The 288,358-nt window shown below is 37.3% G+C and overlaps 3 protein-coding genes and 2 long non-coding RNA genes across 25 annotated transcripts; 3 read left to right on the top strand and 2 right to left on the bottom strand.

Annotated features, from left to right (window-relative positions):
* Positions 1 to 9,547: 9,547 nt before the first annotated feature.
* Positions 9,548 to 66,045, bottom strand: ETNK1 (ethanolamine kinase 1). The gene is made up of 8 exons (XM_020908722.2): positions 65,642 to 66,045; positions 52,929 to 53,188; positions 38,949 to 39,089; positions 32,962 to 33,104; positions 24,200 to 24,283; positions 22,235 to 22,395; positions 15,574 to 15,647; positions 9,548 to 15,264 (listed from the first exon to the last, which is right to left on the bottom strand). The coding sequence occupies exons 1-8, from the start codon at positions 65,795 to 65,797 to the stop codon at positions 15,192 to 15,194; spliced, it is 1,092 nt and encodes a 363-aa protein (XP_020764381.1). The 5' UTR covers positions 65,798 to 66,045; the 3' UTR covers positions 9,548 to 15,191.
* FTCDNL1 (formiminotransferase cyclodeaminase N-terminal like) lies at positions 40,051 to 41,070 on the top strand. Its single transcript, XM_070453770.1, has one exon. It carries the CDS (start codon positions 40,061 to 40,063, stop codon positions 41,045 to 41,047), a length of 987 nt encoding a protein of 328 aa, XP_070309871.1. The 5' UTR covers positions 40,051 to 40,060; the 3' UTR covers positions 41,048 to 41,070.
* Positions 66,046 to 128,332: 62,287 nt separating the features above from the next.
* LOC110147293 (uncharacterized) lies at positions 128,333 to 140,911 on the bottom strand. The gene is made up of 2 exons (XR_002316820.2): positions 140,549 to 140,911; positions 128,333 to 128,821 (listed from the first exon to the last, which is right to left on the bottom strand). It is a non-coding gene; the product is annotated as an uncharacterized lncRNA (long non-coding RNA).
* A 470-nt stretch (positions 140,912 to 141,381) lies between these two features.
* Positions 141,382 to 228,340, top strand: C2CD5 (C2 calcium dependent domain containing 5). 20 transcript variants are annotated; one of them, XM_070453751.1, is made up of 28 exons: positions 141,382 to 141,471; positions 152,635 to 152,721; positions 154,459 to 154,630; positions 156,179 to 156,274; positions 158,730 to 158,885; positions 160,372 to 160,570; positions 165,582 to 165,733; positions 170,791 to 170,876; positions 171,455 to 171,487; positions 176,538 to 176,646; positions 179,331 to 179,396; positions 188,451 to 188,565; positions 191,679 to 191,774; positions 197,412 to 197,603; positions 201,049 to 201,235; positions 204,272 to 204,436; positions 206,278 to 206,418; positions 208,329 to 208,392; positions 208,895 to 208,956; positions 209,176 to 209,274; positions 209,913 to 210,002; positions 210,481 to 210,568; positions 211,342 to 211,428; positions 220,274 to 220,324; positions 221,239 to 221,310; positions 222,636 to 222,826; positions 225,924 to 226,070; positions 227,027 to 228,340. In XM_070453751.1, exons 1-28 carry the CDS (start codon positions 141,382 to 141,384, stop codon positions 227,156 to 227,158), a joined length of 3,225 nt encoding a protein of 1,074 aa, XP_070309852.1. In that variant the 3' UTR covers positions 227,159 to 228,340. The 20 variants fall into 20 exon arrangements, with proteins under 20 accessions (XP_070309852.1, XP_070309850.1, XP_070309851.1 ...); XM_070453749.1 differs by having other exon boundaries at positions 221,209 to 221,310; XM_070453750.1 differs by lacking the exon at positions 165,582 to 165,733 and adding an exon at positions 164,439 to 164,563 and having other exon boundaries at positions 221,209 to 221,310.
* A 6,174-nt stretch (positions 228,341 to 234,514) lies between these two features.
* On the top strand, positions 234,515 to 270,466 carry LOC139030684 (uncharacterized). Of its 2 annotated transcripts, none has more exons than XR_011483091.1 (3): positions 234,515 to 234,599; positions 256,802 to 256,923; positions 270,106 to 270,466. It is a non-coding gene; the product is annotated as an uncharacterized lncRNA (long non-coding RNA). The 2 variants fall into 2 exon arrangements; XR_011483092.1 differs by having other exon boundaries at positions 234,532 to 234,599; positions 256,794 to 256,923.
* The last annotated feature ends 17,892 nt before the right edge of the window (positions 270,467 to 288,358 follow it).

Here is a 288,358-nt window from a genome sequence, read left to right as displayed (position 1 = left end):
ACCAGGGCCAATCCCTTGTATGTTCAGGACTCTGAGCAAATGTTTTTTGAGGACCCCTATCTATATAAATTGTTGTTGTTGTTTAGTCACTAAGTCATATCTGACTCTTTTGCAACCCCATGGACAGTAGCCGGCCAGGCTTCTCTGTCCATGGGATTTCCCAGGCAATAATACTGGAATGGGTTGCCATTTCCTACTCCAGGGGACCTTCCCAACTCAGGGGTCAAATCCACATCTCCTGCATCTCCTGCACTGGCAGATTCTTTACCACTGAGCCACTGGGGAAGCTTGGTTCAAAGGGTATTACAAAATCCATGGGTCCATGTGAAGTACAGTGATATTAATGAAAATTTAGAATAATGGGTAGAGAAGAGGTAATTACATATTATTTTTCTGTCCAGTCAGCACATATAATGATTCCTTGTGGTGTCCATAAACATCCTCCTTGCCTTTAGGTCCAGGAACCACCTGTTAATGTTCTTCATTGTCAAATGCACCACTACTGGCCAATTTCATATCTTACACGATAAGAAAAATGTAGCTCTTCAGAGTGCTTGGGAACCAAAAAGATCCTCTTGCCCCAGCCTGCAGTTCCTTTAGACCATTTTTTAATGATGTTACGTTAAATACTATTTATGGTACGTACCTACTGATGATGATCTTGCATCATTCTCTGTAGTTTCCATAAACAGTGACTTCCAGTGACGTTCTCAAAGTTGTTCCTGTGCCTTTTTAAAAAATTATTTATTTATTTATTTATTTATTTATTTATCTGGCTGTGCTGGGTCTTGGCTGTGGCATGTTAAGTCACAGTTGCAGCATGTGTGATCTAGTTCCCCAACCAGGGATTGAACTCCAGACCCCTGCAATGGGAGCATGGAATCTTAGCCACTGGACCACCAGGGAAGTCCCTCCTGTGCTTTTTGATGATAACTACAAATGCAAGTCTTGCTCACTGTATATAGGAAAATATCATTTGTTAAAGTTAAATTTATCATTTGGAGTTTTATAGCCAAAATGTAAAATAACATACCTTCAACCATGTCTCCTCTTGAACTCTTTAGGCTGGATTCCAAGAATATGGTTTCTTTTAATGTTGACCACACTGCTGCCTTTCACACCCTACCACCAGCTGGAAGAATAGATGAGAGACCCATGGGTGGAGAAGGAAATGCCAACTCACTCCAGTATTCTTGCCTGGCAAATCCCATGGACAGAGGAGCCTGGCAGGCTACAGCCCGTGGGGTCACAAAGAGTCAGACAGGACTTATCAACTAAACAACAAAAATGGGTAGAGTAAGGAAAATTGCCTTTTTTTTCTTATCTGCACAAGAGATGTCTGTCCATCTGACATGACTTAATGTGATTCATGTCAATCAGAGGCAAAAGGGGACTTCAATTAGAAGTACTTATTTGCATTACAGAGCAATGGTCTTAAAAGCCGTCAAAGAAAAGAGGTTCAGTGCAGTCAGGAGAACTAAGAGAACTGCCTGAGCCTAAGAAATGGAGTAACCACTCTGGGTACCAGTGGAAGAAGGGTATGCAGAGTAAAGGATGTTTAAAAACATGCTTACTGCCCTGGGGTACTGTAGACCAGAGCCAGTACCATGGTCCAAAGCATATAGCAAATCAATGCATAATTCCACTTGCTCAATCCCAGGAGTCAGTAGTAGACCACTGGTAACCCAGAACCCTAAATTCATTCTGGTCATAGTCAAGTAAGAGTCATTTCAAAACCAGAATGTCAGATCTATTTAGGCAGTGGTCTTAAATGATCCATTGGTGTGCTGCAGCTGACTGATACCAGAGAGTCAACTGTTAGCCTCTCTTCCCAGCTCTACACTTAGTGACATCATGTTAGTAACCTAAAATTGATCGTGGAGAACATATTTATACCATGGAGTCAGCAAACACTTCAGGGCTTTCTTGTGAGTTAGCTAGTTGTTAAACTGCTCTTAAAGGCCAAGCTACATTGGAGACTATGAAACTGTAGGAGCATTAACTAGCAAAATTGTATCCCCCAACAGGGCCAGCCCCAGAGGCAGGAATGGATGAGACATATGATTGGATATATTGAAGCCTAAGGATTGGCTGGATGATGGTGGGAGAAAAACAGAGGTGGCCAGTAGGTGAGGATGCTGGTTGGAAGGCCTGAGGTGACATGCCAGAGTCTAAGCTAGATAACAGTAACAGGCCAGAAGAAGGACATTTGGACACAAAAGGAAGAAGTCCAAGTTCTGGAGGTTTTAATGAAAGAAGAGAAAAAGTAAGGTGGAAAAAAAGGAAATGAAAAAAGCTAGATAAATAAGAAAGCACATTTTCAAATGACAAATTAGGCACAGCCCAAGACCATCCAGATAGGGTGCTGATATGAAATGGGAATGTTAAAATTTGAAAAGGGTAAAGAACTTTCAGCCTGGGCTGCTGGGGTGATATTCTCAGGTACAGCTAAGCTGTCTCTGGTGATGACAGAGTGGAGATGAGAGAAAAGACTGCCTGCAATCCTGACGCCCCTTCATGAACATGCGGGTGTGGCCAGAAGAATAGAAAATGACAGTAAGAAGGAGAGGGTGAGCATGGCATAGTTAATCAACTTCACATAAGGCGAATGTTTGCTGGAAAGAAACAGTAGTGGGAGGCTCGGGGCCCTAGCCACATGGACTCACGAAAGAATGAGCAACCTTTGCTCTGGCTACTCTAACTTTGCTCTGGGGACTCTAACTGGTATCCTCAGATACCTTGTGCCACAGTGAAAATTTTTATATACTTTTTCCAAACCCCACCCCAACATACCCACACCCATTAAGTTAATACCTACTTGCCTTACCTGCTTACCACATTAAAGCCTTAAGATATTCTAAATTCCTGCCATCTGTACTAATCAGCTCAGGCTACCATGACAAAATACTGAACTTGGATATATTCAAGTGGCTTAAACAATGTTTATTTTCTCACGACTCTAGAACATGATCAAGGTGCCAGTTGCTTAGGTTTCTAATAAGAGGTCTCTCCCTGGATAGTAAATGCTGTGTGCTCACAAACCCTTTTCTCAACAAATGAAGAAAGTAAGCAAGTTCTCTAGTGTCTCTTATATGGAAGCTAATCCTCTCAGATCAGGGCCCCAGCCCTGTGAATTCATTTAAACTTAACTACTTCTTTTGCAGCTCTATTTCCATGAGGGGGGTTAGGATTCAAACATGTGAATTTGGGGAAAGGCATCCAGTCCGTAAAACCATTCAAACACTAGGCAAAAATGGCTTATTAGGCAAGAACCTATATAATATTTCAGAAAGAAAAGACTCGAAGAAGAGACACGCAAAGCCTGAGACCTTCAAAGACAAGGTTCCTCCTTGCAGTAGCCAGTGTTTAGCTAAGATGAAGCTACAGGGAGAATGAGCCCCTGTACCAGCTGCTTTTCAAGCAGGGAGCACAGCACAGGAAGAGCAGGGATGTGCCAGGGTGCAGAAGAATACCGGAGAGTCTCAATTCTTCTATGTAAGCTTTTCAAACTGTCAATCCTAAAGCAAATCAACCCTGAATATTCACTGGAAGGACTGATGCTGAGGCTGAAGCTCCAATACTTCTGCCACCTGATGCGAAGAGCTGACTTATTAGAAAAGGCCCTATTGCTGGGAAAGATTGAGGGCAGGAGAAGTGGGTGACAGCGGATGAGAAGGTTGGATGGCATCATCAACTCAGTGGACATGAGTTTTTGAGAAAACTCCAGGAGCTAGTGAAGGACAGGGAAATCTGGAATGCTGCAGTCCAGGGGGTCACAAAGAGTTGGACATGACTGAGCAACTGAACAACAAAATCCTTACAAAAGTATTTTGGTTATTGTAAAATAGTATTTTAGAACTAAAAGTGACTTTATAGGTAATCTTATTTAATCTGAGAAAAATGAAAAAATGGAGACCATTAAAACTCCTAGTCATTACTGGGAATTTCTGCCATCCGAACAGGATCTTTCCACCATGAAATACTTGCTCTCTGGTTTCTGGTTGTCTCCAAAAAAAAAGATATTCTGAGTTGACAAGGAAAAAAGAACAATAACTAAACTCCACTCAACCTATCCAAAGACTGGCACTATTAGCAAAAACCATTAAGCAACATCCACTTAGCAACACCCACTAAGTTTTTTAATGGCAAAAGATAAATGAGCTGGTCAACACAATCTCAGGTAACATGAAGACAAAGACAAAAAAAAAAAAACTCAGCTCCTCTAATCAAGAAAGAAACTCACTGGCTAATGTAGCCAAGTAGTTGTTTTCTTTCTTGTTGATTTTTTCTTTTGAGACTATTTCAAAGCTGGAACTCAGAAATCTTTTTTAGCAGGATTTCTTTAAGTTGTTAGGGATGTCACAAGACAGCCTTTTACAAGGCACCTACACAGCCTTCTGCTTCTATGTGAGGAAAAAAAAAACTGCAAGAAGCACAATAAAATTTTAAGTTCTTTTCTTTTTTTTTTCCAGTTTATTGTGATCCACACAGACTTTATTTTTTTTATTCTTTTTTTCTTTTATTTTTATTAGTTGGAGGCTAATTACTTCACAACATTTCAGTGGGTTTTGTCATACATTGACATGAATCAGCCATGGAGTTACATGTATTCCCCATCCCGATCCCCCCCTCCCACCTCCCTCTCCACCCGATTCCTCTGGGTCTTCCCAGTGCACCAGGCCCCAGCACTTGTCTCATGCATCCCACCTGGGCTGGTGATCTGTTTCACTATAGATAATATACATGCTGTTCTTTTGAAACATCCCACCCTCGCCTTCTCCCACAGAGTCCAAAAGTCTGTTAAGTTCTTTTCAAAGTGTTACAAAGAGGGAAGAAGACAACAGTTTGAGTTAGATTTTTGAAATGTTGTGAGAAGATTAAAAAGGCAATTCTTATTAACTAGATACTAAATATATATAGTTTATATAAAAGACTAAGTAATTTTCAGTTATTATAAAGATTCACAATATAAAGAGCTGAGAAAGACCAATGAGAAAAAATGTAGTAGAAATTAGAATGTATGATTCATGATTGTGTGTTAAAGCAATACAGTAAAGGTACCTGATACATCAGTGTAGTTTTAGGTTCATTCCTCTTTTGTGATATTCTGGTTGGTTGTGCTAAGAAGGCAGAGGGGACAATCCAATGCAACTGCCAAATCTTTAGAAAAAAGTAGATGGTTCCCCACATAACACATTATGAATGATAGATGCTTTAAAAAAAACAAGGCTCTGGTGTAAGTCGATGTTTTACTGACACTTGTGTGATTTTATGAGAAAAATAATACAGATTCTGACTGAAACTCATTTAGAGTGGGAAAAATCTTTCACTGCTTGTTTTAATGTTATTGGACATACACTTTTAAAAATACACACTGGGTGAGGGGGCTTGAAAAGCTGGTGGGATGCTAGATTCTAAGAACACTGAATTCTAGTCATCTGTAGGAAAATCACAATCATTAACAAAATATTTCTCCAAATTGGGGCTCTACTAAATAAAAAATTAAAACCAAGCCCTGCAGAAGTATATATTAAAAAAAAAAATGGATTTCTAACTTCCAAAGGAGTAAAGCACAGCTTCCCTAATGAAATTGCTTTTCCGGCATCACATCAACTGAGGAAAAGCTATTCTGGAGAGCCATTTCCAAGGCTAACCTCTCTCCAAAATCAAATACTGCCTTTTTATTGCACTTAGTATTTTTTGTTTAGAAATATTTTCTAATTATTCAATACTTTGATTCATTCATTCAACAAATATAAATTGAAAGGTCCATATAGTCAAAGCTATGGTTTTTCCAGTAGCCACGTACAGACGTGAAAGTCAGGCCATAAAGGCTGAGTGCAAAGAATTGATGCTTTTGAACTGTGGTGCTGTGAAAGATTCCTGGAGTCCCTTGGACAGCAAGGAGATCAAACCAGTCAATCCTAAAGGAAATCTACCCTGAATATTCACTGGAAGGACTGATGCTGTAGCTAAAGCTTCAATAATTTGGCCACCTGACACAAAGAGCCAACTCACTTGAAAAGACTCTGATGCTGGGAAAGACTGAGGGCAGAAAAAGGGAGCGACAGGATGAGATGGTTAGATGGCATCATTGACTCAATGGACATGAGTTTGAGCAAATTCTGCGAGACAGTGAAGGACAGGGAAGTTGGGTGTGCTGCAGTCTATGTGGTCGCAAGTTGGATACAACTTAGTGACTGAACAACAAGAATAAATCCCATTAAGTACCTAGCACAATGTAAGGTTATACCATAAAGATAAATAAGGCTCATGTTGTGAAGGCTCATTAAATATACTCAGGAAGGCAAACATGTAACCAGACAATTATGGATACATTCGCGGATAAGAGGTATTCCTGGGCACTGCAGGGAGGTGGGTAAAGAGCTAGAAGGGATGATTGCACAGGCGTGGGGATAGCTTTCTGGAAGCGATACTTCCAAAGTAGTCTGCACAGAGATTTTAAAAGCTTTAACAAAGCGGAGCATTAACCTGGTAAGTGGACAAGAAGCACAGGGAGAAAAGCTGGGGGTTTTTAATAAGACTGATATGTCCCAGAACTATGAGCAGGTGGGTGCTGCTCTACAAGCAGAAGGCAAGAGGTGAGACGAATCTGAAGCTGAAGAGCTGAGACCAAACCAAGGAAGTCTTCAGCACTGTTTGGAGAACCATTTTAAACAGTGAAATTGTCAAAGAAATGCACAAAAATGTGAAAAATGTGGCACTAAATACATGACGAAAAGAACATTAACAGTATGAAAGCTGAAACAAAAGGCAGAATATCAGCTTATCCTACCTCAGCTGGGAATTCATGTGTCAGGGAAACTCAAAAACTTTTCATTACTCTGCACATGTCCACAGAAGACAACAAAAGCAGCCCAAGAATTGACGTTGGGCATATAGACAAATTTTAACAAGTAGGCAAATTTGCCAATATGGAATTCAGGAAAAATGAGGATAAACTGTATGCACGCACACACACACACACACATACATATAAATATATATAACTCTGTATAACACCACACACTGACAATAGAGAATATATTAATACCTTCCTCAAGAATGTTTCCCCCACTGGTGGCTCAGACAATAAAGAATCTACCTGCAATGCAGGAGACTTGGGTTCAACCCCTGGATCGGGAAGATTCCCTAGAGAAGGGAATGGCAACCCTCTCCAGTATTCTATTGAACAACTTCAAACAGTCTAATCACGTGTAATCAGGGGCCCATAAAGAGAAGATAGAACAGGTCTGAACTAAATACTCAGAGAAATAACGGCTGAAACTTCCCCAAATTTGGTAAAAGACATAAATTTACAGATTCAAAATGGTCAAAACCCAAGTAGGATGATAAATAAGGAAATCACATCAAAATGCATTACAACCAAATTGCTGAAAACCAATTAAAAAGAGGTCTTGAAAGCAGACAAAAAACAAAAAAGAAACATACTACAGAGGAACATTCATTTCAATGATCACTAACTCATTGGAGGTAAAATAGGTGTTCTTAGGAAATACAAGTACTGAAACATTGAGAGGTAAAGATTTAAAGGACTTCTCAGGTGGCACCAGTAGTAAATAACCTGCCTGCCAATTAAGGAGACATGAGACATGGGTTCAACCCCTGGGTTGGGAAGATACTCTGGAGAAAGGCAAGGCAATTCACTCCAGTATTCTGGCCTGGAGAATCCCATGGAGAATGGAGCCTGGCAGGCTACAGTCCATGCAGTCGCAAAGAGCCAGACTCGAATGAGCAACTGAACACACACACACACGCAAAGATTTATGTGTGCAAATTGCTCAACTAATTCACAAAAAGAAATACCACAGAAAAGGGTACAGCAAAGGAAGTAAAATATTAATAGGGGAACTCTGGAAAGGACATATGAGAGTGCACCAAACAATCCTTGTGACTTTTCTGAAGAAAGTTAAGTGTTGCTCAGCCGTGTCCGACTCTTTGTGATGCCACGGACTGTTACCTGCCAGGCTCCTCTGTTCATGGAAATCTCCAGGGAAGAATACTGGAGTGGGGTGCCATTCCCGTTTCCAGGGAATCTTCCCAACCCAGATGCTGAACCCAGGTCTCCTCACTGTAGGCAGTTTCTTTACCATCTGAGCCACTGTGGAAAGCACTGGGACTTTGCTAGTATTTCCTAATTCTCTCCACCGATGGAATTTAGAAGCAGTAATGCCCCCAAATGGTTAAGGCTTTAATTTCTAAACATTCTCTAAAAACTAAAACAACGTTAAGGCTCCTTAAGTATCTGAAGGGAGGGTTGGTGCAGGGAAAGTACAAATCTAGCCCGGAACACCTTACATCGACAGAAAAGGAAGTGCTCTACAAATGATGTGGACAATGTTGAAAGAATACAGCAGCCAGTATAATGTGAAGGAGCTCTCAATCACCAAGCTGAAACTAACTCAGCACTAGAACAATTGAAAAAAAATTACAGCTCACAGAACATCCTTACATCCTTACTGGTTAGATAAATAAAAGTAAATAAACAAAGGTACAGCTGTTCCACAAGAGTAAAATTCTAAGTTATGAATGTAGAAGGGAAGAGGGAAACAGAAAAGCAACATCATGCAAACATCACAATACTGTCTCAGGGCAAAAACTGCCAATGGATGCTAAAATTAACAGCAAAAAAAAAAGAAAAAAATCCTGCACAGCTTCAAAAACCTGGGAGACATTTTAACCAAGTAACTAAGATTAAAACCACTAGTAACATACATATTATTATACCATATATATATATAACATATTATACCTCACATAACTTCCCAGGAGGCTCAGTGGTAAAGAATCTGTCTGCCAAATCAAGAGACCCAGGTTCAAGCCCAGGATTGGGAAGATCCCCTGGAGAAGGAAATGGCAACCCTCTCCAGTATTCTTGCCTGGGAAATCCCATGGACAGAGGAGCCTGGCAGGCTGCAGTCCATGGGGTGTCAAAAGAGTCAGATATGACTTAGCGAATAAACAACAACAATCTCATCAGACAGACAGAAAAGGATACATTTCTATGGTATTCTTGACAAAAATATACATCTATATTTTCAGAGTAATGAAATAAGAAAAACAAATATGAAACATTTGTTTGGAGAGGCAAGGAAGAACTCTATGAAGTTGAATCAGATATTGGAGGGATCACTATGGACTCAATCCTAAAGGAAATTAACCCTGAATATTCATTGGAAGGACTGATGCTGAAGCTGAAGCTCCAATACTTTGGCTACCTGATGTGAAGAGCTGACTCACTGGAAAAGACCCTGATGCTGGGGAAGACTGAGGGCAGGAGAAGGGGGCAACAGAGGATGAGATGGTTGGATGGCATCACCGATCCAATGGACCTGAGTCTGAGCAAACTCCTTCAGGAAACAGTGAAGGACAGCAGGGACTGGAGTGCTGCAGTCCATGGGGTATAACGAAGAGTTAGACACAACTAAGCAACTCAACAACTTCAAATATACAAACAGTTATACATGGACACTGAAAAGCTTTTCCTACAAAAGGAAAACTACAAAAATAAGCTAAAGCCACAAGATTTATGGATACAAGCAGTTAGAACTCAACTTTATTGTTACAACCAATTTTTATTTACAGAATATAAATCTCTTCAAAAAGATACATTCCTTCATTTAATCAATGGTAAAAGGCCTTATTAAACAGAAATAAAGCCTAAACATCACTTATATTTAAACAGAAATACAGATTCATTAAAAGTTTGTGAACATATAGCAAAAATGCATTTTTATTTAAGCAGTTACATGAATGAGGCTGTTTTTAATTTTATTCACTGACAACCCCATTTTAACCACAGAACAAATTTTACTTAAATTAACAGCAGTAAAAATGTAAAAATTAAATTTGAAACATGAAAGTAAGCAACAAAAACAGGAAGTATCTTCATTACCAAACAGATTACAAGTTCTCAGACACTCAGATACTTTCTGAGGCATTTCAAATACACCTACCTCAAACGCTGCATTCATTTGAGAGGTATCAATACATTTTCAGTGCTGAGACTATCGTAGCACTTATAGTATTTACAGAGCAGCATTATACTACTATGTTTCACATTTGATAAACACAAATTTAACCTTTATGCCACAATTTCCCAATTCAACATACAGCTAATGCAATGACAGTTATGAATTTTGGTTTTTTCTTCTGAAACTGATAAGGTCTTTATCATTTAAGAACATGGAATAATGCCAGGTCTTCTTTCTTAAAATAATAGCATATTTTAAAATTCAAATAGTTCAAATCCTGGAAACTTCACCCAGCTATACAAAGGCTCCTAAAGAGAACAGAGTTTAAAACGCTCCTCTTTACAAATTCCCCCAATTTACAATTACTTTAGTGCACGGAAGCAACAGGAAACTTCCTCAGATACTGAACAATACAAATGTCCGTGGGTCACCACATGAATCAGGTAGCAGCACACCACAGCCATGCAAGTGCTCTTACTTCCGCCACTGCTTTCTTTTGGGGGGTGGTCTTTTCCAGTTCATAAGATCTAGTATTCATGGATATCATCTGATCATGGTCTCTCCCTTTAAGTCCCTTCCTTAAGAGTTTTGAAAGTTAACTAATGGAACAATTCAAATCAGCCAGCTTTTTCTTACTCTTCACTAACTAGTTCAAATATAACACATAATGTTTTCAGTTTTTATAAACACCTTGTGTTTTGTCACAATGATTAATGGTATTAATACCATTAATGGACAAGATGTAAACAAAAATATGTCTACATTTAGGGATTAAGAGTATTTTACAGAGCAATTTTTTTCATAACTAGAAAAATCATAGGATGAATAATGAACACAGATTTTAACTGGCTGTTTGGTAACATCAGTAGCATCGTAAGTGCATTAAGTATAGGAAAGAAGAGAAAGCAGATTTCAAGATAGAACCCTACTAAAAACTTGACTTCTGAATGCCTCCAATTCAAAAAGGTATTTTTCTACAAGCACTACCATTATTTTTTCTATTCCAATAGTTGAAATCTGTCCATTTCAAATTATAATCCAGAAAGGAAAATTTTAGTGTAAAGCCTGTTCAGAAAAATCCAATTCATCATCTAATATACTTATTAATTTCCATTTTTCAAGTACTCAAGTAATGTAAACTTGAGCATTTTGTTTTAGAGCAATACATTTACACATTAAACTTCAAAGACGGGGGAAAATTCATTTAAAATAATCGCTACACTTTTCTGTCTGAAGACACCAAACCCAAGACAAAACACTGTAATCACACAAGTGGTATATAACAAAAAAAATGTGGTTCCCTATAACTAATGTCTTTTGTTAAAAAAAAGAAACAAAAACAAATTGCCTTAATATGTAACTAAGTTTCCAGTCAAACACATTCTAAAATCTAACGAGCTATATTAGAAAATTCGGAACAAATCAATTTTGAAATAAAGATTAAAGTTGCTTTTGGACATCCTTATAATTCACTTTCCTTGATATATAATACTTACTAGCGTTTGCCTTTTGTGTTGATGCAAATTGCTGTCAGTAACACAACTTTCCTCCTAGCATAAAGCATTGTTAACTCTATTAATTGAACGACTAATATTAAAAGCTTGTCTATATCACTTTGGAATGCAGTATAAAATGCTTATTAAAAGCAATGTAAAGCAGAAAATCAAAACGATAGTTTTCTCATTTACATTATGAAGGATTTTGAAAATGGTACAGAAAATCTAAGAAAGAAATACTTATATAACTTTAAAAGTGGAGGTTTTTAACTTTTAATTCAGAGTGTTTAGGGGGAATTTTTCCTTTAAATCTGGAAGCTTTCATAATACGTTTATGAAGTTAAACTAAATATTCTTAGCTCCACAAAAATGGAATTAGCAGTCATTAAAAGAACAGTTCTATCTTCTTCTGTATTTTACAATCCCCTAATGAACAATTTCATACTTAGAGAAGCCAACTGAGATATGCTTAAGTTGAACTAGAAGCTATTATTTATCATCTCCCTTGTACATATGCGACTTAAGAGTCATACTGAGATATATAAAAAATTGAAAGTGTTTTTTTGGTAGAAAAAAGTTAACAGCCTTGAAAATAGAAAAGGGTAATACTTCAGTTTGGAATCATAAAACTGGATTTTTAATTTGCTTTAGTTTAGAATCATGACTCAAAGAATGGAATTCTTACAGGGTATTAATTTAATGCTTGCAAGAATCTAACCTCCCAAAAACTAATGGCCAAATAAAGAATGGAAAAAAAGTCATATTAGGCACTGAGAGGCTAAACAAGTAAGTACTGACCTTAACAAAAATGGATAACCCTATTTCCAGTTCCTCTTGTTATCCCACTGTACCGCCCCATCTGTTGGTTATTTCCAGTCTAAAACCAAAGAGCTGGATCATTCCCTTACAGAAAAATGTCTACAGAAGGGAAGAGAATACAAAAACAATACACAATCTCATATGCAAGATACAATTCACACTAATTTACAAACTTTTATTTACACTGTTTTATATACATTCCAGGCAGACCTAGTTGATGAGTTTTGTGCTCATATTGATCTCAAATGATCACGTGAACAGTATGATTTACTACCACATCTCTTTAATTCCCAGAAAGTGGTGGTAGCATGGGGTCTGGAGGGAAAAAAGTCAAGTATTACTGGTCAGGTAAGATCACACAAGTAGGTAAGGAACAAAGGGGAAAAGAATTATGGAATCCTGCTTGTTTAAGCATCCAGGCCACTATGGTCTACTGACTAACAATAAGTGTACATGAATGCCACTTCTCTAACAACCATTTTCATATTTACAAAATGAGCTTACTATCAGTTATTAGGTAAGGCATTCAAGTTCCTTAACATAAAAAGGCAAAAGACATCTCAGCAAGCCACAGGACAAATTTTAGAGGGATGTTTTCCCTTGAGAATCCCTTAAATGATCAATTCAAACGGAAGCAATTTTGAACTCTATTTTAGGCTGAAATATGATCCCCAAAACCTGAAAAGGAAATGAGATCATGATACCCCAAAGAGTGGGAGAAATATCTTAAGTATCTTATTTTGTTCTCAAGATCCACTGCCTAGGGCTAAAGTGAGAGTCTTTATTCCCCTTTACATTCACTTCCTGAATCTCTCTGAACCACTTACAACGGTATCACAGCGAGCAGCTATGCACAGTCTACCAGCAATGGCTCAGTGAATCTCTATTCAAAATAGTCTGAAGAATATGGAGGAAGATAGAAAAATGATCTCCTCTCCTCCCACCGTTCTCCAAGATATATACTGTTGCACTTTTAAGAAGTCAGAAAGCAAAAAAACAAAAACAAAAAACTCGAGTCCTGCATATTCTTCATCGTTCTAAGAAAATGTTCCAGCCACAGATGAAAATTCCACCAAAAACAATTTATCAAGTTCACTCATAACATTCAATAAAAAGCTATTAACTGTTTAATTGGTTCCTTTCCTCTAGTTAATTAGGTAAAATTCTACTGATCCAACAGTAATATGGTTTATAAAAACAGAAACGAACATCTGCAACATTGGGGAGGTAGGAAACAAATCGTGGCTAACACTGTTACAGATTCAAACAGATTTTAAGATTCTATTCATGTAACTAGAATTTACCATTTTAAATGCCTGTGTTTCTATTTAACTTTATTAGCTTTAAACATTTTGAGCTAATCCAAGTATTTTAAAGCACTTATCTGAGAGTATAAGTCATTTGGAATAATACATCAGACTCCCCAGAAGATTTCACAGAGGATAAATTTGCAGTTGCATATTCTGAATATGCAGATCTATTAAGCCAACCTTGTACATGGGCACTTATGTGACCAACGTGTGCAAAGCTTCTCAGACTAATTTTCTAAGCAAAGTTAACCATGACTGCTCAACTCCACACAGCAGTCTCCAAAACTTGAAGTTTGCTTATCTATCCCAAAGACACAAGTTCCTTCCAAATAACAACTGTCATCCTCTCACAAACAGACAAAAACAAACAAAATCAAAAGAAATCCAAACAAACAGAAGCCCTCCTACCATGAGTATTTTTGCTTAATTCACACTGTTATATCAGATTTTAAGTATACAGGATTGATGTTCTAAATGTTCCTTATTTAATTCTTTTAACCACCTCAACTTATTTCTCTGAAACTACATGTTATCAAGTAATCATTTACTATCATTCTAAAGACACAGAAGCCAAACTAAAACATAAAGCCACAGTGTAAGGAATGAATCTGGAGAAGTAAAAAAGAATTAATCTAAATGACATTTTCTTGTTACCAAATATTATAAGCATTCTACCTTTGTTTCAAAAATTAGTAACTGCTGTACTAGCTACTATTTAATAACAAACAAAATACAGAATATCTCAATAAGTGAAACAAAATTTTTGGTTAGAAACAAATTGATACAGTAAAACTTTAAAAACAAACTTTACCTTAAATGACCATACATAGTACATAAAAACATTATTTAATGCAGATTTTGGTAACAAAACCACCATATATCTATATTCCAGGATTATACGGTAAATGTTAATATTTATTCTGCCAGACTACATAAGAAGAGGGAAGTTTAAATTCTAAGATGATCCCCCCTCCAAAATGCTTTCCAACACTTCAGCAAGATGTACTAGGAGCAGACAGTGGATGTGCCTCGCTCTCCTGAACCTGCTCTTCTAAGAACACTCTAACTTGTCTAAACCAGCGTCTGGCACTTCCAGAGTAAATGATTCAGTTTACTTACAGTGCGTCAGAAGGGTTACACCAAACACCCAAAATCTTTACTGAAATTAATTGTATTAAAGTAAAACCTAACAAAAAAATTTTTTCTCTGGAAATTTTTCATTGTTTACACTCAACAAACAGTTGAAACAGATGAAAGCAGTCACAAAATTCATGTTAAATTTATAATAAATAATTCACATATAACATAGATTAAATTATAAAAGGATTAAACTGACATCTTTTGTATCTTTTTGCCGATTTAACAAACTTCTAACCCACCACATACTGAAAGCAGTAGGTATATTTCTTGACATCATTCAGACTATTTAAAAAATAAATTGGTTGTGAAGAGGCATAATTTGTAAAGCAAGAAAACCAAATTAAAAGAATTTTAACAAATATTGACTTTTTGGAATTTTTTAAAGATCCACAAGCATTGTTCAGCTACTTAAGAATAATTAAACGTCTTCTTTACTCGGGCACTTTTAACGCAGTAACCTCAGGCTTCATTTTAAAGTACTGGTTAAAACGAACAATTGCATACCTATCGAGAAAAGAGAGTAACAACAGAATTAGAGCTAAAAACCTTAATCCTTCTTTTATTTTCACTCATCCTAAGTTGTTTTAAAATTTAAAAGGACATATTTTTAGCTTATTGCACCACCTACTGGACACTTTTCTAATACTGAGAACATTTAACAGATTATACCAATTTCCTTGCAAACCAACTATTAAATGCATGCAACTTTGTAACATCTGACTAAAAATAATAGCTGTATGTCCCTTATGGATTCTAAAATGAATCCAAAAAGAGTAGAGACAAATGTAATGCATACAATAAAATTAAACTTACCCAAGGAAATCAAAATCAATAGTGGAGTATTTGGCTTGAATCAAAGCCCACAATCCCCAAAAGAAATGAGAAGCCTAAAAGAAGGAAAGAAAAATTAAGAGTTATGATGATGGATTTCTTTTAAAAACAAATATCAAATTGTAAGTTTTTCCTCTTTCATCAACTCCATGCATAATATTTTCTTGATGCCTTTTTAACACAAAGTAGCTACAACACAGGTAATACAGAAGTGCACAATTATCTGCTCCTGCTGCTGCTAAGTCGCTTCAGTCATGTCTGACTCTGTGCGACCCTATAGACGGAAGCCCACCAGGGTCCCCCATCCCTGGGATTCTCCAGGCAAGAATACTGGAGTGGGTTGCCATTTCTTTCTCCAAGACATGAAAGTGAAAAGTGAAAGTGAAGTTGCTCAGTCATGACCGACTCTTAGTGACCCAATGGACTGCAGCCCACCAGGCTCCTCCACCCATGGGATTTTCCAGGCAAGAGTACTGGAGTGGGGTGCCACTGCCTTCTCCAGTATAATTAGGAGCTGCACAATAATTTTGTATCTGTGCTTTACTAAAATCTATTTTCATTTATAGACATGATAATTTAAGATTCTGATAAAACTAAGACTTCACTTCCCAAGAAATATTCTACTGTAACCAGAAATACTATAACTAGAAAAAATTACTAGGTGTATGGCTGTAAGCAACTTAATTAACCCCTCTGCATCTTTGTTTCCTCGTCAGTAAAATGCAGGTGTGATCATTTATAATAAGAAATAAACATCTGATCTACATTCACTGTTTCTGGTTCAGGGCTCCTTGGACTTTCCTAAGCATAAAGCAACTGGGAGCATTTTTTATGTAATATCTGGTCTTTTGTCATTGGTTCCTAAATTAGTTCCAGAGCCATAAAAGTGAAAAGAATGTCTGGTTATTCTTAACAAGTCCCTTTTACTGAGGTATCTTTTGGAAAGATGCTACCCTTGAGGGCTGGTTGCTAGGGGGAACCAACCAGGAGATTAGATGGTTGGAACTTTCAACCCCATCACCTCCACACTCCAGGGGAAGGAAGAGGAGCTTGAAGACTGAGATAAATCAATGGCCAATGATTTAATCAATCTTGCCTCTGTAATGAAGCATCCATTAAAACCTAAAAGGAAGGGGTCTGGTGAGTTTCCAGATTTCACAAACCACAACCTATGCACACGCTGAGGAGGGGAGGGTTGTGTTCTACCCTAAACTCCACGGAACAGAAGTTCCTGAAGCCAGGACACTTCCAGACCTCACTCTACCATACTTCTTCATCGAGCTTTCTTCTGTATCCTTGTAATATCCTTAATGATAAACTGGTGTACATATGCAAACATTTCTCTAAGGTCCATGAGCCACTCTGGCAAATTAATAGGCCCCAAGGAGGGAATTGTGGAAACCTCCCATTTATAGTCAGTTGGTAAGAAGCACCAATAACACCCTAGACTTGCAAGTAGCATCTAAAGGGGTGAGGGCACAGTCTTGTGGGACTGAACCCTGAACTTACAGAATGTGACACTATCTCCAGGTGGACAACATCAGTCTTGAGTAGAATATGTAAGACACCCCATCACTGCCTGCTGAGAACTAAAGAACTGCTTAGTGTGTGTGTGTGTGCGTGTGTGTGTGTGTGTGTGTTGGGGGTGGGGGAAGGGGAGAACCACATCAGAGCAGCTAACAATAGTATTTACACCTGGCATACAACAAACATCCAATAAAAAGTTAATTATTATAATTACACAAAACCAGAATGACAAAAATGAGGAAGCCTTTAAAAAATGGTCTTCTTTCTATCTAAGGATGTATGTCAGGTATTGAAAGGTGAATTATGCCATGCCCTCCTTCTTTAGTCAGCGGTTCTCAAAGTGGTCCATGAATCCATGGAAGATTCTGAGGCCCAAAACTATTTTCATAATAATACTAATAGGTTACTTGTCTTAAGGACTCTGTTTACATTTGCAGTAATGGAAAAGCAATAATGGGTGAAGCTCCTGGTCCCTTAACATAAGCCAAGGCAGCGGTACACCGAACCATGCTAGTGTAATAGTCTTATTCTTCACCACCACACACTCATAGTACAAACAGAGTCTCACTAAAGAATGTGCTTTATGAAGCCATTAGAACTATTCATCTTATTACATCTCCACCCTTGAATACAGGATATTTTGTGAGATGATATAGGACGTACACATAAAGCACGGCTGATGCCTACCCAAAGTATGAAGACTGTCTCAAGGTAACACACATATGATTGAGTTGTGACCTAAACTTGCACAATTTTAATGGAATATCATTTTTACTTGAAAGAACAACTGACATAAGAACTAGTTATTAGACTTGGGTATTTGGCAGACATTTCTCAAATATAAAAAAAGAGAACTTGTCATTTCAATGAAAATAACTGACAGTATTTGTTGCCAATGATAGACTTAAGACTATTCAACCTAAATTAGAACACCGGAAAATCTGTGTTCAACTCTGTGAGATTATCAGCTTCTCAATAAAGTGCTTAATATTTCTCTGATATTGGTCGTGATATAAATAAGTGCGATTTTTCAATATATAATGAGATGTATCAACTTTGAGAAGATTATACAACTTAATAAATCCATATTTTCCAAATAACTAATGAATGACATTAAAATTACAAAATCACATACTGGTATAAGAGTCATTCAAAGTGTAAGACAAACTAACGGAGTTTAATGTAATAGAGAACAAAAGTTAACTGATGTGCTCAGACTAACATATTACTACTACTATTAAACATTACTACTAACCTTTAAGAAACTATTACTTATTGAATTTTGGTGAAGCATCAAAAAAAGAATATCCACAATTCTCTGAAAAGGCAAAATACTTCTCCTTCCCAACAACATGTGTGTGTGAAAGAGGACTATCTTCACACACTTCAGAGAAAACAACACATTATACGAGATGAAATGCAGAAGCAAATACGACAGTCTAGCTTTTGTTAAGTTAGACATCAGAGAAATTTGCAAAAGTATAAAATTATGTCATTTTTCTCACTGAAGTATTTTTTGCTTTGGAAAATAGTTATTTTTAATTTTTAAAATGCTGTTTATGTTAATCTGAGCTTTTTAAAAATATATATATTTAGTAAATATTTTAAATTCGTTTTAATTTCCAAGATGGTAAATATTGATAACTAAACCATATAAACAAGGTCTCACAGAGGTCTTCAAAAATTTTTTTAAAGTATAAAAGAAGGTAATGAGACCAAAAAGTTTGAGAACACTAATAACATAAAAAATCATCTGCGAATAGTATCATCTCTTTCTAATAGACTGGTTCTGTAGTAGGAAAACTAAAATCAGGAAAATTCTACACCTAAAAATAACATCAAAACAGCTCTCCCCAATGTTTCAAGCACTGTTATCAACTGTATTTCTCAATTTTTATTCATACAGTAATGTAAAATAACTAAATGATTCTATACTAGAGAAGCATTATACATAGAACCTCACTTATTTTGGTAGGTTAACACCTTTTATAGGCTGAAAAATGAAAAAATTATATCTGTATTAGACTCCTATATGAATAAAAAGGAAAGTGAGGAAACAGTCCATTTATTATTTGCATTCTCAAAAACAGAAAAGTGAGAATACTGAAGTACAACTAATATAATAATCTGTGATTCTATGATTTACTATTTCTCTCAGATTTGGAAGTTACAGATATGTAAGTCTATCAAAGGGCATTTTAATTCCTAGCCTACCCACATCTGTTGCCAAAAAAATTAGAAGCTTTATATAGTGAACAAATAACTTAAATTCTCAAACTCTTTTCTGAAAACCTCATATAACTTTAATATATTATATATAAATAATATAGTTATATGTTTATAAATATATAATTATACAATATAACTTTACTTAGAATCTGAAGTCTGCCAACAATGTGTCTAAAAACTTGTCAGAGCTTAAAAAACCCATGCATTATCTATTTTGTTTTATAATGCAAATAGCTACTTTTGTTTGTCATCATTTCATCATTAATTAATTATAGTAAACAATCAATAACAAGTGAAGTCTTTTAATATTTAAAAGTCTGACCATGCCCTGAGGAATAAACATTGACCAACCATTTATTTTGGGGCTTCCCTGGTGGCTTAGCTGGTAAAGGATCCGCCTGCATTGTGGGAGACTTGGGTTTGATCCCTGGGTTGGGAAGATCCCCTGGAGAAGGGAAAGGCTACCCACTCCAATATTCTGGCCTGGAGAATTCCGCGGACTGTATAGTCCATGGGGTTGCGAAGAATCAGACATGACTGAGTGACTTTCACATAACCATTTATTTATTTAAAACATCTACACCTCAATCTTATCACTCAAACCTCTTTTCCTCCCTTATCAAAAGTCTTATAATGTACGTCAGTGCTGTCTTCTTCACAACAAGTGATCACAGGAGGAGGAGGAAAGATATTTTTAAGACACATCCATAAGGAATAAGAGGAATTTGCCAGAAAATACAGGGAAAAGGGCATCCTAGGTAGAAAGAAATAATCTATACAAAAGCATACAGGCTTAAAACACCTTGGAGTGTTTAGAAAACATGATGACTCTGCTAGAGGAGGAAGTGGGATATGAGAGATACAGTGGGAAATAAGAAAATCTGTAAATGCTATCGTTTGTATGTCACTCTGTAAGTCATGGGGAGACATAAAGTAGAAAAGTGACACAATCAGATTCATAAATTAGATTCTAGTTATTAGAAAGATCACTTTTAAAATGTACAGTATGAATTACAGACAGAAAAAAACCTCAAGGTGAAGAGACAAGTAAAGACCAACATAGGTGAGAAATTAGTTCCTTAATCATCGGTCATGCAATTAAGGAGAAAAAGGTTGGAATTGACAGAATTTCAGGGACCAAAAAAAAAGAAAGAACTTGAAAATAGAAAAAGTGTGAGAAGAAGAACACTTGAAAGATAATTCCTTCTTTCCTGGTTTCAGAATACAGCAACAGAATGCACATCATTTTAATTAAGTTAAAACAGTACAGTAAAAAATAAATAATGGGAAACAGGACAGGATGCCAAAAATAAAATTCAAGTTTGGACACATTGCGGTCAAAGACTAATGGGACCCTGGAAAGATAACAGTCCAGATCTGGAGCCTGACAGTGGGAGGAAACTCAACTTGTAATCATTAAGAGAAAGGGCAGGAAAAGCCAGGGAACTAGATCACTCAATAAAATTATGTAAAGTAGGGAATTTCCTGGTAGTTCAGTGACTAGGACTAGGCACTCTCACTGCTAAGGGCCCAGGTTCAATCCCTGGTCAGGGAACTAAGATCCCACAAGCTGTGTGGCACTGCCAAAAAAAAAAAGAAAGAAAATGGGGCAGAGCCCCAAATCTGAACACTAGGAAACACTTAGAATGCAAGAGAATTAGAGGAAGATTAAGAAGAAAGGAGAGCCAGAGAAGCAGACAAGCAGGAAGGAGAGCACAAAAGAGAAAAAAAAAAAGGAAAAATGGTACCACGAAAATTAACAAATAAAAAACTGGAACCAATGGGAAAATATACTGTCAAATGCTATGGACAGATAAAGTAAGATAAGGACTTAAGAGTTTTAACTGGATGAGCAATTATGCCATTATTGTTAAGAAAACCCTATATTCTCTACTTTAAGATCATGCTTAAAAAAGAATAAATAGAAACAGCAGGCATCCTAGAACCAAATGAAGAATATGTCATTAATGTCCTAAAGTCATCAGAATGGTAGGTAAAGAAGCCACATTTCAGCACATAAGATATATTCTGAACGGCTCTGGAGAAATGCTGCTTTTAATATTATGGAAACAGTACACCCAGGAGCCACCACTAGGGTCTATTTGTAAAGACTACATAGCAAGTAATTCCTGTGTCAATTGTAGAGAATTGTATTAAAACTAAAAAGACACAGTAGCTAAAAGAACTGCAACCCAATATTCAAATTGTCTCAATACCTTAGCTGAAAGCTCACTCTAATGACATCATGTCATTCTCAAAAGATAATTTAAATGAATTAAATTTTGAAAAAGCAGATGCACTTAGAGTAAAGAGAGGTGGGTCTTGAAAATAACAGAGCATTAAAATACCAAAGATGTGGGAAATATCTTCTTATCAAAAGAAGGTCATGAAGACAAAATACTGTGCAGTTATGAACACAATTCTACTGGTTCTTCCAATCTACTTTTAATCATGTTAACATGGTAAATTCATGCGATGATTACATGTATTCTGGAAATAACCTCACTTCTCATAAATCTATCCTTGATTATCTTTTTTTATAACATAAAGAAAGAGAATTCGTTATTTTTAAAAAGCGCTTCACACTTTAATCCTAACTCTAACTCAAATCCATTTATTGAACAAATAATTTTATTGAGCACTTAACCTGTAGTTTGGCATTGCTGTTCTAGGGGTTGGGGATACAGTAGTGAATGAAATAAAATCTTTGTCCTCAAAAGCATTACAGTGGGGGAATTTTAAACACTCTTGTTTTGTCATTATTTTAAACAACTAACAAGTTCACAAAACTCAAAATGGGAACTGCTTAAAAAATGATGGAAAACTTTTTTTACACTATTAACATTGTATCAAGAACCTTTCATTAATTACTTAAATTTAAACTTACCAAAGCAAACTGATTGACTTGAATGAAGAGTATTTCTACTTCCTTTTCAGTAACTTCAGTCCCAAAACCTTTATATTCTTTGTAGGCTTCAAGGTAAGAACGCAGCCACTGGCCCTGAAGTTCTCTATCTGGATAAAGACTATAGTCTACATCACTCACACCTAAAATAGAAAAATACACTGAGATTTTTTTAAAACACATGACGTATCTTCTGTCTATTTTAATAATACGCACCATCTACCAATTTTTTCAGAAAAAAATTAGTAAATGTCTCCATTTTTTGCTAAAACACTAAATATTATTAAGTAAATAGCATTTATTAAAATAAGAAACCAATCATAACATATTCCTAATTAAATTCTAATACACAATATAGTTGATCACCATAATCAATTTTCACTGCCGCAATTTTTCCTCAAAATGTGAAACCTGAACCACCTACCACCAGGTGTCACAAATCATTTACCTCAGCACCTCAGGAGATTCTTGATTCTTATGCACACTAGCATGTAGAGCATTTTCTAGAACTGTGGCTCTGAAGCTTCTTTAACCATTACTCCCAAAGTAACAAATACATTTTTCTAAGTAGATAGACCTTTATATTTTTTGTTTTTTGGCCACGCAGCATATGGTCTCTCAGCTCCCCAACCAGGCATTGAACCTGCACCCCCTACATTGGAAGCACCGAGTCCTAACTACTGGACCACTAGTGAAAACTATAAATACATTTTTATATTGAAGCCTTACACACGCACCTGATACTAAATTTCATGAAATAATATTTACCCTAACTACACCTTCCAATTGTGATATATTCTATTTCTTTTACATTCTTTGCTTTAATTAATTCCCCTACACATCTGATCTCATGATGTGCAGTTTGAAAAATACTAATCGAGTTCCTAGTATTTTGCCTGGCATTCAAGTTGATCCTACGTTGATCCAAACTTACTTCTCTGATCTTATGACACTCTATTCTCCTTCATGGATTTTATATCCTACAGGAACAGGTATATTCACCTTGAAGGTTTCTTCCTTCTTCCTGCATTGCCCTCCTTTCTACTTGCATACCCAAATTCTACCTTTTCAATTTTTTTCTACACAAAATCATATTAAGATCACTGAAGCTTCCTCTTTTGTATCCTCACCAGTGAAGCATATTCATGGTGATAACTCTTTTTATGCACAACTACTCTCCCTTCCTATAGATAAATAAATAAATTCTTGAGCTTTTCAGTTAGATGACATTCGAAAAGCCCAGGTATCCAATGGGAAGTCAAAGTCACTCAGCTGTGTCCACCAGTTTAGGACCCCATGGACTGTAGCCTGCCAGGCTCCTCTGGTCATGTAATTCTCCACTAGGGCTTCCCTGGTGGTTCAGCTGGTAAAGAATCCACCTGCAATGTGGGAGACCTGGGTTTAATCCCTGGGTTGGGAAGATCCCCTGGAGGAGGGAAGAGCTATCCACTCCAGTATTCTGGCCTGGAGAATTCCATGGACTGTAGAGTTCACAGAGTTGCAAAGAGTTGGACACGACTGAGTGACTTTCACTCACACACAATGGAAACAGCAAAGGCCTTTAAATGATAAAAAAAAAAAAAAGTTGGTTTCAAATCTTACTTCTCTGCATTTTACCGTGACCTTGGTGAATTACTTTACTCATTTATAAACTGAGAATATGGATTGTATGTAGAAAAAATTAGATGAGATTTATGAAGCAACTATGTCAATTCTTAACAAAAGCCACAATCATTATTTTTCTCTTATTTTCCTTAAGAAATTAAGGAAGACGCCAACATCTCTTTCCTCTCATAATAAAGAAAAATCAAAATGGTCATGAAAATAAAAATTGTTGCTTCTACCCCAAAGCTGATCTTCTGTAAAGAAAAAAAAAATTCTAAAAGCATCCTTTCAAAGTTATATATGCTACCCCACTAGAGGGACATGTTCTCTGCTGGATTTTACCTGCAAATTCATTGAAATGATTTCCAATATCATATGCCAGGTAGTTGTATCCAGAATATTCATAATCAATGAACTGTACATCACCTATGTGAGACACAAAAACAAAGACATAAGAAATCACATATAGGATAAGAAAATCCCTATGCTATTTATAATTAAATAGCTTCCAATATTTTGTCTCATTGTACGTGCTTGGTTACATGCACTTCTGAGACAATACAGGGTAAGGCTGTGAATTTTATGGCAATGAGCTTTACAAAATTCAAATTACGTACATAGGTCAACAGCTTCTTTGCGGACATCAATGTCCACTATACTAAATAAAAGTCAAAAAATACAGTCATTCTCCACATTCAAACAAAAGCAAATATGTGTTTAACCACATGGGGGCATCAGTTACTTAAAAATTCAAGTTTAGTTAGAAATGAAAACTACCTTTGAAAACAAAAATTTATGCAATTTTCTCAAAAAATTAATATATATTCCAACAGTGAGTTTACAGATGGAAAAAATACATAGACTTTCAAGGTTTGAATTCTGAGTCCTGCACTTAATCTATAACACTTGCTGATTAACAGAACCTCCCTAAGTTAAGACAGTTGCTATCAAACTCTTAAATATTCTTGAAATGCTACATAATTAAGGTTTCCAATAGCTTACTTGAACAGCATTAAGGTGGTCATTTTTATCATTTAAAAGGAACAAAGGTAAGCTGTTTTTTCTTTTTGAGAAATTTTTACATAAACTAAAAAGATTCCTATACTAAATTAATGCTTTATATAGATATATATGCAAATTTTATTATGATTCTTCATACTATCCTGTTCCATTAGCCCAAGGGACAAACTCCTGCTTAGGAAACTTCATCTTTGAATACTGAGTATTAGTTAGAAGATTTGGCCCAACACAGATATAGGTCCTATTTTTTAAAAGACAGATAAAGAAAAGAGAGGGAGGGAAGGAGGGAAGGAGGGAGGAAGGGAGAGAGAAACATTAAGGAAAAAAAATCAAAATGGGTCACTGTCTACACCAGGGGATCACAAACTCAAAAGGCTCAACAGTTAAAATGGATACATGAACACGGATGGCTGTAGAATAGTTTCTAAGCTGCTGATATTGAGAAAATACAGAGCATATGTCTAGTTACACTATCTTTTAAAACATCAAGCTCAGGTAATAAACTTCTTGTTTAAACACACTGGCTTTTCCCAGATGAAAGAGCCTTTTAACTATCATGTGTTGCTATAAATTTATATGTTTAATCTTGGACTGTACATTGATCATATTATATGACCAAAAAAATATAATAGCAAGTGGAGAATTTGACATAAAAGCAAAAAAAAAAAAAATTAATATAATTGCATTTAATATAAAATCTAAAAATTTCGTAACAGTCAAGTCTAGAGTAAAATAAGTGAGATCATCAAAGTATAAAAGTCCAGTTACCAAAATCTGTATGCATATTGACAAAATAAGGTTTCTAAGAGCTGGTGACTACATAAACCATTGCAACTCAACCAATTTATATTCCTGAAGAAACAAAAACTATCCCGCTGAAAGTCTTAATAAAGTTAACCAAATCACTTCACTAACCTGCAGAATGGGAGGACAGAACAAGCTTTAATCAAATCACTTCACCAGTAAGTTGCAAAATGAAAAGTCAGAATATATTTAAAAATTTTCTTCTAGGTACCCTTGGGAATGACAGGGTAAAGACCACCATTATGACAAAATACTTTGCTGCCATGATAAAAATTTCATTTTCAAGAATTATTTAATGGCCAGGAGAATTACAAATGTTATATGACAAAAGATACAAAATAGTAAACACAGTGATCCAAATTATTAAAAATATGCCTGAAAAGAGAAGGAAAAAAAAAGAAACATAATACATAGGGGGAAAAAGATGGTGGAAATAAACCAAAACAAAATATTTTTTTTGGTTTCATTTCAGATGGTAGACAAGTGACCTTTTATCCTTTATTCTTTATGATAAACATTAAGAAGGAAAAAAATGATAGTTTAAAAAGATTAGGATGAAAGAGACTAAACATAATGATTTGGGAAATACCTATCTACCCACCTAGACTTCAAAATATGAGGATTCCAGAGGATTTACCAAGTTGTCTTACTGAGTCAACGGAACAATTTTAATAAACAATTTTTCAAATTACAGCTGTTGATTGTTTTAGCTCTTTAAATACAAATTCTTGTAGAGCTCATACAAACTGTTACATGCCAATAAAAATACACAGCCCAGTCCTGAAGCTTACTTTAGCCACATAAACAAAAGCTTCAATTTCAATTTTCAAAATCATATTTAGAATTTGGCAAATATAAATAAAACAGCAGGTAAAACATGCCTGCTTATAGAGTATATACAATTTAAATAAAGCATAGATCATTTTAACAAAAGTTAAAATCTGTTTCAGTATGAAAATTTTAGCAATGACTTTTTGTAGTAGCATTAATTCATTAAAACTAGCCTTTATTTTTAAATGCTATGTTGAGTTTATAAATAATGAAATTTTAAAAATAAGAAAATGAAGCTAACAAGATACAGATGAGGCTGTTACCAGGCTCCGTGCATGTGAACAAGTGATGCGATAAACCTCCAGTCAGTGCGTTTAAGAAGCACGGGTGCGCCGCCACATGGCAGCAACAATGGCATACCTAATCTGTAGCAGATGAAGAAAATTTGGCAAACTCACATTTTACAAGACACAAAGCTTAAAAGGAAAAAAAAATTTTTTTTTAATCTGCATTAACTATTCTTTTCAAACTACTGCAAACAAAGTGGAACTCAACCTTAAATTTAATCTTCTGCAACAAAGTAGAATTAAAGAAGCCTGCTTTCCTTATTTTGGGTGCCAGAAAAATCAAATTACTGGAAAATGCTTTCCTACAAGAAAAAAAAAAATACCCTGAACTTTTTTCCTCTATAAATTTAACTTCTGAATTCTAAAATTTCTCTAAAAATAAATTATTTAGAGAAACATCCACATCACTATTAATAACTAATAGCTCATATGGCATGACTATCTTGTTTTTTCAAAAGCTACTTTTTCTTTTATTACTATGTTTCTGTATCTTCACAGTAATTGAAGTCCACTCTTACTAAGTTAAATAAATCGTTCAAATCTCAGTACAGTTTAGACAATATTTAAAGTACTTTAAAACCAAAAAAAGTTAATTAACGAAGGCTATATAATTCACATGATGCATTCATTTGGACTCCTTTACTTGTTGTTAAGGAAAAAAAGGATTAAAAGCAAAATAATCAATATGAGAACCTGAAAATGTTTCCAATTCACCCTACTTGCTCTACAGTGTTATGTAAGGCAGGAAGAGAAGAGAGAAAAAGTAACCACAATTACACTCAAGTTGGCAAAATGTTTTCTCTCTTAGGCAGAAAAAGGAAGTACTCTATTCTGGGAAAGTTTCCTTTCATTTCTTTCTCTGGAGTCCAGTAACTTTACCCTGGACATGTATATCTTCACCATAGCACTCATCGTTCTGAATATAAACATCCGTTTTCTTATCTGACTCCTCCATCGTTTCCTGGAGGGGCAGTAGGAGGGGCAGCAGGTCCCTTCCACCTTTCTTCATGCAATCCACAGAGCAAACCTTAGCACACAGGAAGTAGTCAAATGCTAGTGAAATATTAATAAATGGAGATTTTTCAGAGAATGCTCAGACACAGTGATAACACATGTTTAAATGGGAACGGGGGAGATAAGTATGAAACACTAAGGAACAAAGTATGGCATTTCTGACATTCTTATTCAAGTATATGGTTGAACATACAGTGGAAGTGAATGTATGAGTAAAGAAAAAATTCTAAACTAGTAACCATTTTAGGTAGCTCTTCCTTAATAGTTCAAGTTTTTACAGTCCATTTAAGTTTTTTATTATGTGATTTAGGGATATTTTATTTTATGCTAAATAGTGATTTAGACTACAAGGTAAAACAAGGTTAAGGCTATACTTCATAATATTCTACCCTGGAAAATATATGCTAACAAATTTTAATTTAAAAATAAAACTAACCAAAAAACCTCTTGTTAAAAATCAATAAAATAACCACAACCATGCTTTTTCATGAAATAATAATTAAGTAAGTTTTAGAGTCAATCAAATGACTACAAATGGTGACTCACCCATTTTCTAATTATATTGTTTAAAACTCTGAAAACAAACCTAGCTTACTCTGTAATTGCCCAAAAAAAGCTTTTTGTTTCCTTAAATAGTTATACATTAGCTTCTTGTATTTGCTGACAGAAAAGAATAATCAATGACAGCCATTTAAAGTTACCTATTAGGTCTTAAGCTTTTTATGAAGGTTTTATGAATGGGGGGCTTCCCTGGTGGCTCAGCTAGTAAAGAATCCACCTGCAATGCAGGAGACCTGGGTTTGATCCCTGCCTGGGTTGGGAAGATCCCCTGGATAAAGGAAAGGCTACCCACTCCAGTATTCTTGCCTGAATTCCATGGACTCTATAGTCCATGAGGTCGCAAAGAGTCAGACACAACTGAGCAAATTTCACTTTATGAATTGGGGAAAAGAAGAAACAAAACAGCCACCAGTAAACATTCTGACAGAGGATCAAGACATGAGATGACAAACTCAAAAGCTTTAGTGATTACTTCTGTCAGCAGTTAAAGGATTAGTTGAAATTAAAATACGAGATTTGAAGTCAGTTAATAAGCAATATTGAAATTTGTTCCACTTAGTATAAATTCTTTTTAATTGCTGATTAATTTAAAAGAAGACTGATAAGTCTTATCATACAGTTCTGGAACAAGAGTCACTGCTTTTGGTTTTATCATTATATAACAAATTCTATCATCATGTCATTAAGTATACTTTTCTTACCTTTTTAAGATGTCATTTCACTGAAGCCAAGGAATGGGAGGCTGTCTTACCAACCACCTAATTCCTGGCACTGACTAACATTTCAAAAATCTTGACAGCTACCATCAACTTCAGAAAAGAAGCTTACTCTTCTCCCATATTTCTGAGTCCTGTCAACTGACATGATGAAAACAAGTAGAAGCAGGATTTCTTCTGTGATGCCTACCAGTTCCTGTAACATTCGCAGGTGAAAATGCCTACAAACTGCAGAGTGCTCATAGTCTGTCTGTGTTTGTGTGCGTATGAATAAGTACAACACACATACATACATATATATATATATATATATACATTTTTAAATTTAATCACTCGAATTATAGTTAAGATACAATCTGTAAATTGCATTTAAAGACAACCTGAATTGTCATCTCATACTACTAAGCCATAAATCCTTCTGGCTTACAGTTATCATTTTTAATTTTTCAGAATCAGATACACTTTGTATAATACATTTCCTATGAACATAATACAGGGGTTGGCAAACAATGTGTTCTCAAGCCAAATTCAACCCAGTGCCTAACAATATATGGCTGTGTTTGTGCAACAAAACAGAGCTTAATAGTGGAAACAGAGACTATAATATGGGATGAAAAGTCTGAAGTATGTACTACATAGCTCCTTACAGAAAGCTCCTTACAGCTTGCCAACTCTTATCACAGTATAATAGTTGCAACTGAGAGCTGTTAAGTACCTAGTCTGGTGCAATATGTGTTATATGCCTCACCTAAAATCTTGTCAGGAACCATCTGGAGTAGCTATTATCTCTAGTCTCAAACAGAGCAAACAAAATTTCTAGACTATCAACAGTATAAGCAGCACTTCCTAAAGTCTTAAGCCCATCCATAAAAATTTTTGTTCAGTCCTGGATGGAGCCCAGATACCTACATTTTCCCCAAGTATCCTAGGTGATTCTGGTGCAGACAGTAAAGGATTAAATATAAACACTTAATGAAGACATAAAAATGACTAATACCACCTACTTCCATATGTGATTGAGCAGGGATCTGCACACAAGAGTGCTTGGTTCCAAAATCTATATTTCTTTTGACTTCTCTTTAAAACCTAAGTTATTATAGCTGAAAAGTACATGCAGAGACCAAGATGATCCAATATACATTCATGAAGTTTAAAATTTGTACTTTCAAGAAATTAAGGGTTTCCTAACATACACTATGTCTTATTACTTTATATATATCAATAGGTGGGTACAAAATGGTGAAGCCCTGAGCTCAAATCACATGAATGACTTAAGTGATAACAAATCAAACACATCTGTGAACGTAATATGTAGCTTAATCATTTATTCTATGTAGAAACCATTTTAATTCTGAAAGACTTAAAACTTGGGATTTCAGATGCTACAAGGCAATAAGTTAAAGAACTCTGCAGTCTATGTTTCTAATTTCAATGAGCCTCCTGACAGTACAATTAAAAGTACTACTGGTATGCTACAGCTCAGATACATATATTCTTTGCTCATTAAATTCACTAAATTTATATAATTTACCTTTTTTAAAAGCATGAGGCAAGTTACTTCTCCTTATAACTAAAGATAACACGTCATAAGCACATTACTTCAAAACCATTAGCTCGTAATTGGAAACAAGTAAGATAATAGCAGAATAAGATAATAAAAAATAAAAACAAGCTTCTGCCACATTCCCATGAGTTTCAGATTTTACCTGAACAACATTCCAACCATGTTTTCTTAATGCTTATGTATCAACTAATCACATAGAAATTGATTTTTTTAATGGATGCCGCAAAGTCCAAAGTAGCCTTCCTAATGAACAGTATAAAACCATTGATAAGAAGAAAAAAAAAAACATTGTAAGAAAATATAACAGAATATTTTCATGACTAACACACAAACATAACCACAAAGACAAGAAAAAACAAATGGTATGTAATAGACTCCTCTGACGAATGGCACTAAAAACTATATACTTGTTAAACTGTGAGTTTTATTCTTCAATGTAGGGAAGAAAAATTAGACACAAAAGTATGATTTAGGTAACTCCTGGTAAAACAAAAAATGACAAGAAGTTTGAACTTTTAAAGCCTGGATGAAGCATAAATATTTTATTTGAAAATAGGAGAACTTTTCATATCACTAATCAGCAGTTTAGATAGCCAACGAGTTAAATAAAAAAGCAAAAATTCATGTTTTATACCTAAGACATAGTAATCTGATTTTTTTGGTCCCTTTTATTTTAGATATAAATTAAGTTTGTTGGGTGAAATGAATATGCAAAAGAAACGTATAAAATAAAAATGTGAAAAGTTAAAATTATATTCCAAAGGAAATAACACATTCTCTTAATTAACTTGCAGTTAAAAATAAAGCTGAGTGTCCACTTCAAATGTAAGATGAAGGCCCTTACTTGAAATTCCATTATATAATATAATGTGTTATTAGATCTTGCACTGAACTTAAAAGATAATACATCACTTTAATGAATAACTAATATTCTTGTTTCACAAATGGCATTGAGATTTGGTTACTATTACACAATGTAGTACAAATATACTGTAACAATTATAGGTAATAAGTAGATAACAATAAATTAAAGGACACTGTCAAGTACTTAACATTTTAGGGTACACTGGAAGTTTCTAAAAAAATTATTCCACAGACTTCAGGACATTCAAAATAGAGATGTTAGCTCAAAATTTTTTTTTAAATACTCTCTAATCCAGATTAAAATATCAAATATAAAAGGGACTTAAACATGTTTTTGAACACATGTGCTTCAGTCTACCAGACTTGACAGTGTTCTTTGTTTTTCTTCGAGTTGAAGTCAGTTATAAATATTACAAGCTTTTGGATCAGAACAGTCTCAACTTACAATTTGATAAGAATGGTCATAAATAGTAATTGGACATAATATGGCCACTTAATCAGAATTCTTTGGCTTCAGTATCTTCAAAAAGCACACTTGTAATTCAAAATAATCTTCCAACTGTAATATTTATCTTCAAAACTGGTTTCCTACAAAATGCAATAGCTTCAAAGTTTCAAACAAACTTTTTGAATTAACACTAATCTTTCTACAAAAATTGTGTCTTTTAAATTTCAGTGTAGTATATTGAAGGGCATCTACCATTTTAGCAACCAAACCTCAAACCACTTTATCCAATATTATACAATCATGTGTTTCTTAAATATGAAAACATAAGAGAATTTGAATACAGCAAGATAAAAACAATCCCCAAAACCATGTCACCAAAAAGTATCACTGTCCTCCTCAAAAAATGTTAAGACAATTTACTAAAGTGTCTTGATTATTACTTCAGTAGATAAAATTTCAACAACTACAAACAAAATTTCCTCCATCTGTGGCTTATTTCCTTAGTATCAAAATATCTAACAAGTCAGTAAAATAAACAGGTAATAGGAAACCTGGACACATTTGTTTTTAATACTGCTGTCCCCGCCCCCAACACCCAGAACATTTCTATATTTATAAAACAGTGCCATGTCAGTTGGTTTTTCAAAAACCCTCATTACAAGCAGGTGCATTTTTCAAACCATGAATTACCAAATATTTACAATTAAATTTATAAACAGTCATGTCATCATTTTTCACTTAAAACTCTAACAGAAACCAAAAACTATTTCTAATGAACCAATTCTAAGAAATATATTTTATACAACTATGCAGACAATATATTTTGCTAATATAGCAGTTACCATGACTTTGTAACCAAAATAAAACACTTCAGTCTTCATACATGTTTTTAACCCTTACATTTGAATTAAATTTATTGATTGATACAAAGATCAAAAGACTGTTATAAACACAAAGAAAAAAAACTTTACTTACTGCTAAAGTCAGATACCTACCTTGTTTCTCATTGTAGATTATATTCTTACACAACAGGTCATTATGGCAAAGCACAACAGGTGAGCCCAGGTTGGAAAGAATCTTCTTCATCCAAGTCATTTCTTCCTGAAGAATCTGAGAGCTTGGGATATCACTTAAGAACCTTTCAGTTAAAAAAAAAAAAAAAGAGTTACATCTTGTTTATATTAACAACAACATGTTTTTTTAAGTTTCCCTAAGGAATAAAACCTTTCTTTTTCGTTATGGTCATATACAACTTAAATTTTTTCCTTCCAGTTTTAAGATATAATTGACACATACAAGGTGTACAAAATAAAATTTGACTTACACACATAATGAAATGATTACAATAAGATTAGTTTAAAGTATCTATTATCTCATACAGACACAAAATAAAAAGAAATATTTTTCTCTTGTAATGAGAACTCATGTTCTTAACAACTTTCAATATTTAACAATGTAACAATATAACAAAAGTTGTTATAACAATATAACAACTTTCATATATAACATAGCAATGTTACTTTACCATGTTGTATATTACATCCCTAGTGCTTATTTATTTTATATCTGGAAGTTTGAAGCTTTTGCCTACTTTCATCCAATTCCCCCTTCCCCACACCCCACCTTTGGTAACCACAGATCTGATCTCTTTTTCTCTGAGTTAGTTTGTTTTTGAAATATAAATGACCTACAATACTGTTACTTCCTATTGTATGACACAGTAATTTGGTATTTCGATAGATACCAAAAAATCTATTTTTAATAAGTTCTTTCCATTTAAATGCAGACTTCTGAATTAAAACAGACCAATTATTCTAAGATTAGAATAAAGAAAATCCATTATAAACAACTTTAGTATGAATAAAAAGAAACTGAACAAGACACCTAAAATGCAGGGCAAAAAAGTAAGAAGTGTATCAGTACAAAACAGGGTGAGGGAAGAATATACATGCCTAACAGCTAACATTTACTAACACTATTCTTCTTAATGTTTTATATTTATCTCCATTTTACAGATGGAGAAACCAAGACATACAGTTTAATAAAAAGAAGTTTAAGTATTTAAAGTCACAAAGATAGCCTATTAAAGAACTAAAACATCTATCTCAAGCCTGGAAGGGTGAATGTAGTATAAGTTAGTTAAAGTCACATTTGAAAGTCAACAGATATTATTTGGGCTTCCAGGTGGCTCAGCAGTAAAGAATCCACCTTCAGTGCAAGAGCTGCAGGAGACGTGGGAAGATCTCCTGGAGGAAGAAATGGCAACCCACTCCAGTATTCTTGCCTGGAGAATCCCATGAACAGAGGAGCCTGGCGGGCTACAGTCTAAAGGGTCACAAAGAAAGACACGATTGAAGCAACTTTGCATGCACGCATGCAGATATTATCTATTGCTGACAAATCAATTCATTATTATATGATAATCATCAATCATATAAACATTATGATACTATCATATGATAACCAAATCATAGAATATTCATCTCTGCAGAGAATTGCCTCAGTAGTTAGACTGGGAAGGGTGAGAGTTAGTTTGGCAAGAAGGAGTGGTGATCATGGCTATTTATCCTGTACTCTTTTCTGTACTATTTATTGTGCCATATTTGTAATAAAAAGACAACGGAACAAAATTAGTGTGCTGCTACTATTTTTGCAAAATAGTAGCTTACAAAACTGCTGTTTCTCCTTCTCTTCTTCCCTGAAACTTCAAGACAAGTTCTCTTCAATCTTTCTCTATACAGTCTCTCAGATTACCCCTTTCATTTTACAATAAAATAAACAGTCTGTATCAGAGTTTACTTTAATGAATCTGCCTATTCACTGTTCTCCCAACTGCTGCATTCTCTTCTACATATAGCTTCCAATAGAGATCCGTATATGCGCTTTTTAAAATGGTGTAATTATTCAAGATTTTAAAAGAACAGAGTTGAATGGAAATAACAGGACTCAAAGGATTATTAACATAATCACAATCATGCACAGACAAAAAGGAATGAAAGGAAATATGAAAAATACTTTTAATATTAATTATTTTTAATATTTCAGTTGTGTATTTTCTATTGGGGCAAGGATCTTTCGCTATCTACCATAGGGCATCTCCAGATTTATCACTAACCTCAAGAATTTAAAGTAACCTCTGAATAATAATTTTTAAAATAGCAGCTAACATTTATTTAGCACTTACACGCATAAGCACTGTTCTAAGATATGTGTATATATTGACTCAATCCTCACAAAACCCCTAAAACATAAACATCCTACCCTTGTTATTTCCACTTTACAGAAAAGGAAACAGGTAATTTATCCAAGGTTACACAGCAGAACCGAGACTTGATCGCTGGCAGTCTGGCTCCGGAGTCTTGTACTCTTAATCCATACAACATCATACTGCCTCTCAACACTGCACCACTGCCATCGTCACTACCTTAAAGTGATTTTTTTCCTGAAATCTTTCAATAAAATCATTATTTCACAGGTGGATTTTTTGTTTGTTTGTTTTTATGTGATCACTTTCTGAATATCCAGCACCATGGACACACTTTCAGATGTCTGTCTGTCCCAGTGTACAGGGTATAATATCCCTGTCCATTCAGAGTTTGACAAACTGTGTGCAAACTAAGCACACACAGTGAGTCAAACTAATCCTTCAAAATAATCAACTTTAATACAATAGCTATTTTTTGCTAATGAATTATAAAAAATGAAACAAGAAAAAAAAAATCCACAGGTCCTGCTTACCTCTGTTGTTCTTAAAGACTTCCTGAATACAAAAGTGGAAGTCTTTGTGTACATTTTAGATATAAAGACAAAGTAATATTTGCAATTTCTGTACTAGTATTAATAACACTATGTAAAAACATGCTCGGTGTAGTTTCGGAGGCATGTGTCACAGAGTATTTCAGAGGGTCCCAGCAGGACTGTGGCTCTCTTTTTTAGGAGCAGTCAAGTTGGTATGTAGGAAGACTGAGCTCACCTGCTCCAGCGGGCACATCAAAGTTACAACTACCAACAGAGGTACTAATGATGAGAAAGACCAGAAGACAAGCACAAAAGATTTTTTACAGGTAGAATGGAGAAGCCACAGTAAGACAAGTAGAAGGGGCAGAGACGCAGTATAGTGAAGACCCACACCCCTTGGGTGGGCGACCCACAAATGGGAGGATAATTACAATTGCAGAGGTTTTCCACATGGAGAGAAGACAAGCCCCATGTCTGGCTCCCTAAACCAGGAATCCTACACTGGGAAGCCTGGCTCCTAGAACATTTGGCTTTTTAAGGGCACACTTTCAGGAGAATCAGAGGGCTGTGGGAAACAGAGACTCCACTTTTTTTTTTTTTTTTTATCCATCATTTATTGATAGAGGCTTAGGTTGTTTCCATGTCTCAACTATTACAATGATGCTATGAACATCAAAGTGCAGGTATCTTTTCAAATTAGTGTTTTTATATCCTTCAGATATATTCCTAGAAATGGAATTGCTGGATCATGTGGTACTTGTGTTTTTAATTTTTTGTGGGTCCTCTATACTGTTTTCCATAGAGGCAAACCCAGTTTACAATCCCAGTGGGGCACTGTTCTCCACGCCCTGACCAACAGTTGTTTGCTATCACTTGTCTTTCTGATGATGGCCATTCAAACAGGCATGAGTTACCACCCACAGTTAAAAAATCAGTCTCTTAAAATGTGGATGTAAAATTTGTGTGCAAATCTGGAAGAAACAAAGTCGATCACCCACATTTGATTATCAGTTTAACAAGACTGAGATCATGTCATCAACACTAACCATACATCTAACCCTGATTCTTCCTGATGGGTAACTCTCTCTCTTCCTACAAAGAGATAAAGAAAATTATGATGTCCTTCATACTCCAAGATATATCCTCATTTGGTTTAACCTTCACTGCTGATCAGGAACCTGCAATTTATTTCAGTAGCCCCAAATCAGAGTTTTTTGCTTGTCTTCTAAACATTGAGTTAGAAAGCAGTAGTTGCTTGACCAGGCTATACTTCATAACACCTGGGAATGTAGTTTTCCTGGCCTCATCCTAGAAGTTCTTGTTGGACCTGCCTGCTGGCTCACCCCTGTAGCCAGGAGCCCAACCATACCTGCTCACAGCTCAGTGACAATATCTTTGTCACCAACCAAGGACTGGCATTCAAGAGGCCTTGCTGATAGCTCTCAACCCTCCTACTTTTCTGGCTCCATCCAGTTTACTGTAGGCATCCCTTTGTCGCTGCCAGGAACCTCAGGGGCTGTCACCTCTCTCATACGGCCACTTGGCCAGTTTGCTGCTGCTGCTGCTAAGTCACTTCAGTCGTGTCTGACTCTCTGCCATCCCACAGTTGGCAGCCCATGAGGCTCCCCCGTCCCTGGGATTCTCCAGGCAAGAACACTGGAGTGGGTTGCCATTTCCTTCTCCAATGCATGAAAGTGAAAAGTGGAAGTGAAGACACTCAGTCGTGTCCGACTCTTAGCGACCCCATGGACTGCAGCCTACCAGGCTCCTCCGTCCATGGGATTTTCCAAGAGACTCCACTCTTAAAGGTCACATACAATATACCACATACTTTGGGATCCAGGGCAGAAGCCATAATCTGAAAAGAGCCTGGGCCACACCTACCAGCTGATGCTCAACAGCCTACTGGAGAGGCAAGAGGCAGATGAAGCTGCCCCTGGGCTCAGAGGCACGGGCAGCAGCCATTCTGGGAGCTCCTTCTCCCAGCAGGACGCTGGTCCTGGCAAGCGCCACTGCAGGATCCTCCCTCTAGCTCACTGGCACCAGGACGCAGCCCCACTCTAGCTGATCGAGTTTTAGGACACCTTGGGAGCCATCCAGGGATCTTGCCCACACACCAGCAAGCTGATACCAGCTTCCAGGACACCTTGGACCCCAAAGCCAGCTGTGCGTGAGCCAGCCCTGCCCACTGGAGGTCTGACACCCACTCTGGGGAACCCCAGGGCCCTGTAGCCAGACACCCTGGGCCCTGGCTCCACCCAACAGCAGACCAGCTCTAGGCCCAGGAAGCTCCAGGACCTGGGCCCTGCCCACCAGCAGGCCCACACTAAACTGAGGATCTGTAGCCCCACAACCACCAACCCCAGACCCAGTTCTGCCCACCAGAGAGCCAGCCTGGCCCCCTAACACTGCTGTATGTTATACGCGAAAGTTGTTAAGAGAGTAAAACCTAAGAGTTCTCATCACAAGGAAAAAAAGCTTTTTTCTATGTCTTTGTTTATTATGAGATGACAGATGTTCACTAAACTTAATTGCAGTAATAATTTCATAACATATATAAGTCAAATCATTATGCTATATGTCTTAAAACTTATTCAGTGCTGTGTGTCAATTATATCTCGATAAAACTGGAAGAAAAAACTTGTTTATATAATTTAGATTCTAAATTCTGATTTACACATTTTTCTATGTAGGATATGAAATATCTTAGTTACTCTGAACCTGAAGTCCTACAAAATCTGAGACTCCAGTAAAAGAACTTTCAATCTCATTATATGAGACTTTAAAAGTCACAATAAACTAAGACAACCCAAACCTTTTCACACTTCAATATGACTACACTGCCCCAATGTAGATCTCTAGGTCCATTCAAAGCAGCTTTCTTTTGGACAGAAAGAACTGCTTTAAAAAGGTCTCTATGGTCAAGTCACACTATGAAAAATATACCCAATAACAGTAACCTTTATATTATGTTTACTGCCAAATAAATGTTCTATATTTGTTTCTTGGCTCCCCACTTCCCCACTTTTATAGGGACTGATTTTTCTTTTGAGCCAACTGGGGAAGACAAGCAGATTTCTGTAGTGCCTTCTGAGAGTCAAATGAATTAATGCTTACTTTACTTAAGTGCAAAAAGATAAACAAAAGCAGACTTTACACACCTTACAGTTATCTTTGAAAACCTATGTATATATATATAGCAAAACAATGTAAACATAATTTCAAATGAAAAAAGTAATTCTACCTTTTATTAATGTCTTCATCTGCAAATCCTGTGGGAATGAGAGAGAAATATTTTCCCATCTTTAGCCACAGGTTAGATTTGGGAATCCAGCCATTGTGTGCATGAATAGCATGGATTTTAGCAAGCTGACGAGCTATTAGCCTGTTTAAAAACAAAACGGCATAAAAAGGAAAGTGTTATGCACCATACAGTTCATATTTACTCAAAGGTAAACTAAAATAATTAGGGTGCCTTTATCTTATAACATGATTTCTTTTCACCTTACATAAGATTCAATATAATATGGCAAGTCAACTCTCACTAGAAAGGGTAAACATTTAAAACATAAGTAGGAAGAAATATCTGAAATTAATATAGCAATTATAGTCCAAAAGGGATTGAGTGGCAGCCTACTTGGATTATACAATGTCTGCAACCAACAGAAGAATACACAACTATAAATGATTTCAAGGCGCATATTAGACATTAATTACCGATGCATTTAAATTACACTTGAGTCATTTTAATATTGAGCCTTTGAATTCACTGAAGTTAAAGGGCAAAGAGGACTAAAAGGTAAATGGACAGATAAAAAGGTTCTATGAGTTAATTTCTGTAAGTGTGTTAACAAATTCTCTGAACAAATGTTAGGATTTTATGATATCAATCAATCTTGATATAATGACAAAATAATTTGAAGCTGTGTGTGTGTCCACACTATCTTTTTATCTGTAGAACCTAGTACTGCAAATGCTAATGGAGGAATAAGCATACTACATTAGAAATAAGAACTAGGAACGGAAGTCTGGGGAAAGGCCTGAGAAGAGCAGAGGAGAGGGAATGAGCCCAGAACCCCCGGCAAAAAGGGTAACAGTTGTGATTCCAGCGCTGCAGCAGGGGCTGCTCGAAGGTCTGTTCTAGTAATGGGGTAGAGAGTTTGGAGTAATCCATGCCTCCCTTTCGCTAGGCTCAACTTTCAGGTGTTTTTTTGGTGTGTTTTAATAAGCTTCTACCAAAACTGGACATTAAGAGGAATGAACTTCACATGAGGTGTTTTTTTTGGTGTGTTTTAATAAGCTTCTACCAAAACTGGACATTAAGAGGAATGAACTTCACATGAGAAGAAAATCACCATGTCTTCTTGCCGAGTGGGGCTCCGTTTGGCTGCCTGTTTATTAAACATTTCAGAAGCCAGAAAAAAGTACATTGTTGAGAACATAGCGAAAGCTGCTCTTCTTGAAAGAAATGGACAGAGACATCCTGAAGTATCCGTGCTCAATATATTTTCTGATCCGGAGTATAATAGATCAGTTATTACAATAGCAGCTTCTGTTGAGGAGATAGGCAATTCCATTCTGGCTGCCTGCTTGGAAGCCTTCCAGTCTATCGATATGGAGGTTCAGGAGGGGATCCATCCTTGCCTGGGAGCAGTGGACCTGATTCCCATTTACCCTCTCTCTGGTGTCGGAGTGGAAGAGTGTGGTGCTGTGGCCAGAAGCCTCGCTGAGAATCTGGTCCTGAGTATTCCTGGTTGCAGTGTGTTTCTCTTTGGTGAGGCTGACCTGCCCGAGAAGCGCCCCCTTGTCCAGAGAAGGAAGCAGCTGGGCTGGTTCACAAGGAGGGATTTCAGCGCTCTTAAACCTGACCTGGGAGCTGCACCTGCCAGAAGATGTGGTTTGACAGGCATCGGCACTAGCCCGTACGTGATGAACTGCAATGTTACCATAGATTCTCAAGACTTGGCTCTGGGAAAAGAAATTGCTAGTGCCATTCGGGGCTCAAACGTGAATGGACTGAAGGGCGTCCAAACGATGGCTTTTCCTCATGAAGGGAAAATTGAGAGAGCCCGCAATGTAGAGAGCTTTGAAGATCAAGAAGTTACAGAAACCTCCGAAGGCTCTCAATACATGGCTTACAGTGTCCTTGGGGACCATTTTTATTATGTATCTCCTCATTACATAGAAGCTCAAGTTAAAAAATTGGCAAGTGATCGAGGAATCGGTACGATAGGAAGAGCATTAATTGGATTTACACCCCAAGAGTGCAAGAGCTGTGCTGAGTATGCAATCAAAGAAAGCATTGGGGAGTTCTGGAAGATACGTGGAGGTGTTCTCATGTGATCCAATCTAAGGTTTCATTGAAATTGTAAGAAAAAAATATCAGCCATTGCAAACTTTTCTTATTGGCCTGTGAAGACAAGGAGAAGATCCAAGAGCTTGGTTCCAGGTGTGAATTGGAAGACTAGAAGCATTCTCTGTCCAACGACAGCAACAGGTGTTTATAGGTTGTAATTGCTTTATGATATTTCTAGTCATCATTGAAACTTTGTGAAATCTTCCTCTGTATCAAGTTCATGCACTTGGCTGTACTAGAAGCCACCCTGAATGAGCTGGACAAAATGGCCATCGTTACTGAATCATCTTTGATTATTGTGAACTCAACTAAAAACAGACTCCGTTTGTTTGGTGTTCCTCAGCTCTTTATTCCAGAGTCCTGTATCCAACTCTCATTTTTTAAGTCATCATTTTTTTTAATGTGTACTTTTAAAAATCAAGTACTACGTAACTAAAAAATGGGGAGAATTATAAACTAAAATTATCAAAGACTAATCATAAAAAAAAAAAAAAAAGAAATAAGAACTAAATTAACATCCAGTCCATAGAATAGTAGGTAGAAAAGTGACTTAACAATAATCTACGGAAAAAGAACTTAAAACTGGCAAATCTTCAACATTATAATCTAATGTAACATCCCTCAAATTAAAGTCCTAGGACTTACAATACACCACCACCAAGGAATTTCTGAAGTTCTACCCTGCACCTACTGAATCACAAACTCTAGGGGTAGGTCCTAGCACTCTGCATTTTAAACAAGATTTCTAGGTGATTCCAATTCATTGTGTAATTTGAGAAGTACTGACTTAACTTTTGAAGTCACTGAGGTTAAAGGGCAAAAGAGACTAAGGTAAAAAGGTAAGTGGGCAGATAAACAGGTTCTATGACTTAATTTCTACATCTTATGTTAACAGACATTAGCTAGCCTATGTACTAAAACCGATGTTTGGAAACTTAAAAAAAAAAAAAAAAGAAAAAAAGGCCTGGGTACTACCCCAGAAATTAAATGGTTTGGGGAGCAGCCGCAGCATCAAGGTATTTTAAAAGCTTATCAGATGACTTGAATACACAGAAATCACTTTAAGCACACAGGGAAACTAGTATTGTAGTTATTGTTCACCAATCTGTGACAAAATAACAGTTTTATTATGTTTTCATACTACAGTGAATATTATCTACTTAGTTTTAATAAGATTCCTGATTTTCCTTTGGAAAAACTTCCATCCCTCTCACTTTCAGTTCATGTGGTTCCTTCAGAGCTGATCTCCATCCTAACCCCCTATATCCCAGTTGTACCACTAACTTCAGGAGTGAAGAGATGACACAGACTTGCCCAGAGCACTCCAACCTGCAGGCCAGAGTGACTGGTTCAGTGTGTATTACTCAAGCCCAGGCTAAAATGATTTGATCCCAAGACTTCTACTGAAGCTACTGACTTTGGGTGAAGCCATCAGAAAAAGAGGAACATACCCCCCCCCACACACACACACACACGCACACTGTGCAAATTGATTAGATAAGTCTGCAACTGCTAGTAATTATAATTGTCACTCTTCAGAAGAGTTAGCCAGAAAAAAAAGCTACCATACACTAAAACAGACAGCGACACTCCTAACGACAGACGCTACTAGAGCCCCTGGGTCCACCCGTGCTTGGACTCAGTCTTCTCAGATACAGACACCAACCAATTCCTTCTTCTTTGAGTTATTCTCAGTAAGAGTCCTGATGCAGCTCAGAAGTGTTGAGGCGTGACTGCAAATGAGTTCCAGCTCTACTACAAGAAATACCCGATGTCTTGTTTGAAAGAACACAGCGTTAAAGAACCAACAGATTGACTAATATTCATCTTTCCATTTAGATGATTATAATTCAGCTGACCACATCTATTTTGATGTTCGATGATCTGAACAATACTTCACAGTGGGGGTAATGCTCACTGCTTGTAGGAAACAGAAAATTGTTACTGGTCTGACAGTACCTGAAGCAACAAAATGAGGTCTATGGGACACAGCCCTCACAGATCTGTCTTGATAACTGAATTCGCTGTTTCCCTGTTGATTCTCCCCTGAATCCAGATACAGAAATTGGTCAATTTCTCTTGTCTTCAGAGCACTACTGGATTTTACTAGTGAATTAAAAATGAGTAACGAAGTATTTGTAATGCTGTTCTTTAACCTACCTAAATTTTTAAAGAGAAACCTCCTAATATTGTTACTCTGAAACTTAAAGATTACATGTAGATCACATCCAGCCAGTTCCTCAGCCTAAAGATGCTCCAAGTGTCATGTCTGACACATTCATTATTTTTCTTCTTGTGTGGGAGACATGCAATATTTTTCTCCTTCTACTGTTTTCTATTCTGAAAAATAAGTACAATGAGGTTTCACTGTAACTGAGTAATATTTGCTTTTGGCCTTTATATTGATGATTAAGTTACGGTTCTATCTACAGATGCTGAAGTTATTTAAAAGGAGAGGCAAAAGCTATCTTATCTGAGAATATCTTTTGCCTTTAAGGCACTGCATTCTTGTCTAAAATGGAAAATTTTGCTGATTTGAGAATAAAACTAAGTATGCAACCATGTGAAGAATAAATCATATTTTGATGAAAAAAAAAAAAGAATCCTGCATTACCAAAATATTAAAATCCGTGATCTTTTTAGATATGTGTGTTTTGGTTCATACCTCTCAAATTACCAAATAATCATTGTTTATAAATAACTATTGCTTGAATGACCTTAAGACAACATATTCTATAAGAATACAGAATAAAAAATGTATTTTTATTATCAATCTCTCATACAGTATTTGCATTAAAAAGCTAGGCCCATAAAAGTGCTATAAACATACATATAGCACTTTAAGCACTAAGAAACTTCATTAAAAAAAAACCAAGTGATAATTAAAACAGAGCAAATAAACACACATATGTATTTATATACACGTGCACACACGTATATGTATATGTAAACTGGTTTTAAACTTTAAGCGGGGGAGTTGGGACAAGAGGTCTGAAGAAAGGTAATCCATGTTACACAAAACTCAAGGAGAAATCTACATCAACAGAACATTATGACCTAAAACTGTTTACCCAACAAATGAGACCAATGATTCCAGAGAAGGGTCACATATTAGAATAGAAACTTAATAGCAACAAATTTTTATTTGCTGTTTTAAAAATAAATAATAATGTCATTTTTCATCATTTTACCCCAAAGTTTATATGAGACTCTTGTTTGAAAACCACAAAATGTAGTTTCAGCAGTTCTCCAAATATAAGTTATTCAGCTACGAGTGACTGAAATGACAATTATACGGTAAAGAGAATGGCCACAACTCCAAGAGGCTTTTACATGTTAACAGAATCTGTTGAACATGAATACCTGCTACGAGAAAAAGCACCTACTAATTGTGAGAATCTTGACTTCTGAGGCAAAAAGGTAGCTAACTGGAGCTAGGCCAGGATTTGAACTGATTATGTATGGAAAGGCCAAGGTCTTTCCATCACAGTATACTGCAGTTAACACTGCACAAAATTAGCAAATCACTGCATTTCTCTAAGTCTCTGGGTTCTTACAAGGAAAGCCAAATTACTCATATAATCTTAAAAGCTCTCCTTCAAATCTAAGAAGGGATGTCTGTGAATAAAAGAAAAAATTTACATAAACATCTACTCAGTTTAGAGATTTAAGTTCAATAATGACAACAGGAATTTCAGATTCATATTCATATACAAGGCTCCTATACACTAACTTCCCATCTCAGACCAATTTCCTACTAGTCATAATAGAAATATTAAATATACATGAACTATGGACTAAAAGAGGCAAAGTTTTCCAAATGATACTGATTTTTATCAAAAATCAGCAACTATTTTTGCCTTTGAGTAAATTTCTGAAATTACAAATGAAATTATAAAAATTATTTTATATGAAATTTAAAAAATACTGTTGCATAATGAGATACGTATCTACTCAAATGGAAAACAAACAATTACCAACATACAAGAGCAAAATTAGTATTATCAAACAAAGTTATATCAAAACTTAAGAGCTAACGATTAGTATCTTCTAAAGTATATTATAGATGTATTTGTCCTTTCTAAAGGTGCAGTCAAAATAGTATTTGATTACATAAAGGACAATGTTAATATTAAATGATAACATCATGCTTATATAACAGGTATACCTATATTCAGAATATTATTTAAATGTTTTATAGTATTTTCCTATGTAATTTTTAAAAAATAGCAGCAAATAATAATAGTATAGTTGAGATTGCTTTATTAATACTACTGATCAATACTATCACTAGGTTATCCTACAAGGGGCAAAGACCATGCCTTATTCTTCTCTCTTAGCATGCAGCACTAAGAGGAGGTACTTAATAGATACTTGATGAATAAGAATCATCATCTTGGTAACAGATTCAGGGTACATTTAGAAACTTACCACAGGATTCTACCACTATTAGAATTATTCTCAGGTGGATTAAAATCTATCCTGGATTTTTTTTAAATCTCATATAATACCAGTTGTGCCAAAATTAACAGAGCTACAGAAAGACAAAGAAACCATCCATTTGAAACACTGCCTGTTCTTTGACAAGACATAACCTACATAATAAGCCTTTTTTTTTTCCCCTCAAAATTTAGAATTCAAGCCAATTTCTACAGCTCTTAGAACTACTGGTCTATCTTCTCTGTAGCTAAATTAACAAGGAAAGGAAGAAAATCTATTACACAAATACCCTCATGGAAATAACAAATATAGTTAAACTGTAAGCACAGCAACTACACACTTAAAAACCAGACTTTGCTAAGAGATTTTTAAAATTAAATAAGTCCTATGTTTACAAGTTCCATACTCATCTGAAACTTTTGATAAATTGGTCTTGAAAAAAACCACGCAATTTGTGAAGGATGGCTTTGTTAGGAAAATCTACGGTTTTCACTTGTAACTGAATTCAACACAGTTGCAGAACACAAAATCAACACATAAAATATGTTGCAGTTCTACATTATCAATGAACAATTTAAAAAGGATATTAAACAAAACAACTCCATTTACAATAGCATCAAAAAGAATAAAATGCTTAGAAATAAATTTATCCAAGAAGGTGAAAAAATTTCTATACAAAATGTTGCTGAAAAAAATTAAATACAGAATTAAATGGGAAGATATCCCTGTTTGTGGACTGGAAGACTTAAACTGCTAAAATGTCAATACTACCCAAAGTGATCTATAAATTCAATACTATCCCTATCAAAATCCCAATAGCAATTTTTACATTAAACAGGAAAAAAAAAAACCCAAAATTCAAATGTAATTTTAAGGAATCCCAGACAGATAAAAACAAGTTAAAGAAAAAAGAATAAAGTTAGAGGTCTCACATTTCCTGATCTCAAAACTTATTACAAAGCTACAGTTATCAAAACAGAGTGGTACTGGCATATCACCAGACACACAGACCAATGGAAAACAGCCCAAAACTAAACCTCCCAGTTTATGAGCAAACGATTTTCAATAAGATGCTAAGACTATTCAATGGCAAAGGACAGTCTTCTCAACAGCTGGTGCTAGAAAAACAGAATATCCACATGTAAAAGACAGAAATTCCTTAATCCTTTCCTTAAATCATACATAAAAATTAACCTGCAGTGGATCAAAAATCTAAATGTAAGAGCTGAAACTATAAAACTTTTAGAAGAAAATACAGGGGAAAAGCTTCATGACATTGGACTTGCTAACAATTTCCTGGATATGACACCAACAGCACAGATGACAAAAGTAAAAACTGGACTACATACATCATTTTTTTTCCCCCAGACAGGTAGGTGGCAGGTTAAATAACCAAGAGAACTTACATATAAGGCTTGTCTTGGGTAGCTGCAGGAGAAATAGATCTACCTGCTTGCCAGAATCTTAGAAGTTTATACGTAAGTCTTAATGGGGTTCAGTAATGTATGCCATCCAGATAGTCTCAACATCACCCCATTCTCTCAAGGCTCCGTCCTCCAAAATAGCTTCCACTGGGGGAACAGCCAGCAGAGTACACACTCCAAGGGCAGGGGAGGGGGTGAGGAACCTCCTATTGTGTGAGTCCAGCCCAGGGGGTCAACTGGTGGTCACATTCTCTTGATGACCTCTTCCAACAATTGCAGAGGTTGTTAGTGATCAACAAAACAATCCATATACATTAAAATTTAAAACTGTGCATCAAAGGGCAAAATCAACAGAGTAAAAAGGCAACCCATAGAAAATAAAGTACTTGTAAGTCATATATATGATATGGGGTTAATATTCAGAATATATAAGTACTCTTACATCTTGACAACAAAAAATAATCCAATTATAAAACTGGAAAAAAAGAAAAAAGAAAACTGGAAGAGGACCTGAATTAACATTTCCTCCAAGAAGATACACAAATGGCCAACAGGCATAAGAAAAGATGCTAAATGTGACTAACTATTGGGAAAATAGAGATCAAAACCACGAGATACCATCTCCTTGTAATTAGGATGGCTACTATCAAAATAATACTACTAATGAGTCAGCAAGGACTTGGAAAAACTGGACCCCTGTGCACTGCTGGTGAGAATGTAAATTGGTATAGGTGCTATGGAAAACAGTATGGCAGTTTCAAAAAAAATTAAAAATAGAATGACTGTATGATCGAGCAATTCTACTTCTGATTATACATCCTAAAGAACTGAAAACAGGGTCTAAAAATGCATTTGCTCACCCACATTCATGAGAACATTATACATAACAGCAAAAAAGTAGTAATAACCCAAATGTTTATCCACGAATCACTGAGTAAACAAAACATAGCCTACACATACAATGGAATATTATTCAGCCTTAAAAAAGGAAGGAAATTCTGATACATGCTACAACATGGATGAAGACATTACGTTAAGTGAAATAAGCCAGTCAAAGACAGAAGTAACACTAATATAAGGTATCCAGAGCAGTCAAATTCATACAGACAAAAAGTAGTATAGCTGCCAAGGCTGGGGGTAGGGAAGAATGGGAAGCTGTTGCTTTTCTATATAAAATTTTAGTTTTGCAAGACGAAAAGAATTGTGGAGATTGTTTGCAAAACAGTGTGACATGTACTTAACACTATGCAACTGCATACTTAAAAATGAAGATGGCATATTATGTTACATGTGTTTTATTACAATTAAAAATAAAAATGTTGAATAATATAAACAGTCATAAAAAAGAATACAGTTCTTAAAAAGACTTGATTAGAACAATTCAATTATTTTCTATTAGCAAATTTTATATACAACAGGAAAAACAACTCAGTAATAAAAAATAAAGATTTCTTAATTTCACTATCAGAGATGGTCCTTCTTCTATCTAGTCTCAATAAGATAAGGTTTTACTGCACTAACATCAAGGCAAATGCTACTTTAAATTCCATACTCAGTAAAGCCAAATGTTTGAAAATCTCAAGGCTGCAGAGAATTTCTTCAAATACCCACTAATACTCACTAGTTGCTCCTTTCTTGGAAGCTTTTAAAAAACTGTAACAATAACAGGCATATTTTTGAAATTGAAAAAAAAAGATCCCCAATCCTACCTTCCCAACAGAATTTATTTCTTAAAAATTCCTTTCAGTTTTTTATATAAACAAATTTGCTGCCTGATTGTAGCCACAGTTCCAACTAGTAAGCTGATTTTTTCTTAGTGCTACATCAGACATTTTGTATGCTTTAGACAACATTCAACAGTAACATAACATTTATTTGTGCTAATGTACCTTTGTTATATTCAAATATGAGTTGCTATCACACAACCAAGTCATATGACTTTCTTTTATGACTTACTATATATCGCCCTACTGATTTCCAAGAGAGAACATTACCAATTCTATTTGCAACCCATAGTTTACCAGTTCTACTACAATAGGCTCAGCACTGGAAGTTGGCAATTTTTAGTTATGTTTATTGATAAATGTGCAATAACTCATTTTGAACTGCACTTCTCCCTGTATGTCTGTTGCTGAGTGGTTTTAATTACACTTCAGCCAGTATTCCCAGCAAGAGGCAAATTTTAGAGAAATACCAGGTAAGGAAACTCCAAAACACCTTAGAATTTAAAAAATAAATAAGTAAATAAAGGTTTCTGCAATACTTGAGTGCTGTAGAGAAATTCAAATAAAAAAGGTCATGATAAACTTGCACAGGCTGAATTACTAGTTAAGTATTAACATGATGTAATTCATCTTTACCTGTCAACTCCCTCAGACTCCTCCATGTTCTGCATCACCTTTAAGGTCCAATTCAAATATCATCTTAGTTAAACACTGCTTATTTCCCAACCATACCACAGTAAATTAGTTCTACATTTTTTAAAACCTTTTCTACTCTGTGTATACTATTTAGCTTATTTTCCCCCAAGGCTATCGTCTATCACAGACTGTAAATTACTAGTACAGCAGCTGACTGAATTACTTTTCCTCCCCTAGATTAAATTAAATATAAATATATTCCAATGCCTGGTATATCCAAAGTAGATTCTCTTTATTATAATCATAATACAGGTGAGTAGCTATGTCTGAAGAAGTCAAAGCAAGAGAATGCTGTGGACTCTGATCTATGGCTCAAGACCCTTTCACGAGGTTTGTAAGATTAAAACTATTTTCATAAAGTGTTATTTAGCTTTTTTACTCTTCTTTTCTAAATGAGTGGAGAGTACAATTTTGAGAAGTTACATGAAATGGTGTGATGTTGTCATCATGTTGATTGAAAGCTAAAAGAATATGCACACTCGTAATCTTCCATTCTAAACACTTTAATTTCTAACATAGTTCAGTTCAGTTCAGTCGCTCAGTCATGTCCAACTCTATTTGACCCCATGGACTGCAGCACACGAGGCTTCCTTCTCCATCACCAACTCCTGGAGTCCACCCAAACCCATGTCCACTGAGTCTGTGATGCCATCCAACCATCTCATCCTCTCTCATCCCCTTCTCCTCCCGCCCTCAATCTTTCCTAGCGTCAGGGTCTTTTCAAATAAGTCAGCTCTTCACATCAGGTGGCCAAAGTATTAGAGTTTCAGCTTCAGCATCAGTCCTTCCAATGAACACCCAGGACTGATCTCCTTTAGGATGGACTGGTTGGATCTCCTCACAGCCCAAGGGACTCTCAAGAGTCTTCTGCAACACCACAGCTCAAAAGCATCAATTCTTCAGCGCTCAGTTTTCTTTATAGTTCAACTCTCACATTCATACATGACCACTGGAAAAACCATAGACTTGACTAAATGGACCTTTGTTGGCAAAGTAATGTCTCTGTTTTTTAATATGCTATCTAGGTTGGTCGTAACTTTCCTTCCTAGGAGTAAGTGTCTTTTAATTTCATGGCTGCAATCACCATCTGCAGTGATTTTGGAGCACAGAAAAATAAAGTCAGCCACTGTTTCTACTGTTTCCCCATCTATCTGCCATGAAGTGATGGGACGAGATGCCATGATCTTAGTTTTCTCAATGTTGAGCTTTAAGCCAACTTTTTCACTCTCCTCTCACTTTCATCAAGAGGCTCTTTAGTTCTTCACTTTCTGCCATAAGGGTGGTATCATCTGCATGTCTGAGGTTATTGATATTTCTCCCAGCAATCTTGATTCCAGCTTGTGCTTCATCCAGCCCAGCGTTTCTCATGATGTACTCTGCATATAAGTTAAAGAAGCAAGGTGATAATATACAGCCTTGACATATTCCTTTTCCTATTTGGAACCAGTCTAACTGCTGCTTCCTGACCTGCACACAGGTTTCTCAAGAGGCAGGGCAGGTGGTCTGGTATTCCCTTCTCTTTCAGAATTTTCCACAGTTTATTGTGATCCACACAGTCAAAGGCTTTGGCATGGTCAATAGAGCAGAAACAGAAGTTTTTCTGGAACTCTCTTGCTTTTTCGATGATCCAACGGATGTTAGCAATTTGATCTCTGGTTCCTCTGCCTTTTCTAAATCCAGCTTGAACATCTGGAAGTTCACAGTTCACGTATTGCTGAAGCCTGGCTTGGAGAATTTTGAGCATTCCTTTACTAGCGTGTGAGATGAGTGCAATTGTGCGGTAGTTTGAGCATTCTTTGGGATTGCCTTTCCTTAGGGACTTGGAATGAAAACTGACCTTTTCCAGTCCTGTGGCCACTGCTGAGTTTTCCAAATTTGCTGGCATATTGAATGCAGTACTTTCATAGCATCATCTTTCAGGATTTGAAATAGCTCAACTGGTATTCCATCACCTCCACTAGCTTTGTTCGTAGTGATACTTCCTAAGGCCCACTTGACTTCACATTCTAGGATGTCTGGCTCTAGGTGAGTGATCACACCATCATGATTATCTGGGTCGTGAAGATCTTTTTTGTACAGTTCTTCTGTGTATTCTTGCTACCTCTTCTTAGTATCTTCTGCTTCTGTTAGGTCCATACCATTTCTGTCCTTTATTGAGCCCATCTTTGCATGAAATGTTCCCTTGGTATTTCTGATTCTCTTGAAGCGATCTCTAGTCTTGTCCATTCTATTGTTTTCCTTTATTTCTTTGCAGTGATCGCTGAGGAAAGTTTTCTTATCTCTCCTTGCTACTCTTTGGAACTCTGCATTCAAATGGGTATATTTTTCCTTTTCTCCTTTGCTTTTCACTTCCCTTCTTTCCACAGCTATTTGTAAGGCCTCCTCAGACAGCCATTTTGCTTTTTTGCATTACTTTTTCTTGAGGATGGCCTTGATTCCTGTTTCCTGTACAATGTCAAGAACCTCCATCCATAGTTCATCAGGCACTCTGTCTATCAGATCTAGTCCCTTAAATCTATTTCTCACTTCCACTGTATAGTCTTAAGGGATCTGATTTAGGTCATACCTGAATTGTCTAACATAGTAAATATTGACAAATATAATTCACAATAACAAAAGCTCTCTAGGTCCTCAGTAAACTTTTTTTTTTTAATTGTTAACCTTTTGGGGTATTTATTTACAGACATATTTAAAAAACATAATTCATTTGTATATTGATTTTAAACATCAGTTACATGGATATTTTCATACATGCTAGATGAAAAAAGATAAAAGAAAAAGTGTAATGATAGACAGCACCTGGCTTATTATTCTTTACCACTTAAAAACGCTGTAGGAGTTTTGTTTTTGTTTTTTTTTCCCCATTTATTTTTATTAGTTGGAGGCTAATTACTTTAAAATATTGCAGTGGTTTTTGCCATACATTGACATGAATCAGCCATGGATTTACATGTATTCCCCATCCCGATCCCCCCCCCACCTCCCTCCCCAACCCTCAGTAAACTTTAAAAGTTGTAAAAGAGTCTTGGGAACAAACTGAGAAGTTTAGATTTAAACCATAAATGAACTTGCGGTTTTCAAATCAAGCCCATTCATTACAGTTTTCAAGAGCAGAAAACAAAACTTAATCAATTTTAGAAAAATTTTCGAGCTATTTCCTTATAAAACACAATACACAATTAAATATAGAAGTTTAAAGAGTAACAAAGAAGTGTTAACAGTATTAAAAGGATCTTAGAGAGCAATAACTCTGAAACTATGAGCAACTGAGTGACAAAACTTAATAATAAGAAATGTGTAATGCTTTGATTCAAGCACTACTTTAAAAAATTAACAAGAAACCTTGACCTTCTATAGCAAGCTAATCTAAAACCTCTCACTGATATTTCTTTTGTAGAGTTAACTATGAGAATTCAGATAAAAAGGAATGCTTTTTCTCTAGCAAAAACAAAACAAAACCCGAACAAGAGAAAGTTTCTAAATTAACCAAATAGTTGCTTAAAGAAAGAAAAGGCAGTTTCAAAAAACATTTCCATAACACTTAACTTTTCAAAAGGATAAATTACTTAGGAAAAGAAATGTACCTGAAAATGGCAGGGTTGCAGACATGCTTTGGATCCAACGCTTCTCCCTGTATAAATTCATAGCAGAGTCCATTATTGAACGTACAGTAGAGCTGTGGGGCACAGCCATGAGCCTGCAACACTCGGAAACTCTTCACTTCCTCATCACGGTCGACTAACAGCTCAGTCTTATTGCCATAAATTCGCACCAGAACGACATCCTCCATTGTATTACCCACATAACAGCCAATAAGTTTATTTGTGATTCCATCAGTGAAAAGCTGCCCCAAAAGAAAAAAAAAAAAGGGAAAAACAATTATTCACTGTTAAGGAAGGATTAGGAGATAACTTGAAAAACATTAAATACTAATTGAAAGAAAATATCTATTTTTTAATATAATTTTGCCCAACATGTCTGTAACTTTAATTCTAAATGTAAACAAAATGGAATGCTGCTGTTTAATATATTGTGTGGTACAGCACACACACTCTTTCTCTCTCCTACTTCTAAAAGATTGGAAAATCTCTGAAGACAGGGAAAGTGGCTTTCTTGCTAGCATAATATATGATATAAAAAAAAGTCTTTGATAATGTTTACAAGTTGAAATTTACAAATATAATGTACCATAATTTATATTATGGTAAATCTCCAATTTATAAAAAACTTAATTTTAAATGTTATTTTCAAAGATTACTTAACATAATATGCACTAGAAATTCTTCTAAGTATTCAGGTTATAATAACTTAAACTTGAATGCTACAGCTAAATAAGCAGCAGAAGCACAATCTTAATTAGGCAAAGATAGAGAAGTAACTAGAGATTCCACAGATATTTTCTAAAAGGGAGTTTGGGGACTTTTCAAGATTATTTTTTTGCTGCACCATGAGGCATGAGGGATCTTAGTTCCCCAACTAGGGACTGAACCCATGCCCCCTGCAGTGGAAGGGCAGAGTCTTTATAACCAATAGACCACTAAGGAAGTCCCCTCAGGAGTTTTAAGTACTTAAAAGTCCTTTTTTAGATTTGAGTATAATATGATATTAAAAACCAAACAGATGATTAGCAATATTAGTTCTCTAAGTCTACTCAAAAACTGCAACTTTAGTCTTCCTCTACATTAATTTGACACTCAGTTCAGTTGCTCAGTCCTGTCTGACTCTTTGCAACCCCATGGACTATAGCACACCAGGCTTCCCTGTCCATCACCAACTCCTGCAGCTTGCTCAAACTCATGCCCATCGAGTCAGTGATGCCATCCAACCATCTCATCCTCTGTCATCCCCTTCTCCCAAAATTGACACTAAAACTTTCTATTTACCCAATTATAACTCAGAGCTTTTGGAGGCTCTCAGGTGGAATAAAGGGATAAAAGTGAAAGCAAGTGTTAAGGTCATTTTTCCTAAGACAACTGGGAAAGAACAAGAATAATGGACAAAGGAAAAGTTTTAAATGTATACACATTTAACTAATGCCTAAGGGTAATCATTGTTATTTTGATAAGACTGTTGTAATGATAAATGATACCTGAAAAGGCTTTAGACCTTCAGGTGAAATTTTAAAGAAGTATTTATTTATCCTTATTCACCTAATGTATGTAAATTTAATGAGCTAATGTGAAAAGATTCATTTTTAATATCTATGTTTTGGGGGTATGCAGAGACATACAAACTGCTTTCCACCTAGATTTCAAAAAGCTGGTAGGTAGGGAGACAATGACAAGAAGCATATGCCCTTATACTAAATTCCAATCGTCATTTTCTTAAAACCTATGTTGCAAGTTTGTTGTTTCTTATTAAAATATCAACTCACATTTATTACTGTGTAACTCCTCTAAATGTCATGTAGAAATAAAATATGTCAATTATTGTAATAAAGTCTGAGAAACTAACATTCTGAAATGCTTATGATGAATGACACTCCACACTTCTCAAAAGCCAGGAGTAAAACCTATGTTTTATACATCCTCCCAACAAATATTTAGTAAGGACTTAAATACTAGCTTGTCTTCTTGATCTAACTTATAACAAATTCATTCTTTCACTCTTGCCTATAATAAGTTTCTTTAATTGTGCACGCTATATTGTACATTTATGTGTACACACAGAAACACACATTTAAGATGTATGCACTTAAAAGGGATAGAGGCGGATAACATTACTGGATAAGATTATTGAACAATATATACACATTTATAAGGATGACATTGAGTCACAACTCCAATGACACTAACCCTAATATACTCTACTATACAAAACAGCTACAAATTTACAATAAAATGATAGTCACAATAAATTCCTGGGGCAAAAAAATATTACTTCATTTATAAGAGTATTTTGCTTCCCTGATGGCTCAGCAGGTAAAGAATCCACCTGCAATGCGGGAGACCTGGGTTCAATCCGTGGGTTGGGAAGATTCCCTGGAGAAAGGTAAGGCCACGCACTCCAATATTCTGGCCCTGAGAAGTCCATGAACTGTATAGGCCATGGGGTCGCAAAGAGTCGGACATGACTAAGAGACTTTTAATTCACTTCATAAGAGTATTTTATGTAAAGTACCACTTAATTTATATTTATGTACAAATAAGGATAGAAATGTCTACAAAAGTATCCAACACAAATATTAGGTAGTTTAAATCCCGTCTCCTGTTTCCCTGTTTTAAACTTTTTTTCTTTTGGCTTATGCATGTTTTCTTTTTTTCTTCCACAATCAATCCAGTTTAAATGTGAAAAAATTAAATTAGTGAGAAAGACAAAAGGAGCCCAACAGCCAGGAACAGACCCAGCACACACAGCAAGGCCTGGAGATACAGTTGAACATAAGTAATTTCACAGAACATCAGTATGAGATGAGACCACTCTGTGACCATAATGCATCAAGACAAAAACAAAGCCACTCTGTAATCATGTGTGAACATACACAAAATTATGAATTTTTTCCAAACCACAAAAATGACCAAACATCCCCCTACTCTGGCTAATAAGAGGAACTGCTGTTCCTTTTCTAGTCACAGCTCTGGCCCCACTTCATTCCTCCAGTCCTCTAGGTAAGGTAAGTTACCCACAGGCACAGACTTGCCCCACTTCCTTTCTGACAGCACCCAATCCACAGGAAAGCCTCGCTTCCTTGAAAGTGAAAGTCACTCAGTCATGTCCAACTCTTTGCGACCCCATGGACCACACAGTCCATGGAATTCTCCAGGCCAGAATACTGGAACGGGTAGGTAGCCTTTCCCTTCTGCAGGGGAGAACCCAGGTCTCCTGCGATGCAGGTAGATTCTTTACCAGCTAAGCCACAAGGAAAGCCCAAGAATACTGGAATGGGTAGCCTATCCCTTCTCCAGGAGATCTTCCCGAGCCAGGAATCAAACCAGGGTCTCCTGCATTGCAGGCAGATTCTTTACCAACTGAGCTATCAGGGAAGCCTCCTTGAACCCTCTCCTAAATTTTTATACTAATTTTTATACTAAGTCCTTTCTAATACCCACATATCGAGAGTCCGTCCCACCATTACCCATGGAATAAGTCTTCCTCAACTGGAAGGAGTAATAAATCCGATTTGTTCAGCTATTCAAATGACCTCTTGATGGAGATTTCTGACTTTAAAGATGTATGGATAATGCTTTTTCGCTCTTGGATGGTTAATACCTCATGCATAAATCAACAATTAGTTCAAGGTACTTCAGCTTTCCAAAACAGACCAAAATATACTAGGTATATGCTAGGTATGAGTACTATATCAGATATATACTAGAAATATAAAATTCCACCTCATTAGAAGGGGTACAAAAACAATAGGAATCTCATGGAGCTCCTTTTTACAGGGTTTATCCTATACTGTTTGTCAAGTATTTAAGATAGTACTAGTTCAGAGAATGAGCTCAGAGCAAGACTGCTCTGCCTGACTGCAAATTCTAGCTGTTAGTCTATAAGTTGAGTAATCTTAGGCAAGTCACTTAACTTGTATGTGCTTTATTCATCTCATGTTTAATACAAGTGATTAGAATCTACTTTATAGCTTTAGTTTTTGTTTTTTTACTTAATAGGTTTTTATGAGAATTAATAGCTTCCCTTGTGGCTCAGTTGATAAAGAATCCGCCTGCAATACAGGAGACCTGGGTTCAATCCCTGGGTTGGGAAGATCCCTGGAGAAGGAAAAGGCTACCCACTCCAGTATTCTAGCCTGGAGAATTCCGTGGACTATATAGTCCATGGGGGTCGCAAAGAGTCGAACACAACTGAACAACTTTCACTCATGAGAGTTAATGACTTAACATATACAAAAGCACAAAAAACATTTCTGACACTAAGTTCTTATCAGGTATGCAGATTACTACATATTTAAATTTCAACACAAGACAGCAAAATGATTCATGATGAGATCATAAAAGTTAATAATTATGACAACATCTATGTTACAGATTATCTCTGGACTCTATGCTGCTGCACTGCCCAAATCTGTACAGGTTGCCATTTGAAGTAATACAGAAAACCTCGTTAGCAAAAAGAAATTACAGTTTAATGACACCTTAGAAGTTAAAGTGACTATCAGTGAACCTGAAGACCTTCTTGAGACCCCCAAAACATAATCCAATGCCTCCTTTCAGTACGTGACACTATCTTGCAATGACAAACTCTAAGATGATAAAAGTATTAAACTCTCTATCTTAGCTACCACGAAATTTCTTTAGTCCCTAAGATGATTAAGAAACCAAGCAGAGTTTCGATATTTATTTATGGTTTAAAATGACCAATTAACTACTGAATTCGAATGAATAAGCTTCCACGGGCCAAGATAATGGGAAAGACAAGTTTCAATTATTCTTTTAGAGTATGACAAACTAGACAAGACCAGGAATTTAGAAAGATGGAATTAATTTGTGTCAGTTAACTGTTTTGTGGAAGAAACTATTGTGATTCCACAATCTTCCAAAATGACAGAATTAAAAGCAATGTAAAAAGAAAACAAAATACTATTTTCATGTATCTAACTGGCAAAAATTTTTTTAATTTAATATCAGAGATTGGAGAAGGTATAGAGAAAAAGATACTTTACAATACTGTTTTGAGGAATAAAAAATAACAAAGTGAGAAATAGCATGACAGTTTTATGCCAACTTGGACTGGCTATAATGCCCAGTTATTCAATCAAACATTAATTTAGATGCTACTCTGTAGGTATTTTGCAGACTTATTAACCAGATAACTTCAAGTAAAAGATTAATCCCCATGAGTGAGCCTCATTCGATCAGGTGAAAAGCTGTTAAAGCAAAACTTAGGTTTTCCTGAAGACACTCTGCTTTAAGGCTACAGCATCAATTCCTGTCTCAAGAGTTTCCAGCTTGCCAGACAATGCCCTACAAATTTCAGATTTACCAACCTCTACAACTGTGTGAGCCAGTTCCTTGAAGTAGACCATATATATAGATACCTATATGTGTGTGTATATTTTTTTTCTTTAAATTTAATTTCACTAAGAATTTACTCTATGGATATACTTAAAGAAGTTACCCAAAATATATGCATAAAAGTTCTTCACTGCAATACTGATTTCAATATCTAAAAAATAAAAACAAAATTAAAAAAACATGGGGCAGATTACACACTGACATGGAGATATCGAAGATATATTATTTTAAAAGCATGATACAGGATAATTTAATTATATTTACTGTATTTATAAATGTAGGTCAATAATGTATGTTGGTAAATCCATACATAAATTATTTATGCTGGTAAATCATCAGACAATTTTTTATAAGTCAAAAGAAATTGTTCCCAAAATTACCTTTGAGGAGGACTTGGTGTTGAGGGATTTAGGTTTTTTACTTTCCATTTTATAGCTTTATTTATGTTTTAAATATTTTATTAAGAGCATGAATCATTTGTACTTATTAAACAAAATCAACAGGGTTGGATAGTATTCTTTTATGAATTCGATGAATGCCTATGTGCATGTATAGTCGCTCAGTCATGTCCAACTCTTTGCAACCCTATGGACTGTGGTTCGCCAGGCTCCTCTGTCCATGGAATTCTCTAGGCAAGAATACTGTAGTGGGTTGCCATTTCCTCCTCCAGGGGATCTTCCCAACCAAGAGATCAAGCCATCTCCTGCAGTGCAAGTGGATTCTTTACTTGCTAAGTCTTTCTAATTTTCCTCTTTATAGTCTTTAGAATTCTTTTTAAAACTTCACTTTAAAAGTAATTAAGTCACGTGATCTTTAACATGATCAAATATTATGTTTCTAGCTATCAAAAGTTGTGGTCAATACCATAAAAACATGAAAATATTTACAATGGACATGAGTTTGAGCAAGCTCCAGGAGTTGGTGATGGACGGGGAAGCCTAGCGTGCTGCAGTCCATGGGGTCACAAAGAGTCAGACACGATTGAGCAACTGAACTGAACTAATGTGAAGAACAGGAATACAAAAGTGTACATAAGAGTCAATAAAACAACTGTAAAATATTTAAGGGAGAAATAGATGGTAATAAAATAGAACAGTTGATTGTTTAATAAAATATGAATAAGGAGTGGGGTTTTTTTCCTACTCAAAGTTTTAATATTGTGTTACATCTTTTCAGTAAAACTAAATTACTTCATGATCATATAGTGCTTTATTTTAAAAATTTACAGAGTATATTTTCTCAGAGTACTAGAAAAAATGACTAATTCAATTCAAAAATATTGTTCTATTAACTTTTTTTAATTGTTATTGTGACTACCACTAGAGGGAGGGAAAAGTTAGGAGCACAAAGGGAAGTGAGAGATATTCTGGGTTGCTGGTTAATATTCTCTCTTTCCCTGAGCTAGGGCTACAAAAGTATTTGTTCTACAACAATTTATGTTTCACTTTTTCTGTAGGCTTGTTGTATCTCACAATTTTCAAAAGGGTGACAAAATTTATCTATAGCCCATAAGATGTATCAGAGTAAAAGAACTTCTAAGAAAAAGTCCTGGGGACTTCCCTGGTGGTCCTGTGTAAGATTTTGTGCTTCCACTGCAGAGGGTTCAGGTTCAATCCCTGGTCAGGGAACTAAGATCCCACCTGTCACATACAAGGCCAAAAAATAAAAAACAATGACAGAATCCTGAAAAATACAACTTGATTCCTTAAATAAAGGCCTTTCATTACTGCCCTATCTTTGTCAGCCACAAAAAGAAACACAAAATAAAACCCTTAAGCTTCCCACTTCCTCCATGACCTGCAAGCAATTAACAAGTCCTGCACATTTATTTTCTGAAATGTCAAATCGATCCCTTATTTCCAGCTTCAAGGCCACTGTCCTAATTTGGATCCCAGCACCACTTATCTAGCATAACAGTCTCTCCTCAGCTGTCTTTCACAAACATTTTTTAACACAATACACAGGAAAAAAAAAAAATTAATCGTTTAATTCAACACATACATATTTTTATGTAAAACTAAAACAAGTTTCACAAGAAATACTTAGCCATATTACTTGCAATGCTCTCTGAGCTATCCTATCACATCTTAACTCATCTTTTTAAACTGTAGTGGTTTAAATCCACTATACTAATTTAGCATCCTCTTAGTAAGCAGTAACCAAGAGTTTCAAAAATGTCCTTTCTAAGCGATCACTCATTTCCCAATTCAAAACATGTTCTTCAATGGATGCTGCCTAAATAGTAATCTGCCACTTCTCTAAAAAATATGTAACATACCTGCTTAAAAACATTCACCAACTTCCCATTGCGTTCTAGATAACAGAATACCACCTCCTAATGAGGCATAAATACTTCATATCTAACCTCTCCATTATTTGGAAATCATTTCATACACCATTCTACCCAAGACACTCATAGTCTACGAAACACTTATAGTTTACGAAAGTGGTTTTTCTTTGCCCAGATATACTTCCCCATTCCATCTCCTATCTTTCTTTCCAAGGTGAATTCAAGGTACCCCTTGAAGCCTTTCTGTGAAGCCTTTCCTCCTCCATTCTCCCATGCCTACCTTATGCTACAAGAAATGCTGCTGAAAATTAGCATTATGCCAGTACAAAAAAAAAAATACATGTCAAAATTACTGAATTTTAGGAGCTTACAATTCTTTTAGAACAACTTTCTACTTGCAAAGGCTGGGGACTGAGCCGGGGATGGGGGGTGGGGTGAAAGTAATAAAACACACTGTGCATAATTTTTACCTATTTCATTTAATTCTCCTGATACTCTCTTAGTAAAGTAGTAAAATTAGTAAAAGAATAGTATTAAAATTACTATTTGTAGTAGTGTAGTAGTAAAAAGTGAAAGAGGAGAGTCAAAAAGTTGGCTTAAAACTCAACATTCAGAAAACTAAGATCAAGGCATCTGCTCCCATCACTTCATGGCAAATAGATGGGGAAACAATGGAAACAGTGACAGACTTTATTTTTGGAGGCTCCAAAAATCACTGCAGATGGTGACTGCAGCCATGAAATTAAAAGATGCTTGCTCCTTGAAAGAAAAGTTATGACCAACCTAGACAGCATATTAGAAAGCAAAGACATTACTTTGCCAACAAAGGTCCGTCTAGTCAAACCTATGGTTTTTCCAGTAGTCATGTATGGATAAGAGCTGGACTATAAAAAAAGCTGAGCACCGAAAATTGATGCTTTTGAACTGTGGTGTTGGAGAATACTCTTGAGAGTCTCTTGGACTGCAAGGAGATCCAACAAGTCCATCCTAAAGGAAATCAGTCCTGAATATTCATTTGAAGGACTGATGCTGAAGCTGAAACTCCAATACTTGGCCACCTGATGTGAAGAACTGACTCATTCATTTGAAAAGACTCTGATGCTGGGAAAGATTGAAGGCGGGAGGAGAATCAGACAACAGAGGATGAGATGGTTGGAGGTATCACTGACTCAATGGACATGAGTTTGAGTAAACTCCGGGAGTTGGTGATGGACAGGGAGGCCTGGCAAGCTTCAGTCCATGGGGTGCAACATAACTGAGCGACTGAACTGAACTGATGGTTAAATTCTACTGTTTTGTACTACACTACTATTTTCCAAGGTAGATAGTAATTTCTTTTTATAGAGATTTTTAAACTTGCCAAAGGTGACAAATGGCTGGCATCAGGATTTGAAACCATCCTCTTTCCACTACACTATGCTGAGGCCTGAAAGAGTGGTGAAATGGTTGCTCAGTCCAAGACACATAGCTATTAATACCTGAAAGTGAACTAGCACATTAGGCCCCTGACTTTGTGGTCACACATTATCAAAACACATGGGAGCCTATCAAACATTACACATCCTTCACAGGAGCCTATTAAATATCCCATCTCTCCTAGTCATAGTCAAAATACTCTTAGGTATTATCACCCACTCAAACACTTTCCTATTAGATAGTAACAATTTTAAAAGAAAGCAGAAGTGAATCCCTTTTCCAAAATAATGCCACATGTGGAAAAATTATGAATTTTTATTTGTAAGGAACTTAAGGCAAAATCTTTCTATGAGCCAAAGATTTAATTTTTTAACAAATTACTAATTTTGCAGAGAAATGGCTTCCCTTTCTTAATCATAATATACAAACTGCAGTCCGTGGGGTCACAAGGAATTGGACACAATTGAGCAACTGAACTGAACTTTTATCAAACATAAACTTTTATCAGTCAAAGAGCAATAATTTATGAGTTCTCATCCCAGATCTGCCACTACTAACTTCAAGTTCAGTATTATTTAACTATAAAATACATATTAACAGTCTACATTATCTCACAGGATTGTTGGGAGGAGTGTATGCCAAAGTGCTTTCTTTATAAACAGTAAAATATTATTAAATAAAAAACACTCTGATGTATTGTTTTAGATCTACTCCGCCTATTCTAACATACTATACTCCACAAAGCTACTTTTATATTGTATTCTTTTAATTTGGCAGAGATAGGGAAAAAAATAATTCAACTTTTTAAAGCTCTATCTAAAATGAGATATATTATCCCCTATGTCCATAATTTGTGAGCAAAGACCGGACCCTCTGTCATTTTGAATGCACTAATGTGTTTTTTTGCTTGTTTCTGGATTTTGTAATGTGCTCTCAAAGTTCAGCTGGCAAGAGTAAGTGCTGGGTAAATAAGTATTATTAGAGTAAGCTTCTAAGGTATGGTTAAATAATATTTTATATCACATTAAGAATTTGAGAAAAAATCTTTTAAAAATATGTACTATTATTACTGATACTTGTTTTAGTCTTTTGACTATACGTGAGGTATGACTTTTATCTTTATACTTCAAAGGAAATAAAAGCAAATCTCAAAAGAAAATATTCCTATCCATATTTACTGAAGAAATCCTGAAGCATCATAAAAGCAAGTTTATAATGACCTAGAATGTGGGAGTCAGATCTACCAAATTGAGAGATGAATAACCATCAACTCAGCTTAGCAGTTGTCCCAGCTTCTGGATCAAAAGCTTTGCTTGCACATGGAGGGATTAGATTTTTAAATAACAATCATCATAAGAGCAAAACAAATGGTAATATTTACCTCCATTTACAAATAAGCACATTGAAAGTTTGGATAATGAGCACAAAGGTCTTAAAGTCAAAAGTTGATACATGGATATCAGGTAAGACTCAATCTCAAGTATTTTTCAACCAGAAACAGTCTGAATGTTAACACATTTTATCCTTTTTTTCAACCTATATCCTGACCTTACTTCACAGAGCTACCTAAAAAAATGATAGTACCCATCTAAAATGGTTGTCTGAGGGATTAAATGATTTTAAAAAAACACCTAATGTACCTCTGAAATTCCAGTCATCAAAGCTTCAAACTCTTAAGTCTCTGCTTAAAAAGTAATACAGCTTATCAGAACCAGAGTTTACCAGAAAATGGCAATGTCTTTAATTAATATCCATTTCATTAATAATTGACGGCCAGAACATATTTTAATAAATGTAAAAAACTTCTATAATAAACTAGAATAAGCTAATAAATAATAAACTAAATAAGTGTAGAGTTTCAACTTGGAAATTTCAATTAAACTAATTTTCCTTAAAGAAAATACTTTGTTATTGTTCAGTCACTAAGTCATGTCGGACTCTGTAACCCCATGGGCTGCAGCACACCAGGCTTCCCTGTTCTTCACTATCTCCCAGTTTGCTAAAATTCATGTCCGTTGAGTTGGTAATGCTATCTAACCATCTCATCCTCCATGCCCCACTCCCTCCTCCTCCTTCTGCCATCAATCTTTCCCAGTATCAGGGTCTTTCCAATGAGTCAGTTTTTCAAATCAGGTGGCCTAAGTATCGAACTTCAGCATAAGTCCTTCCAATGAATATTCAGGACTGATTTCCTTCAGGATTGACTGGTTTGATCTCCTTTCAATCCAAGGGACTCTCAGGAGTCTTCCCCAACACCACAATTCAAAAGCATCAATTCTCTGGTGCTCATCCTTTATGGTCCAACTCTATTTTTTTTTTTAATTACACATGAAAATCACTTTTGATTCACTATGTCCTACATATGTGGCTAACAAACACTCCCTTAAATTTTCAAAATTTTTGTCTGATAACTTTTTTCCAAAACATATGGGTCCTTTTAATCTGCTCAAAACCCTTCCAGACAGTAAGAACTGAAGCCAACATTTATGAAACTGAAGTGTCAAGAACTGTTCTGGGCCCTAGGGCACTATTCATGTTTTATTCATTTTTGTATAGGTGACTACTTTAGCAAAGCACCTGAGATAGTGTTAAGTCAGTTAACTTTGCTAAAACAGTCAACAAAATAAGGCAGATGATCTGGCTACTTCAACTGAATACTCTTAAATTATTGCTCAGATTTGAAACAAACCTCAAATATGCCAGCCTTTAAAATTACTTTGTGTTTGCAAGGGAAAAGGAGGTTCATTTTTGTATATAGTACCTAAAACTCCAAAAGTTAAAAAGAAATTAAGTGCTCAAAATACATTTCCTGTATGCTGCATCATAACTTATTAAAAATAAGCTACTCAAAAACGCATAGGTTCTCCAGGACTTTTTCTCCCAATTTCTGTCTATGAATATAGTGGCTCCGGAAAAAGAAATATTCACAAGCCACCTATCGTTCTCCCATCAGATATTGTTAGTTTCACTCACATGACTAAAACCTTCACAGAAATACTGATACAAATAAAATAACATGTGCAGGGCTACCTAAGAACCCAATCTGATGATGACCATGGTCATTACTTTGAGATACAGGGCTGTCTCCAATCCCAGGATTTGAGAAGATAAAACGCAGGGTGAGCATCAATGGGTTACACCGACAGGGGGAGGGTTGAGAAGGGAAAGGAAAAGACCAGAGAAAATTCATTACTGCATTATTTGTGAAAGGAGGCGAGAGTGACTTAGGCCAACGGGCGAGGAACCCCTTGCAAGGGGAGTGAACAGGGTTCATTCCGCAATAAGAAGGGATAGAGGAGGGGGAGGAGGGGCAACTATCAACAAGAACCTTCCTGAGGTGGAAGGGGTGCGTCACTAACGTTGCCGCTTCGGGAAAGAGGAAATCTGCCCTCAGGACAACCTCAGTAAGCAAAGATGAAAGAAGGGGGAGTGACCTTCCTAGGTGTGACGGAGGAAACATAGGGTCACTTCCCAAAGAACGGAGCGAGAAGACGTTCCCGGAGCTCCTCCTGGGTCCCCGGAGACTATAAAGGATGGTGAGGTGAAAACCCGCCACTCCCTTCCCCCCACCCCTGGCCGCGTCAAGGTCGGGAGAGACCCGGGGCTGAGGTGTGGGCGTTACCTGCAGGGTCACCTCCTGAGGGTCCCAGTGCGGCCGCAGGTGTTGCAGGAGGCTCAGGGCCCCCTCCCGGCAGCGCTGCTCCTCCTGATCTTGCACCGTGACGTCCAGCTTGGGGACCTCCGGGGAGCCGGGCGGGACGTGGATGTAATTGGCCATGGCCCAGGCGACGGCAGAGACTACCACAACGACGACGGCGACGGCGACCACGAGAACGGCGGGCGCCGACAGGCTGCTGGATCCTTCCGTCCCGGGGCGCCCTCGCGGGAGGGCTGGGGGCGTTCAGACTGACGGGCTAGCGGTAGGAGAACCGGTGGAGGAGGCACTCTCGCCGACCCGGGTCTGGACAGCGGCTGAACCGAGCGGGGAATGCTCACGGGAAAAAAATTCCTCTCGTCTGCACTCGGCCGCCGGCGGGCGCGGAGCATGCCGGGACTGGCCTGACGCTGGCGTCACGCGCGGGGCGGGGCCTCGGCTGCGTCAGGCTCAAGGCCGCGTGTCTAGCTCCGGGGCACAATGGGCCTGGTTGCCGGGGCTCGGTTTCTCGGCCTTTATCAGACTCTTCCTGGCGTGCTGTTAGTCGGATAAACGCGGGGCTCGCCTTCTGGAATGAGGCTGAGCCCTGCCAAGTCCCGAGCGAAAGGCAGTGAAGCTTTAGCTCACCTTTTGGGCGGAAGGGGTGGGTCTTGGGATCTGCGTTTTGAGGTACGGCTGACTTTTTCTGGAATGCCAGGGACGCGTCCTGAAATAACCTCAGGGTCAGCCTCTGAGTTTGGCTTGAGTCTGGGCAAGCTGAATTAACTGGGTAGCCTTGATCTCGGTGCTGCTGTGTACTGAGGTCCACATAGTTGGGTTGACGACTAAATTACCATTAGCAGTATACTGAGCTCATGGTATACTGGGACAGTTAAGATAATTGGGTAAAACGGAGACTGCACTTCAAGATGTATTTTTCAAGGTTGGTTATTTGACTGTCCTGAGAATTATTTAGAGTCAGGAGGAATAGGTTATAGTCTAGGATGAAGATGAAAGGGAAGAGAAGTAATTCTGAGGCTCAGCGATTAGAGGTGCTGAGTGGGCCATTTAGTCTCATGGTCTTATATCAGCTAATACCACTGCTAAGGGAATACTGGAAACTGGGTAATCCACAAGTAATTTACTGCGACTTCCTAATTTTTCTTATAATGTGAGGAAATTGGGTTTAGATTTGACCTCTTAATCTGTCTTCTCTGCAACACTTGGTAAATGGTGAATATAATTGGTGGTGGTGAATTACATCACTAACAACTCAGCTTAACAGTCAAAATGTTTAATTATCTGATTGACATCAGTTTACATTCTGATTGTTCAGAACCTACTTACCTTTGTAAAGCACAAAATAGCTTACTGTCAATAAGGGGGTGTGTGTGTGTGTGTGCCATTACTTCATAAACTAAAAACAAGGAAAAGAGAGTGTTATAGACAGCAAGAAAGTTGATTCAGCATATTCCAAACTTAGTCTTTTTTAAATCGTATATTGCAAGAAACGCTGAATTACATGTTCTTCCAGTTTGGGTGGTAATAATATAATTTCACATTTCAGGTAAAATCTATTTTATTTTTGTATAATTTGAACTTTTATTAAACAGTTGGAATTTTAAGAATTTTGAAACTGTTCTGAATTGTGAAATGATTTTAAAAATTATTTCTGGAATTACACAAGTTTGTAATTTTAAAGAAACATCCATTAATAATTAGACCCCCCCAAAAAAAAAATTATTAGGTGCCTAAGAATAAAACTAACAAAATATGTGTACTACTTTATGGGTGAAATTATATTAATGAAGAAATGAACCACATCCATGAATAAGAAAGCATTTTATTATAAAGATCTCAGTTTTCACTGAACTAATCAATAAGCATACTGCAATTACAATTAAAATCTCAACTGAGTTTTTCACAAAACTTTTAAAGTGACATTAAAATTCACAACAAAACTTAAGGTCGAACAAAAGCTGCTATGATGCTTTGTGGAAGAGGGAGTTTGGAGAATAAGTTGGGAGAACACATCCTACCAAGATTTATTATATAATGCTTTAGGAGTGGGCAAATCAACCAGTAGAACAAATAAAGTTTCCAGAAAAAGATCTACACATTTATGAGATCTTTGAACATGATGAAAGTGGCATTAAAAATTAGGAAAGGATGGATAAATACTACTGGAGTAATCGCTATTTGTATGGGAAATTTTTTTTTATCCCATTGTTACCAAAAAACTGGGTTTGCCACTTCATGAATGTTGAGCCAAAAGACACAACCAAGGCAAAGATCTGGACAAGGTAATATTTATTACTTGCAGCAAGTGAAGAGAACACCAGGGGACATCTAAGCAACATCTAGAACAGCAAAATTGGAGAGGTTTTAAGCTAAAGGAGTATGCATATTCATGAAGCCAATTGGGAGGAATATGCATATTTATGAAGGAACTTAAATAGAGGATAATTCAGCATACTACTGGGGCAAAGGTCAACAGAGTCCAAGCTTTAGTTGATGGAAGTCATGAGGGTCAGAAAAAGTCAGTGTCTTCATTCCTTAGGTTGTGACCAGTCTGGGTCTTCCACCTGGGCGAGGGGCCTTACCATCTGTGGAACAGTTCAAGGATTTGTGTCAAATTATATAGATAGATATACTTTGAGAAAGAACTAGGAATATTTTATAGCTTAACTGTTGTTTCTTGACTGCTTTTTGTTTGTTTCTAAACTCCTTTGTTCCCTTGAGATCATTAATTACTGAGACCTGTGCAAGGGCAAGCATTGCAGCCAAGCTCAGATCACAAAATGGCTTAGGCCAAAAATGGCTTCTCTTATGTCAAGAAAGCCATACTTGGTTTTCTTTCTCTGGAGACCCTCTATACTATCTGCTTACAGGCTTAATTAAAATTAAAAATTTCTGCTCTGTGAAAAACATCTCTGTATTTAAGAGAATGCAAGTCCAAGTCATGGACTGGGAGAAAATATTTGCACAACACATATCTGATAAAAGATATGTATCCAAAATATGTAAATAACTTGTAAAATTTACTGATGGAAAATAATCCAATTTAAAAACGGGCAAAGGATCAGAACAGTGACCTAACCCCAATTCCATACACAGACAGCAAACAAGCATATGAAAACATTCAACATCATGTCATTAGGAAATTGCAACTTAGTACAACAATGCGATATGACTGCACACTTATTAGAATAGCTGAAATCCAAAATACAAAAAATGCTGTTGAAGATGTAGAGAAACAGGAACTCTTATTACTGACAAAGTGATAATGGTATGGTCACTTTGGAAGAGAGTTTGGGAGGTTCTTACAAAGGTAAACATTGTCTTACCATAAAATCAGTAATCATGATCCTTGATCTTTACCCAAATGAGTTGAAAAGTTACATTCACACACACAAAAAAACCTGCATATGGATATTTATAGAATTTTTATTCATTTATAGCATTTTTATTCATAATTGCCAAAACTTGGAAACAAGATATTAGTGAATAGGTGAATAGATGAATAGATGGCATCCAGTCCCATCACTTCATGGCAAATAGATGGGGAAACAATGGGAACAGTTGCAGACTTTATTTTTGGGGCTCCAAAATCACTGCAGATGGTGACTACAGCCATGAAATTAAAAGACACTTACTCCTTGGAAGGAAAGTTATGACCAACCTAGATAACATATTAAAAAGCAGAGACATTACTTTGCCAACAAGGGTCCGTCTCATCAAGGCTGTGGTTTTTCCAGTAGTCATGTATGGATGTGAGAGTAGGACTATAAAGAAAGCTGAGTGCCGAAGAATTGATGCTTTTGAACTGTGGTGTCGGAGAAGACTCTTCAGAGTCCCTTGGACTGCAAGGAGATCCAACCAGTCCAACCTAAAGATCAGTCCTGAATACTCATTGGAAGGACTGATGCTGAAGCTGAAACTCCAATACTTTGGCCACCTGATGTGAAGAGCTGACTCATTTGAATAGACTCTGATGCTGGGAAAGATTGAAGGCGGGAGAAAGGGATAACAGAGGATGAAATGGTTGGATGGCATCACCAACTCAACTGACATGAGTTTGTGTAAACTCCAGGGGTTGGCAATGGACAGGGAGGCCTGGCGTGCTGCAGTCCATGGGGTCACAAAGAGTTGGACACCACTGAGCAACTGAACTGAACTGAATCGAATAGATGTAAAACCAACAACAACAGCAACAACAAAAACCACCAGGACATCATGTATCCAATGGAATATTATTCAGCAATAATAAGAAATGAGGGATAAATCCACCAAAAAGAAAAAATGGAAGAAACTTTACTGCATATTACTAAGTTAAGTCTGCCAATTTGAAAAGGCTATAAAATGATTCCAACTGTATGCCATTCTGGAAAAAGCAAAACAATAATAGAGACAGTAAAAAAGATCAATGGTGACCAAGCATTCAACCAGAGAAAAGGAAGGATGAATAGATGGCTCACAGGGAATTTTAGAGCAGTGAAACTATTCTGAATGTATGATACTGTAATGTGGCTACATGACTTGAACTTTTCAAAACCCATAGAACTGTACAACACGAAGACTGAACCCTAATGTAAACTAGGGACTTTAGTTCATATTTATGTCTTTGGCAAGACAGTAGTTATTTTAACAATGTAAATGAATGAATGAAAAAATTGTAGAAGAAAACAGGATCAATTTTGCAAGTTAAGGAAAGATTTCCTAAAGAAGTTTCATAAAGCACACATCATGAAGGAAAATATTGAAAATTTTGAAAATATTAAAATTTAAAACTCTATGATATTAATTGGCTAGTCATAAAAAATACATATTAATTGACAAGACATAAAAGAGATAAAAGATAATTGTGATGTATATCCTCAGAAAAGGACTAATATTCTGAATACCACTAATCAATAGGAGAGTTAAGTCACCCAAGAGAAAGTGAAGAATATTAATTTTCAGAAAAGAAAATCCAAACAGGAAATAAACTTGTCAAAATATACTTCTATAACTAATAAGCAATGCAAGTTAAAACAATGAGACATCATTTTATTTCCATCCATTAGACTGGGAAATATTTTGAATTCTTATAGTGCCAAGTGTGCATGACTGGTAGGAAGGTGAATTATTTAAAAAAAAAAAACCTATGGGGAGCAATTTTGCAGTAATTTAATTAAGATGAATATAAGCATTCTTTGCCATCCACCAACTTCAATTCCAGGTATACACAAAAATCTCACAAATGTACATGAGAAAGTGTGTAAATAATGTACATGCATATATGCTAAATCACTTGAGTTGTGTCTGACTCTGTGACACTATGGGCTGTAGCCTGCCAGATTCCTCTGTCTATGAGATCCTCCAGGCAGGAATACTGGGGTGGGTTGCCATCCCCTCCTCCAGAGGAACTTTCTGACCCAGGGATCAAACCCAAATCTCCTGCACTGGCAGTTCTATACCAATAGTGCCACCTTTGAAGCCCAAAGAATGTGCACTGCAGTATTAATCATAATAGCTTATAATTGGTAACAACCAAGCTGTCCCTCAGTCAACAAATAATTGGGTAAATGATAGATAGATGAATAAATAGACAAGTAGAAATATCCTACAACAGAATAATGACAGCAGGTGGAATATATCCATCTACCTATACATACATTAGGAGACGACAATGGCCATAGAAGTCAGAGGTCAAGCTGTAGCTTTGAGGACCCAACAGCAACAGTGCTGTGGATAGTTTGCAAATAGCTGAGTTCTCTGTCTCCACTCTTCCCCTGTTTTTCTCTCTAGTCTGCTTCTAATTGTCTGTTTTTGCTTTCTTTTGATTTCTCCCTCCTGGTTTCTTTCCATGGGTTCCGTGTTACTCAGAGCTTACTCAAAAGTTGTTCCCAAAAAGGTCTTTCCATTGCTTCCTTTATCACAATAACCTTTTTATTTTTTTATATATATAACTTGTCACTATGTAAGTTATCTCAAAATCAATCTATTAACTTTTTTCATAGCTACCTTTGTAGCACAGTGTTAGCCCTAAAAGAGCAAAGCCACAGTCTATCTTGTCTACTGCCCCGTTTCCACTACCTAGAATAGTGCCTAGAAAACAAAAGGTACTTAATGAACAAATGCTTAAGTTCACCTCATTAGCTCCTGAAACTGCCAGTCACAGATAAGAATAGCATTAGCCAGGGGCTCAATTAGCTGGAGTTGGTGATGGACAGGGAAGCCTGGCTGTGCTGCAGTTCATGGGGTGGCAAAGAGTCAGACATGACTGAACAACTGAACTGAACTCAGAGTACTCTGATCATGCTGAGCTATGGAGCTATGGTTTTTCCAGTAGTCATGTATGAATGTGAGAGTTGGACTATAAAGAAAGCTGAGCGCCAAAGAATTGATGCTTTTGAACTGTGGTGTTGGAGAATACTCTTGAGAGTCCCTTGGACTGCAAGGAGATCCAACCAGTCCATCCTAAAGGAAATCAATCCTGAATATTCATTGGAAGGACTGCACTGTTGCTGAAGCTGAAACTCCAGTACTTTGGCCACCTGATGCGAAGAGCTGACTCATTTGAAAAGACCCTGATTGAAGGAGAGAGGAGAAGGGGACGACAGAGGATGAGATGATTGGATGGCATCACCGACTCAGTGGATGTGAGTTGCATAAACTCCAGGAGTTGGTGATGGACAGGGAGGCTGGTGTGCTGCAATCCATGGGGTTGCAAAGAGTCGGACACAACTGAGCAACTGAACTGAACTAAACTGATCACGCTGAACTTTCCTGTCTCTGACCTCTTCCTAGGTCATAAGCCAGCCCATAAATTATCTTTGGCTTTCGAAAAATTCCTTAGCTTCAGGGCATCATTAAAATTGTTCACCATCTTGCTAGTAAAATAGAAGTGAAGGTATAACAGCAATGTAACATTCCAACAAACTTTAGTCTCCTTCCAGTATTTAGTATTACATCATGGCCCTCTAATACTTGGGAAGATCTGTCCTCCATCTCTGCTTCTTGAAATCAGGTTCATCCTTCAGAGCTTAACCTCCAGCAGCCATCTTCACAGAGTTTAGCTAGATTTTCCCAATCTAGTTTTACTTTTATCCCTTTTATGCATCTTTTAGAACACTTAAAGAAGTCTGCCTTGTGCCACCCATATTGTAGATTTAAGTCATAAAGATTATGCCACACATAAAAGACTAGTAAAATATTTATAACTTGCTACATAATAAGCATTTTGTATGAGGGAATAAAAGGACCACTGAATACACATCCAGAGGCTCTAGTCATAAATATTTTAATTAAGTGGAGTTAACCTCAGTTGCCAGAGTAATAACACAAAGAATTCCCAGAAGAAAATATTCTGTGAAACAAGATTATGTGGGCATATCTAATAGCTAGATCATCCACCAGATTCAACACATATTTAAGAGGAAATCACTCTTGTACACCTACCAGAGAATCAGGGTTCATTAATGCTACCATAGACTGAACTGAAAATTCAGAAATCCAAAACATCTCTGACCTCTCCTTCATGTTCAAGGACGTGCATACTCCACACACCTGCTCCCTCTCTAAAAAAAAAAAGAAAGAAAGAAAAACAAGACCCTCTAGGTGTTTAGATTTTCAGATGCTACGTAAAATGAAACTGCTCCTGTTCTTCACTTTACAACTTTAAGACGGCCTAAGGGAGCTGACCATCCATAAAACCACTGCAACAATCACATGTGTGCTCAGTTTTAAGAGCTAATAAACATTTAACTCTATAAAACATGTCTATTGGTGCTTGTTCTAGCTTGCTTCTTTCTCCTGTTCTTAGAATCAGATTGTAGCTATTTCATATAATAGGTTAATTCCTTAATAGCAAGAATTCCGTCATTTTCCTCTTAATAGCCTCGATGGTGTCAAGAGTGTCTTGCATACTGTAAATTACAATTGTGGATTTAGTAGAACAGAGAAATATTTCAAATGATTTCTAATTATAAGAATCTAAAATATGTGTAAGAGGGGAAAATGTTGTTAAAGATATATAGGTAATGAGAGGGAATGCACCTTACCAACTATTGAATCATATTGTAAAGCTATAAGTTGTGAGGCTGGCACTGAAATAAACAGATCCCATAAAGAAAAATCCATGTGTAAATGGGTATTTACATGTAATAAACTTTAATAGTTTAAATCAGTGGGAGAAGGCAGATTAATTAAAAAATAATGTTGAGATCATATTTTTCACAGAATTTGTTAAAATTGGTTTAGCAGTGTTTATTATTTTTATTTATTTATTTCCTTTTGGGGTATTTTTTGGCCATGCAGTGTGGCTTGCAGGATTTTAGCTGCCCCACCAGGCCTTGAACCTAGACCCTTGACAGTGAAAGCATGGAGCCCTAACCACTGGACAGCCAGGGAATTCCCTATTATTGTTATTTAAGTGATATTAATTAAAAGTTCATAAGTACTTATCAATATTTCATCTTTTGTTGTTGTTGTTCAGTCACCAAGTAGTGTCCAACTCTTTGTGACCCCATGGACCACAGCACACCAGGCTTCCCTTTCATCTTTAATTCTATATAAATCACAGCCAAGAACATCATTTTAAAAAGGAAGAAGCAGGGAATTCCCTGGGCAGCCAGAGTTTCATGCTGTTGGACCAGTCAGGGAACTATAAGATCCCACAAGCCATGTGATGAGACCCAAAAAAAAGGAGAACTGTATTTATCTTAATTAAATCCTGTGTTTTTTTTAATCCATTTTTCCAGGACTTTGCTGATGATTGCCATTTAACAATCACTTAATCATTTCTTGAATAATAAAATGGGCGACAGGCTAAATATGTTCTCCATTATAGTTGTACACTGAATCACTCTATATTGTTTTTAGTACCATTCCAACTTTCTCCCAAATGCACCCAAAAGTTTAAATACCAATTCCCAAATTAAACATTTAATATCTCTATTTTCATGCTTATTCAGTCCTTATAAGAAGTGTTTGAAACTGTGTTTTAATAGTTGGAAATCAGGATTTCAGAGCAATCATGTGTGCACACAAACTACAAAGGTCTAATGTCTACTACTTGTGGGCCTACAGCATTTGAAAAATACAGCAAGTAAGAACTAGTCTTTCCAAGCTCAGATTCCACTCTATCTTGTTCCAAAGGATGAAACTTTGCTTTCTAGCTCTTAAAGCATGTTATACAGATACTGGAGACATATCAAAGGGGCTGAAAGGATTTGAACTTCGCAGCTAGATGATCCTACTACAGAATTTGAGCAATGTATTTAATCTCCTTTAACCTCAGTTTTCTCATCTGCAAAGCAGTGATAATAACAGAGATGCCGAAAAGATGTAAATAGATGATTATCCAATCTTCAGGATAGTGCGTGGTCCCAATAAGGGCTCAGATATATGTTGAGCCCTTATTTAAGTTTTTTATCTGGATTAAATGAAGACTCAATGGACTTGAGTTTGAGCAAACTCTGAGAGGGAACCCTGGTATGCTGCAGTCCATGGGATTGCAAAGAGTCACACACAACTTAGCGACTATACAACAACATAATAATTAGATATTATTAAATGAGATAGTGCTATTATTATTTAACTATAAAAGGTAAACGACCTTCTAAACTTAGTACAGGAACATTGTCGCAATGCTTAAACCTTAGTTCAGTAAAGGGATTTCAAAATCTGAAACTAAGTTATGGTTTGGAGGTCTGCCTAAGCTAAGGAAATCTCTTTTCTTTCCTTGGGAGAGGTGTATCAGGTGCTAGAGGAGAATATTCTGGGGGAAGGTAAGGAGAGAATCAAGGACCTACTTTCTCTGGCCCTTTGTAATCCACTAGGTCTGCTCAGGTTACTCACCTTTTCTTCCCTTTGTATATTTTAAAGCTGCTCTGAGTAACAGGACCCGGAAAGGGAGCACAATAGCAGGGAATGAGGAGTGATGCAGTAACTGGCGGCTCGCTGATAACGTCTGCCACGCCCCTAAGACCTGAGCGGAGCGATGGGGCCATTATATTGCAGGACTGATGGGTAATGACAGAGGATGAGATGCTTGGATGGCATCACCGACTCAATGGACATGAGACTGGGTAAACTCCGGGAGTTGGTGATGGACAGGGAGGCCTGGCGTGCTGCCGTTCATGGGGTCGCAGGGAGTCGGACACGACTGAGCGACTGAACTGAACTGATGGGTAACGAAAATTCTGAAGACTGCTGAAGAGTTAAATGAAATACGAGCCTTTTTAAGGAAGGTGGGGAGAATGTCACCCTATTGATAGTAAACTGGTGAGATAAACCAGGATACCTAGGTAACTACTAAATAACAGATTATTAAGCCATCCAAAAATAGGCATCTGGAGGAGCCTTAATATGGAAAGGCAAAATTCTGATGGCTTAAAGAGAACATAGCCTACTGTAATAATTAATTAACTTTCATGATGGTGTCAGGCCATAATGAGAAAACACTAAATTTCACGTATTTGGACTTCAGTCGGATGTGGTTCTTTCTTCTTATCAACACATTAGGATTATATAGATCCAGTCCTATAAATTAGAATTCAGTATTATATATTAGAAAGAAATTTGACTGAAAATCTTATCCAAGAGGTTAACAGTACCACGGATGCTGCAATGTGCCAGGTGGGCTACTTGAGGATCATTTCTAGAGTTTTGGTTTTTTTTAATACACTTCCATATGACAAGTATTGTCCCATACCCTTGAGTTAGTACTCAGTGATAATAATAGCCAAACCAAGGTACAAATGGGGCTTCCCTGGTGGCTCAGTGGTAAAGAACCTGCCTGCCAATGCAGGAGATGCAGGGTCGATCCCTGGGTCGCGAAGATCGCCTGGAGAAGGAAATGGCAACCCACTCCAGTGTGAGAAGTCTCGTGATCGAAGGGGCCTGGCAGGGCTACCGTCCACGAGGTAGCAAGTTAGCAACGGAAACAACAGCTACAATAAGGTACAAATATATTAGAGGTGGCTAATATACAGACATTCATATGGAAGAAGTAAAAATTTGGGTTAGGGAGAAAAGAGAGGAGCAGAATGTATTTTTTTTAAATGTCTAAATAATGTAAAGTGTTCTAATTGGACATAATGAGAATATGAAATATGTATTTAAGTACAAATAAAAAAAAGTTTTAAAAAATATTTATTAATTTATTGTTTGGCTGCACTGGGTCCTCACTGTTGTGTTCAGGCTTTCTCTATTTGCAGCGAGTGGGGGCCACACTCTAGCTGTAGTCGCTTCTCTTGTTGCAGAGTGTGGGATCAGAATTTGCAGTTCACAGGCTTAATTGCTCTGAGGCATGTGTATCTTCCAGGACCAGGAATTGAACCCCAGTCCCAGCACTGACAGGCAGATTCCTATCCACTGTACCACCAGGAAAGTCCCAAATTATTTTTCAATATGAATTATATCTTGAGTTGTTTACAAAATAATAAACATTAAAACAAGATGCATGCCAAATCATACAAAATCAAAATTATTAGCCTGAGATTAAAAAGAAGGGCCCAACATTAAGAGGCAAATGAATATTCTTCCAAATGAAAACTAAGTCAAAAAGGAACTTAAAAATACAGTAACAATATATGGGAAATAATTGATATGAAAACAATGTTGCAAAATAGACTTCTGCTAAATCAGAACTCAGACTTGTAAGTTAATTTATGATTTTGTATTTTATCATCAAAATTAAAAAAGAGAAAATAAGCACTGTAGTTTTCATTTAAAAAAATACAGCAAGGAGGGGAAGGGGAGGGATGGGCACACACCGCATAAAATCAACCTGTCTTTCAACTCAGCCAAGGCTATCTTAGCTGTAATAGAATATGCAGATATAAATGGGATCCTTAGGTACATCCAATAACTAGTTTGGGAGGGAAAAAAATGTTTAAATTGTATTGGCTAGTCAGACATAAGAATAAATTACCCAGGAATAAAGCTTTTCCTATAGTACATACTCACTTTTTTAAACTATAAAATATTAACATGTATAAAGAAAAATCCAGTATTTTTTTTCCTCAGTAAAACATCTGCAGTAATTATCAATAACATAATCAGATAGCATTAACTCTAATAACAATAGCTCCAGAATTTTAGTTAAAAGTAATTTAATCAATACAGCAATTGAGGGATTCTCCAGGGGTCCAGTACTTAGGACTAAACACTTTCACTACCAAAGACCCGGGCTCAGTCTCTGGTTGGGGAACTAAGATCCCACAAGTCACAAAACAAAACCAAAGAAAACAAAACTGCAACTGAGCAAAATGACAAAGTGGTGAAGACATATTTCCAGTAACTTTATCTTTTTTCCAGTAACTTTAAATTTCACACACATGATGCCCTGCGTGTGAATTTCTTCATATATCTTTTAAAATTTTTGTCTGTTTCAGGATTTTCTCAGATTATTTTCGCTTTTCTTCCTGAGTATTTACAGCTACTTATACTGCTCTGAGCTATTTAAAATAGTGAAGTTTGAAAGTAGCCTAAATATTTCAAAACTAGGTTTGAATATCCCTGTGTAGCATAAATTTATGCAATCATAAATTAAAATGTAGTTTCAAAATTTTACATTTTGAGGGACTTCTTTGGTGGTCCAGTGGCTAAGACTCCATGCTTCCAATGCAGGAGACCCAGGGTCAATCCCTTGTCAGGATCTAGATTCCACATGCCACAGCTAAGACTCAGCGCAGCCAAGTAAATTAATTAATTAAAATATTTTTTTTAATTTACATTTTGAAATGAAAGACAAGATGTAATGTATATAATGTGTTTTCAAGGTAAAGAATTGGGTGTGTGTGTGTCTTTGCAGGAGCAGAAAAGAAATTAGGAAGATAGATGCCGTTGCCTTAACAGGCTTCCCAGGTGACACAGTGGTCAAGAATCAGCCTGCCAATGCAGGAGGCGCAGGTTTGATCCCTGGGTCTGGAAGGCCCACTGGAGAAGGAAATGGCAACCCACTCCAGTATTCTTGCCTGGAGAATTCCACGGACAGAGGAGCCTGGCAGGCTATAGTCCATGGGGTCCCAAAGAGTCGGACACGCAGCCTCTGGATAAATGTTTACCGATATGGTGCTGTGAGCACATTACTATACAACATAGCTCTAGAGTTTTTTCATCTTTCGTGACTGGAATTCTGTTGAACAGAAACCTCTCGTTGTCCCCTTACCCTCATCAACTCCTGTCACCCTACTTTTTGCTTCTATGACTGACTGCTTTAGATACTTTATGTAAGTGAATCAACGTATTTGTCCTTTAGCGATTGGCTTCTTTCACTCAACATGATGTCCTCAAAATTCATCTATTGTAGCATATGACAGAATTTCCTTTTTTTTTTTAAGTCTTTATTGAATTTGTTACAATATTGCTTTCATGTTTTGGCATGTGGGATCTTAGCAACCCACCAGGAATTGAAATTACATCCCCTGCATTGGCAGGTAAGTCTTAACCACCAGAACACCAGAGAAGTCTCCAGAATTTCCTTCTTTCTGAGATAATGATATTCCATTGTTTGGATATACATCATTTTCTTTATCCATTCATTCATCTGTGGACTTTTAGGTTTTCTATTTCTTCACTATTTGTGAATAATACTACAATGAACATAGTGGCACAAATATCTCTATGAGATCCTATTTTCAATCCTTTTTAATAAATCCCCAGATAAGATTTCTGAATCATACTGTAGGTCTACTTAAAATTTTTTGAGGGACATCCATGCCGTTTTCCATAGTGATTCCACCATTTTACATTCCCACCAACAGTGTACAAATATTCCAATTTCCTCTTATATTTACCAACACTTTTTAAATAACGTCCATACTAACAAGTGTAAGGTGATATCTCATTGTAGTTTTGATGGCATTTCCTTGAAGATTAGTGATGCTGAACATACTTTTATCCACTCATAGACCATTTTTATGTATTCTCTGGAGAAATGTCTGTTTATTAAGTCCTTAACCCATTTTTAAGTTAGATTATTTGGGGTTTTGCTATTGACATGTAGAAATTTTTCTTATATTTTGGATATCATTTCCTTTTCAGATATGTGATTTGCAAATATTTTCTGTCAGTCCATAGGTTACTTTTCACTCTGATGATTGTGGCACAAAAGCTTTCTATTTTGATGTGCTCCCATTTGTCTGTTTTTGCTTTTGTTTTCTGTGATTTTAGTGACATATCCAAGAAATCATTGCCTAGACCAGTGTTAGAAAGTTTCCCCCCTAAGTTTTCTTCCAGGAATTTTATTTAGTTTCAAGTCTTATGTTTAAGTCTTTAATCCATTTTGTATTGATCTTTGTGGGTGTAAGTTAAGGGTCCAGTTTCAATTTTTTGCATGTCCATATCCAGTTTTCTCATCATTTTTTGAATAGACTATCTTTTCCCTATTATGTACAATATGTCTTGGCACCTCTGTCAGAGTTCATTTCAGTATAAATACATGAGTTTATTTCTGGGTTCTCTATTCTATTCAACTGATCTATATGCCTGTCTTTATGCCAATACCATGTTATTTTGATTATTGAATTAATTTTAATAGCTTCATAATATGTTTTGAAATGAAAAAATGTGGGGTCGCCAGCTTTGTTCTTCTTTATCAAGATTGTTTTTGGCAATTTAGAGTCCTTTATGGTTCCATGTGAATTTCAAGATTTTTTTTTCAATTTTACTAAATAAATTGAGTTTATTGAGTCTGAAGGGGCTTCCTGGTGGCTCAGACGGTAAAGCGTCTGTCTGCAATTTTGAAGACCTGGGTTCGATCCCTGGGCCAGGAAGATCCCCTGGAGAAGGAAATGGCAACCCACTCCAGTACTCTTGCCTGGAAAACCCATGGAAAAAGGAGCCTAGTAGGCTACAGTCCATGGGGTCGCAAAGAGTCAGGCACAACTGAGCGACTTTATTTACTTTACTTTAAATAACAGAAACAAAATATAATTACAGCATATGCTATTTTGTGTAATTTTCTCACACCACTAAATCTGTAGCAAAAATTTTTAAATTAATTTCTATTGAAATATAAATGAAAAATAAAATTATAAGCCATTTATAAGGGTACAACATGATGATTTGATATAGCCATTGACATTTTGATAGGGACTGCTCTGAATCTGTAGCTTGCTTTGGGTAGTATGGACATTTTAACCGTATTCATTCTTCCAATTCATGAAGGCAGGATATATATTGGTTTATTTATATCTAACTTGTTTCAGCAGTGTATCATAATTTATTGATTCATTCTATTTCAGTAGTTTTTTTTTTTCCAAATGCCTTGTTGTAATGAACATTTTGAGTAACATCTTTCTGCATGTATCTTTAATTTCTGATTACTTTTTATGATAGATTAAAAAAATAAACATGACTGTGTCAAAGGCTATAACTAAATTTAAAATTTGATTAATGATGCCACATTGCTTTCCCAAAAGTCTTTTTCAAACTACATTTCTATAAGTTAAGTACATGCTCATCTGCCTATATTGTTTAAGTCATGGAGATCTGAGGAACTGTATGTTGTCGTTTAGTCACCAGGTCACGTCCAGTTCTCTTGCAACTCCATGGACTGTAACCTGCCAGGCTCCTCGCTCCATGGGATTTCCCAGGCAGAAATACTGGAGTGCATTGCCATTTCCCACTCCAGGGGATCTTCCCGACGTAGGGATAGAACCTGTGTCTTCTGCTTTGGCAGGCAGATTGTTTACCATTTCGCCACCAGGGAAACCTGGACTGTATGTTAGCTGCAATAAAACCCAGTGTATCCTAAATATTGCTTATGATTTACAAAGTTTTCTGATTACAGCACCAAAATGACTAAAGTTTGGAAAGCTTTTACATGGTTTTGAAACTTTGTGGCATAAGATAAAATCTAAATGTGAATCAGAAGCTTTGTGTTGGAGACCTAGCAGAAATTTTATAAAGATTTCAAACGTCTTTTGGGAATGCTGAAATGGAAACTCAAGAGACTTTTTGTGAAGCAGATGAAATGAAATTGGTTATGTCAAACAATATCACTGAGTGTTAAATTCTGCCAAGTAACTGGAAGGGAGGATTTATGTGAAAAATATTCCTTTGAATCCCATTTGAAATTCTAGAGCCTGAAGCAAAGATGATTCTGATTATTATGGGGTAGGCAGTATAACTTAGTTGTTAATAATAGGCCCTTTACCAAAATTCTCAAATCCCAAAGGTTCTAAAAACCAAAAATATTGTTTTTACATTTACCCTAAACTAATTGGGTAACAAATTCAGACTTGAAGTGAAATCAAACTACTTAAAGTCCTCATTTGTTCCATGCCATGTGAAGTAATAAATTTAAGTCAGATATATTTATTTATTTGCTTATGGGGAGGTATCCAGACTCTGCTGAAAATGTTATACAAATTTTGGTAAAGGGTCTCAGTTACTTTTCTAAAATCTGAGTGATTCTGAATTATAAAGTGTATCAAACCTCATGAATTTCTGGTAAAGTATTACAGACTTGTAATAGTTAGGATTTTTTTTTTTATATATATTGTATGCTTCGTGGCTCGGTGGTAAATCATCCACCTGCCAATGCGGGAAAAGAAATTTCAATCCCTGAGTGGGAAAGATCCCCTGGAGAAGGGAATGGCAATCCACTCCAGGATTCTTGCCTGGGAAATCCCATGGACAGGAGAGCTTGGCAGGCAAAAGTCCACGGGGTGGCAAAAGAGTCGGACACAACTTAGTGCCTAAACAATAAACAACACCACTTTGTGACAGATTATACTAAGTGCTTTATCTTAATTTATCTTACAAAACTCATGGTAAAGATATAGTGGTTATTTCCATTTTACAGATGAGAAAACAGACAGAAAGGTGAAGTAACTTACAAGGGGTGGAGCCTAAATTCATGTCAAGGCTCCAGTCAGACAGCTGGACAAGCTCAGCTGGTTTTTCAATCAGAGTGGAAGGCTTACTTAGCAGTAAAACCAGGCTAGTTTAATAACCACTCACACTCAGTTTTCTCATTGTAGAATGAGAATAATATGACTGACTAGTCACATACCTGATTAGTACCTAGATTAAATAAAACATGTAAATCACTTAAGACAGTGGCACATAATACCTACTCAATATATGTGTTGGTCTATTTTTTTTCCCCCATTTATTTTTATTAGTTGGAGGCTAATTACTTTACAATATTGTACTGGTTTTTGCCATACATTGACATGAATCAGCCATGGATTTACATGTGTTCCCCATCCTGATCCCCCCTCCCGCCTCCCTCCCCATCCCGTCCCTCTGGGTCTTCCCAGTGCACCAGCCCTGAGCACTTGTCTCATGCAGCCAACCTGGGATGGTGATCTGTTTCATCCTTGATAGTATACTTTTTTCAATGCTATTCTCTCAGAACATCCCACCCTCGCCTTCTCCCAGAGTCTAAAAGTCTTTTCTGTACATCTGTGTCTCTTTTTCTGTTTTGCATATAGGGTTATCATTACCATAAACCAACCTGAACTATCAATCACGATGGGGACCTTGAAATACTTAGAAACTACTTAGAATTTGAATCAATAAAAAAGAAAATATCTATCTGGACTACCTCGGAAGACATCTTAAAAAATATATAGTATATCCCTACAGTAGAAACTAACACAACATTGTAAAGCAACTATAGGTTTAGTCACTAAACCATGTCTGACTCTTGTGACCCCCATGGACTGTAGCCTGCCAGACTCCTCCGTCTGTGCTATGGTCTGACCTATAGAGCAGTATTTGACCCAAAGGGGGTAATAAATAAATATTTCCTGAAAGAACAGGGTTGTAAAGCTATAAAGAGGCAACCACATGCTTCAAACTGTGAAATGTTGATATATTATATGATGGTAGATAATAAAAATGTTAATGGGTTTATTGCCTTCCTGTAAACAAACAGTCAAGTCAACAGTCTGTATTTCATTAGCGTTGTGCTGAAGATCCTCCCATACTTGTCTGGCAAGTTATCTGATGAAGAATAAAAGAACTGAACTCTACTTTCTATTTCAATCCCTCAGGCGACAGACTAGCCAATGTAGGGGAAAGAGGGCACTTAGGTGAGCAGAGATTGGTCAAACAAGGCTGGTTTAAATAACTGAATATGATTGGAAAGCTCTGGGGTCTGACTGGGTTGTCCTTAAGAGATGAGTCAGGAGATAGAATTCTGAGTTGAAGTCATTTAGAAAACTTTAAGTTTTATGTTTATGCTATGTTGAAGGGAGACTGCTGAAAAGTAGTTATGCATGTTTTTTGGATAAAAGGGCCTTGAAAAACTTTGAACCTTTAGAATTTAAGAAACCATAAGCTACTTAAGATATAATTGATAATATATATGAATCATTTGATATTAGCATTAGTAACAAATAAGTAGTATACCAAAACTGTAACATTATTTGTTTCACTTAATTTTATTGTGCCAGAAATATCACTTGTGAATTGTGATTAATGATTTACAATAAAAATAGTATAGTTTTCCCTCCCTGAGAGCTATTCACCCACCTCAGGCCACAGTGATTTCTTAATCATTATCAATAGATTTATTGAGAGCAAACAAATAGCCCATTTGGGGGGGACAAAAGCAATAGTAGAACATCCAAAGTATGTCCTTCCAGTCCATGCCTGAAAAAGCTCCTACTTATATTTCAAGACCAGTATAGATCAACAAAATGAAAAGACAACTTATAGAATGGGAGAAAATATTTGCAAACCATTATCTTATAAATGACTAATATCCAAAATCTGTAAGGAACTCATACAACACAAAAGTAAAACAAGAAAATATCTGATTTTAAAACAGGCAAAGGACATAAATATATATTTTTCCAAAGAAGACATACACATGGTCAATGGTATAAGTAGAGGTACTTAACATCATTAATCATCAGAAAAATGCAAATCAAAGCTACATTGAGCTATCACCTCACACCTTTTAAAATGGCTATTACCAAAAAGACAAGTGACAATAAATGCAAGTGAAGGTGTGGAGAAAGGGGAACACTTATGTATTGGTGGCAGAAATTTGAATTGGTGCCACTACTACTATGGAAAACAGTATGAGGGTCCTCAAAAGTTTAAAAATAAAACTACCATATGATCCAGTAATGCCACATCTGTATATTTATCTGAAAAAAAAGAAAACACTAAGTTGAAAAGATATATGCATCCCCATGTATATTATGGCTTCCCTGATAGCTCAGTAAAGAATCTGTCTGCAATGCAGGAGACCCTGGTTCAATTCCTGGATATGGAAGATGCCCCTGGAGAAGGGATAGGCTCCCCACTCCAGTATTCTTGGTCTTCCCTTGTGGCTCAGCTGATAAAGAATCTGCCTGCAATGCAGGAGACCTGGCTTTGATCCCTGGGTTAGGAAGATGCCCTGGAGAAAGGAAAGGCTACCCAATCCAGTATTCTGGCCCAGAGAATTCCATGGACTCTACATGGGTCCCTAAGAGTCAGACACGACTGAGCAACTTTCACTTCACCTCACTTCGTGTTTACTGTAGCCTTGCTTACTATAGGATGCACGGATAAAAAAAATTTGTTATATATATCTTGTATATCATAAAAAAGAAATCATGCCATTTGCTACAACATAGCTGGACCTAGAGGACATTATGAAATGTGAAATAAGACAAAGACATATTGTATAATCTCACTTAAATGTGGAATCTAAAAAAAACCCTCACAGCAACAGCAGATTGGTCATGGGGGATTGGTGAGACAAAGGAATGAGTGAAGACAGTCAAAGAGTACAAACTTCCAATTATAAGATGAATACATTCTGAGGATCTAATATACAGCTTGGTGAGTATAGTGAAGAACACTATTTTGTATACAGTTGCTGAACGTGAAACCTGCATCACACAAGGAAAAATGGTAACTATATGAGGTGATAGATCTGAGCTACCAGGGAAGCCCAAGAATACTGAAGTGGGTAGCTTATTCATTCTCCAGGGGGATCTTCCCAACCCAGGAACTGAACAGGGGTCTCCTGCATTACGAGCAGAACTTTACCAGCTGAGCTACCAGTTAAGCCTGTTCTTAAGGATCAGTTCAGTTCAGTCGCTCAGTCATGTATGACTCCTTGTGACCCCATGGACTGCAGCATGAACTACATTTTATTTTCTTTTTATTCTCTACCTAGCATCGTGCTTCAAATAGTAGGCATTTAAGAAATGACTGAGGTAATTACTGAATTAACTCACATGTATTTCTCAGTATTGAAAAACAGAAGTAAGTTTTGGATAACTAGCACATTTTGGAAAAGTCACAGATATTCATGATCGTGAAGTGTTAAATGTGCTAGGTTATTAAGACCTTTTTTCTTAAGATTACAGGAGATTTATCTAACAGAGCTGATAATTGACTTTATTATCACCCAATTGCTGACACTAACACAGCTCTTAAAATTATGAAAAGCATCTAAGTTTTGTTGCTTTTTAAGGATCACTTTGTTTACTTCAGGCTCTGATGAACTTATAAGTCAATGAACAGCTCTAAGAGATCTTAATTTCCCAGTAACATGAGAGTGAGCTGGATGGTGGAATATGACCTAAGGTTTGCAATTCTACACGAGTGTTTAACTTCTTCAAGTAACTCATTAACTATTTGAATTGCAAATAGAAAGGGCATGACAATGCTAAAAGAACTAAGCAGACTGATAAACATTTCTGGAAATGGGAAATCCTTTAAATTTTTGCAGTGTTGTAGGGCTATACAGCTTGTGAGTTGTCTTTCATTCACTGAGACATTCCCTCAAATTTTTTATTGTATGTGTAACTATCCCAGCTTCAAACGTGGTGCAGTTAGGGTTGTGAACACTTCCTTTGAACTTTGTTTTGTGACTCATTTCTCATAACAAGGAAATTCCAACTTGGCACATACTCAAATATGTGCAGAGAGATAATTCTTCAAAGAAATATACATGACGACACAGTGATTTGAAAAAAACAAACTATTTTTTTAAAAAAGCTAATTTAATATTGTTTTGTGCAGATTCTTATACATGGTTGTGTATCTTTTAAATTCTAACTAAAAGTGACATTGGTATTAATGTGGCTATTATCTCAGTTTTACAAGTCTGGTTATAGGTATCTTCATATCTGTTGACTTCGGTAACATATCTAATGGAAATATAAAATTTCCTAAGATAAAGAAGAAATAGTACTAAGAAGTAGTACAAAGTGAAAACTGAGCTAAGCAACAATTAAGGCATTTATGCCTGTCTTGTTCATCTTTTGTTTTCCTGGCAAAATATCCCCTAATTGTTATTTTATATTTTAAGAGTACTTAAAGTCTGGGTGTTAGTTGCTAGGTCATGTCCGATTCTGCAACCCCATGGACTATAGCCCGCCAGGCTCCTCTGTCCATGGGATCCTCTAGGAAAGAATACTGGAGTGATTTGCCATTTCCTTCTCTTCGGGATCTTTGCAACCCAAGGGTTGAAACTGGGTCTTCTGTAATACAGCCAAATCTAAGCCCAACTTAGATGCAATTAAAGAATTTTCTTTCTTTTTGGTATATGACTGCTTTTTCACACAGAGATGGGAGTTTTGAGCAAGGAAAGTGTTAATTCCACTGAACTGAGTGCAAATCAAACTTTTTTAGGATTGTTGCTAATTCATAATGCCATCAAAATAAAGACAAAAGAATAATATTCTTTCTTGTATATTAGCTCATTTATTTTTTATTTTAAATTTCTTTATTTTTTAATCGAAGGGTAACTGCTTTATAGAATTTTGTTGATTTCTGCCAAACAAATAATACTCTTCTAATGAGTATGGATAAATATGAACAGACAATCTAGGTTGATTATATCTCTTGCTTCCTGGGAGCTAATGTAATACGGTGGTCACTAGTATAGAACTAACATTCATACTCTATGCCAGCCAGGGGTCTGCACATTTTGTGAATATCATTAACCTTCACAAACACTATGAAAGAGAACCATGATGAGACATGAGTTCTTAGGGGAACAGATGCAGGACAAGAAAGGTAATAAAGTTTTGAACAGAGAGGTTATTCATAAACTTAGCAAGAGAGCTGTTTTGGGGGGACTCGAAGAAATGAGTACAAATACATTCACACCAGGGGTTTTTAATTAGTAGAAAAATAGAAATAATATAAATCTAATTACAGAAGAATGACACATTAACCATACTATTTTCACTGGACAGAGCCTTATGCTATCATCAAAAATTTGTTTCAAATAATGTGAACTAGTATAGACATTCCATTTACCAACAAAAGAGACCACTTTTGACAAACGGAAACACTCTCAAAGAAATATTGTTCAGATATTTTTTAAGGAATTCTTTTATTTATTTATTTATTTATTCTTGAGTCATAGAATTTAAACACACCATTGTTCGCAGCATTCCCTCTCCTTTTCATGTCCGTGGGGGAGACGTGGTCGGGGAGTCCCGAGGGGACGGCTGAGAACTGCCCTCGGACAGCACAGCAGAATGGCCCGCATGACGAGGCAGCCAGCAAGAGGCCATGAGGATAGATTCAGGGGAGAGCAGTCACCAGGGGCGATCAGACCCTGGACCTGCAGTCTGAGGTCCCTGCTGCTGCTGCTGCGTCGCTTCAGTCGTGTCCGACTCTGTGTGACCCCACAGACAGCACCCCACCAGGCTCCTCCATCCCTGGGATTCTCCAGGCAAGAATACTGGAGTGGGCTGCCATTTCCTTCTCCAAAGGAATTCTTTCTTAAAAAATTTATTTGGCTGCACTAGGTCTTAGTTTTGGCAAGCAGGATCATCAATCTTCATTACAGCAGCAGGATTTTTTTGTGACATGTGGAATCTAAAGCCCTGACCAGGGATTGAATCCAGGGGCCTTGCACTGGAAGTGTGAAGTCTTAGCTACTGGACCACCAGGCAAGTCCCATTAAGGAATTCCAGTAATTTACGTGGCTCTCCTACACAGTCAGTAAAAGCAAGCCTGGGAGCTGACTGTAGCTCAGATCATGAACTCTTTATTGCAAAATTCAAACTTAAATTGAAGAAAGTAGGGAAAACTACTAGACCATTCAGGTATGACCTGAATCAAATCACTTATGATTATACAGTGGAAAGGAGAAATAGATTCAAGGGATTAGATCTGATAGACAAAGTGCCTGAAAAACCATGGATGGAGGTTCATGAATTGTACAGGAGGCAGTGATCAAGACCATCCCCAAGAAAAAGAAATGCAAAAAGGCAAAATGGTTGTCTGAAGAGGCCTTAAAATAGCTGAGAAAAGAAGAGAAGCTAAAGGCAAAGGAGAAAAGGAAAGATATACCCATTTGAATGCAGTACTCCAAAGAATAGCAAGGAGAGATAAGAAAGTCTTCCTCAGTGATCAACGCAAAGAAATAGAGGAAGACAATAGAATGGGAAAAACTAGAGATCTCTTCAAGAAAATGAGATACCAAGGGAACATTTCATACAAAGATGGGCTCAATAAAGGACAGAAACACTACAGACCTAACAGAAGCAGAAGATATTGAGAAGAGGTGGCAAGAATACATGGAAGAACTATACAAAACAGATCTTAATGACCCAGATAACCACAATGGTGTGATCACTAACCTAGAGCCAAACATCCTAAACTGCAAAGTCAAGTGGGCCATAGGAAACATCACTACAAACAAAGCTAGTGGAGGTGATGGAATTCCAGTTGAGCTATTTCAAATCCTAAAACATGACGCTGTGAAAGTGCTGTACTCAATATGCCAGCAAATTTGGAAAACTCAGCAGTGGCCACAGGACTGGAAAAGGTCAGTTTTATTTCAATTCCAAAGAAAGGCAATGCCAAAGAATGCTCAAACTACTGAACAATTGCAGTCATCTCACACGCTAGCAAAGTAATGCCCAAAATTCTCCAAGCAAGGCTTCAACAGTACTTGAACTGAGAACTTCCAGATATTCAAGCTGGATTTAGAAAAGGTAGAGAAATCAGAGATCAAATTGCCAACATCCACTGGATCATTGAAAAAGCAAGAGAGTTCAGGAAAAACATCTATTTCTTCTTTACTGACTATGCTAAAGCCTCTATCTGTGTAATTCACAACAAACTGTAGAAAATTCTTAAAGAAATGGAACTACCAGACCACCTGACTTCCTCCTGAAAAATCTGTATGCAGGTCAAGAAGCAACGTTAGAACTGGACATGGGACAACAGACTAGTTCCAAATAGGGAAAGGAGTATGTCAAGGCTGTATATTGTCACCCTGCTTATTTAACTTATATGCAGAGTACATCACACGAAATGCCAGGCTGGATGAACACAAGCTGGAATCCAGGTTGCCGGGAGAAATATCAATAACCTCAGGTATGCAGATAACACCACCATTGTGGCAGAAAGCAAAGAGGAACTAAGAGCCTCTTGATGAAAGTGAAAGAGGAAAGTGAAAAAGTTGGCTTCAAACTCAACATTCAGAAAACTAAGATCATGGCATCCGGTCCCATCACTTCATGGCAAATAGATGGAGAAACAATGGAAACAGTGACAGAGTTTGTTTTGTTGGGCTCCAAAATCACAGCAGATGGTGACTGCAGCCATGAAATTAAAAGACACTTGCTCCTTGGAAGAAAAGCTATGACCAACCTAAACAGCATATTAAAAAGCAGAGACATTACTCTGCCAACAAAGGTCCATCTAGTCAAAGCTATGGTTTTTCCAGTAGTCATGTATGGATGTGAGAGATGGACCATAATGAAAGCTGAGCACCGAAGAATTGATGCTTTTGAACTGTGGTGTTGGAGAAGACTCTTGAGAGTCGCTTAGACTGCAAGGAGATCAAACCAGTCAATCCTAAAGGAAATCAATCCTGAATATTCATTGGAAGGATTGATGCTGAAGCTGAAGCTCCAATATTTTGGCCACCTGATGTGAAGAACTGACTTATTAGAAAAGACCTTGATGAAGAGATTGAAGGCAGGAGGAGAAGGGGATGACAGAGAATGAGATGGTTGGATGGCATCACCAACTCAATGGACATGAGTTTGAGCAAGCTCTGAGAGTTGGTAATGGACAGGGAAGCCTGGCGTGCTGCATGCAGTCCATGAGGTCCCTAAGAAATGTGCATGACTGAGTGACTGAGCTTAACTGAACCTGGCTCTCCTCTAAAGCTGTTAACACTCCAGTAACACTTCCCACATCTCTTTTTCTCTCCTTTTCAATTTTCTGTAAACTCATATTACTCTGGAGCCTCTTAGTTACAAGGGGTTTCCCAGGCAGCTCAGTGGTAAAGAATTTGCCTGCCAGTGCAGAAGACACAAGAGATATGGGTTCCATCCCTGGATGGAGATGACCCCCTAGAGTAGCAAAAGGTAACCCACTCCAGTACTCTTGTGTGGAAAATTTCATGCACAGAGGAACCTGGCAGGAGCCTCTTTGTTAAAAGCCACATTCCAATATTTTCTCAACTCTTTTCCCTTTCTGTCCAGCCCTCTTCATTACTTATTTTTAAAACAATAGATTTTACAGTCTATTATTTTTCTCTTCTTCCCACCGCTTCCTAATTTGGAACTGTGCATCTCAAAAGTCCCTCAATCCAACCTGGCAGAGGGACCTTTTCTCTGGAGGAAAAGATGGGATGCTGGAATAAAACAAAACAGAAAGTCAGCATTATCTCTTTTAGCGGAGGGAGCGTCATTTCCACATTAAGAATTTTTTATCCTGCTGAGTTATGAAGAGACTAACAGAATTTAAGATACCAAATACTGAAACTTACTGTCAAGTTCCAAGTATTTAAACTTGCTATCAAGTTCAAATATTTAAACTTGCTATTCAGGTATGATTATCAAACTGGCTTTTTCTTGGTTTAAGTGTGACAGCTTGTAAATACTCCCACCAGAAATTCATCATATAAACCTTTATCAACATTAGATATTTTACTTCTTTGTGTGTTTTTTCATGGGAATCTAGGAAAATTTATTTTAAAATACTGATAAATACAGAGTAACAACAATAGTAACATCAATGGAAGAGCTAAAATATAAAGCACTGGAAAGGTCTCTCAGTCAGAAGGGCAAGGGTTTTGCAGTACAAAATGAAAACTTTTATTGGAATTATGTCCTAGGATCCTGCCAACCCCTTGCTGAGCCATATAAATATGATTTACATATAACCTTTGTTTACCCTGAGAGGTCAGAGCCCTCAGAAGTAGCCAGTTGTTAACAGGGAATATGTCAAGAGGAAACAAAACAGAAGTGAGAGCTTAAAAATACTTGAAGTTGCTTCCTTGTTTTTGATTTTTTTTAAAGTTTCCATTTCTAAATATAATTGATATTACTAGAGCCCTGCTGCTCTCTTTGATTAAATGAGAAAAGATTAATTGCTCTACTTTGCACCTCAGTAGATACTTCCTGTAATATCCTGTTTTCTGTTAACTACTTAATCAATAATTCAATTAAAACTCAGCAGACTTATAAGTAGATGGGATGAAGTTTCATGAGGTCTTGGATTTACTTTAAAATACTTTAGTAATAAGAAAAAAAAGGAGGGTAGATGCAGCCAGTACGGCTAATAGTAACAGACTTTTAAATCTCTGAGTTGCGTGTATTAGGGTTCATTATACTACTAGTCTCTCCACCTTTGTGAGTACTTGCAATTTTTCATAATAAGATTAAAATCAGTAGTTACATTGAAGGCAATTTCTAGCTCTTAGCTTTAAAGAATAAAGTTTCATATTCCACCAATCAAATTTTTATAGTTATATCTTGATTTGTGCAGAATAGTAGTAAAAATTTCTGATCTAAAATATGTTCTAAATATCCAAGGATGACAGAAACATATGTAAACAATAAATATCAGATTTAAGACATTTTGACATTAAAAGTAACAACAACTCTCATTTCTTGTCACAGGTAGAAAATCCAACTGCTTCTTCAATCAAGATGCTTCACCAGCTCTCTGCCACCTCCCACATCTCTCCTCTCCTTGCCCTTGTACTTCTGGAAATGAAGCTTTCAATTATTTTTTTAGCAACATTCCTCTACTTTCTTTGGAAAATCACCTTTATATAAAATAGTGTTGTTTATATTTTAAAATTAAAGGAAAATAACTTAGAGTCAGTTTTAGAGGATGAAGCAGGATTGATTTCCCTCTGCAAGCCCCATTTTTGCCTTGAAATTTCACCAATCATCTGGCTTCACAAAGCTGTGTTTCTGCCTCTGAATTCCTATCATATTTACTATTCATGTTCGGGCTCTTCTCTATTGTTACATGTAAGTATATGAGCTAAAATGGAACTCATTTAAGAGCAGCGACTATTTTCTAGGTCTCTCTGGACTCTCAAGGGGCTGAATGTGACGTTTTGTTTGTAGGCTAAACACTGAACTAAAACTCTGCTTTGGTCGGAGCACATGCATCTTTCCCTTACCTCTCTTTGGTTCCTTTCAGCTTAGTAACCGTCATGGACAATTGAATGTGAATCTTGGGGCTCTTACTGGTTTACCTAGCAACCAGGAGGGTTCCCAAGGATACAAACTCTGAAGACAGACCCTTTTGATATGGTAATGAATGAAACAAAGGAGGGAGTCCTAAAACAGAGTGCAGTTCCATACAAACTGAAATCATATGTCAATATTAGAATTACTGTATAATTAACTGTGGCTTTATGGTCACAGAAGGAGCCATTATTGCCTTTTCTATAATCAAGCATTTTATTTCAGTCACCTCAAGCTAATAGGCCTAACTTTTTAAAAATGAAATGAGGACATATAGGAGAGTAGTAAGAACAATATTACAGATAGCCATATTCATATAAGTGAGATTTAGCAAATATTAGCATTCACTTTTCCTGTGAAATAAAAAATTATTGAGTAGAATCCCTCTTACCTCATTTTCTTTTCTCTTTCCCCAGAAGGACAGCTATTCTGAAGTTGATATGTATATGCTCATGCATGTTTTTATCTTTTTAGCACATGTATTATTTATATTCATTATATACTATGTAGTATTATTCTGTGTGTTTACAAATGTTACACGAATGTTATATTATATGCGAGCTTTCCCAGTGGCTCAGCAGGCAAAGAACCTGTCTGCCAGTGCAGGAGATGCAAGAGATGGGGGTTCAATCCCTGGGTTGGAAAGATCCCCCTGCCTGGAAAATTCCAAGGACAGAGAAGTCTGGTGGGCTGCAGTGCCTGGGGTCACAAAGAGTCAGACAAGACTGAGCACTCACATACCCCCTTGCAAACTGCTTTTATAAAGTTAATTTTTATCAGACTATAGTTGATTTACAACATTGCGTTAGTTTCTGCTGTAGAACAAAGTGAATCTGTTACACATATACATATTGAATTGGCTAAAAAGTTCCTTCAGGTTTTTTTCTTAACATCATAAAGAAAAATCCAGATGAACTTTCTGACTGCCCCAACATATCCACTCTTTTTCATATTCTATTCCCATGTAAGTCATTACAGAGTATTGGTAGAATTGGTAGAATTCCCTGTGTTACACAATAGGTTTTTATTACTTATCTATCATATATGTAGTAGTGTGTATATTTCAACCCCATCTTCCAATTTATCTCACCTCACACCCCTTTGTAATCATAAGTTTGTTCTCTACATCCGTGACTCTATTTCTGTTTTGTAGGTAGGTTCATTAGTATGATTTTTTTTTCAATTCTGCACATAAGTGATATCATATAATATTGGTTCTTCTCTGTCTGACTTAATTCACTAAGCATGACAATCTCTAGGCTCACCATGTTGCTGCAAACGGCAAACTGCTTTTTCATTAAAATTTATTCACAGGTTTCCCCTACAATCTGAAAGTTCATGGAGCATTCCTATGGTATTTTCCTAAGCCAAAGTTGTGGAGAACAAAGAAACAATTTCCTTTAGTTCACATCCTGCTAAAGGGAGTCACAAAGTAAGTCGAGATAAACCACAGGTGCTCGGAATTCAAAGCTATGGCGGCTTGAGTGTAAACCCCAGGAGAGGAGCTTGGCGTTGTCCCCCTCCCTCTCTGGCACACGCGGCCTCCATAATCATGGGCTGCAAAACAACTGCGGTCATTGTCGCCTTTAGCCCACCAGGGGTCCATGGAATTCTCCAAGCAAGGATACTGGAGTGGGTTGTCATTTCCTCCTCCAGGGGATCTTCCCAACCCAGGGATTGAACCTTCCATCTCTTGCTTCTCCAGGTGGATTCTTTACCACTGAGCTATCAGGGAATTGTCCAGAAACAAATGCTGAAGGCTATTTCACTTTTTGCCATTTTCCTAAGCGCAAAAGCTCTCAGATTTGCTAACCAGATTTCATTTGGTTAGCAAAGACACACACTAGTGTAGGTCTTTGGTAGAAAGGGAAGGGACATTAAGCAAACATTTGGAAAGTAAGGGATACTTGTATTTAAGATTGTTGCATGCAGATACATGTAATGGATTCATTTTAATTGCTGCATAGGATTCCAGCGTGAATGACGTACAATTTGTTTACATACATATTTTCTTATGGAAAAGCATTAAAATAATCTCCAATTTTGGGGGAAATTACACCAAAAAAGTAACTGTGAAAAATTTTTACATGATAACATATGTGAGAATCTCTTTAGTATAAACATTTGAACATGAAAAAAAATTAATATGATAAATTGTTACAGATTTTCTACCTTTGGACCGTGCTTATATTCATGGAATAAACCTTATTTGGTCATAACTTTTTTCAGTTACTATATTAGACGCACATTTTATATATGATCTTTGGCTCTATGTTCACAATTGAGGTTTGTCTATGATGTTATTTTCCTATAGGACACAATTAATTTTGGTACCAAGGTTGCTGTGTTGTGCTTAGTCACTCAGTCGTGTCCAGCTCTTTGTGACCCCATGGACTGTAGCCTGCCAGGCTCCTCTCGCCATGGGATTCTCCAGGCAAGAATACTGGGGTGATTGCCATTCCCGCCTTTGGGGGATCTTCCCAACCCGGGGATCGAACCCAGGTCTCCTGCATTGCAGGTGGATTCTTTATTGTCTGAGCCACAAGGGAAGCCCTAGAATACTGGAGTGGGCAGCCTATCCTTTCTCCAGGGGGTCTTCCCTTCCCAGGAATAGAACCCGGGTCCCCTGCATTGCAGGTGGATTCTTTATCAGCTGAGCTACAAGGGAAGCCCGAAAAAATACATGTGTATATATAATCACTTTGCTGTATACCTGAAACTACAGAATATTGTAATTCAGTATTGTAATTCAGTTTTTTGCACTCCAAGTTTATACTAGAACATTCAAACACAGGCCTTAAGAGGCTTCTTCTTTTGGAGATCCTGCAGCAGTATAAATAAACTTGGACTAGACTATTGAACAGGGCTTCCCTGGGGACTCAGATAGTAAAGAACCTGCCTGCAATGCAGGAGACCCGGGCTCAATCCTTGGGTCAGGAGACTTTTGAATAGTGGAGAGACCATAGACTTCCAAAGAAAAAACTCTGGCTTCCTGTGCTCCCTACTAAGGCCTCAGACTTAGGAAGGAAATCATCTTGGATATTTCCATGCATTAGCTCTTAGATGCATGGACAACTTCAGATAGCACCATATCAGACAGAGATAAGCCATGCCACTGACCCCTGCTCAAACTGCAGAATCATGAACAAATAAATGATTGTTTTTAAAACAAAATTATTGGGCTGGTTTGTTATGCAACAATAAATAACTAAAACAAGGTGCTTGAGACCATTTTTGGGGGGGATGGTGGAACACATTTATGGAAACAGATAGTTAGGGATTTAAATATGTTGAATTTGAGATCAGAGTGGGAAATACAATGGGGCTGCCAAATAGTAGGACACAACTTAGCAACTAAACAACAAAAGAAGAATAAAACAGGAGTATATATTTATAAAACAATTTAAGCACTGATTGGTTGAACAAGTATTTACTAATAATCTATCATGTTTCAGGCATTCTGCTAGGGGTTGAAAGACAATGTAAATGTTTCAAAATGTCTTAGGTTAACTTAGCCAGTTAACAATTTTCAGAATATTTTTGTATGTACTAGTAGCTTCTAGCAAAGATAGACTGGGCTATTTCTCTAGTCCCGTCTACCCCTACTCCCAACAGCCTTGATATCCATAGTATCTTGCAATAAAGATAAACCATAGGCCAATTTTGATAAGTGTGCTAAGGTTTATTAGAATATCACATATAAATATATATATATAAATTATGCACCTTCCACATTGAGAAAGAAGAATTTCATTTAAGAAATGCATATTAAAGTGATGAAGGAAACCAAAATTACAGTGTTAATATTTTCATGGTAGGTTTGGGAATTAGCTGTTCGCCACTTTAATGTTTTACAGTTTGGTGCTTTAAGTACTTGACATATTTAATATTTTACAGATTATCCTCATGATATTCTCATTTTCCAATATAAAAAGTTATGTTGATTTATGTTTGCAATTTTAAGGTGAAAGACATAAGACAATGTTATTAAGTTTTATAAATAATATTATAACTTTTAAAATAGCTTGAGATTCAACATAAATACATTTACATATTTAATTTTCTAGATTTAGGAGTTATTCAAAACTTGGGAAATTTTGCTGATCAGACAGTTGAATTATGTAACTAAAACCATAAACAAGACTTAATATTAATCAAAAGCCTCTTAAAAGCAATTGTTAAATTTTTTCAGATTTTAAATTAATAATTTGATTGATAAGTGAAGTTAAAAGCTTAAGCAGAAATGAGCTTTTTAACTTATAACTTTAATAAATCAAGCATTAATTTTAATAACCTCAAGTAATCTTTTCCCAAGTCATTGTCAAGGACACCCAAATATTCTCATTTAAATCATGTAGATTAAGGGAATTCATCAATGTTCAGTGCAGCTTTTGTTGAAAAGGAACAAATGCTGCCATGTGTATGTTCTTCTGCTTTGTTTCTCTATTTAATAGCTAAAATGTACATTTGTAAAACTTAGTTTGAGTGTTTAAATATTTCAAATAGTAAACTGTTAAGAAAAACATTTCTTCTTTTTTTTTTCCTTTTAAGTGCTGCTCTATAAGGAGCAGCTTTGTTCAAAACTGGCCCAGAGAACTTACTGCAGGTTTCCCAGACAACAAGCAGCTGTCTCCCAGGGGGAGGGGCTGCCTTTGAACTCAGCTATCCACCAGCTGGTGGCTTCTACCTACCAGGAGGATTACAATTTTTCACAGATTGAAAGAGCTCCAGAAAGGGTTGAATCTTGCATTTGTGGAGCTTGAAATTTATGGTCTCCGTTTGCTAAACTTCAGTTTTGTTTCCCCAATAAATCTTATTCCTTAAGCACATCATGTGACACTGCAGAATTCACTTTGACCCTCTTCTTAAGTTCTGCTGTTTGTATGCTGATTCAGTGCTATTACTTTACCTCTCTTTCACATGCAGCAATGGAAGAAATTAATTAGAAATTTTATCCTGCTTAAATACAAAGGAAGTGTAAAGATATACCCTTGTAGTCACAATTACATGCAAGTGGAATGGAAGAAAGCTTAGAAAGACACTTGTAATAATTAAATTAGAAACAGTCATTCCTATGAGCAAATTGTGACAGATGTGAAAAATATTTTAGGAATAAATATGGATATTGCTGTAAATTATGTGTTGTTGCGCCATATAACCCATTTTCATCTATGCAGATAATTTGCCTTTGTAGTAAATCCAAGATGTTCAAGAGAAGATCTATCTTGAGCTGGAAAGAAACCATCTAAGTATATGAACTTCTGTGTCTTCAAATGTTCCCAAGTGATGAATTGTTTTGGTCCTGGCTCTGCCTCTTTTCTGCAATGTGACTTCATTCGAGACTTCATTCATATATAAAGCAAAGAACATACAGCTTACTCTGCCAATGTGATAGTTATGTTGTTCTTTAGCTAAGTGGATGTGAAAGGATCTTGAAAATTCAGAAAAGAGGTGCTACTGCACCCAGCACTTAGCCACTGCTCCATATTCCTGAGCACACAGCTTTCCGGTGCTTAGAAGACACAACTTTCCCCTCTTCGTGTTCTGAACAGGTATGTCCATTTAAGTCCATGTTCAATAGCTATCACCTCCTAGTGCTTTCATGGAAGTGTTCAACCTCATCTGAAGTCTTCTTTAGTCTTGAAGCTTTTACTGATCGTAGAATTATTTGGCTCATATATTTTGTTATTTACTTGGATCAGTTGTATTTTTTTCAGTTTGGCCACACTGTGAGACTTGCAGAATCTTAATCCCCCGAGCAGGGATTGAAGCCATCTAGTGAAAGTGCAGAGTCCTAACCACTGGACCATCAGGAAATTTGCAACTGTATTTTTATAATGGAGTGTAATGTCACATATTGAAAGTTGGAAGGGGATAGTATTCAAAAGTATTCACAGTCTGAGCAGATGTCTGCATATTTTTTGCTAGGCTGTGTGGGGACTCCAAGGTGATCATTCTTCTTGTTTCTAGGAGCATCATAATGTAGTAGTAGAGATGAAACATTCTGCTTATTAAATATTCATAATCATTGCCATTAAACACCATAAAATCATTATCATCTAGACAGTATCTGAAGTCCTAAGAGTAAAGGAGCTTGATCTGAAGAGATTTTAGAAAGAAGACAGCTTATCGCAGAGGCTCAGAGATTCAATAAGTCAGAGATTCAGGAAAGGAGGCTGAGAGTCCAGGAAAGGCTGTGAGCCTAAAACTGCTTTTTTAAAAACTACATTTAAAAAAACTGAGCACTAAAAATATGTTCAATATCAAATGACAGAAATACAAATTAAAATCATAATAAGACACCACTCCCCATCCACTAGAGTGGTTAAAATTTAAAAGACTGACAACGTCAAGTGTTGGAGAATATGAAGCAACTGGTACATAGAGATTGCTGAGGGAAATCCAAATTGTGCGGCCATATTGGAAAGCAATTTGGCACTTTCCTATAAAGTTAAACATACAATTAAAACACAGTACAGCAATTCCACTCTTCAATATCTATTCATAGAGAATGAAAATATATGTCTCCATAAGGACTTGATCCTAAATATTATGAGCAACTTTACGCATAATAGCACAAAACTAGATTCAATCCAAATGTGGTTAATGAATAAGCAAGAACGTCTCCTTTTATTACTAAGTAATATCGGATTTTATGGGTGGGCTGTATTTTTTTTTTAATTCACTAGCTGATGAATGTGGGTTGTTTCTAATTTAGGGTTATAAGTATTTATGTATAAGTCTTTCTATAGACATCAGTTTTTATTTCTCCTGGGTATATGCCTAAGAGTAGAATTGCTGCACTGTATACTAAAGGTATATTTCGGGAATTCCCTGGTGGTCTGATGGCTAGGACTCTGAGCTCCCAATGCAGAGGATACAGGTTCGATCCCTGGTCGGGGAACTAAGATCCTACAAATTGTGTGATGCAGGACCCCCAAAATGCATGTTTCAGTTTATAAAAATCTATCAACATGTTTCTACAATGGCTTCACAAATTTAATTCCCACCAGCAATATATGATAGTACCAGTTGCTCTGCATCCTAGCCAGCATTTGGTATTATCATTAAAAATATTAACCTTTCTAACATTATGGATTGAATCGTGTCCTCCCCCAATTGTATGTTGAAACCCTAACCTCTGAGTATAACTGTGTTTGGAGACAGAGTCTTTAAAGCTAAATGAAGTTATAGAATGGAGGGTTAATTCGATAGGACCGGTGTCCTTAGAAGAAAAGGAAGGGACACCAGAGGCCCCAAGCACAGGAAAAAGGCCAAATGACACAGGAGTATGGCAGCAATCTACAAGCCAGGAAAAGAGGTTGCACCAGAAACTCACCCTGCCAACGCCTTGATCTCTGACTTCCAGCCTCTAGAACTGTGAGAAGATTGATTTCTGCCAGTCAGGTCACCCAGTCAGAGGTATTCTCTTATGGTAGCTAGCACAGACTACTACAAGTATATAGTGGACTCTCATATGGTTTTAATTTGCATTTCCTGAGTGATTAGTGAACCTCTTTTCATGTACTTGTCTGACATCTCTAGGTATTCTTGTAAAGTATACATTTGCATACAATTAAGAATATTAAACCTCCAATACTTTGGCCACCTGATCCGAAGAACTGACTCACTGGAAAAGACCCTGATGCTGGGAAAGACTGCAGGCAGGAGGAGAAGGGGATGACAGAGGATGAGATGACTGGATGACATCACTGACTTGAAGGACATGAGTTTGAACAAGATCTGGGAGTTGGTGATGGATAGGGAAGCCTGGTGTGCTGCAGTCCATGAAGTCACAAAGAGTTGGACATGACTGAGTGACTAAACTGAACTGATGAATATTGTTGTATCAAAACTAATTTTTGCTCCAGATTTCTTAATTTGTTAGATCATTGTTTTTTTCATAATACTGTGATTCATCAGTATTTTATATTTGAATAAACTTTGCAAAAATTAAATTTCAATGCTGATATCTTAAATGAAATTTATAGTAACCTTCACAATAATGTTAGATGTTTAGATGTTTTATCTTAGAATGAACTTTCAAAAACTTAATTTTGATTCCATGAATTGTATTAAAAACTACTGAAATGAACTGATTTTTTATTTGAAGATCTGATAACACTGATATAAAAATAGGCACCATTTAACTATTTACAAACCACTTGTTATGCTAATGGACCCAACACATTAATAGCCCTTGCTCCACTTTTCATGAGAGTGCAAAAAACATTCAATAAAAAATGAGTAAAATTAATTGAAACCATCATTTGATAAATGCATCACAGTGTCGTATGTTAAGGCTTTCTACAACTGCACGTGTTAAATTTTTGGTTTGGGGGCATAGTGTTTTTCAAAGAAGTGCTTACTTTTGAAGTATATATTGCTTCTTCAACTAATTTTTCTTTTCTGGATTTTTAGCAGTTATTTAGTAGCCATTACTGTTATACCCATGGTGGATTTAAATAGTAGCAAATATATTGTGCAAGTAATACTTCTATCTTCAATATTCTTAAGAAATGGAAACACAGTGCTTAATTTTTCACTAAACACGCATGTTATGGATTAAATTGTGCTGTGTTTCCCTTTAAGATTCATATATTGCTAAGTCCTAATCCCTCTGGTGACTATATTGGAGACAGGGACCTTAGAGAGCTGTAAAATCTTGAGATCAATGAGAGCAAAAGGGTAGGGTTCTGATCCAATAGAATTAGTATCCCTATAAGAGGTGCCAGAGAGCATGCATAGTCTCTCTCCAACATGTGGGGCACAATGAGAGGTAACTGTCACCAACAAGTTCTCACCAGAACCCAGTTATATTGACACCACAATCTTGGACTTCTAGTCTTCTGAACTGTGAAAAAATAAATTTTTGTCGTTTAAGCCACCCAGTCTATAATATTTTGTTAAGATTGCCTAAGTTAAAACACACAAGAGGTCAGTAGAAGCTTTTGAGTCAAAGAGTGACATAATCTAATTCTTCATAGGCATTATTCTGGCTGCTGTGTTGAGAAAACCTAGACAACCATAAGTAGCTAAGGGAAGAAACAGGAAGACCAGTTAGAAAGGTGGTGAAATAATATACAGGAGATGTGATGCTGATTTGAACCATGTAGATAGTAGTTAAACATATAGTGAGAAATTATAAGAATCTGGTTTCAGAAGCTGCAAACAAAATTTGCTAAAAAATGTGAGGTACAAAAGAAAGAGGAAGGAGGACCTCCCTGATGGCCTAGAGGTTAAGACTCTGCCCTTCCAATCCAGGGGGCACAGGTTCGATCCCTGCCTTGGGAACTAAGATCCTTGGTTGCGGAACTAAGATCCTTGTTTGGGGAACTAACATCCTTGTTTGGGGAACTAAGATCTCATCTGCTGCTGCTGCTGCAAAAAAAGAGGGAGTCAAGGATGGCTCAAAGGTTTTTTGCCTTAGACAGTTGATATGATGAGAACAATTAATGAGATAGGGAAGAATGAAGATAGTAATTTAGGGGAAGACTTACTAGTAAGATCAGGAATTCTCTTTGAGAATGTTAAGTTTGAAATACCAATGCACATCCAATCTGTAGGAGAATGATTCAGGATGCAGATAAAAATTTAGTAGTTGTGAGCATTTAAATGATTTATAAAGTCACGATGTAACAGAGAAGAACAAACCTGACTCCATATTGAACCTATTGTTTGAGTTCTAAACTTTGTGCTTTGTTGCCTGTGTTTAGTCATGCTGGGGGTTCCCAGGCAGTGCTAGTGGTAAAGAATCTACCTGCTAATGCAGGAGACATAAGAGACATGGGTTCGATCACTGGGTGGGAAAGATCTCCTGGAGAAGAACACGGCAACACCAGCCTGGAGAATCCCATGAACAGAGGAGCCTGGAGGCCTACAGGCCATAGAGGACACAACTGAAGTGACTTAGCATGATCAGGCTGACTTTATACCTTCTGTAAAAGAATGTTGCTTATAGACTGAAATATACAGGATAGTCCATTGTCAAGGTTCTGACCTTTAAAGGTATAAGACTTTTCCATGCAGATAGAGATGAAAAGACACAGAAGAAAGAATAGTATTTATCTTGCTGGAGGTTTGTAAGAACATTGTGATCAGCCTTACGAGGACAACTGCAAAAACAAAAGCTTCTGGCACCAAGAAATTTGCAACAACCAGTCACATCCCCTCCTTTTTTGGTATAAAAGAAGCTTGAATTCTCACTTGGATAAGATGGTTCTTTGGAACACTAGTTCACCATCTCCTCAGTTTGCTGACTTTCTGAATAAAGTCGCTATTCTTTGACCTGACAACTAGTCTCTAATTCATTGGCCTGTTGTGCAGTGAACAGTATGAGCTTAGACTTGGTAACTCTTCAACCAAAACAACATAATTCCAATAGATTGAGTAAGAAGCAAAAATCATAATCCATCTGGTTTCTATTAAATGAGACCAACTTGACCAGGAATAGGCAAACTTTTTCTATAAAAGTCCAGATAGTTAATATTTTAGGATTTTCAGGCCATACAGTCTCTATCAGAAAAATACAACTCTTCACTGTAGTGGGAAAATTGCCATAAACAGTATGAAAGTGAATAAGCATGGCTATGTTCCAATAAATTTGTATTACAAAAATAGGCAGTGGGCTGAATTTGATCTGTAGGCCATAATTTGTGGACTTCTGGGCCTCTAAACTAGATAATAAAGACATTTTCAAAAGTGCAAAACCATGTCAGTTTTCTTATTAATTTGTTTTGAAGAATACAGTTTTTGTTTGTTTGTTTTTCCTAAAAAGTACCCACATCCACTGTTGAAAGTCGCTCAGTTGTGTCTCCAGGCCAGAATACTGGAGTGGGTAGCCTATCCCTTCTCCAGGGGATCTTCCCAACCCAGGGATCAAACCCAGATCTCCCACATTGCAGGCAGATTCTTTACCAGCTGAGCCACAAGGGAAGTCCAAGAATACTGGAGTGGGGAGCCTATCCCTTCTCCAGGGGATCTTCCTGATTTAGGAATCGAACTGGGGTCTCCTGCATTGCAGGTGGATTCTTTACCAACTGAGCTATCAGGGAAGCCCATCCACTGTTGATGGGATTATAAATTGGTGAAGTCACTATAGAAAACATTATGATGTGATCCAGCAATACCACTTCCAGGTATTTATCTGAAGAAAATGCAAACATTAACTTGAAGGCCGTATCATCACCATGTTCACTGCCACATTATTTATAACAACCAAGACATGGAAACTACCCAAGTGTCCACTGATGAACAAATGAATCATCAAAATGTGAAGATGTGTCTATATATATAGGGAAACTCACATACACAATGATATATGATTCAACCATAAGAAAGAAGGAGCTCTCACCAGCATGAATTGCCCTTGAGGGCATTATGTTAAGTGGAATAAGTTGGACAAAGAAAGACAGATACTGTATAATCTCACATGTATGTGGAATTTAAAAAAAACACTGAGTCATAGATACAGAGAATAGATTGGTGGTTGCCAGAGGCCCGGGATGGAAACTGGTGAAATGAGTCATAAAATAAATGTCATGGGGATGTAATGTACAGCATGGCAACTATAGTTAATAATAATAGTATTGCATATTTCAAAGTTGCTAAGACAGTAGATCTTAAAAGTTCTCTTCACAAGAAAAGAACTTTTGTTAAGTGTGTGAAGTTACATACCTAGTAACTAGTCGTACTGTGGTGCTCATTTTACAATATATACAAATATTAAATCATTGCATTGTACATTTGAAACTAATACATGTTTTATGTCAATTATACATCAATAAAAATTTTAATGACAATGATTTTAAGTATTTATGTCAACATGTGTTGAGCTTATAATTATTATTTTTAAATGAGTGGGTAGAGTTTTTACATGTGTTAGTAGCTCAGTCACATCTGACTCTGTGATACTAAAGACTGTAGCCTGCCAGGCTCCTCTATCCATGGAATTCTCCAGGCAAGAATATTGGAGTGGATAGCAATTCCATTCTCCAGGGAATCTTCCTGATCCAGGGATGAAACCTGGGTCTCCTGGCATTGCAGGTGATTCTTTACCATCTGAGCCACCAGGGAAGCTAAATTTTAGTGGAGTAAATATCAACAGATATAAGCCACATAACCAAAGCTCTTTGAGATTCTCAATAATTTCTAAGAGTATAAGAGGAGTCCAAAATGTTTGACTAAACTACTGGTTTAATGGGGACATGGACAGAATCAGAAAATAAGACAGAAGAGGACCAGCTCATGAGGAAAGAGGAAAACCAGAAATGTGATATCCTGGAAGCCAAATGAAGAAATTGTTTCAAGGAGGAGGGTCAGGTTAAATGTGCGAACTAATACAGAATTCTCAAATTGCTAATGATGAGGACCCAGTAGACATGGAGCTTCAGGGGAGAGGAGGGCTAATCATTTGTGTTAGAATGCTGAAGAAGAAGGTGATGACATCTGGAGCAATGTTTGAAGAATTTGCCATAAATGAGTGACAAGTTCCCACTTCAACCTGAAACAAGAGGCAGTAAATGAAGGATGAGGGCAACTACAGGCAAATTTGTAGGAACAGGAAGAGGAAACTGAGGGGGTGCCAACTCTGTTTTCACCTAGTAGTTGGTAGTGCAGCATTGTTAGGATAAGGATGTAACATGTTTGAAGGCTTAGAAATGTAGAAAGAGTGAAAGGCAAGAAGAGAGAGCTGACTAGAGAAATGAGATGGCTAAGCAGGTAATCTTTCCAGGTGGGGTTAGAGATCATGAATATATCATCCAATTTACCAGTTGATATAACTGAAGGATTTTTTCCTCTAATAAATATTTAACATCCCAGCTGTTGGGAGAGAGAAGACAGACAACAGAACTGCTGGACCAGCGATCGGTAAACATTTTCTACAAACAGCATGATAGTACCTATTTTAGGAGTTTTGGTCAGAAGGTCTCCATCACAGTTATTCAACTCTGTTTTTATAGTGTGAAATCTGTCATAGACAATATAAAAATGAATAAGAATCACCATATTCCAATAAGACTTTATTTATGGACATTGAAATTTGAATTTAATACAGTTTTTCTGTTTATATACATTTACTTATATTTATTTATATATATCACAAATTATTATACTTCTTTTGATTTTTTTTTCAACTGCTTTAAAACCTACAAATAAATATTAGCTTGTGGGCCATACAAAAACAGGCAACAAGTGGCTTTGGTCTGTGGGGACCAAAACTTGTGAGCCTCTACCCTGGACAATGTGACAGATCAGCAAGAAGTTGCACCCCTGAAAAAGAACTGCCCCAGAATTCTGAGTAGAGCCGGGGTTGCCTTCCGTTTGTAGGATGCACTTGTGCCGTACACAGCAAGCACCTATGTATATGAGGGTCCTCACAGAATTAAAGTCTATCACATGATATGACAACAGGAAGAAAAGCACAGGAACTGAGGATATTGGCAGAAAAATGGCTGAAGTTGTGAGCCACTGCAGTGTAAGCTGGATAGGAGTGGAAGTGAAAGTGGAAAGGGGCTGATAGACATCCAGATAAGTGAGTCAAGGGCCATTAAGTCTTGATGAACCCAGGGAACTGATGATAATAGGAATGGTGAACGGGAGAGTTGGAAGGAAGATGAAAGTCCTAGAGTGGCGTGATTTTAGACTAAAATGTTTTCAGATAACAACAGTGTGTGTGTTTCTCATTCAGGGGTCAAAGTCTGTGATGAGAAAGGAAGAATGACCAAGCTGTCAATAAATGACTGTACTAACAAAGGTTAGAGGTTGACATAGCTGATGATGTGAATCATATAGGAGCAGAGAGGATGAAGGTATAATGACTTGAAAATGGTTCAGGACCAGAGGGGAGATCCATCAATTGCTCTAACATATGCCAGATAGTTCCTAATCATCTCCCTTCCAAAAATGAGCTCCCAACCTTTTGTTCTTACATCCTAAGGAATTAGGTCCTTTAAGGTCCTTTTCTTTCCTCTCCAAGAACTGGTCTGGCAGAGAAACAGTAGTAAAGACACACAGAAGATAATAGGTGAGGGAGAAGGCAAGCTGGGTCACATTTTTTTTTTTTTTTTTTTTGCTTTATTATATTCATATATTTAAGTTTCCTACTGGCTCTCCAGTTGAAAGTATCACAGGCTTCTTAAACTCAGCATGCCCAAATAGAACTTGATTTTCTCCTTGACACACTCTCCCACCTCCTCCATCTAAACATTTGCCTCCTCTTGAGTATTCTGTACTAGTGAAAGACATCACAACCCTCCCCTGCCACAGCTCTTTTCTTCGTTCTTCTTAATCCATCCAACTGTCTTGAGACCCAGGGCTCCTCGTCTGCATTAGGTGCTCATCACATCTTTTCAATGATCTCCCTAATAACCTGGCCTTTATTTAAAATTTTCATAAGTTGTTCATCATGGATTTTTTACATTAATTTTTATTTTTGAAAATAATGCATTAAAATACCATTTATCTTATTTACTAGGTCTCCGGGGGCCTCGTTAAGTGGTACACACAAAACAAGTGTTTCACTCACTTCATCCTTGTCCCACCCTCTGTGTGTCCTCAGTCGCATCTGACACTTCGCAACCCCATAGATTATAGCCCATCAGGCTCTTCTGTCCATGGGATTTTCCAGACAAGAATACTGGAGTGGGTTGCCATTTCCTTCTCCAGGGATCTTCCCAACCCAGCAATCAAATCCATGTGTTTTGCATCTCCTGAACTGGTAGGTGGATTCTTTACCATTGAAACACCAGGAAGCCCAAGATCTACTTTCTAAACAATTTTCAAATGTGCAATATTGTATTATTAACTATAGTTACCATATTGTACAAATGCATGCTGCTTTAAGGTATTAAGGTACTAAGTTACTGACAATTGTGTGGCAATTTGTTAAAGCAGCAATAGGGCCCACTTCCTGAGAGAAGCCTTTTTTGCTGCGTTCGATGCTCCTCCTCAGTGTTGCCTCCTTTCCCTGACCGTGCCTTCCTCATAGCACCTGCCTTACTGCATTGCATTTCTGGGACAGGGCCAAGATTTGTCACTCCCAAATGTCTCTTTGGTAAGTGGATTATTTTGAGCTGAAAGCAATCAAGGCCCAAAAGACTCAGGAAAAAACTTTGACCTTCACCTTCAGTTCAGTTCAGTTCAGTCACTCAGTCATGTCCAACTCTTTGCAACCCCATGGACTGCAGCAAGCCACGCTTCCCTGTCCATCACCACTCCTGGAGTGGGCTCAAACTGATATCCATCAAGTCAGTGATGCCATCCAACCATCTTACCCTCTGTCGTCCCCTTCTCCTCCTGCCTTCAATCTTTCCCAGCGTCAGGGGCTTTTCCAATGAGGCAGCTCTTCCCATCAGGTGGCCAAAGTATGGGAGTTTCAGCTTCAGCATCAGTCCTTCCAATGAATATTCAGGACTGATTTCTTTTAGGATGGTCTGGCTGGATCTCCTTGCAGTCCAAGGGACTCTCAAGAGTCTTTTCCACCACAGTTCAAAAGCATCAGCTCTTCAGTGCTCAGCTTTCTTTATAGTCCAACTCTCTCATCCATACATGACTACTGGAAAAACCATAGCCTTGACTAGATGGACTTTAGTTGGCAAAGTAATGTCTCTGCTTTGTGTGTGTGTGTGTGTGTGTGTGTGTGTGTGTGTGTAGCAGAGTTTTATTAAAGTGAAAAGGGACAGAGAAAACTTCTGACGTAGACATCAGAAGGGGGATGGAGAATGCCCCCTCGCTAGTCTAAGCAAAGGAGTTACATACTTTTTAAATTGGTTATTACAATAAATCAATATAAGATGACAGGATGAGAACTAACAATAGAAAGATCTTACCAGGCCCACTGCATAATATACATTTTAAGATAACAGAATTAGTCAGAAGGTTTTCAAGGAGAAACTGTCCTCGACCAGGATACATTGTTTTTATATAATCCTTACTAAGAAATGTAGGAGAAAGCTTGTCCTTTCCTCCTCCTGAGAATTCCAGACCCCATCTCCTCTTCGAGAGCCCCAGGGCCCTTTCTCCTCCTCAGGGACCCTGGACTTCTTATCAACCTGCCTAGGAATTGACTCTCTCTTTCTCCCCTTTTCTTTCAGGAGAATTAAGTTGCCAAGGGAAAGGGGCATCGTATCCATTCCATAACTACTTCCTGCTGTTGAGAGGCACTGTCCCTAAACTATTGAGGCGTCATATTCTCCTAACTCTCATATTGAGGGTCTCTGATCCAGAGGTCCCAGGTAATAGTTGGAGGAGGTTGTGGCACTCATAGGAGCTTGAACAACCATTTGTAACCTAAAAGCTTTCAGACGGTTAGAAACAGATCCAGTTACACAGTTACAGATGCAGGGATCAAAAAGTAAAAACAGAACAATTAGAATTATTACAATTAAGACAGTTTTTCATCATGAGGAGATAGTTAACATTTCCCAAAGTGAGGTGATTGAAGCTTCAGGAGAATCCATAGCCTGAATCATCTCGTTTGTGTATTTAATAAAGTGAGTAACATTAGTACTCCTATCTGGTATATATGTACAACATTGGGTATGAATAATAGCACAAGTTCTTCCTTGTGCAGCCATTAGAGTACCTAAGGCCAATCTGTTTTGTAAAATCACCTTTCTAATTTGTATTTGTTCAGCATTAAAGGCTGAAATAGCTTTTTGAGAATCTTGTAAAGCCTGTTGAGTAAAGTTAGTCAGAACATCAACTTGTAGCATAACATCTATAGTTCCCAGAGAGATAATCATACCAGTGAAATATAGACCTTGCACAATGAGTTTTAAGGTATGGTAGATTAGCAGGCTTCTCTGGAAACTCTGAAAATATAAAGTCATGAGGAAAAGCTAGACCTAGGGTGCATCTCCCTATCAAGCCTGGGGGAGGCCACACCCACAGGTAAGAACCACATATACAGTAGGTCCATTTTGAGGCAAGCCAGCATGACTTGGGACTGGAGGGATCCAGTCCCAATAAGTGCCTAGCCAGGCAAAAGGAGGACCTGAACTTCTTATGTGCAGCAAAATAGTCATTAAACCAAGTTAAAATATAATCAAAATTAAGAGTCACATTATGTCCATAGTTACATCAGTCTACCTTAGGATTGTTAGATGTCATCACAGAGTTAAGGAAAGTCCTTTTCTTGAAGTGGAGAAACCCACCCTGGGAAGCCTTCAATTGATGAAGAGGTTGAAAAGCTGAAAGCTGAGTCACATAGTTAATTCTAAGGCTTCAGGATCTATGACAATATCTGTGCACAAAAGCTGTCATTGAGATAATCCCTTCTTCTTAGGGGCAGTTAAGCCCTCATTAAAGCTATGGGTCAAGCTTTAAACCGACTGTCTTCTCTTTCCTGAGTTAGCTTATGCAGATGTCTCTTAATAATGTCATTAGTCTTTTCAATTTTTCTGACACTGGGGTCTCCAGGAACAGGGTAAGTGATATTCTATTTCTCGAGTTTTTGACACCCCTTGAGTTACAGCAGCTTTAAAGGTGGAACACTGTTGCTCTGAACTTCAGAGTTTAAGATCCCACTTACATCATGAGAAGTCAGTACAGTAAGATTTTTCCCATCCAATTAACCTTGGGCTTTAGTCGATACTGCTTTTGATGTGAAAATAGGTGAGGGTCATTGAGCTTGATAATGACAGGAACAGTATTTTGTGCTCAACTCATAGTTTTTCCATCAGTCCATACTCTAGAATTTACATTTTGTTCAATTAATGAGAGAGAAAGAGTAGGCTCCACATTCAAGAAAACAGAGGCCTGGACCTTGCAGTATATCCTTCCCTAGAAGGGGTGAGTGAGACTGGCAAGATCAGAAACTCATGAGAAAAACAGCACAGAGTCCCAGTTGTAGCTTAAAAGATGACTCAAATAATAGCCTTTGGCTCATCCTGACAGTCCCATTACAGTAGTGGACTGGGAGAAAAATGGACCAGGGGCTTCAGTGAAAACAGAGAGTTTCCCCGGTGTCCAAAGGGAATTGACTGATTGGCCCCCCACAATTATTAATACCCAGGGTTCCTCGGGTATTATTAGGAAGGGGGCTTGTGTGGGGACCCCCAGGCCTACACCTCAGAGGCAGTCTCTTCTCCAGTATGGCCCTTTGCAGACCGGACATGGAGCTGGGGGCAGCTTAGGTGCCTGAGGGCATTCCTGCTTGAGATGCCCTTTCTTTCCACAGTAATAACAAGTCCATCCCTTTTCACCTGGGTCCTTCTGGGTATTTTTCTCAGGCTGTTTCAGAGCAGATCTAACAGCCTTTGTTGGGGCTTCAGTCTTTTGCCTGATTTTTTTTTTTTTTTCCTATTTTACTCCTCATATTCTCTACCATAATATACTGTCTGAGCCAGCTGTAACAATTCTTCTAAAGACTGATTTGGTCCAAATGCCTGTTTTTATAACTTATGGCAGATATCTGGAGCTGACTGAGTGAGAAATCTATTGTTTAATATTACTACTCCTCTGAACTTTCAGAAAGAACGTCAGTAAACTTGTGGAGAGCCTTCCATAGTCTATCAAGGAATTTACCAGGAGTTTCCTTCTCTCCCTGTTCTATGTCAGCCAACTTAGTATAGTTTTAAGTCTTAGTATGCACTTTCTTAAGTCCTTCAAGTATACATCCGGCAAACAGCTCTGTTATTGGAACCTCTTGGCTCTCAGTAGGAAAGAGGACTATTTCGTGTTCCCTCTTTCCCCTTGTCTCACGTTCAAGCCATTCATCTCCAAAAGTAGTAGATTCCCCCAAAACTCAAGTTTTTGAGTCAGGAGTCAGTGTCTGTCCCAAGACATGCATTACATCTCTCCAAGTAACTTCATAAAGTTAGTCCTGTAAAGCCTTCTATGTACCCTTTGGATCGGATCCTCTAAATAGTTCAACCACAATTGGGACTGTTTGAATTTTTACCAAGACTGAGGCAACCCCTCCTGGAAAGGGGCCCTGATTCTCAGCCTGTTCAGTTGGAAGCCTCAGATACAGGGGCAAAATAAGAGGACAGGGGGGAGCCAAAGGTTTCACATCCAAGTCTGCACCTTTAGGACGTAAGTCTGGCATGTCTCTCAGAGAAATACAGAGCAACACATATGGCACTTCTACCCACTTCTCTTGTTTTCTAGGCAACTGTTCTTGTTGTAAAACAGTATTGTAATTAAGAGACCCTTCAACAGGCTAGCATTCCCCCTCTTCTAAAGGATACTGGGACTGTTCAGTATCATAGAAAAAGATCAGGTGTGTCTTTTTTAAACTCTGGGGGTCAAACTTGCCCCATTTTTTTTTTTAATACATTGTAAAGGAGTGGTTCTGGAACTGCTAGCTTCCATCTGTAAGAGAGAAAAAAGCAGCATCCACAGCTGTGGTTTCTTTCCACCAGAGGCGTCCTTCCCCACTCTAGATGGGGGTGTAGACAGACTTTCCACCAAAGCTTTCCTTCCCTGGTCGGACTTAGTCTGCCCCTTACGGATGCAGCGCCTTACTCGTCCCTCCCTGGATGCACCAGGGTTAGACCTGATGGCATCCCAAACTGACTTAGTTCCTTACCACCAAGACCTTTGTGTGATTTCTTCTCCTCCTCTGATGTCACCCAGAGTGGACCAGAGTAGTCTTTTGGAATGTTTCTCAAGCTAGGACGACTAGGGGAAGCATCCATCATCCCTCTGCCTGTGCACATATCTGAGTATAGTCCTGACTGCAGTAGAAATGGTGAGTCATAAAGGGATGAAAAACAACCAAGATGTCCCTTCTGGGTGTCACCATGACAGTATATGTGATAGCAAAAGGGTCGGCCAGCGAAGAAAAAGTGATTTCTGTCCTCAAGCTATTAGGGCCAATCCTTCCAGGTCATTTCCACAGATACCACAGAAAGAATATCTAAGGAGTTGAAACAGAAGCCTCTGGAGAGCTTTCTCTAGTCTGCTAAGAGCTAGCACTACCAAAGGAAGAGGCCCATTGCACTTCCAATCTGACCAGATCCTGCAATCCCTGATCTGTGTCCTCAAAAACCTCATGGTCTCCAGCAGTGCTTCTATCCACATAGATCAGAGGCACAGTCATGACAAAGATTCACCTTCAGGTCACTGGCCCCTGAGGCAGGTGACCAAGAGAGATGTTGCTGAAGCTAGAGGTCCACTTCATCCCCAAACATGCTCCTGTAACTCATGGCTCCTAGCAAGCCTAAGTGCTTCCATACCTGGGGTCTAAGTAAAAGTACACAGTAACAGCATGGATCACAAGTCCCTTGAAAGTCTATAATCTTACAGATTAAGTTTGTAGTTCTAATTCCCTATGCAATTATGAAATATTCAAAGGGACCAGGAAAAGTGATCTAGAAAGGAAAGTTTGGATCTACACGCTTCACCCATTTCTGGCCATTCTCTTCACAGGGACGTTGAGTGTCTCTTGGCATTGTTCTCCTTTTTGGGACTGCCTTCAGTCATTAGAAGGCACTGGAAAACCACAGAGCAGGGCTCACCACTTGCTTTGCAAAGGGTGTATCATTCATTCACACAAGCACACCATAGAGTTAGTGAAGTAGAGCAGAAAATGTTTATCTGAGAAAGCACAGAGGCTAGAGCTCTTGAGTGTCTTGAGTGTCCTGAAGATCCCGGATGAGCCCCCAAGATTGTAGCTTATGGTGAATGATGTCAGATTCATGATCTCCGAAGAAGAAGATTTAGCTTTGGGACCAGACACCAGGTTTAGTCACTCAAGAGTTTTGTATAGCAGAGTTTTATTACAGTGAAAAGGGACAGAGAAAGCTTCCAAGGAACAAATATCTTTTAATTTCTTGGCTGCAGTCACCATCTGCAGTGATTTTGGAGCCCAAAAAAATAAAATCTCTGTTTCTACTGTTTTCCCATCTATTTCCCTTGAAGTGATGGGACCAGATGCCATGATCTTAGTTTTCTGAATGTTGAGTTTTAAGGCAGCTATTTTGCTCTCTTCTTTCACTTTCTTCAAGAGGCTCTTAGTTCCTCTTTGCTTTCTGCCATAAGGGTAATGTATCTGCATAGCTGAGGTTATTGATATTTCTCCCGACAATCTTGATTCCAGCTTGTGCTTCATCCAGCCCAGGATTTCTCATGATGTACTCTGCACACAAGCTAAATAAGCAGGGTGACAATATATAGCCTTGATGTACTCCTTTTCCTATTTGGAACCAGTCTGTTGTTCCACGTCCAGTTCCACTGTTGCTTCTTGACCTGCATACAGAATTCTCAGGAGGCAGATAAGGTAGTCTGGAATTACCATCTCTTTAAGTATTTTCCACAGTTTGTTGTAATCCACACTGTCAAAGGCTTTGGCATAGGTCAATAAAGCAGAAGTAGGTGTTTTTTATGGAACTCTCTTGCTTTTTTGATGATCCAATGGATGTTGGCAATTTGATCTTTGGTTCCACTACCTTTCCCAAGTCCAGCTTGAACATCTGGAAGTTCTCAGTTCATGTACTGTTGAAGCCTTGCTTGGAGAATTTTGAGTATTACTTTGCTAGCATGTGAGATGAGTGCAATTGTGAGATAGTTTGAGCATTCTTTGGCGTTGCCTTTCTTTGGGATTGGAATGAAAACTGACTTTTCCAGTCCTGTGGCCACTTCTGAGTTTTCCAAATTTGCTGGCATATTGAGTGAAACAGTTTCACAGCATCATTTTTCAGGATTTGAAATAGTTCAACTGGAATTCCATCACCTCCACTAGCTTTGTTCGTAGTGATGTTTCCTAAGGCCCACTTGAATTGGCACTCCAGGATGTCTGGCTCTAGGTTAGTGACCACACCACTGTTGTTATCTGGGTCATTAAGATCATTTTTGTATAGTTCTTCCATGTATTCTTGTTACCTCATCTTATTGTCTGCTTCTGTTAGGTCTGTACTGTTTCTGTCCTTTATTGTGCCTACCTTTGCATGAAATGTTCCCTTGGTATCTCTAATTTTCTTGAAGAGATCTCTAGCCTTTCCCATTCTATTGTTTTCCTCTATTTCTTTGCACTGATCACTGAGGAAGACTTTCTTATCTCTCCTTGCTATTCTTTGGAACTCTGCGTTCAAATGGATATAATCTTTCCTTTTCTACTTTGCCTTTAGCTTCTCATCTTTTTTCAACTATTTTAAGGCCTCCTCAGACAACCATTTTGCCTTTTTTGCATTTCATTTTTTGGGGTATGGTCTTGATCACTGCCTCCTGTACAATGTCACGAACCTCCAGCCATAGTTCTTCAGTAACTCTGTTTATCAGGTCTAATTGCTGAGAATCTATTTATCACTTCCACTGTATAATCATAAGGGATTTGATTTAGGTCATACCTGAATGGTCTAGTGGTTTTTCCCTACTTTCTTCAATTTAAGTCTGAATTTTGCCATAAGGAGTTCTTGATCTGAGCCACATTTACCTCATGTCAATATAATTCTTGAACCAGCCAGCAAAAAAACCTAGAAGGGTAGAGGAAAACTTCTTCCTCCCCTAAAGGGGATATTCCCTACTTCTAGACTATAAATTCCATCAAAAAGAGATCATGTCAGTCCTTTGTATACCTAGAACCTAACTTAAAGATACACAAGACTGCAGCTCAAGAGGTATTTGTTGAGTGAATGAATGAATGTGACTTCTCAAAGAGGGCTGATATTACGTGTCACCCAAAATAAAAATGCACAAAACTGGATAAACAGGAAGGTCATACTGTATAGCACAGGGAACTATATTCAGCATCCTATGGTAAAACATAATGGAAAATAAATACGAAAAAGAACACGTACACGCACATGTATAGTTGAGTCACAGCTGAACAGCAGAAAGTAACACAACATTGTGAATCAACTATGTGTGTGTGTGTGCTCAGTGGTGTCCAACTCTTTGCAACCCTGTGGATTATTGCCCACCAGGCTTCTCTGCCCCCAAGCAAGAATGCTAGAGTGAATTGCCATTTCCTCCTCCAGGAGATCTTCCTGATCCAGGGATGGAACCCTTATCTCCTGTACTGGCACATGGATTCTTTACCACTGAGCCCCCTGGGAAGCCAAATCAACTATACTTCCATAAAATAAACATGATATTGTGAATCAACTGTGTTCAATAAAATAAAACAGGATAATGTGAAATTGTGAGTTAAGCTTTATTTAGGGACATTAATGAAGTCTATAGCCTGGGAGACAGCCTGTCAGAGAGCTCTGAAGAACTGCTCTGAAGAGGTAAGGGAGGAGCTAAGATATATATGATTATTTTTTCTTTTGCTGAGGAAGGCATGTATTAGAGCATAAAAAATATTACTACTAATTGCAAAGAACAGACACCTAAAGTTAATAATCTTCATTTCAGTTCAGTTGCTCAGTTGTTTTCGACTCTTTGCAACCCCATGGACTGCAGCGTGCCAGGCCTCCCTGTCCATCACCAACTCCCAGAGTCCACTCAAACCCATGTCCATTGAATTGGTGATGCCATCCAACCATCTCATCCTCTGTCATCCCCTTCTCCTCCCACCTTCAATCTTTCCCAGCATCAGGGTCTTTTCCAGTGAGTCAGTTCTTCGCATCAGGTGGCCAAAGTGTTGGAGTTTTAGCTTCAGCAACAGTCCTTCCAATGAATATTCATGACTGATTTCCTTTAGGATGGACTGGTTGGATCTCCTTGCAGTCCAAGGGACTCTCAAGAGTCTTCTCCAACACCACAGTTCAAAAGCATCATTCTTCAGTGCTCAGCTTGCTCTATAGTCCAACTCTCACATCCATACATGACTACATCCATACATGACTAGATGGACCTTTGCTGGGAAAGTAAGTCTCTGCTTTTTAATATGCTGTCCAAGTTGGTCATTACTTTTCTTCCAAGAATAAGCGTCTTTTAATTTCATGGCTGCAATCTCCATCTGCAGTGATTTTGGAGCCCCCAAAAATAAAGTTTGTCACTGTTTGCATTGTTTCCCCATCTATTTGCCATGAAGTGATGGGACCAGATGCCATGATCTTAGTTTTCTGAATGTTGAGCTTTAAGCCAACTTTTTCACTCTCCTCTTTCACTTTCATCAAGAGGCTCTTTAGTTCTTCTTTGCTTTCTGCCATAAGTGTGGTGTCATCTGCATATCTGAGGTTATTGATATTTCTCCCGGAAATCTTGATTCCAGCTTGTGCTTCATCCAGCCCAGCATTTCTCATGATGTACTCTGCATATAAGTTGGATAAGCAGGGTGACAATATATAGCCTTGACATACTCCTTTCCCTATAGAACCAGTCTTTTGTTCTATGTCCAGTTCTAACTGTTGCTTCCTGCTCTGCATACAGGTTTCTCAAGATGCAGGTCAGGTGGTCTGGTATTCACATCTCTTTAAGAATTTTCCATGGTTTGTTGTGGTCCACACAGTCATCGAAATTCTTCCTTAGATAGATTTCTGAACTATTCAGGAGTCCAGTATATCCAAAGCATGGAATACTTCTGTGTTTCTTCATCCCGAATTCCCCTCAGGGTTCCCTGTCACTGGAGGACTTCAGTGATTAACGGCTTGATCCTTCTGAAACTGGAATGCCAGGCAATAATGTTTTCTTATGTTCATACTAAAATCATGTGTCATGGTTATTAAGTTTAAAATTCAGCTAAATTTGTCTTCCTAGCCAGAAAAAAGATAAAAATTAAACAGGCAAGAAGTGGGCTTTTTCCTAAATACCCCATGAATACAGATGGAGGCAGTGGTTGCCTTGACAACTATGAGAAATCTGCTTTCCACAGGGAAACAAATGAAGCAACAAAGCAAGAGGAAGTGAAATTATTAAGTAATTTGAGGTTTAACAGGGATTTATGAGTTTCTTACATAGTAAGACACATGCTTAGACATGACCTATGTGCCCGAGACTGGATGTTTTTATTCATGACAATAATGAATTGAATGTGCCTGGGCTGGGCTTCCTACCTTTGAATATGATTCCAACATGAGTTAGGGCCACATGGCAATTTATTTATTCCTATTTTTCTTTTGTCATAAATCTTTGTTATCCTCTAGCTTCATGATGTAATGTTAGTATGTAAATTCTCAAAGGGAGTGGTCATTACGAAATTGTGATGGATTATTACAGAGTCATCCAAGTTCTTTTCCATCTTCTGTCTCACCAGAAGTCCAGCACGGTGTGGCCAGGCTCTCTGTTCAGGACATTAAGAACCTGAAATCAAAGCATCACATGGACTGAGATTTTTGCCCGGAAGCTCTAGGAGAAAATTAACTTCCAAGTTCATTGGTGTAGATGGCCACATTCAGTTCCTTGCGGTTCTTATAAGACTGAGGTCCCCTTTGCTTGCTGGATGTGAGCCAGGAGCTATTCCCAGGAACTAGAGGCTACCCTTAGTCCCCTTCTGCATGGCCACCATCATCACTGCACGACATGGGAAGCCAGACAGTTCTCAAATGCCCCCTTCTTCAACTAGCCAGAGAAAATGCTCTACTTTTAAAAAAACATTTATTTATATTTAAATATAAATAAATCTGCCTGCAATCCCTGGGTCAGGAAGATCCCCTGGAGAAGGAAACGGCAACCCACTCCAATATTCTTGCCTGGAAAATCCCATGGACAGAGGAGCCTGGTGGGCTACAGTTCATGGGGTCAAAAGCGTTGGTCACGACTTAGCGACTAAACCACCACATTTATATTTATTTATTTATTAGTGGCTGCCCTGGATCTTCGTTGCCGCATGTGGGCTCTCTTCTAGTGGTGGCAAGCAGGGGCTACTCTCTGGTTGTGGAGCTTGCTCTTTTTATTGTGGTGGCTTCTCTGGCTCCACGGATGGGCTCCAGGGCACCCTGGCTTCAGCAGTTGCTGCACGCAGGCTCAGTTTTGCTGCATGGGCTTAGCTGCCCCAACGCTGGTGGGATCTTCCCAGACCAGGGGTGGAACCAGCGTCCCCTGCATTGCAAGGTGGAGTCCTAACCACTAGATCACCAGGGAAGCCCCAAAATGCTCTACTTTCAAAGATTCCATAAAATTAGGTCAGGTCCATCCAGATAATCTCCCTACCTTAAGGTCACCTCTTCCTTGTAACAACATAATCACAAGAGGAAAATTCATCAGATTCACAGTCCCAGGGATTATCAGGGAATGCACAACCTGTCGGTGGGATATTTGGTGACCATTTGAGAATTTTGTTGAGCATACCACTACCCATGAAAGGTTATCAGAATGGGGAGTATATTTTGAAAAGAACCCAACAAACAAAGAACAATGAGGTTTTTCTTAGTACTTTGCCCCAGAAGGAGAACCATTTCTTTAATTAAACTTGAATTATTCACAATTATGTAATTAGTTTCATTCATTGTGATTTATATGACTAAATCCAATTCTTCCAGCATGACTCTGAATTTCCATTGGTTAGACAATGATGGTGGCAAGTGATTAGCATGTGTAGGTTATCCTTGCTGGCCAGTGAGTTCATTTTGGGCTAATTTAGCTAAACCATTAAAGAACAATAAAATATTTTTTTGGAGCACTAACAATATCCAGCAATGTCTGTATTATTGCACTAGAGTTTTGTAAGATGTTACTTATTATTGGAAAAGACCCCGATGCTGGGAAAGATTGAGGGCAGGAGGAAAAGGAGGTGACAGAGGATGAGAAGATTGGATAGCCTCACCGACTCCATGGGCATGAATCTAGCAAACTCCTGGAGATAGTGAAGAACAGGGGAGCCTGACGTGCTGCAGTCCATGGGATTGTAAAGAGTCAGGGATGACTTAGTGACTAAACAACAACTTACTATTGGGGGAAACTGGGTAAAGGGTGCATGGGATTTCTTTGTTATCCTTACAAATGCATGCGAACCTACAAATTTCATCTTAAAGCTCGAAGTTTAATTTTAAAAAACTATCCATTTTTTGTGTGTGTGGCACATTAAATTCAGGTGCCAGCTATGGAACATTGGGGCATTGATTTTGCTTTTTCCAGAAGAAAAAGATACATGATAGGGAAGCAAGATAGAATTAGAAAGGATTTTTGGAATATCCTAAGTGAGGAATCTGATCAAAAGCTCTAGACAGGCTCTTCCCCAGCTTAAGTCAGCTGAGTTTCTAGATGAGTTTCTAAATTTTACAGAGTGAGTAAATTATCTATTCATGCTTTGGAGTTTGTGTGTTGTTTAGAATATTGGAAATCCAAAGCTTTCCCTAAGTTTCCATTATATTATGCAGAGGATCAGATGTTTTAAGCAAAAATATTGTGACTTTTGTAACCACGTAAAAGAGAATGATTAAAAAAAAAAAAAGGTGTGAAGCACCTAAAGAGGAATGTATTTTCTCCTAGACACTGTTTCTGTGATTTCAGTCACCATCACCATGTGATGAACCCATAAATATATTCTTCTCTGTGAATAGGCTACATCCTAGGTGAGAAGTGAAAAGAGTTGAAATGAGTCTTTGATTCTGTTCATTATGATTTTTACCATGAAAAGTATTTGAAAGAACTATTATGTTTTAGCTTGTTATATAATGAAGCTTCAAAACAGAAGTATCCTATGCTAAGAATGACATCCATCTCTTACTTATTTCTCTATTTGACCCCAAGCAAAAAAATTTTCAGGTAAGTTCCAGATGCCATTCACCAGCTATTTTCTCCTCACATCTTTGTTAAAGATGCATCACTTCTCCAAGCCTGTAATAATTGAAGTCATTAACTACGATGTCCGCACTCTGCTAATCTCTGCTTATTTTTCACAAAACTGCTAATCTTCAGGAAACATCTCAAACCATCATTTCTCTTTCTGTGTCAGAAAAACAGAAAGTGGAGAAAGTTATGGATGACAAGGACTCTTGGAACATTAGACTTTAACATGGGCCATGTGGCCATCTCTCTTTTATCTGGAAAGAGACAGATCTGATACACTGTCATTAAAATTCAAGGCACCCCAAAGCTATATGGTCTAAGAGTATGAAGGATGTTTTTGTCTTTATATCTTTCTCCACATCATGAAAATTTTTGCATGTGTGTGTTCAGTTCAGTTCAGTTGCTCAGTCATGTCCGACTCTTTGCGACCCCATGAACCGCAGCGCAGCATGCTAGATCTCCCTGTTCATCACCAACTCCCGAAGTTTACCCAAGCTCATGTCCATTGAGTCGGTGATGCCATCCAACCATCTCATCCTCTGTCGTCTGCTTCGTCTCCTGCCTTCAATCTTTCCCAGCAACAGGATCTTTTCAAATGAGCCAGTCTTTCGCATCAGGTGGCCAAAGTATTGGAATTTTAGCTTCAACATCAGTACTTCCAATGAACACCCAGGACTGATTTCCTTTAGGATGGACTGGTTGGATCTCCTTGCAGCCCAAGGGACTCTCAAGAGTCTTCTCCAACACCACAGTTCAAAAGCATCAATTCTTCGGTGCTCAGCTTTCTTTATAGTCCAACTCTCACATCCATACATGACCACTGGAAAAACCATAGCCTTGACTAGACGGACCTTTGTTGACAAAGTAATCTCTGCTTTTTAATATGCTGTCTAGGTTGGTCATAGCTTTTCTTCCAAGGAGTAAGTGTATTTTAATTTCATGGCTGCAATCACCATCTGCAGTGATTTTGGAGCCCCAAAAAATAAAGTCTGACACTGTTTCCACTGTTTCCCCATCTATTTGCCATGAAGTGATGGGACCAGATGCCATGATCTTAGTTTTCTGAATGTTGAGCTTTAAGTCAATTTTTTCACTCTCCTCTTTCACTTTCATTAAGAGGCTTTTTAGTTCCTCTTCACTTTCTGCCATAAGGGTGGTGTCATCTGTATATCTGAGGTTATTGATATTTCTCCCAGCAATCTTGATTCCAGCTTGTGCTTCCTCCAGCCCAGTGTTTCTCATGATGTACTCTGCATACAAGTTAAATAAGCAGGGTGACTATATACAGCCTTGATGTACTCCTTTTCCTATTTGGAGCCAGTCTGTTTTTCCATGTCCAGTTCTAACTGTTGCTTCCTGCTCTGCATACAGGTTTCTCAAGAGGTAGGTCAGGTGGTCTAGTATTCCCATCTCTTTCAGAATTTTCCACAGTTTATTGTGATCCACACAGTCAAAGACTTTGGCATAGTCAATAAAGCAGAAATAGATGTTTTTCTGGAACTCTCTTGCTTTTTTGATGATCCAGCGGATTTTGGCAATTTGATCTCTGGTTCTTCCACCTTTTCTAAAACCAGCTTGAACATCTAGAAGTTCACATGTGTTGAATGCGTGTGTTGGGGAGGGGGAAATTTCCCCTTCTCCCTTTCTTGTGTCTTTGTAGCTGGAGTAATAATAAAATTGACACAAAACTGATTCATAGGAGAAAAAGGAACACAATTTAACTTGTGCACATGGTGGTCCCATAGAAATGACACCTAAGAAGTGATGAAAATAGGCAACTTTTACACTTTTTATACAAAGAAACAATGAATTTGTGAGGAATTGACCAGACAAAGAAACTTAGGTTTGAGGGCACCCAATTAGTGAAGAATCTGAACTGAGTTTGGGCTTGGGGTAGTAAATTTTAAAAGTCGCCAGGTTTATTTACACAGGCTTCTCAGCCCCAATTTCCTACCTCAGGAGATAAGAATGTCCTTCTGCCTCCAGGTGAAAGGAGGGCATCTTTCACATGAGACACTTATTTCCTGCTTTCAGGGAACAGAGAGGAGAGTCAGAGTGGCCCTCTTGCACTGGCCATTTCTTTAGCAACTTTGATTCAAAATAATCAGTATGCTATTGAGGTATATTTTGGAGTGACGTAGTCTGAACCCCAATACATGTAACACTTCAATTGAAAGAAGCCCGCCTTTCAATGCCCTAAGCATAAAAAAATAATTTTTTTTAATGGTGTCATTTTAAGTATCAAGTTCACTTTGCAAGGAAAGAGGAGACTGGGTCATGACAATGGTTCCTGACTGTTAGGTGGACTTTGGAAGCTTTGGAAACAATTAAGGCAAGAAATTTCAGCGACAGACTGTTTCAGCCCTACTGGAAGGCTGGCTGTGTCTACCATATTAGAGCCAGTCTATGCAGGTCAGAAAGCAACAGTTAGAACTGGACATGGAACAACAGACTGGTTCCAAATAGGAAAAGGAGTATGTCAAGGCTGTATATAGTCACCCTGCTTATATAACTTATGCAGAGTACATCATGAGAAACGCTGGGCTGGAGGAAGCACAAGCTGGAATCAAGATTGCCGGGAGAAATATCAATAACCTCAGATATGCAGATAACACCACTCATGGCAGAAAGTGAAGAGGAACTAAAAAGCCTCTTAATGAAAGTGAAAGAGGAGAGTGAAAAAATTGACTTAAAGCTCAACATTCAGAAAACTAAGATCATGGCATCTGGTCCCATCACTTCATGGGAAATAGATGGGGAAACAGTGGAAACAGTATCAGACTTTATTTTTCTGGGCTCCAAAATCACTGCAGATGGTGATTGCAGCCATGAAATTAAAAGATGCTTACTCCTTGGAAGGAAAGTTATGATCAACCTAGATAGCATATTAAAAAACAGACATTGCTTTGCCAACAAAAATCCATCTAGTCAAGGCTATGGTTTTTCCAGTGGTCATGTATGGATGTGAGAGTTGGACTGTGAAGAAAGCCGAGCACTGAAGAATTGATGCTTTTGAACTGTGGTGTTGGAGAAGACTCTTGAGAGTCCCTTGGGCTGCAAGGAGATCCAACCAGTCCATCCTAAAGCAGATCAATCCTGGGTGTTCATTGGAAGGACTGATGTTGAAGCTAAAATTCCAATACTTTGGCCACCTGATGCGAAGAGTTGACTCATTGGAAAAGACGCTGATGCTGGGAGGGATTGGGGGCAGGAGGAGAAAGGGACGACAGAGGGTGAGATCGTTGGATGGCATCACCGACTCGATGGCCATGTGTTTGAGTAAACTCTGGGAGTTTGTGTTGGACAGGGAGGCCTGGCATGCTGCGATTCATGGGGTCACAACGTGTCGGATACGACTGAGCGACTGAACTGAACTGAACCCCACCATAGGATGGCGCACATTCTCAGGAGACCTGAGACCCCCTAGTTGACAGCCAGTGTTGAACCCCCAGTCTTGCAAACTCCAGTGTTCTTGCAAGAACAGCCATTCTTGCAAATATGAAGGTGCATGAGTGCGTCAGCAAAACTGACAGAGGAGCCATCCAATCAACTCAGAACTGGCATAAGAAATCCTTGCTGTAAAGTCACTGGGTTTGGGGGCACACAAAGCAGATTGGAACAGTTGAGGAAGACTTCATGAAACTCAGTGTTTTAAAAAAGAAACAATAGTCCCAAAAGAGAGTCATTTATGCTAAGTCCACGTCACCAAATCAAGACTTAATACCTAATCTTAATTGCTGTCTCAACTCCCTTGGAATGTGACCTTTAACCAGTCAGCCTGGAATTACCTGTCAGCACTAATTAAAGCAATTTGGCCAATAGGTACTTTCTCTCTCCTTAGAAAGGTGATCCTGTCTGAAACTGCATTGTTTGTTAATAATTTTTTGTTTCTACCCCCTTTCTGCCTTTAAAAACTTTTCCTTTTCCATAACCCAAGGGAGCTCTTATCTGTTTAGTAGGTGGATGCTGCCTGATTCATGGGTTATTTAACAAGGCCAATTTTATGCTTACATTGACTCGGTTGAATTTTTGCTCTTTAAAAATGTTACAAAACTAAACTCATTTTTCTTGATTTTCATTTTCCCCCTTTTCTAGTAACAGTGCCTTCATTTCTGTGTCCTCAAGTTTTGAAGCTTGAGGCAGGCTTTTCTTTCATTTTATCTCCCTTTAATGTGCAGAGCTACGTCTCATCAATTCTTCCTTAATAATTTCCGTCTCTACTCTCCTTTCCCTTAACAGTTACCATGTTTATGCTAATTTAATAGCTAAAGCACAGCAATGATTCTTTGGCCTTCAGCAGTTCAATTTTTCCTGAATCCTCATGGAATTTTCATTTAGTAAAATATTGCTCTAATTATGCCTCTTTCCTCCAAAAAATCCTTAGATGGCTTCCTTTGCCAACATAACAATGTTCTTGCTCCTTTGATTTATTGACTGAATCACCTCTCTCCCAATTCTGGTTGCCATTTGTTGCCCTGGGCATAACCTGTCCTTCTTCCAAGTTAGCACTTTTCTCCCAAATCCCCACATCCAGCATAACTCTAGTCATTATTTCTAGACCATTCCATAAGCATTTCTTCAATAGTTTTGCTCTTGATTGTTTTCTCAAAGGAATCCCCACTGTCTAGACCTTGCTAATCCTCAAATTGCCAACTCAAAGCTATCTTTTATGTGAGACTTCATCGCTGACTTTTCTCAGATTCCTTAACTCCTTTAATATTTTGTCCAAGCCATTTAGTTAACACCCAAAAGGTGGCTCAGTGGTAAATAATCTGCCTGCAATGCAAGAGACTGCTTGCAATGCAGCAGACATGGGTTCAATCCCTTCTGGAGAAGGAAATGGCAAAGCACTCCAGTATTCTTGCCTGGGAAATACCACGAATAGAGGAGCCTGGTGGGCTACAAGTTACAGGGTAGCAAAGAGTCGGACATGACTTCGCGACTAACCAACAACATGTAGTCATTTATTATAGTTAACATTTTTCATGTGTAATAAATGTTTCATCCACACACCTGAACTACAAGCTTCTGGAGATCAAGATCCATACCTTACACCTTGTATAAGGATAAAGCGTCGTCAGTGAATAGTAACTGATGCTGAAGCAGTAAGATATGCATAAGTGGGGAGAGAAAGGGCATTCTAGAGGAACAAGAGAGACAAGAAAATATGCACTGCTTGTTCCAGAGACTAGAAAGATGATATCAAATAAAGGGTCAATTTAATTCCCTAACAACAGCAACGATAAAAGCAGTGCTCGAACATCCTTCTTTCATTTGCTTACTTTTCTCCAAGGCACATCGGGGCTCAATTTTGCCTCAGGACTTCAACTCTTGTTGTGGAAAATATGATCACCAAAACAGAATCTTAAAATTACTTTGTTGTTTGCAAGAGATGTGTTACAGGAAGGAAAGAGGGGGAGTGTTCACTAACCATAGGCAAATTATCACCGAACCCCAGTTCGTTAACACATAAAATGACAGGATCTATTTATACCTGCCCCGCCCCCACCCCCCAGCCTCGCTTCCCCAGAGTTGTGTTGTGGCTTAGCAGGAGGAAATGCCTCCCTAAATGAGCAGGGTGGTGGAAGAGGGCCCTGTAGTCAAAAGTTCTAAAGAGCTCTTTAAAAGGGGTGCTGTTGGCATAAATTTGAAAGTGTCATGCAGTTGGTCCAATAAAACACTCAGTAACCACTATTTCCATGAGCCCTTAAAGTCTCTAACAATCAATATGCAGTGGTGTCACCATTCAACAAATTCATTTATTCAACAAATATTCTCTGAGTGCTAACTATGAGATAAAACACTGTACTAGGGGAAACATGCCTCACAATAAAAAATATGAAAAATTTATATACAGAGAAGTCTTATGAGGTGGCTCAGTTGGTAAAAAATCTGCCTGTAATGTAGAAGAGACCTAAGTTCGATACCTGGGTCAGGAAGATCCCCTGCAGAAGGGAATGGCAGCCCACTCCAGTATTCTTGTCAGGAGAATTCCATGGATAGAGGAGCCTGGTGGCCTACTATCCATGCGGTCACAAAGAGTTGAACATGCAGAACAACTAACATTTTCACAGGCAAAAATATACCACCCAGGCAGCACAGTGGTAAAGAATCTGCCTGCCAATGCTAGGAAACACAGGAGACGTGGTTTTGATTCCTGGGTTGGGAAGATGCCCTGGAGAAGCAAATGGCAACCCACTCCAGTATTCTTGCTTGGAAAATTCCAAGGACAGAGAATATGCTGTGGGAATACTGACCAATCAAAAGCTGGTTGGGCAATATTAATAGATAAATGCTTTCATGAAAAAAATATTGTGAGCAGTTCACTTTGTAATGTTGAAATGATCAACAGGAAGAGATCACAATTTTATTTCTGTGTCCTCTGAATAACAGCCTCAATATATAGAAAGCAAAAACAATTGGTAAAACTGTAATGCAAAATAAATAAATCCACAATCATAATAGTTTATTATGGAGAAGCTAATTTTACCATCCCTTCTCCCCCTACATAGTTGCATTGTGTATTCCCCTCCTTTTTTCCCTGATATTATCTTCTAAAAGAGCTATTTTCAAGTTATTCTATTTAAAATAATTCCTATTATTCTTTTTTGTGCATATACTTGCCTGAGATTACAGTATTCATTTACCTACTTCTTAATTTCTCCTCTACTGAAACATATCCCATAAGGGCAGTGATAATGTTTCTCCTTCACCACGAAATCTTTGGTTCCCTGAACAGTTTCTGCCACATAAAAATGTTTGCTGAATAAATGAATAGCTAAACAATAGTTAATGGTTGTTGGCTACTTCTGTGTTCCAGAAACGTTTTTTTTAAGAATTATTTACTTACGGCTGTGCTGGGTCTCAGCGGCTGCTCCTGCTTTTCTCTAGCTGCAGAGGGGGCTGCGTTCTTGTGGTGTGAGGGCTTCTCGTTGCAGTGGCTTCTCTTGTTGCAAAATACAGGCTTTAGGGCAAGGGGGCTTCAGTAGTTGCAGCTCCCAGGCTCTAGAGCACAGGCTTAGTAGTTGTGGCCCATACGCTTAGTTGCTCCATGACATGTGGCATCTTCCTGGACCAGGGATCGAACCCGTGTCTCCTGTATTAGCAGGCAGATTCTTTACCACTGAGCCACCAGGGAGGTCCCTCCAGAAAGTTTAAATGCATTATTGAAATGCTCCCAACAATTCCTAATTTCATAGGAATCCTTGGTTTTTACAGCATAAGTAATTTACTCAAACAGTAAGTGAGGAGTTAAAGATTTAAATCCGGGGCTATTGTCTCCTTGCAAGTCCTTAGCAGTTCATCAAACTTGAGAGTCCAATGAAAGTTCCTCTTACACAGGGACTTTATTCATGAACTTTTATTCATTTAATAAAAATACACTGTATTGCCTACTGTGTGTAATGTGCCAGCGAAGCAATGATGAAGCAGAAATGGACAGTGCTTGATTTCACAGGGCTTATTACCAGGGCAGGGGGCTTTCAAACAACTACTCGCCTAATTAATTATTTAGTTACAATTATTTTAACATCAGAAGGGGTAACTTAAAGTACTACACAATGCTGACCTAATGTGCGAATTCAGGGAAGGTTTCTTTGAGAAAATGCCAATTGTGTTGAAATTAATTCCTACTCATCTTTCAACTTAAATGTCTTGAGCACCCTAGACACAGGATGAGTAAAATAATTCATGGTAGACTTAATTTTAAAAGAAAACATTTATTAATTCTATATATTTCTTGTAGGGGTGAAAAAACTTCTAGGTTCTTGCGTTGGTCTAATAATTATTAAATAAGACAGAATAACAGGAGAAAAACACATTTAAATATATATGTACAAGAGCCCCTCAGAGAGAATGACACTCAAAATCACTCAGGAAATTGAGGCTAATATAAGGCTGTGTCCTCTTCAGCTAAGGAGACACAGGTAGGGGCCTGGGACTTCAAAAAGAGGAAGACAAGTCACTGGAAGATGAGACGAGTTTAGCTTGCCAAACACAAGTCTTTCAGATAGAGAAGTCATCTCTGGTAATATCCCCTCTGTCTGGGCCGGGCTCCCTATTTACAATCTTTCAGACAGCTATGGAAAAAAGTTTTTCTTCAATCTGCTGGGTCTTGATTGCCTTCAGCTTAGAATAATCCACATATGCCAAGAGATACCTTTTGGGGTGATGTATGCTGCTCCTCTTCACTCTAAAATACAGAGTTAAGATAACTATGACACTGTGATTAAATACTTGGTAATATTACCAAATTTCCTGTTAAAATTTAACTTTAGCTGTTTCAGAAATGTTCTCAAGGTTGATTTGTTAATGTAAGGGTCTAATTAGGATGCATACACTATGTTTGGTAGAATTGTGTCTTAAATCCTTTAAAATATATAACATTTTGCTGACTTTATTTACAGTATTTTTATTGGAGAAATTGGGTCATTTGTTCTATAGAATTGTCCTTATTTTAGATTTTCCTGATTGCATCCCCATGATGTTATTTAACATGTTCCTTTGTCACCTGTATTTTCTGTAAAACTGGTAGTTATGTATAGAGATTTGATCAGATTCAGGTTCATTTTCTTTTGGCAGGAATACTTCACAGGTGTCATACACATCCTATGGTATCAAGTTGGGAGACATATAAGCCTAATTGTTTCTCCTTTTTTTTTTAATAATACATATTCAACTATTTATTGATTTTTTTCCCATTTATTTTTATTAGTTGGAGGCTAATTACTTTACATCATTGCAGTGGTTTTTGTCATACACTGAAATGAATTAGCCATGGATTTACATGTATTCCCCATCCCAGTCCCCCCTCCCACCTCCCTCTCCACCCCATCCCTCTGGGTCTTCCCAGTGCACCAGGCCCGAGCACTTGTCTCATGCACCCAACCTGGGCTGGTGATCTGTTTCACCCTAGATAATATACATGTTTCGATGCTGTTCTCTTGAAACATCCCACCCTCGCCTTCTCCCAGAGTCCACAAGTCTGTTCTATACATTGTCTCTCCTTTTTGATGTCTGCATCCATTGATCACCATTGCATAATTCCAGGATTTTATTAGTGATTGTAGTCTGATAATAATTTTTTTTAAACTTTTTAAAATTAAAGTATGTTGATGTATAATATTATGTTACATGTGTACAATTATTATAAAATATTGGCCATATTTCCCATGTTGTGCAATATATACTTGTAGTAGGTTACTTTATACCTAATAGTTTGTACCTCTAAATCCCTACCCTTAATTTGTTCTTCCTCCCTTTCATCTCCCCACTAGTAACCAATAGTTTGTTCTCTATATCTGTGAGTCTGCTTCTTATGGGTTATATTTACTAGGTTGTTGTACTTTTTAGATTCCACATATAAGCAGTATCATACAATATTTGTCTTTTTCTGAGTTAGCTCTCTTAGCATAATACCCTCCAAGTTCATCCTTGTTGCTGCAAGCAGCAAAATTTCAGTCTTTTTTACGGCTGAGTAGCTGAAACTCCAATACTTTGGCCATCTCATGCGAAAAGTTGACTTATTGGAAAAGACCCTGATGCTGGGAGGGATTGGGGGCAGGAGGAGAAGGGGACAACAGAAGATGAGATGGCTGGATGGCATCACCGACTCGATGGACATGAGTTTGGGTAAACTCCGGGAGTTGGTAATGGACAGGGAGGCCTGGCGTGCTGTGATTCATGGGGTCGCAAAGAGTCAGACCCGACTGAGCAACTGAACTGAACTGAACTGAACTGAGTTTTTCATTGTATGTATATGCCATGTATTCTTTATCCATTCATCTGTTGGACACTTAGATTCATTTCATATCTTGGTGATTGTAAATAATACTGCTATGAACATTGGAGTGCATGTATCTTTTCAAATTAAAGTTTTTGTTTTCATCTGGTATATACCCAGGAGTGGGATTGCTGGGTCACATGGGTAGTTCCATTTTTAGTTTGAGAAACTCCACACTGTTTTCCACAGTGGCTGCACCAATTTACATCCCCATCAAGTGTAAAAAGATTCCCCTTTTCTTCACAACCTATTTGTTATTTGTGTTCTATTTGATGAAAGCCATTCTGACATTGGTGATATCTTATTGTGTTTTTTCTTAATTGATGTATAGTTGACTTGAGTCAGATACAACTGAAACGACTTAGCATGCCATGTTGTTTTAGTTTCTAGCATACAGCAAAATAATTCAGCTAGATACATACATTTTCCTTTACAGTTTATTATAAGGTATTGAATATAGTTCCCTGTGCCATATGGCGCAGACTGGTAATATTTTAATTTTACTATTCCTTTATTTATGAACTAGAATGGATTTATAAAGAAAAACTTTCCCTTATAAATTATTCTCTTAGGTTATCCTGAGGTGAAATTCTTCTAGGAAAGGCAACATAATACTTTATTCATTCCCTATTTAGTTTCTGTTCTCAGAATAATGTGTTTGTTTCCGAGCATTCTCCAAAGGGAACAACGAGGCTTTTTATTCTCTTGCTGTAAGTATTATGAACACTGGATTTTTACACAATTGATGTGTTCCAATAAAATATGTGGCCCAATAATAAATATATATATACACACATATATTCAATATGGATATTATTACTAAAGACTTGATCATATAAAACAGATTAAGATTTCTCTGCAGTTATTTTTGTCCCTAGGATACTTCGCAGTAGGAATATATAGATGAACTTCTATGTTGTCAAGACCTTTGGAATCATTTGTGTGTGTGTGGTTAATTTACCATTTTTCTCTTTGAGACCCATGAACTGTAGCCCACCAGGCTTCTCTGTCCATGGCATTTACCAGGCAAGAATACTGAGTGGATAGCCATTTCTGTCTCCAGGGTGATCTTCCCGACCCAGGGATTGAACCCAGGTCTCCTGCATTGCCAGCAGATTCTTTGCCATCTGAGCTACGAGGCAAGCACCTTCTATATAGTTAGATTTGCCTTATTTTGATTTCAATTAAAATTTTTTTTGCAGTTTGTTTTGGTTCCAAAGTCTGTGCCTCAGAATAAAGTACTTTTCTAAAAAGGCTAGCTTCTTTCCTATCTTCTCTCTCTCCTCACAGGTAACCATTATTATTAGTTTTCCTTTATTCTTTGCTTTAAAATAATATATGTGAATACTTTTCTGTTTATTATTATTTCTCCCCTTCCTTCGAGAAAAGATACTTGGTGGTGGTTTTTTTTTTCCCCTCAACTTGGTTGTTCTCAGAACATGCTTTTTTTTCATGCTTAGCCTGTATATCCTGGTAATTGTTCCCCAGTAGTATATAGATACTGTCTTTACTCATTTTACAGTTGCATACTATTCATATTTACATATGCAAATGACATAGTACTTTATTCAGCCTTTCATGATTTTCAGTCTTTTTCATAATAGGCGTATGTGTTCCTAGTCTTCTGCTGTTACAGAGTATTAATAGCCTTGTGCACACAATCTTCTATGTTTTTGTTAGTGTTTCTTTGGGATATGTTTCTAGAAGTGGGATTTTTGCATCAAACAAAAATTCATTTGTAATTGTGCTAAATATCCCCACATTCTTCCCCATGTGCATGATGTTTTGGCATTCCCACCAGAAATGTATATCTGTTTCCCCACAGCTTTGCCAACAGAGTATGTTTGTCAAGCTTTTAGGTTTTTTCCTATCAGGTATATAAGAAATGACAATTCATTATAGTACAATTTGCATATTTTAAAATTGTGAGCATCTTTTTATATGCTCAAGGGCCACCTGATTTTCTTCTTCTCTTTGTTTCCCCTGCACTGCGCAGCTTTTGGGATTCTAGTTCCCAGACCAGGGATTGAAACTGTACCCTTGTCAGTGAAAATCCTAATCACTGGACTGCCAGAGAATTCCCTGATTTTCTCTTTTCAGGTGTTGCAGGGTACAGAATCTGCCTGCCAATGCAGGAGATGCAAGAGAAAGATGTGGGTTTGATCCCTGAGTTGGGAAGATTCCCTGAAGTAGGAAATGGCAACCCACTCCAGCATTCTTGCCTGGGAAACCCCACAGACAGAGGAACCTGGCGGGCAAAGGCCCATGGATCACAAAGAGTCAGACATGACTGAGCACGCATGCACAGGATGGACATGAACCATCTGTTTATATTTCTTAGTCATTAAGAAAAATCTCTTTTTGAAGCTCTTTATATGCCAGAGCTATTAATTCTTTTTCTGTGATATAAGTTCCAACTATGATGTGAGGAACATGTTCAATTTTTCCTTTTCCATACAGCTATTCCGTTATCTTAACAATAACTATTAAGAAATGGAAAATGGTAATGTTTAAAGGAGACCAACGCAGTAGGGATGGGTCAGTGGGAGGGAGGGTCATGAAAATTAGGGTGGTAAAGTTGGGCTTCCCTTGTAGCTCAGTCGGTAAAGATTTGCCTGCAGTAGGAGACCCGGGTTCGATCCCTGGGTTGGGAAGATCCCCTGGTGAAGGAAATGGCAACCCACTCCAGTATCCTTGCCTGGAAAATCTCATGGACAGAGGAGCCTGGTGGGCTGCAGTGGGGTTGCAAAGAGTCGGGCACAACTGAGCAACTAACACTTACTTACTTAAAGCTGGTAGGGGCCAAATCACATAAAATCTTATAGTACAGTTTAGAAATTTTGGTTTTACTCTTTGTAGCAGTAGACAGACATTCAATAGTAATATATATCAGGGGATGTTTGAGCAAACTTCCTTTGGCTAGGTGTGGTGGTGGTGGGTCAGTTTCTTTACCTAAGCGGGAGTGAAGACAAGCCACCAGGAGTTAAGTAGGAGCTAAGGTCCCAAGGTATGTAGCTGAATTTATTCTTGGAATATTTATTCAGATCCCTACATCAACTGAGTTTTGTTGTTCCACCGTGGTCCCCATAGGTATTGCTAAAATTTCAACTGGTTGCATCTGAACTGCAGTAGATGTCTGCATGTATGTTGCCTGTAATGTGGGAAGCTACTTTCTCCTGTGGGAAGCAACTCGACCGAATGCAGGTCTAGAAATCCTTTATGCAACTGTTTGGAACAGACTGCATACGCGTCATATCACAGTGAGCTGTACAGGGATACTAGCCATAGATTAGGTTCCCTTCTGTTCTTCCCATCAATTGCAGTAATTAGTAACTGCCTCACTTGTTAGCATTCCTTCTTTAAATAGTCCACAGTGAGTTCAGCCTAGAAGCTGAATCTTGCTTATGACAGACTTTAGTAAATATGTATCTCTAGCTTTACTGTTCAAGATACATTGGAACATTATTGGACATCTCCTCTAACAATAGGAAAATACTGGACATTAACAAAGGGGTTGAGAAATTTATACCAGTGTAATTCAATTAATGCTACATTCAGTGTCTCTGTAAAGATAATGGCCTATAGGATCAGAAAAACTCTATTAATGTCACCTAACTGGCAAAGGAAAAGTAATCTGCATCACAGGAAATACAGCAGCTGAGTTAAGACTTTTAAGGGTCAGTATCTAACTTGTCTATGACTTCCCAGGTGGCTCAGTGGTAAAGACTCAGCCTGCCAATGCAGGAGACATGAGTTCAATCCCTGGGTCGGGAAGATCCCCTGGAGAAAGAAATGGCTACCCACTCCAGTATTCTTCCCTAGGGAAAACCATGGATAGAGGAGCCTGGTAGGCTACAGTCCATGGGGTCGTGAAGTGTCGGACACAGACACGACTGAGCGACTTCACTTTCACTTTTCACTTTCATGCACTGGAGAAGGAAATGGCAACCCACTCCGGTATTCTTGCCTGGAGAATCCCAAGGACGGAAGAGACTAGTGGGCTGCCATCTATGGGGTCGCACAGAGTCGGACACGAGTGACACAACTGAGCAGCAGTAGCAGCAGTATGCTTACTAAGTTTGATTTACTGCTTTAGAAGTAAATCAGCACAAAAGTAACCCAACCGAGTTCAAGTTATCATTTGTATCCACCCTCAATCTTAAACCAGCGAGCCTCTGGCTTGAGCACTTGACTAGACATCAGGTGATCCTATTGTTAAGAGTTGGGGGACTATCGTGGAAGAGAAAGTGAAAGTGAAGTCGCTTGTCATGTTCGACTCTTTGACCCCATGGACTGTAGCCTACCAGGTTCCTCCATCCATGGGATTTTCCAGGCAAGAATACTGGAGTGGGTTGCCATTTCCTTCCCCAGGAGATCTTCCCAACCCAGGGATTGAACCCGGGTCTGCTGCATTGTAGGCAGACGCTTTACTGTCTGAGCCCCCGGGGAAGCTCTCACACCGGTGGAGAACTGGGTCTTTTATTTTGCTGTTGTTGTTGTGATTGCTATTGCTGTAGTTCCAGGAGGAGAGATAAGGAAAATAAGTTCCGTTTTAGAAATGCTGACTTTAAGGTCACTTGGATATTCCAGATGGAAATAGGAATTAGGCAGTTGTATCCATCAGTCCAGATCCCAGGATAAAGTTGTGAATTACAGATAAAAATGTGAGCTTCCTTAGCTAAACAAATAGAAATGGAAATTGTGAGCTTGAATGAGATCACCCAGGGAGAGGAAGTTAGAAGAGGAGCAAGAACGAAACACTGAGAATAAGCTGAGAAGACAGATGTATATAGCAGAATAGGTAAGAGAAGCTTGGAGGACTATTTCAAGCTTGATCAACTGTCAAATGTTCTTGAGAGTCACGTAAAATGTGAACTGTCCACTGGATTTAGTGAGAAAAGTTTATTGGTGGCCTCAGTGAAAGCTGTTTTGGTAGTGGTAGCAAAAGCCAGATAGAAAAAGTTCCAGGACTGCCTGGGAGGTGAGGAGAGGACAGCACATGTAGACAACCCTTGAGAAGCTTAATTTTGAGGGGATGGAGAGAGATCAAAGGATTTTAGGAAGTCAGGAAAGAGAGAGCAATGTAGTAATACTGTAAGTGTTACTTAAATTTAATTCAACAAGTATTTTCTTGATCACATGAAGGGCAGGGAACTGAGAACTGAGAGATGAGTGAGCAGAAAGCAGTCCTCAAGTTGCTCAAAGTTGAATGGGGAGAGACAGGCCAATAATTATGTATATGGATAGCGCAATATTACACGTTAGATACAGTGGTAGCACAGTATGTTTATTAGGAAAGAGAAGTGGGAAGACATCTAAGTCACATTTAAACTGTCATGAATTCTTTAGGTATCCCTGGTAGCTCAGCTGTAAAGAATCCCCCTGCAATGCAGGAGACCTGGGTTTGATTCCTGGGTTGAGAACATCCCCTGGAGGATGGTATGGCAACCCACTCCAATATTCTTGCCTGGGGAATCCCCATGGACTGTAGCCTGCTAAGCTCCTCTGTCCATGGGGTCACAAAGAGTAGGACATGATTGAACGACTAAGCACAGCACACACATGAATTCTTGAATGTTTTCTATGATGACTATCTCAGAAAGGCATTTCACGCAGAGAGAAAAGTATCATTTATTGGAAAACTACATGAAGCCTTTAAAGAAAAAGGGTTCTTGGAATGGCATTGCCTAGATATAAATCCTGCCTCCAAGTTACCAGCTCTATGACTCTGGGTAATCACTATGTGTTTGCCAAGCCTCAGTTTCCTCATCTATAAAATGAAAGCTGATAATTACTATCTCAGGTTTTTAGGGAGGCTTAAAAGTTGAGATGTGCTGACTGTGGCACATCAAATATTCAATATACATTAACTCTGGTTATTATGGTAGGATCTAAGATGTAAAAAGTGTGAGAGGGTATGAAGCTTAAGAGGTAATCAGGAAGCAGATCATGATGGATTTATCAGGAAAGTCAGTATTGTTCCCAGAACTAATTAAAAGAAACCAGTACAATTATTAGAAGACAAACTGAAGTCAGATTTAATTCTGCTAAAAAAAAATTTTCAGGAAGCATCTTAATTATAATCTCCTGTTGCTAAGCCTAAGGCAACAGCTATGTACAAGTACCTCTCAGGCTACTAATTAGGAGGCTGAATGGCTAATCTCTAATTGTGCAATTTACACATTTTTTTATTACAATATCCTGTAGCATAATGCATTATTTTTCCATTAAGATTGTTGCTAAACTTCATTTATCTAATTCTTCTCTTTATATATATTTTTTGTATTAAAAAATGATAGTATAGCTACATTTTCATTTCAGTAAAAAAGTTATTTCACCTCTACCATTGAAACAAAATAAAACAAACCAAGATTAGCTGATCATGTACTTACTGTAGCTGACCTTGAGAGTATTGTAAGGGCATTTTAAATGTAGAGTTACACTCCACAAAAACTGCAGGTAGATTTAAGGAAATTTGCATTGAAACTGTTGCCTCTATTCATTTGTCATAGTTTGGATGGATAAAGGTTTCTCTAGTTCCATCTTTTAGATTTTAATTTTAAGGTGGTTTTTTTGGGGGGGGGCAGTTCAACTTCTCACTTACATGAACAGTATTCCTTCTGTAAAGAAATTTTTGCTTTGAAAAGATAATTCTGGGTCACCACTGTCTAGTATACTTAATTTAACCTGTTGAGTATTTTTTTTTAGAGGTAAAACATACAACACTATATTAATTTCAGGTATACAACATGATAATTTGCTATTTGTATACACTATAAAGTGATCAACACAGTAAATCTAGTTAGCATCCATCACTATACAACAGACCACTTTCACCATTTTGCTCACTCTCAGCCCTCTTGTCCTCTAATCACCAGTTTTTTCTGTTCACCTGTGTTTGGTTTTGCTTTGTCTGTTCTCTGTTCATTTTTTCAGATTCCGCATGTACGTGAAATCATACGGTATTTGTCTTTCTCTGACTTACTTCACTTAGCATGATACCCTCAAAGTCCATTCATGTTGGCACAAATGGCAAAATTACCTTGTTTATGACTGACTAGTGTTTCATTGTCTATACATACACTGCATCTTTATCCATTCATCTACCACAGGACACAGGTTGCTTTTGTGTGTTGGCTGTTTTGTAAATAATGCTGCAATTAAAATGGATGCATCTTTTCAAATTAGTGTTTTTGTGTTCAGCAGACAAATATCCATAAGCTTGATCATATCATAGTTCAATTTTTAGTTTTTTGAGGAACCTCCATAATGTTTTCCGTAGTGACTGTACCAATTTACACTTCCACCAACAATGCGCATGGACTCCCTTTCTCCACATCCTCTTCAACACTTGTTAACTTCTGTCATTTTGAGAGTAGTCATCCTAATGGGTGTGTGTTGATATCTCAATGTAATTTGATTTGCATTTCCATGACAGGGATGTTGAACACCTTTTCATGTGCCTGTTTGCCATCTGCATGTCATCTCTAGAAAAATGTCTATTTAGATCCACTGCCCATTTTAAAATCAGATTATTTACTATTGTTTGAATTCTTTTGACATTTTAGATACTGACCCCTTATCAGATATATGATTTGCATTTCTATTCAGTATGTTGCCTTTTCATTCTGTGGATGATTTCCTTTATTGTGCAGCTTTTTAGTTTGATGTAAGCTCATTTATTTTTGCTTTTGTTGCCTTTACTTTTGTGTGCAGTGTGCAGTTGTGTCCGACTCTTTGCAGCCCTTTGGACTGTAGCTAGGTTCCTCTATCCATGGGGTCTTCCAGGCAAGGATACTGGACCGGGTTACCATTCCTCCTCTGGGGATCTTCCTGACCCAGGGATCGAAACTACATCTCCTGTGTCTCCTGAATTGCAGGTGGACTCCTTTACCCGCTGAGCCATCGGGAAAGCCCTAAAAGGCTTTGCTTTTGGATTCAGTCTAAAAATTTATGCCAAGACCAAAGTCAAGGACCTCACTGCCTGTTTTCTTCTAGAGGTTTTATGGTTTCAGGTCTTATATTTAAGTCTTTAATCCATTTTAAATTAACTGTTGTGTACGGTGTAAGATAGTGGTCTAGTTTCATACATTGCATGTAGTTATAAAATTTTCCACTGTATATTCTTGGCTCCTTTATTGTAATTGACCATATATATACTTGTGGGTCTATTTATTGTTTTCTATTTTGTTCCACTAATCTGTGTGCCTATGTTTATGGTAACATCACACTCTATAACTTTGCAGTGTAGTTTGAAATCAGGGAGTGTGATACTGCTTTCTCAAGGTTGCTTTGGCTATTTGTGGTGTTTTTTTTTTATTCCATAAAAATTTTACAGTTGTTTCTTCTAGTCCTGTGGAACATGGCTTTGTAATTTTGATAGGGATTGCACTGAATCTATAGAATGCTTTTTGGTAATATGGACATCTTAACAACAGTAATTCTTCCAATGTATGAGCATGGAATATTCTTCAATATTTGTGTCTTCTTTCATCAACGTCTTAACAGTTTTCAGTATACAAGTCTTTCACCTCTTTGGTTAAATTTATTTCTAGATATTTTATTTTTTGATACAGTTGTAAATGGAAGTTTAATTTCTCTGATAGTTGGTTAATAGTTTTAAAAAAAGCAATAGGTTTCTATATATTGATTTTGTATCCTGCAAGAGAATTCATGTTAGTTTTAACAGTTTTTTTTCCCATGCAGTCTTTCTTTATACAGTATTACATCATCTGTAAATAGTGAGTTTTACTTCTTGCCTCCCAATTTGTATGCCTATTTTGTTGAGTATTTTCAAAGTTAAAAATATCTTGATATCTTCATTTGGAATTTTCCGCTCCTGATGAATCCCAGTGGTATAATCTTTCTACTGAAATTTCTAATGCTCATTCTGGTATTTAACATGGCATGCATTGTTAACGCTGTTTTTGATACTTTTATGGAGTGATTTGTGTTACCTCACGTGTGTGTGTTTCAATTTCTCTAATCTTTTTCTGATGATCTGAGCTTATAAATTAGGCTTCATTTTACCAAGTTTATGTATATATACAATTGGGTCAAGTCTTCAAACTGTTTAATCAAGCACGTCCAATTAGCTGAACATAATTTCCTATGGTGTGCGTATTAGTTGCTCGGTCATGTCTGACTCTTTTAGTCCCCTGACTATACACCACCAGGCTCCTCTGTTCATGGAATTCTCCAGGCAAGAATACTGGAGTGGGTTGCCATTTCCTTCTGCAGGGGATCTTTCTGATCCAGGGATAGAACCCGGGTCTTCTGCATTGTAAGCAGATTCTTTACCATCTGAGCCACCAGAGAAGCCCAAATTCCTATGGTAGGAGGTCCTGAAATTCCGGCAGAATTGATCTTTAGGTCTGTAGATGCGTAATAACCACACTGAAATGAACTAAGGGTGGAGGGCAAATTCCTTCAAGAAATTATAATAGTGTCAGGGCAGGGGCAAGCTATAGCAGCTCAGCTCTATAGCCATTGGTTAGCACCGCAATGGGCTCCTCTCCCAAGCAATGGACAGGGAGCAACTGTCACCCCTCAGCTGTCACTGGTTATGCTCAGCGATTGGACTTCTCTGGTGGCTCAGACCCGTAAAGAATCTGCCTGCAATATGGGAGACCCAGGTTCCATCCCAAGTTCGGGAAGATATTGTGGAGAAGGGAATGGCTACCCACTCCAGTATTCCTGCCTGGAGAATCCCATGGACAGAGGGACCTGGCCGGCTACAGTCCATGAGGTCGCAAAGAGTCAGACACAACTGAGCGACTAACGCTAACAGAGTGGGCCCCTCTCCCACTTCTGTATAAAGGAGCCTGAATTGAGATTAAGCAGAGGTAGCTTTTTGAGGCCTTAGTCGGTCATCTTCTCAGTCTGCTAACTTTCCAAATAAAATCGTTATTTCTTGTTCCAACAACTCGTCTCCTGATTTATTGGCCCGATTTATGGCCAGCATAACCAGCCAGAGATGACCTAAGGGCACGAGGCAAATTCCTTCAAGAAGTGCCTTTGGATTTCAAAATTTTTCCGTCCAAAATCTACCTTAACATCTGTAACCCAATACACGTGTATATGACTGAATAAAGAATGTTACTATAGAATACTAGACTATCTTACTCCAATACTTACTCGACTCTCCGAGAGGTTTCTGAAATTTCTCACTCTATTTCATATAAAACAAAAATTGTAGACCTTCCAGGTAGAAACCAGTTAAGCTGACTTCACGAACTACTAAAGGGTCGTTAAAGGCAAATTGAAACCGCTCCTCTATCCGTCTCTGCTGCTGCCCGGTCTTTCCTGGGCCTTTGGAAACGCGGCGCGGGCAGCCGGGAAAGTAACGGCCAGCGGAGAAGTTAGGAGCCGCACCTGCTTACAGCCCTTGACGGGTAGACCGGCTTCTTCTCCGGAAGCAGCTGGGCCCCAACCTACAGCCCGCGCTCGCTGGATGATGCGGAGCTCCACCAGTTTCCCTGCCCTCCGCTTCCTCGAAGTCCGTCCCGCCTCTCATCTGCTCTCAGCCAATTTCGCATCTCCTCTGCGAGGTGGGCCGAGCGCCGAGCAATCGATGCCTCCTCCCCAGCCTTGGGGGCCGCCATTTTGGGGGGAGGAGAAACACTAGTAGAGGCGGCAGCGGCTCAACGGGATGTCGACTGGCTTCTGCTTCTCTTGCCAGCGCTCTGGAGTTCGGGCAGAAGCCTTCATCGGGGCCACTCCTCCGCCTGCCTCTCCGGAATGAGGCCTAAGTTCCCGCACCGGAAAGCCCCCCATCTCTTCCGAGAGTAAGTAGCACCAGGTGGAGCAGCGCGCCCCCGCGCGCCCTCCTCTGTCAGTTACCCCGCGCGTCCCCGCGGCCGCGCGCCGTTCCCCGCGCGCTCCCTCCCTCCCCCTCCCAGGCTGGGCGCTCGGCGCAGACTCGCTTGTTTGTTTCTGCAGGAGCCCAAGAAGAGGCCGAAGCCGAGACGATGCCTGGGAAGCTGAAGGTGAAAATCGTGGCCGGGCGCCATTTACCAGTGATGGACCGAGCTAGTGACCTGACTGATGCCTTCGTGGAGGTTGGTGCAAGGTCCTGCCCCTCCAAACGCAGGGAGCGCCAAGCCCTGTGAAGGATCCTAGCCACCTCGCCCGCAGTCCCTCAGCCCGTTCCCGGCCCCCCGGCCTGCCGAGTGCGGTGCTTGGCCAGCCCTCCCTGGAGAGCTGACTGCTGAGACTGCAGCCCATGTAATGGGTGCACGGCCCGCAGGCGTCAGCGGCACGCTCAGCCGCGAGGCAAGGCTGTAATTGCTCTGTCTGCAGGGGTGACCCTGATGTCAGGACTCCTAACAGGCCACCCGCCAGTCAGGAGATCCCAAGGCGTGGCCAGGCGGCCACTGAAACACACACCACACACCCCACATCCACCCTTCTTTGCGGGGAGGGTACCTGGTTTTTTAATGCTAGAGTGATGGAGATGTTGTTTCAGAATGTAGATACAGTCTGTTATGGACACGGGAGAGCTGCAGGGTGATCTCTTTAACAGTGATTTCTGAATCATCAGTGCAAGTTCTGAAACCCAAGTGTAACACTTTTCTGCTCTTGTATAGACTGGTAGGTCTGATGAGCTGTTTCAGGGTAATTTAGTGCCTTGAGGTAGGAAGCCAATTAAGTGCCATGGGTTTAAATTGCAAAATTGCTTTTTAAATCTAATGATTAGTTTAAAACTCATGCAAATTAGCACAGGCCTGGGGCCCGGAAAGTAATAATCCTGAGTCTGAAAGAAGCCTAGTAATACTGTAATAAAAAACTGTCAGGACGAGCCAGAGCATTAGAACAGTAATTGTTTGGGCTATTAATGCTTCGAGTTGATAGATACATGATAATATACAGCCTGATTCCATCTCAATATAAAATACTGTTCACGGTCCCTAAAGATTCTCTAACCTAGCCAAACATTGACATTCTTAGTCTCAACTTCATTTTTATTTGAGAAACAGTTATTGAGTGTGTTCTTGGGCCAGATGAGAAGTCATGGAGTTGCACAGATTGCAAAAGCATAGTCTTTGCTTTCAGGTATGTCAGAGACTGACCTGCACAGTTTAGGTTAATAAATAGTAGCTCACATGTATTGAGTCTTGTTATTGCCAGGTCTGTGCTAAGTATTTTTCAATTCTTAATCTTTATATCTTAAATTTTAGTCTTACATCTTAGTCTTTATATCGGACTCCCCTGCTCACTCAGGCCATAAAGAAGCTACATGAAGAGCAGGAGACCCGCGTTCAATCATTGCATCGGGAATATCTCCTGGAAAAGGGAAGGGCTACCCACTCCAGTATACTTGCCTGGAGAATTCCACGGACAGAGGAGCCTGGAGGGCTGCAGTCCATGGGGTCACAGAGTTGGACACGAGTGCACGAACAACACACAACCTAGCCTACTATTATTGTATTCTTATTTTCCCATTTACAATGGAAGTACCAGAAGGACACAACAGATTTGTTTTAATATCATATAGACTTTTGTTTCCAAGCAGTATGTACACATAATCAATTAAAACATATCTGAAAAGAATCATGATACCTGAGAAATGCTATGAAGACTTGTTGGTACAAAGGAACCAGGCAAGTTCAGGAGCCAGGGGAACATGTTCTGAGATAACATTTGCATTGTCAACCTGTATTGACTGTTTTTACAATTAAAAATGCTTTACAATTTGAAAAAAGCCTAGGAACAGTAAATAATTTGCCAGAGGTAACTTAACCTTGTAATTCTCCATAGCCTTGTGGTCTGTTAATCCACTGTGCTCATATTGCCTTTCCAGACAAGATGATGGGTGTTTCTGTAGACTCTGGAAACTTAATTCTGTCTCTGAAGGTTGAGGCAGTCTTCCTAAGAAAGAGACATTGGAGCTGGGCTTTGTAGAATACCCAGAATTTTCCAGGCAGAGTGGAAAGGCCCAGAACATCAGAGATGCAGAGTGGGATACATGGTGTGTGAGGAGACCAACTTACTTTGTGATCTGCTTGGTGTCAGAGGGGATATGTGGGTAGTGGAGCTTTTGGGAGGTTAAAGCTGGAAAGGTAGGTTTGCGCCAACCTCATTTTCTGTATTAAAGGCATTTTCCTTTATTTTGTGAGTGTAGGGAAGACTGGGGAAGTTTTTCAAGCAGAAATGAAATAAGATCATTTTTGTATTAGGTTGTTTCTAGGATGACTTGAATGGTGATGTTATTGATAGACTGGATAGATGAGAGACGAGGCAAGGAGATCAGTTGAGAAAGTGGTAAAATTATCCAGACAATGTGTGCATGTTTAGAATGATAGTGGGAATGAATTAAAGGCGGAAGATTTGAGGGATGTTTCTGAGGTAACATTCTCAGGCCTTGGTAACAAATGGTGTTTGCTGGAGAGGGAGGAGTTGGATTTAACCGTGACTCATTCATTCCTTCTTTCAACAAATAGTTACTGAGTCTGCTGTTTGCCAGATCTTGTAGTCACCAATCTAGCTGGTAGTCACCGATAAAATATTCTTGGTTCCTGTTTTTATGGACTGTATATTTTGGTGGGAGAACCAGACATTAAAAAGTAAAGGGAAATTAAATTTATAATTACAAATAGTGGTGAGAGTCATGAAAGAAAAGCAATAGAGAATCTCAGCAAGTTTACATTTATTATTTGCCTGAAATTATCATGACGTTGTTAATCGGCTATACACCAATCCAAAAGAAAAAGTTTAGAAAAAATTAAATACCATGTACTTGTACCCTTTTAGAAGTAGTAGACTATTAAAAGTTTAATTTTCATAGTCACTGTCCTGGAGTGAAAAAATAAGTATATGCAGATACACTTTTCTAATTGTCAGTAACTAGTAAAAAAGAAGAATCATCTCTGGGACTTTAGGTTGGATTATCAACGGAGGCCCCCGAGGAAGTGCCAGCTAGGCACAGAGCTGCTGGGTGAGAAGGAAGAGCCGCGTGGTGGTGGTGATGCGTGTGTGTGTGGTGGAGAGGCTGGAGGAGAAGAGCGCCTCAGCAGAGCGAAGATCCTGAGGATTGGCTTATTTCAGGAAGTGAGGGAAGAGATGTGTGCTGGCAAGCAGTAAGGGAAGGAGTGAGTACTGTGAGATAACACTGGAGTTAGTCAGGGAGCCAATTGTGCAGGATCCTAGAGGCCATGACTGAAGTTTGGATTTGATTCTCAGTTCAGTGGGAACCTCTTATCAAGATGAGTATTTCTGTTACTGTCCGGAGAATGGACTGCAGAGGAGAAAGAGCAGGCAACTAGTTAAGAGATTTCATAATAGTTCAAAAAAGAGATGGTGAGGGTCAAGATGATGGTTTTGGTAATAGAAGTGGATGGATTCCAGATACACTTTTAAAATAGTAGAGGAATTGGTAGGTTGGAGTAGGGGCCAGGGAAAGGGAGATGTAAAGATGATTCCTAGCTTTCTGGTGTCACTGGAGTAATTTTCTCAGTCTTCATGGGGTTCAGAGAGATTGATTGAGTGGGCTGAGCATAAGCTTCCATTTGGGCATGTTCAGTTTGAAGTGTCTTTGGGTCCTTTAATTGGAGTTATTGAGGAATAAAGGTCGGATTTGTGACTATGGTGTTTTGAAGAGAGGTGTGAGTTAAAAATAAGCTCCCACAGTCCAGTACTTCTCAACTCTGTGAGACCCAATCTTGCGTTTATATAGCAGGTATTTTGGAATCTTCCCTTTACTGTCTTTACATGCTCACAATTCTAAAGAATCAATATAATGCTCTAACTGTAATATGATACAGAAATGAAAATATTTTATAATATGTATTTTAATATGGACATACTTGTTAATGACCATAGTAGAAGACATGAAGTAGTCAGATTGAGTCCATGATATTTATTGAGGCATTGTATATATCAGATACTGTACTGGCTATAGTACAGCATGCAGGCATAGAGCAGTGAGCAAAACAACTTCTGTAGTCATGGAACTTAGCTTTTAGTGGGAGGAGAGAGTTAATCAGGAAAACTGTTAAGTAAGAGAGACTATGCAAGGTGGTGAGAAGTGCCCTATGTGGAGAGAATAAAGCAGGGATTCAGGATAGCAAATGCCTCACCTCCATGTACAATCTCCTGAACATGACTGCTCCTCTCACAGAGTGAGACGGTTGTGTAGTGTTGGCATCTCAGATGGGCCTTCACTGCCATAGGTTATCTGATTTTCCAAAATAGTCAGCTCATGGGAAAAAAGTTGTCCACTAATTTTCACAGTGGTTGTATTTCTTGACAATTATTTATATTAAAGTGAGTGTATATTTAAACCCCATTACAATACTTATATTTGTAAAACTGAGTTAGGTTCTAGGTAGGTTTTTGACCCATCTGGCTATCTGGTGGGAACATTTGATAGTCATGACATGGGACAAGTCTTCATTGTTGGGGACTGTCTCTTGAATTGCAGGACACCTAGGACCTCTGGCCTTCTTCACTTAATACTACTACTATTTTTCCCAAAAATACCCGCTGGCAATTTTTAAAGTTCCCTTGGAAGTTGGTTCTGTCCCTTTTGCAAACCACTGACTTAGGGGGAGAGAAGAGGGAGCAAGAAGAAGGATGGATCCTTGAATGAGTTTGACATTAAGAATTTATTAGAAGTTGAGAATTGGAACGAAACATATTGTCAGCCAGTGATTTTAGGAGAGAATCAGGAAAGTAATGTCTTAGAAGGCGTTGACACTCAGAAGGAGTGACGAGGCCGGAAACCCATACAGTAGTTAAGTACGCACGCAGGAGGGCTTCCCAGGTGGCGCTCATGGTAAAGAACCCACCTGCGGAGACAACAGACATAGTAAGAGACCCAAGTTCAGTCCCTGGGTTGGAGAGATCCGCTGGAGGAGGGCATGACAGCCCACTCCATGGGAGAACCCCATGGACAGAGGAGCCTGGAGGGCCACAGTCCACAGGGTCACGAAGAGTTGGACCCGACTGAAGCGACATAGCACACATGCCCTGAACACGGGAGTAAGGAAATAAGGGTGGCGTGAATAGGCAGCCGTTTCAAGAAATGTGACTGTGAGGGGAGAGGAGAAATAGTGTGATATTGGGGTGGGGGGGTGGTATGCAGCTTTTAGTACTTAAAACATAAATTAGAAAATATTAGAACATATTTGTGTGCTAGTAGGAATAATCCAGCAGAAAGGGAAAGATTAATGCAGGAAAAAGGGGATAATGAAGGATTACAGTATAATAAAGGGATACATTGTATGGGGTAGACTCTCATTACTGTGTGAATGCATAGGAAAGGGGCATAATGAAGTCTGGGCTGGTGATAAGAAACCTTTGTGCTGGACTGGGAAGATGGTAACATCTCCACAGGCAGAGAGGAGAAGGGAGCATTTTTTGGATGAATAGGACAAACTTGATAAAAGCAAAAGGAGGGGATAGAGCACATGAAATGGAAGAGAGGGTTCTTGTTGAAAAGAAGTGGGATGGGCTGCCCTGGTGGCTCAGATGGATACAGATTACCAAGTGGTCTGAAAAGGAGGGGGAGAAGTCTGTATGGTTGGTGCTCTCTTAACCAGTTTCTCCCAACTGACTCATTACGGTCTCCAATGCTCTGCATTTCTGCCGTAAACACATTTTTGAATACCGCGCATCATTAGATTCTGCTCTAGTGTGCATGTTTCTCCCATCAGCTCTGATGTATTACTAAGAGGCGGTTGTGTTTATTCCCTACCCTGTTTATGCCAACTCTGATTGTTACTGTTATTTGTTTAAACCTCATACAAATCAGTGATTTAAGTGGGATAATGAAGTTGATAATGCTATGTAAAGACTTATGGATACAGTTGCTAAAAATTACTCCTGAATTAGATGAAGATTTTAAAACGAGTATTCTCTATCCATAGTTTTTTTTTTTTTTTACCAGTAATTTTAAGTCTTGAAAAAAAATAATTTATTTGTTTATATGGCTGCACCAGGTCTTAGCTGTGGCATGTGGGATCTAGTTCCCTGACCAGGGATCGTACCTGGGCCCCCTGCATTGGAAGTGCAGAGACTTAGCCACTGGACTACCAGGAAAGTCTCTCTACTGCATTAAAAGGAAACCCAAACTGGCAGACATAGATGGTACATTAAGGGTGTTGTTTATACAAAAAAGATGCTATAGAACTATCAGCAGTGGATCCTTAATCAAAGATGAGGCCTTTAGTTTTATGATAAAAGACAGAAAAATGAATATTTATTTGCCTGTTTTTATTTGAAAATGTTTACTGCTTGTATCATTTTTAATGATTATCTGATCTAACCAAATTATTTGACTACTCAGATATTGGTCCTGGTTGTATTGGTTAAGGGAATTTCTGTTATATATGATATGAGGCTTTCAGGAAGCCAGTGAAGACCAAGTAGTACTTAAAGATGACTATTACATGGGAATCTCCAGGATGAATGGGATGGGATTCTGTACAAGGGAATTATTAATCAAAATATATTAATGTGCATGTTACAAACTGTTCTGCTAAACTACATTATCATTTTGTGTTTACCCAGGAGCCTTTGAAGGAACTGGGAGAGGAAAAGAAATTAATATTTAATGAGCATCTTCTACCAGACATTTTGCTAGGTCTCTACATGTATTATCCTGATTAATGCTTACAGCAGCTCCTCTTTTCAGAGGAGGAAGCAGCTTTAAATAACAGGTTAAATAACTTTCTCAAGGTAATTTAGCTAATGAGTGGGAAAAGAGAATGCCTTTACCTTACCAGGGAATCTCATTAAAATCCCTTATGTTCTTTAGGTAAATGGTGAGGCATTCATTTAATTGCTGAGTAATAAAATCTCCTTTGAATTAAATAAGACCAAATGAACTCTGATTCTTCTTTAGTAGGTTGGGAATCACCGCAATGTTGGCAGAGTACCCGCTCTGGCCTTTTTCTTCTTCTAAAATCTTTTGTTGGTTTAGAGTAGTATGGGGACTGTTAGATTTTTACTGTAGATGGAATTGGCAGTTGACCTCCCCCTCCTCAAAGAAAAGCACATTATAGCACAACACTGTAGTGGGACAGAACTTAAGAGGGTGGAAAAATCATAACTTAGGGAATGATATGCTGGTTTTTGGCAGTTGAGCCAAAACCCTTGAGTACATTTGGCTTTCGAATGGTGTTGAATGGTATTATGAATCCTAATGATATTTTACTTCAAATAAAGTAGTTTTTAGGTAAATTAAAAAATAAATATTTCTTTCATGTTTTGAATGTTGAAATGTAATAAACATTGAAGAAGTAGCGAGCAGGTTTCTTCTGAGGGGTCTTTTTCGTCATTTCATTTCTTTTACATTTGTGATTTAAAGGTAAAAAGATAGTTACACAGTAATACAGTTGGCCCTTCACACCCCTGGGGTCTGCTTCCGTGGATTCAACCAACTGCAGGTAGAAAATATTTGGAAAAAAAAAAATTCCAGAAAGTTCCAAAAAGCAACACTTGAATTTTTTGTGTGTGGCAGCTATTTACATAGTATGGGCTTCCCAGGTGGCATTAGCGGTAAAGAACCTACCTGCCAATGCAGGAGACTTGAGACAAGGTTGGGGTTGAATCCCTGGGTTGGGAAGATCCGCTGGTGAAGGGAATGGCAACCCAGTAGTCTTGCCTTGAGAATCCCATGGACAGAGGAGCCTGGTGGGCTACAGTCCGTAGGGTCACAAAGAGACAGGACTGAAGTGACTTAGCACACACGCACATGTTGTATTTACAACTATTTACATAGCATTTTAGAGAAGGAAGTGGCAACCCACTCCAGTATTCTTGCCTGGAGAATTCCTTGGACAGGGGAGCCTGGTGGGCCACAGTGCATAGGGTTGCAAAGAGTTGGACACTGCTGAAGTGACTTGACACGCATGCATATAGCATTTACATTGTATTAGGTACTAAAGGTAACCTAGAGATGATTTAAAGTGTACAGGAAATTGTGCATATTTCCTGTACAGGAATTTATGTGCAAATACTGTACCATTTTATATAAGGGACTTGAGCATCCACAAATTTGGCTCTCTGTGGGTTGGGCGAGGGGCAGGGAGGAGTCCTGGAACCAATACCTCGGTACTGAGAGCCAGCTGAGCATGAATAACTCCTGTTACAAAAGATTCAAATACTCAGAAGTAAACTTGAAAGCCCCTTACTTCTTACAACACTGTCCTGTCTTATCTGGTCCCTTATCAGTTCCTTCTTCAGAGATCATTGCTGTCCCATTTTTGGCATGTACCTGTCAACTCCTGCCTCTAAAAAAAGCAACTTTTACATATCATATATTTCTTGTTTTTTCCAGTTATTATGCCATGGACATATTCCCCTCACAGCGTATATAGTCAACTCCATTCTTTAGTAGGGAGTGTGTGATTCAGTCACTTTCTTGTTGTCACTAGGCTTTTGTATATTTTTGGGGAGAGGGGCCACATGTGAAAGTACTTCTTTAGGATAAATTCCTGGAAGTGAATCCAGAGTTCTATAATTTGAATTTAAACAAAGTTTTTGCCATTTGAATTTATTTTAATTTTTGATGTTTTTGACTTTTAAAATAGCCCATTCAAGAAATAGGTAATATACATGCATGTCAAAATTCAACAGGTACAAAACGAGTCAGCCTCTCATTGCCTCTCCTTCAACTGATCTGTTTTGTTTTTTCAGTGTCCTCTGTTAATATTTGTGTATATCTTTCCAGGAATAATCTGTGCACATATAGGCATATGTCATATGCCTTATGATTTGTCATTTTTTTCCTCCACAAAGAATGCTGTACTCACCGTCCTGTAGTAGAGATGTATCTTAGATATGATTCCTTTTTTTTAAAATTTTTAAATTCAATTTATTTTGGCTGCACTGGGCTCTTTGGTTCAGCACACAGACTTCTCTGCTTGTAGCACATGGTCTTAGTTGTGGTATGTGGGATCTTAGTTCCCTGACCAGGGATCACACCTAGGCCCTTAGACATTGTTCTGCACTAGTGTTTGGAGAATGGCTTCATTTTTCTGTTTAGCACTGCATCGTGCAGCTTTCCCGTACTTGATTTAGCCAGTTCCCAATTGATGGACATCTAGGTTGCTTCCAATCATTTGCCACTATAATGCTGCTTGTATATGTCATTGCGCATCTCTGTATGAATGTAAAGGGTATGGGCATTTAACATTCTGATAAACGTTGTCAGACTGCACTTTGTGAAGATTGTTCAAATTTACACTCACAGCAAGAGTATGAGCATGAAACACTCACACTGCTTTTTCAGACTTCTTGACCTCTGTCAACCTAAGTAGTCAACATGTTGGTTTAGTTTGTTTTCATCTTTTGATATATTAAAAAGTTCTCATCTGCATTTCCATTTCTTTGAATTTCCGATTTTCAGTTGGTTTATTGATCTTTTTCTTACTGCTTTGTAGGAACTTGTTAGATATCAAGGAAACTAGCTGTTTGTGACATATTTGGCAAATCCTTTTTCTCAGTTTCTTATTTATTATAGTCCTTACCATGCCTGATGGAATAGGAAATGGCAACCCACTTCAGTATTCTTGCCTGGAAAATTCCATGAACAGTGGAGCCTGGCTGCCTACAGTTCATGGGATCACAAAGCGTGAGACACGAGTGAGCAGCTAAGCACACACATCATGCAAAAACTTAACCATTTTTGTGTAATTTCTTAAACTTTTTCTACCCTCTGACGCAACTGCCTAGGTACAAAATGGTGGGTATCATCTCTGATAATTCAAATTGCGTGATAAAATGTACAGAAGATAATGACTATAGTTTTGGGTATTTTGCTTTTAGAATATTTTCTGGACTGATTAAACATTAAATAGTTTTGGGTATTTTGCTTTTGGAATATTTTCTGGACTGATTAAACATTAATATCTGCCAGTATTATAATACTAAAAGTAGGATTGTAAGTCAGGAAGGAAAGATTTCATGGGTGATCTGACTGAACCAGCATTTCCTAAGTATCTACAATGTGCAAAATTCTTTACTGCGTATTGGGATAAACCTTTAGTGAATTTTGAGGGTGGGTGATACATACTAGTGAAAACTGATAGAATTGGGAAAGAGCTTGGCAAGATTAAATTTAGGAAAGATGAGACAATCTAGGAAGTAGTTTCTTATCTGTTTTGCTCTTAAGCTTCCTGACTGCTTCTCAAGTCCAGTCTGAGGTTTCACAATCTCCATTCTTTGTTAGAAGCGTCCCAGGGATTTAGCCTGCTTTCCATCTTCCTTTCCTTCTTACTTTTTCTTTTTGGTTTAGTGCCCGCCAAGACTAACTGTGAAACCCGATAGACTCCCCATCCAACCCCTTTTATTGTCCCCGAACGTAGGAACATAAAACCTTAATGACCATGGTTTATTGCTGATCACTGTGTATACACAAGTAAAGATTTTTAAAAATAACAAATATGAGGAAGTCAGAAAATAGAGGAGTATATGTTACTAAGTTCCTGTAATAATAGGCCGTAGTTCTGGGTTCCCTTGATGAGCTGGTGAGACAGTTGTCCTTTTTACCTTCTACTTTTGTTTTGCTGGTACTCCACCCTTAAGACTTTGCTCTTTTGTTTAAGCTGCTGTTCAGGGAAGGCTGTGTTGGGTACTTCCTCCATACGGACTTGGTGGTGGATTAGCCACTAAGTCGTATCCCACACTTGTGACCTCATGGACTGTAGCCCACCAGGCTCCTCTGTCCGTGGGATTTTCCAGGCAAGAATAGTAGAGTGGGTTGCCATTTCCTTCTCCATGGGATCTTACCGACTCGGGATTGAACTTGGGTCTCCTGCATTGCAGGTGGATCTTTACAGACTGAGCCTCCAGGGAAGCCCTCACACTGACATAATGGTCTGATTTTAATCTCTCCGTGCCGTGCTGTGCTTCATCGCTCAGTCGTGTCCGACTCTGTGTGACCCCATGGACTGTATCCCGCCAGGCTCCTCTGTCCTTGGGGATTCTCCAGGCAAGAATACTGGAGTGGGTTGCCATGTCCTTCTCCAGGGGATCTTCCTGACCCGGGGATCGGTAGAGCTAGTCAAACAGAACAGTGGGTGAGCCTTTGTTCCCTTGTTCCCAGGTATAATCTATCAACTTACCTGGACCTGTCCTGTTTTCTCCCCTTTCATCTCAGGGATAATTGTCTTTTTCCCTCTGCATGGTTAATCTTCCCATTGCTTAGCTGATGTTAAATTTTATTTTTATTCACATTTTTGATCTGTATATTTGAATTGTTTCTCATTTGTTTTTAGGTAAAATTTGGTAATACCACCTTTAAAACAGATGTGTATCTCAAGTCCCTCAACCCGCAGTGGAACTCAGAGTGGTTTAAATTTGAGGTAAGTTTTTAAATGTCAGCATTTTTTGTATGTGTATCTTTGAGATGACCCATTCCCCTCCCCAAGAATGATCGTACTACCTTTTATTTCAGGTATTGTAGTTTTTCTACACCAGGAAAATATTTTCCTATGTGTGTGCTCAGTCTCTCAATTGTGTCTCTTTTCAGCCCCATTAGCCTCTGCCCATGGGATTCTCCAGGCAAGAATACTGGAATGGGTTCATCTTCCAGGGCATCTTCTCAACCCAGGGATCAAACCTGCATCTCCTGCATCGGCAGGCATATTCTTTACCACTAGTAACAGCTGGGAAGTCCTAGGAATATTGAATTTTCAAAAAAATTATGTTACAGTTTAGAAAAATGGTGTACGAATAGGAGAGCCCAGATTAAAAAGAGATTATATTATTATGTAATAATTTTCCTCTGGATTTTAGCATATACCAAAAATCACTTAAGAACTGTGTACAGATTAAAAGTTTTTGAATTTTGTAAAAACATAAATATTACCATTTTAACCATTTTTAAGTGTACAGTACAACAACATTAATTGCATTTACCTGCATACAGTGATATGCAAGCATCACCACTATTTCCAAAACTCTATGGTCACTTCAGAGAAACTACTCATTCAGCACCAACTCCCTATGCCCTCCTCTCCCCTACCGCTTATAACCTCTCATCTACTTTCTGTCTCTGAATTTGCCTTTGTAAATATTTCATATAAGTGGAATCATAAGTATTTGTCCCCTTGTGTGTGGCTTTTTTCACTTAACATGATGTTTTCAGGGTTCATCTGTGTTGTGCAGTGTGTATCCAAATTTCTTTTTATGGCTGAATAATATTCTATCTTAACGAACATACTGTATTTTGTTTATTCTCTTCATCTGTTTTTGAACACTTGGATTTGTTTCTGCCTTTCGGCTGTTGTGACTAATGCCACACTAGTGAACACCGACATAGAAGGATCTGTTTGAATCTTTGTTTTCAGTTCTTTTGGGTATATACCTAGAAGTGGAGTGGCTTATGGTTATTTCTGTGTTTAGCTTTTTAAGGAACTGCCAAACTTTTCCACAGTGGTTGCACCATTTTGCATTCCCACCAGCATGTCTTGAGAGTTTCAGTTTTTCCATATTCTTGTCAATATTTATTTATTTTAAAAATGTCAGTCATCTTAGTAGGTCTGAAGTGGTTTTCACAATATAATTTTAATGTGCATTTTTATTATGAATGAGGTGAATTTGATTTCTTATGGCTAAGGCTCATTTGCATTCTTTTACTTTGAACTGTCTCATATGTTAACCACCAGAGGAAGATATTTAGATTTTGGAGGTAGATTTCACCAGACTTGATGACAGTTTTAACACAAAGTATGTAAATGTGAGGTGGTATCTCACTGGTTTTCTTTTTTTTTTTTTTTTAAACTTATTTTTTTTTTTTTTTTTTTTTTAATTTTTATTAGTTGGAGGCTAATTACTTTACATCATTACAGTAGTTTTTGTTATACATTGATATGAATTAGCCATGGATTTACATGTATTCCCCATCCCAGTCCCCCCTCACTGGTTTTCTTTTGCATTTCTCTGATGACAAGTCTCTCTACCTTTACTTAGAGAGAAATCTGTAAGATTTTTTTTTTCCCAGAGATAAGTAATCTTCTACATTATGCATACATTTATGGTAATGAAGATTTTTATTATATTTTTATTATAAGACTTAACTTTTAAAGTATCTTTTTTAGGTGGATGATGAAGATTTACAAGATGAACCTCTCCAGATCACAGTTCTTGACCATGATACGTATAGTGCAAATGATGCCATTGGTAAGGTGTACATTGACATTGATCCTTTACTGTACAGTGAGGCTGCAACTGTCATCTCAGGATGGTTTCCAATTTATGATACCATTCACGGTAAGCAGTACATTTTAAGAAATTAAGTCACAACCTTTTTTAAAAAATTAATTCTTCAAAATTATTTTTGGTTGTGCTGGGTCTTTGTTGCTGCGTGGGCTTTTCTCTAGCTGAGGTGAGCGAGAGCTGCTCTGTTGTGGAGTGTGGGCTCCAGGTGCCCGGGCTTCAGTAGTTGTGGCTCACGGGTTCCAGAGCTCAGGCTCGGCAGTTGTGCACGGACTTGCCCCGGGTGTCATATGGGATCTTCCTGGGCCAGGGATTTGAACTCGTGTCTCCAGCATTGGCAGACCTATACTTAATCACTGGACCACCAGGGAAGTCCTCACAATCTTTTAATTTATCTTAAAGACTTGTGCTAAACTTGGTTTTTTTAAAAAATATGGCTTTTGTTTTAATAGACATGTGGTAGTATGTATTGTTGGTAGAATTGTAACTTTTCTGACCATAATTTGGAATAATGCTTGCTGCATTTGTGCAATATAGTAAGCAAATACATCATTTTGAAAATCATCTAATATTAGTACTCTGTTTCTAAAGCATACTTTAAAATGAATGATTTTGAAACTTTTCTGCTTAAAAATTCTTGAAAGGAAGAAAAGTGTTCAAAGGCTTTTTGTTACCTAAAGTTCTCAAAGTCTGGTCTGGAGACATCTGTGTGTCCCCGAGATACTTTCACAGGCCACGAGAAGTGAGATGAAAACTGTTTTCGGCATGACACTTATATGTATGCCATTTGCCATTTTTAGCCTTATTTTCTTACGAAGTTACAGTGGAGCTTTCTAGAGGTCTTATGATAATATGTTACCACACACTGAATGCAGAGCAGAAATGAGAATCTAAATATTTCATTAAGTTACACACTATAGAGGTTCGAAAAAATGTAGTGACAATCTTATCATTAAACATTTTTTTGTTTTTCAAAATATAGTTATTTTTACAAAAATATTTATTTTGACATAAATGGATTTCCTGTTAGTTTAAATGAAGTAATAGGTAAATATTTTTCTGAATTCTCAGTTTAAATTTGTAACATTGTAAATATTGAAGATAGGTTTTGCCCCACCTAGACAAAGACTCTTTGAGATCCTCAATAATTTTTGAGATTAGAGGGGCCTAGTGGCAAAAAGTTGAGAACCACTAACCTAAAAATAATGTCATGTCTTTAAAAGGGCAGGTGGACTCATAAGAAACTGGCAGATGCTTCTGCCTACAGTCTTGCACTTTTCTGCCTATGTTACATTTTTGACCTGGCAATTCCATTGATAGTAGTTTAATATAAGAAGGTAAGATGTTTGATGAGATTTGTGTGTATTGTGACATTATTCATATTCTGTATTTTTACTGATATTTAAAATGGTAAAATAAGTTGGGAACAGTATTTACTTAAATAGAGCGTCTGTAGAATAAAAATAATTAGGAAACAAGATTAGCATTGCTATTATGATTGATACATTATTTCAAAATCATTAATTGGCATTTATTTGCTGATTATTTAATTATGCTTTATTTTCTAAAGGAGGAAACTTGATTTTCCTTTTGAAATTACAGGTATCCGTGGGGAAATCAATGTAGTTGTCAAAGTAGACCTCTTCAATGATTTAAATCGATTCAGGCAGTCATCATGTGGAGTCAAATTCTTTTGCAGTAAGTAAATATATTTTATTACTCATTTGACAGGACATTTAATAAGTTTATTAATATGAGAAAATTTTGTTAACTTATACATGTTTATATTAATAAATATGAAAATATTAATAAATGTTAAATATTAGAAATCAAATTAATATTTCAGAAGGCTAACAGAAAACCTATCATACTTTGGTCTTAATGTCAAAGAGAAAATTGCTAGTTTTTCAAAACTAATTGCTGTAGCTCTGGAAACTTAGATCTGATTTTAAAGTAGATGATAGCCAATTTTTCACAAGTTCATAGAAAGTTTTTTCCAGATAAATCCAGTGGGGCATTTCTGTGCATGTGGCTGTCATGACGATGTCACATTGGCCCACAGGGAGGCTGCCTTTGGCTGTTCCCCCGCTCTCTGCCTTCTCTAGTCTCTATGCCAGCCTCCGCCCAGGCCCACAGAGCATGAATAGAGGGAATCACATTAATTACCGCTGGTTACAGTCACTTAACACCATTAGAAAGAGTAACAGGTGAAGATTTTTGAATCTTTTTCAGAATTTTTAAAGAAGAATCCATATGTTAGAGAGGATATTTACTTAAACCTTATGTTTAGTGATACTGGGTTTGAGGTGGAGAATTGATTGGTAAAACACTACATAAGAAATATCTAAGAATGACTGGAAACAAGATTGAAGATAAAGGTGAAAAGTTTTTTCCTGCAGTGCAACAAATTAATTCAGCCTTAGAGAAATTAGTTACAGGAATGCAAAGTGTGCTAGCATTTGGCACATTCTTAACTCAAAACGTAATAATTAAGGGAATAAACCCAAACTGATATATAGAGAATGAGCCCACAGTTCATCAAGGCTACATGTTGAAAGAAAATGAGTGCATTCTTAAACTAGGTGTGAGCCCATGTGTAATATAAAACATTGTGATATAAAACAGCTGATACACTGTATTTGAACATAGCCTACACTACCTTGATGTCAGCAGGTAGTCAGTGGTCAGAGACAACTCGAGTGGAGAGAACTTGTTGCACTTTCTTAATCAATGAAGACAAATCCATTAATATCTACATTGGGAAACATATTTGATGAGGCTACATGTGTGGAATATTCAGACCTAATTCAAATGGGTTGTTCAAAATCAGACAGTATAGACGTGGAACCATTTGTGGTGGATGGACATGTATATCTTGCAGAAGTCTCAGATGGCTTTAAAAAGCAGAATTATTTAAAAAGCATATTTATTGAACACTAACTTATAGAGAAGATTGCAAGCTGCTCATCTAGTTTAAGTTTTACTCTTGTACCAGTAAACAAAATCTTAAAATAATTTTCACATATTTGTCTTATTTTATAAAAATTAATATTTTACTGCCTATTACATTTTTTCATAAATTAGAACAAGTTATTTTTGTCAAATGTGTGAAAGATCCGACTATAATTAAGCTTTGAATAACTGTCACAAAAAAGAAAAATGCAGTGGCATTTTATGCTGGTATAGGATGCTGAAAGATAGGAGCGGAGTACCGTGGTACTATCCAGAACGACATAAGCATCTACAGGTATGGAGCCTTGCAAATGCCATGAAATATGGGGTTGCAATTAAGCAGTTCTGGGCAGTTCATAGCCAGCCTGAGCTAACAGGGTTGAAAACTCCTAAATAGTTGAGTTAGTTTCAAGGTACATGAATGGCTTGAAACTAATGACTCCACCACAAATGGCTCCATATCAGTATTATCTGATTTTGAATAGCCCATATGAATTAAGTGTAAATATGCCACACATCAGATTTGTTTCCCAGATGTTGATATTAATAGAATTTTTTTTATTGGTTGAGAAAGTGTGAATTCTCGAATTCTCCCCTTTTTGATAAATCCAGTGAGCTTTGTTGTTCTCAGTTTTGAATGAGTCTGTTGAGTAGTGAGATGACTACTGAACCAGTTGGCCATGGAGTCATGGATTATTAGGAACTACAAACCTGTAGGACTTCTCAGATTAAATCAGAAAGGTAATGGTTTGATTTTTGAGGCTGCATTATGAGGTGTTCAGAACTTCTTAAAAGGACTTCCAGTAATTAGAGGTTTTTGGCATTCGTTATCTGCTTTCTGATTTTTTATATAACACCTACTTAGCTTAGTTTAATTTTGACTTTTTTATATTTTGTATTGAATACTATTTAAGATGGTGTGTATCTATTTTGTATATTATAAAAATACAGTTTGTATCTACTATGCTTATATGAGAAAGGTGAGAAGTCTCATGAAAGAAAATGATTGTTTCTAAGAATAATCATTAGAAGCAATAGAAGACTGTTTGATTGGAAGTATTATTATGATTCCACTGAGGTTATCACAATAAAAGATGTTCTTGTAGTATGTATCCACAAGGTAAGAACTAGTTGTGCATTTTTAAAGGGTTGAATTTAATTTTGTGATAAACAGAACATAATAAATAATTTTCTTTAACAGCAACATCTATTCCAAAGTGCTATAGAGCTGTAATAATTCATGGATTTGTAGAAGAACTTGTGGTCAATGAAGACCCAGAGTATCAATGGATTGATCGAATTCGCACGCCAAGGGCATCAAATGAGGCCAGACAGAGGCTCATTTCTTTAATGTCAGGTATTTGAAAAATAATAACTTCATGACTGATTGACTTAATCCTCCAAAATTCTTCACTTCCTTTTGACATGTTACTAAAACTTTACAATGAAGGCTATGAATTGTAACTGACTGTTTCCCTATCCTTGGCCCCTTTCTGCTAAACACATGTGCATTGTTGTCTTATAACAAGAAGAAATCTGAATCAGAAGCTTATGGTTCCTTTTTATCTAGGTGGTCGAAGGAACTTTGCTTATGAAGTGGAATAGTGGGAAGTAGTTTTCCTCCTTTGAGTGTTTATTTGTAGTCAGAGCTTAGGTGATCTCTCTGAGGCCTTTTGTTTGCCTGCCTGCTCAGTCACCTCAGTCGTGTCTGACTCTTTGCCAGCCCATGAACTGCAGCCCACCAGGCTCCTCTGTCCATGGCATTATCCTGGCAAGAACACTGGAGTGGGTTGCCATACCCTCCTCCAGGGAATCTTCCAACCCAGGGATTGAACCCAGGTCTCCTGCGTAATAGATCATTTTTCCTGTATTGTGGGCAGATTCTTTACTGCTGAGCCACCAGGAAAGCCCCTAGGCTTTTTGTTTAAATGTCTTTTCATAGTCCTTCTCTGACAATTTATACCTCCTTTTAGGCCCTATTCCCCTGCCACCCTTACCCCATTACTTTGTTTTCCTTTGAAGAACTTATTTCCATCTAAAGTTTGTATTTATATGTATGTGCATGTGCACACACACACACACACATACATTCATTCTCGTATATATCAGATAATACATATCTTACATTCGTATTTAATAAATGCAAATGTGTTTATAATAAATTTGCATATTTAAATAGAAATATAGATATATTTGTAGTTATTAATATATTATTAAGTATATTAACATGTACTTAATATTTATAAATTTTTAATATAATTGATAAAATTTTAAATATTTACAAATATTTAATGTTTGAATGCATATGCATAATATTTAATATGTTACTGTTAATATATTAATTTAATGTGTTTTATTGTATTTAGTCTACATATTAAGAAATCATATATAATTTATTATATTTATAATATATTAAAGTGTATTATGTGCTGTATATTCTATGTATTTTATTTATATTATATGTAATACTTGTTTACTTGTTTTTTATCTGTTTCTCCCCCCAGTATACTAGTATACCACTAGTTTTAGGGCTTTACCTTTCTTGTTCCACTCTGTATCTCTAGCACAGAAGAAAAGAGTGCCAGGCACACAGTATACAGCTAGAAATTATTTAGTAAATGAATGCATGAATGAGTGAACCTTACTTAGCACGTCTGGAAAATGTAGCTAATAATATCTTACCTCCTTGACTATAGGAGTAGGTACCAGGTAATCTTCTAGATTCCCTTCAAGTTCTCAAAATCTGTAATTTTTCTGGACCCTTTCGAATCACCACCATACCCAGCTTTGTATTTTGAAACATACAGAGGAAAAGCTGCTGAATTTTCTTCCCGTTTTTGCAGGCGAACTGCAGAGGAAGATTGGCCTGAAAGTCCTTGAGATGAGAGGCAATGCGGTAGTTGGGTACTTGCAGTGCTTTGACCTGGAAGGCGAGTCTGGGTTGGTGGTGCGCGCCATAGGAACAGCGTGCACGCTGGATAAATTAAGTAGCCCAGCGGCGCTCCTTCCTGCCTGCAACTCCCCGTCCAGAGAGATGAAGGAGTAAGTATGAGTTGGTGAAGTGTTCTTACGGAGCTTTTTATCTTTTGCATACATGTTTTCATTTAATTTGAAACATTTTAGTAGAGTGGTTCAAAATACATTTTTTCCTGTGGCAATTTTACTTATCAGAGATGACTATCAAAATTTGAAACTTAGGTCTTCCTAGTATTTTTTATACTGTCTTGTGGAATTCATATTAAGTAATGTATAATTAAACTTGTTCTACATCTTTAGGCACTGTGTACCTAAAGCATAAAATGAACAATTATGCATTGTGGGGAATTTTACTTGTTGTATGGGAAATGCTTAATACCCCATACCTAATAATCCAATTATGCATATTATTAGCAACATAGTATAGAAAGCAGGGAAGACTGACCTGTTCAGTGGTCTTAAACTTCAGTGTCTACAGAGGTCAAGCAATTATAGAAATAAAATAATTGGGTATAATTAAATGGTGAATACTGGGACTGCATAGAGTAGATGTTGGCAAACTTTTTCTGTAAAAGACCAGATAGTAAATATTTCATGCACTGGACCTATAGTTTTTATCTTTGTTTATCAAAAAAAAAAAAAAAAGAAATTTGCTTGTTTTGACCTAAAGGAAGTTAGAGTCTCACATTGTTTAAAAAAAAAACTCCATCTGATCCAACAACACATTTCTGTTGGCTTGATTTGGCTTATGTGTCATCATTTGTGCTTAAGGCAGAGATTCTCAACATGGTGCTGGTGCTATCAAAAAGGAATACTTGAAATGAAAATTTTCTCTTGTAATATTTGGGGTAAGGTGGATGATTCTATTGGGGACCAGAAATGCTGCCTGTTCTGCAGAGCAAGGGACAACTCTATACAACGACAAAGACTTGTTCTGTATTAAAAGTGCTGATAGTATTTCCACTGAGAACCATTGCTCTAGAGAGTCTTGTAGATCACAGGTCAAAAAACTTTTTTTGGTAAATGACCAGAATGGGAATAGCAAAGACTCAACTTTGCTGTTGTTGCATGAAAGCAGCCAACAATACTTTGCAAATGAATGGGTGTGTCTTTTGTTCCAATAAACCTTACTTATTTTTGAAAAACGAATGGCAAGATGAATTTGGTCTGTACTGTGTAATGTGCTGACCTCTGACTTTCATCATCAGGGAGTCAGGGTTCTGTAGTCAAAAAACCCAAAATGTTTCCTAATTCAGCAGTAAAGAGAGGTTGCCTAGAAAGCAATCACAATGTTTTTTCAAACAGTCTTTATAAAGGTGAAATTTTTCTCTTTGTCTCAACTTATTCTTTTTAATTATTTCTTTCTGCTGACCTTTAGTTATTAGAATTAAATTTTAGTCACAAGAGAGAGCACAGTGTTACCCGTATGCTACCTAATTTTATTTAGAAGTATTGATAAGTGTAATTGTTTTAAATAAGTTGAGTGAATTTGCTTTGTATTCCATTTAAAATATGTCTTTAAAAAGGTGTGAACTACCTTATGCTATAGATAAAGTCAGATGGCAGATATTACCTTTTGGGGGATTGAGATTTTTTTCTCTTTCCATAGCAAATTTACTTGAAGACCTGGGTCCCTTCTTCCGCCACCCTCCTGCTTTATCTGTACTGCCTGAAAGGGCCTGGCCTTTGCAACTGTGATGTCTGAAGTTTTCCTCTTTTTACTAAATTACTTAGTGGAAAGAAAGCTGCAGTACCTGTTGTTGTCTTAAAATGGTATATGGATAGTAGGGAAATACATTTTGCCTGCATTCAGGGGGAGTTCCGTTAATAGTAAACTTGAGCTTATCTAAGTTTTCCCTTTTTCTAATTTTGTTGCAGCCATTTGCCTTAAATTTTCAGATATTCACACCATGATGAATTTAAGTGGCTTCATTAAGATTTTCTGATGACATCTTATTACTTAAGTCATGTTATTTAAAAAAAAAAAACTTTCAACAAGCTTCTTTGTCTTTTTGATAAAAAATTAGTTTGGGTGCTAGTTTAAATTTGTTTTATGAGTCATCTGATTGTATTACTTTGCTATTTAATTTTAACTTTGTTGATTCTAGACAGGAATTTGATAAAGGTAGTTTGGATTATGTTCTTGTCTGAATGGATTTAATGTTAAGAAATACCACTAGCGTATTCTTGTAAGGCAACCTTTCATATAAGACCAATAAGAATTAGGGCTCCAAGAATACATTAAGGTGATGCTCCCTCCACTGTGCTTGGATTTTAATTTGATGTCATAATTTGAACATTTAACAATGTTCATTTTATTTTGCTTTTATTAACCGTGTGTTCTATTCCATCAGTTTGTTTCATTTTAGATATGTGGTGTATTACAGAGTATAAATCTCTTTGGTGCTTCCTAGTTGAACTATCTTAATGGTAGAAAGTACATTTAAATATGATTTATCAATTCCCTACTTTTTTTAAAAAAGTACTTTTTAGGAGCTTTTAGTTATAGTTTCTCCTCTGTATGGTGCTGATCCTTAGACTTTTTAACTCCATTAGTCTCTTGAACAGAGAAAGAAAAAACAAAAATGAAACCTCACTCAGTTGCTTGTATAGAAATTGGTCACCCGTGAGATATTTGATTTTTATTCATTAAACACTTAAAAATTTAAGTTAGAAACAAAAGCAGAAACATTTGTCCTACAGTAAAAGCAGTGATATTTTCAGAAAGTAGTGGTCTGTAAAGGACCGCTGTTGCCAGTTAATGAGAACTCATATTTGAATCTTGACAAATTGTGACTGTTGGGAATGTTCACTGGGCAATGGAAAGGAAGAAAAGCCAGGAAAAGTTGTGCTCTTGAATTACTTTTAATTTGAATTCTGAAAAATGGTAGCATGAGAGCTTTTCAGACTGTAGTAACTTATTTGTTTCTCTCCATTGTACATTAGGGAAGGAATTGCACAGCGAAATAATTGATTATATGAAGTCCAGGATTCTTAATTATATAGTATGCTTTTTTTTTTCTTTCTTTTTGGGCATCCATTGAAACTGTGCTCTTTCAGCTAAATTTCTTTGTGAAAATTTTAAATGTCATAGATGAATGTATACCTGTGTATCTGGTCTAAATATGTATCTTTACATGTACATAGATGTGATCTATTGCAAGATATTAGTTGATGTCCTCCAAAGTTTCAATTCAGAATGTAGTTGAAATAAATTCTGTTTAAGTTTAAATAATACTGTCTGTATGAAAGTTACGGAAGAGTCATTTATATTGTTTAATTAATATTTTTACTTTTTTAAAAGCAGTGTTCCTTTGCTTTGTTTTGTTCCCATTGTAACCTGGTTTTAAGGTAGACATTTGGTGTGCAGAAATAGGGATGATTGGATATACATATATATTCATTTCACTCATTTATCTTTATGCTGTCATTTTTCATATTCTTATGTACCCCAGTCTTGATATTCTAGACAGAAACAATTCTGTTGTTTAACTTTCTTTATAGAAAAATATAATTAATTATATTAGCAATTATTCATATCTCAATTTCAAAGGCCATGTAAGAACTTCATATTTGACTTTTAATTTTTATGGGTATTTTCTTCCTGAAATACTGTTCAGTAAGCTCAGTGGTGATCAAAATAATAACAGACATTTTAAAGTAACTAAAAATCCAAATCGTAGTCGTTTTCTTATTCCACTGACAGTTCTGCTTGCTGTTTTTCTTATTCACAGTCATAATTTATTAATCTGATTCCTAACAAATTAATATCTAGCTCTTCTTTTTTTATCTCAACTTGTTTTGTGCATGCTAGGGATAAAAAAATAATCCTCTCCCCTAACTAAAGCTCGTTTGAAACTTATTTTAACATAACTTTGCTATCTGTTGTATGTATTGTTTTCTTTTCTTCCACTTTGACCACAAACTCCCTCAGGTCTCCGCTGGTTCATCCTCCAAGCCATGGATGCCGCTCGACTCACAACAGCCCAATTCACACTGCTACTGGCTCACGACTTACTCAGAACTTCTCTGTGTCTGTTCCCACTCTCATCTATACTGGTACGAGACTGCTCAGGCTCCAGAGCTGGGGAAGCAGGCCCCGGGCACAGTGGCTGCGGAGGGCAGGCAGGCAGGTAGCGCAGGCAGGCCCCGCTCCTCCTCGCGCCCTGCTTTTCTCACCCCGGTCCGGCGGCCGTGAAGAACCCTGAATTTAGCCGCCGCAGAGGCTCTAGCTACATGGAAGTGAGAGTGTTCTTCCGGCTTCCAAAGTCTCTTCCATAGATCCCTAAGAACCCCATCTTGTGTGTGTGTGTATATATGCACATATATATACACATACGTACAGATACTGGGAGTTTGGGGAGAATCCTCCAGTGTGTATTTTTGCCATTATTTCTGCATTAGAAATAAAATAGATAATTGGAATCAAAATAAAATAGCTGCCAAAGCTTCCAATTTGCTTATTTTCTTTATGTACAAAGCTTGTCACAGTAGGGTCTGTTTCATTCTGTGGAAGAGAGCTGTTGGAAAACAGGTAAGCGACTCTTGTGCATAAAATGCAATATCTCTGTGTAGCTATATTCATTTTCCACTCTGCTGTGTTTTTAGCTGTGGCACTCTTGATGCTATAGGATAAGGAAACATGTTTTTTTTTTTCCAAGATATTCGTGTGTGCAAATATAAAAACTATTGTGAATATTTACACACACTGTTTGCAGTCACCATTTTTTATTTTGTAACTTAAAAAAGCATTGTTTGTTTGAAAATATTTTTAATCATGTATTGATCCTTTTTGTTTATTTCTTCTTTTAATATTTGTTTACCCCTTGAGTCTGCCATTTCATGCTTTTTTGCTTTTTCCCTTGGCTTATTAACTGTTTCAATGCAGATAATTACTTATCTGGAGAGTGGTGAATGGTTAAACAACAGTTGGATGCCTTTGGCCTCAGACCCAGCTCCACACTTAAGAAATGACTACTGGCCCTGCCCCAATCCTTCCCTGGTGTTTGGATCATGCTGCCTCTGTCAGGTCCTTTGGCACATGATTGCTTAATATTTCTCCACCTTCTTCTGGCAGGATTCCCTTCAATGAAGATCCCAATCCCAATACTCACTCATCAGGACCCTCAACCCCTCTGAAAAACCAAACTTATTCCTTTTCACCTTCCAAGTCCTACAGTCGACAGTCCTCTTCTTCTGACACAGATTTGAGTTTGACACCCAAAACTGGTAAGGCACTTCCACTCACCTTTTCTTTTTTTCTTTTATTTTCCAGATTTGTTTTTTGTTCTTTATTAGCTTTCCATCCAAGCCTTTCTTCCTGTTTTTGGCATTTAAGTTAAAAGATAATGGAAATACTGATCATTTTCAGTGATTACAATTAAAATGTGAAAACTTTGTATAGTTCAGAAGTTATTTTGTTTAAAGCATGACATTTTGTTGATTTAATTATAGTTTAGATATGAAGTCCAGGATTTATTTTTGCATGTAGACATTTTTCATTTCATGCTCCAGTTAAAAGGAATAACATCTCAAAGCATTTGAATAGAAAGTAACACTAGTAGCTTGCAATCCAGTTCCTCGTGCAGTATAAACATTTTTGAATTCATTGTTTCTATTTTGAAATTTAATTCTAAGATTTTATTATGAAAAAATCTTAAAAATAGCTGATATTGTTATACTAGAGTATATATATTTGTTAGCTTATTATTTAAAATGTTTGGTTTTACTAGTTGTATTCTCTAGGTTAGAAAATAACATTTACGCTTTACTTATTCTTGCATATTTCTCAGTGTATGAAATTTATAATTTTTCCCTCTCCTATTTGTATTTTGCTGATCTCTCAGTTTTGTGAATATGTTTTATGATAAAAACTGATTAATGAATCAAATTAGTTTCTTATGCCTTAAAATAAAATTAGCTTATTTAAATCATCAAATTAATATTCTTAAGAAAAATAAAAGATAAATGAAACATTTAAAAGTTAATAGTTTGCAGTTTTTGCAAATAGCATGTTTGGGAGTTTCCTTGACAGATTGAGGAAAACATTTTGCCTAGTTCATGTGTTATTTTTAATTTGTAATCTTTAATAACTTTATGTTAGACAAGAAATTTAGAACATGACCACAGATTTTATGAAAATAATGAGAAGAAATCTAATTCTAGAACCAGTGCTACTTTCACAGTAAAGATAGAGTGTTTTTAAAAAGCCTGTAGTCATAATATCTGGAGAAGGAAATAACAACAGACTCTAGTATTCTTGCCTGGGAAATACCATGGGTGGAGGCAGGCACCTGGCAGACTTCATAGGGTCACAAGAGTTGGACACAGTTTAGTGACTAAACCACCACCACCAGACACAATATTATTTTTTATAAATGTAGTCACAAAATGTAAAGAAGATAATTATTAATATCTAATTCTTTGAAAGGCATTACTTTATTTTTACATGTATAGCTATGAACAACAACAAAATAATGAAATAATGTGATATTTGATAGTAATGAATGCTGTGGGATGTGACATCTTAACCATATTGGTGTCATAAAAACTGAATCATTGAAACTGTAGGGAGGTGGGGGTGTTTTGTTTTTTGGTTTTTTTAAATTTTGTTTTTAAGTAAAGAATAAGATTCTGGCTTTGAAATTCATAATATCAAAACAATAAGCATGTAGCATAACATTTGATGAGTAAGTTTTCTAAATTTTTTGAGACTTTTCCACTGCTTGTTCATTTTTGTATTTCAAGCCACTTTTCAGTATTCCTTCTCTTTTTTTTCTGCCGTGCTACAGACACGTTTTTTAAAGTATTTTCCTTTGTCTTTCTGCTTCTTTTTAATTCACCAAGAAAACCAAATCTAATGAAGATTGTCAAGTAATAAATTAACCAAACCAGACTTCTGTTCCCTTAGCTTTCTAGTAAGCAATCAATTGTATTATCAATGAAAACTTTTTTGTATTTTCAAGCTCCCAAATTTTTGGTTTTTAAAAATTCATTTACAAAAAAAAGTATTGTCCTCATGTATTTCTATATAAGCTACCTCTAAGTAAATTATTTTGTTTTGCCTGTAATTATTCACTATCTCAGTTGCATTTTTATAGGATATTTAACAGTTTTTAGGTGCTTGTCCTTATCATGGATCCTTAATACTTCTGAAAAAGTAAAAGTGTTAATTGCTCAGTCCTGTCTGCCTCTCTGCAACCTCATGGGCTATAGCCTGCCGGGCTCCTCTGTTCATGGAATTCTCCAAGCAGGAATACTGGAGTGAGTTGCCATTCCTTTGTCCAGGGGATCTTCCTGACCCAGGGATTGAACCCGGATCTCCTGCATTGCAGGCAGATTCCTTATTGTCTGAGCCACTAGGAAGTATTCCTATTTTTCATGGAGACTGAAAGTACCAAAATTATGAATGTTCTAAAATTTCTAGAGCTGTAGGTCAGCATGTATTTCATGATAGATTAGTTACTCATGGTTGATTAATTATATGTACATTGGGAAACAAAAACAGAGTAGAATAAAGTTAATAGAACTTAGACTGAGAAAGTTGTTTTTCTGTTTGTAGTTAAAGTTGTCATCCACCTTCAGAAGAGTCTTGTTTTAAAAAAATTTCACGTTTGTTTCTGTAGATTTTTATTTTTTGACATTTTACCAGATTTTCTTTTCTTTTTTTTCAAGTATTCAACTAGGAGAAGTGGAATTTTAGAATGCTAGTGTTAAGATACTAATGTGACATCTGACTCAAGATAATTTTTACTTTTTTTTGATCAGGCTTTTTGCCATGTATGTTTTTTGTGATTCAGAGCATATTCCTTTGACTCTCGGGTACTCAAATCTTTGTAAATGCAAACAGTGCTATGATGAGATTTGGGTATTTAAAATTTTAGAGGGAAAAAAAAAGCATTCACATACATCCTGAAGCAGGATGGAAGGAAGTTAATATTTTATTTATTTAAACTTAATGACGGCTATCTGCTTAATGTGGCAGCAGGTGTTTGTTTTTTTTTTCAATTAAAATACTCATAAGTCAGACGTGTTTTAGTTAGTAACATTGGAAGAACTATACTCTTACCTCTTTAAAAAAGTTTTTGTATTTGAGACAACACATTTCTGGCTTAAAAAAATGTGATCCATTTTAACTTTACACAGTCTTAAGCAAAAAGATGGCAAGTAATTTAAATGTTTTTAAGGAGTCAGCTAAAAGTAATCAGAATGGCATAAAATCCTGTTAACCGATTTAAAAATATTTAATGAGTGCAGAGTTTGTAAAGGTTTTGTTAAGTTTTAGACTATGCCTTTTATTTATATTATGTTGAACAGATGATCTTGCTAATGACTTCATATGCTTACTGTAATTTGTGTATGCATTTTACAGTTCATTTTTACTGTTACGTTTTGCTTCACCATTGCTTTCCTTATCCTGCATTTTCTGGTCATCTTCTGAATCTGCATCTTTTCTCTGCTACTTTCCTCCACAGCACCTTACCCACAGGGGCCTAGGATTTACCTGTGTCCCAGCTCCCCCTCTCTCCCTTGTGGGTCCCTTCATCTTAAAAAGTCCTGTCTCCTCCTCTCGGAATCTAGCCTTCCCCCTCATCCTTCTAGCCTTGTCAGCCCAGTTCTGAGGAAAAGTGTTTCTTTCAGTGAAGAGCTGTTCCTGGCTGCTTCTGGTAGGATCATATTATGTCAGCTTTTTAATCCCTTTATTCAAAATCATCGTTGAAAAAAATTAATTATTTCATACTATACAGAAGTATTGAGTATTTGACACAGAATGTATTTCTTATTTTTCTTATTGGCAGACAGAGTTAAGTGGTTAAAATTACCATGAGAACACGATTGAGGATTACTTGATGGATAATTATGAATATTCTGCTAAATAATCTTATGTATTAAAAATTGTATGTCTAAGTGCTTAGAGCTGCGTATTTCCAGTAATTACTAGGTTCTCATTACTAGAATTTCTGTTTTAGATGCTTTTACTTTCTTTCCCTTCACACCAACTCCATTCACGTTGGACCTATGCCATCATGTTGCTAAACCATATGGTTACATTAGTAAATTATTCTGTTTGAATCAGTTTAAGTCTCATTTTGGTGATATTCTTCCATTATCCATTTTTTTCCTGGCCATTGCATTAATTTTCAAGTTATTCTGCTCTATTTTCTGATATTTCATTTATCTCTACCAAATTACATTTTATTTTATGACTTTCAATACGCTTCATATGAAGATCTTAGTTTTGTTTCTGTGTTTAGTATTGTATAGTCTCTAAAAATTATGTTTAGATTACTACAAGAAAAATACATTTCTTTTTAATTTTTAAAGAACAAAATGGGACTATACACATGCTAACTTTGTTTCCTTATCCAAGAACAGCTAAAAATATAAAAGTAAATTAGTTCCTTTCTTAAGTCATTGTAGTAAATATGCTTGCATGTATCTTCAGGTTTAAAAGGTGGGACTAAATTATTAGTTTGTAGAGCACTGGCTTCTCACCTGCCCCCTGCTTTCTGTAATTCTTTGACCATAGTTGGTCTATTAGTATTATCAAAAGAACAAAATAAGGAAAGACATTTAAATTTATGCCTTAAAAATAAATACATCTAAGAGCTTGGGAAATGTAATTCTTTCATCCATAACCATGTACATTTGTGATGTGTCTATTATATGTTTTAAGTTTTTAGTTTTTAAAAACTATATCAGTTTTTGCAAATGAGTTGTATGATATGAATATTAATGCTATTTTGTAATGAATATTATATTTATGAATGCAAAATTATCAGAAAATAGATGTGACTCTATTTCAAAATTGCCTAAAATTCATGCTCTTTAGAGAATTTTGGAATATTTTAAGCTCAATTAGTGCTTTCTCTCTATATATATATTTACTTTGAAACAAACATTTAATGTTTCTCTTATTTCTTTTAGTACTCTTCACTTGTTAGCAGGGTATAAATAATTGATATTGCATTGATTTTTTAATTAGAAGATTCAACTTTTAAAATTGAATATTATATAAAAAGTTCATCACCTTAATGTAATTTTAAAATTCATTTTTAGAATAAATTAAGTCCACACTCACTGATCAAAATTTTGACATGTTGCTTCTAAAGAAAACCTTATGAATAAAAAAAGAGTATGTGCTTAGTTGCCATCACAAATACTTCAAATGTTTAGATTTTTGTTTTTAACAGATTTTGTTCATGATATTTATGAAGATAAATGCAATTAAACTTTCTATGTCTCTAGTTGTTTTTGGTCGTTATTTACATACTGATGTTCTGTAGGAATGGGAAGTGGTAGTGCTGGAAAAGAAGGGGGGCCCTTTAAAGCTCTTTTAAGACAACAGACTCAATCAGCATTGGAACAGAGGGTAAGGTTCAATCAATATTCTTTCTTCTTACACTGTTAATATGATTTTATTCTCATGCTTCTATGTACTTGCAACTTGTTTTCATATACTAGTTTTGATTAATATTGTAATTTCAATCCAAAAGGTATCACAGTAATTTGCTTATAAATGATTACTTTTAATTTTGAATAATTCTATAACTATTTTTGTCTTATTTCCCAAAATTATATTAGAAATAGTCTGTTTGGAAATAACCATTGGATAATGAAATCATTTCTAATTTTACATTAGAGTTTAATATATAAAAGGAAATAGTGGATAATTTTCTAGAAAAAAGTTTATTGGTATTGTATTAAAAATAATTCTTTAGTATATTAACATATTTGCTGAGATAATTTTTATCAGTGGCTAGTCTCTTTGGGATTAAGAAATGCAGATTCCATATTTTTACATATTAACATAGATATTATAATTGTTCAGTATGTGACTACATCTCTTTTAAGTACTGTAAATTTATTTAATTAAATATGTTGTATGAAGAGCTAAAGTTTTTGGATGATTTTCTCTCTTTATTTTTTTGTATAAACTTCATTGCTAAGGGAGGATCGCCTCATAGGTTCTGTAGAAGGCGGGTATGTTTCTGAACATGTGTGAGAGCCTATTTCATGTATTGGTAGCTTTTCTAGTTTTAATCTTGATCATTTAAGTTTTATTTAAGCTTTTAACAAATGTTGCCAGCTTTTTTTCTTTTCATAATGCAAAATTGTTTGTTTTTTGTTTTAATTTAATGGCACTATGAGGCTCATGTTTTTTTTTTCCCCCCTAACTAATACAGTGCATGGTTTTATATGTCATGTCAGTTATTTTAAGACACAGTTCCATAGCTTTCATTATGTCTGATTTGGAAGTTACAAGCATTTACAGAATTTTTCTTTTACGTGTTCCGTTTTATATGAGCAGTAAAAAAAAAAGATTAAACACAGCAAATGTCTGTAAAGGGATGCATTTTATAAAACAAAGGTATTTATTTGCTATAAGTTGGCTTTTGACAGAGTGTTTTTCAGATCCTATTATTATAAACAATACAACAGGTAATTTTTTTAGATTTTCTTTCCTTGTGCTGAAAGTATCTGTGTGTGCAGTTATAAAAATCGGTTATAAAAGTCTGGAGAAAACAGAGCTGAACTCAGCTTGGGATATTGGTAGGACTTGGGTGGTATCTAGTTCTTTGCCTTTCAGCTAGTACTGTCACATCGGCAGGCATATCATGCCAACGACTGCCATCAGATAGCTCACCTAAACACTCAAACTATACATTGAAACCAAATATAAAGAAAGACTAACAACATGGGGAAGAGGATCAGAGTTAGTGAGTGTCACTTAGTTTTTAGGCCAGAGAACTCTTATCGCCTGCCCCCTCCCAGTGTTACATATTCTGGAGTCCCTTAGGCTAGGAATACTTTCTGTAATCTAATTACCATTCTAGAATTCACATGAACAGAAAAACTTGACTTGTCTTGACATTTGATATAATGAGACTTTGCCTGTGTGTTGAGTCCATGACTCTCCTGTAAAAAGCACCTAGTTTTAAAAGACAAAAGAAATACTAATCAATGAAAATGCTTTGGATTTAGTTTGGGTAAAATTTATGTCTTCAAATATGCTTTCAAACATTCTTAAACTTTTGGGCACATTAACACATTGGACATACCTTACTAAATAATCCTTGAGGCATTAACAGCAGAGATGTGGAGGACTATAGTTTTCATTTACCACTCTGTAAACTTCAGTTGGCAATATATTTACCTTATCAAACCTTGCAGTGGCAGTGAGTTGTATTTGTGAGCCTCCTCCTACACTCTGTGTACATAATAGGTAGAAAAAGCATTGTCCTGCTTGGTTTCCCCATTTACCTGTGATTGCCATCAGTATCAGTATGGGAAAAATTTGTATAGAAATAATGAAGAATTCTCCCTGTATGTGGTCACTTATGCTTTAACTCTGCCAAGTTGAACACTAGGTCAAGTTGAACATACCTATTTATCATTTTATATATTCATTTAAAAAATATTCACTTTGGCCCCTTGCTACCCTTAATAAATTATATAGCTTTTTGTTTCTTGTGGAAAAGAGGAACTGTATTTGTCCATCATCTTTTATTTTGAGTTACTCAAGTAGCAGTTATCAAAAATAAAAGTGCTTTTTTCTTCCTCTGTCACAAAAGCATTAAAAAAAAGTTGACAAGATCTTGGTAATTGGTATCAGATTATTGGGAGGTAAAAGTTTAGATTAAGGTTCTGCCTGTGAAATATTTGCCGTAAAGCAAATAGATTTATTTTTCCAATATGATTCTTTTTTAACTTGCCAGAAAAATGAAGTTACTTTTTAGATTCTGGAATGTATATTTTTCTTTAATAAAGAATCCTAATTGACGTAGTTTAGCTTAGTATTTCCCAAGAAGTCTTTCCACTTAAGATGCCTATTAGGAACCCACTTTGGGAAACTTAGATTTAAAGCAGATTCTTTTGGTAAATTCTGATCTTTTTTGAAGCAGGGATAAAATTATATGATAAATCATTGTAGGAACCTGGCAGGGAGTTTTGTATCTAGAAAGTTTACTATGGTGTCTTGGGATAATAAGAAACATCTCTGATTTCAAAAAATGAAATTGATTGAATATCTTCTAGAGAAAAATCCTATTTAAATCTTTTAAAAAATTCCATTTGTTCTCAGAATTTTCAACTAGCCTGCCTCTGAGCACATGCTATTAAATGACTTATGCTACATGCGGTTGGCTTATGTCAAAGCATCAGTGTATGAAGTCTTATCTAGGCTGCACAGGGCAAAATAAGGGCTTTCCAGAGAAAATGTGGTCCCTGGCATTCCCATCTGGACACTGAAGGCAGGGTGTGCTTGGGTGGATCTTAACAAAGCTGTCCTTTTCAGTGGAGGAGAACCTATAGATTCATCAGGTGTAGTGATAGACTAGAGATTAAAATCACTTTTGTGGCTCAGAGAGTATAGGCCCTCTTCATTTCAGTGTTTCACCTGAACCGTGGATTTGATAGGACATCCATCTCAGTATGGTAACATCTGTGAAGCCTAGTTTTAAGGTACTGTGCAAAGGACTGGCACGTTGGAAGTGCCATAATGGTTACTGGTGATGCTGGTGGGAGGACAGCTATTTAACCCTCAGTTGAGATACTGGTGGTAGCTCTTCTAAAAGTGTTTTTTGCCAATCATAGTTTGGGTTGAATAACAATGCCATTTTAATTCTAGGTTAAGTTTGTTGGTTTGTTTTTAGCCGTGCCCTGTGGCATGTGGGATCCTAGCCTAACCATGGGTGGAACTCACGCCCCCTGTAGTGAAAATGCGAGTCCTAAGCACTGAACTTCCAGAGTCCCTCTAGGTTAAGTTTTGTGTTGAACTGGGGAAGTGTGCTGCCTGGATGAACTGGGGACAGTTAGGACAGAGTCTAAGTTGGCAGGACATCCTCCACCTCTTACTTCAGAACTGGGGACAGTTAGGACAGAGTCTAAGTTGGCAGGACATCCTCCACCTCTTACTTCAGCTGGTCCCCTACCACTTCTGCTCTGACCAGCTCTGGGGTGATGCTTCCCCCATCCTGTTCTCCCATTTTCTGAAGTTTGGGGAGAAGAGTCAGAACTCCCAAATAGAGAAATCATTTAGGTTCACTTTCTTTTTCTGTCTTATCTAAAATCTTATATGCAGATTTCCAGCATGGAATTTACTTATTTCTCAAGTTTAGGTGGAAGTACTACATTCCATTTAACTTCCAAAATTTGCATTTTCACTGTCTGTTATCCAAAATATTTAAAATGTTAAGTATAAAGATAAAGTGTAACATGCTTTTTGGACTTTACCACAGTAGTTTGAGGAGATTTTATAACTTCCGTATTCTTAAAATTGAAAACAAATCTTAAGGATCTTAAGGACACAACTTAGAGACTGAACAAAAGACTCATGTTTCCAATAGTATGAGCTTGTCTGTACATTTCTCATTTAAAATTTATATGTAAAAAATTTAGGTGGAAATAAGGGGCTGTTTTGACTCACCATTTTATAATACTTTGAAGTAAAATTCCCCTACCTTCGTCTGCCTTTTCTTCCTTTTGCTCTACCTGTCAACTGGGTCAAACCTGTCCACTTCCACTGTTTTTTTTTTTTCATTCCCTTTTTACATAGCATAGGTTTTTCTTGCTTGTTAAAGATTACTTTTAAATTTTAATGAATTTCTGAATATGAGTGTGTGTGTGCACACACCCACACATGTATATATATTTTAATACTATACCTCATGGGTTATTGGGGTGTGCAGGACTGTTTGCTTCTGTACTAAATGACTCCAAGTTGCTTTGCTGTGTGAATTATGGTTTGGTCAGTTCACATCTCCATGCTTTAAGCAGCCATTCAGTAATCTTGCTGTTGTTAATGTGCCTGCTTCTCGCAGTATTCTGTATCTCTTTATCTCCCAACTTTTATTTGCTGCATTTAATCTGGTCCAGAAAAAAAGATACCAGTAGATTTTAGAATACATTTGTAATGTTATACACTTGTAATTACCATATATCATTGTGTGAATATAGTCTGTGGGGATCTCTTAGGAATGAAATACATGAAGTTTAGTCCTTGCAACTGTAACAGTTCTTTTGACTGTTGAGAGCCCTGTTTTGCTTAATTTCCAGTTCTCAGTTATGTTCTGAATAGCTGAGGCAACTGGTATGTGATTTGTGGTTAAGTGAGCTATGTTGATCTTGCAGCCAGACAGGTCAGATATTGTTGTCCTTTCTTGCATCCAGTTTTTATCATATGAGCAGCCTCAGGAACCCTCCTTTCTTTTGGGTGCTGTTTCAATAAATTTTCTTTCTCTGTTTTGCCATTTCTTTGTTGCCTGCATCTCTTCATTTCTAAGTTGACAAATTTGATGTCCTCGAGAGAGAGAGTGAGAGAGAGGGGAATAAATCCTGGAAGAACTTGTAGAATTTGATTGCCTCCCTTGCTGTCATCTGCAAACCTCTCCCCTTTCTTAATGTACATTTATATATTTAGATTTTTTTTTTCCTGCTGCCCCCTTGTTGGTAGAGGAAATAAGCCCACACAGTAATTCTCTGCTTACTTGAACTTGACATTGGCTCTTCTCTTCACCTTTCTATGTAGCTGTTAACCTGCTCTGCTCATCCTCTCCCTCCTCCTCCCTCAGTCCCACCTTGTTTTAGACTTCCTGCCCCAGGACTTCAGAGTCTACCAGTAGCCTGGAACAGGGTAGGTGTCTGAGGCAGAGTCTCCCCCATCGAGAAGTAGGTGTGGATTGTGGTTCAGGCAGATTCCCCATCTCATTGCCAAGTTGGATCGCAATAGGCGATTGAGAGGAAAGAAGAGTGTGTTCAGATGTCTCAAATTGAAACTCTGAGAATGTTGTTTTTTTCCTCATGTAAAAGTGATAAAAAAAGGTGTTCAGATTCTGTGTAACGTAATACATGTGGGAAAATGGATTGGGAACTCAACATCCAAGGAAGCTTTTCATTACAAAGCATCTGTAATGTATTATTGGTAGCCTTTTGTTAACAGGTAGTTTTCATTTCTTTATGACAAGCTTTTTAACAGGCACTCATTTGTACTTCACACATGGTCAGGCATATTTTCCCCCATTCTTCCTACTAGGAATTTCCATTCTTCACCCTGACGGCATTTCCCCCTGGATTCCTCGTGCACGTTGGGGGCGTTGTTAGTGCACGCTCTGTGAAGCTTTTGGATCGTATCCACAATCCTGGTATGTTCTCTAAACATTTGTTTTCCGTGTTTCATTTACGTACACTGTGATTATTATTAACACTGATTTTTATAATTTTTTAAGCTGAATTTATCCAAAAAGAAAAATGACGAAGAAAGTATAAACTAGCACACGTTGCTTTCAAATATTTGCAGTAATCTTAACTAAAAATAAGATAAGTAGAAGTGTATATTTCAGTTACTTTTTTTTAATACAAAGCAAATCTTGATTCATTTTTGGCCAAGCTGTATCACTCTGAGGCAATCCTTAAGTCACTTTTGAGTCAGCTGTTTTCTTTGACTCAGGCAGATAACTAAATTTACAGTTTGATCATTGTGGCCATTAGCTTAAGAGGTTAGGTTAATTCTTTTCACTGGAATAATTCTTTATGGATTATTCAAGTAATTTTATTACTCATAAAAGAAGTCTTCTTTTGAAATGTATACATTGTGTAGAAAACCTAAAAGTTTTTAAAAAGTAATTATTGTCTTTGGGTCCTTGGTTTCTTTCAGTAGCTATTTATTTCATATAAGCAAACAGGAGAAAATAGCAGCTTCTTTAAAACATGAACCTTGATTATAAAAGAGAAAAAAAGCATGCAAGTCCTGGTGATTTCAGACCCTTGGATTAAAAATGCTTTGCTGATTTTTCTAAATCTAAAATAAGCATGAGACGTATAGTAGGAACTTTCCCTGTGGAACCTGTTGTATCTCTCATTGACTAGATGCCCAGTAACTTGCTCAAGTCACTTATTATTTTGATGACATACCTTAAACTTGAAGTTATATTAGTATTCTTACCTGGCATGTATGCAAATGTATTTTTGAAAATTGAAATGGTCACTTCCAGTAACCTCTTCCTGGGGCTTGTACTGACAGCTATGAAAAAAGAAAAATGCTTTGAAATTATTGTATGCAAAACTCAAATAGTGATTTTGAGGATACAAAGCATAACTGTTCTTTTAGATTTTTTAAAAATTTAATCTGGGCCCCATAGTTTGATGTCATTTGAATTAAAACAGAATGGAATTTTTCTAGACCCTGAATGGAATTGCAGAAAAACAATACTATTTGGGATTAGTTAAACTCTAACATTGAGCAAATACATATTTTAAGTACCAGTCTTCTCTTTTTCTTCCCTGGTTTATTATTTTTTTCCCCTGTATCTTATTTTTGGGGTCAATTTAAAATCTTTTCTTTGTGTAGTATTTTCTGCACTGTGTAGTACTTAAAGGCAAATTTAGACTGATGCCGGTTTTAATGGATCGAGATCTTGAAGACTATGCCGAGTTTCATATCTGTGCATTTAGGAACTTGAATTATTTGAGAAGTGCAAGGAAATACTGAGTTAAGATACCTGACACTAACTGGGTGACCAAAGGCCAGTTACCTGTGTTTCTATGTACCCTTGACTCAAGTATTTTGATAATTGGCACACACCCATCGATATAATAGCTCCAAAAATGGTTCTAGGAATATATTCACTTATTCTTGATGGAAACATTTGATTTCATCATTGCTCCCATGTACTCCGAGTAAGCTGTAGAGTCTAGGAGAAGAAATGAAGGTTATTTAAACTAAGTTTAAGTAGAGAGCCAAGTTTTAAATTACATTACTTAAAAAAACTCCCCCCAAAACCTGCTTTTGAACGTTTTCCATACTTGCCGGTTTATTTTTAGCTGTGTAAGAAATATAAAAGTCCAGGCCCGGGGAAGAAAACACAAGTTCTTCCTTCTTATAAAATATGATTTGTATATTGTAACCATAGCACATCCCTTTTCTTTCTCTGCTTCCCTATCTGAATATTTTTTCAGTTTACGTGGAGAAATTCTCAGTTACTAATGGTTTATTTTCCAGAAGATTATGGGCATATATAATACATATAAATACTTGTAATGTTATAAATGTTGTTTTTCAGTTTTGTTTTTATTTTCAGTTAAATGTAAATCATATTCTAGTGGCCCCAATATTACATTATTTTGATAGAATTATCACATTATTTGGGTTGTTTTTTATATATGTATTGTGCCTGAAAAAGGAACATTTGTTTAACATTTTGTTAATCTTCAGGCCCCGTAAATAATTATTTGTGAAAAAATTTTAATTTGTTGACAGAAGCTGAATGTCAGAACAAAACTCAGTTAGCATCTACCATAATAAAGATATATTAATTTTATGATTCTGAGTTACTCTGCTGAAAGAAAGTTATGACAGATGAGATACATGTGCTAATGTTAAAAGTCGTATATTTGCACTCTCAGATGAATCTTGCAGCTATTTTTTGACTAGTGAATATGGGAAATTTTCATTTCACACTAAGTATAAAAGGAACCTTATTTTAAAACGACTACCACCTGCTAACTATTGATTATTATTTTGGAGTTACTTCTTTAGAACTTCCTCTTCTTCAATATTAAACAAACAGGTCAATACAATAAGGGAGAGAATGGGATGGTTTTAAAAGGTAATTATCTGAAATAACAATTAGACTTCAGTTAATGTTAGATTACTATAGCATGTTCCTTCTTCTCTATTTCTACTTCTTATTAACTCTGCTGTCTGTCTTTCTAGTTCCTGTCAAGTGGTGTTGTGTTCTGATTGTGTTCTGATTTGTAGTATTTTTTGTTTTTTTTCCTACTATTCTGCACCTAAAACTGATCTACTAATTTGCTGTTTTGAACTCAGCCTTTGTCGGAATTATGGGTAACACAAGATCTTACAAACTGCTAGACTGGAATAGTTTCAATTCAGGTATTTTAATGGTCATTCAGTACTACATATGCTGACAAAAATTATGGCAGCTCAGTGAAGTTTTTAGAAATGTTCTCAATTAAATAGGCTTAATGTCAATTCAGTTAATACAGATACATTTTGGAATACTTATGTGATAACTTTTGTAATTTCCATGGAAATACAAATATAAAAATGTTTTTACTAAAATGAATTAATCAAAACCATAGAAATACCATGAATTATGAATGACTTCTGTTAGGTGATGAACTTTCAGAATGATAATTTTAAATTATATTTATTACATTTTTGTACAGTTTTTTTCATATCAGGTAAATGATACTAGCGTTAGTTTTATCATTAAGGGAATAGTAATTGTTAAATATATAAGTATTAAATGGCTAGTTTGTTCATCTTAAAGTATATTTAAACTTCAATTTAGATTTGAATATATTTAGTGTTCTATAAATATTATAAAACTATAACTTATTTTTAATTTTTTAAAATTTATTTTAATTGGAGGCTAATTACTTTACAATATTGTGATGGTTTTTGCTGTATTCTTATTTAGAATTCTAGAAGTGTTCCAAAATTTGGTAAGTAGGAGCAGATTTTGGGGGGATTAACAGCTTTCGTAAGCTTTCCTCCCTCCTTTTCCAAATAGAATATATTTTTTCTTCCTAAGTAATTTTACATGTGAATATAGTTTGTAGCTTTTAAAGAAACTTAAGATAGCTTTACAGCTGATGATGTGGTTTAGAGTCAAAACCAATTAATTTTTCTTTTTGATAAAAAGCATGTTCTCTTAACATAAAAATATAGATATTTATCTCTATTTTAGAATTAAATAATAGAGCTGTTTTGATTCAGTATCAGAACCTGGCATTTTCCTAAAGAACTTTTTTAGTTGTGTCAGAAAATACATCTATTTACAGAAAAACAAAAGCAGAAGCACCAAGAGGCTCAACGTTTGAGCTAATATCCCATAATCTTTTCAGTGTTATAAACTTTTTTTTTTTTTAGGAGTCCAGGATGTAAGTTCTGATGTAAGTAGTGCATGTTTGACTATGAAGTAACTCATGTTCATCATGTGGATTTAACCTAAAGTCAGTCTAGTAAACAGTCTGATTTGGTCCAACCTTTGCAGATTTGGACCAACATCAATTGGTAAATCTTTGAGGAAATTACCTCTATTTCCTATCCAAGTTTTTGCCAGCATGTATCACATTGGTTAGAGTTAAAGTAATCATTTGTAATGTAATGTTTTATATTGTTTTTTTTTAATGAGAAATTAAAAATATCCTGCTGGATTCATTTAATAAAATAAGAATATATTTTAAAAAACATGGGCTGATTATGGTGGTGGGCAGAAAAAAGACTAGTTACATAAGAACAGGACATTGAGGCATCATCATTAATAATTTAAGGAGCTGAAAGTTTGTGAGGGCAGCGATGTTTAAGATGAGAGATATAACAGATGATAGAACTGTTTTAGAAAGTGTAAAAGGCAAAAGTTAAATCTTATAGACACAGTAAAGACTTTGTTCCCTGTAAACAGATTTACAGAATTTGGTGAGGAGGAACATGGTTTAGGAAGCAGTATATCTTGCCATCATTTAAAATAAAATCCAGTAGTAAGTGTAGGAAGGAAAAGATGCATATGTTACAGCATATTAAAAGAACATAAACAATGATGCTTTCAGTTTAATGTGCTTATAGTTTTATGCTTTTGATTGGTGATATTTAGAGTCTTTCTGGTAAGAACTGGTACATACTTAGAAACCAGGGTATTTCTGATACTAGTTTCAGAAAAATAGCTTGGTAATTCTGAAAAAAAATTATATCTTTGGTAAATGTATTCAAATCATTTATATATTTTTCTCTGTAATTAGGAAATATTTAGCCACTCCTCTATTACCACAGAAAATAAAAAATTGTAGAAAAGTAGTTGTTGATACAGTTTCTATTAATGCTAGAAATCATTTATCAATACTATATTTCCTGGTCTCTCTGATACCAGCTATAATATGATATATCATTGACTTCATAAAAGCCTTCTAAGAAAAAAAGAGGAACACATGGTAGTCAAACATACTAATTATTCAACGTTTTTCTTTCAGAAACATTAAAATGTGGAACAGTATAGGAAAACATTTTGTATCACACACTAGTGTTTCATGCAAAACAATAGACCATGTGGATAGTTATTAGAATTTATTTTGTACTGTGCAATTTGCTAGATAAGAGATGTGCAAAGGTGCCTGTCCCCCTATTTTTATTCTGGGAGGATAGAAGAATATGTAAATGGCTTACTGTGTAGTATGGTGTGATACAAGATTCAGAGTTAAAGAGGAAGCTGGGATTAACTGTGTGGCAGGGTACCTTATAGAGGTAGTAATCTTGAGCTCAGTTTTGGGTAGTATATGAAGATTCACTTAGATTTATATTTCAGACAGTGTATTTGGACCCATGTTAATATATTGAGTGTAGTTCTGAAACTTCAAGCATTTGCAAAACAATATCCTAGCCATTACTCATTCAATGAAGTTTATTGCGTAGCTAATTCATACTTTTTATTTGCTATTAATGCAAAATGTCTTAGTTTACTTTTTTCCCCACCCCCTTTTCTTCCGCTTTGTCGTGTTACTTTGTGTTAACTACAGTGTTAACTACAGTGATAGAAAGTATTTTTATAGAGCAGGAAGAAAGGAACTCAATATTTGAAAATTTATTCAAAACTCTACCCCTTTATTACCTTGTTTCTTATTTCTTTGGCCTGTTAACAGACTTGGAGAAAGACAAAGTGAACCTTGCTACTAGGACGAGAATGTAACATTTGCGGATCTTGTGTGTGACATGCCAGGGACAAGAGATTCCTCGAAGACAGAATAGTCAGATTTGCATTAAATCGCTGCCTACTCGTGCAGAATGACTTTAGAAGCAGCAGGACTAGAGAGAACACAGTGCGGTGCAGGAGTCCTAGCCAGGCAGTGACCTGGGATCTGAGGGTGACAGGAGAGCTGAAGTTTTGTGGTGCACTTACTGTGTACTCTTGTCAGATTTGATGGTGGTAGGTCAGTTAATCCTCAAGCACAGCCCTCACATAGGCATTCTCATTTTGTGCATGAGCAGTATGAAACATAGCCATTTGTCTGAGGTCAAATAGGAAGTGACTGAGCCCCAGTTTGAACTTTATAATTTTGGCTTCAGGGCTTACACTCTTAACCACAAATTTACAAACTGTTTAGAATGTGAAGCCTGCAGGACTTGGTAATTATGGGAGAATGTGGTGAGTGAAACAGGCCCTGTGCAACTTTCAGCTGAGAGACAGAGAAGGATAATGATTGTCCCACGTGTCTGCAAGTCTTAACATCCCAGGGGGCAAATGATTCCTATCTTTTAGAAACTCAAGTCTGTTTGAAAGTTCAGTTGTGAATAATATTTTAAGAGTAAATTCTAATAGCCCTAGCTCATTACTTCTCAAATGTCTGTAATTTTTTTCTTCTGAGTTTACCACTAAAAATATTTCTGAATAGGTCACACATAGTTTCTTACTTAGTAACAATCTCAGTGAGTTGAGGATAATTGGTTATTCTTTCCTGTGTAGGATGCATGTCAATTACATAACTTTTTTAGAAGTGACAAGAGGAAATTTAAAGTAGTTACATAGTGTCATTTGAAAAATACTAGTTTGAAGTAGCTTATGAACTTAGACAATATTTTTAAGAGTGTTTTAGTAAGTTAGTAAGAGTGTTTTACTGAGTAACGCAAGATGTTTGAATAGCCTTTCTTTTGTTTTTGAGCATATTCTAAAAATATTTTTTCTTTTTTTACTGTTTTAGACAGAATGTAGGTTTTAAGACTTATTAGACTGAAAATTTTCTCAATCTTACAATGAATGAACTTGAGCTAATGATAGACTTAGTGGTTTAAATTTAGAAAATGTTACTACTCTTTTTCCCTTTTTTGTTTTCAGAAATATAGTTAGAAATTTGACTTTATTTTAGAGGCAAAATTAATAGTTAACATCTAAAAGTGTAGTTACTACTTTAAAAATATTTAACAAAATATGAGTCAGCTGAGGAAATATTTATATAGGGAAGTATAAGGAAATATTTATATAGAATATACTTATCACTATGATCATTCAAATTTTTCTCCAGTAGATGTTTGTTGAGTGCCTACCATGTCTTAAGCACAATTCTGGGGATTGGAAATAACCAGGGTTCAACCAGGCAAACCTCCTGTTTACATACCAGTCTAGTCTGTTTCTTATACTACTTTGCTGTGTGTGTGTGTGTGTGTGTGTGAGAGAGAGAGAGAGAGTTAAATGAATAGACTTTCTTGGAATTTGAATTCTACTGATGATCTCAGCAGTCATTATTTTTCTACATTTGTGGGACATTCATGAGCAGATGTGCAAAGTAAGCCTAAAGTAGTTAAGCAGCATTTGGTTTTCAGTATTTTACTAAGGTTTCAGAAAGTAGATACAGAGAGTTCAAGAAGGCATAAATATAGCATGCATGACTTGTGAGCTTCCCTTTATAATGTGACATAAATGTAATATTTAATTTTCTTTCTATATATAATGTAACTGGATATTCATTACTTTTCTACTATCTGTAAAAAAAAGTCAGATGGGTTATCTCCTTTAATGTGAAATTTCACTCTTCATATATATGAAATACGTAAAATGTAACTGGATATTCCATTACATTATTATAATGTAACATGTAAATGTAATGTATCATTCTCTGTATAAAATAATGTAACTGGTCACCAGTTACATTATATATATAAAGAATGAAATGTCACAGTCAAGGAGTAAATTGTGTATTTGACGTTTTTTTTTTTTAAAACAAATAGTAACGACTGCAGTTTGGTCCAACATGGACTGTACCTGAGCCACCATCCTAGTATTCCAAATTACTACATCTTGAAGTTCACTCTCAGTTTGCACATTACTTCTTCTATAATGAGATTCTTCTTTTTAGTCTGTACTGAATTCCCAACCAGTTTGAGGTTCTATACTTCTTGAACCTGGACTCTCTAATTTCTATTCTAGTAGTGGAAATTTATCTTCTTCAAAAGGTTGTTTTGGGTTGGACTGTTACTTTCAGATATTTGAGAAGGTAGCTTTTAGTGCTGTCCATTAACAAGATACATTATCCTTTTTCTGAAAATCCTACCTAACACTTTATCTTCTCTTGTTTATTTAAAAATTAGATTGAATAACTGCCCATTTCCTTTTTTTTCCCTTTCAACTTGATTAAAAGGTTCCCACAGACAGAATTATTCTCTTCTAGACCTATATAAAAATAGAACTACATTTAACTCTTCAGGTAGTCAGCATTTCTTAGTTGCAAATGTGTAATTGCCTAAAATCTTGAAGGAATTGACTTTTATAAAGGCATATTATGTTGAGTTGTTCATTTGTTTACTTTTTGAGGTGTAAACTATTACTGTCATTTTAGGAATCTTTACCAGTGTCACCTGTACTTTAGAAACAAGATAAAATACTAAAAAGATGGCAAGATATCAAGCTATGGCCATGCTCTAGACAAGTAATAGAAAGACGAATTAACTGTGGTGTCAACATAAGTGTGAGGACATTACCCTTGTAAGAGGTATCAGTGAGGCATTGATCTACAACTCAGTTCATGCTTGCAATTAAAAGGATATAGTAAAAGATTTGTGATAATTATCTATGTATAATTCTGACCCTTAGAAGAAAAATACTAGTATGAAATACAACTTGTATAATAAATAACTTTTAGTATCTCCTAAAATGATCATCTTTTTATGATTATCAATAATTCTGTAGATTCTTGGGAGGAGCATGGTATTTTAAGTGAAGGTATTTTTTCTTCACATCTCTGAAACGTTAATGTGCAACCCTCACATCTCAGCTGTATATCCTTCAAGTGACCAAATTGTATCCAGTTTCATATAAGGCGTGTATAGTTGCCAGTAAATTTTTAAGCCAGGTTCTTTGTTTTGCCTTTTATATAAGTATGGTAAATCCTCAGTTTTTACTTTTGTAGGGTGAATAAAACAGTTCAGATTCACTAATGTATTTCCTATAAGAAGTATAATTAGCCATTTTTAAGCTTTAAGATTTCCATTAGTAGAGATTAAATACTGTGATGTTTCTGAATTTTCAGTACTAGTAAGTTAAACTGAATCCTGATTGCTACTTGAAAATTCTGTGGCTCATCTCTGACATTAAGTATAAGATAGGCTTTGAAGACAAGTTTACTTTTTCTGTAATATTAAATAAATTGATTTTTCTTAATTTTATCTTAATTAACCCCTAAATTTAATAGCCAAAAAATTCATGCTTTGACTTCCTGCTCACAGTTGTAGGTAGTTATTTTAATCCAATGACGAGTTTGTGATGAAGTGCTCCCTACTGTATGCTTGCCTTGCTTTCACCTAGAATCTAGGGCCATTACTTTCTGTAACCATTTCAGTGAGCTGCCATAGTTTTCAGTCTGTACTGTCACCTGATCCAAGCATGCGCCAAAGTTTCCACTGTTTCTGGCTCCTGTCTGCTGAATCTGCTTTGCAAAACCCTTCGTTCTTTGAGCTTTTGCTTTAGCCAAAAACCAAATTTAAGAAATTCTTTGGAGTGTGGATATAACACCATTTGCTTCCTTAGCCCTCCTGTTATGTAACTCTTTAGCTTTTATTAAACTTGTAAATACTTTATTAACTACAACAGTGGCATCCCCCTGTGCAATTGTGTGGCTCATGTGTCAAAATAAAGGCTGCTTGTGAACTTGTCAGAAGAGTATGAATGTTCTACTTGCGCTGCATTCAGCTTTTTGTTGTTGTTTTTTGTTTGTTTTTTTAAATCAGCCACTTATTCTTTCATAGTGTTTGGTTTAATTATCTGATTATTTTATGTGTTTTACCAAGGTAAGTTTGATGTAGATAAACTTTGTATTCTATGTGGTTACATGTATCTCATAGTAATTATTATTACATACTTTTCCATTTAGGCATGCTGGCCTTTTTAAATAAATAGATATGGAACTTAAGTAGCTTCTTCCAAATTTTTCATTAATTAAATAAAATATAATACTGTTGATTACATCCTGTAAAAGTTTTAAAGCAGAAAAACTACCATGTATTACTATGTAGTAAGATGTAGGTAAACCTAATGTGAGAAAATCTATTTTTATAAAAACATAGTATATGATTATTTGACTTAGTAAATATTATTGTAAACTTCCAGAATGATTTGAAAAGTAAATTGCAGGTTTTACTATTATATCTTAGAAAGTCAATTTTTCATTTTACATAGTTTTTCAGGAAAATTTTTTTCTAAACTGAGATATAGTTCTTATTTTTGCTATCTTTTTAGAAAATCATAAGTAATTTGATAGATGGAGCAACTAGTTGAATAATAGTTTGTCTTATGATATAAAATTTCACTATTAGGAAAAGATGATGTTAATAGATGTCCAAATTGATCTGGAAACGTGTATGTCCTAAAAAGAGAGAATGGATATGAAAGTGTTTTTGTGCTCTTGATGTCTACATTTCAGCTTGGAATATGAAGAAATTCTTTAACATAGTAGCATATGTGCAAAATAGGGCCACCTAATTGTCTCACACATTTCTGAATTCGTAATATTGATTGCTAACACCATATTGTAGTATTTTCTATTTCTTTTCCTTCTTTATCTCGTACTTTGATCTTTTCTTCAGTTTCCTGGAGTTTTGTGTCTTTTTCTTCTTTTCTGAAAGAAAGTTTTAGGGTAGCACGGTCTTGGATCTAAGACTTTAACGCAAGAACTGGCTGGCATCATTTGTAGTTCTGGTTTTTACCTCCTCACTTCTTTTTGCTGATCTCCCTGTGGGGGAAACAAAATTCCACCATAGGAATGTGAGCTATAACAAGCCTTTTAACCTTTGTTTACTTTGCTGTCTTCAGTATTTCACTAGTGAGTATGATTCTACTTATTCTACTTACTTTGAAAAACGTATTTGAAAACTGCATATGTACAGAAACTCAGAAGGCTTTTGGATTGTTGGATTTTCAGTCATAATAGTGCCCTTTTAATGTGAAAGATTTACAGTAAGAGCATAGCATTTTATTTAGAGTTGATCAGGTTTTTTCTTTTCCAAATTGTTCCCAAATGGAATTGGCCACAAAAAAAGAAACAATTTAGGATATGCTGATTATAGACCATTTCTGTTTTTAGCATCTTTGCACACGAAAAGCTAACTATATATGCAGCTGCTGTTCATCAGTAGTTTGCAGTTAACTGCAAGTAATTAGAAGTGTATGTGACAGATGTTCCATCTATAATGCTCCATTGCAAGCAATGTTGGGCTACTCTATGGTTATAAAATGTGATCTGTGATTCAAAAGCATTTTCTTAATGACAGAGCCATATATGGAGTTCCAGTGTTCTTTCTGAAATTTGTCCTTACGTACATTAACTAGATTCTTCATGCTAATGTTTTCAGTGTATTTGCTTTCTTTATTTTGAATTGGCCAGTCCCTTTATTTCTTGTCACTTTGCTTCAGGACCTACATCTCTTTAGAAGGATGGCTGCAGATGGCTTTCTGCTTTTTAATGTTGATAAGTCTATGCCTTGCAGAGAACCCAGAATGTATTGCATTATTAAAACTTAAGTACCAGGAAATGAAATCAGAATTTAAAATAAATTTATGGGTATGACTCAAGGTGCTCACTCAGTGAGGTGAGACATAGGAAGTCCTTTTAGTTTAAGATTAGAGTCTGAAAACTCTGGGTCTACCTTTCAAATTGTATCTCATAAAACAGATCCCTATAGATAGCCCTAAAGAAATAAAGGAAATAGAACTAGGTGCTTTATTTTCTAGCACCTGAATTTAAAATGTTAAACTTCATGAGAAGTAGCATTAAATGAAAATGTTAATAAGCTTTTTGAGAAGTAGCGTTTTAAAGATGGGAAGTTTGAAAACCTGTTGTAGAATAGTAGTTCTTTGCCTTCCAGAGTATGCATACTTTACATATTTCTTGTTCAAATAGACAATGTGCTATTGAGTAGTGAACTGATTTAAAATTTATTTTTCAGATGAACCAGAAACTCGAGATGCATGGTGGGCAGAAATCAGACAAGAAATAAAATCCCATGCCAAAGCATTAGGCTGTCATGCTGTAGTGGGCTACAGTGAATCAACTAGCATCTGGTAAATGATAACAACAACTTGATCTTCTAGATGCTGTAGTTTACAGATTGTCATCTGAAAGGGAAAAAGCTTTAATGCAGATATGGAGAAAAGAAGAAAAGTGGATTGATCCAGTTAGCATGGGCTTTTTTAGAATGCATCAGAAGGAGGTTCATATGCTATCTTTACTGCTTAATTAATGTGAAACTTCAGGAAAATTGCTCTACTCCTCCGAGCCTCAGTTTATACTTTGGAGACAATAACTACCTATCAGTTAAGGTTATTGAGGCATTAAATGAGAATATAATAATGGCACACAGCAAGTATTAACTCCAGGCCTACTGTATTCCAGTTTGTGACTCCACCAGCTCCTTCCTCTGGGATTTTGAAACCCTTAATCTTTTGTAAATGAACCACCATGTGTCTTTCAAGTTCATTTGTAAACTCTTTCTGCCTTCATTAATTAACTATAACTTAACTTTTTCCTACCAACAAATCTCCCTAATGCTACCCAGTTAGGAAGGGACTTCCATACTCTCAGTTCTCAATTTCTTTTTCTCCTGTCTTTCATTTGGACAACCTCTTCCCCATTTAAGTCTGTGCCAATCCATTGTTCAGGGTTTTCTACCTCCAAAACCTTTTTCTGCTCTTCTTAATTAACTGCCCTGCCCATCTCCTCCAGTTAAACACAATTATTTCCCTTCTGACAGCCTGGCATTGTACTTTCTCGTTCTCAAGTCCTCTATCCTCAGTTGACTTTCAACCTTATTTTGACTTCATTATCACATGAAACTGTTCCTCTTTAAAAGTTTGAAACCATAAAATTTTACTCTTGGATCACAACCTGATATTTTCCTACCCATCCCATTTGCTTATTTATTTCTGGTTTGTTTTGACCCTTCTCTTAATCAAGAGTTTTCCCAGTTCCTTACTTAGGTTCTGACTTTACTTGCTGTCTGCCATCCTTGAACCCTATTTTCCACTCCTTCAGAAGTTAGTAATAGATGTCGTCTAGACACTGTTTGACCTTATGCTGTCTTATTTTTCCCCCTTCTGTTGGGTAATTCTTAACTGCCAGCTATTACATAGGTAACTTTCTTGTGGTGGTACTGATCATTTTTGTTGGAGAAAAAATGATTAGACTGTAATAAATGAGGATGTTACAGAGCCATGCTGTTTCATTCTCTAAGGATCCTTTTTTTTTCTTTGCAGACCATATATTATACTCTTTAAAAAAAAAGCTTTATTGATGTATAATAGGCATATAATCTCACATGTTTAAAGTGCATTACTTTGAAAAGTTCTCACATAACTTTTATGTGAAACCATAAACATCATGAAACCATTATTATCATGAAACCATTAGCATCAGTCATGAAACCATGAAACCATTAGCATCATTGAGACAGTCAACACATATGTCACCCCCAAAGCTTCTCTATATTCCTTTGTACTCTCTCCCTTCAGTCCCTTCTCATCCCACCCCTGTCACAGGATATACTGCTGATCTGCTTTCTATCACTAGAATAAGTTTTCAGTATTACACAATTTTATGTTAATAGAATCTTAACATTATGCACTCCTTTTTGTTTAATTAATTTCACTCAGCATGTTTAAGTTGAGATTAAATTGAGTGTCATGCCTGTTAGTTAGCAAGAACCCATTCCTTTTCATTGCTGAGTAGTACTCCTTTGTATATATTACACTCTTGAACTGCTCTGTTCTCATAGTTGCTGTTCTACTTTTGTTAACCTACTAACCTTGTTAGGCTTATCCTGCCGTTCTTCCCAGTAGATAGTCTTGCTCTGTTTGTGGATTTATTTTCATATACTTTCAGGTCTTAGGGATATAGTTTTAGAAGACATAGTTCTTACCATCAGATTCACATTCTTCTGGAGAATTATGACAAGCATAATACATTTTATGGTAGAGCTATGCCAAGATATCTAAGGATCCTAGAGGGCCATAGGTTAGGATTGGAAGAAAGTTTTAATGAAGTAACTGAAGCTTGAACTGTATCTTGAGAGATGAGTTATAGCAATGAAGAGAAAAGGCATAGGGAGGGTTTTCAGGGTGAAAAGAGTAGCATGTGGAGAAGGCCAGAGGTGTGGATTCAGTTGCTGGAGATAAGTCACAGATGCAGGAGTCTACAGAAATGAGTCTAATTCATTTACTTAGAAGGTTGCATTCACCTGATGTAAGCTTCTGTTTTCCCTGGAGACCTCAGAAAATCTTTGTATTTAAATCCTGTCTTTACTAGTTTTTTTCTGTTCTAACCTGTCCTACTTACTATTACTGGACTCAGTTCCCTGCAGTGCACACCTTGAAATGCACACCTGCTCTAGTAGCTCTTTGATTCAGCGCCTTCTGTGGCTTTATGTTTTTTATATTCTTAGTGTGCATTTAACCATTAGAAGCCTGGCCTCTTGCAGATCATTTCTATTATGGCCTTGCTTCTTGTCCATTTACTTTGTTTCAAGTGTATTGCCCCTAGATTGCTACTTTTCACATTAGCTTTGGGTGATCTCATTCATAATTCAATAATTATGTTGATTGTTTTTTGGCTTTCAAGTTGGGTAATATGTAATAAAGAGTTTCAGAGAATTCTTTGGAAAACCAGTTTTTATCATATATATAATATGATGTAGCTTAAGCTCTATCTAGTATACTTTGGATGTTTGTGTCGGTTGTCTTTTTATTATTAAGTTTAAATTAAGCTAAAGCAATATAGATATTTATAGTTGTGCTTTTAGAATAGTTTTAATAAAATTCAATATTCATTTAAAGAGTATTTTATTACAGTTTAGTGGGCTGTTGCTGTATTCAGCAATATAGTTTGTTACTACCATTATTTTGAAACATTCCAGTCTTTATAAGCTTTGTCATATTTTAAAGGAATTGTCACTAATACTATATCTTTTACAATTTTTAAGTGATAAATAATACTCTTCCTCTTTATTTTAACAATATTACTTCTATTTTCTATCCTAGATTTAGGAGGTAATCCTGTGATGATAATATTTAGTAAAGTCTATCTTAAATTTAAATTGTCACCTTGGTAATGACTTTGATATTTAACATTTCCCAAAGTTAGACTGCCTGAAAATATTAACTTTTTTTTTTTTCTTTTGTAGTGAAGAGGTCTGTATTTTATCTGCATCCGGCACGGCAGCTGTACTGAACCCTAGATTTTTGCAGGATGGCACCGTGGAGGGCTGTTTGGAACCGAGGTTGTCACGACAGCATGGCTTATTTTCCTTAAGGGTAGAGAGGGGAGAGTTTGATTTTCTTCTTCTCAGAGCTGGGATAATCCTTCTCTATGAGGGCGGGTTACAGGGGTGTGGTATAGAAATCAGGACCAGGCACTTGACTGATTTTTACCTAATCCATAGCAACACCTTAGCAACAAAGAAGTATTGGGTTCTGCACTGCATGACGCACATTATTATTTCTAATGTCTCAGTAAATGGCACATATGATTACCAATTGAAAAATTTTAGGTATACATTTTTGTGTTTGCTACAATGTAGAAATAATTTCTTTTGAGTTTTTTCTTCCTTTCTTTTCCTTTCTCTTACCTCCAAAATAGAAAAAGGTCATGAAACAATTTCCATAAAGAAAATTCCTAATTTACACAACAGACACTATGTTGTATGAAAACTATGTATAAAAGCTTCAATTATGTATAAAAAACCTTGTGAAATATGATTTTAAGATATGTGAAAGAGAAAGTAAAAGTGAAAGCATTAGGTAAAATAAAACTGCTTTTTGGTTTATTTGATTATCAGTTCCTTTAATCTGTTAGTGTCCATAAATAAAAAGATGAGGTTATCAACTATATGTACAGAAAGCTGTAAGTTTGATACCAGAGCTTGCCTGAATAATTATAAATCTTAAATACTTCTTACCTAACACTATGCATATTTTTCCGCATTATTAATGTATTAGTATATATTAAGGAAGAAAGCCAAAAAAAAAAAAAATCTATGCATTATCAAATTTAGTAAAAATTTACAAGTCTCTGTGTAGCCAAGAAAGATACATTAAAAAGACCTTGGTCAGTTTCTTCTTTTGTCAGTATTAAAAAAATAGATTTTGACCATAATATGTTTCAGAGCACTAAAAGTCATGGTAAATAATAGGAAAGTGAAGGTTGGACATTTTGAAGTATACTAAACAATTGGAATATTCTGTGAGAAAACTGACTTTGCTGGTGAGTTGTCCCAGTGCTGCCGAATAGTTCTTGCTTATGTCGGTAGCTTCCATTCTTTAGTAGGTAGAAGCCTAATTTAACGAACAGCCTTTCTCATGCAGTTTGATTGTTTACATATTATGGCTTGGATGGGCACAGGAAATTATTAGTGCTTACTAAAGAAAAAATGTAGGAGTAAAAGGAAGAAAAAAATTCCCTAGGATGTCAGTATTTAGAGATTATCCATTTTCGTATTTCAAGTGTTTTCATACATTTTTTGCATTTCTTTTTCTTTGGGATGGTTTTGATCTCTGCCTCCTGTACAGTATTATGAACCTCCATCCATATAGTTTTTCAGGCACTCTGTCAGATCTAATCCCTTAACTCTATTTGTCACTTCCACTGCATGATCGTAAGGGATTTGATTTAATCATACCCGAATGGTCTAGCAGTTTTCCCTACTTTCTTCTATTTAAGTCTGAATTTTGCAATAAGAAGTTCATGATCGGAGCCGCAGTCATCTCCTGGTCTTGTTTTTGCTGATTGTATAGAGCTTTTCCACCTTCAGCTGCAAAAATCTGATTTTGGTGTTGACCATCTGGTGATGTCCACATGTAGAGTAGTCTTTTGTGTTGTTGGAAGAAGGTGTTTGCTATGACCAATGCACTCTCTTGGCAAAACTCTGTTAGCCTTTGCCCTGCTTCATTTTGTACTCTACGGCCAAACTTGCCTGTTACTACAGGTATCTCATGACTTTCTACTTTTGCATTCCAGTCCCCTATGATGAAAAGGACATCTTTTTTTGATGTTAGTTCTAGAAGGTCTTATAGGTCTTCACAGAACCAGCCAGCTTCTTTAGCATAAGTGGTTGGGGCATAGATTTGGATTACTGTGATATTGAATGGTTTGCCTTGGAAATAAACAGGGATCATTCTGTCATTTTTTATATTATACCCAAGCATGCATTTTGGATTCTTTTGTTGACTATGAAGGCTACTCCATTTCTTCTAAGGGATTCTTGCTCACGAGTAGATATAATAGATATAATGTAGATATAATAGATATAATAGTAGATATAATGGTCATCTGAATTAAATTCACCCATTTCAGTCCATTTTAGTTCACTGATCCTGAAATGTCGATGTTCACTCTTGCCATCTCCTGTTTGAACACTTCCAATTAACCTTGATTCATGGACCTAACATTCCAGGTTTCTATGCAATATTGTACTTTACAGCGTCGGACTTTACGTCCATCACCAGTCACAAAATGCAAAACGGCAACATGGTTATCTGAGGAAGCCTTATAAATAGCTGAGCAAAGAAGAGAAGTGAAAGGCAAAGGAGAAAAGGAAAGATAATCCATCTGAATGCAGAGTTCCAAAAAATAGCAAGGAGAGATAAGAAAACCTTCCTAACTGATCAATGCAAAGAAATAGAGGAAAACAATAGAATGGTAAAGACTAGAGATCTCTTTAAGAAAATTAGAGACACAGGGGAACATTTCATGCAAAGATGGGCACACTAAAGGGCAGAAATGGTATGGACCTAACAGAAGCAGAAGATATTAAGAAGAGGTGACAAGAATACACAGAAATATACAAAAAAGATCTTAAAGACCCAGATAACCACAATGGTGTGATCACTCACCTAGAGCCAGACATCCTGGTATGTGAAGTCAAGTGGGCCTTAGGAAGCATCACTATGAACAAAGCTAGTGGAGATGGAATTCCAGCTGAACTATTTCAAATCCTAAAAGATGATGCTGTGAAAGTGCTGCACTCATTATGCCAGCAAATTTGGAAAACTCAGCAGTGGTCACAGGACTGGAAAAGGTCAGCTTTCATTCCAATCCCAAAGAAAGGCAATGCCAAAGAATGTTCAAACTACCACACAATTGCACTCATCTCACATACTAGCAAAGTAATGCTCAAAATTCTCCAAGCTAGGTTTCAACAGTACGTGAACAATGAACTTCCAGATGTTCAAGCTGGATTTAGAAAAGGCAGAGGAACCAGAGACCAAATTGCCAACATCATAGAAATTGCCAAGATCATAGAAAAAGCAATAGAATTCCAGAAAAAATCCGTTTCATTGACTGCACCAAAGCCTTTGACTGTGTGGATCACGACAAACTGTGGAAAATTCTTAAAGAGATGGAAATACCAGACAACCTTACCTGCCTCCTGAGAAATCTGTATGCAGGTCAAGAAGCAACAGTTAGAACCGGACATGGAACCAGCAACAGACTGGGTTCGAAATAGGGAAAGGAGTACGTCAAGGCTGTGTATTGTCACCCTGCTTATTTATACGGAGTCCGTCATGCAAAATGCCAGACTGGGTGAAGCACAAGCCGGAATCAAGATTGCCAAGAGAAATATCAATAACCTCAGATATGCAGATGACACCATCCTTATGGCAGAAAGTAGAGGAACTAAAGAGCCTCTTGATGAAGTGAAAGAGGAGAGTGAAAAAGCTGGCTTAAAACTCAGCATCCAGAAAACTAAGATCATGGCATCTGGTCCCATCACTTCATGGCAAATAGATGGGAAAACAATGGAAACATGGCAGACTTTATTTTCTTGGGCTCCAGAATCACTGCAGGTGGTGACTGCAGGCATGAAATTAAAAGACACTTTCTCCTTGGAAGAAAAGCTATGACCAACCTAGACAGCATAGTAAAAAGCAGAGACATTACTTTGCTGACTAAAGTCCATCTAGTTAAAGGCATGGTTTTTCCAGTAGTCGTGTATGGATGTGAGAGGGGTCCATAAAGGGAGCTGAATGCCGAAGAACTGATGCTTTTAAACTGTGATGTTGGAGAAGACTCGATATTTCCTTGTACAGAAAGGAGATCAAACCAGTTAATCCTAAAGGAAATCAAACCTGAATATTCATTGGAAGGACTGATGCTGAAGCTGAAGCTCCAGTAACTGACTCACTGGAAAAGACCCTGATGCTAGGAAGGATTGAAGGTGGGAGGAGGAGGGAATGACAGAGGATGAGATGGTTGGATGGCATCACCAGCTCGATAGCAAGCTCTAGGAGTTGGTGATGAACCGGGAAGCCTCATGTCATGCAGTCCATGGGGTCGCAAAGAGTCAGACACATCTGAGCAACTGAACTTAACTGAACGTCATACACTTTAGCACTTTTATTCTTTATGATACACCACCTGTGTTCAAATAACTCCCATCTGGGAGTTATTTGGTTAAAAATTGTCCCGATTTTCATCTTTCTGTGTCCCCTTTGTACCACATGGGCTTTGGATTCAAACAAACTGGCGTTAAAATCTGATGTCTGCTACTTAGTACTTTTTGTGACTGAGCAAATGACTTAGCATCTCAGCTTAGTTTCAGGCCAAATGAAACTAGTTTTTGTTTCCCTGTGCTTGGTGTTATATTGAAGGGGGCGTGCATTTAGCTATAGTTTTCTTACTTAATCTTTAAAAAAAAAAAGAACCTTTCTAGGTAGATACTGTTGTTCCAGTTTTATAGAGGAGACTCTCAGAGGTTAAATGACTTGCTCAGGCTCACAGCTCTGCTCATATCGGTTTCCCCTGTTACTTCTGATAGGCCAGAATGCCATCCCAACAGTAAAATATCTGGGAGAAACTTAATTTAATTTAGAGGCTTACTGAGAAAATTCTGTGAAATAATGTATACAAAGAATCTATGCAAAGCCTGATTCTGGGAGGTATAGTAACTTGTAAACTTTTAGATGGAACTGAATTGAGAACCCACATCTTTTCAGAGCCATGGATGTGACTGTGTGAAATCCTGCTGTTCTCCGTGGAGTTTCCCTCTTCCCTTCCTATTCTTCTCATTTCTTCAGATTTAATGACTGAAAAAAGACTTAATCATTCTAAAATGATTTCATAAACAGCCTACTACAGTAGACATTTTACAGTGAATGGAAAGTTTGTGGGTCATTCATTTGTGCTTCACGTATGACAGATATTCATTTCTGAAACACACGTGTTTTGGTTTCTCTGAAAGGGTACAACAGACATTAGAAATTAGAAACTTTAGAGTATGCCTAGCTTTGGCTTTTTTTTTCCCTCTTAAATTTGTTTCTAATTGTAGATTTTTTTTCAAATTGGTTTTTTCCCTTAGGAATTATTTTCTGATTTTATGTGTATTATCTTTTCAGATAATAAAAGCATATCACTCTTATTATCTAGCCATTTTAAAAAATATTTAATTTTTAATTGATTGATGATTGGTTTGCAATATTGGTTTGATTTCTGTCATACATCAACCTTTCATTTTTATGTTGTATCCTAAAGGAGAAACCATTGGAATAATAGTGGTTTTTGTCAGGTCATCAAACATAAGAATTCAGGGAGGGGACATATGTATACCAATGGCTGATTCATGTTGAGGTTTGACAGAAAACAACGAAATTCTGTAAAGCAATTATCCCCTAATTAAAAAAATAAATAAATAAATAACATAATTGATAGAAAATGCCCCATTACTTGTATAAGCCTCTTCTTTCATAACAGAGTATGTGGTTCTGATTTCCTGTTTGTTTCTTATCAATCATAGTGGTAACTATTATGGTCAAAGTTATGATATAGTTTGTACACAAGTACTGGATAGGTAGTATTTGTTTTTGGAAAAATGCATAGAATTTTCAAGAATGCCTTTTTCCCCCTTAATGTGTCTATATAGGCTAGAAGAAAATTTGCCTGCAGGCTGTGGATTTTGCCATATACCATATGATGAACTGAATATGCCGTTTCCAGCTCATCTCACATACTGCAATAACTGCAGGAAACAAAAAGTTCCTGATGTTCTCTTCACAACCATAGACCTCCCAGTGGATGCAACAGTTATTGGAAAAGGTTGTCTCATTCAAGCAAGGTATGTTTGTGAAGACAGTACTTGGGGTCCTTGAAGGAATATAGAGTATAAAGTCCAATAGACATATTTGATCCATATGATTTTACTGTATGGAAAATTGGAAGGAAAAATAATCCTCTCTATGAGATTCAGATAAACTTGTATGCAAAAGCAGTCTTAAACATTGAAATTAGGTACAAATGTTTATTATTATGAAGATTATTAACTAACCTGTCAGAGGTGAGGGATGTGACTCAGTATGCTTTAATGACGTTAAATAACTGATACATTTTGGAAGTTGACTTTTTGTTCTTTTTAAGAATGGTGCTATGTGGTGTTTTGTTTTGTTTAACAATTTCAGTTAGCTGTTAAGAGTTCTCTTTAAAGTGTGCTGGAATAGGAAATTGAAAGGCACACAGGAAACAGCTGCAGCTATCTAGGTCACTAACAACTGCCAGGCTGCCAAATCCATGGAGCATTTCTGTCCTCATTTTACTGAAGGTCTCAGCAATAATCACACAGCTGATCGTTTTCTCCTTGAAATTCATGACTTCACAATGCCACACTTCCTCTTTTTTCCTACCTTTACATGTAGTCTTCATTCCTCCTCACTTCTTGTTCCTTGAAAGCCATGAGTTCAGACCCTCTTCTCAAAGCTCTCTCCCTAGTTGAAGTCATCAACTCCTATATATCTATATTCTGTCTGTAACTCTAGGACTCCCAAATTTACAGCTCTAGTTCAAAACTTACTTCTGAGCTTCAGACCCATATACTTTGCTGTCTACTTTACACCCCACTTTTATAAGCATCTCATACTTGTTCCATATTGAACTGCTGATTTTATCCATTTCTTTCATATTGGTCTTTCCTGTTTTCATAAGTGGTACTTGCTCTATTCAGTTTTTCATTGCAAATATGGTATTCTTAAACATTGTTCTCTTTCCTAACCTCCCCACATCAGAGTTATTTCAAAGTCATGTTACATTTTCTTCTAAAATATATTTCTAATCTATTTCCTTTTTTACTTTCATTCCCTCTTGCACCTTAGACCTTCCATTTAGAATTGTTTTTCTTTCGCCTGAGTTATCTTGAGTATTTTTTTGATGGATCTATTGATGGTCAACTATTTTTATGTGTCTGAAAATAAGCCCATTTTATCTTTAAACAGTATCTTTGGCTAGCAGTTATTTTCTTTAAGCACATTGAAGATACTCTTCCACTGCCTTCTGGCCTTCATTGCAACTGTTGAGAAATAACCTATTATACTAACTGTTCTTCTTTTGAAGTTTGTCTGTTTTTTTCCCTCAGGCTGTGTGCAAGCTATTTTATTTGTCTTTGGTTTTCTTCAGTTTCCCTGTAGAGTGTTAGGTATGGAGTTCTCTTTATCCTAGTTGTTACACCTTGGACATTTTGAATTTATAGATTGGTATCTTTCATGTGTTTTAAAAAATTTTAGGTTAGTTTTGTGATTCATCTGTTCTCTCGTCTTGATATTCCAATTAAAGTATATGACACTTTCTGACTGCCTCCTCTATGTCTGTTACTTTCTTGTTTATATTTTTAATCTTTTTATTTCTTTATGTTATATTTTGGATATTTTCTTATCTTTCAGTTCTTTAGTTTTGTCTTCAGCTGTCTTTAATGTGCTGTTATGCATAATAATTCTGTTTAAAATTTTTGATTTTTTATATCCAGAAGTTGTATTTTATTCTTTTTCAAATCTAATACCACATACTATAGTCTGTGTTTGATTCTGTAACTGATGATTTTAATATCTAAAAAATTTTTTTTCCTGTTGTTTCTGCTAACCAGCAGAAATTGTTCATTGTGTTTTACTTGCTTTGGCAAGTATTGTACAAAGCCCTGTGTGCCCTTCACCTAGCTTCCCCGATTGGTGGCATCTTACACAGCTGTAGTAGGGTATCAGCTAGGATATTGACACTGTTACAATGGTTTTAACTATGCTCCAAACCCGAGTCAGTTTTACATTTTGAATACTTGCATTCATTTAAGGATTTGTGTGTGTGTGTGTGTGTGTGTGTATGTCTGTGCAGTTTTATCCAACAAATAGATTGTGTAAACCACTGTCACAGTCAAGATACACAGCTGTTCACCCCACAAAAGAACTTCCTTATACTACCCACTTATATTTATACCCTGTATTGCCCCTTGCCCTGATCCTGTGATACTTTTAGGAAGATATTTAAAAGTGCATAGTTTATCCAGTTTTGTTTTTTTCTTTTTTCCTTGTTTTAGGTAGTCTTCTTCAACAGTTCTCAGAGTGTGGCCCTTAGACCAATAGCATCACCATCCCGGGGGAATGTATAGAAATGCAAATTGAGGCTCTGTGCCAGATCTGTTGACTCAGAAACCCTTGGGATGGAGCTCAGCAATTGTTTTTTCAACAAGCCCTCTGGGTGGTTGTGATGCAAGCCTGTATTTGAAAACTACTGGCCTGAGCAGCCTGGCTTACCAGTTTGGGGATCTTCTCTTAATCTTTTCAGTCAACTTTTTAGTCCTAGCTTTTGTTGTCTGTCACCTAAGTAGCTCTTGTTCACCATCCCTACATCAGTTCTCTTTGTACCATTCTCTGTGTAGCAGTATAAATGATGTCCTAAAATATACATTAGGTCATGTTACTTCTTAAAATCTATCTGGGGTTTCCATTGCTGGTAGAATAAAATCAAACTCCTCACCATGAGCAATCCTGACACATTCATGCCCATGCTTAACTGAATCCTCCTCTGTGCTGCCCTCACCCTTGCTCACTTCACTTGAGCTACAATGGTCTCCTTTTGGTTCTTTTATTATGCCAGCTTCATTCCACCAGTGTCTTTCTCCAGCAGTCCCAATTCCATCTTGTCTTTAAGATCCTGGCTCAGGTGTTATCTCTGCTCTGAAGCCTCTGTCCAATTATTCTTTCTTCACCTGGTTGATTTTCTGCACACACCTGATTCTTAGGCATTGTTTGCAGTTGCTTGGTTTCTTTGTCTTGTTTTATTACTCTTCCCCTGGAATACAGTCATCAGCAGGGGGTCTGTGTTTTATTCCTTGATCATTGCTCACCACGTAGAACAGTGCCTGGCACATGGTAGATACTCAAGTTTTATATTCTTTTAATGAGTAAATTAAGTTTTTTTCCTCTGTTGTCCACCCATTATATGATCATGTGGAGTTATGAAACCTAAGATTTAAAATTATATTCTGTGATGATTTTGATTACTATTTGTTTCATTTCTAGAGATTTGAGAGTTTTTTTTCCTTTTGTTTATCGAAATGGGACTTTTAGCAAAAGTGTATATGGTGAAAAAAATGGCAGAAAGGATTATTGATAAAACATAATAAGCCCATCTGAAACAAGTAAATGTTTGTCATCAAGCACATTTTTAGGAAGTTTTAAAAACTGGATATTGCTTAAGATGGTATCAGGAACACTGTCCACTGACTACATTATTTTCCTTAATAGGTTGTGTCGCTTAAAAAAGAAGGCACAGGCAGAAGCAAATGCCACAGCCATCAGTAATCTCTTGCCATTTATGGAATATGAAGTGCATACTCAGCTAATGAATAAACTAAAGCTCAAAGCAATGAATGCTTTATTTGGACTGAGAATTCAGATCACAGTGGGAGAAAATATGTTGATGGGCTTAGCGGTAAGTTTCAAGATGTTTTATTTTTGTTTTGTGATTCATGTAGTTGTAGATTCTTTTTTATGTGATTCAAAGAGTCTTTTAAGAAGACTTAGCTAAAAAATTGGCATTAAGACTTCTAAGGGCTAGAGACATTATAAGAAGAAAAGAAATCCAGTGATAGACTTTCACATACTTTTATATTTCTTTATGAAATTATTATTTGAAATCAAATTAATAAACTATTATATAAATTTATGTTTATGTTATTATTCTATTTTTGTATTCAGATTATAATTCATATAGTCACATTTCTAAGAATTACGATGTAGACCTTAATTTGTAAGTTGGCCACCATTGTCTGGACTTTATTATTGTTTACACATTGCTAACACAGGGTTTTTCCTTCTCAGCATTGTTAACATTTGGGGCTGTATAACTCTGTTATATGGGGCTGTCTTATTCATTTTGGGATGTTTGGCAGCATCGCTGGCTTTTGTCCACTAGATGCTAATAGCCTCCCATACAGTGTGACAACTGACAACCCAAACCGTCCCCAGTCATCACCAGGTGTCCCTTAGGGGACAGAACCACTCCTTAGCAGGGAGGACCACTGTGCTAAAAGAATCTCTTTTTTTAATGGAGAAAATCAATACATCTGAGACACATGCACCAGTGGTCAGCAGCAGAGTATGCTGTAAAATTGTGTGTTTCTGAAGTGCCAGTAAATTGTGAGGCAGTGAAAAGCTCTTTGTCTTGGCTTCATGTGAATCTTGATGCATTAGAAAGTAAGTTCTGACGGGGACTTCCCTGGTGACTCAGTGGTAAATAATCTGCTTGCAGTGTAGGAAACCCAGGTTTGACCCCTGGGTCAGGAAGATCCCCTGGTGATGGGGATAGCTACCCACTTCAGTATTCTTGCCTGGAGAATCCCATGGACAGAAGAGCCTGGCGGGCTATAGTCCATGGGGTTGCAGAGTTGGATATGACTGAGCTACTCACACACACACACACAAAACATTATCAGTGGGGAAAGTGAGAACTGCTTTTATAAGTAGCCTGAGACCCAGAGAACTAGATGTCTGCAAAATATTTATGGCAGTTCTCTCATATTCTCGACACTTTGCTGGCCAGAATTTTTGTCTGCGTCACCAGTACTTTTCAGACTGGAATTTTTTGTCTTCTTGGAGACATGCGTAGACATTTAATTTTAAGAAATTTATGAAGCTTGAATTCTTTTTCTCTGTATGCATTTGTAGATTAAAATGCTGAATTATTTCCTGCTTCATCTGTTCTTTCTATAAGAGCAAATATGCAAATTTCCATGTGTAGGTGATAATTGTGTGACAGTGATTAATTAGGAAATTTCACTTTTTTAAAACAAGTGAAATTTATAGTGATAATAAAAGCAGTTGGATTCATATTAAAATATTTGATATTTCAATGACCCATCTAAAAACTCATACTTAGCGAGGACATAACTTAAAAGTGTAGTTGGGCTGAATATAGAACTGCAGTGATTGGTGGGTGTCTCGGGGACTAAGAGCTTGGTTGGATTCTAAAGTTTAAAGAACAGTGTGCCAATTGCAGAAAGTACTTCTGATGGTTGAGCCCCAGGAAACTAGTTTGTGACCCAGGTATAGTTCTTCATTCCTGCCTCAAATACTGCCTTTTCTGATTCTTACTGATCTTTTCTTCTTGATCACTAGGGACATTCATTGTAACTGTTGGAGACTTTTTTAGTCTGTACACCTGAATCTCAAGGTCCCAAGAGTAGCTTTCACAATAGGTAATCTCTGATGAGTGTCTCCTGGGTATCTGGCACTGCACTGCTCTGGAAGGAATGTGACATTATCTTAACTTTACAAGAGAAGACAGATGCCATTATAGACTGAGTCTTCTCCAAAGTGATGTGGTTGCACATACCAGAACTCAGTTTCAAATGCAGGCCTGTCTAGTTCCAGAGTTGTGTTCTCAGCCATTCTGAGCTGTTGCCTCATTAGTGAATGCAGTTAGGAAACTGTTAAGAGATGGTGCACTAAGGCTGCATATGGTGCGGAGGGCATTCTAAGCTTGAGCATCGGAGACTGGGTTGTGGGTCCAGTCATGTGAACAGACCAGGAGAAAGAACTTCTGAGGACCAGACTTCATAGAGCACCACACACTTTCCAGGATGGACTGTAACAAAATTGGCAGTTGTTCAAAAATTTTAGTAACAACAACAACTCTTAGAATTTATGCAACTATCCAGAGTTAAAAGAATTGTCTTCTCTTTTCTCCATTCTAGTCCTTTGATATTAACAATTTGCTGTGTGTACTTTTATACATTTTTTTGCTTTCTTTCCTTACAGAAACACATTTAAACATAAAGCACATATGTGTGCATGTTTTATCTTGTTTTGTATTTCCCCTAGTAGGTTTTTAGTACTAATGACATGCAGTACTGTTACAAAGTCAGAATTTAGTATTTAATTAAATATTTAAAATAAATCTGTATCAGGTTCTTTCTTGGTGACTATGAAGTTAGAATGATATAGTGGAAAGTTCTTGGTTTTAAGAGTTTGAAACACATTCACATCTCTTCTCCACATTTATTGATAGGTGTGATCTTGAGTAAGCTTCCTATCCTTTCTGAACTTCAGTTTCTTTACTTGCTTTGCATAAGTTTCCTTGTTACTTTTGCCACTTTAAAGATAAACTACCCGTTCATGAGATACTTACTTTACTACAATTTTCAATCATGTTTTCCTGAGCTATTTTTTTCTGTGCACATTATTTTTTACAGCCATAAGGAAAAACTTTAAAGTACAGTTGGGTATGCAGAGCCAAGGAAATTGTCCTTTCACTACTGTCTGACCTACCCAGGGTTCTCACTGGAAGTAACCAACCGCTGTGCTACCAGTTCTGTTTTTCTATGTCCTTTTACATATGTCCTCTGCAAACACTGGTGCTAATTATCTTTTTCCTACAGGACAAGGACCATTCTTCTGAATATGAATACTGAAGGACTGTTATGATTTAGATATTCTTTTTTTCTCATTATTCCCCCATTTTTACCAGTCGGCCACTGGTGTGTATTTAGCAGCTTTACCAACTCCTGGTGGTATTCAGATTGCTGGAAAGACTCCTAATGATGGCTCATATGAGCAGCATATATCTCATATGCAGAAGAAGATAAATGACACGATTGCCAAGAATAAAGAGTTGTATGAAATCAATCCTCCGGTAAGTGAAATAAATCTCCATTGTGAATACATGTTTACATGTTAGTGTATTTCTAGATTCTTTTAAGGATATTTTTCTACACTGTCTAAATTTGCTGTGCCTGTTACTCATTCTTTCTCCTTCCTTTATATCCATGCTCAGATGTCTTTATTTTTTAGGGAAGCCAACTCCGAACACCCTATTTAAAAAATAGTAACTCTCCCATCAGTTTTTGGTACTTCCTATCTCCCTTCTGTGTTTTATTGTTTTCCGTTTCTCTTATTTTTGTGTGTCTTTATGTGTGAAGTATGTTTTTGTGTATTGCTTGATGCTCCCGGGCTTCTGTGATAGCTCAGTTGGTAAAGAATCTGCCTGCAATGCAGGAGACCCTGGTTTGATTGATGGGTCAGGAAGATCTACTGCAGAACGATAGGCTGCCCACTCCAGCACTCTTGGGCTTCCCTGGTGGTTCAGCTGGTAAAGAATCTGCCTGCACTGTGGGAGACCTGGGTTCGATCCCTGGGTTGGGGAAATCCCCTGGAGAAGGGAAAGGCTACCCACTCTAGTATTCTAGCCTAGAGAATTCCATGGACTGTATAGTCCATGGGGTCACAAAGACTCGGACATGACTAAGTGACTTTCACTTACTTGCCTTGATGCTCTCAGTAGAATGAAGCTGTGTCAGGGCTGTATTCCTAATGGCTTGACCAGTTCCTCCTAGTAGTAGCCTCCTGACAGATAAGTCCTTGATGAGTAACCAAATAAACGGCTTAAAATTTTCTTTATTTAGTATAAAGAAAGATTGCTTATCTATGGCAAAGATACTAAAAAATGCAGGGTCTTTTCTTTCTCATTTTGTAGTCACTGTAACAGGCACCCTGTCAGATTTATGTAGGGCAGATTAAATATGGAAAGCAAGTAAGGTAATGGCTATGAAGGTGCTTCAGAGTAGCTGAGTTAGGAAGCTGCGGTGGCAGTCTTATGTAAGGTGTGCACTAGCAGAGAATGTTGAAAACGTTTGGAAAAACCTTTTTAAAAATAATTTCCTTTTTTTTTTTTTAAAGATAGCTCTGTTATACCAACAGCAGGCTTTGTCTTTCACATTTGTATTCACATACCCACTTTCTGTTGATATCCTTGTGGCCAGCAGCTATTTAGAACCTCTAGTTAGCTGCAATCTTTGGCTATAAAATAGGTAAAAACTTACAAACCCATATAAGATTGCAGCATACATTTACCTTAAAAAGATCATTGTAACTGTTAGAATTTATTTAGCTTAATAAGTTGCATAGCAAATACATGTATAATGTATGTATTATGTGTACAAACACAAACATAGATACGTATGTTATATACCACATTTTACTATTTGGGGCTTTGAAGAATTGCCACTGCATAAGATATAAAAGATAAGAACGTTATTTGGGTACATAATCTTTAATTCTGTATGCATTGTTTAGGACTCTCAAATGTCAAGCAGAAAACGCTGTGAGCTGGAAAAACTGCCAGTTCCCTGCAGTGTCCTCTCTGTACACTAGGTGTCAGTGTTGCCTCGCTGTGTCTGTTCTGGATTCTTGTATCAAGGTGGTGGTGGCATAGTCCCTAAATTGTGTCTGACTAAAAGAGATAGCCATGTAGTCTATAAAAGTTTAATTATTCCTAAAGATTATGATTAAATATAGATTATGAATACATTTTACAGATCCCCCCATAGTTTTCTATTAATATGCAAATTTAAAACCAGACTGAAGCATGCAAATATCAAATCATTGTATTGAACACCCGGAAACTGCTGTTACATGTCAACTGAAGCTCCCTTAAACAGGAAAAGATATGATATAAAGCAATTATATTTTTTTTAGGAGATATCTGAAGAGATTATAGGATCCCCCATTCCAGAACCTAGACAACGCTCACGACTTTTGAGATCTCAGTCAGAAAGCTCTGATGAAGTTACCGAATTGGACCTTTCACATGGGAAAAAAGATGCCTTTGTTTTGGAGGTAGTATTGCACTGAAATAATTTCTAAAAGTTTTTGGACGATAAGATATGTATTTTTACAATCAGATCCTAAATTGGTGAGATTTTTAAAATCATTACAACTGTTATAAATGTCAAAAGAATGTTTTCTTACAGAAATTACAACAAATTTGAAGATATCAGGACTTGGTAACATATCTTTTGTTTAACACCAGATGACTGATAAAATAATGTAGATGGTTTGAGAAGAATTAATGTTGGGGTTGAAATAAAAATATTAAACTTTTGGAGCTATTTTTGTAAATTTGAATTAATTTAAATAAGGTTCTATTCCTTCACTTACTATAGTTCTTACCTACTTTATAGGTTATAATGTTAGTGTAACATTTTTACATGTAACATAATAATATAAGCACTGTAGTGTTTTCTTACTGAGTTCAGAATATGTAATCGAACTTTCATTGTAAAAATACATTCAGAACTGACTTTCCTGGAGAATAAATATGACATGAAAGGTTTATGGAACCTTTGCTTTCACAGATCTGCTTCCCAGGCACTTCCCTGTAGAATACTTAGCTTTAAAAGGGTTGATGATCTTTCTTTGATCCTGAAGGAAAGGAAAACAAATGAGGATACTGAGAAATGTTTCCTGGTAAGGTGACAGTTGAGAGAAAAAATCTGACGTCTGCATCTCAGTAAAGCAGGAAGGTGATAGTAGAATTGAACTGGGTTGGGATTGGAGGCTTGAAGAGTCTAGAACAGTGCCTGTGAATGATCAGAATGTCAGCTGTAGAAGATGCTCAAGGCTCAACTGAGATGAGAGTGTTACCTTGTAGAAAACTCAAACTATATGACTTTGTATGCTTTTCTCATAATTTCTACGGTCTGAGAACGGAAAAAAAAAAGTGTAGGTCAGTAAAAGATTAAGAAGTAACGAGCTCTAGGGTTCTGTTTAGAGCGGTGCTATGCAGTGTCCTGTGATGTGGCATCGCACCAGCTGGGAGTTTGTAAGAAATTCAGGCCCTGGGGCCCCTACTTCAGACCTCGTACATGACTATTTCAAGGGGGAGCCCAGGAATCTGTTTCACAAACCCTCCAGATGATTCTTAGCATTACTTAAACCTTGATGCAGAGCGTTTTTGATACTTCTGATCCTGGGATCCTAGCTCATTGGAGAATGGAAGTGCTTCAAGTGTGGACAAGAGGGCAAGGTGTAGATTCAGTAAAAGAAGGGACAGAGAGAGACAGGGGTTGTGTTTGGAGAGTGCGTGAGATCTTGGTGTGAAATGTTTTGGGGAATACCACAGTTGAGGTATGGCCGTGACTGGGTAACTGAAGCAAAGTGTAAGTGAAAGTGGTTCTTGACATCTCAAGGGTATGAGATAGGACTTAGACCCCCCAGTGTACAGATGAATGTCAATATATGTCCAGTTGGATATGTTCACTATTTATAATTCACAACAGAATGTTGAGACATAAGAAAAATGAAATTTGTACTTATTCTTTGAAGACATACCTTTAAGTTTATCCCTATGTAATTCTATTTTAAAGAAGTTCTATTTTAGCCAAAAGATTTTTTAAAGTTACACTTTATTAGTTTAAACAGAGGTAATGATTGTTTATGTTATCTTTGTAAATCTTTTGAAACATGCCCTCAAAAAGACTTGAGAAAAGGCTTGGTTTTTTTTTATCCCAATATACTTTGTAATGTAAGATATTTCATTTAGAAGTATTTATAATTATTATTGCAGTAAAGTTTATAGATTCTAGAAAAGTTTTTTTAAATTTTATGCTTTAACCTAGGGGGAAATGGCTCTACTTTTCCTTGACTCTTTATGTTTTCTATTTAATAAATGATAAAAATAATCTTAAAAATTTGAAATAACTATATATTTATTATTTATGTGATAGGTTTAACCTTTTCCTTTTCAGATTGATGACACAGATGCTATGGAAGATGTACATTCTCTCCTCACTGATGTCCCACCTCCTTCAGGTAAATAGAGAAAAATTACCCGAGAGGAGACTAGTTTTGCATATCAGTATTTCAGTTCATAATTATTATAGCACTAACTTTAAAGGCTTTATCAGTGTTAAATTCTGTCATGTTCTTTGCTACCCCAAGATTGAAAACACAGTGTTTAAAAATATTTACATTAGAACTTAGGTGAACTGATTTTTAATCCTTTTATAATGGTAGCCTACTCCAGTGTTCTTGCCTGGAGAATCCCATGGACGGGGAAGCCTGGTGGGCTGCCGTCTATGGGGTTGCACAGAGTTGGATACAACTGAAGTGACTTAGCAGCATGTTTATCATTACCCCCCAAAACCATGCTAATTTATTAACGTGGTCTAAAGTTTCCCAGAGGTATAGAGTTTTAGAAAAAAAGAATGAGTAGATTTTACAGTTAGGACTTCATGTAATAGTTGAAATATGTTATCCTTTAACAACAAGAATAAATAGTATCATAAGTTTTAATTGTAATTTATTTTGATAGGCTTTTATAGTTGTAATACAGAAATTATGCCTGGTATAAATAATTGGACATCTGAAATACAGGTAAGCCTTTTATTCTTAATTCTAAGCAAATATAGCATGTGTGATTTTGGCAAGTTCTTTCTTAACATGTGTCTTCTTTTTGCCTCCTTATTGCAATTAAATCTTATCTTTTTAGAAAATAATTATTATAGTAGTACTATGGTAGTTTATTTTATTTTCTGTGACAGTATATAGTTAAAAATAATGAAATGACATGCCATTATATCTTCCCATATTTAGATGTTTACATCAGTAAGAGTAATCCGATTAAGCAGCCTTAACCTGACTAATCAAGCCCTTAATAAGAACTTTAATGATCTCTGTGAAAACTTGCTTAAGGTAGGAACCTTCTGACTAACTATTCTTTAGTTAAAACGCCTAAGGATCATGAGATTTAAAAAGAAAATTGCTTATGTTGTCTGGAATACCTTGCACAGTGGTAGGGGGAATTATTTTTATTTATTTGTCAATCTTAACCTGCCACCAAGTAAAATGCCAAAGTTGTCCTCTCCATTCTAATATGCCCCAGTATAAAAAGTATATATTTTGAATTATTTCATAACTTTAAAGTGCATGAAAATCTGTATTTATAAATTTTAAAAACCCCTCTTTCTTATGTTTTTATGACTTGGAAATATGACTAAATCTTATTGTCTGCTTAGATATTAAAACTGTATTCATTTTTTAATGTTTTAAAATCTCCATTTTTTATTTTTATTTTTTAATTAATTTATTTTAATTGGAAGATAATTGCTTTACAATATCGTGATGGTTTTTGCTTTATATCAACATGAATCAGCCATGGGTATACATGTGTTCCCCCACCCCAAACTGTATTCTTAATGAAAGAATAGATAAAAAAGAAATGTTTTGATCTTTTCAATTTTATTTGCCACAATAAAATATGCATTAAAATTCATTTTTTATAAATTTTTAAATTAAAAGAAGTAATATTACTAATATTTTCTTCTGTGTAGAGCCTGTATTTTAAACTACGGTCTATGATCCCCTGCTGCCTTTGCCATGTCAATTTTACAGTCTCTCTCCCTGAAGATGAATTAATTCAGGTAATTAAGGTTTAGTCTATTATTAAAAAAGATTTCTTTGATCTGTTTTAATATTATATGTTTGCCATAATTGAGAAGTATAAGCTGCTTTATTTCAAAATATTTTTAAATATGTTACTATGAGTCAGATCTTGTCTGTCGGTTTTACTTTTGTGAACTCTAGTTATCTAAAGGTGGAATCATATGTGTGTTCCCGCATAATCCCCACTGTGAGTTCTGCCTCGGTGTGACTTCTGCAGTCTCCGTCTTTTAGAGAAGCTTCTTGAGCTTTTTCTGGAATACCTAGGTTTAGGTGTACATGTTGGGCTTAGTTGTAGTCTGAATACCTGAGTTTATGTGCAGTTCCGGTTAAGAATTTTAACCATTAAAGGCAAATTAGCCGGTTTGTATAAGTTGTTCCATGGTAGTGAGAAAGATTTATGAGAAGATTATTTTGGGAATGATTACTTCACTAATCATATTGTTTTTGTGATTCTAGGTTACAGTCACAGCAGTTGCAATAACCTTTGACAAAAATCAGGCTTTACAGACTACAAAAACACATGCTGAGAAGTTATTGCAAAGAGGTAAACCTGTGGTAGATGGGAGCATGGTTCAGTGAAAAAATATATTTGTCTATTTTATAGTTCAGTGAAAACATGTAGAGGATAGGTGACTAACTAAATGATATGTTTTTTGACAAGATACTGTCACTTTTCCTGTTTTCTTTATCAGGATAACTGTATGGGTAAGCATATGACTGGCTTTTTTTTTTTTCACACATGGAATAGGTGGTTCGCTACTGTTTACTCAGGAAATGTGGCTGTTTTTTAGACTTAGATTGTATCATTAATTCTGCAGCAATTTAGAGGCTCTGAAAAAAAAGAGAAACTTTCTGAGGTTTAATGACTTGCTGGTTAAATAAATATCTAAAATATTTTAAGTTGAATATATTACACCTGTATAGTATTGATTTAATGTCAGATTGAGAGATGTGTTAAATGATGATGTGTTCAGATATTTATCAAAGAAAATAGGCAATAACTGGTTTAAGTATCACAGAACTAGTATAGTATCAATACAAGAGTAGGATAATAATAATTACTAGTGAGCGCTTATTCTTTGCAAGGCACTGTTGCTAAGTGGTTTATATGTATCATCCTTTCTAAATCTCCCAACAGTCCCTCCTGGAAAGATAGCAGCCACTCTCAGTGTCTGCAGGTGAAGGTAGAAAGCAAGGAGAAAATAACCAGAATAAATTGAATTGGGAGAAAATACGTATATTATCCCAGATTCTTAATTTTTAAAAAATTAATAAGAGATCATCGCGTAGTAATTTATATTTTTCTTGCTTCTCAAGCCTCTACAGATAATGAAGAACTTCTGCAGTTTCCCCTGGAACTCTGTTCAGATTCACTTCCTTCTCATCCTTTTCCACCAGCTAAAGGTTGGTTAAGCAAGAGAAATGCAAGCACAAATGCTAGTGTCGAGACACTTTCACTTGCTTCTTGATTGTAGGTGATCTTAACTTAATTTTGAAATGGAGGTTTGTTCTTCATTCCTGCATTGTATGTTTCTTCATGTTCGTAACAGGGAGAGAGTACTGTTGCTTTCATTTTAATTAATTTCTCTAGTAATCTCATCATAACTTATTAAGGTAATTTTTCATATGATAATTCTGTTCTAATGCCTCAAATATATTAAAGTTTTATTTTCAGAGATTTGGATTTCCCAAAGTTAACTGTTCACATATGATATTTTTGATATTTTTATCTGGTGAACTTTTTCCAGCAACATTGTAACCTTTGCAGAAATTTTTAGATTTTCTTAGACAACAAAATACTTATTTTCTTCAGAATCTATGTGGAAAGAGGTTTTGGGCAAGGATTAGTATAAGTGAGAAAGGAATGAGCTTTCAGTCTTTCGGGTGTGTTATATTTGAGGAACATTTTTTCAAATGCAAAATGATTATTCCTTAATTCAATAGCAGTAGGCCTACTTACACCTGTACAATCTTTGGAGAAAAGTGGGAGGTAGTTTTTTCCATTTCTCTTGTGATTTCAATGCAATTCTTATAAAAATTTCAGAATTACTGTACCTTATCTTAGAGCAGTTTATACACAATAAATGTTTGTGTTTTTCCCTAAATTTCTTAATCTGAGAAATGATGCATTCATTATTTAAAATCAGATGGCCTTTCTAACATTTATGTTTTATAATGCGAGTGACATATGGTTTCTACTTGTCAGTTACTTTATCCGTTACCAAGTAAGTTATAATACAGAATAGCTTTAAATTCACATTGTGTATATATCAGTAGAGTCTTTACTAAATCAGTTCAGAGTTTATGAAGATAAATAGATCTTGACTCATATTTTGGAGCTGAAAAGGTTAAGGTACTTTCAGATATGGAACTTTCTAACATGGTTACCATGTGGTTCTTTTTCCTTTTTATCCAAATTAAAATTCTCATTTAGAACTCCATAGAGGATTTCTTTAAAAAAAGGGGGGGGGGAGGGGATAAATCCAAAGATAATCTGAGTTCAGATTTATGATTTAAATATAGCTTTTAGAACAAAAAGCAGAACAGTCTAGAATCTTCCTTGAACTGACTAGATAAGATTTTTTTTTAAACACCTGCTTTATATGGAAACTTACATTTAACACAGGGTTAGTTTCAAACTACTTTTAGTTTTCACTTAGTTTATCCTTACCTAGCAGTGGTGAGGAGGGGCAACTAAAACCAATAACCCAATCAGCAATCAGGTTTGATCAGTTGCTAATCTATAAAAATATTTATTTGTGGAGTTGAGGTCCCTGTCAGCTCTATTTTACCATGTTGTTAATAGCTACTGAATTCTGCGGAAGATTAAATTTAAACTCTGTAAATTAGCCATGTCTATGATAACTTACAGTTTCTGTAATAGCTTTCAAAATGTTTTCAAAGGTAATTAAAACTAATGCTTTTTGTAGTAATTAGTATGTTTTGCACAAATGAAAATCTGTGAACTGAAAAACAAAGAAGAATTTGAGTAGAATAAGTTATATCTAAACAATACCTAAAATATTTGCAGTTTATTTTAAGGAGCATGGGAAAGGGCCATAAAGTGGACTAATAAAGCAAGAGACCTGGCTTTTTTCTCAGTTCTGCTCCTAATGATGTCAATTATGAGAATTTGGGCCAGTTAATCTGCAGTTAGGCCACTGAAGTCTCAGTTCCTCATTTGTAAAACATGAAAAGATGAAGATTCTGGAGAAGCCTTTTTAATTCTCGGATTTTTTTGAGTTTCTATGATGTATGGTTCTTCAATTATTACTAAAAACATAAAAGCTAAATTATGCCTGAGGTCACACTGAGCTTCTTTGAGTTCATTTTCCAAATAGCTTCAAATCAGTTAAACCAATGATTTTAAACTCTGTCCCTCCAAACCATAGAATGTCTTCAGAGGTGCCTTGTGGCCTTCCAAGAGGCAAGGTGTCGGGAGTAGTGTGGCCCTCCTACCTCTGAACTAGAGCGGTTTTGACTCCCTGTGCCTTCTCTGTTGGCTTTCTGTGTGGTTTTGTTAGAAGAAAGGGTTTCAAAAAGTTTGAAAATCACTGAATCAGATCCTGCTGCCTTTGTTATCATCATTGTCACCATTGTCAGCTTCATAATAATATCATCACATCTAATACTTATATATAAAACTTTTAATACTAAGTACTTAACTGTAAAACCTATGTGCCTTTCCTTGAATGTTATATTTTAAAATCATCAGTGAACACTAAAAAGTTTATCTGTGCATTTTATTTAAAATCGTGTATATTGTGGTTTATGTTGCATGCTTATTTATTGTCTTTGCTTCCTGACATCTCTCCAGGAGAACGTGTGCTATGCTATATACATTAGAAAAAATTATTTCCAAGTATTTTAGAAAATTTGAGGATAGAATGGCTTTTGAAAGGTCTGAAACATGTAATAATAGAGTGTTATATCATGAATGTAGTAGCTGAATATTTTAACATGAAGGCAGGCTTTGAATAGAGAATAGAAATATCTCAGAACAGTTAAGCTTAGTTGTTTAGAGGAAATAGGTGGGAGATAGAAAGGCAAGGGTGGGGAATAAATGTTAAAAAATAAAACTTTACTTTCTTTCTGCAACCAGAGGCTTAAAAATTGACAACTGATATGATAAGTAAATAAATATATAGTTTTTATAGTTAGGTCAGTTAGCTAAGCTGACTGAGATTTATCTGTTTTAATTCTGAAAACTTTGAATACTAATTTATTTTCCATGTTCTTATCACAAATGGGATGATTTATGAAAATTTTTATTTCTTTTTAGTTGACAGAGTAGTGTCAAGAGCTGTGCACAGTATGTTTATTAATACTTCCATCTTTTCACTTGTAGATAAACCTTTCCTTATCTTTTTGTGTTACTGAAAATGAGTGACTCTTTGAAGAGAAGATGTTTCAATTTCATGTATTCTAATTGACTGTGTAGAGTAAGCCTGGGCCTGAGTTGTCCATCCATGTTCAGCTTTTTTTTCCTTCCATCTTTTGTTACACTTTGTTTTGTTTCTCAAGGTAAACAAAACAGTTTTGATGTATGTCTCAAATTATGGTTGATTTGGTGTTACCTTGCTAGTCATCTTGATTTTTCTGATTTGAAATATTAAAAAGTGCTGAGCCTAAGTAATTTCTTAAAGAACATTATCAAGTGAAGGTCATCAAAATTCTTTGAATACTGTGAGGAACAGAGATGATGTGGCATCACCATAAATTACTTTTTTTTCTTATGAAGCTGTGTTATAAGAAAAAAAGATAACAATAGGAAATTTTTTATGGTACTTTCATAATATTTTCCCTCTTTATTAATATCTATATATCAATTTTTTTAATATGTCACTTCACTCTGAAATGGTTTTTAAGAGAATTTAAAAATCATATATATTTTATGAAGTGAAAGTGAACAAAGATTGAGCAAATATAGTAAAAATAGAGAATCTGAGTAAATGTAATCAGGGTAAAAGATGTTTAAAAATCAGTAAGATATTTCTCATGAACAGTAATCTCAACAATTTTATGTGTATAATTTTTTTACTTAAAAGATTAGCATATTGCTTTAGTAGATGCACATTTAAAGGCCTGAATCTTGAGATATTAGATACCATATTGCGGGACTTTAAGAACTTATGTTAGACAAATGTGTGTGAATCATATACCACTATATATATATATATGAATAGATATCAGATACTTTATAAATTGAATCTGTACTAGGATAATGGTTTTCATTAAAATTCTGAGAATTTAAGGCTGTAAAAGGGTTTACTTAAGTCACTTTTAGTGTTTGTACACTGTTGGATGAAACTGTATAGAGGAAACATTTTTTTATTACTCCCCACCCCCCACGCTTGTTTCTGCTATCACTTGGCTTTATGCTGGAGTGGTATCCTCATGTGCAGTGGCATTAACTAGAGGCAGGGAGGAGTTCTCTTTTCACTGAGCAGTTGCTGACTAATGTGACAAACATAGGTCACATTCTGGATTTCAGTAAGAAAGAAATCTTACACCCCTCAATGCATTGTACTCCATAATTAGGTATCCACATTGGAACCTTTTTCCTTTATTTTTACAGTAGGCTGTCGGAGTTTACTTTTTTGTTAAACCAAATTTGATTTTAAAATATAGTTTAATTTTTTAAACTTAAATGACTTGCTTTAAATTATTTTAAACTGGTTATTAGAAATATAAATCTATAAGAATTACAGAAATTAGCTTTTAGTTTTTCCTACCAACTAATGGTTCTGAATTCTTACAAGTATACATAACTCTTTGTATTAACTAAAATTTTTTTATATTAACAGTTCATTGCATGTCTGTTTTTTCTATTTTTTAAGATATATTTTGTCACTATGACCAAATGGTGGGCTTCCCTGGTAGCTCAGCTGGTGAAGAATCTACCTGCAATGCAGGAGACCCCGGTTCAATTCCTGGGTCGGGAAGATCCCCTGGAGAAGGGAGAGGCTGCCCACTCCAGTATTCTTGGGCTTCCCTGGTGACTCAGATGGTAAAGAATCTGCCTGCCATGCGGGAGACCTGGGTTAGACCCATGGGTTGGGAAGATCCCCTGGAGGAGGGCATGGCAACCCACTCCAGAATCTTGCCTGGAGAATCCCCATGGACAGAAGTATCGTGCAGGCTACAGGGTTGGACGTGACTGAGAGGCTTAAGCACGCGTGACCAAATGGTAGCAACTATTGAAAATGCTAAATTTTCCTTGTTACTGGTGGCCACGGCAATCAACAGGGGACCCTGAAGGGAGAAAAATACAGAGGGAAAGAGAATGAACAGAAACTCTTTAAAGAGTGGAAAATGTGAAAACTGCACCTAAGAAATGTGAAGGAAGCAAAGAGTTGATGAAGGGGTAGAGATAAAGAATCTTCGCCTCTTCAGGGCAGCTCAACGGCAGTAAAAGCAAGTCAGGGAACGAGGGAGTGAAAAGTAAAGAAAGTTGAATTGGGCTACTGACTAAAAACCAGGATTATTTGGGGAAAAAAGATAAAGGATGGTAGTGAGAGGAGTGAATGATGGGGACTGAAGAAGAAAAGCAAGTGGGTTAGGATATTGTACACCTTTAACTGGAAGTTTTAATGATTCAAATAGGTCAACTAATTGTCTTTTGTCATCTATTGTATGTATTATCTATGTATTCTAGTTGAACCTCTTTCCCCTAGTGAAATATCCAGATCCAAACAACTTACATTTTTCTCCATGCTTTAATAATTTTTAAGTGTAATATGTTAATTTCATTATCAGACCACCAATGTTTGAAGACCATTAGGGTCCAGGTATATACTGAATGTTTACATACATCATTTGTTTCGCTCAATCATTAAGCCAGATACTGATCAGTTCATTATAGACTGATGGAAATGCCTAAAGGAACATAAAACCAAGTTTTGATCATCATAGTTTAAAACTGAGCATGTTTAAATAGGAAAATAAGGCAATATAGTTTAGAGACTCCAGATTGCATCTTATAGTTTTATCTGCCAGAGAATCTTTTCAGAGTTTGCAGGAATTTTTTCAGTTTTAGTAATTTTCTTCGGGTGACAGGAAAAGACTGTCTCAAAGAGTTTTTTAATTATTCAGAGCAAAGATGATCTGTAAATTTTAATGATAGAAAGTAAGTTGTCAGAAGAGTAGTCAGTGTAAGACTTTATCATGGCTAGTACATCCCTTTGTCATTGGTGTGACAGATTGTTTAGGAGAATGGAAGCGTCTCAAACTTAAGAAGCACTGGCGGGTGTATAATTGAAGGAGGAAGAATTCTTGCTAGATTTTCTGTTTTTCATCTGTAGGCTCATTTCCACTAAACCACTTTAATCTAGGTTAATCCCCCTCCCCACTCTGGTAAGGCCTGTTAAAAGTCACTAGAGTATACTAAGAGAGTAGCGTATCTATTTGTTCTGTTTAATTTCCCAGCATTGTTTGTTTTTTTTTTTTTTTTTGAGGGATTATCACTATCACTTAGTAGATTTTTTGAAAAGAAAATTGTACTCAGTGAGCAAGGAAATGGTAAGAGAACTGGGTTGCTGTGTGGCTTGATTTAGACTCTTCTTGCAGCTTCAGTGGGGACCTGACATATGAAGCATTTGTCTCAAAGTCTTCCACAGAGTTGTACAAATGGCCAGAACTGAGCATTGGCTCCCCAGCAAAGCCTCGAGGACATTTAGAAAGATTTCCACTTCTGAGTATGAAACCTGTTGTCTTTTTTTTAGTACCAGCTTAGCGACTTAGCAGCAGCAGCAGCAGAGATTGCGTGGGGCTTCCCGAGGCTCAGCAGTGGAGAAGCTGCCTGCAGCGCAGAAAACAGGAGATGCGGGTTCGACCCCTGGGTCGGGAAGATCCCCTGAGGAGGAGATGGCAACCTACTGCAGTTTTCTTGCCTTAGAGAATCCCGTGGACAGAGGAGCCTGGTGGGCTACAGTCCATGGGGTCACAAAGAGTCAGACACTACTGAGCGACTAACACAGACAGCCAGAATTTCTGCTTTGTCAGTGAGCCAGACAGCTAATGTCTACGCTACCTTCTCTTTTGAAAAGGCTGTTACCTGGGAAGCCAAACTGTAATCAGCAGGAAGCAGAGAACCTGAGGTCATTAGATGTTTGAGGTGTTCAGACTAGTCCGAAGTGCCGAAGCCCAGCTGCTGCCAGGACTGGCTTCTCTTGGGTCTTTTCTCTGATAGGAAAATCTGGCAAACATGGCAGAAGGTGAACCTGCTCTCCTTCAGCGAGGTCGGAAGTCTCCTGACTCATTCTTTCCCTCCATGTCTCCAATTTAAAAACTGTGTTCTTTTCAGATTTTAATTCAGACACATTCACACTTGAAGGCTGGGAATAAATATTTTCCCTCTCGTTTCTCTTCTTCTCCACCTTTTGTAAAATTTTTTGGGGAAAGTAGTAAGTGTACGTGACAAAAAATTCAAATCCTACAAAAAGACCACATTGTCCAAAATAAAGCTCCCTTCTCCCTTCATTTTCCTTCCCAAGAGGCAAATGCTCTTAACAGCTATATTGTCTCTCTTTGCAAAGATGTTCTGTTTATCGTTTTTTTATTTTTTTTTAAAGCACAGATATTCTACAGATCATTGTATACCTTTACTTTTTAACACTTGACATATTTGAAGATGGGATCAGATTCAACATGTATAAGCTCTTTTTGTGGACATTTCATATACAGTTGCTACCAGGGAATTCCATATTGCCAAGATAATATGAAGGTACAGAGGATAATTTTAGTCATTTTCATGTTTTCTTTTAGCTTCCTCTCCCTTCTTTGCATCCCCACACGATAAAACTAGGGTCTCTAATGCTGGCTGTATTTTCTGTGTTTATACTCGGTGAGGCTGTACTGCCCAGGACCTCTGAGAGTCCTGGAACTCTCCTGGGATATTTACTGGGCCGTTTACTTTCCCAGCCTCTGCACTGGATCAGCGGTTGCTAGAAATTGAGTGTCAGTTCTGTTTGGTCTTCCTCCTGGGCTTTCAGTACCCCTTAGGATCCCGAATAAGGAGGACACTCCCTCGAGAACTTCATGATGGTCAGGACACACCCAGTGTGATCCCCTCACAAGTCATTTTGGGAACTTCTCGTGATCCCTTTTATTGGACAGCTCTGTATCATAAGAGGAATGTTGACCACTGTACTCTCTCCAGTGTTAGCTGGTGGTCATTAGCCTTAGGAAAAAAGAGATGGAGTGGGGACGGGAGATATGTCATTGCTTCCCAGTTGGGAGAAACATTCTGTATAAATCTTGATTTTTGAAAAGGACACCTTTTACAAATTTAAGAATATTACCCCCAAAATCAACATATGATGCAGAGACAAAAACATTATATATGTACTTATTTATTTAGTTTATAATTTAAAAAAACTGGCTGACCCAAATTATTCTTAGTGTTTTATGAGTTATTTCTATCTTGGCAACACTGCATCCTCAATTATGAAATTCTTAGAAACAAAAATTCAAATATGCTAGTGTGGGTAGAGCCTGAAAATTAGAAATAGATGATGAAGTTTTTTTTTTTTTTAATGTAGTGCTGTTTGAATTTGTACAGTTCCTTAAATAGCTATGATAAAAATATAAACTTTCAGGAAGAATTCAAGATGTTGCTTTTGTGAGCTTACTAGAAAGGAGGTTTTAGTTTGGGATTCCTAGTTATTTCTGTGAAAAGTAGTCACCTTTTAGTTCCAATAAAAAGTCTTGACAGTTTCAGAGGAAACTGTTGAAAGTGAAAGCTTTGAAAGAGGGGATTGGTGGTGAGGTGGGTGGGGCGGGACTAATGTATAGTGTGTGTTTATCTATGAGACACAGGTCATTGCTTTGTCTGTGGCTCTTACTCTTACTGGCTTTACCCCCACAAACATTTACCTTCCCTGTTTCATTTCAGATTTTCTTCCCAGTACATTGACCCTTTTCTCTGTTCAGGTTTCCCACATCCTGCTTCCCTCCCACTAACATTTGTTCCTGTGTTGATGTTTTCTAACATGTAGAGTATTCTGGAACTTCTTTGTGTTATAATAACAAGTAATCTTTCTTGGCATGGTGTTTAACTGAGCTAGTTTTCATATATCAATAGAAACTGCCATTTTAAACCTAAGTACTTCTCTTTGGTTTGCTTTTATAATGAGGCCATAAAAATTTTCTCCTATTCATCTAGCTTTTAGAGAGTATTAACCAAGAGCAAAGAGATACTGGCTTGTACTTAGCATCCAAGCTAATGTTGTTCGTATTGTCTTACTAGAACACCTGGAGAGTGCAAGTTCTAACTCAGGTATCCCAGCTGCACAGAGAGGTGAGTTTGTCTAATTAAGCAAATAGTCACCAAAGGTGTGAAATTCTAGTGTGGTGGTGCATAAGCATACAGACATTGAAGAAATGCACTGGACAATGGAATAGACACCAGAATGTGGCTTTATTGTAGTTAGATTGTATAATTGAAGTAATATTTATGCCATCTAGCATTTTAATAGTGTTCCAGTTTCTAAAGATAAGACTTTAGCTTTTTAATATTATTTTTTAGCTCAACAGTAGTAAAAGATATTCTTTTGAAAAGGAGAACTTGTTGGGCTTACACTTGATCCTCACTCCATGTTAATAGAAGCTTTGTTGCCAAAATCAGATGTGGAAATAGAATATTGATAAAAATGACCCTTTGGCTTTCTTGTTACTACTGGTAGAAAGAAGATATTTTGCAAAAAATAAGTTAACTAGTGATTTTTTTTCATGTATTTTTTAACATTTGATTCTCATTCTTTTTTTTTTTATTTCAGGGCAAAAATAGGGCAAGGAATATTCACAAAGTTCTGATTATAAATTAAAGTCCTAAGTATAAACAGCTAAAAACAGTGTGAAATAAAAAGAAAGAAAAGAAGTTAGTTAAAACGTAGCATGTGACCCTTTCCTTGATCTGGGTAGACCCACCCGCTTCTGTTCCCCCTAAGAGACCACACAGCTCTGACATCACCAGAGGTGCTCAGCCAACCAACAACTTGGTTTTGGACAAATCAGTGTCTAAAGCTTGACTCTTTACTATCTCTCTCACATGACTTGAAAAGGACCACCTTTCCCCCAAGTGACAGTTAAATTACATCATCGAGAGGAGTGTTGTGACGAGTATGAGACGTCATCCATATTTTTTCTTTGTTTTTTTCTTTTGTTTTCTGTCTGTGTTTTCAGCAACGTCAGTTGATTACAGTTCCTTTGCAGACAGATGCAGCAGCTGGATAGAGCTCATTAAACTGAAAGCTCAGACCATAAGGCGCGGATCAATTAAGACAAGTAGGCGGATGTTTCTACCACATTGTGATTTGAGAAGCATATCCCTGATTTCCCAGTGGTGAAGGCTGGCCCTGACTACTCAGTAATAACATCGCCAATCAGTCATGTGTTGGAGTGTGAAAGCTGCGGATGTTAATGGTCATTTAGCAAAAGCTTTTGAAGGGCCTTTAGATGTTTAAATTGTAGCTGCAGGGTTGTGGTTTTAGTATTTTATTTTGGTGAAGGTATTCTTAGAAGTATATAAATAGATATTATGTCACATAGTGGAAGGAAATTAATGAGCTTTTATTGAAGAGACACTCTTGCAGGGCCCAAGGTACTCGGTAGTATATGGCATCTGTCAGATTACTAAGAGTGATGTCTAGCGTGAGAATAGAAGGTATCTCCAGAGAGAAAGTGGGCAACTCTTATCTTACTGCTAGACTCAGCATCAGGACTTAGATTTTTTTTTTTTAATCTATACTCCATGTGTTTTGGTAGACTTTGAGGTAAATGTATTTGAGTGAAAGAGTTCACATTAAAGGGAAGGAACTGTGTTTAGGGGGAAGCTCACAGGCTGTGGAACCAACCAGATCTGGTTTTGAATCCTAGAAGTGCCATTTTAATAGCTGTGTGACCTTGGCAAGTTATTTAAGTTTTGTGAGCCTTAGTTTCCTCATGTGTTAAATGGGGATGATGACACCTATGTTGCTGGGTTGTTGTGAAAATTATACACACACACACACACGTGTGTGTGTGTCTGGTTCATGGTAGTTATTTGATAAGCAGTAGGTATTTGTTATTTTATGAACAATTAACTTGTAGACAGCCAAGGTCATTTGCTAAATTTTTTAAATTACAACTTTGGTCGAGAAAGTTTGGAAAAGAAACCTGCTACAACTAGTTAAGATAAGGTTTATCTACAAGTTGACAATGATGAAGTCGTCTGAAAAAAAGATGGAAAAAACTGCACTGGGAAATTTAACAACTTTCACACTCTTGTAATAATTTGTTCCTACAGCAGATAATTTTTAATGCTCTACCGCTTTTTCTTTGTCTTCACTTTATAACGATCATTGTGTGTGTAGCTGCACCGCATCGACATTTTCTTTTGCAGGAATGCCATTTTTTCTTCCCAAAGATTCCATTCCAGCATTTCCTCTTACGTTTTTCTTTCTCTCTCTCTATTTGTAATTGCATGCAGTGCATGATAATTTCTTTACTTTCATGACATGGCTTAGCCTCACAGACAGCTGAATGTTGTCACCACTTATTTGGAAACACTAGGGAATCATTGAGTCACCAACATGTGATCTTGATGCTTTCTCTTCTTTTTCCAATTTTAGCAGTGACAGTTGAAAAAGCAAGTCCAATGGGTGAAGGAAACTTCCGGAATCGTTCTGCTCCACCTTGTGCAAATTCTACCGTTGGGGTTGTTAAGATGACACCTCTTTCTTTCATTCCTGGAGCAAAAATAACAAAATATCTTGGGATAATTAATATGTTTTTTATTCGGGAAACCACTTCTCTACGTGAGGTAAATTTATAGTTGTTATTTCTTTGTGTTTGTGAATTTTCTGTGGTTGAAAGTATTAGTATCAAAACCAAACATGTTTCAAATTGTTTGTTGTTTTTCCAAAAGTAACACACACACACACACACACACTTTTTTCTGTAACCTGTCTGGATTGGCTGTAGATTAGGCTCCGATGGTAAAAGTGTCTGCCAGCAATGCAGGAGACCCGGGTTCAATTCCTGGGTCAGGAAGATGCCCTGGAGAAGGAAATGGCAACCCACTCCAGTATTCCTGCCTGGAAAATTCCATGGACAGAGGAGCCTGGTAGGCTATAGTCCACAGGGTCGCAAAGAGTTGGACATGACTGAGCGACTTCACTTTCACTTTCAGTATTATCGCAAGAGTTGTGTTGGGTTTAAATTCATTTGTTATTAGAAGTTACAGATCCTTATCACATGGTAAATTAAAGAAAAATAAATGTATCCATGTTTGACAGAGGTTTAAAACAGCCCTGAAAGAATAGCTTAGTTTCTCAGTAGGTATTTGCCTGAGATGGATTTAAATGGCAATTTTTAACAGTTCACATTAAGAAATAGTAGGGGACTGTATGCTGAACAGATGTCTTTGGAGATTTTTTTATATCATTTAGTTCTGTTATTTTCTCCTGACAAAGGAGAAGGAGGCTGCTTATTTCCTTCTCTAGCCATCAGTGCATGAAAATGTTGTTTGTTCAAGTTCTTACCTCACACTGGGTATCATTAAACTTTAATTTGTTTTTGTTTTTTAAATAACAGCAGTTATAATCTCTTGCTTGATGAAGTCAGAATTAAGAGTCAGAGTCAGCCTATTATATCTTGCATTACAGAGGAATTTAAACTCAGGAAAAGATTTTATTTCTATCTGTCTTATGTTTCTTGAGCAGGGCTACTAAGCAAATTAATATAGTGAGTAGGGAAAATTTTTACTAATTTAAGTGTGAAACCCAATAAACTCTTCAAAATTTACTTTAGCAGAAGTTTGTATTTTTAAAAAGTGTGTTAATTATAAATACAACTTAATTGTGTTCCCCTCTCCCCCCATTGTTTCACCAGCAGTGTTTCTATGCCTTCTTGGAAATAGCAGCCTGCTTACTAACCTCAGGCTCACCCTTCTGCACCTAGCATAGTGCCTGGTAGAGAGTAACCGCAAGTCGTTTTTGTGTAAATGAGGGAGTGACTTCTGACAGATTAATTAATTCAATAGATGTTTCCTTTAAGAAAAATTATTTTTACAACCATATTCTAATTGTGTTGAGATGGAAAAGAAACTATCTCAAGATAGTCTCAAAAACCTTTTAATGTAGAATTAAAGTAGGCAACACTTTTAAATCCATTAAAGTTTGACAAAGGAATTTGGGTTTGAGAAGCTGGCATAGATTGGTGAATTAACCTTTTCCAGTTGCGCATGGATATTGTACTGTCGAATCCATAAAATTTTCTTTCCAAAAGTGTCTTTTCAACTGCTGAAGCCACCATTCCCTGAAATGTTGCTTCACAGATTTCCCTTCAGCAGAGGTTTATAATATCAGCTATAGTATAGTTAATAGTATAATATGTAGTGAATGCATACATGTGGGCTAAGTTGCTTCAGTTGTGTCTGGCTGTTTGCAACCCTATGGACTGTAGCCCACCAGGCTCCCCTGAACATGAGATTCTCAAGGAAAGAATACTGGAGTGGGTTGCCATACTCTACAGGGGATCTTCCTGACCCAGCGATTGAACCCACGTCTCTTATGTCTCCTGCCTTGGCAGGCGGGTTCTTGACCACTAGTGCCGCCTGAGAAGCCTGTATATAGTATAATATCTGAAATTTGTTCATTCCTTGTTGAGTTATTTGCTTTCAGTTGTGTAATATTAGAATTTACCCATCTGTAGTATCTGTTACTCTAAGAATGTTTTGATTTGATATGTAAGAGGAAAACTGATAAAAGTAGAAAAAAAGACTGTCCTGGACTGTGATTGAGTCAGAAGCAGGCTGAAGCAACTCCTTTAATTCCTTAATGACAAACTCTATGTAGGATCCTGTAACTTTTCAGAAAAGTGTGACCTAGACAAATGCTTTTTCTAACAGTGTTAAATTTTGCCCTTACCTTCCAATTTAAAGTTGGACATTTCTTCCTAGGCTGTAAAAAACCTTCAGTAAAATTTGTGGAAAATTTAGATTGTAAAGCATTTTAAGCTATTAGCTAGCCTTTGGTTTCTGTCTTGTTTGGTTTTGAACACTGCAAAAGTTCCCCAAACTGTTGGATTTCTTTGCATGACAAATACATATAGATCACTGGACACATGCACCTGTTGAAGTAGGTGTTAGTGTATATAGTTGTGAGCATAGCAGATGCAGTCCTGGCATGATGGAATTTAGTGGACAGTAAATAATGATCATAGAGTAAATAGATAGCTCTTCATAAGTCATATAAAGAAATACAACGAGGGCTCTCAGAGAATATTAACAGGAGAAGGTAATTTAGGTCTGATAGGGGAGATTTCTCTGAAGAAGTCACATGCAAGTTACCCTGGTGGAAAATTGGGTGTGGGCCCTTCATGTACAGTGACCCCCGAGGCTGGAAAAGGTGTCAAACCTTCAAGAAACTGAAAAAGACGAGTGCAACTTGGAACATGGTTCATTTTCACAGTGGGAGATACGGATAGCGGGGAAGTCACATTGTTTATATTTACCATCAGTTTATTTGAATGATGATGGGAACGGTTTCATGGAGGGAGGTGTTGACAACGGACAAACAATTAGAACTCTTGCTCTGCCATCTGTCCACTAGCTCTGTGCTCCACCTTCATCATGGGTGCGTCACATGAGCTTCGGTTTCATCTTCTCTAAAATGAAAATAGTAGTCCCTGTTGGGATTATGACACAATTTAGTGACTGAACACCAACAATAATCCCTGTTGTAGACATGTGTTAGGTAAAGGTTTTTTCATTCATGCAACAAATCTGCATGGTGAAGGAAATTAAAATGGCCATCCATTATAGTAAGATCACTTAAATTGTTTTCACATATATTCTTTGATGACGTAAGTTCACTTACGCAGGCCTAGAGTTTGGTTTTCTTGTGCATTATCCTTAGGAAGGTGGAGTCAGCGGTTTTCTGCACGCTTTCATCGCTGAAGTGTTTGCAATGGTGCGGGCACACGTCGCTGCACTGGGAGGGAACGCTGTCGTCTCCTACATAATGAAGCAGTGTGTCTTCATGGAGAATCCAAACAAAAACCAGGTGAGGTGGACTTCAAACCTCTGATACGGAGACCCTACGAATTTCCCCCATGGCCTTTCCCCCTCCCACCCTCCTCCAGAAAAGAGAATTGCTCCTCAGAGCTCTTTGATTCCAGAGGCTGAAAACATGTTTTAGTAAATATGTTGGTAACTGGTCATACATAGGTCAGGTGCTATTTTCACATCCCCAGTGACGAAGTTATTAGTCTGAAATACCTCTGGAAGTTTTGCTCCTAAACTACTTTTCCCACCACCTTCTTGGGGGGTAGTCTTTGGGATCCTGTGATGGCTAATGGAGAACAGTTAAAGACACCCTCTGGTTTGAGCTGTGATGCTGTCCACTTCTGACTGCCCTGCTGGTGAAGAGTATGTCCTGATGGAGCCACACTGTTAATTCTAATAAATAATATAATTCTGTTAATGGGGACAGGGGAGCGTTGCTTAGGTTAAATTTTATTTTATTATTTTTTTTTTTATTTTTATTTTTTATTTATTTATTTTTTTTTATTAGTTGGAGGCTAATTACTTTACATCATTACAGTAGTTTTTGTTATACATTGAAATGAATTAGCCATGAATTTACATGTATTCCCCATCCCGGTCCCCCCTCCCACCTCCCTCTCCACCCGATCCCTCTGGGTCTTCCCAGTGCACTAGGCCCGAGCACTTGTCTCATGTACCCAACCTGGGCTGGTTAAATTTTAGAACAGATTTCTCTTATCAGCTTTGTTAACATAATAATTCACTTGGAACTGTTAAAGATGGTCCTTTAAAAAATTAAATAACTATATTAATGAATTTTTTTTGTTTCCCCTCCTATGCATTGCCTTCTTATCCTTTGCTCATTTTTTTCTTGGACTGTATGCTTTTTTCTTCTCTACAACGCTGCCCCCAGGGTAACGGGAGAGTATGGGTGTGTTACTGAAATGTGACTGAAATGTCCTGTTATTCTTTTAGGCACAATGTCTTATAAACGTCAGTGGTGATGCAGTGGTTTTTGTTCGCGAATCTGAATTAGAAGTGGTGTCTGCTCAGCAGCCTGCTGCCAATTGCCAGCCCTCATGTCCTGGAGGAGAAGTCACAACCTGAAGTCAAGTAGAAAGAAAGAGTGCAACTAAATGTCATTCATCAGTCTCCTTTGTCTTTCATTTATCGTACTAGACATAAAAAATGAACTTAATAATATGAGAGAATGAAGAAAGAATTGATCCCATATGAGGATGTTTGATTTGAATGGGATCACTTGGAGGCATGAGAATTTTCAAATCTTGACTTTTTTTTTTTTTTTTTACCAAGGCTAGACAGGCCTCATAGAGGCTCGACTCCCCAGGAAGTTCAGATAAATTTCTCTGAGAACTGTAGCAAAGATGCAAGCTATTTATAATTTATGTTGATTTTAATAAAACCATAATTTAAATTATCAGGAAATTAGGCTAGCTATCCTGGTGTAATTTATAAAAATTAAGAAATTAACAAATTGTTAATAAGTAATCTGATTTGAGGAATGTATGGGGAAAATGGAGAAAAGTTTTCAGAAAACTGTGAGTTTATTAATGTGTCATTTTGATGAGGAATTTGGTAACCACTAAAAGGGAAAAGTGCTTTAGCCATCTTTGAAAAAGAAGTTAAACTTCTATGACTTGTATCCTAATTGCTGCAAAAGTATAATCTGTTTATCAGAGCCAGTGTCCTTTCATTGGAAGCTTAATAATATCTCTAAGGAAGAAGGAAAAAAATTACTTTATAACTTCATTTTTACCCAAGTTTTAGTTTGTGTTTAATTTTTCTGGAAGGGGCTTGGCTTCAACTGGAAAGAACAGGCCAGTGATTTTTGTTGAAGTAGTTAAAATGTGATCTAGTTGGAACATAAAATTATTTTCTAATAAGGTCATACTGAACTCCTACCAAATAGAATTTTAGTACTATCTTATTAGGGTTTTGGGGTGGTGAGGTAGACTGTATTTGGCATAGAATTTGGAAATGTAACTTGAATGTAAATATGCTCCAGAATGTTGAATGTATAGATAGAAATACGTGTTTTTTTTTTTTTTTTTTTTTGTCAATGCCAAATACATATTACAAATGAACCTTTAAAAGTACATTCCTCCTTTGGACAATAAAATTTCTTTATGAAACTCATGATTTTGCTCTTACAGGATAACAACTGCCCTAAAGATTAGGAGTCATTTCCTTGTTATCACAGGTGTCAATATTTTTCTGTATTTTGTTTATAATTTTATTTTTTAAATAAAAAGGTTTTATAAACTGGAATATTCCTCAATCTGTTTTTTTGCCTCTTTGTAGTATTGTCAGTGGTCAGAAATCACTTTCCATGTGATCATCTTCATTTCTTTAGCAATCATCTGTTATATGTCTGTTCTTCATTTGGAGGGGAAATACATTTGTAATTGTGCTACTTTCATTGTTGTTGGTAGGAAACCTGCACTGTTAAGTGAGAAAACATGTGAAGCTTGGGATGAAGGTGGCTTCCCCAAGAGGATAATACTTAAGCTCATTCTGGAAAAATAGACAGGTACTTGGAGTCGACTGACTTGTTCATAGTTTTATCCATCCATTCAGCAGCTATTTTGTGATTGCTGAGTATGTTTCTGAGTTCTTTCTGGGCGGGGGTTACTGATGTAACTCACTGGTTGAGTACCTGTTTTGTGTCACATCTTGCACGAATTGCTCTTGTTGGATCACTAAGCCATGTTTGACTCTCTGCGACCCCATGGACTGCTGCATGCCTGGCTCCTATCCTCCACTGTGTTCCGGAGTTTGCTCAAATTCATGCCAGTTGAGTCAGTGATGCTCTCTGCTAGCTGTCCGGACCTCTGCGCTCCCCTTCTCTTTTTGCCTTCAATTTTCCCCAGCATCAGGGTCTTTGCCCATGAGTCAGCTCTTCCTATCAGCTGGCCAAAATATTGGAGGTTCAGCAACAGTCCTTCCAATGAATATTCAGGGTTGATTTCCTTTTGGTTTGTGCATATACCTTATTACTAATGTTTAAAACATAATACTGGCTGTTTTTGTTTTACCTTTTGAGACCAAAAAGTATTTCCATTTTGGTCTCAACATTTGGATACTTCACAGAGGCACAGACTGATTTCTAGGAAAGCTCGAGTTTCTATGACTAGGCAGGTTTTCTGTCTGCTGACACGGGCCATTTGCTCAGTGTGGGTCACGTGCGAGGCACAGTCAGCCATGCCAGAAATGGCTGCTTCCGGAAAGGCTGACGTGACCTGGTGCCGAAAGAGCTGCTGCTGTTCCTTGTGTGTGAATCCCCTCAGAAACATCATTTTAGACAAACGTACTGGGACTTAATTTTTTGGAAATATTGAGGCCAGTGACAGGACTTATAGCACACGTCTCATTCTCTATTGTTACTCCAAAGCTTAAACTGCACAATTTATCCACTCCTTTGTTAGATTTGCTGAACTCACTGTCCCCTTCCTCACCGCCTGTGTGTGTTTAGTCGCTCAGTTACCTCCAAGTCTCTGTGACCCCGTGGACTGTACCCCACCAGGCTCCTCTGTCCATGGAATTTCCCAGGCAAGAATACTGGCGTGGGTTGCCATATTCTCCAGGGGATCTTCCCGACCCAGGAATCGAACCTGCATCTCCTATGTCTCCAGCATTGTAGGAGGCTTCTTCACCCGCTGAGCCATCAAGGAAGCCCTACTCTGCCATAACCCATCACCATCAGGTTTCCATGTACCCCTAAATTTGAACTTGCCAAGGATGCAAGTATTGGACTGCAGTATCAGGTAGCTAAGAAGCTTCATGCATAAAATTTTTCATAAATGCATAAATTAGATCAAGTACCTATTTTTTAATTGGTGTTTTCTTTTTACCTTTTCACCTGGTTTTCTTTTCCCCATCTCATCCCTCCCAATCCATGTTAATAACCTAGTATGTATCTTACATATTAAAATATGCTAATGAATTATAATTTACATTCAATAAAATTTTTAAGTGTACAAGTCAAAGTTTGACAAATAGATGCAGTTGTGTGACCAAGATAACATTTCATCACCCAGGAGAATGCCTTGTGCCCCTTTGCAATCAGTTAACTTACCTCCTCCACGTAAATAGGATCTTGTGCTTTGTAACTTTCACTTAGTATGATGTTTTCTAGATGCATACCATTTGGACAACATTTTTGGCTATTATGAATAAAACTTTTATTTAAGTTCACACTTTCTTGTGAAAGTTGTATTTCTGTTCTATGGGGTCTTTCAAAGTGTACTTTGAGAATCTGATCTAAGCTCTGGAACTTTTCTCCAGAAAAATAAGCACAGAGGTGAAATTTTGCACACTATTTCAGGTTTGTTGAAGCCCCACCAGTGAGCTCAAGTTAAATTTAGTACAGGCCCTAGGTGGTGCTGGGGGTGAAGAACAATGCAGGAGACACAAGGGGCGTGGCTTCCATCTCAGCGTGTGGAAGACCCCCTGGAGGAGGGCACGGCAACCCACCCTCGTATTCTTACCTGGAGAATCCCATGGACAGAGAAGCCTGGTGGGCTACAGTCCATGGGGTCGGAGTCAGACGTGACCGACGCAACTTAGCACAGCACAGCATATGGAGGGGAATAAGGAACCAGGCTGAAGGAAACATTAGGAAGATTTGGGTAAATCCTATCCTAAAATGTTTGCCTCTTCTCCAGTAGAAAAGACACTTTTAAGATTAGACATTTAAATATTTGAAAGATGTATATTTATGGTAGGCAGGATGATGTCCCCCCCCAGCCTCCCACCTCCCAGCAAAGATGTGCACAGCCTAACCTCCAGGGCCTGGGAATATATTACCTTATGTGACAAAAGGGACTTGGCAGATAGGGTCAAAGCTAAAGACCTAGAGATGGGCGAATTATCTAAGTTTATCTGTGAGAGTCCTAGAACCTAATCTTTCTTCTTGAAAGTCAGCAATGGCAGGTTGAGTTTACCTCTCAAGAGGGATAGGAGACTAGGTCAGAGAAATTCTTTGAGAGGTGAACTCAACCTGCCATTGCTGACTTTCAAGAACAAAGAAGAGAGCTATAAACCAAGGAATGTCGGTAGCATCTCAATGCCGGGAATGGCCACCAGCCGACAGTTAGCCAGGAAGCAGGGTTCTCAGTTCCACACCTGCAAGGAACTGGATGTGGCTTCACCTCAGATGGAGGAGGAAACGGATCCTTCCTTTGAGCCTGCAGAAAGGAACAGAGATCTCAGCCAAAGGCTTGGTTTTAGCCTAGGGAGACCCATGTCAGACTTAATGACCTGTGGAACTGTGAGATAAACTTGTATAAGTCACTAACTTTGTAATCATTTTTTAGCAGTAGGAATAGTAAACTGATACCAGTTCTCCTAAGTTTAAACAGAAGAGATACAGTTCAAATATCAAATACAGTGCTCTCTATGAGCGACTAAGCGCAGCACATGGTAATACCATCTAATACAAAATGCTTCACTCACTCAAGGTACGAGTATAGCTGTATCTCTTTTGTTTGCCAATTTATTTTTTAATACTCATTGACTAAGCAGAAATTCATGATCTCCAGTCTTTGACGTTGCCTTCAATTCTAGGTCTCGGTCCCCAGAACGCTCAGCTCCCAGAACCTCTTTGGCTTGCATTTGCCTCTCACTGCCGCACGGTGTCACTGTTGGAACAGGTTCCACACAGTAGAGCCGAAGATGCTGGTTTTCCTGCGGTGGGGATGTCAAACTGGCCAAGACGCGCATGTATGTTTCCAGGATTCTTTAGCAAGTAATTTTCTTCATACCTGCTCCATCTGAGGAAACCTGCCAAGATTCACTTCATGGTGCTCAACTGTTTATTGAGTTCTGAGAGTTACAAATTCAGGTTGTTGTTGTTGTTTTTTAATATGTATTTTACAAACATTTCCCCTCAGTCTGTGGCTTATTTTGCATTCTTTAAACCTTATCTTCTGAGGAATAGAAATTTTAAATTTCAATGAGATCTAATTCTTTATTTTTCTTCTGTAATTTGTGTGGTGTTCTAAGAAATTTTTGCCTAATGAACCTCGAAAACATTTTCTAGAAATCACAGTTTTTGCCTCTACATTTAAGTACATGATCACTTCAATTTACATTTGTATATGGTATAAGGTTAGGGGTCAAGGATTTATTCATTCTTTCATTCCTTTTCTTGCATATGGATGTTGAATTGCTCCAGCAATGACAATGTTGACTAGCTTTGCTACTCTGGATTGACATGGCCTCTTTGTTGAGAACTGATTTTTTAGTATATACAAATATAATTGATCTTTTACATTGATATTGCATCCTGCATCCATGTATTAATTCTATTAGCTTTTTCTGTATTTCTTTGGAGTTTTTAGGTAGAGAATCATTTTTATGACGGTACATGGGGACAGTTTTATTTATTCCTTTGAACCTAGTGTATATTTATTTTTCTTGTTCCTTACTTAATTGGCTTTATTAGTAATTATCTTATTAAATTATTAAGTTTAATGTAGAGTGATAAGAGTGGATATTCTAACCTTGTTCCTGATCTCAGGGGGAGAAGCAGCATCTTTTTAAAGAAACAGGTTTTGGTTTCATTGATTTTTCTCTACTGTTTTTTCCTCTGTTTTCAGACTCTGTTATTTGTGTCTGCTCTTACCTTTATATTTCCTTCCTTATATTTGCTTTTGGTTTAATTTTCTTTTATTTTTCTAGTTTCTTAAGGCTGAAGCTTAGATCATGGATTTGGGGCCTCTTTTCTAATATAAAATTGCATATGACACATTTTTCTCCTTTAAGAGCCTCCTTTAAGGGGCTCCCCAAATTTTGATATTTTTTCTTAAATTTGAAATAGTTCACAATTTTCCTTTTAACTTCCTCTTGGACTAATGAGTTGTTTAAAAGAGTGTTGTTTAATTTCCAAATATTTAGGGATTTTTCCAGTTATTTTTTTGTGGTGATAGCCAGATTGAGTCTTTCAGTGATTCTGAAGTTTATAATACATGATGTTGACTGTAATAACTATGCTATGCATTGGAGCTCCAAGACTTACTTACCTGTTGTTTGCAAGTTTATACCCTTAAAGAGCGTCTCCCCAATGCCCCCACTGGTTCCCCATCCTGGGCTCTGATAACCACCATCCTGTTCTGTTTTTATGAGTTTGACTTTTTATTTTAAAATGTTTACTATTTATTTAGCTTATTGATATAATTGATATGTAAACTTGTGTAAGTTTAGGGTGCACAATTTTTGATTAATTTGATTCATTTATATATTGCAATATGATTGCCACCATACTGTTAACTAATACCTCTATTTGCTCATGTAATTATCATTTCTTTTTTGTAATGGGAATAATTAAGATCTAGTCTCTTAGCAAGTGTTATGTTTGTAATACAGTATGTTGTCTATAATCACTATAGTATAACAAGTTTTATTTTTTTTAAGATTCCACATACCTTACAGTATTTGTTTGTGTCTTTGTCTGACTTATCTCACCTAGCATAATATCCTCAAGGTCAGATTTTCTGATTTCATTGTGCCTTCAAAATTGACATAAATTATGCCTCTTCTTCAAATAGCTTTGGTGGTTGCTCTAGACTTTTCAATATATATTTTTATATTTATCACAATCTACCATCAAATAATAGTATAGCAGCATAACTTTGCAGTTCAAGAATATTCTTTGAATGATTGAAATCAATTTTACTTTCCATTTTTCTTCCTTTAGACTTTATCAGCTTCCTGGGGTGAACATTCAGCTTGTTTATTGTCACTCTTAGTTTCTCGTAAGTGTATCTAAAGTTATAAATCCCCCTGCAATTGCTTTTTTATCATCCCACAAATTTAATTCAGTATCTCTAGATTTTTATCTGAATATTTATAATTACCCTTATGACGTCTTCATTAGTCTGTAATTATTTAGAAGTGTATTCCTAGTTTCCAAAAGCATGTTGTTGTTTACTTTGGTGTTTTCTAATTAAGTTGCACTATGATAAAATATTGTGATCTCAATAATTTCTTTTAAAATTGTTGAAAATTCCCTGGTTGTTTTCCTGTCAGTTTATGTAACTGTTTCATATGCACTTGAAAAGAAAATTCATTTGTTGCAAGCAAGTTATATATCTCTATATCATCTATCTATCATCTATCATCGTGGCTGTATTAAATCAAGCTTGTTAATTATGTTATTAAATCTTCTACATCCTTACCACTATTTTTGTCCCCTTGACTTATCAATTTCTGAGAGAGGTGACTGTGGCACATTGATTACACTGATGGCCCTAAATAATGGCCTCCAGGTAACCAAGCATTTAGCATATGACTTTGTGGCTCCTACCATCAAAAGGTGGAATCTATTTCCCCAGATTTTGAGAAAACAGACTGGCCTCCTGCTTTGCAAAGGCCAATGGAATAAAGCAGAAGTATATTTGCTTACACTGCACTTAGATCACAGATATACTGTACTCTGTGTTTCTGCTTTCTCTCTGGAACCTCTACCATGCCATGCAAACAGGCCCTGGCTAGTCTGCTAGAAGTTGAGGAACTTTGTGAAGCAAAGGTAAGTCATTCTGAGTCCATCCCACACGTGAATTAATTAACTGCAAAGTAGATTCATAATAATAATGAGTGACAATTGCTTTAAGCCAGAGAGCTTGAGGGTAATTTTTATGAAGGAATAACTAACTGGTACATAATTTTAAAATTTTTCCACTGTAATTATGTAGTTGTCAATTATTACTAATGATGACATTTTGGAGAATGTGACTTTAAGTCTATTATCTCTGAATTAGGCAGACTTACCTGGTTCCTAACAGTCTAGAGTAACCACACGACTCCTTCCTTACTGAGGAGCGAAGCAGAACAGAGCAGAATGTGTGTTCTCTGCTGATAAGCTAGCCCAAAGATTAGAAGGGACTGCCTGTAGCTTGAGAAAGCCTGCATACAGCATCGAAGGACACTTACGGACACTTGTGGTTACATGTCGGACCCGCCTGGATAAACCAGGATAACCTCCCATCTCAAGATCCTTAATCCCATCAGCAAAGCCCCTTGGTATATAAAATAATATTCACAGATCTGGAGTTAGGGCATGACTGTCTCTGGGGCCCATTATGCAGCCTACCACATATGCATTTTTTTCTTTTAAAAAAATTGCTCATTTATTTGTCTGCATCAGGTCTTAGTTGTGGCACTCTGGCTCTTCTCTGCATCACGCAGCTTCTTTCACCGCAGTGCAGGGTCTTCTCGAGTTGTGGCACATGGGCTCTGTCATTGCAGCACAGAGTATGTGACATGCGGCATCTTAGTTCCCCAAGCAGGGATCAAACTCGCATCCCCTGCATTGCAAGGCAGATTCTTAACCACTGGACCACGAGATAAGTCCTCATGTATCCATTCTTAGTGTGTTATTTCTCAAATAAGTCAAAACTTTTGAGTGTTCCTATCTTTCTCCCAAATAAGCAAGGACTTAATGTTATTGTCTATGATTTTTAATTCTCACACTTTAAAACATAAACAAATTGTAGTTGTTTTTGTGTTTTATGTATTTATGGAGATTACCGATGTACTTTTCTGATATCTACTTAGCATTGCTTTTTGAGTACCATTACTTTTTTCTGGGTTTATTCTCATTCTTGCATCACAAGTATATTTAATAGAATTTAGTTTACTCAGGTTCTGTGCATATTTAAAAATTTGCATATAAATTTTTTTTTTATTCCGCCATCACTATGTAGTTTAGTTGACTTCATAGGTTCACAATATTTTTTCCTCCGAAGAGTACCATATTTTCTAGCAGAGTACCAGATACCTAGGGGTGAATGAATGAATGAACTTTACAGATATTAAGAGAACAGAAGAGTGAAAATAATCACTAGGGTGAAAATAAGGACTAGGGTTCAGAAGAACTGGCCTTAGATGCCAGATCTCCTTATCACAGTTTGGTTTAGACAAAGCCACTTAACATAACAATCTCACTTGAAAATGGGGATATTAATCTGTGCCCTAAATCACAATGGTCTTGTGAGTTTCCAAATAAAAAGAAAATAATGGATCTGAACATTCATTGTGAATTGTAAAGTTTTACAATATCTGAGTAATCAATTAACTGTTGTAATTGATATCAGATGATATCAATTATTTTATAATAATTAATTGATTACTCAGAAATGGTGACTGCAACCATGAAATTAAAAGACTCTTGCTTCTTGGGAAAAAAGTTATGGCCAACTTAGCATATTACAAAGCAGAGACATAACTTTGCCAACAAAGATCCATCTAGTCAAAGCTACGGTTTTTCCAGTAGTCATGTATGGATGTGAGTTGAACTATAAAGAAAGTTGAGCACCGAAGAATTGATGCTTTTGAACTGTGGTGTTGGAGAAGATTCTTGAGAGTCCCTTGGACAGCAAGGAAATCCAACTGACTCAATGGACATGAGTTTGAATAAACTTCGGGAGTTGGTGATGGTGCATTCCATGGGATCACAAAGAGTTGGACACGACTAACCAACTGAACTGAACTGAGCTGAAAAGCATTTCCAAAACATTGATTTAAATCTACATCCACTTACTGGGCTTGATAGTGTCTCTTTCAAATGATTCAGAGTATTTGACAAGGTTGATTTTTTTTTTTATTGCTAAACAAGAGAATAAGTATGCTTCACAAATATAGCTTTGACCTGTGAGAATAATTACATCAATTAGTAAAAAGTATATTGCCATAGCAAGGGGCTTCCCTGATAGTTCAGTTGGTAAAGAATCCACCTGCAATGCAGGAGATTTCCGGTTCAGTTCCTGAGTCAGGAAGATCCACTGGAGAAGGGATAGGCTACCCACTGTAGTATTCTGGCCTGGAGAATTCCATGCACTATATAGTCTAAGGGGTCGCAAAGAGCTGGACAAGACTGTTCAACTTTCACTTTGCTTTCATATTGCCACAGCAAAATATATTGTGTATCTGAAGATTCTTCTCTAGCATATCAGTACAGTGTTTTCATTGTGATGGTTTTTGAAGTAACTTTATGTGTAAAAGTTTAATTGGAAGCCTTGATATTCCTAGCGGTAATGTTTTCTTGTCAGGAAATTATTTATTTGAGACTGTTTAAGGGAATTGATGAGATCTGTAGAGAAGATGACAGATGAAGCTTAGGATGAATAATGAACCAGAATCTGTAATGGTTAGAAAACATTTTCTCCTTTTGCATTGCAGTCAGTCACACATAGTGCTTTATCCTCACAGGTAAGATTTTGAAAGAAAATCTTACTAGGCCTCAGGTTGAGGGAACAAGATTCTTTATGGCATAAGGATGAAAGTAACTATTCCATACCCATAAGACAAAAAGGCACACAGACATGTTTTAATAGCAGAGTCATCTAGCTGAATTGCTCTTGCCTGCCTCGGCTGGTGCTTGCTAGGTGTTTTTAGAGAAACGGATCTATTTACAGACGTTCTCATCTCTTTCTCACTCTCTGAAGTTGAGGAAATTGAGGAATAATCACTTCTATTTTTGCTTATCACATTCAGTTATGTTTGATGGACCTTTGCCAAAATTTCCATTGATGAGTCTCCTAATCCTCCATTTTGAAATAAAGTACTCAGCCATTATTGGATCCCAGGATAGATAGAAGAAATACTTATTGGTCCCTAAGATTTTCCTCCACACATTGGCATAAATACCTCATTTACCAGAGTGGTTTAATGATGGAAATAAAAGATGAAGCATCAGTTCGTAATGGGTGGAAGGAGGTGGGGAGCAGCTGGGTTCAGTGGATTGATTGCTATTCATAACCTTGGGCATTTTCCAGAAAGGCCTTTCATATTTACTCTTATCATGTTTCAGAGGCATGGACCCTAAGGGATTCGCACTTAATGTCTCTAGCTGGGAAACTATAGACCAGTTTTCTTGGATGCTCACTGGGATGGACATCCCAGATTTTAGGTCTTAAACTATTAATAACCTATTTACCGTTTCTTTTATTTTGCTTCAGCTGATCTTAGTATATTAAGAAGAGTTCTGCCATCACTAATGCAGTGACTGGTACATAGTAAGGGCAGAGTAAATATTTATTACAGGTAAAATGAATGAGAAGCTTTTGTTTCTTCTTTAAAAACAAATTGAAATGCAATTCAAGATAAACTTTTAAGCATAAAGCTGTTTAAGGTAAAAACCAGTTATTTCTCTTAGTGCTTGTGTATCGCTAATAAATTTTATCATTTTGGTGTCATGCTCCCTGAGTTTTCATCTATCCTAGGAGTTACCGTTTGTGTCTTTTTTTTTTTTTTTTTTAATTAGCTTTAAAATTTTTTTTTGATCCTAGTGTTTCAGGATATTTCATTTTATCACTTTCTTCATACACTTGTTTGTTTGAATCTAATTTTCAGAACCTCTGATATTTTAAACCTAAGATCACAGGCCAAGAATCTTTTGTTCATTTTTAAGTAAGCATCCTGATTTTAAATACATGTTATCTAAACAGCAATAAATCAAGAAAAGAATAAAAAGCCAATGAGGTCAATTATCCCTCTGCCAAAACTCTAGATTGATACTCTTCCGTTCTGATATTGTTGTTGTCCAGTCACTAAGTTTGTGTCCGACTCTTTGCGACCCCATGGACTGCAGCACATCAGGATTCCCTGTCCTTCACCATCTCCCAGAGTTCGCTCAAACTCATGTCCATTGAGTCAGTGATGCCATCCAACCAGTTCATACTCTGTTGCCCCCTTTTCTTTTTGCCTTCAATCTTTCCCAGCATTAGGGTCTTTCAGTTCAGTTCAGTCGCTCAGTCATGTCCGACTCTGTGGCCCCATGGACTGCAGCATGCCAGGCTTCCCTGTCCATCACCAACTCCCAGAGCTTGCTCAGACTCATATCCGTCGAGTCGGTGATGCCTTCCAACCATCTCGCCCTCTGTCATCCCCTTCTCCTCCTGCCTTCAATCTTTCCCAGCATCAGGGTCTTTTCCAATGAGTCAGCTCCTCATATCAGATGGCCGAAATATTGGAGTTTCGGCATCAGTCCTTCCAATGAATATTCAGGACTGATTTCCTTTAGGATTGACTGGTTGGATATCCTTGCAGTCCAAGGGACTCTCAAGAGTCTTCTCCAACACCACAGTTCAAAAGCATCAGTGCTTTGGCACTCAGCCTTCTCTATGGTCCAACTCTTACATCCATACATGACCACTGGAGAAACCATAGCTTTGATTAGACGGATCTTTGTTGACAAAGTAATGTCTCTGCTTTTTAACATGCTGCCTAGGTTTGTCATAGCTTTTCTTCCAATTAGCAAGAGCCTTTTAACTTCATGGCTGCAGTCTCCATCCGCAGTGATTTTGGAGCCCAAGAAAATAAAATTGGTTTTGTCTAATTATTTAAACTTTTGGCAAAAATTTTCACAAGAAAGTTGATATTAAGTAATTGTTTTTCTCCCTCCCTCCCTCTCTTCATTTCCTCCCTCTTTCTTTTTCTTTCTCTTTCCATCTTCCTTCATTCTTCCTTCCTTCTTTCCTTCCCTCATTTCATTCTTCATTTCATGAGGATTTTAGAGATTCATTTCTTCCAACATCACAACGCATCAAAGCTTCAATGTTTCTTTAATGCATAAAACACTAGCCATCTAAGGCATTTCCATTTAAAATGATGAGATAAAAAGTAGTTTGCTCTAAAGTCCACATTCACTTTGAAATAAGAATTGTGCCTCCAGAGTGGGAAAAAAAAACCTATGGATAAGCTTTGGCACAGTGATTATACTCTCAGCCCATGTGGGTATATTGGCAAAGGCACTGGTGTTCAGGATCTGGTGTTCAGGTGGGTGGCTCTTCCATTCACCTAGTATTATTACTTCTTCACTTTAAAGTCACCTGCTTGACTCCTTGATCTTTAAAGTCATCCAATCTTTCTCTTACACATCACTTAATACTAATTCTCTACGTAGCCCTTATCACTTACTACTTGATATTTTTCGTATTTGTTTCTTGTGACTGTGATCCTCCCAGAATTTAAGCTTCAGAGACTTTATGTCTTTTTCTTTGCTAAATATCTAGCATCTAGAAGAGAAGCAGGAATATACCTATCTCACCAAATCTAGCATGATGTCAATTATAAGATACACCATCATTTTAAATATGTATGAAAAACATGCCACCATTTAAGCTATGGCACAGTGTCTTCTTGTCACTTTAGATTTTTAATCTCAAAATATTGAAGAGCACTTTTAGATTTATTTAGAAAGACCATAAATTTATCATACACCTCACTGTACACTTAAAAGATGAGAACATAAGCAAAATTAAATTGGCTAACCTATTCCTGAAACAACTTCTCACTCAGAATCCAACTCTCCAATATCAATTTTCAATAAAAAGTTGCCAGTACACACACACTTTTTTTTTTTTTTTTTATTATTGTCTTTGTCATCAAGAGCATTAGCAAAGCAGTGTTTCTTAAAAGACTGAGCCATTATTGTCTTTGTGATTTTCTTCCCAGAGGGTAATATTTGCTCTGCTGGTTTTGATGCTTGTGGACAGTCAATGCCTGGCAGATAGCAACTCTAAAAGTCACCCAGATTTCAGAGATGACAAAATATGAAAAACTGTACATCCATGAATTGCACAAATAGGGTTATAGATACTCAATAAATAATTGCGTTTTGAATACTTGAAGAAATGAAGCTCTCTGTCCTTGGGCAAGCCAGTTTATTCCTTGAGTCTTGTTTTCTAATATAGAAAATTAAGCTGGGAGACTAGCAGCCTTCTAAGATCATTTTTTACTAAAAGAAAAATTCTCTGTTCTTTGTAAGTGGCTAGAGTTGTATAAGGAGAAGGAAATGGCAACCCACTCCAGTATTCTTGGCTGGAGAATCCCAGGGACAGAGGAGCCTGGTGGCCTGCTGTCTATGGGGTCGCACAGAGTTGGACACGACTGTAGTGACTTAAGAGGAGGAGGAGAGTTGTATAAATGTAAGACAGTGTAGAACTATTTTTTAAAAAAATCCTCTGGCCAATTCTGGTCTTTAGCATTCAGTATTCCAGGTTAGACAGTAAGAATCCCACCCAGCTATTTCTTCAGGAAATTGATGGAAGGTGCAAGAGCTCAGCTCAAAAGATGTAAGTTATGTGGAGGGTGGGGATTCTCATCACACTTAACTGTTTTTGCCTAGCTGCCCGGTTGCAGATGGTGAGTGTACAGCACCCAGAACACTGCCATCAGAGAGAGAAACACATCATTGAGCATGTTTCCAGACAGGAACAAATATATGCTTAACCTCTATATGGCTCAGGATGTAAAGAAGGGATGACCTGACCAAGACTCAGGTTTCAGACACTGTAAAAGGACTATATAGTCTGACTGCTGGTGACCCAATGGGCAGAAGTTAAAATATCTTGTCTGTCCAATTTTGTCTTGATTCTGTCCGTACACAGCCCTCAGGGTCTTATATCTCCAGACATGGTTGAATGGCTACTTCGTGAATATAGAATTGCTCCTTTATAAGCTTGAAGGTAGTGCCTACAAATTTGGGGAGCAACTCCATGAACCACCAGATAACCCGTGTATGTATGCACACCATCCAGCTAAATATGTCTATAGGCGCTGCCCAGAATGGCTACCTACACCAAGTAATCTCTATGGCCTTGAAGTTGCTATAAACCTTGCTATGTTTCAGGAGGCCATATCTTAGACACAGTGACCTCCTGCACATCAGTGAGACGACTGAAACTAGAATAAGGAAAACTTGGATTGGTTTCTCCTTTGTTTTTGCTATTACTGACAGTATCTGACTACTGTAAGTAATTGCTTCCTGCCTGTTTCTTTCTCTAGGTTATGAGATACTCCCCAGAGAACTGGGGAAGAACAATGGAGTACATTATTAACTAAAATCGGCACATTCCTTTCTTTTTTTAATGCCATCCTGGAATAGATAATTTATGGTAGTTTTGGTGCCCCAGGAAACATTCCATTTTTGCTACATGCTGCAGAGAGAAGTTGTCTTAAACTTACCTCCCAGACCCCTTCTTATATCTGTCATGGTGCTAACACTTCCCACTACCTTGGGACTCTTTCTTTCTCAGCATAATTTGAAATTCTACTTCCAAGTCAAAATCAAGAAGGATTAGAAAGAAGCCCATTTCAATATTTAAAGACAACTTCAGAAATACTTATAATATCCCACCAGTTGTGAATGTATTGCATTTACTAAAAATTATTAAGTACCCTGCTAATTTTTTTGTTAATATTATCATCAAAAATATTTAGTTATTGGTATTTCTGCAGCCACTGAAAATATCAAGTAATGATATACAGAATATATTTTCTCCTTTGAAACTGCAAAACCCTAGAGGTTCAGACTAATGGCCAAGCTCTTTCAGATACATTATTAATTATATACTAGGTTTCAAGAATCCTACATAATGGAAAGCTAATTACCTGCCACATTTCAAACCACATGTATGCTAATTTATACTATTAGCATTTTGAACAATCACTCTTGGTCAACTGTTTTCTTTTTTTTTTTAATAATAAAGGCACTAAATTTTTTTTTTTTTTTTTTGTAAAGCTTAAAGAAAAATAACAAGTTAGGGAAATTTGACTAGCAAAGACATTGACAGAATTCATTATTAGATGCAGGATAAACAAATACAATGAAAGATGGGTAAGAGATTTATGTTCTGGGCCAACTGTTTAAATATGTCTTTTATTTTATTGTTTATGGTTCTGTGCAGATGCTAAGGCCTGAAATGGAGGTGATAAGAGATGTCTCCCAATTGAGGATGCGGAAAACATCACTTATCCATTTGCAGCTAACACCTTGGAGAAGATAAGATAGGATGCTTTTTCTAGGTGACTTTCTCCCCATTCTTGGAAGCTTCCCAATGATTGTATACAGAATAATATGCCCGGTAAATTTAGGTTTACCAAGACCCATCTGCTGTCCATTAAGTTTATTCTTTGCTATGTATTTTTTTTAAACTTTTTATTTTGTATTGGAGTATAGCCAATTAACAATGTTGCAGTAGTTTCAAGTGAATACCTAAGTGACTCAGCCATACATATACATGTACCCATTCTCCCCCAAACTCCCCTCCCATCCAGGCTGCCACATAACACTGAACAGCGTTCCCTGTGCTCTACAGTAGGGCCTTGTTGCTTATCCATTTTTAAATATTTTGCTACAGTTTTTAGTGAAGGATATTAAGTGAAGGATATTGAAAAGCATATTAAAATGCAGAGACATTATTTTGCCTACAAAGCTCCATACAGGCAAAGCTATGATTTTTCCAGAAGTCATGTGAGAGTTGGACAATTAAAAAAAAGGCTGAGCAAGGAAGAATTGATGCCTTTGAACTGTGGTGCTGGAGAAAACTCTTGGAAAGCAAGTCCCTTGGACAGCAAAGAGATCAAACCAGTCAATCCTAAAGGATACCAACCCTGAATATTCACTGGAAGGACTAATGCTGAAGCTGAAGCAAAGATAAGGGAGGAGAGGGTGAGACATATGTATGTATGACTTCTCCCCTGATCTCCTTCACCTGATGGGAAGAGCTGACTTCACTGGAAAAGACCTTGATGCTGGGAAAGATTGAGAAAGGCTGAGGGCAGGAGGACAAGAGGATGACAGAGGATGAAATGGTGGGATGGCATCACTGACTCAATGGACCTGAGTTTGAACAAACTCTGGGATATGGTGCAGGACAGGGAAACCTGGCGTGCTGCAGTTCATAGGGTCACAGAGTCAGACCCGACTGAGCAACTGAGCAGCAAATTAAAAACTCATCTCGCATGTAAGTGTTCAAAAACCCTGAAAAGGCCTGAAATATTATCACATATAGAATAAATATAGAGAATAAACAATAACAACAAACCAGGTATAACTATATTAGTGAACCTGAACACAGAGTTTTCAAGTCAAACTCTCCCCCACTAACCCCTTTACCCTGCTTTGAAGTCTCATTCATTTAGAATGCAATTAAAATCCTGCAAGATCCTATATGAGTTGTCCCCAGGCACCCACTCTGACAGCAGCTCCCAGCCATCTTGGCTTCCTCTGATTTAAGGTGTCTCTTGTTCATCACTGCATCCCTTACATAGTTGTTCAGTTGCTAAGTCATGTCCAATTCCTTGCAACACCATGGACTGCAGCACACCAAGTCTCCCTGTCCATCACCAACTCCCAGAGTTTACCCAAACTCACGTCCATTGAGTCGGTGATGCCATCCAACCATCTCATTCTCTGTCGGCCCTTTCTCCTCCTGCCTTCAATCTTTCCCAGGATCAGGGTCTTTTCAAATGAGTCAGCTCTTCACATGAGGTGGCCAAAGTATTGGAGTTTCAGCTTCAACATCAGTCTTTCCAATGAACACTCAGGACTGATCTTCTTTAGGATGGACTGGTTGGATCTCCTTGCAGTCCAAGGGACTCTCAAGAGTCTTCTCCAACACCACATTCAAAAGCATCAATTCTTTGGTGCTCAGCTTTCTTTATAGTCCAACTCTCACATTCATACATACTGGAAAAACCATAGCCTTGACTAGACGGACCTTTGTTGGCAAAGTAATGTCTCTGCTTTTTAATACGCTCTCTAGATTGGTCATAACTTTCCTTCCCAAGGAGTAAACATCTTTTAATTTCATGGCTACAGTCACCATCTGCAGTGATTTTGGAGCCCAGAAAAATAAAGTCTGCCACTGTTTCCACTGTTTCCCCATCTATTGCACATAAAGTGATGGGACCAGATGCCATGATCTTAGATTTCTGAATATTGAGTTTTAAGTCAACTTTTTCACTCTCCTCTTTCACTTTCATCAAGAGGCTCTTTAGTTCTTCTTCACTTTCTGCCATAAGGGTGGTGTCATCTGCATATCTGAAGTTATTGATATTTCTCCTGGCAATCTTGAGTCCAGCTTGTGCTTCCTCCAGCCCAGCGTTTCTCATGAGGTACTCTGCATACAAGTTAAATAAGCAGGGTGACAATATACAGCCTTGACGTACTTCTTTTCCTATTTGGAACCAGTCTGTTGCTCCATACCCAGTTCTAACTGTTGCTTCCTGACCTGCATACAGATTTCTCAAGAGGCAGGTCAGGTGGTCTGGTATTCCCATCTCTTTCAGAATTTTCCAGTTTGTTGTGATCCACACAGTCTTTGGCATAGACTTTGGCATAGTCAATAAAGCAGAAATAGATGTTTTTCTGGAACTTTCTTGCTTTTTCGATGATCCAGCAGATGTTGGCAATTTGATCTCTGGTTCCTCTGCCTTTTCTAAAACCAGCTTGAACACCTGGAAGTTCATGGTTCACGTATTGCTGAAGCCTGGCTTGGAGAATTTTGAGCATCACTTTACTAGCATGTGAGATGAGTGCAAGTGTGCGGTAGTTTGAGCATTCTTCGGCATTGCCTTTCTTAGGGATTGGAATGAAAACTGACCTTTTCCAGTCCTTGTTTCATTAATATTTACACAAGTCTACAAAAAAAGGTAGAGACATATATACACATATATAAATAATATATTTGGGTGCACATGTATATGTAATTATTTCTTTGTTTTTAAATTGTTTCTTTATTAGGCTGCAATGGGCCTTAGTTGCAGCACCCAGGCATCTCTCCAGTTGTGGCAGGAGGACTCTAAAGTGCATAGGCTCAGCAGCCCTGTGGCTTGTGAGGTCTTAGTTCCCCCAACAGGGATCAAACCCCCTTCCCCTGCACTGGAAGGCAGATTCTTAACCACTGGACCATCAAAGAAGTCCTTGTGTAATTATTTAAATTGCAGTGCTTTATACTTTTCAAATTATCTTTACTTTTCCCCCTTTGATCTCTATCTTGTTTCCAGAAACTTTCTATCAGTTTCTACCAGTTTTCTAAAAACTCACCTATTCCTGATATTAGATTATTAAGAGGTTAGCAGTCAGTAGAAGTAATTGAAAAAATAAAGGAGTCAATCCATGTGGCATGCTGGTGCCTTTGAAAAAACAAATTAGTACAAAAATAGATGGGGAAAAGTGTGTTTATTTTCCATTAGAAAATACATGAAAAAGTCAATGGCTTGTTAGAGAAGGCAGACTGGATGAGAGAATTTTAGCCCAGTCTTCCCAGAAACAAGGCAGCATAAAGTGCACAGATGCAGAATGCAGTGACTCAGAGAGCTGGTATTCAATTCGTCTAAAGGAGCTGCATTTAGGGGCTCCTTTAGGCTGTTGTCTGTGATTCTCCTTTGTGAATCACAGACAGCAGTCTCAAATCAGAGCAAAAAATCAGACATCCTTAGATTGGAAAATCTGTCTTGTCTTTAAGCCTCTCGTGTACGGATGATGGTTTTATCCATCATGGTGCCATTTAATGAGATTGAAAACCTGGGTCCCTGTGCCCTCAATAGGAAGAATAATTAACACATGGCTTCAGATTCTGTTTATGCTTCTGCTGTGAATGGAAATCATTTTCTAGGCTGGATGAAAACAACCTTTATTTTTTAAATTGATGTGTAGTTGCCGTACAATATTATACAAGTTACAAGTATGCAATATAGTGACTCACAATTTTAAAGATTATACTCCATTTACTGTTATAAAATATTGGCTATATTCTTTCTGTTGTACAATACATCCTTTAACTTATTTTATATCTAATAGTTTTGTGCCTCTTCTTCTTAACCCCTATATTGCCCCCTCCCTTCTCTCAAACTACTAGTTTGCTGTCCATATCTGTGGGTCTGCTTCCTCTTTTTGTTATATTCACTGGTTTGTTTTTATTTTTCTAGATTCTGCATATAGGTGATATCATACAATAGTTGTCCTTCTCTCTCTGATTTATTTCATGTGGTATAATGCGCTCCAGTTCCATTCATGTTTCTGCAAATGGAAAATTTCATTCTTTTTTAAGGTTGAGTAAATGCGAATGATGGCTTCCCTGGTGACTCAGTGATAAAGAGCCTGCAACGCAGGAGACGCAGGAGATGCAGGTTTGATCTCAGGGTTGGGACGATCCCCTGGAGGAGGAAATGGCTGCCCACTCCTGTATTCTTGCCGGGAGAATCCCAAGGAGAGAGGAGCCTGACAGGCTACAGTCCATGAGGTCACAAATAGTCAGACATGACTGAAGCAACTAAGCATGCAAATGTGAATGATGTGAATGCTTTGAGGTAAAGAGAATGAGCCAGTAGTTTTCCTGAAGACCAAACAGGAAGAAATACACTGAAGTCAAAGGAGAGGGTAGGACACCGGCTCCATCTGTGTTCTTCATTCCCACCTGAACAAACCACCACAAAAACAGCTGACATTTATATCGTGCTTCTTATACACAGTTACTACTTCAAAACCTTTACATCTATTAAATTTTAACTTTCATGCAACAGTTCAGGGAGGGATGAATTTTACTCTCCTCATTTTTTATTTTGTGGGCTCCATGAAACACAGAGTAATGAACTCTTTTCCCCAAAGTCACACAGCTAGCAGTGGCAAAACTTGTCATTTCAATTTAAACTCTCTGAGTCTAACACTGCAATAAAACCTGGACAAAGCTCTCTGAATCTATTTCCCAAACATGAGTGACCACAACTGCTTCTATTTTTAACATCTTTGTATATGGCTTCCTCTTCTGCCACAAGAGAGGAACAAAAAAGGGCAACTGATACTCTAGAACAACAAGTGTTTCTCCCCCTGGGGTAATTCTTACGCTCCCCAAAGATAGTAAGAACAAGAAATTCCTGTTGCTACTCCAGGGACATCAAGGAGGCGCCAGAATACTGGGTGGTTGCTGGCCTGGGAGTTGGAGGAGGGATGTGTGAGAGGGTTAGTGTTTTGAGTGCCTCTCCTGAGTCATTGGTGTTTTGGATATTTACAAATATTTTTAAAACATTTTTTTGACATAGACCATTTTTGGTGAAAGTCGTTCAGTCGTGTCTGACTCTTTGAGACCAGTCCTTGGAATTCTCCAGGCCAGAACACTCGAGTGGGTAGCCATTCCCTTCTCCAGGGGATCTTCCCAAGCTGGGATCGAACCCAGGTCTCCTGCACTGCAGGCAGATTCTTTATAGCTGAGTCATCAGGGAAGTCCAATTTTTAAAAAAATCTTTTAAAATTTAAAATTAAATTAAAAAAATTTTTAATTAATTTTTTTTAAAGTCTTTACTGAATTTGTTTCAATATTGCTTCTGTCTTACGTTTTGATCTTTTGGGCCAGAGGTATGTGGGATTTTAGCTTCCTGGTCAGGGATTGAACCTGCACCCCCTACAAGTGAAGTCTTAACCACTGGACCACCAGGGCAGTCACAGGATATTTATAGTTCTTACAAAAACCAAAAACAAAAGGAGTGCACATAGGCTTTAATTCCACTCTGGATCATTGGAAGCGCCTAAAGTAGAAATTATTGCAAATGCTTGGCAAATGTGGGAAAAGAATTTTTGGTTGGCCTTTAACTGGCTTACACATAAAAGCCATGTCTTGCTGATACTCTTTGTGGAGCATGAGATGTTTTGATATTTATGTTGTTGAAGTTATAAAAATAGAGAAGTGGATAAATTGTAGAAGTAAATCAACAAGAATCGCTTCCTAATATTGAAGATACAACCCATTCTTACAGACAAAATCTTTTTTTCTGAATGACATGATTTTTCTTCTGTAAATCCAAATCCCTATTTTGTCTTTTTGTTCTTTGTACTGTGGAGCTTGGAAAAGGCAAATCTATTTTCACATTTCAATAATAAGCCTCAACAGCCTCTGTTTAAATACTTCCTGTGATAAGAATCAAACAACTCAGAGGACAGATTTTCCATCTTAAGAAATACAACTTGGAAAAAAAAAGAAATACAACTTGGAGAATGAGAACATTGATATTGACAGTTGGCAATTGTCAGAGCATGTTTTCATGGTGTGTAAGGACAAAATATTCCGCAGGACCTGTGGCTGAGGAAACGTCCATCTGACAAAAGTATATGGAGGATGTTGTTTGGGGTCTTTAACCACCAGGACCCCACAACTTCTTCTCCCCACAACCTGTGTCTGGCCCCATATTCAGCCCCTTGGTTGCCCAAATACTACTGTTCATCCGCTATGCTCACCCCAAACTGGAACCTGAATCTAGGGGCATGTTTAATTATAGTGACTTACTCCGTGACGCCACTCTGCTGAGTTCTGGCCTAGAGTGATTCTTCTGGTAGAATGTTTAGAGTCGCAAACTTCTGTAATTCTGTTTCCTAATTTTCTTTTCTTAGAACTGTTACTTATTTACTTGGCTGTGCTGAGTCATGTGTTTCCCTGGTAACTCAGAGGAAGGAAGTGCCTGCAATGTAGGAGCCTTAGGAGATGCAGATTCGAACCCTGAGTGGGGAAGATCCCTTGGAGAAGGGCATGGCAACCTGTTGCAGTATTCTTGCCTGGAGAATCCCATGGACAGAGGAGCTATAGCCCATCAGGTTGCAAAAAGTCAAATATGACTGAAGACTTAGCACGCATGCACGCTGTCTTAGTTGCAGCACGTGGGATCTAGTTCTCTGACCAGGGATTGAACCCAGGCATTAAGAGTATGGACTCTTAGCCACTGGGCCACCAGGGAAGTCCTATCTATTTCCTAATCTTCTGCTTGAGACAGTTTTTAATTTTTCTGACCTGAGGAGCCAGGCCTCTAGCACAAAGAGCAGCCTTGTTTCGAAATCACATTGAAAAACTGTACTGGTAAACAAGAAAACTTCCTCTTTTAATTATAAAAGTGATATGAACACTGAAAACTCAAATGAGACAAGGGCTGCCTTTTAAAAATTAAAATAGCCATACTCTAGTTCCAAGTGTAGTTCTAAGACAATGGATACTACTCAACACTCACATGGGAAAAAGAGCCAAAGAAGTAACAACTGGAAGTAGATTGTTTAACACTGGATTTGAAAGTCATCCAAGATGTGAGTGTTGTCCTGGAAGGCAAAGATATGATAGCCCCAAACACCTCAAGATAATATTTGTTGCAAGTGGTGCTGGAAGAATATGTATGGGAAGAAAACATTATCCATATTTTTAGTTGTTTTCCTTCAAGAGTGAGAGTGTAACAGATACCTACTTGAAAAAGTGATGTATTTTTCTCCCCTTTAAAATGTGGTGTCCTGGAACTTTCCACTTAATGAACCAGTGGGTTTCAGTGCTTCAGAAGAAGGATGTGTGTGTTGTGCTAAGTTGCTTCAGTTGCGTCAAACTCTGTGCAACTCTGTAGCCTGCCAGGTTCCTCTGTCCATGGGATTTCCCAGGCAAGAATACTAGAGTGGGTTGCTATGCCCTCCTTCAGGGTATCTTCCCAATCCAGGGGTTGAACCTGAGTCTCTTGTGTCCCCAGCATTGGCAGGTGGGTTCTTTACCACTAGCACCACCTGGGAAGACCCTCATTGGAAGGCTAGGACACACTACTTAATTGCTTGGATATTTATAGGACTCTTGCAAAAAGGAGGCTCCTGGGAGGCAAGGTTTGATGAGAGAGAAAGGCTTTCTACATTTTCAAACTCCTTAAAGATTGGTGGTCTGAACTTCAGCTTTCACTAGGGATTGCAGAAAGAGGGAGCAGATGGGTTGAGATCTAGGAAGGATATTGATTGCACAGGGAAGAACCAGAGATCCCCAGGGGTGAGTGGAGAAGAGGAAGACAGAGGACATGATCAGATCCATGACTCCTTCCTCCCCATTTCACATCAAGGCCTGAAGTGAGGTGTTAAAAACAACCAGGTAAGGTTTCGGGCATATAAGAGAAGCAAGGCTTTCTCTCCGTTTTTTCTGGGCACAGGCTGGAATTTCAAGTCCCCTCAGAAAGAAGAGCAACCAGCAAGGTGCATCCAGCTGACAGGTTAGAACAGACGTAGGGGGCGTTGTCGACTCCTCGCCTCTCCAACCGAGGCAGAGTTCAGTCGTCTTGGAGGGACAAGCACAAGGATCTGATCAGGAAAGAGAAAAGGCTGCAAGTGTTCCTCCTGGTGACTTTTAGCAGCGAATAAGAGAGACTGCAGTTTTGACCCCTGGGCCAGGAAAATCCCCTGGAGGAGGGCATGGCAGCCCACTCCGGTGTTCTTGCCTGGAAAATCCTATGGACAGAGGAGCCTGGTGAGCTTCAATCCACGGAGTCACAAAGAGTTGAACATGACTTAGCACCTAAACAACACCACCAAATGAAGAGAAAAATGTCCAGTGTCCAGGGAAAATCAGAAACAGTCTCAGAGAAGTCAAACAAGGCCAGAGCCCCAGACCTCAGGATCCTTTCCTCATCTCTACCTCCACACGTTCTCTGATAGAGGAAATACTCTGAACACCTGAGCAATCACCTGAAGCAAAAGAAGTTAAACCCGAGTAGAATTATAAACAATAAGGGTGCCCAAGTTATATTTAATTGGCAAATCTAATTGCACTCTTTGCTTGAAACCTTTACAGGTCAAGATGGGAAAGCTTTCTTCATTCTCTAGAAAAATAGAGAATGCCATGCCTCTCTTCTTTTCTTCCCCTCATCTGAAAGTATTGTAGAAATGCTGATTCCTCCACAGAAAACAAAACTCTAGATGTACTTGTTCACTTTATTTGGTCCAGGCACTAACTCCTATTGAGTAAATTCTAAAATTCCCAAAATGATTTCATGTTTTCCATGATCACACAACCTTGTTGGACTGTGTAGCAAGGAGATCCCTATATCCTTTTCAAGACCTACTTCTTTTTTACTCCTGAAAGTGGAAGTGTTAGTTGCTCAGCTGTGTCTGACTCTTTGTGACTTATGGACTATAACTTGTCAGGGGGGTGCCGCTGCCCATGGAGTTCTCCAGGCAAGAATACTGGCTTGGATAGCCATTCCCTTCTCCAGGGGATCTTCCTGATCACACAGATTGTATCTCAGCTTCCCATTAATAGGTTGGGATCATATGGCTACATTCCAATCAATGGAATGTGGAAGTGATTTGTTTTTTTATTGAAATATAATTGCTTTACAATGTTGTGTCAGCTCCTGATATATAACATAGTGAATCAGCTATGTATTATACGTGTCTGCCCTCCATCTTGGATCTCCCGCCCACTCCACCCCTGTGACCACCCACCTCAGCTCATCACTGAGCTGAGCTTCTTGTTCTATATAACAGCTTCCCGCTAGCCGTCTGTTTTACAGCTAGCTTCTCACTAGCTATTTGTATTTATGTCAAACAATCTTTCAGTTCATCCTACCCGCCCTCTCCCCCTCTGTCCATATGTCCACTCTGTACATCTGCATCTCTATCCCAGCCCTGGAAAGAGGTTCATCTGTGCCATTTTTCTAGATTCCACATACATGCGTTAATATACAATATTTGTTTTTCTCTTTATGACTTACCTCACTCTAGGTTCATCCACATCTCTACAAATGACCCAATTTTATCCCTTTTTTATGGTCGAGTAATATTCCATTTTGTATATGCACCATACTTTCTTTATCCATTCATCTCTTGAAGGACATTTAGATTGTTTCCATGTCCTATCTATTGTAAATGGATGGAAGCGATTTATGTTGCTTGGAGGCCTGGCCCCTAGAACCTCCTATACATTTCCTGCTGTTACATCCCTTACCTGTCATTCATGTGCTGAAGATCCATGTGAGGACTCATTGGCTGGAAAAACTAATATAGTGTTTGGAACAGAGCCCCAACCTCCACCTGTCAAGAATTATGAAGAATCCAGGGTTTTACAATACTCACAGGATAACTGGTGTATCTGCTACTGTTTCATGCATCTTGGAAGACGACAAAAAACTCCTGAGTCAGAAACAAAAGACTTTACTATTCCTGGAAAAATCAGTAGCCAGAGCTTCATGTTGGTTTCTATCTATTTTTTCTTGTCTCCCAAGTTCTATTCAGGCAACACAGGACATGGAGAGGTGTCTCCACATGCAGTGAGCTACATGATAGGAAAGGAACACTGAGCTTGGGGAATGCACCACTTTTATTGTAAGCAGAATCGAGCCTGCCCTTGTTTGTGGAGAAGGCATTACCTCGTCTTTCCAGGCTGACACAGTAACTATAACCCTGCGAACGGTCCTGGTAAAGAATGGTAAAGGTCTGACTGAAATCTGCAATGATGCTCAGAGTCCAGGCAGGGCTGGATAGGAAACAAACTCCTGTAAGTTTAAGCCGTTGAGCTCCTGGGTGGCTGTAGTGTTTGCCAGTCCTACCTGATACCTGGATTTCCATAATCCTAAATTATGGATTTAGAAAGAACTTTCCTTGCTCATCCCAGAAGTTTAGCAGTAATTTCTCCTCTTCTGCCTCACTCCATAGATTTTATTTTCTTCATCTGCAGCTGATAAGCAGCCAGGGGCTATATTTATAGACTAAAGAAGCTATCCATTTCTTTCTAAGGTAACTTTATCTTCAAAAATTATGACTCGAATTAAAGTATCAAGGTTTTGCTTTAATTAGATTCAGTGTTAATTTTTTTATTTAAACCTCTACACTTGAAATATTTGATTAGAAGCAGTTTGGACAAATCGGCAAAGATTTTCAAGGTGTCCCAACTAATGAGTCATTTCTAAACATAATAAATAAATATTATTACTTTTATTATACTAGTATTTATATACTAGTGAAACTCCAATACTTTGGCCACCTCATGTGAAGAGTTGACTCATTGGAAAAGACCCTGATGCTGGGAGGGATTGGGGGCAGGAGGAGAAATGGACGACAGAGGATGAGATGGCTGGATGGCATCACCGACTCGATGGACACGAGTTTGGGTAAACTCTAGGAGTTGGTGTTGGACAGGGAGGCCTGGCATGCTGCGATTCATGGGGTCACAAAGAGTCAGACACGACTGAGTGACTGAACTGAACTGATATACTAGTGGTAATAGTATTATTTGCCTGATTAGTGTTATATTAAGTTTTTAATAGCTATTTCTTTAACTCACAAATGAAAAGTCAAGTGCTAAAAGTATTGTAAAGACAAGTATCATGGAAAAGAACTAACAGAATGACATTTTGCAATATCATGGGCAAGATCATTAGAATATGTTCCTTCTTCACGGGTTACTATGGTGAGTTCTTTTGATGTTTAATGTTGAACTAGGAAAATTGCAAAGAAGATACAGTTTTCAGTGTTCCAGAAAACTGGGACATATTTTACTTTATGTCAAAAGTAAAAGTCATATTTCTTGAAATAATATTTAACATTTAACAATAATAATATTTGGAAGAGGGCATGGCAACCCACTCCGGTATTCTTGCCTAGAGCATCCCATGGACAGAGGAGCCTTGTGGGCCACAGTCCATGGGGTTGCAAAAAGTCAGACATGACTGAAGCAACTTAGCATGCACCCAATAATATTATTTAATATTTCCACCACTGACATGAATTACAAGTATCTACTGTGTTCATAATGATTGGTTCTCTCTTGTTTTAAAGGTAAAACTGCTGACCTGTCACTGGCAGAATAAGCCATTTGAATGGCTTTCCAGTAATAGAGATAGATCCATACATTCTCAGTACCCTCCTTTTTTTGCCCTATTTAAGGGCAAATTGCACATTGTAGCCTGAAAACACAGAAAATTGGCCTACCTGGGGGTACTGAACACACAACTTTGACCTGGTTGCTGATACATTAGCACCGTTTTCTACTCAAAAGAGCAACCCTGTCACAGATTCAAGATCTCTGCCACTGTAACATGTAAGTTCTTAATCAATTTTCTATTTCCACAGGGTCCCATGCAGGGTGTACTGTGACTCTATCACATTGAGTTATATTTCTGTTCAAATAGAGAAACATAAAATATATATATTTTTTCTCCTCGAATTGATCATTCTGGGATTTCATGTTTTGTATCTGGGTGATGTAATTTATAACTACCTCACCAACTTCCATGATGGATATCTGCTGTGCCAAGACTAGTGACTGTCTGTACTGATATACGGATGGATGCTATTTTATGAACTGATTGGTTGATGTTTGTTTCCCCCAGAAGATTTATGTTGTCTACTAAATCTTCCACCACCATCTGGTATAATTAATGACTTGTGAAACTTGCCTCTTGTAGCCCAAAATCCATTGCTTGGCAGACAATGCAGGTGGGCATTCCATGAAATGAACCAAGGCTTTGAACATAAATGTTTCCTCAGCCAGCGGGGGGCAGATATACACAGAGCCCACCTGGAATTTATTCTCCTTCCCCTTTCATTGTGCCAGAATCCCAGAACATGGGACAGCCACTAGATTTTGACTATGACTGAAACCGAAGCTTCAGTTTACTGCACTGACAGCCTCGTCCAACCTATGTCACCATCCAGAGGTTTTGACGTCAGACTTATTTGTTATTTGCTAGTACCTTTGTTTTCTTGTTCTTTATTCACAACTCTTTACATTACTCTGTGCTCTATTCTTTGTCTCATCTCTGATCTGACAAATTGCCATTTTCTTCTATCTCATTTTTCCCCAGAAATAATGTATGATCATGATAAAACCATTCAAATATTAAAAAGTATTATAGAACATCCTTGGTGATTCCAGTGGTTAATAATCCACCTGCCAAGACAGGGGACATAAATTCGATCTCTCAACCAGAAAGATTCTACATGCTGTGGGGCAACTAAGCCTGTGCCCCACAGATACTGAGCCCTCCAGCCACAACTACTGAAGTGCATGTGATCTGAACTTGTGCTCTGAAACAAGAGCAGCCACCGCAATGAAAAGCCTGCACGCTGCAGCTAGAGAGTAGCCCCTGCTTTCTGCAACTAGAGAAAAAGCCTGCATGCATCAATGAAGACCCAGCACAGCCAAAAATAATAAATAAACATAAAATAAAATTTTAAAAATTTAAAATATTATAAAGTAGAAGCCTAATATTATGCAAAAAAACTAAACATTGTTAATAGGTTGCTTTGTTTTTTTTGATGAATTTTCTATGCATATGACATGTAAATAATACAAATGTATTTTGTTTTGCATAAATGGAATCATACTATACATACTATTTTGAATTATTTTTCCACTTAAAATATGTTTCATCTTTTTGAATACATATGTATCACCCAATTTTTATATAAGGAAGGTCATTAATTATGTTATGTAAACCAGAAGTCCTGAGATAAGAAATCACCAAGGCTTTCGTCAGTTGTCATTGGCTTTCTCTTCCTGGTTACACAATGGCAGTCCTAGTAGCAGGAAGTGTATTCTGACATATGCCAAAGCATGCTTTCAAAGAGGGACTGGCTTTTCTTGTCTCTTTAAGAGTGAAGAAATTAACTGTACTTCAATTAAAAAAAATAAAGAGTGAAGAAAACTTTCCCCCTTACACGTCATTGGTCAGACCACCAAAGACCCACATCGAAGCAAAGAGGATGAGACCTGATTGTCGATTGTCTAAGACCAGTTACAGTGAGCCCTAGGAATGACATGGGAAAGGGGCATTCTTTCTGCAGCAAAGAAGGTGAACGCAATTGGAGCTCTGCTAATGAGAAAGAACGGGGAAATGGTTGCTGTGTAGGCAGCTAACAATATCAGTTATAGTCACTTTAACCTTTTTTTCAAAGCTGTGTCAATTATCCTTAAACATTTATTCCTTCTTTTAAATTTGAGAATCTGTTTGTCATGTTTTTCTCAAAGTCCACCTGGATTTTGATTGGGACCACAAGGAATTTCTGGATTATTTTTCTTTATGTTTGTGTATAAGGAAAAATATGTCTACAATCTCAGGTTTTTCAACCATGAACATGGTTATCTCTCCATTTATCGAGTTTGTTTTCAAAGTCCTTAATAGAGTTTAAAATTGTTGTAAAATAACAATTATCTTGGAGGTTTACAGGAACAATATGACCAGACCTTCCAGACAGTTGCAAGAACAAAGGATTCTAGTGCCAAAATGTTTGCAACAAACAGCCACACCCCCTCCCCCTTTAGTATAAAGAAGCCTGCATTCTAACTCAGGTAAGATATTTGGGGGAACACTAGTCCATTATCTTCTCGGTTTGCTGGAGTTCCAAATAAAATCACTGTTTCTTGTCCCAACAACTCATCACTCAATTTATTGGCCTGTTGTGTGGTGAGCAGTATGAGCTTGTATTCAGTTACAAGAGTAGTTGGTTTTATAGAAGAATTCCAGATGAAAATATAGGAAGGATGATAGTGTTATAAATGAACCATTTTATGACTTCTATAGTAATAACTGTTTCAAGCAATAAGCATTAATGGATGTCAAAACATCAAGAGGAAAGTTGATGATTATAGTAGAAAGATCAGACAGGCAATCTTGAATTTACTTGTTAGTAAATGTAAACATGTCAATATTTCTTGCAAAAAATCTTGGACTTGACTATAAATGAGATTATCAATTTAACTTCTGGTTTAATGAGGAGTAGGGGAAAAGTTAGATAGCACCAGGGGGAAGCAAATAGACAAATTCTGAAGGAGGATATTCTACAGAAGAACCATCTTATTTCATCCATAAGTCAATGACATGAATACAAAAGGGGGGGTGACTGTTCTAAACTCACAGTGCGTGCTAAGGGGCTTCAGTCATGTCAGACTCTTTGTGACCCCCTGGACTGTAGCCCACCAGGCTCTTCTGTCCATGGGATTCTCCAGGCAAGAATAAGGAGTGGGTTGCCATGCCCTCAAGGGATCTTTCCAACCCAGGGATTGAACCCACATCTCTTACATGTACCTGCATTGGCAGGAGGGTTCTTTACCACTAGAACCACCTGGGAAGCCCAAACTAACAGAGACCTAAGAAATATAACCATCACAAGCCATGTGTGAACTTTGTTTTTGTTCTGTTTCAAAGGAATCTGCAAAAGATATTTTTGATACAATTGAGGAAATACTATTAAAAACAACTTGTTAGATAATATCAAAGAATTATTGTTGATTCTGTTACAAAAGAAAATCAGATTGTTATTACATGAACAATGCTCTTAATTTTAGTGACATCTATGGAAGTTCTTGTGATTTTAAATAAGATAATACTAAGAATTTTCCTGAAAATACTATAGCACCAACTCCACCTTCCAACCTCCAACACATACCCCTAGAAAAGAAAACATAACAAAACAAAAATGAAGGAAAGAAAAAGGGGAAAAAAGTAGTTAAAAAGAGTATTTTTAAAATGTTAATATTAATAACAGTTTAATCTGAGAAATATGCAGTTCACTTATACTATTAATTGTACATTTCTGTATGATTGACAACTTTCATCTTAGTAGATTTTTCTTTTAAAATCTGAGTGGTCTCTGGGAGATGGTGAAGGACAGGGAAGCCTAGCATGCTGCAGTCCATGAGGTCGCAAAGAGTCAGACATGACTGAGCGACTGAGCAACAGAAGATTTAAAATCTAAAATCAAATTATTTTACTTTTGTGAGTTATAACTCCAAAAAATGTAACTTCTAATCAAATTTTCTTGATCTTTGAAAGTCCAAAGAAATTATAATCTAACTTTCTTAAATTAACCCCCTACCCCAATTTCCCAACCTTTTTTTCTGCTTAATCTCAGCCAGATGCATCTCACTCCAATTGCTTGAATAGATTTAGTGTTTGCTTTGCTTTTTTTTTTTTTTTTTAATGCAGTGGTCCTTAGTCTTATGTTCAGGCTTCTCCTCCAGAAATTCTAATTTCCTTTGCTTGAGATGAACTAGAGCAGTAGTTCTCAAACTTTTAGATATCTTAGAATCCCCTGGAAGGCTTAATAAAACACAGATTGCTGGACCCTATCCCCTGGTTTGTACTTGTTTTTTTCTTTTTTTTTTTTGATTGAACATGTGGACTGTGGGATCTTAGTTTTCTGACCAGGGATCATGAGGTGCCTCCCTACAGTGGAAGCACTGTTGGGGGTTTCCCATCTGTTGGACTACTAGGGAAGTCCCTGACCTGCCTTTCTGAACAGTTTCCAGGTGCTATTAGTGGTTTTGATAGCAGTCTGGGAACCAAACCCTGACACTGTGCTGTAGAACTGGCAGTTTTAAAAAGCTCGGAGTTGATTTTAATGTCAGTCAAGGCTGAGAACCACTGTTTGAAAATCTTCAGCAGGTACTGTCTTTAACCGATGTGGGTGTGGTTCTTTGGGGATCTCAGAAAGTTAAATATGACTCATCTTTGAATGGTTCTTCCCTCATAGCTCAGTTGGTAAAGAATCCCCCTGCAATGCGGGGGAAGACCCCAGTTTGATTCCTGGGTTGGGAAGATCTCCTGGAGAAGGGATAGGCTACCCACTCCAGTATTCTTGGGCTTCCCTCGTGGGTCAGCTGGTAAAGAATCTGCCTGCAATGTGGGAGACCTGGGTTTGACCTCTCTGTTGGGATGATCCCCTGGAGAAGGGAAAGGCTACCAACTGCAGTATTCTGGCCTGGAGAATTCCATGGACTGTATAGTCCATGGGGCCACAAAGAGTCAGACATAACTGAGCAACTTTCACTTTCACTTTTCATCTTTGAATGACAGGCTACACAGGATAATCAGCTTCAGGGCCCCACACCTACCCCATCACAAGATTAAAACAAACAAACAAAAAAACAACCTCCTATTCAAGACCTACACCAAGCAAAATGAGTTCTTAGAACCTAGAACTTGGTAAACTCCAAAGATCAGAACTCTGTAAGTGAATGAAGGAGACTGATGAAGAAGAGAGAACCATGAATGATTTCAGGCTCACCCCGATGCCAGTCCATCTAAGCGAGTTGTTTGGATTCCACGGTTTGTCAACGTTAATTTACCAGAGGTAATTATATGTGTGTGTGTGTATTAGTTGCTCATTTGTGTCTGACTCTTTGAGACCCCATGGACTGTAGACTGCCAGGCTCCTCTGTCCATGGAATTTCTCCAGGCAAGAATACTGGTGTGTGTTGCTATTTCTTTCCCCAAGGGATCTTCCCAGGGGAAGATTGAACCCAGGTCTCTTGTATTGCAGGCAGACTCTACCATCTGAGCCATGGGGTTTCCTGAGGCAATTATGCTACTGTGCATTTGTTAGAATATCCACCTGTCTATATTTTAAAATATTTCTTTCTAAAGCTTTTTTTTTTTTTAATGGGGACCATTTTAAAATCTTTATTGAATTTGTTACAGTATTGCCTCTGTTTTACGTCTTGGTATTTTCTGGTCTCGAACTTGTGGGTTCCTAGCTCTCACACTAGGATTTAAACCATAACCTATCCATCCTAAAGGAGATTAGTCCTGGGTGTTCATTGGAAGGACTTTTGCTGAAGCTGAAACTCCAATACTTTGGCCACCTCATGGGAAGAGCTGACTCATTGGAAAAGACCCTGATGCTGGGAGGGATTGGGGGCAGGAGGAGAAGGGGACTACAGAGGATGAGATGGCTGGATGGCGTCACCAACTCGATGGATATGGGCTTGGGTAAACTCTGGGAGTTGGTGATGGACGGGGAGGCCTGGCGTGCTGTGATTCATGGAGTTGCAGAGTCGGACCTGACTGAACTGAACTGATGCATTGAAAGGCAAAGTCTTAGCACTGGACAGCCAGGGCAGTTGCTGTCGTTGTTGCTCAGCCGCTGGGTCACATCCAGCTCTTTGTGACCCCATGGACTGCAGCACGCCAGGCTTCCCTGCCCTTCACTGTCTCCCAGAGTTTGCTCAGTTTCATATCCATTCGGACAGTGATGCTGTCTAACCACTTCACCCTTCAAGCTTTCCCAGCATCAGGGTCTTTTCCAATGAATTGGGTCTTCACATCATGTGGCCAGAGTATTAGGGTCTCAGCTTCAGCATCAGTCCTTCAATGAATGTTCAGGGTTGATTTCCTTTACAACTGACTGGTTTGATCTCCTTGCAGCCCAAGGGGCTCTTAAGAGTCTTCTCCAGCACCACAGTTCAAAAGCACCAACTCTTTAGTTCTCTGCCTTCTTCATGGTCCAACTCTCACATCTGTTCATGACTACTGGAGAAATCATAGTTTTGACTATACAGATCTTTGTTGGAAAAGTGATGGCTCTGCTTTTTAATAAGCTATCTAGGTTAGTCATAGCTTTTCTTCCAAGGAGCAAGCATCTTTTAATTTCATGGCTGCAGTAGCCATCCACAGTTATTTTGGAGCCCAAGAAAATGAAATCTTCACTGTTTCCACTTTTCCCCTTTCTATTTGCCATGAAGTGATGGGACTGGATGCCATCATCTTAGTTTTTTGAATGTTGTGTTTTAAGCCAATCTTTTCACTCTCCTCTTTCACTTTCATCAAGAGGCTCTTTATCCTCTTCACTTTCCGCCATTAGAGTCATGTCATCTGCATATCTGAGGTTGTTGATGTTTCTCTCAGCAATCTTGATTCCAGCTTGTGCTTCATCCAGTCCCACATTTTGCATGATGTACTCTGCATAGAAGTTAAATAAGCAGGGTAACAATACACAGCCTTGACATACTCCTTTCCCAGTTTTGAACCAATCCTTTTTCCATGCCAGTTCTGAGTGTTGCTTCTTGACCTGTATAAAGATTTCTCAAGAGACAGGTAAGGTGATCTGGTACCCCCATCTCTTCCAGAATTTTCCACAGTTCGTTGTGATCCACACAGTCAAAGGCTTTAACGTAGTCAATGAAGCAGAAGTAGATGTTTTTCTGGAACTCTCTTGCTTTTTCTACAATCCAACTGATGTGGGCAATTTGATCTCTGGCTCTTCTGCTTTTTCTAAATCCAGCTTGTACATCTGGAAGTTCTCAATTCACTTACTGTTGAAGCCTAACTTGAAGGATTTTGAGTATTACCTTGCTCGCATGTGAAATGAGCACAATTGGGCAGTAATTTGAACATTCTTTGGCATTGCCTTTCTATGGGATTGGAATTAAAACAGTTTTTCTACTCCTATGGCCACTGCTGAGTTTTCAAATTTGCTGACATACTGAGTGCAGCACTTTAACAGCATCATCTTTTAGGATTTTAAATAGCTCAGCTGGAATTCTGTCATGTCAGCTAGCTTTATTTGCAGTAATGCCTCCAAAGTTTCACTTGACTTCACAATCCAAGATGTCCAGCTCTAGATGAGTGACTACATCATCATGGTTATTCAGGTCATTAAAATCTTTATTCTTATATAGTTTTTCTGTGTGTTCTTGCCATTTCTTCTTAATCTCTTCTGCTTCTGTTAGGTCCATACCACTTCTGTCCTTTATTGTGCCCATTCTTGCATGAATTGTTGCCTTGATATCTTGGAGATATCTTTTCTTGAAGAGATCTCTAGTCTTTCCCATTCTACTGTTTTCCTCTATATCTTTGCATTGATCATTTAACGATCAATGATCATTAAGGCCTTCTTATCTCTCCTTGCTGTTTTCTGGAACACTGCATTCAGTTGGGTATATCTTTCCCTTTCTCTCCTGCCTTTCACTTCTTTTCTTTCCTCAGCTATTTGTACAGCTTTCTCAGACAACCAGTTTGCCTTCTAGCATTTCTTTTCCTTTGGAGTGGTTTTGGTCACTACCTCCTGTACAATGTTATGAACCCCTGTCCATAGTTCTTCAATCGCTCTCTCTACTAGATCTAATCTCTTGAATCTATTCATCACCTCCACTGTATAATCATTATAGTTTTGATTTAGGTAATATCTGAATGGCCTAGTGGTTTTCCCTATTTTATTCAATTTAAGCCTGAATTTTGCAATAAAGAGGTGATGATCTGAACCACAGCTAGCTCCAGGCCTTGTTTTTGCTGACTGTATAGAGCTTCTCCATCTTTGGCTACAAAAAATATAATTAATCTGATTTTGGTATTGACCATTTTGGTGATGTCTACGTGTAGAGTCATGTCTTGTGTTGTTGGAAAAGGGTGTTTGCTATGACCACTATGTTCTCATGACAAAACTCTGTCAGCCCTGCTTCACTTGGTACTCCAAGACCAAACTTACTTGTTATTCCACATCTCTCTTGACTTTCTACCCTTGCATTCCAATCCCCTACGATGAAAAGGACACCCTTTTTCTTTTTTTGGTGTTAGTTCTAGAAAATGTTGTAGTTCTTCATAGAACAGGTGAACTTCAGTTTCTTCAGCATAGTGGTTGGGGCATAGACTTTGATTACTGTGATATTAAATGGTTTGTTTTGGAAATTAACTGAGATCATATTGGCATTTTTAAGATTGTATCAAGTACTGTGTTTTGGACTCTTTTGTTGACTATGAGGGCTACTCCATTTCTTCTAAGGGATTCTTGCCCACAGAGTAGATATAATGGTCATCTGAATTAGAGTCTCCCACTTCCATCATTTTATTTCACTGATTCCTCAGATGTGAATGTTCAATCTTGCCATCTCCTGCTTGAGCATGTCTAATTTACTTTGATTCATGGACCTAACATTCCAGTTTTCCTAAGCAATAATTGTTCTTTACAGCATTGGACTTTACTTTCACCACCAGATGCATCTACAACTGAGCGTTGTTTCCACTTTGGCCCAATCACTTAGTTGTTTCTGGAGCTATTAATAGTTGTCCTCTGCTCTTCCCACATAGCTCAGTTGGTAAAGAATCTGCCTGCAATGCAGGAGACCCGGGTTTAATTCCTAGGTCAGGAAGATCCCTTGGAAAAGGAAATGGCAACCCGTTCCAGTATTCTTGCCTGGAGAATCCCATGGGCAAAGGAGCCTAGCAGGCTACAGTCCATAGGGTCGCAAGAGTTGGACATGACTTAGTGACTAAACCACCACCACTTCCGCAGTAGCATATTGGACCCCTTTCGCCCTGGGGGAGCTTATCTTCTGGTGTTATATCTTTTGCCTTTTCCTCTTGTCCATGGGGTTCTCCAGGCAAGAATACTGGAGTGGACTGCCATTTCCTCCTCCAGTGGACCACATTTTGTCAGAACTCCTCACTATGAGCTGCCTGCCTTGGGTGGCTCTGCACGGCAATTCTCATAGCTTCACTGAGTCACACAAGCCTCTTCATCATGCCAAGGCTGTGATCCATGAAGAGGAGGGATGTCCCAACCTGTGTACCTTATGGTCTTTCTCAAGAATTGAAGCATTTCAATGGTGGCAATCCCAGTTCTCAGGTCTTTCATGGGTCTCTGTTTTTACCCCAACAAGAGTGTACAAAATCTCTTTATTTCCATTGATTCTTTGAATTTGGGCACTGTTATACTTTTGTGAGCCAAGTTCAGTTCACAGGGACTGCTGTGACTTCCTCTCATTGATGAAGTGTGTGTGAAACCTACTTCTTCTGGACGATCTTTACCTAGTCTCCATTTAGGTTTCAACTAGAGAATCTGCTTCAGCCAGTTCCTGACCTGTGGGTCTCAAAAGTCTGCCACCAGGGGCATAAGGTGGATAGGTGCTTCGGCCACCTGCTCCTCAAGACATGTTCTGTCAGCCTTTGTTTCATGCCTTAAGTAGCATTTCTTCCTCTTATATCTTTATTTTGTCAATTGCAGAATATATCTTAAGTACTTTGTTTCCCCTCTGCTCTTTTTTGACCCCTTTCAGAAAGGTTTGGCTGAGATCCTTGCATTTAAAATGCTTTTAAAATTGTACCCTTTACTTCTCTACTGTAGAAAAACCCCCAATTGAATGCATTTTTGTTTTTAATTCTTTCTTCCCAGCCCATATGTTTATTTTCTCATTTGTTCTATTAGAGTTTGCTTTGTGGTGTCTCCCATAATAAGACAGATGAGTCATTTAAGTTATGGATCTACTAAAAGCATCAACTGTTGAAACAAACCTCATCCATCTTCACCTTTTTGAACTGTCTAATCTGACAGAGGAGGTATTTTGTGTTCTGTGAACACCTACTGCAGGCCTATTTTTGAAATAATGTTGTCCTACCTGGCTCCCTTTTATCTTGGCTCATCTTGGTTGGGTCTTTCCTTAAGAGTCCCAAATTCCATATATTTCTTGGCGTGTCTCTACAGGGCCTGGCTAATGCTTGCATTGTCTACTTAGAGTAAACTTTGTGTTGCTTTGAAACTCATCCAATAATTCTTTGAATAATTTACTCTATTCTTGGCTTCCCCCATCAAATCTGTCCAAATTTTATTTAGCAATTTTGCATACCTTTCCCAATCTTCAAGGGTAATTCTCCCAATAAATTGCACTGCGGTCTCTCTGCAATTAATCCTGTCTCCTGTTAGAGGTCAAAGCCTGGGCCTTTCCTGATGACCATCTGAGACCTCACCTCTCTTCCTTTGTCAGATTTATTGGGGCTCCAGTTGCCCTTTCTGTTATACAACTTGTACATCTCTCTTTTCCAATAGTGGGATAGATCTTTTTCTCCATCTTAGGTATATTTTTGCTAGTCTCTAAAACCTCATTTTCCTTTCATGTTTCTCTAGTATGCCCTCAATCCCACTTACTAAGAAAAAAAATTTTTTCCCTTCAGGGTAATCAGCTTTTTTTCCTTTCTTTTGATTTTATTCTTCTGTTGTTTCTGTCCTAATAGTAAGTCAGTCAGACTAGGTGATTGAAATGTGTGTGTGGCTAATGTGTAAAGGACATATTTAGATGCTCCTATTTTATTGAATTTTATATGTCAAGATTAGATGTAAATTCTGTCCATTCCACCTTACTTTCTGAAAATTCTGTTCCTATTATTTTGTTTGCTTCTATTGTTTCTAAAGATATTCGTGGTTTCCTCCACTTACTATCTTCTTTCCTAACTCCTTTCTATATTTTCAAGCCATCATTCCCTTCCTTTCTTCCTCTTTTATTATGTTACTATATCCATTTCATTTTGAGAAGACAGTTTTACTTTCCTTGTCATCTGCTTCCATTATAATTCATTAACTGGACCATGGCTCAGTCAAAAGCATATTTCTTTATTTCCAAGCTTGGAAGTTTTTTTCCATTATATTTTTGTTACTGACTTCTAGGTTGAATTAAGGTCATAGTATATCATTTATGTGACTTCAAATCTTTTTGTTAAATGATTCATGTGTATTTGAAAGAATGTGATTTGTTGAGTTTGTGCATATGTTCCACAAGCACTGCTGTTCATCAGGTCAGGTATGTAGGGTGTTCTATTCAAACATTTTATAGCTTTTTAAAAATCTGAATTCTAATCTACTGAAGGAAGAGGTGTTAAAATTTTTCCATTCTGATTGTGTAAGTATTAACTTTCCCTTATAGTTATGTAAAATCTTACTCTATATTTTGTGGTTATAAACAGGAAAGTACACATTAAAAAATTTATAGTTTCTGAATGTTTTATTTTTATGAATAAATGTTTTCCTTTTAGGAATAAAATTTTTCCCTAGAATCTTCAAAAAAAGTTATATAAAAGTGGTGAGCCTATACTCAATGATCAACTGTAACTTCAGTAAAATTAGTACATCTTGTAAGGTGCATCTAATAGTGATGGATTTTTTAAGTTTTTGTTTATTTGGGAATGTCTTAAATTCACATTTGTTTTTTGAAAGACAGTTTTGCTGGATATAATATTGGTTGAGAGTCTATTTCTCTCAGGACTTTGAATATGCTGTCTATCCATGATTTCTGATGAAAAGTCATGGAATGTGTGTATTTATTAATAATTATTTTAAAAATATTCCTCCCTCCTAATTTTCCCTCACCTCTCCTCCTAACATGCCCATTATGTGTATGTTGAGATGCTTGCGGGTTTCCCATAAGACTCTGAGGCTCTGTTCAGTTTTATTTATTCTCTTTTCTTCCTACTCCTAAATGTATATAATATCAAGTAACCTAGGTTAGAGTTTTATAGTTTTTTTCTTCTGCCATTTCAAATCTGATGTTGAGCCCATCTAGTGAATTTTCCATTTCAGTTATTCTTTTCAACTCCATAATTTCTCTTTGGTTCTTTGTCATAATTTCTGTCTCTTTGTTGATATTCTCTATTTGGTGACACATGGTTCTCACACTTCCCTTCAATTCTTTAGTCATGGTTATTTTTATTTCTTTGAAAATATTTATAATAGTTTGCTTTAAGTTCTTGTTTAGTACATCCAGTGTCTAGAGATATTCAGGGACAATTTCTGTTAACTTTTTATTTTCTGCATAAGGGTCATAGTTTCTTGTTTCTCATCATTTTTTGGTTAAGATTTAATACTTAAAATAATAAAATATTTTAATTCTGGAAATCAGTCTCCTTCTTACTCCTTTAGGATTAGTTGTTGCTTTTCATTGGTATTATTACTGTTATTGCTGTTTGATTGTTTAGTGACTTTCCTGGACTAATTCTATAGTCTATATTCTGCATTCTGTGCAGCAACTGAAATCAGTTAGCTTACTGATCAGGTAATGATTTAATAGCTATTTCAATAACCATCCCAGCCTTTGCCAAGGATCTTTGTGTGGATGCGTGCACTGGACATGTTTTCAATGCTACAGCAGGAAGTTCACAGCTCCGCCTTGACTCTCTTTCTGCTTGCTCAGAGCCTCAAGGTCTGTCAGAAGTGAGGGATTATGTTAAACAATTGCCATTTATTGTTTCAAGAAGTACGCTAGGACAGAATAGCTTGCACAGATCATGTCCTGAGTCAAGTCTTAAGAATGAAGCTTTTTCAGGAAGCTAACAGATATTCAGATACTGACAATTTGCTGCATATGGGACTTTCAGGCAGCTTCAAATCTGTCTGTCCTCTCTAGGTTCTCTAGGGCACTGGTTTCCGCACCTATGACAGTTGTGAGGCTGCTTGCTTTCATGGCTATCACAGAGCTGGAAAGGCAAATGAGACTAGAGCAAATTAAAACCTCACAAGGCTCATAATTACTACTGAGATTCTGTTGTTTTCTTGAACAATATCCCTTAGATTGTTGTAAGTAAGTAAGTGTTAGTCTCCCAGTCGTGCCCAACTCTTTGTGACCCCATGGACTGCAGCCCACCAGGCTCTTCTCTCCATGAGATTTTCCAGGCAAGGATAACTAGTAGTTAATTTCCAGAGTTCTAAGAAAGTTGATTTTGACAATATCTACTTTTATGATGGAGATGATTTTCAGAGATCCATATTCCACAATTCTGGAAATACTTTCCCCCCATGTTTTGAAATTTTTTCAAAAAATATTTTAAATTTCTGTTTCTCATTGTGCATCTTTCTGGATAATTCCTTCTGATCTATCTTATATTTCACCAGTTCTCTCTCTAGCTCTGTCTCATCTACTGTTTAACTTTCCAACGAATTTTCATTTCAGTGATGATGTTTCTTTGTATCAATGTTGCCATAGCTTGTGAGCAACCTCTCAACTTCAAAGAAGTAAAAAGGAGAAAATAAGTACACATTATGTTCATGAAATTCATTATTAGATTTTTTTCAATTCTAGAAGATCTGTTTTCATGCTTTTCAAATCTGCTGGTCATTCTTTATAGTTTTCTGATTTCAGATATATTCAAATAAAGCATTTTCCCTAAAATCAGGAACAAAAGTCTTTTATGTTTTAAGCATAGGAATTAGAGAATTATATATCTGATGACTCTACTATATCATCCTTTTTAATGTCTGTTTCTGCCGTCTATTATTTCTGCTGTTTTGCTGCTTGCTTTCTTCCTGTTTCCAGTGATTTTGGGGGGTGGTTAATGAGTTTTTCCTGTAAAATTATTTTTGGAAGTTCTTTGATGCCCAGGATGAAGATGAATTCCACAGAAAGAATTTTTGTTTTCACTTGGTATTTCCGGGGAAAACTATTCAATATAATCTGAGATAATTTTAAGTCAAATTTTTAACTTGAGGTGTTTTTCACTATCCACAAAATAAAAATAGAATCTAATAATCCATCTAATAATCTAATAATCACTAGTGTTTCCAATTTTTCAAGCTCATTCTCACTGTCTCTTTTATTCAGCTTGAGAGGGTGTTCCCTTTGTTTCCTAGGCCTAGCATAATAGAGTGAGTTGACATTGTTTTTACATTTATGGGGTTTAAGGGCTCTTCTTAGTCTCCAAATTTGTTAACATAATGCATACAAGCTGCTTCAGCCAAAACCTTTGTGGTTTAAAAAAATAGAAATTTATTATTTTGTTCATGTCACAATCAGATGTAAGTCAAATGGCTCTCTTGGGTTCATCTCCTTCACAATCCCTTTCTAGAAATCTTAAACTTTTAGCTTAACAAGCCAAGGACCTTGTGGATTATGCAAAGGGTCAGGCCTGAAGCTGCATACATTAAGTTCTGCACCTATTCCATTGTCCAAAACTAGATTTGTGCCTTCAGCATTCCTATAAGTAGGAATGGGAAATATAGTCACCCTGTGCGTCTAGGATGAAGAAAGGGGATATATGGCACATACATTGTCTTTGCCTTATTCCTTCCACCCATGACTATACACTCCTATAGGTGGTGAAAACAAAATCAAAAGTTGCCTAGTTTTATCAAATATTCTCAGGGAAAAATTAAGGCTTGGTTTTCCTCTGTGGGTCTCTGCCTTCATTTAGATTTAGACATTGAGATTGCTTACTATCTCCTTTTCTCTTTAGTGACTTTAAGATGAGATAAAAACATATAAATTGTATGCAGCATTAACAGTTATTTTTAGCTAAAGTAATGATAAAGAAATTCAGCCAGCTTGAGGTTGAAAAATGCCATAAAAACATTTTCTACTGCATGGGCTTTTTAGAAATACCCCTAAGCATGTGATTCCCAAGAACTTTAAATACCCTAAATTATTTGTTTGGAGCTGTAATCATTAGCGTCTTGTTTTGCAAGTCTAAATAGTACATGTCTGAAGATAGAGTAGCATTACATACAGTTTAAGTGACCTCATCTTTAAGCCTCATACCAACAACTTTAGGAACGGCTAGTTTGTCTTTCTAGGTGAATGAGGAAGACTCTTGGTCCTATCATATATCTACTTACAGCAGAGATGGTGTGCTTTTCCATGAGGCTAAGCATAATTACTCATTCTAGCCTGCATCTATCTGCCTCCCTCATTCTTGGGCATTGCTTTGTTCCATTTTTCTCTGATGCTCTCTTTTTAAATTGGTTCTGCCAGCATGGCTGTGTCCAGGCTTTGTATGCCCAGGGGTGAAGGAATCCCACAGTCTTACTGGAGTCTGGATACCATGCATCAGCTTTCAGTTTGGGGATCACTTTCTCACCCCTCACTTCTTCCGACTCTTGGTGTCTGAACTTCTGATGCATGTTGACCAACTCTGAAAATATAGTTTTTTCTTTGATTAACATCACTCATCTAGGGATTTCCTGGTTGGCTCAGTGGCTAAGAATCTATTTGCCCATGCAGGAGACATGGGTTCAATCATGGATCTGGGAAGATTCCACATGCCTTGGAGCAACAAATCCTGTGCACCACAACTGTTGAGCCTGTGTTCTAAAGCCCAGGAGCCACAACTACTGAACCTATATGCTGCAACTAATGAAGCCTGCGTGCCCTAGAGCCTGTGCTCCACAAGAGAAGCCACTGCAATGTGAAGCCTGCTCGCTGTAACTGAAGAGAAGCCCTCACTCACTACAGCTAGTGAAAAGCCAGCACAGCAATGCAGATCCAACACATACAAAGATGAATAAATAAACAAATAAAGCATCACTTATTTAACATCCCTCTTTTTATGAAAAAATGTAGAAAAGGAGAACTCAAACTTCGACTTCTTTGTGAAACAGTTCAAAGCTACAGAAGCTGTGGCCTCAGACCAGGGTTTCAGACTACCTAAACCTAATTATATTTTCTTCACTGCTTAAAATGTCAGTGAGGTATGGGTGTGATGCCAGCTTGTTTCTTTTTTAAATTTTTAATTTAATTTTTATTTCATATTAGAGTATAGTTGATTTATAACGCTGTGTTTTTGCTGCGCAGCAAAATGATTCCATTATGCTTATACATGTATCCATTCCTTTTCAGACTCTTTCCACATGTAGGTCATTACAGAACACTGAGTTGAGTTCCCTATGCTATATGATATTGTTGTTGTTGTCACTAAGTAGTGTCTGATGCTTTTGCAATCCCATGGACTGTAGCCTGCCAGGTTTCTCTGCCCAAGGGATTTCTCAGGCAAGAATACTGAAGTGTATTGCCATTTCCTCCTCTGGGGGATCTTCCCCACCCAGGGATCGAACCATGTCTCCTGCATCGGCAGGCAGATTCTTCACCACTGGGCCACCAGGGAAGCCCCATGATAAATTGTACATCCTTGCTGATGACCTGTTTTATGTATAGTAGTGTTTATATGCTAATCCCAAGGTCTTACTTTATCCCTTGCCCTCACCTTTCACCTTTGGTGACCATAAGTTTGTTTTCAAAGACTGAATCTGTTTGTGTTTGGTAAATAAATTCATTCAGACGGTTTCTGTTATAGTTTATGAAGATCATCCTTACCTAACAAGATTTACACATGAAATAAAAAATAATAAACAGAAATATTTGAAATATTCAAGATTAAAATAGAAAAATTGAACACTTTAGTAGCTTTCTCTCAGTGCCAGGTTTTAATTTAGTAAGATAGATTTCCATGCAAATGATGAAGCTTATAAAAGTCTCAAAGACATTTAATCAAGGTAATATTCTATTTTGCTTGGCCCAGATAAATACAAAGATTTACAAAGAAATTACTTTCTGTACATGTTGGCAATGAAAGTTTCAGGAATCTATTAAATATCTAGCTCAAATAGAGAAACATTTCTAAATCTCTGTCTTGAAGCAACAGATTTTTCTTGAATCTAATTTGTTTGTATAAGTATGAGTGATTCACGCCAGGACTGTCACTAAAGGGAACAATTTTAGCACACATTTGAAAGGAGTTAGATGAAAATATGAATTTATGAGCCAACATAGGAACTGAACTATTTTCCTCATAATTAGCCTTTTATTACCATTTTCAGATACGTAATATGTATTTATCATTTACTGTTTTAAGATAGAAAGACTATTTCTTTCATAGTAAGAGGCAGTATTCCTCTTGGATATAGATTTCTGATGCGACTTGACGCTTTCCTTTCCCTGACATGGATACACCATGACAAGTCACTTAGCTTTCCTTGGGTCTTGGTTTCCTCATCTACAAGTTGGGTTAAATAACAGCAAATCATTTCCTAGAGTTTTGAGTGTGAAGAGAGCTAATATATGTAAGCATTTGGAATAGCTCTTGGAGCATAATAAGCATTAAGTGTTACCTGTTACAATTATTAGCCTAAAAGGCATTTTATTAGCTTTATTGTTTCATATAAGTAAACTATTATTATAGTAATAAAAGTAATTTAAAAAATATTATATTCTATGGTTACCAAAGGGGATAGTGGGGACAGAGAGATAAATTAGGAGTTTGGGATTAATATATACACACCACTATACATAGAACAGATAACCAACAAGGACTTACTGTGTAGCATGGGGAACTATATTCAATATCTTATAATAAACCATAATGGAAAAAGAATCTGAAAAGGGAATATATATATCAATATATACTTGCATATTGGAGAAGGCAATGGCACCCCACTCTAGTACTCTTGCCTGGAAAATCCCACGGACGGAGGAGCCTGGTAGGCTGCAGTCCATGGGGTCGCTAAGAGTCGGACTAGACTGAGCGACTTCACTTTCACTTTTCACTTCCACGCATTGGAGGAGGAAATGACAACCTCTTCCAGTGTTCTTGCCTGGAGAATCCCAGGGCCGACGGAGCCTGGTGGGCTGCCTGCCGTCTATGGGGTCGCACAGAGTCGGACACGACTGAAGCGACTTAGCAGCAGCATACTTGCATAACTGGTTCACTTTGTTATACACTTGAAACTAACACAATGCAGTAAACTAACTATAATAAAGACAAACATTACACTCTTACAGGCCCAAGTCTCCACCTTTTTGGTGTGACATCTGTCATGGACCTGGGTGAGCTTCTCAACTTCTCACTGGGTAGCGTCTTCATTTACAAAACTGAAAATCACACTGGTGTCCACTTGCAAGGATGTTCTGAAAACCAGCTGAATGAACATGTGTGAACAAATACCTAAGAGAGTGTGGTGTACAGTAGACATCCAACAAATCAGAACCATCCCCATATCTTTGTCACCATCACTGTGAAAGTCCATGTAACTCCTTTTATTCTAAGTTTTATCTCATTCTGATCCAGTCAAGTATTAAATGAAACTCAGTGATGTATCTTATGTTCTATTTTCAACCTTGTACTTTTTTTTTTTGTATTTGTTAAATGCAGTATTAGAACATTTTACTAAAAGTAACAGTACATTTCTTGTATAGTTTGGTGAAGTCAGAGGAATATTTTGAAAAATTTTGGCCAGTTCCCCTTCTGATTTTCAAGATTGTGTCTCTGAAATATAAAAATCAAAACCAAACAGCAATAGCAAAAACAAACCCCTGCCAATTCTAGGGGACAGGGATAAAGATAACAGTGTTTTGAGTAATATAAGGTTATCCATCTTTCATGTATTGTGCCAAGTCTTTAAAAAAATATCTCATTCTATCCTCGTAGCTGGGCTTCCCAGGTGGCTCAGTGGTACTGAATCTGCCTGCCAGTGCAGGGGACTTGGGTTTGATCCCTGGATCAGGAAGATCCCTTGGAGGAGGAAATGGCAATAAGCTCCAATATTCTTGTCTGGGAACTCCCATGGATAGAGGAGCCTGCTGGGCTACAGTCCATGGGGTTACCAAAAAGCTGGACACGATTTAGTGACTAAACGACAACAGTTCTCATAACCACCCTATTATTCCTGCCATTTATAAATAAATAAACTGAGTTAGAGAATAATTGAATAAGCTAAATAATTTGTCCAAGGTGACACCAGTATTAAATGGCTGAGCCAAAGGAGTTAAATCTATGAAGTCAGTTCTCATAAATGGACTCTTAAATAAAATACTATGATTCAGAGAAAGGATTTTATAATGGGGTAATTTAATCTTTTTTGACAAGTGATTTGTCTCAGTGGATTCTTGCTTCCTTATGACATTATAATCAGAGAAACCTAGAGTAAAGGGAGACAAATATGAAGTAGCAATTTGTGACATGAACATTCTTCTGGAAGGCTTTTTATTTTACTTTTATGTTTGTTTAATCCTTAACACAAATATTTACAAAATTTTTATAACTATATGTAGAAACTTATTTATGTAGTCAATTAAAATTTCCACATACTTAAACATGGTTGTAATTATAAAGTTTTCATAAGTCTCGCACAGCAAGTTTTTTAAAAATTTTTGAAGTCTTTTAAAAATGCATTTAAAATAAGGCAAAATTAAAAAGACTTTTTTCTTTGTTTTTATACCCAAACCAATTTTAAATATAGCATGGCTCAAAATGTAGCTTTATCTTTTTACTCTTACAGAGAGGATTTGCTACATGCAAACTAGAGAATTTTTCAGTTTTTACTCTCACTCCCTCCTCCATACTCTTTTGTTAGTAAAAGTTTTATTTATTGAGACACTCTCCATTTTCAAAAATAAAGATTTTGTTTGATTTATTTCATACATAGATCATCTATCCACTTAACAGGGTGAACCTAAGTTTTGCACTTTCAGTGCCTCTCAAAGATGAATAGTATCACCTCAGCCTGAAGACCCATTTAGGAGTAAATCGAATTTACTAACTTATTATCATTCAAGGTAATGTTAGTCAGTCAGAAGTGTCTGACTCCTTGCAACTCCATGGACTGTAGCCCACCAGGCTGTCTTGTGCATGGAATTTCCCAGGCAAGAATACTGGAGGCCTGAGTTACCCCATTCCTTTCTCCAGGGGATCCTCCCGACCTAGGGATCAAACCCAGGTCTCCTGCATTGCAGACAGATTCTTTACCATCTAAGCCACCGGATTCCAGGTGAAGAAATATCAGTTTCCCAAGTATTTGAAAATATATTCATGCTGGCATTTTACACCTAAAGCTAGTTTCCTTTTTTAGCCTTCCCTTTTGCTATCATTTTAAAGAAGTGCCACAGGAATAATATTACCTCTCCAGGGGAGGCCAGCTGTGCAATCTTCAGAACTGTGGAAGTTTCCATTCCTGATCACAGGATCCGTTCCTCTTCAGAGTTTATGTGGTTGCATAAATCAGGGCTCTGTCACTTGAGTCAGAAACTAATTGCAAGTGGTCAAGATCACTGAAAACATCTTTTCTTAAGGCCTTGGAAAAGTCTGGCAGTGGAGCCTGTGGTCTCTTACCCAGAACCTGTGATACTTATCAGAAAACCCCAAACATTCCAAACTATAAAAGCCCCCAGAAACCCAAACAAGTACTTGACCTAAAAATAGACACAGATAAGCATGTAGATGTTGAGAGATACAGAAGAGAGTTTTCCAGCCTTGATTCCCTTGATATACTGGACTGGGTAATTTTTTGTTGTGGAAGGCAGTCTTGTGCACTGTAGACTTTGGCAGCATCCCTGTTCCTGGTCTCTGCCACTCTCGATGCTAGTAGCACCCACTCCCCCAGTTATCACAGCCAAGACTGTCTCCACCCTGACATCGCCCAGTGGCACCTGGAGAACAAAATCTCTTTGGTTGAGGACTGCTGACATACATATGTCATAATCCACTTGTACGGTGCTGAACGGAGAATCAGACACAGTTCAGTTCAGTTCAGTCACTCAGTCGTGTCCAACTCTTTGCGACCCCATGGACTGCAGCACATCAGGCCTCCCTGTCCATCACCAGCACCTGAAGTTTACTCAGACTCATGTCCATCGAGTCGGTGATGCCATCCAACCATCTCATCCTCTGTTGTCCCCTTCTCCTCCTGCCTTCAATCTTTCCCAGCATCAGGGTCTTTTCCAGTGAGTCAGTTCTTTGTATCAGGTGGCCAAAGTATCGAAGTTTCAGCTTCAGCATCAGTCCTTCCAATGAATATTCAGGATTGATTTCCTTTAGGATGGACTGGTTGGATCTCCTTGCAGTCCAAGGGACTCTCAAGAGTCTTCTCCAGCACCACAGTTCAAAAGCATCAATTCTTCAGCACTCAGCCTTCTTTATGGTCCAACTCTCACATCCATACATGACCACTGGAAAAACCACAGCTTTGACTAGATGGACCTTTGTTGGGAAAGTAACATCTCTGCTTTTTAATAAGCTGTCTAGGTTCATCATAACTTTTCTTCCAAGGAGTAAGCGCCTTTTAATTTCATGGCTGCAGTCATCATCTGCAGTGATTTTGGAGCCCAAAAAATAAAGTCTGTCACTGTTTCCATTGTTTCCCCATCTATTTGCCATGAAGCGATGGGACCAGATGCCATGATCTTAGTTTTCTGAATGTTGTTTTAACTCAACTTTTTCACTCTCCTCTTTCACTTTCATCAAGAGGCTCTTTAGTTCTTCCTCACTCTCTGCCATAAGCATGGTGTCATCTTCATATCTGAGGTTATTGATATTTCTCCTGGCAATCTTGATTCCAGCTTGTGCTTCAGAATCAGAGACAAATGGAAGCTTTTAAAAAAATCTTCTCTTGGGCTTCCATGGTGGCTCAGTGGTTAAAAAAATAAAAAATCCACCTGCCAATGAAGGAGATTTGGGTTCGATCCCTGATCTAGGAAGATCCCATATGATGTGGAGTAACTAAGCCCTTGCACCACAACTCCTAAGCCTGTGCTCTAGAGGCCGAGAGCCGTAATTATGGAAGCCTGCATGCCCTAGATCCTGTGCTCTGCAATGAGAGGCCTCCGCAATGCGAAACCAGTGCATTGCAGCTAGAACTAGAAGTAGTCCCTGGCCACAACTAGAGAAAAGCAATGAAGACACAGCATAGTCTACCCCCTAGAAACAGAAAACCTTTTCTCAATTTGATATTGCTGATTGGAAATGACGCAGAGGGGCACTCCATACTCTTCCTGTTTCCAGACGCATTTTTGCAATTAATTGCCCTATCTACTGTTCCTTCACTCTTACTGCTGGTTTTTCAGTTTGGTTTTTGTTTTTCCAGGAACTTGAATCATAAATGTGGAAGACGCTTATAAATTGTATTAGCCTGGGTGCTTTCCATTAGATTTGGCAGATCCTTAACGCAAGCGGACTAACAAAGGTAGTAAATTTATTCACTCAACAACTGGAAAGTTCCAAGGTAGAGCTACAGAAATAGATCCAGGGATGTACATGATACCATTAGGGGCTCAGCTTCTACCTACATCTCGAAGCTCTGCGTTCTCTGGGTTGACTCCTTGCTCAACTCTCTTTGCATGGTAGTAAAGTGTTAGTCCTTCAGTCATGTCCGACTCTTTGTGACCCTACAGACTGTAGCTCACCAGGCTCCATGGAATTCTCCAGGCAAGAATACTGGAGTGGGTTGCCATTTCCTTCTCCAGAGGATCTTCCCGACCCAGGGATCAAATCCAGGTCGCCTGCATGGCAGGCAGATTCTTTACCGTCTGAGCCACCAAGGAAGATGGACACTAATATCTTAAGATGTACACTCTACTAGTTCAAGTTCAGTAGAAAGAGAGCTTCACTGTTCCACCAAATTTTTTAAAAAGTCTTAAAACAGAGTCTTATTAGCAGTGGTTGACCCAGGTTGGGTCAGGTGCCCATTCCTGAATCAATCACTCTGGTACGGGGAGCCTCAGATTTTTGATTGTCCATGCTTTGTCCACAAGCCTATTCCCGAAAATGGGATAGTCAGCTTTACCTAAGTGACATGGACAGATATATTTTTTAAGCAGGTATTTTATTATTTTAAAATTTTATTTATTTTTGGCTGTGCTGAGTTCTTTGTTGCTGAACAGACTTTTCTCTTGGTTGTAGGTAGTGGGGACTACTCTCCAATTTTGGTGCACGAGCTTCTCATTGCAGTGGTTTCTGTTTTTGCAGAGCATGGGCTCTAGGCACTTGGGCTTTAGTAGTTGTGGCAAGTGGGTTCTGTAGTTGCGGTTCCCTCGGTACTAAAGCACAGACTTGGTAGTTGTGGTGCATGGGCTTAGTTGCTCCACAGCATGTGGGATCTTCCCTGGTCAGGGGTTGAACCCCTGTCTCCTGCATTGGCAGGCAGATTCTTTACCACTGAGCCACCAAGAAAGCCCTAACATGGACAGATACTAAAGGATGTTTGACTTTCCTGATGCTAGGACTTGAAGAAAAAAGAATTAGAGACAGGGAAGATGGAAAACTAAGTTGACCATTCTAAACGTGCTCACTGGAAATTCTAGGAAGAATGTTCTGATGTGTTTTGGTCCACAGTTTAAGAATGTTCTTAACAATTCATCTCAATAGACAATGCGTTTAATAGAACTTCTCAGAATTTGATATATCATCTTCTCTTAGCTTTAATTTATAGTGCTCATGGTAGCCTCTCTGTATATATTTTCATTGGCATTTTAATTAATACAATTTAATTGAAAGGATTTGGTGTTTTATTTTAACGAAAGAGGTTACTTTCTTATGCCATGAATATATCCGTGCCACACTGCACTACTGTAAATGTCAAACATCTCATATTTTATTGATAACTTTGGTAAGCTTATAAGTTGATTTTAATGTTTTCAACTTAACATCTATGGAAAAAGCAGTTTCCGCATGCTTAAAGAATATGAGAACCGGCATCAAAGATACTCATAGGAGAACACTTAGACAATTTCATTTTCTGAGAAACACAGCACTCTTTTATATGCCAGCTCTAAGGCAAAATAATTGACAATATTTTTGCATAGAAGATTTTAGCAGTTGTTTCAGTGTGCGAGAAACTTAATTCAAATCCGAAAAGCGATGATACTTTGTACCCAACTAATGTTTTTGCTTTTGTATCTATATTATGGGAAATGTATTCTGCATAAGAAAGAAATAAAGATCTCACATACCCTATTTCTTCCATTTTATTTTCCTCACTTATCTTGTCTTCCGTTTCCAACTCTACCTCTTCTCCCCTTTTTACACTGCATTCTCCTTTTATCCTGATTTGTACTTTTCCTTTCCTTTCTCTTTCTTTTTTTTAAAGAACTTTTTATTTCACATTGGCATATAGTCAATTAACAATGTTTAGTGATAGTTTCAGGTGCATGGCAGAGTGAACCAGCCGTCCACCTACATGTATCCATTCCCTGGTGGCTCAGTTCTAAGCCACCTACAATGCAAGAGCCACAGGAGATGTGGGTTTTATCCCTGGGTTGTGGGAACATTCCCTGGAGGAGGGCATGACAACCCACTCCAGATTTCTTGGGCTTCTCTCGTGGCTCAGACGGTAAAGATCTGCCTGCAGTACAGGAAACCTGAGTTCGATCCCTGCACCAGGAAGATCTCCCGGAGAAGGGAGTGGCAACTCACTCCAGTATTCTTGCCTGGAGAATCCTATGGATGGAGAAGCCTGGCGGGCTACAGTCCACAGGGTTGCAAAGACTCAGACACGACTAAAGCAACTTAGCACACATTCACCCCCACAGTCCTCTCCCATCCCTTCCCCAACATAACACTGAGCAGAGTCCCTTGTGCCATACAGTAGGTCCTTGTTGGTTATCCATTTTAAATATTATTTCTGTTCCTTTCTGCTTTTTCCCTTTGGATTAGTTTCTTCATCTCTCAACTGTCTATTGAACAGCCTGCAGTGGCTTTACTGAGTTTCTATATGAATGAGAGACTTGCTACAATTATTTAATTCTACTGACTTCAGATTTTTACTTCTCTTACCATTTATTTTTATGGGCCTTTCCAAAAGGTTTTTCACTAGTGAATAATCATATACAGAATTAAACTTTCTATGGTGGTTACTACTGATGGTCCACAGAAGTCTGTTCTCACCTTGTAGTAATTATTGCTAGAAATAAGTGCCCAGGTGCAATAAAATGTACATGGAGATGGAATCTAACTAGGTTTTACTTAATATTTTACTGTAATATGTTGATTTTACAGACAGTAAAATGTGCACTTTTTGGTGTACAATTCTATGTGTTGTGAAAAATGAATAAAGTCATATAATCACCACCACTGGCTTCCATGTTGGGTCAGTGGTAAAGAATCCACCTGCCACTGCAGGAAATGGGGATCTGATCCCTGGGTCGGGAAGATCCCCTGAAAAAGGAAATGGCAACCCACTCCAGGATTCTTGCCTGGGAAATCCCATGGACAGAGGAGCCTGGTGAACCTGGTGTGTCCATAGGGTCACAAAAGATTTGGACATGACTTAGCGACTAAACAACAACAATCACGGCCATTACAATTGGGAAACATAATAGTTTCTTTACCTAAGAAAAGGTTTCTCATGCTACTCCTTTATAACCAAGTACCATCCAGAACCCAAACCCACAACCAACGATCTGTCCTCTAACCCTATGATTCTGCCTTTGCCACAATATTCTATATTTGGAATTATACAGTATGTAGCCTCTTGAGTATGGCTTTTTAATCTAGCATGATACATTGAGATTTGTGGTATCAATAGCTCTTTTTAAAATATTGCTAAGTAATATTCCTTTTTATGGATGTAATAGAGTTTACCACTCACCAGAAGACATTTGGGTTGTTTCCAACTTTTGGCAGTTATAAATTAAACTACTATGCACATCCTTGTACAGTTCGAGTGAACATAAGCTTGTATTTTTCTTGGATAAATATCTAGGAATGGGATTGCTGAATCACACAGTAAGTGTATACCTGGTGGTGGTGATTTAGCAGGCTAAGTGTCTGACTCTTAAGACCCAATGGACTGTAGCTCACCAGGCCCCTCTGTCCATAGGATTTCCCAGGCAAGAATACTGGAGTGGGTTGCCATTTCCTTCTCCAGGGGATCTTCCTGACCCAGGAATCAAATCCAAGTCTTCTGCACTGCAGAAGGAACCAAGGAAGTTCAAAGTGTACACTTAGCATTTTAAGAAAATGCCAACTGTTTTCCCAAGTGACAGTACCATTTTGCATTCCCATCAATCATATGTGAAACTTTTAATTGCTTTGCATACTCGCCAGCATTTAGTATTGGTAATGGCTTTTAATTAAATTTATATAATTAATCAATTAAGCTATTTAATAGATGTGTGGTGATACTATAGTTTTAAATAAGTATTCATTATTCATAATGAATAATGATGACAAACATCTATGTGTTTATTTTCCATTTGTATATCTGCTTTGCTAGAGTGTCTACTTATATCTTTTGTCCTCTTTGAAAAACTGAAATGTTTGTTTTCTCATTCCTAAGTTTTGAGAGTTCTTTACGCTAGATACCAGATTTTGTCAGTAATGTGACTTATAAATATTTTCTCAAATTCTGTGGATTTTCATTTCATTCTCTTTATAGTGTCTGTCATAGGTAGAAATACTGTAAATTCACTGAAATACACTATCAACTTTAAAAAACATGACTTAGTGACTAGATCATCAGTATCTTACAAACTTGCTACTCATTAATTAGGTCTAGGTGCTTTTTTATAGCTTCCTTTGGAATTTCTATGTAGATAGTCATATAATCTAAAAGTAGGGGAAATTTTATTTGTTCCTTTCTTATCTGCAAACTATTTATTCTTTTATTGTTTTATTGCACTGGTTAGAACTTCCAGTATAATACTGAATAAGAAGGGTGGAAGTAGATATCCTTACTTAATTATTGATCTTAGCAGCAAAATTTTTAGTCTTACCAATAAGTGTTACGTAGGTTTTTCTGAGTATTTTTGTAGATGTTCTTTATCAGGGGCAAAGCATTCAATCATTCATCATTTAAGTGGGAGGCAGAATACAGGTTTTTTGTAGATATATTTTATTAGGTTAATGAAGTTTGTATTCCTAGTTTGCTTAAGGTTTATATCATGAATGGATGTTGAATTTTGTAAATTGCGCACTTTTTGTATCTGTTGAGAAGACTTGGTAGTTTTTCTTCTTTTAAAATTATGAAATACATTGATTGTTATCCTTGAATTCTTAGGAAACAGCCACTTGGTCATGATGTATTATCCTTTCAACACATTGTAGGATTCTATTTGCTAATATTTTGTTGAAAATTTTGTGTTTGTATTCTTTTTTTTAATTTATTTTTTATTATTCTTGATGGATAATTTTATCTAGTTTTTGTTTCTTGTAATGTCTATGGTCTTGGTATTAGGTAGTGCTGGTGTCATAACATAAGTGGAGATGTGTTTCTTTTCTTTTTCCTGAGGAGATTATATAGAACTGGTATTATTTCTTCTTTGAATGCCTGGTAGAATTTGACAGCCAAGCATTCTGGATATGGAATTTTGTGTTTTAGTTGTTTCTTTTTAAGTGAGTTTTAGTAGTCTTTCAAAGAATTTTAAAAATTCATTTAAGGGATTATTTTATTTTATCCACAGTTCATATTATGGGCATAGAGAAATGGGTGGTGTTTTCTCTTTATCTTTTTAGTGTCTGCTTTGTCTGTAGTAATATTTCTTCTTTCTTTTCTGTCATTAGCAATGTGTATCTTCTCTGTTTTTCCCTGAGAGGCCTATCATTTTTATAATTTGATTCAAGTAATTGGCTTTTGGTTTATTTTCTCCTAAAAATTCTAAGTCATAGATTTCTGCTTTTTTCGTTGTTATTTTCTTTGTTTTGAATTCAATTTGGTCTTCTTTTTTTAGTTTCTTTAAGTGGAATCTTAAATGACTAATTTGAGACATTGTTTCTAGCACAAACTTTTAATTAATTATATTTATATCAAATGTAAGTAGTCTAAGCACATTATATATATATAAAATATCCCTAGTAGCCCACTACAAATTTTGATATGTTGCATGTTCATTTTTCAGTTTAAATGAATTTTAAGCTTTTCCACAACTTGTTTAACCCTTATGGCATTTAGAAGCAAGTTGTTTAATTTTCAATTGTAGGAGGGAATTTTCCATATATCTTTCTATTATTGACTTTTCCCTAGACTTCCCTATAAGTACAGCTAAAAATCCTGGACAGCATATCTAAAGCAAACAGAGAAGACTTTGAAAGATAGAAAGAAGAAAGACTAGGGATGTGGTGGAGTCGCTGGCAGAGTTCCTTTCTGTTAATGTTATTGCTGTTGTTGATTAACATTCCCTGGCCTGGCTGCTGCAGAAGAAAATGTGGAAACACCAGTGTAATGATGATTAGTTGCTCAATTGTGTCCGACTCTTTGTGACCCCACTGACTGTAACCTGCCAGGCTCCTCTGTCCAAAGGATTCTCCAGGCAGGAATACTGGAGTAGGTAACCATTCCCTTCTCCAGGGGATCTTCCCAATCCAGGGATCGAACCTGGGTCTCCTGCACTGTAGGCATATTATTCACCATCTGAGCAACCAGGGAAGCCCTTATTTTACTACTAGTGCCACTGAAACACCAATATGTATAGCAAAAACCTTTCAAGAAAAACTGACTCTAGCCAAAGGACCAGGAAGGTGGAAGATGAGCAAGAAAAAATCTTTTAGACACTAACAAGCCTAATGCAACCCACTAAAACCCAGAATAAATAGTTGCCATATGTTCTTCTTCCTAGGCTGAGGAGCCCAGACTTCACCTTCACCCAGCTCTAATGACCCTTCACCTCCTCCCACTGCCCCCGGTATCAGTAGAGAACATGGGGACGTGGACTTCAGCGCCCACCTGGGAGTAATAAGAAAGTTCCACTTCTCCCCAACTGGCCTGGTGTTAGAACATCTGCTAAATCAGAGGTTTAAATGAGTCTCATGACAATACTCAAAATGTCCAGAATACTATCAGAATCACTCATCCTAAGAATCAGTGAAATTGTAATATATAAGTGTGTGTGTCTGTGTGTGTATTTAACCGCTCGGTTGTGTCCAACTCTTTGCGACCGCATGGACTGTAGCTCACTAGACTCCTCTGTCCTGGGAATTCTCCAGGCAAGAATACTGAAGTGGGTTGCTATTTTTTTGGTCCTCTGGCAGGAAAAAGATTTCTGTTTGAGTTTTTATCTTATTCTCTGTGCAGTGGGCCACTCTTGGGTCAAAGTAGGATGATAGGGGGAGGAAAAAATTTAAAAATTCACTATCATACTGATTATTTGATTCTGCTTCCCAATCTCCCTGCTACTTTTTAATTTTCAAAGCTCTCAGGGGGGTGCCTTTGTGTCTTGTCCAGAGTTGTAATTGGGCTATAGTAGATGGACACCATCCTGGCCAGAGTGGAAATCTAAACACATTTTGAAGCTAAGCTGTTAGTCAACCTGCCCTAGGCTTGGAGTTGTGAAAGATCTGTGACAAATTACCTGGGGCAAATCTTACCTATGAAATTTGGACTCTAAAATTTTGACTTTTTTTTGGGTCTATCTCTGTTTTGCAAATAAGATCGTCTATATGCGGAATCTAAAATTTTGACTTTTGAGGAATCGGTAAAATGCATTGAGGAGAGGCAAAATAAGGAATAAGTGGCCAGAAATACAGTCCTCTGATTACAGCAAACTGCTTTCATGAAAATTAAATCCCTGATGGGGCTAAGGGAAAAAAAACAATGTCAGACAACATAAAGTAGTTCTTTAGAAACAAAAGGAAAATGTACTGACTCTGCACATTACCAGATTGCACATTATTGCTAGCTGGGAAAAGAAAAACTCCTTCTGTACAGGTGACCAGCTTGCCTAAAGGGTCTTGTCAAATTCACTCTATTTGTTCCAGCTTGGATAAATTTAAATTCAGTAGTACTGATGGGGAGTCGAAGAAGGATGTGTGAGGAGGGTGCTGAGTTTGCTCCACCTGTTAAGTGGTGAAAGAAAAGATGATTGACTTGAGTCATATGGGAGGGGTCCAAAGCTATATGCTATGGCTAAACTAAATAGCCTTGGGTGATACAGTTATAGCATACTGGTGAATAATGTACTGCAACACTTGTTCTATAGAGCTAGGAAAAATCAGGAGACCAAAAGCAAATCTTTAGGGATATGGTGACTTACAATGTGAAGAACCAGCATTATGGCAAAACCATTATTTGGAAAGTGAGAAACAAAAGAACCATATCAAAAAAATAAAATAAAACCTCCTAAATGCAAAAACCTATAGTGGCATTGCCTGTGTACCTGAGTGCATAGTTGGAATAAATACGTTTGTGAATGAAGGGCTTTGCCATTGTGTGCAATCTCTGTTGCTGGATTTTAATTGGTCATATTAATGATGGATTTTCAGAATTGCCTACACCCTCCTCGCTACTAAATACTAAACAGTACCAAGACTTAAGAAAATAACAAGAAATTTCAGTTTTAATTTTTAAATGTTTTAAATTTTAATTTAAATATTTTAACGGATATTAATTCCCAGCAACTTGCTCTGCAACCATCCTCTCTGGTCTGTGAGAAAAAAAAACAGGTGACTCATGGAGATGAAGTGCTGTTTATTGTGATTAAGCAAGTAGTTCCACTGATCACTCCTGCTGTGTCACACATGTGGAAAGCTGCTCAGAAAATGCAGTAAGCTGACTGGGATGCTGTTATAGTCTTGGCTAAGACTTTCTTTACTGTCCCAGTCTCAGAAGCAAGTCACGCAAAATTCTCCTTTTTCATAGAAACCACTGATATACTTTCACCATCCTCTCCCAAGGGTTATTGAATTTTCCAGTGCCTTTTGACAACCTGGGAAGGTTTAGCCCAACCACAGTCAAAGGCTAAGTGGATATGTGCATTAATGATCATGTAAAGGTTTCCCTCTCAGAGAAGGAAGACCCCAGGATTTGAAAACAGCACTGGTACATATGACTAGTTGAAGATGGTTAATACGTGTGGCTAAGACACAGAGCTGAGCTCATCAGCTAAATGACACAGGGTTGAGTTCATGATCTAAATACTTGGGAATTCCTTGGGTTGGAGACTATGAGAGGCCACCCAAAGCAGGGAATAAACTGATATATTTGCCAAGCCCTGCTAATAAGATAGTCTTCAGGGGTGGCACTAGTCGTAAAGAACCCACCTGCATTGCAGGTTAGACATAAAAGACACAGGTTCAGTCCCTGGGTTGGGAAGATCCCCTGGAGGAGGAAACAGCAATCGACTCCAGTATTCTCTTGCTTGGAGAATCTCATGGACAGAGGAGCTAATAAGATACAGAACTTGTGGGGCACTTTGGGTTTGAGGGGGATACCATTGACTGTTGCTGAGCATCTTGCAAGCACTAATATATTAAATGACAAGAAAGAAATCTGAATGAGATCCAAAGCAAAACCAGGCTTTGAGAGGCTTGCAGAGGAGGGTTGTAGCCTCAAAGAGTACTGTTTGGGTTAGCCTAATGCACAGATTATTGTGGAGGCTTTTACTATCTAAATACACACGGACTAGTCTTTTGCAAAAGTCTTTAACAGTACCCTTCCCCGCCCAAGTGGTAGTTGCTGAAATATTGGATTCAAGGTTCCCTGATGCTGAAAAGAGATACGACTCTTGAGAGATAATCACCAGCCTTTTACTGGGCATTAATGAATATTGTTCCCACAACTCAGGGATTTAAAATAATTCTGAGATCCGAAATACCTTCACGTCTTGGGCAATGTCAGAATCATGCCGTTCAGGAAGAAGCAGCTCAGAAGAGCTCAGTGTTAAAATGGAACTGATATATATAGGAATATCCCACAGGCTATGGCCCTGGGGATGTATTAATACATTGCATCCATAATTATATCACCACCCTGCCCTTATAACCAACCACAGGAGCCTCCCAAACTGGCAGCTCTTAGTGCTAAATAGTTTGAATCATCGGTTTCTCTTCTTGTTAAAGCAAAGTCAGTTTCCTGATTCACTGATAGAACTTCCCAACCTGGAGAATGCTTTGCAGTCTAGAAATTTGCTCCATTTGATCAGTGGGTCAGAAAACCTGGGCTGCAGAAACAAGGGTGAGTTTGAACAGTGGTCGAAATTGAGGGCAATATATCTGTTGTGCAGCAAGATCTTGGTCTTACTAAGATCTTAATGTATAGTCAGGCAATGCTTTGTGGAGAATGTAATTATGAAAATTCCTATAGGAATTCCACAGATGAATTGAAGTGGCCTATGTAGATGCCAATGAGGATAGCCCAGTGGGTGCCTCAGAAGGGGACTGGAATATAGAACTGTCATTGTCCAGCCCCTGGAAATAGCTACGAAGGTACATGAGCTGAGCTGCATGAAGATGCTCAAGTTATGAAATGTCAGTGAAAAACGACAGATTCCTTTGCCTCCTCCTGAAGCTGCTAATGAACTAAAAGATTGTAGGAACGTCAAGAAAAAAACATGGCTGAAGATGGCTTTGGATAAGAGCCTCTGAGTTCAAGAGCCAGCATTTAGCCGACAAGAGGATGGTAGGACTCTCACCAGTAGCCCTAGCTGGCTTCCAGTGGGTCCTACCTGGAGTAGAATGTAATTTTCTTTGGTCTGTGCTTCCCCAGTGACCTCAGCAATGGCTGAGAAGCTCATTTAAGGTATGGAGCACCAGTTATGCATTAGCTGGTCCCCGGGACCAGAGTTCTTTGGACCAAAGTATGCATTTTGCTGCTGGTTATGTACATAACTGGAGTAAAGAAAGGAATCACATGTGGACAGATGTCCCTGCCCACAAGCAGAGTACAAGTTTGGTTGAGAGCTAGAATGAGCAATTAAAGCACCTAATAACAAACCTGGGGGTGATAAGGCAAGAAAAGATGACGGACTCATACGGATGAATGTGTGTTTCATCTGATTATATGGGTAGTAACGGGGAGACACTTTTGGACAAGTTTCTGGAATGCAGATTGCGAAGAAAGGAGCGGAGTTTGATGCACTCACAGCAATTCTGCTTTCTTCCTGTCTCGCAACATTTTTTTCTTGTTCCCCCTCATTCAAATGGGCTGGTTTTGAGACTGCTCTTGTGGGTCTGGAAAAGGAAAGTAGTATTCAGAACACGCTTTTTTTTTAAAGAAATGTTTTAAAAATTATTTATTTGTTTGCTATGGGCTGCCCTAGATCTTCGTTACTCTGTGTGGACTTTCTCTAGTTGGAGCAAGCGGGGGCCACTCTCTAGTTGTGGTGCAGGGGCTTCTTGTTGTGGCGGCTTCTCTTGCTGCCGAGCAGAGGCTTGAGGCACGTGGGCTTCAGGAGTTGCGGCTCCCAAGCCCTGGAGCTCAGGGTCAGTGGTTGGGGCACATGCCATTTGTTGTCCCGCAACATATGGGATCTTCCTGGACCAGGGATCAAACTCGTGTCTCCTGCCCTGGCAGGCTGATTCTTAACCACTGCACCACCAGGGAAGTCCCAGAACACTGTTTCAATTGCGTTGAATTTGACTTGGTGTATTCTTAAGGGAACAGTGAATTGGGTGGCATGTCATGTGCTTAAACCAGGCTGTCTCATTGCCTAGTGGTGGAAAGAGGCTCATCACTCTTACTCTTTCTAACTCTAGTCCTGTTTCCTCAGCCAGGACAGAAGAGGAAACTCTGGCAAGGCTGTGCCTGCAGCCTGCTCTATGGTTAGGCAGGGACTTTCAGCCAGGAAGGCTGAAAAAAGGTAATGAATGGAAGCAAATGGAAACTGCGGGGGATGGAAAGGAGTTAGGTAGCTGGGTGGTGATGCTAGGAATAGGCATCATCACATTTTTCCTGGGAGAACAATCTCAGAACAAGAGAATCAATACTTGTAGCTGTTTCAGATGTACTGTTGAGTCATGGCCAAGGCTAGGCAGAGCCCGTAGATTTGTTTTCCCCCGAGA

The sequence above is a fragment of the Odocoileus virginianus genome, chromosome 23 (genome assembly GCF_023699985.2).
Source record: "Odocoileus virginianus isolate 20LAN1187 ecotype Illinois chromosome 23, Ovbor_1.2, whole genome shotgun sequence".
In the NCBI taxonomy this organism is placed as follows: Eukaryota; Metazoa; Chordata; class Mammalia; order Artiodactyla; family Cervidae; genus Odocoileus; species Odocoileus virginianus.
Note: the sequence above shows the minus strand (reverse complement) of the source record. Positions and strands in the feature narration are given on the sequence as shown.

Excerpts from the sequence above, each read along its gene's own strand:
- ETNK1 (XM_020908722.2), bottom strand. The coding sequence starts at position 65,797 with ATGGCCAATTACATCCACGTCCCGCCCGGCTCCCCGGAGGTCCCCAAG. Across the intron at positions 53,189-65,641 it reads CTCAGGAGGTGACCCTGCAG|CTTTTCACTGATGGAATCAC; the intron begins GTAACGCCCACA and ends CTTTTGGGGCAG. Across the intron at positions 22,396-24,199 it reads TCATTTCAATGAATTTGCAG|GTGTGAGTGATGTAGACTAT; the intron begins GTAAAATCCAGC and ends TTTCTATTTTAG.
- FTCDNL1 (XM_070453770.1), top strand. The coding sequence starts at position 40,061 with ATGTCTTCTTGCCGAGTGGGGCTCCGTTTGGCTGCCTGTTTATTAAAC.
- C2CD5 (XM_070453769.1), top strand. The coding sequence starts at position 141,382 with ATGCCTGGGAAGCTGAAGGTGAAAATCGTGGCCGGGCGCCATTTACCA. Across the intron at positions 160,571-165,581 it reads CCGTCCAGAGAGATGAAGGA|GATTCCCTTCAATGAAGATC; the intron begins GTAAGTATGAGT and ends TTCTTCTGGCAG. Across the intron at positions 176,647-188,450 it reads GGATCGTATCCACAATCCTG|ATGAACCAGAAACTCGAGAT; the intron begins GTATGTTCTCTA and ends TTTATTTTTCAG.